This window comes from Megascapheus bottae, chromosome 19 (genome assembly GCF_031878675.1).
Source record: "Megascapheus bottae isolate mThoBot1 chromosome 19, mThoBot2.hap1, whole genome shotgun sequence".
Lineage (NCBI taxonomy): Eukaryota > Metazoa > Chordata > Mammalia > Rodentia > Geomyidae > Megascapheus > Megascapheus bottae.
The window spans coordinates 45,668,729-45,957,086 of NC_143527.1; the positions used below are offsets into that span (position 1 = coordinate 45,668,729).

The following is a 288,358-nucleotide window of genomic DNA, read 5'->3' on the forward strand; positions in this document are numbered from 1 at the left end:
AGCTAGGACAAAGAAAAGGAAAAAGCTCATGGGGTGACATCTTGTGAAAATCAAGAGATTTCCAAGGGTATTTCCACACCACACAAAGAAGGCTGAGATCTGCAGCCAAAACTAATAGCCACCTATGTAAGATGTCGGGAAGCTCACTAGAGGCTTGGGGTGCTGGAGTTTTCTTGGGGTCTGGTCCAGGTGGCAACCTCTTTGAGTGTGTATCAAAATTTCAGGTGGGAAGCAATTCACAAGAGAAGCAAGGACTCTGTATAAACTAAGTCTGGGGGATGTGAAAGGGAACTATTTCAAGTTCTAGGAATATGGACTCTGTTGGTTCTGAGATGACAGAGTCAGATCAGAAAATATGTATGTCCAAATAAATAAAGTAGCAGGTAACATTGAAGAAAACCTGTTTCTATTATGCAATTCATATCAAAGGAACATCTTTCATGATTAGAATGTTGAAATGCATCCTGTAATTAGAAGAGTATTAAGACGGAAAAAGGCTTTGAACCCACGGGAGGCTACGGTGAATAGCCCTGGAGAAGATCTCAGTCACTGAGGAGAAAAGGTCCAAGACCACACTGACAGATAGACAAGCACCGGGGAGGAAGCAAGATGGCACCGAAACAATAGGGACCCAGCCTAGCTCTCTCCCATAAAAAGTATTAAGATAGAACTTGGAGGGCCAGGAATGTATTCCAGTAGAAGAGCATTGAGCCTAGCTTGAGGCCTTGAGGTCTCTCATACCACAAGAAAAGGAGCGAAATGGAATTGGACTTGACTTATTTCTGAAACATACTATTGACAGATCGTGATAACATTTTTATTTTTAATTTTCTTTGAGTAGTTGTACAAAGGGGTTTCAGTTCGACATGTCAGCTTGAGTACAATGAATCTTTATCAATGTTACTCTTCCATCATTCTCTCCTTCCCTATCCGCATTATTAAAAGTCTACATACGAGGCAGTTTTCCATCCAAGGACCTCAGTTAGCTTTGTATTCTGAACACCTCTTATTGAAACTAGGAAATTATTCACCTCGGTTTTGTATACTAATCTTGACTTTTTTTTTCATGTGTTGGTCCTTGAGCTTGAACTCAGGGCCTACATGCTGTCCCTGAGCTCTTTTGCTCAAGGATAGCACCCTAAACCTTTAGCCACAACTATTGGTGATTTTTTACTGATTACTTGGGGATAAGAATCTTACAGATTTTCCTGCCCAGGCTGGTTTCAAACCTTGATCCTCAGATCTCAGTCTCCTGAATAGCTAGGATTATAGGCATGAGCCATTGTGTAGCCTGATCTTGACTATTTAAAAAGAAGATAAGTAGTTATTTTTTCTTACTTGTTTGTAAAGATTAATGTGAATAATAATAATATTGATAATAATTCTCTAGAGGTGTTTTTTGTTGTTGTTGTTCTACCTAGGATAAGGTTCCTAATGGATATAAATTTAGAAAAAAAAGAAAAACGAAACAAAGGAAACAGTGCATGATCATGCAGGCATGTGTAGTACTGCCATCATTGCTGGTCATTGAAGAAAACCATTAAAACAGTTGTGTTAACATATTTCTAAAGATCCTAATGTGAAGATGAGATAACCATATGGCTAGATTTCACGTCTTATATAGTATCCACCAGTTATAGTGGCTTCTAAGAACCTTTATTTCTACTTACATTTTCTTTGAATTATTACTAAATTACATATTCAACCTTCTTGCTAGAAGATTGTTTTGGCTTGAAGGCATGGCCAATTTTACACAGGCAAAGAAATTCCTGCATTGTTTGTGTCTTTTAATGAAGTGGTTCTTTTACTTGTGCAGGTGGAAACTATAATAACAAGCTTGGGGTAATTTTTAGAACAGCAACTGTATGTAGACCAAATGCTGATATAGTAGTTTTACAATATTAGAAGCAAAACCAATTCATAAATATGGGCTGTAGAGATGGTATTATCGTATATCGGATATATTTTATTTGGTTATTTGAAATTGGATAGGGAACGGGGGAAAACAAGATGAGGGGTGGGGGTGAGGGGGAGGGAAATGAGGACCAAGACATTGAAAGGGTATCAATGTATGGGAATTAATGCACCATCTATCTGGCAAATATCATGTAACCCTTCTATTAATTACAATAAAAATATATGAAAAAAGACGGTATTATCATATCATACAAACTGGATGTGTAAACATCTTAACTATGGACCTTTGAATTGATGAAAGAAGTTCCTGGTATGCATTTTCTTTATTTTCCTTAGATGTAACCCTGTAGTCACAGAAAACTACTTTTTTCCTTGTTACCAGAGTGAGATTTCCCCTCTATTTCCTCCTGGTTTCCATCCACTTCCGGTACCTCTCTCACATCTCTTCTGACTCCAGAACTCAGAGCATCAGAACATGGGGAAGATGGGATCGCTTGCAGAGTGACGCCCTCTGTGCTCATTTTATACTGCACAAACTTAAGTGAGAACTGCAGCTCTGCAACACAGATTTGTGCAAGGATAAAATGTTGTAAACCGAAAGGAATATACAGCATTCCATCTCTATCACTCTATCGTATTCATGGATACACTTTACCCAGGAGAATTGCTTATAATGGATAAGAATGATTCCAATTTGAGTTTGTAGTTTATAATCTCAGACTAGAGCTTGGGATGTAGTGTTGGTTAAGTATTTGAGAATGGAGAAAGAGTAAGGTAATTTTGTTTCTTTTGGTGATACAGAGGTTTGAACTCAGGACCCTGGTGCTTGTCATAGACATGCTTGCTCAGCTGGTTCTGTACCACTGGAGCCATACATCTAGCCTGACTTTTTGCTAACTATTTTGGAGATAGAGTCTCATGGACTTTCCTAGCTAGCTTGGGGATCCCAGCCTTCTGAATAACTAGGATCATTGCTGAGCGTCAGAGACACACAGTGAGGTTCATGTTCTGTTTTGTTTTCTGGTGAACTTTAATGCCATTTTGACATAGCCTCAAATGACTGGTAGCTGTTGGTTCACATGGAGGTGAAATGAAGCAGAGACAAGAATCTTCCTACAGAAATAATCCTGGATCAACTTCAAGCCAATGTGCTATGTGATATTAACTCAATTTGTTTTATTGCTGTAGTGGTACTTCAGAAAAGCTAAACAAACATTTAGACCAGAACACATGGAACACTGTTTAGAAATGAAATGTCATTAAATCCATTAGTATTATTCCTAAGGGAAAGGAACTGTTAACATAAATCATACTGATATTCACTTAACTACCGACCATAAGCTACAAATATGTAATGGCTCACACTTGATATGGAGCAGATTGAATAAATAAATAAATTTCAGAGATGATCCTTACATTTTGGTCATAGTCCTCCAATTTCAAAATAGAAACATGCACACCAGACACTAGCCTATAAGACTAGCTATTCAGGAGGCTGAGATCTGAGGTACAAGATTAGAAGCCAACTTGGGAGGGAGATTCTTATCTCCAGTTAGCCATCAAAAAGCTGGAAGTAGAGCTGTGGTTCAAGTTGTAGAGTGTCAGTGAAAAAGCTAAGTGATAGTGCCCAGACCCTAGTACATAGACAGAGACTGTCCCTTAGCTTTTTCACATGCTCGCGCATGCGCGCGTAAACACACACACACACACAGGTAACAAGCAAATCTACAGACTATTTTGCATTGTTGTTTCTAAATAATTTTCTAAGGAGCAGACAAATACATTGAAAATGAAATTGAACTTAACATTAACTAATGGGTCAAAATAAGAAGACTTGAAGCCAATGTTTGTTTCTGGTGTATTACAAAGTACATGACTTCAGAATGCTGTAACTTTTTCTCTTTAACCTTCAAAGTATGCCAGGGTCATGGAAAAGTCTGTTTCAAAGCTGTCACATCATTATGATTCCCCATGTATAACAGGCTCATACTCAGAAAGAAAAATGTCTCGAAAAACTTGGCATTTAATAAGAAAAAAATACAGACACTTAATACAAAGAGATCTATTTTATTTCAAAGACTAGAGAGTTAAATGGAAAGTGCTGGTAAGGCTAGCTTTCGTTAATGACTTCGTCAGCGTCTTGGCCTTTGACATCTCTTGCCATATCTCTGTTCCCAGGCAACAGCAGAGAGGAAAAAAATACTGTCATGGGTATTCCCAACCTATGAGTGACTTTTAGTCTAGAAGTAAGTGGGTGAGCTTGATGTTTAGAATTTGAAACACATTTTTCTCGTGTGAAAAAAAATATTGGAAATAGTAGTACCCTACCCAAGCAGGCCACCGATAGTCTTGTTCATTTACAATTCCCTTGAAGTACTGAAAAGTTATTCCTGTTTGGAATAACTTGATAAGTCTCTTATCACAAAATGTGGGATTCCAGAAAATGATAAATGCTACTGAAAAGGCAAAAAGAGATGTCACAAAGCCCTTACATTCCAGCAGATTTCCTCTACTGGATTTGAAGGGTGAGCAAAGGTGATTGTGTGATCCTAGCTACTCAGGAAGATGAGATCTGAGGATTGAGGTTCAAAACCAGCCCCAGCAGACAAATCTGACAAGAATTTTATGTCTAATTAACCAGCAAAAAATTGGAAGTAGAAGTGTGGCTCAAGTGGTATAGTATTAGTCTTGACCCAAAAATTCCAGGCAAGAATGAGAGACCCTAGTAAGTTCAAGCCCCATTTACTGCATGCACATACATGCAAAAGTGATGGACCGAAGCAAAAGAGGTCACCAGTCATAGGCCATATGCTCTGAGGTTACCCAGAATAATCCAAGAGTCAAGAGGATGGAAATTTTGAGGCCTGCCTGGGCTACCTATAGTCTGTGGCCAATACAATCACTAAAAGAACACTGTATTTTAAGACTCACCAGTGTATGTTTAGAAGGCTTGCATCACACAAGAGTTAGATTGAAAAGAAATCAACTTTACTGATCATTACTTTGGAAAGGAGGCATAGCTTTGGCTCTAAACCATGTTAATTGGGTTTCCTGACAAAAACTTGACCAAAGAAATACAATCTAATTATACTTATAACTTACGAGATGTGGTCATTGGAAAAAACATTAAGAATTCCAACTATGTTGAGCCAGATCAACAAATAGATGCATTGAAAGATGACTGGAGAAAAACCAGTGCTTCTGGAAGATGTTGAGAAAAGACTTTATTTTTCTGGAATTCCTCTTCCTGGATTAGTCTCCATGATTGTGATGAGCTGTTGTTAAAGGTGCACTCCTCAAGGATAAGGCACGCATGCATGTCCTTATCTTTGCCACTCGTTCCTCAGGTGTTTGCACACATGGGCTGCTGGTTCACTACGGGAAGGATCTTAATTAGGAAGACTGCTTTATATGTTATGCCTCAGCAACATTTTAATGTAATTGTTCATGAACCCTGCAGACTCTTAATTACTGTTTTGGTTATACACACTGCAGTGACAGTAATTCCAAATTAAAAGGTGACTGATTGGTATTAGCTTTGGATTACCTCTATAGGATACATACCAATACTTGCTAAAAATAATTAATAATAATAAGTGAAGCTGTTTAACACCCCTTTAAGATACAACAGCTGAGGACAAGGGAGGCTGCCATTAGGGTTCTGTGTCATTGTTTATCCTGTGTGTGCTGGACAAACTTGGAAGGTTTTAGATGGCTGAAAAGTGTTCCAAAATGCTCCAGAGACCAGTGTGAGGAAACATGATCCAATCAAATCCACCCATTTTAATCAAGATGCATTTTGCAAAAATTGGACTTTTGGAAATATGCCCTAGGGGACTGCAAAACCAGCACCACACTCAAGTTTCAAATCTGTCTTAAAGGCTTTTTGTTTCCTTTTGGGCTTTTTCTGTCAATACTGGGGCCTGCGCTCAGGGCCTGCGCTCAGGGCCTGGCTGCTGTCTTTTAACTCTTTATGCTCAAGATCTACCACTGGAGTCACAGCTCCATTTCAGCTTTTTGGTGGCTCATTGTTGATAAGAGTAACAAACTTGCAAGAGTCTGGGCTTGCTTTCACTTCAGGCCTCCCACCTCAGTCTCCTGAGTAGGGAGGCTTGCGCCATTAATGCCTGGCTATGGTTGAACTTGTACTAACTGTAAAGATTTGGATTTCCTTTCTTTTTTTTTTTCCTAAAAAACCAAGGATAGAACTTAGGGCCCCTTGAGCTTTTCCAATTGACCTATGCCTCCTGTTCTTTTGGGCTAAGTTTGTTTTTCAGATAGGCTCTTTAGCTTTTTGTCTTGCTGGCCTAAGACCATGATTCTCCTACCTCTGCGTTCTGAGTAGCTGAAATTATGGGCATATACCAACACATTGGGCCTCTCAGCTTGTGTTTCTTGTACTTGTCCTGGAATCTAAAGAATGCTGTAACTATTGACAGAACCCTTCACAGATTCTTACATAATTCAGTTAACATGCAGTAACTTCTTTTTCTGTTCAGCACCAGCATTTGAACTCAAGGCTTCATGCTTTCTCTTGGCTTCACTGCCTGCAAACCTACATTCTATCACTTGTACCATACTAACAGTACTGCTGTTTGCTGCTTATCTGAAGATAGTGTCTCTTCAACTTTTCTGCCTGGGCTGGCTTTATCCTTTGATTCTTGAATCTCAGCCTCCTGAGTAGCTAGGATTGCAGATTTAAATTATGGCTGTCTGGCGAATAACAACTTCATAATTGGGAAGTTGGGGGATTTGAGACTATGAACTTGAAGAGTCAAACATGTAACATGTTTCCTCCATTAGAGAGCTTGTGAATGTTTTGAATCCCTATTGCTAAGAAGGTGCCTTGGGGAAAGCACGGCAACTTTGCAACTTCGTTAGTCTCTCCGTCTGTTGATAAATAATCAGCATCACTGACGGGTGTTTTGCATCTCATCAGAGTCTGAGTATGCCCCGTGGGGGCCCCTGCAACTGTGGATGTACCTCCGGGAAATCTAGATCCGTATTTCACGTTTACTGTTTCAAAAACATTCTCTGAAATATCAACAAAGCCTTTCTTCCTCTCATACCATTTTCCCTCTGATTAAAAGTCACACTGAGGGATTGGTTGACATCTTGGTGGAGAGAAAAAGGAGGAAATTGTGGTACATGGAGAGATGATGCTCACCTAAGAACCTCTGCCTTTAACTTTTCTTCATGGTCCACTAAAAACACCTTGGAAAAAGAAAAGGCATAACTCAGCACAGCTTAAAATGTCCATCTCAATGTTTTATCACCTGATACACCGTATCCGTTTTCTAGTCAGCATCCTATATTTCATTGGTATACAATCTTTTAACTTTTCACATTTTTTTTTGCCATTCCTGAGCATGAGCTCAGGGCCTGAACACTGTCCCTGGATTTTCTCAAGGCTAGAGCTCTACCACTTGAGCCACAGCACCACTTCTGGCTTTTTTTCTGTGTATGTAGTACTGAGGAGTTGAACCTAGGTCTTCGTGCATGCTAGGCAAGCACTCTACCATTAGGCCAAACTCCTGGCCCAACTTTGCACGTTCTTTACCTCATAAACGTTTTTTCCCTCCAGGGTTTGACGTCAGGACCTTGTGCTTGACAGGTGCCCTCCCACTTGAATCACTCTTTTTGCTGTCATTTTTATTTGAGTAGGGGCTCATGTCTTGCCTGAACCAGCTTGACTTTGATCTTCACAGTGAGGAGAAGCACATACCACCATGCCTACCTTTTCAATGCTACCCATGAAGTTTCTAGTACATTTTTTTTCTGGGCTGGTTTCAAGATGTGAGTCTTCTGAACACCTCCTGAGTAGCTAGGATTTCAGGATTTCTGCACCCAGCTTGTCCATCACACTTCAATTTTGATTCAGCTTCTTCTACAGAATATTGCCTTATTGTAGTGCTCAGCTTATAGGCTGGAAAATGTTTTGGTAATTACCTTAGAATTCTCTGAACAAAATAAATGCATGCTTTGGAAGGTAAACTGATTTCTTAACTACTACCAATAACAGTCTGAGTTAAAAAAAATCCTTTCTGGAATAAGTGATCATGTAACTACATGTGTATGTCTACATCCCAACTATACCAATATATTACAGACAGAAGTTACATGCAAGAGTAAAATGCCAATGGTACATAAACTCTAAGTACAAGCAGAATGGTTTGTTTAACCATTAGTTCATGGATCTGTGGGTAAATATTAGGTTTTACTAAAACTTAGGTCTTGCTAAACATTTTACTAAAACATTAGGTTTTACTACAACTTATCAAGCTTCCTTCCTTCCTTCCTTCTTTTCTTTCTTTCTCCCTTCCTCCTTCTCCTTCTCTCCCTTCTTCCTTCTTTTCTTCCTTTTTTCCTCTCCCCCTCTCTTTTTCTCTCCATTTTTCTCAGTTGAAATCACTCCACAGATCCCTTGTGACTTTTAAATTCTAATTTTAATGAACTCTTTTTCATTCCTATTTTCACATAGTTTTGTTAGTTCCACTCACTTTCTCATACCTTTTTTTTTTTTTTGGTTGGTCATGGGACTTGAACTCTGGGCCTGCGTGCTATCCCTGAGCTCTTCAGCTCAAAGCTAGTGCTCTACCACTTTGAGCCACAGCACCACTTCTGGTTTTCTGGTGGTTAATTAAAGATGGAGTCCCATGGACATTCATGCCCGGGCTGACTTTGAACTGTGATCCTCAAATCTCAGCTTCCTGAGTAGCTAGGATTACAAGTGTGAGCCTCCGGCCCCCTGACCCCTCTGCTACTGTTTTCTCCATCTCCCTGGCAAGCCTGTCTCATACCGAACCCTGGACCATCACTGCCCTAGGGCTTCCTCTGTGGCCCAAGGCGTTCTCCTCATGCTGCTTAGATGGCATCTTCCATGCTAACAGTCCTAATGTCTCCCCACCGATTGTTCAAAGTCTAAGCTCAATGTCTGATGAATGACTCAGACTCAACACGTGCCCATTTCTCTATGCTCCTTCCAGTGCTCTCACCTCTGTTCCTCTAATGGATGAATGGCATCACCACCCATATGGTTTTCTGGGCTAGGAGGCTGGGCTCAATGCCACCCTCCTCCTAATAGACTCACATGGTTCATGCCATCAACACCTGTTCAAAAAATGAGACATGAAGAAGGAAGAGAGATAAAAGGAAGTTGGCTGCTGGGTACCAAAAGTAAGTAAGGTCAAGTCCACATTCCAGTGTTTTACAGCACCATAAGGTGATTATTAGGAATTTGTTATCTTTTACAAAGGAGAGAAGGATTTGAAGGCTCCTAGTAAAAAGAAAGGATAAATGTTCAAAGAGATGGAAAGGCATGATATACATGTATGAGTACATGATATACATGTATGATTACATGATATACATGTATGATTACAGTGTAATCCTAAAACATACTCAATTGTTTAAAACTTTTAAACAATTGAATTTAATTGATTTAAAAGAAATAAGTCAGGAGTTTAGCCTAGTGGTAGAGTGCTTACCTAGCTTGCATGAAGACCCAGGTTTAATTCCTCTGTACCACATACATTAAAAAAAAGCCAGCAATGGTGCTGTGACTCAAGTGGTAGAACTCTAGCCTTGAGAAAGTCCAAGGACAGTGCCCACACCCTGAGTTCAAGGCCCAGAACTGGCAAAAAAAAAAGAAAGAAGACAGTAAATCCTGAAAACTTTTCATATACATATATATGCCAATACATATGTGTACACCAATATCTGTCTGTCTACCAATATAAGTGTGTGTGTGTGTGTGTGTACAGTGCGAGAGCTTGGACTTCAGGACTTCAAGCTCTTATTTTTTCTGCTCAAAGATGGTGTTCTAACACTTGAGCCACGCCTCCATTTTTGGCTTTTTGCTAGTTATAGAGTCTTATGGACTTTCCTACCTAGGCAAGATTTGAAGCATGATTTCCATTCTCAGCCTCCTGAGTAGCTAGGAGTATAGGCATGAATCACTGGTGCCACTTATTTTCTATAATTCTTAATCCCTCTTGCTTTCTTCCTTACCTACCATTAGTACCCTATTAGTAACTGGGCAATGTAGAAATAAGAGCTACCCACTAATAGTGTTATAACTATTAAGAGCTGATTTATTAATAATATCAAATCTTGCCGAGTTGATAGCAGTCTCCATCCTTGGTGTGGCTGCCATTAACCATTGGGACTTCTGAGAACATAGGCAGATGGCAGCTTTAAGATACAAAATCTACCTATATTCCTATCCTGAACCCCCAGGAACGAATCAAGGTGAGACTTTGACGACTTGTCCCTCACCTGGCCTGATCTGTTTCTGTCCCAAATGTGTCCATCTTCTCTTCCCATGGAGTTTCCTCGCGCTGTCATTGTGAAGATCCTGAGTCTCTCTGAGTCACTGCCTTGAACCCTTTTCCCTTGTCTGCCTCCTTTCCTTCTTTGTGGTCTGAGTTGCTCTTTTCCACTAAGACTCAGCTCCAGCAGGATTAGCTGTTACTTTGTCATAGGAATTTAGCTTAGCTTAAATTAGCTCCCTCAGAGGCTTCTCTGTGTTCATGGAATTAGTGTATTTACATATCTGTGTTCTCCTATGAGGTATGTACATAATGAGAGGAATAGTCTTCCCTCAGAGCAGAGATTCACTGCTTTATGCTGGATGGGATTTGTCCCTCAACACTGGGCCTCATGGAGAGAGAAGACTTGTACTAGTGGCGAGTCACTAGTCAACTAGAGGTTGTTCATAATGCTTGCTAGGGAAACATTCTGTAACATTAACCAAGCCATCAGCCCTTTCGCTTTAGCTAAGTTTTTGTCCATGTTGACCTCAGACTGAAATCCTCCTATATCTGTCTCCTGAGTGAGTAGCTGGGATTACAGACATGCACTACCAGGTTAACCCCCACCCTCATTTTATATAGGATGAAAGTGCATCTTAGATAACTTGCCAAGGTCACACAGCTCTTCATTGGCTGGCTGAGGAATGAAATCAGGTCATATGGATAAATGTTATTTTATCTGATTTCGTTCTGATCCCTATAGTTAAATTCCTGCTTACACTTGAAAATACAATAATGTAGATGCACAGTGACAAAGCAGGTGTTTAATACTGTGCTTTTTCACTCTACATTAATTTTTTTTAATAATATAAGATGAAAGAGGAGTAATGAAAGCAAAACAGAGTTTCTATATTTCTCACACTTGTCTACCCTAATGTTGACATCTTATGCAAATATAGTGCTTTGATTAAAACTGAAAACATTGCCAATGACATAGTGCCAGCACCAAAATGTTTCACAGTTCTCATTAACCTCGCTTTTCTATTCCAGCCCAGGATCTCACCTAGCCTATTAGCTGAGTTGTTGGTTATCTCCTATTCTCATCAGTGGCACTTCTGCCTTTGCCATGTTTCATGACCTTGACGCTTTTGAAGAGTAAACCCTTAAGTAATCTTTTAGAATGTTTTTCCATGTAAACTTGTCTCATGTTTTCCCAGCATACATTCAGCCCTGGCCCCGTTTGGATGCCTTCCTCCCCCATACATCCCGTCCAGGACAGGTAATATCAAAGACCTTAGTGCCACTGCTCTTGTTTTTTACTTTTGAAGTACTCTTTGAACTCAGACTTAAAGCTTGGTAGACAGGCACTCTACCTCTGAACCCCAACCCTCCTACCCTTTTTATACTGATTATGTATTAGATAGGCTCTCTCTTCCTGCCCAGGCATATTCTTGGACCTTAGTGTGCTTACTTTTTTTGCCAGTTCTGGGACTTGAACTCAAGGCCTGGGCATTATTCTTGAGCTTTCTCACTGCTATAGCACTTGATCCCAGCACCACTTCTTGGCCTTTACTGTGTATGTGGTACCAAGGAATCGGACCCAAGGCTTTGTGTTTGCTAGGCAAGCTTTCTACCATTAAGCCACATTCCTGGCTCAGTGTACTTACTTTTGTCTTTCCATTCTAGCTAGAATGGCAGGCTTACAATCCTGCTCAGCTGTATGTTGAAGAGGGGTCTTTCATATATGCTTGTGGTGGCTTAGAACTGGCCTCCTGTTGTTAGTTAGCTTCCTTAGTAGCTAGGATTACAATAAGAGCCACAGGTACTTGGTGCTTACTTTGGTCTCTGGTTTTTTCTTCTGTACTGATAGTATATTTCCCTTTGCAATTAAAAAGTATTGGGGGGGCGGGCAAAAATCATAGCCTAGTGCTCACCAAGCATGCATGAAGCCCTGGGTTCGATTCCTCTGTACCACATACTCAGAAAAATCCAGAAGTGGCACTGTGGCTCAATGGCAGAGCACTAACCTTGAGTAAAAAGTGTCCAAGGACAGTGCCCAGGACCTGAGTTCAAATCCCAGGACTGGCAATAAATAAATAAATAAAAATATTGGGAGGACTGGATGGGGTCGCTCATAGCTATAACCCCTGCTACTCAGCAAGGAAAAATAAGGAGGATTGCAGGACAAAGCTATCCCAGACAAAAGTTTAATAAGAACACATCTCATCAAATAAGGGGCATGATGATGCATGCCAGTCATCACAGCAATGTGGGAAGTACAGGTAAGAAGAGCACAGGGCTGGGAATTTGGCCTAGTGGTAGAGTGCTTGCATTGAGAAAGCTTAAGGACAGTGCCCAAGCCCTGAGTTTAAACCCCAGGCCTGGCGCTGCATAAATGAATAAATAAATAATCTCTTGAGAGGAGATCCTTTTCACTTTGAAATGGTGCCAATTCATTTTATACCTAGTACTGGTAGCATTCATCCATAGATCTTCCTCGTGGCAATTAGCAATATGTTCTTCTTATTCCCTTTATATTATTAACTGTAATTCTTCTGCAGGAAAGGTTCTTCCTTCTCCTCCTTCTGTTTATTTATCATTTATTTTGAGAAGTATAAACTCAAGGATATAAACTTGACTCTTAGGATTACAATCCAGTACTGTACTTACTTTATATTTTTATTCAAATTGTCTGGCATTGGCCATTGTGAACTTCTCAGACTGATTCCTCTGTCCTGTTTCCTATTTCTTTTTTTTTTTTTAATGTTTTCTGCCACACACCAATGGCTCACTCCTAGCTACTCAAGAGGCTAAATTTATATTAAAATGATAAAATTTGTCATTGGATGGCTGGTACCATCTATTTATTGCTGTTCTTTAGTGCAAGGAATTTATCACTTCTCAAAAAGTTTTTGCCTAAGTGATCCTAATAAACCCAAAGAAGATAGTTATACCCTTTGCTCTTCTTCTCCCTCATTCTCCAATATAAAGTCTTAGAAATTACTATTAGTAGAATGCAGCATTCCAGTCACAATAACAGCACTTCACATTTAATTTCCTTTCAATAGAAGCCCAAATGTTCCCTTTTCCCTGATCAATGTACCTGAACAGATACACTTTGCAAACAGTGCGCAGGGCATCCTGCCATGTTCTCCAGAACTTGTGGGATGCATGAGCTTAATGCCCTTACTTAAATGAACTTGAACTTTACCTCAGGCTTTCGTTGAGCTCAGTCACCAGTGGTCTCCTTCCTGCAGCGAGTATGAAAAAGTTTCAAATGGAAAAGTTGCCCTTCTCAAATTGGTACTGGTGCTTATAGCATGTTTAGTTTTTTTCTATATGGGATTCCAAAGGAGCTTCTTAAAGAAAAAAAAATCTAACATTATGGGGGCCGGGAGTTTGGCCTAGTGGTAAAGTACTTGCCTAGATGCATGAAGACCAGGTTTGATTCCTCGGTACCACATACATAGAAAATTCTGGAAGTGGTGCTGTGGCCCAAGTGGTAGAATTCTAGCCTTGAGAAAGCCCAAGGACCGTGCTCAGACCCTGAGTTCAAGGCCCAGGACTGGCATTAAACATATTGATGTAAAGGTGAGGAAAGTTCTTCACTCTTAAGTCAGTGAGTCTAGATTGGTTGCTTGCCTGTGCTCCAGCCGTCACTCCTCAAGATGCTCCTATGCCACTAATCAAGAAAACCCATCTAATTTTAGGTTCCGATTTAATCAGCTCTTGTGCTATTTCCATTTTTATACAAACACCTTCAATTGCTCTCAGCATTTTTGTAAGTCAGAAAACTATAATCCAACAAATGTGCGCTGACAGAACTTGTAAGGAGGGGAAATTGGATTGGAAAGGTTATGAGAACAAGGTCAGTGGAGAAGCATCTATTTTCATACCTGGATGCTGTCATAGTATTGGAGCCGAAGACCAAATGAAAGGAAAAGACACTTGGTGCTGCTCATGAGATTGGAATCTGAGGACTGTGGTTGGAAGCCTAGGCAAGAAAGCCCAAGAGACTCTTATCTCCAGTTAACCACTAAAAAGACAGAAGCAGAGGTGTGGTTAATTGTATCCTTTAGAGAAAAAGCCGAGCAAGAGCTAGAGGCCCAGTGTTCAAGCTGTAGTACTGGCAAAAGAGAAAGGAAGGGAAGTAGGAGGGAGGGAGTGGAGGGAAATAGCTAAGGCAAATAAAGCTAAATAACATGCCATTTTTAAGGAGTGCATAAAACCAAAATATGAAACTAAGAAGATGGTTTTCCTTATAAAAATGAAGACATCTAGTGGTTGGTGTCACAGCCAATTGGACAAATTGGTTTGTTTTAGTCCATGATATGCTTGAACTATACACGAACTATAGGAGTTCAATGCTGGGGTTTTGTTTTTTCTTGTTGTTGTTGTTTTTTTTAACATTGCTGCTAGAAGCTTTGTCTTTGGAAAATACTGAGTTAACTAGATGTTCACAGTCCCAAAAATGTTTTCTCTAGGACTTCCTATAGCTAAGGTATATTAGGGTACATAACATTCTCTCCCTTCCTCCCTCCTTCCCCTCCACCTATCTCCCTCCCTTCCCCTCTCTTTTTCCCCATATAAAATATGTACTCCAAATTAGGAGTCATTTGACCACTCTAGCTGTACCTCCTGCTCCTTGTGTTGAAGCTACTGTTTTCTTAAATAGGGTCTCACATTTTGGATTGGGCCATTTGGGAAGCTTTTTACTGGTTGAAATGGGGACTTGGAGAACTAGAGTCTAGGGAACTTTCTCCCCAGGCAGGCTTTGAACAGCAAATTTTTCCCTGACACCTGCATCCTGAGTAGCTGGGATTAGAGCCAGAATCCACTGAGTCCAGCCCTTCAAAATATTTCTTGAGGGCCAGGAGTATGATCTAGAGATACAGTGCTTGCCTAGCATGCACAAAGACTGGGTCCAATACCTTGGTACCACATATACAGTAAAAGCCAAAAGTGATGCTGTGGCTCAAGTGGTAGAGTACTATCCTTGAGAAAGCTCAAGTACAGTGGCCAGGCCCTGAGTTCAAGCCCCAGGATGGGCAAAAAATAACTATGAACATTTCTTGATTGTACAAGATATGTATTAACAGTACAGAAGAGAGAAAGCAGTAACCTCCATTTGTTTTCAAGTAGGACTTGTAATAAGACCACATTTACTGGTAGAGAAACGTTCCATGAGAGCAAACATCTCATCTGTTCTCTCAGTCTGCAACTTTGGATTAGCTGTGGCTTTTTCTAATATATAAGTCAAACTGTGACTGAATATTTTCAAGATCACAAAGTTCTCTCTGGGGAAGAAAAAAGACCTTATCATCTTTGTAATGAGGACGTGCCAAATCCTTCATTTTCCAGGGCCTATGTAAAAAATAGTCTTAAAACTATTCATGTTAGTAAATGTCATTTAATTAGTTTCACATGCTACAAAATATTACCTCTTCAAGTTTAAAAACTCAAACTTTATGTAATCTAATTGAGTTGACCCACCACGGACAAAGACCTCATTCTCTTACAGAATATGAATATTGTTCTATTATGTCCTCTTCTAGATGGCTCTTGGGAAAAATAATGTACTATGTTTTTATATACTATATGTTTAGCACAATTGGAAGAGCTTAACAAATGATTCCCAAACAACCCCAGGAAGCAAATAACTTGATCATCTCATTTTGCAAAGAGACATAGAGGTATTTAAGCTGAGGTGTCTCTCCACAAAGCCAGGTGAAAACTCATCTCTCACTGCCTAGACTCAGCTTTTAATATGACAGCTTCTATATAACCAAGTAAATTCAACACCCAGAGGACTAGTATATAGGCAGAATGTCTTCCACAAAAGCCTGGTAATAGATGACTGCCACTCTTTCCCAAGTTCCTATTAGGTTCATTTGGAGGAGTTTGTTGTTCTGGTGCTGAGAATCTCTGTATATTTACGAAGCTCTTATGTTACAGGTTTGGCCCAGGTCTGGCTATTAGTTGCAGTGTTCTGTTTCTGCACTGGTGAGATGAAGTTTAGCTGTTAAATGATACAATTTTTTTTGTTTTGCTTTGCTTTGGGCCTGTGTCAACCTGTATTCATCCAAACAAATGCCATCTTCTAGGAGAAGTTCAGTTATCTCTTTGATATTGACAGGGGATCAACTTCAGGATCCTCCACCTGTTTCAAGATCATGAATACTCAAGTTTCTTGCTGTAGCTGTAGATGCTTCAACTTCATTACTTAGTAAAAATTGTACTGGGCACCAGTGGTTCATCCTAGCTAATCTGAAAGCTGAGATGTGAGGATCTTGGTTTGAAGTCAACCTGAGAAAACAGTTCCAAAAGATTCATTTAATTCTGTTTAGCCAGGAAAAAAAATCCCTGAAAGTGAATGTGTGGTTTCACTAATAGAGTATCAACCTTGGGCAAAAAAAATAAAAAGCCAAGTGAGAGCATAAGGTCCTTCTGTTTGATCCCAGTACCATTTTTTTTAAAAAAGTAAAACCATGCATATAATTTATGCACTTCCTTCCTTATATTTTACATTATCTGTAGATGTCTTGTACAACACCAACATGATATAAAAGCTATGTGGAGAGTGGTGGTACTGTCTGTATATGTTCAGAACAAAAGCAATGCTTTTCTGAGTGTTTTTGATCTGCACATGTTTGAATGTGAAGACAGGAAGCCCACAGGCACAGACCAAAGTGTAGAGACATCTATGCAAGCTCTTGCACCATTTACCAGTCATTATCCTGACCTTAGCTAGTCTTGTGACATCTCATCTGTAAGCTAGGTATGGTAGAGTTAGGAGTGTTCTGAATCTTAAGCAAGAGAATGTCTCTAAAGAATTAGCTGAGAGCCTGGTTCAAAAATACCAGTTTAATTGTGACTGAAGTTGATTCTGTTTTTCTTTTTGCATTCCCCCTACCCCAAAGTAGCATATTAAGCTGTTCTAAGACTTTAAGTTGTATCTTTTCTTTCTTTCTTTCTTTCTTTCTTTTCTTTTTCCCTTTCTTCCTTTCTTTCCTCCTTCCTTCCTTTTGTCTCTTTCTCCCTCCCTCTCTCCCTTCCTTCCTTCCTTCCTTTCTTCCCTCCTTCCTTTCTTTCTTTCTCTCCCTTCTCCCTAACCCCTTCTCTTTCTTTCCTCTATTTTTTTTGGTGTGTATGTCAGTTCTGGGCTTTAACTCAAGGCCTGGGAACTGTCCCTGAGCTATTTTTCTCAAGGCTAGAATTCTACCACTTGAACCACAGTGCTACTTTCAACTCTTTTGATAGTTCGTCTAAAATAAGAGTCTCAAGGACTTTCCTGCCAGTGGTTTTGAGCAGTGATCCTCAGATCTCAGCCTCCTTAGTAATCGAGATTACAGGCATAGGCTTCTTTGAAGGTCCTCCCCCCCTTAATAATTAAAATGCAGGGCTTTTGCTTTTTGTTTCCTGCATTTTTTTAAGATGCTAAAGGACTCTGGCCTTACTTCACCCTCTTTTCATTACCCTGATTCTAAATCATTTTGACACTTTCAAAAAGCCTACTCATTTTTCTACTGCATGACTATTTAGTTTTCCAAGTGATTGTAAAATAATGAGGCACACAGTCTTAAGAGCAGTTCTTACTGAGTGTTTAAAAATGCTTTGAGCAGTGGCTGAAGAGTGTGGGGGAAGGGAATATGAGGAAAAGTACACATGTTGATAGCAGCCTTTACATGATTATTTTAAGATATGAGGCCTATAGTTTCTAAGCAGAAGCAATTTCACGTACTTCCCTTGTGAGATCCACAACATGCTGAAGTTAGCAGAGTTGCTATTCAGGGCTGCTGGTTGTATCTTCTAGCTCACTTTTTCTCTGAAGTGAATTTGTGAGTTCAATGCACAAGGACAGGATCAAGAGCTAGCCTTCCTCATGTTGTAAAATGGACTGGTTTCTAGAGGCTTCTGTGCCCTGTGTTTGCTTCTCTGTGTTTATGGAGATAGATAAGATGGGAGAACCCTCAGGGTCCCCCACCCCCAACTGCAATGGAGAAGGGAGAATAGCCAAGTTTCATTAATGGGAGTCACTGACAACAGGGGATAATATGTGATATACTATGATATGGCATTTAGAGGTATGTTTTTTACCTGCATTGTTCTGATGAATCCTCTCAGTCATCCTTAAACAATGTAGTCACTGAGTATAGACAAGAAAAATCAGATAAACAAAGTAGAGTGGACCATGCTGGCACAGCTAACATGTGCCAACTGGAGGAGCAGGTACAAGGTGCACTTGAACCTCTGGCTCTATCCTCCACACACAGAAATGCCCTCCCTTTCCTGGGTGCCCTCATCCCATCCTAGATCACTGTGCAAATGTCTTTTACTTTTCCCTCTCTAACTTTCTTCTGAATCACTGGTACCCAGGGAGCAAAGAGAAATGAACATCTCAGTTCAGAGGCTGATCCTCCTTCTGAACTGCACCCTAATTGGGTCATTCTCTCACCTCTAGTGGCAGTGTTTCAATGCCAAATGTTTCTAGTCCAGCTACCCAATTAAGGGAAGGTTGCAAGGTTTTGGGCTATGGGAGGATACAGTGCCATCAGCAAATCTAGCTTGTCCCCTCCCCAGAAGAGAAGCTCAATTCATGCCATCGGGCATCTTTTCTTGATAATGAGACTTGAATTTGGAGCCTAGAAATGTGCTAGGCTTGCTTTCTCGTGGCTTGTTTTGCTGGTGATGGGACTTGAGTTCAGGTCCTCAACCTGTTCCTGGTTGGGCACTCTATCACTTGAACCATGTCTCCTGTCCAGCATTACACTGGATAATTAAAGATTAAGTCTTACACATTATTTTTTTTGGCCTGGACTGGGTTTGAACCATAATCCTTGGAGCTCTCAGCTTCTTGAGAAGCTAAGATTACAGGCATGAGCCACTAGCATAGGCTCCCATTCCATGCTTAAAAATGAAATGAACAAATATTTGGTCAGCTTGATACATCATAAGCCTCATTTGGATGCCCGATTGTGTGTGTGTGTGTGTGTGTGTGTGTGTCATAAAGTGCTCTTTTTGTCTCTGATTGTTTTCCCTTTGTGTCAAGCAGAAATAGAAAATCCTTGGCTACCATCTCTGTATACCGAAACGTAACCATTATGTACTAAACTGATCTGTATCCCATCATGTCAGCCCACCAATGTTTATCGAAAGTATTTACTCAGCATCTTCCATGTACCAGGCAGTGTGCAAGTTGGGGACAAAGAGGTGAGCAGAAATGGGCCAAGATTCCAACCAGAACTTGCAGCTAGTGCAGCAAGACAATGTATACATCAGCCAGTCACAAAGGCACAGGTGCAGTGGTGATCACAGTGAAGCAGAGGGACTGCCTGTACCAGAGGCCTTCACTAGCCTAGTAAGGGACATCACAAAGGAGTGGTGCAAAGGCGGGTGCCTGGAGCAGAGGAGAAGAGCACTCTGACATTCAAGACTGTCATGCTCACGTGGGTAAAACGTGAATAGAGATCCAAGGAGATAACAGTGGATGATGGGGGGGCTCGGGGATAGGGGTAGACAAAGGACTTCAAAATGGATCTGCTAAAGTGGTAGAGGAAGACATTGGGTTTCCACCGTGGATGACAAGATTAGTGGAATTGTTATCTAACCTTTCTCCTATCTCATGTTAGGACTTTTTCCACTTCATTTCAACTATGTTATTTATATTGGAAAACACGAATATGAGTGAAAGAGCCTTGGTACCCTCACAGAGCTTGCCATCCAGCCATGGGTGGTAGCCAGTGGCTCAAACCTGTAATCCTAGCTACTTAGAAAACTGGGATCTAAGGCTAAGGTTCAAAGCCAGCCTCTTCAGGAAAGGCCATAAGACTCTCATCTCCAATGGACCACCAAAAGAAAATGAATCCAGAAATGGAACTATGACTCACATGGTTAAGTGTTAGTCTTGACCCAAATAGTTCAGGGACAACAACCTAGGCCCTAAAGTCAAACTACACACACACACACACACACACACACACACACACACACACACACACACACGGTACACTCTCCTATAATGTGTCTAAAGTATGGTGGTTGCTTAGTAAGCAATGATCACTACAAGTGGATGAGCCCCTCAGAGTGAGGGAGACCCTAGAACTTACATGCCTGGTGGGATAAAAAGATAGGGACCAGGAGACAGATAAAGGAATCGCCTGGTGATTTTTGAAAGAACACTGTGAATCACTGAAGCAAATTTTCCATGCGGACCCTGTGGAAAATCAGCACAGACTTTAAGCCTGAAATGATAGCATCTAAAATTTATCTTTCATGAATATGCCAAGTACATTCAAAAGAAGGGAACCCTTTCATGGAAGCACGTAGAATGAGAGTGATTTGTGAGGTCAAAGGATAGAAGGTGACTTCTTTTCTTCATCGAGCCTCTCTTAAAAGTATTTGCTGCTTGATTATTGCTAAATCTTTGTAGGTATCACCATGGCAACCATTGATGGCAGCACTAATATTAGCCTGGGCACTTCTGGTTCAAATGATGTGACATTTTCCACTGCTGTGGTCATTTCCATGGTTTGTGCACACAAGCAAAGATTGCTCTGCTTTCATCTTGTCATGTTTCTCTTGTACTGAGAATGTAAGTTCTGGTCAGATTGCCTTGGTATTGTGGAATAGCTCAATGGTCTGTGCAGAGCGCTCCATTCTGTCCTCACCTTTGAGAGTGTGGTGGAAGAAGGACCTATGTGGTATCACCTGGGTTGGCCCAGGAGTGAGGATGGAGGACTTTTTAGGGTAGTTGGAAGTTTTTACCCATAAGTGCTATCATAGGGCAGAAGCAAGGTATAATAGTTTCTCCCCTTTATTCTTGGTTTGTGCCTTCCATAGTTTCATTTATGTGGTATCAAGAAGGAAAGAACAAGCCTGGAACTGATGGTTCACATCTGTAATCCTAGCTGCTCGGGAAGCTGAGATCTGAGAATTGTGGTTTGAAGTCAACTGGGGCAGGAAAGTCTATATGACCCTTATCTCCAGTTAAGCATTAAAAACCCAGAAGTGGAGATGTGGCTCAAGTGGTAGAGCACTAATCTTCACTAGAAAAGCTGAGGGACAGGATCCATACCCTGAGTTCAAGCCCCAGGACTGACACAAGAAAAAGAGGTATAGTGCAGTATGTTACAAGATCTACTGAGAGACTACATTTACATCCCTTTTGTTATAGTATATTTCTTATCAATTTTTCTGTTAGTGTTAATAGCTTCTTGTGCCTAATTTATAAACTAAAATATATCATATAAACTAAATTATATTATGCATGGATAATATGAATATACATAGGAGAAAACATAGTGTATACAGAGTTCAGTACTGTATGATGTCCACTGGTATCTTGATATGTATGTCCCCACAGATAAGAAAATATTAATGTCACATAGAACTATGTACATTTTTATCATGTATGAATCCTGTCCCTCTAAAAGTATATAACATGACATAAACGTATTATTGGATAAATCATACTATTTAGTTTCGTTGTTCTGAAACTCCTTCTTGTAACTTACTGGAGCTGGTCAATATAACCCTTAATACTGTGTGTTCTATCCCTATTACTACCCTCTTCGCAGAGTCTCATGCTTTGTATCCCTGTTGATTTCTACCTTCTTTCCTTGAACAAACATGGACTGAATGCAGTCTCTGTTAGTCAGCTTTTAGTTGCTGCGACAAAATATCTGAGATGAGTTTATTTTGATTCATGATTTCAGGACATGGTTGGCTGACTCTTAGATCTCTGATGAGGGAGCCCGGCATGACACAGAATAAGGACGGAGAAAAGTTGCTCATTTTATGGCAGTTCAAGAAGACATATTGGAGGTGTGTGGGGAGTGGGAGAGAGGCAGAGTAGAAAGAGGAAAAGGGAGCCCAGGGTTTCAGGTCCTGTTCAAAAGTCTACTACCAATAACCTAACTAATCTCCACTAAGTTTCACCTTCTAAAAGGTTTTGCCAGCTCCCAACTGTGCCACCGGCTAGGGTCAGCTCAGAGGCTGACTTTCTGGTGATATTTACAATGTAGACCACACCTTCCTTCTGTGTGGCCCTTTTTCTAGGTAGCTGACATATGCCTGGAGAATAAGAGGCACTTACTTTTGTGAGACTTACTTCTAGGATGGTGAGAGTCAGGCAATAAGCAGAAGAAATATGATAATGATATGGTATATCAGCTATAGAAAAAGAAGTTGAATAGGATACTGGGTAGAAGTTTCAGGGAAGTCTGTTATGCTAGCCAGCTTTGTCACTAAATTGATTTACAAATCAATTTACAAAATGACCAGGTTTATTTGGGCTCAAATATCAGAGGTCCCAGGCAATGGTTGGTGGCCTTGTTTGCTTGGGGATCTGTGACAAGGAATGAGAGGGAGTATGTGGCCCAGCAAGCCATTCACCTCATAGCCTCGAAGTGAAAAAGAAGAGAGGTTGGGTCCTAAAATCTCCTTCAAATGCATGACTCCAGTGACTTGACAACTCCCACTGGCTCCGTGAACTCCGGCTATTACCAAGAAGGAGACCAAAGCTTTACAAGATGGACCAGGGGAACACTTGATGCAGAGTATACCAGTGTGTCCCAGGGGTTTTGTTGGTATTGTTGCATAAATTTCACTGTCTAGTGGAGGCCCCGTTTGAAGAGTGACCTGAAGAAAGACTGGAAATAGGTGAGGGTCTTGGTACAGTTGAGAGAAAAATGCTGATACAGAAGCACAAGGTGGGAGTGTGCCTGGTCTACTCAATGGATTTTGAAAAAAGCCAGAGCCTCCTGAGCAAGACAGGAAACTGTGGTTAGCAGATGCAGTCAGAACTGATGGGGAATGCAGATAATGAAGGACCTGGAGGTCATTGGGGACTTGGAGCAATAATGGCACAGCACTTCACATTTTATGAAGCTTATGATATCTTCTACTTGGAAAATGACTATAGTAGTCCCAGAAAAAGAAGGAGATAAGCTCCTTGAGGTAGGATTCCCATGTCCAGACATCCCTGGAAAGATCATTAAGTACTCCAATGCCTAAACACCTCCAGGGAAAGTTGCTAGAGCCAATTGATTTAAAATACTGTTCAGATTATTTCCACATAGACAATGGTCTACAGACTCTTCCAATTTTTCAGTTTTTTTTCCATGGGTTTCTTCACAAAGTCCATGATGGAACTTTCTCTTATCTACCACTTAAAATAAATCTGCGGGCTCGTGAATATCATTCTCAACTTGGAATAAAATCATGAATGATTTTTTTTCCTCTGGGTGTTTGAAGGGTTGTTAAAATTCTAGTCATGATATTTGGTGTGTGATGAATTCTTTATGCTTGTTGTAAAATATGCCAGAATTTTATTGACACATTATTATGGAATGGGCAGCCAGCAACAGTAATAGTTTTTCCCTAGTGTGAACACTCACAAATCTGACAACACACAGAAACACACTCAACATGTGTCAAAAATGACTCATTTTGCCTGGGCAGCAATTCAGGAGGCAGAGATAGGATTACAGTTTGCAGCAAGACTAAACAAAAGCATGAGCTCCTGTTTGAAAAATAAAGCGAAAGCAAAAGCCTGGCAGTGTGGCTCTGGCTCAAGTTGTAGATGAGTGCCTATCTAGGAAGAATGGGCCCCAGAATTTAAACCCAAGTACCACAAAACAACAACAACAGCAAAAAAAAAAAAAAAACCCTAACCAAACCAACCAAACAAAACCTATACTCACTCATAAAGGGCACATGTATTTTTAATACATTGGCTTCTTTCAAATACCTCAGAGAGCCTCTTAAAAATATAAATAAGCACTTCTTAATCATAGTTATTTGTTACTTCCTTCCTTTGACATATAATACCTGTTCGGCTTTATGGGTTGCAGTGCCGTAACTTGCTAACACATAGACCATGTGCAGTGATCAAACCACAATGCTTAGCATTTCTATCTTCTTAAATATTTATATCTCTATGCATAGTGACCTTAGGACTATTCTAGTCATCTCAGACATACAAAATCAGTGTAGACTGTACTTATTTTATCATATTATAGAATACTAGTATCAACTCCTTTCATTTAATGGTCACTTTGATACCTATTACCTCTCTAGTGACTGGCCTCTTGTGTCTTCCATTTAATCTTTTCTTAGGTGAGTTCAACAATGTTTTTTAGCTTCTACGTATTAGAACATGAAGTTATCTTTGGGGGTTATTATTTTTCCATATATTTTTATTGTAATTAATAGAAGGGCTACATGATATTTGCCAGATAGGAAGTGCATTAATTCACATACATTGATACCCTTTCACATGCCTTGGTCCCCATTCCCCTCCCCCCACCACCACCCCTCATCTTGGGGGTTATTATTTTTTAACATAACATTTTCCTATGAAAGACAGGATCTCACTTTTCTCTGTGGCTGAATAGTATTCTGTGCTATACATATATATCTATATATATACATATATACATACATATATACATATGCATATATATCACATGATGTATGTGACTGTATTTATATATATGTATATATACAAATATATATACCTATATATATGCATGTGTATATATCTGTGTATCTCTATATATTAGTATATATCTAGATATCTTTATCTAGATATATACATACATTTATCTATATATGTACATCTAGATCTAGATATGTACCTCACATTTTCTTTATCTGTTCATCTGCTAATTAACACCTTGGCTGAGTCTATGTATTGGCTACAATGAATGATGCTGTGATAAACAAGCAAATCAGTTTATCTCTTTAGAAGAATGATGTTTTGAGAAATTTTAACATTGTGTGCTTATTCTCTTTTACTCTGTGCCCACATACAAATCACTTGGGAGATTTCATGATTTCTAGGATCAAAAGAGTTTGATCCAGAATGTGGAGTATAAATCTTAACTATCAGTATTTAAAAATCTAAGTTTCTTCTCCAATTTAGACTTTTGATTGTGAACTATTTCAAAGCTTGCCAATATACAGAAAACTGTATCACCAAATCATGTGTGTCTTTCTCCAGCTTCATCCTTGTGTCGTACTCAGGACTTTGCTTTCTCAGCTTCAGCCTTCATCTGTTGTTGTTTTTTAAAGCTCGCTCAAGTGGTTCTTTTAACAGTAGCATGATTGAGAATCACCGAGTTATTATACCAGAGCAGAATACACATGCAGTGACTAGTGTAATATTACTGAAATGGAAACTTGGAAACCAGACAATTCTGAAGCACTCTCTGGTACCTTGTGCATACAGTTCCCATGGCATTGTTGAGAAAGTCACATGGCACACAATACCTGTTTGATTTTGTTCATCAGTGCCACAGTATGGGGCAGGGCATCTTGAACACTCAGGGAAATTTCAGAAAAAGTTTAATAATTTCCCTTTGAAATATTTGTAGCTTGACTCAGACATCTATGTCACATCCTATCACCCAAGTTAATTAAAGCATGGCTCAGATATAAAGAAAGGTCTGATGGGTGAGACTAGCACAACCGATTGTGCATCTTCCTAGAGATGAGGTAATGGAGACTGTCATCAGATTCATTGAGAAAAAGCAACTTCACCAGTGCCAAATTCATCTCAGCCACAACAGAGAAGTGTGTTAGGGTACTCAAAAGCTACACAAATACATATGTGGCTTCAGGGTGTCAGTATTTGAGACACTGCTGCAAAAAAAAATGTAGTATTGTAAGTACTGTTTTCAGAGTGAAAAACTCAATTTTATATCAGAATTGGATCCCACTTTATGGACACTCTTTCTTACCCAAGGACCCTTCCTCCCCCCCTCCAAGTACCCACTTGATAGAGGAATCTCTTCCAAGGCATTATTGAATAAGGTTGTGTGGTAATGTTCTTCAACATCCTACTTACAGAGCTCTGTGCCTGTCCTCACTGGAATAGCGGGTCTCTATTACTGAGCTATCTTAGTCTTAACCCCTCAACAAAAAAAAATGTACTGCACTTACTGTGTTTTCTTAAATATAGATGAATGCAAAACTAGACTTAAATTTCTTTCAATTCAAAGATTGTATTAGGGTCCAGAGCATGGCCTAGTGGTAGCACGCTCGCCTAGCATGCATGAAGCCCTGGGTTCGATTCCCTGGAACCACATACACAGAAAAAACTGGAAGTGGCACTGTGGCTCAAGTGGCAGAGTGCTAGCCTTGAGTAAAAAGTGACCAAGGGCAGTGACCAGGCCCTGAGTTCAAGTCCCATGACTGGTAAAAAAAAAAAAAGGATTGTCTTAGCCCTAAAATTACATAGATTACAAACTTATGTAAAAAAAAAAAGTACAAGGATTCTTACCAGAAAATTAGCAATTCATTAACATAATAAGATTGAGAACTAGATGCTGGTAGCTCAGGAGGCTGAAATCTAAGGATTGCTGTTTGAAGCCAACACGGGAAGAAAGTCCATAAGACTCTTAACTTCAGTCAACCAGTTTAAAAAAAAAAGCCAGAAGTGAAGCTGTGACCCAAGTGATAGAGTGCCCATCTTGAGTGAGAAAGCCATATGATTGCTCAAGGCCTTGAGTTCAAGCCCTAGTATCACAAAAAAAGGAGGGGGATTATTAACATGTTCTTCTGAAACAAAATTCCTTTGTATACTTAAGGGCAGAAAAATGTAGCCTCTGGTTTATGCACTCAATCTAGGCCATTTGTTAGCACAAGGAATACCTGCTGGCCAAAAATAGGTTAAATTAAAAAAAGTATTAATCTTGGTAAAGTCTCTGTTTCTTGGGTTAGGATAGCCACATATCAGACTTAACCCCAAGGTACCAGCCATCAATCTTCCATTTTCTAGTTTAATAAGACATCCCTTGGCAGCTTTGTAAAGATGTTTTGTGTGCTTGGAAAATTAAGGTCAAAAATATACTGTTACTGTGATCTGCAATAAATGGGCATCTAACACAATTATTGCTGGAACTGGGAACAGAACAATATTTCATTGTTATTTATTACTGCACTTATCACTAATGAACTGCTGTTGCAGACTGATATATACAATGACAGGATCCAAGAAGTAACTCTTCTGCAAAATATGGTGTACTGTAGGCTGTCTGCCTCACCTTTGTCCTTGAGACAGGCTGTTCCCAACCACATGTGCGGCGCCCGGCACCCCTGACCAGCAGGGAAGAACGGACACCACACGAGGATCCTTCTCGATCACGCTTTATTAATGAAGAGCAACTCGTTTGAAGGGAAGGCTGAAGCAGAGGGGCGCGGGGCAGGGAAGTACAGCTGCTTATAAACAATCAAAGAACGCGGGACTTTTGCCATTGGCTGCTCTGTCATAAAACTCGGGATTGGTCAGGCCTCTGACGTCATACACGCAGACTCAGCGGAGCGAGCAAAGGCTCTGCACCCACACACCAGATAAGGGGAACTAAGAAATTTGTATACAATGAGCGAGGCAGGGGACAGGCGCCGTCTTGGCTGCTCCGGCTCCCCACATCTCCCCCTTTCTGTTTTAACGCAGCAGGCCAACATACCTGTTGTGAAGAGAGTAGAGGTGCTGTCCTCCAAAGTAAAACTTGAGGTCCTACTCTAGAGGAGTGACCCAGGCGGCCAACCCTGGATCCCTCCCCTCCAGGTCCTCTTTTCCCTTTGTGGAGATGGGCTAGGGGCGCAGACCCATATGCTGACGCACATGCTCTCCCTGACCTGTTAGGGTCAGGAGTGGTACTTTGTCCATCATTTCACAACTCTTGGCTGCCTATACTCCTATTCCTCGTGCAATAGACTAAGGTCTCGAGGGTGCAAAGGCAGTACAGGGCACTTTTAGTTGGCCTTTAAAGCTGCAAGCCAAATTTTGGGGGAGTGTCCCTGCTCCAAGGCAGTGAGTGCATGAACAAGCATTGCTCTCTCTCTCTCTTATTGTGAGACCTCATTTGACAGAGCAACCAAAGGCTAAAGACACAAAACCCAAAACAAACTGCAACAAACATTCACAGGAACTGGAACAAATGTAGGCAACGGCTCCAGCATTGACTCAATTTACACTCTATGGCAGAACAATTTAAAATAATCAGAGCGACCCAATTTTTGAGAAACCAGCCTAACACAGAAGGACAGATTTTTTGACAGGGTAAGGCATAGGGAACCTTGCAGTCCTAGGGAAGTTTGCAAGGAAGAATTGGTGGCACAAAGGGGAAAATGGAAGAAGCATTAGTCACAGGCATTGGTAATGGAAAGGTCTTCATCACTGCCCACATCGTCCTTTCCTTGTTGCTTTTTCCCTTCTGTCTCTTCATCCAAAGTCGTGGCAGCAGAAGAATTATTAACAGGGTTGTTCCCAGGATTTTGTTTCGCATCATCCTCTTTAGGCGTTTGATTTTCCTCCAATATCCTTACGAGGCGCTGCGGCACCCAATGGGGGGATTCCTGTCCCTGTGGAAAAACACAAACAGCTCCCCTGGATCTCTGAATTACAGGATCCGGTCCATACCATTTGTTATCGATAACATTTTTCCACATTACTTTTTGTGTGGGTGGTATTGCCATTTTTCCAGCATGCCGATCAGCAGCTGATTGTCCATTGTCATCCACTGTTACATAATTTAAGGTAAACAGTGCAATGGCCAGCCTTTCTCTGGGGGAGGCATCTCGGCCTATTCCCTCCTTTTGTTTAAATAAAAGTTGTTTAAGTGTTCTATTGGCGCGTTCCACAATTCCCTGACCCTGGGGATTGTAAGGGAGGCCAGTAGAATGAACTACCTGCATTTGAGTGCAAAAAGAGCGAAATCCGGCAGAGGCATAAGCAGGGCCATTATCTGTTTTCAATTTTAATGGTTTTCCCCATGCTGCCCATGCTTCCAAGCAATGAACTTTAACATTGGACACCCTTTCCCCTGTAAGGGCCGTGGCATGCAATATGCCAGAGAAAGTATCCACAGAAACATGAACATATTTTGTCCTGCCAAACTCAGGCACATGAGTAACATCCATTTGCCATAAGGCATTAGAGCAAAGGCCTCTAGGATTAACTCCAATTATGAAAGAGGGATGATATACTACACAGGATTGACAAGCTTTAACAATTTCTCTAGCCTGTTGGCGTGAAATGGAAAACTTATATCGAAGGGTTTTTGCAGAAACATGATAAAGTTGATGAAAATCTCGTGCTAATTGAACAGAATTATGGGAAAGGCCCACCAGGGCTCTGGCAGTCAAATCCACTAAGGCATTGGCCTCTGACATGGGACCAGGCAAGCCAGTATGTGCCCGAATATGACCAATGAAAAAAGGATTTTTCCTTTGTAAAATTAAACTCTGAAGTTGGGATAATATATTTGAAACTGTACTGCTACCTTTTATGGAGGCTGCGACTTCCAGGGATGCCACTGCATTAACTACATACTGTGAATCAGAATATAGGTTAAAAGGCTCAGGAAATTTCCTGAATACTTCTAAAACTGTTAGACATTCAACTACTTGTGGAGTTTCTGGTTGAAAATTTAAAGTTACTGGCTCTTTTCCTTGAACTACATAGGCACCTCGGCCTGTTTTTGACCCATCTGTAAATATAATTAGGGCATTACTCAGAGGCAGTTTTTTTGTAACTTTGGGGAAATACACCCAATCTTCACGCACAAAATTCAGCAGTGGATGTTTGGGATAATGATTGTCAATTATATTTGGAAAGGAGCACACCAAAACTGCCCACCAGTCAACAGAGGCAGCCAATATTTGTACTTGTTGCCGGGTATAAGGAATAATTAATTTGTCAGGAAATTTTGCAAAGTGAGTCAAACACGCCTTGCAACCTGTAAGAGCTAGCAAAGCAACTAATTCTGGAAAATACTGAATAGTTTTTAAGCCATAAGAATTTCCATGCAACCATAACAATGGGCCTTCTTGCCATAATACTCCTGTAGGATAATTTTTTGTTTTAAATATGCACAATAAGATTGGCGCTGATGGATTTACACGCAAGAGTTGTGCATTTTCTATGGCCTGTTCAAGACGCTGAATGGAACTCTTAGCCTGAACAGTCAATTTTCTAGGTGAAGTAACATCCGGGTCTCCCTCCAATAAGGAAAAGAGGGGCAACAATTCAGAGCGAGGGACATTAAGAAAATTTCTGACCCAATTTACGTCCCCCATTAATTTTTGAAAATCATGAAGGGTATGCAAATGATTTGTTTTCAAGACGACCTTTTGGGGTGTCACAGCTATGGGAGAAATTATGGAACCTAAAAACTGAACCTTTTCTGAAAATTGCACCTTTTCTGGTGCCAAGTTTAAGCCTGCCTTTGCAAGAAGTTTAGACAATTTACTAAATACTTGAAAAAGGATATTCTGCTCAGGGGCAGCTATTAAAATATCATCCATATAATGAAGAATTCTAACAATGGGAAATTGCTGTCTCACAGGGAAAAGAACTGTGTCAACATATAGTTGGCATATCGTAGGGCTATTAGCCATTCCTTGTGGAAGAACCCTCCACTGAAATCGTGCATCAGGTTGTTCATGATTAACAGAAGGCAGGGTAAAGGCAAAACGTTCTCTATCCCTGGGATGCAAAGGAATAGAAAAGAAACAGTCCTTAATATCAATAGATATAATGGGCCATCTTTGGGGCAAAGCAGAAAGCAGTGGGAGGCCGCGTTGGACTGACCCTAATATTTGCATTTGAGCATTAATGGCTCTGAGATCATGTAATAGTCTCCACTTGCCTGAGGCCTTTTTAATAACAAAAATAGGGGTATTCCATGGAGAAACAGAAGGCTCCACATGTCCAAACCTTAGTTGTTCCTGTACCAATTGAGTTATAGCCTCCAATTTTTCTTGGGACAGGGGCCACTGAGGCACCCACACCGCTTTAAAGAAACTTCCCTTTGGGACGTAGGGGGGTGGGGCAGAGGGGGCAGGTCGCGCCTGGCCATTGTCTGCACCAAATCCTCCCCTGGGGCTGTATGCAGCAGCCTGTTCCTCTAACTCCTCCTCTTCCTTTGAACTTAGCTCCTCCAGGAGCCCATCCCCCTCATTTTCTGTGCTTTGATCTGACTCTCCTGCATCCTGATAGAGGGAGCTCCTTGGTCCCTCCTGTTTTTTCTTTTCTCTTCTCTCCTCCTCCTGCACTGTACTTTGTGAGGGCTGCAGTCCCTCAATTCCATTCTTTTGTTTTCTCTTACATTTTACCCCACTCTTGGTGGTCCCTCCTTCCTTGTACGATGACTCCGAGAGACTATCCTGGTGCTTAATTAATACCTTCCTCCCTTCTTTAATAATCTCAGTATTTCTGCCCTCCTCCAAACAAGCGCGCACCATTCTCCATATGGGCAATGTGGCGCGGGAGACCCCTCCCTTTTCTAGAGCTCTATTCAGGTCCTCGCCTAATATATCCCAACAGGCTAGTGAGAGATCTCCAGACTCCGCAAACCATGGGGCGTGTATCTCAATATCTGTTAACACTCTATGTATTGTGCCGCGGGAAATTCTCAGCCCACGCTGTTTAAGAAGGGCTTGTAAGGGGGCACAGAAGTCCCTTATACGGCACACACTTCCTGAAGAGTTACCCATACTGATGTTTAAAGACCGAGTTAACACAAACCACAGAGGAAGAAGGATAACAAGCACCCAGACAGGAACTTCTCAGAACAACATACCTAGAAGGAGTCCTCTTCACGTGTCAAGTTCTGGATCCTCTTCGGCCCCTCCGCAGGTCCCGGGTTTCAGCACCAGTTGCGGCGCCCGGCACCCCTGACCAGCAGGGAAGAACGGACACCACACGAGGATCCTTCTCGATCACGCTTTATTAATGAAGAGCAACTCGTTTGAAGGGAAGGCTGAAGCAGAGGGGCGCGGGGCAGGGAAGTGCAGCTGCTTATAAACAATCAAAGAACGCGGGACTTTTGCCATTGGCTGCTCTGTCATAAAACTCGGGATTGGTCAGGCCTCTGACGTCATACACGCAGACTCAGCGGAGCGAGCAAAGGCTCTGCACCCACACACCAGATAAGGGGAACTAAGAAATTTGTATACAATGAGCGAGGCAGGGGACAGGCGCCGTCTTGGCTGCTCCGGCTCCCCACACACATGTTTCCTTTATTTTTATTTTTTGCCAGTCATAGGGTTTGAACTTTGGGCCTGGGCACTGTCCCTGACCTCCTGTTTTGCTCAGGGCTAGTGCCTTAGGACTTGAGGCACAACTCTACTTTCAGCTTTTTCTGCCTAGTTTATTGGAGAGAAGAGTCTCACAGGCTGAGCTAGCTTCAAACCTCTATCCTCTCATCTCACCCTTCTGGGTAGGTAGGATTGCAGGCATGAGTCACTGGCACTCAGCTCTCCATTTTAACTTCTATGAAACCTCTTTCTTCATGCCCTTTGTACCCTGTGGACTTGTGGGCACTAACTAGTCACATAGATCAGTGGCTCTCAGGATTCACTGTGAGCTTCGTCATTGGGGGACCTTATTCCAGATGCTCACGCATTAGATCCATCGCATAGCGTTCCATGTACTTAGTCTGGGGCTGAACCTTGAAATCTGCTTTATTAACCAACACTCCAGATAGTTCTGATGTAAATGCAGTAAAAAGTATTTATCACTTCTTAAGGGATAAAACATATTCCTGAGAAAACTGCAGTTTGAGAAACTGGTATCCGCTGCTCTGTTTCTGTCTCCTGCAAATGAGCCAGTGGTGGGTGTTCAAGCAAACTCCTCCTGCCTGGTGAACATCTTGGTTAGGAGAAAGACAATAATCAGGCCTGGCTTGTAAGAGGCTTTGATCTATTAACCATATTTGTTTCAAGGGTGAAAGGCCTTCTGGGTAATGTTCTCGTGGATTCCTAGCACATCTAGGAAGTAGTGGAGGATAATGGACTCATAATTTCAGGCTGTGATCATACCAGTGAAGACATGTAGGTGAGACAAGTGCTGGACCACAGGAATCAAATCAAGAAACAGAGATGACACTGTTTCCATGGAGTAGTTGCTGTTGGAGGCTTTTTTAGTTCAGGAAGTTAACTACACGTTTGCCTAAAGAGGGCAATGTAAACCTTGAGATAACATGGCTGGTTTCAGATGCAGACTTCCCAATGCATCTTATCATTCACCTCTTGTTCCAGTTAGTTCTTAGAGGAAATATAAATAATCACTGAGGGGGGAGATGAGGAGCTTGCAGGTATTTCATTTGCTTGGGGATAGATGGAGAGTGGTTAAAATGTTAAGTATCTTGACAGAACTCAATAGAAGTCTTCTGTTTGGGAGTTGAATTTAGTAACAGTACAGACTACTGACCTGTATTCTTTATATTTTCACTATGTATATAAAATTCCCCAGTGTAAAACATCCTTAAAATTTTTTAAATTTTATTTGACCATTGAATTCAATAAAATTACATGTTTATAAACCCCTTTATATTTTGCCATTCCATGTTTTATATTTTATATAAAACCCTAAATAGAAAACATTCTTAATAGATTTGTATTTTTATTTAAGAGGAATGAAATAGAATTATTGAGGATTTCAGCTTTAGAAAGAACTGGATGTTAGAATAGCTCTTACAATGTTGATAGAAATGACTGCATTTAGAAGTGCTGACAGCTTTTTCTAAAATTTAGCAGAGATGGTAGTAGGGAAAGAATAAAAGGGTCATAGTTTTAAATTGTACTTTTATTGTATTTAAGGATTGAATAAAGGGGGTGTTATTCAACAATCAGTTTATACGTACAATACATCTTGATGGATATCACCTTTTCAAAACTTACAAAATGTGCAGTAACCTACCTTAATAGCTAATGTGAACTGAAAGGAGACAAATATGGAATTTTGATGGATAGGAATGATTTTTTTTACCTTTTTAGGTGTACTAGGATTTGAACTTAAAGCCTCACATTTGCTCTACAGCCTGAGTCACACCCCAGCTCTTCTTCACTTTTGCTTTTTGCCAAGGTCTCATACTTTTTCCTGTAACTAACCTTAGATTGTGAACCTCCAACCTTTGCCTCCGACCTAGTTGGGATTATAGACGTGAACCACCACATACAATTTGTTTGGGGGGGGTCTACTGTTTTTGTCTATGATCCTTCCCAATATCTGTCTCCCAAGTAGCTGAAGTTAGAGGCAGGAGCCTCTGTGACAGGTCCAGGAATGATTTTTCTTTATGGTATGTTAACTTGGTAAAGTCTATTCATATGCACACATTTGTGTGTGTATGTGTGTGTGTTTATTCCATTTTGCATCTGTGCCTTGCATGTACACATTCCCCTGAAGTGATGTATACACACCCAGAATGAAGGCAGCATCTTGAAGCTTTAATGAACTGTAAACTTAACACTATTCTTAGAACTGTGAAACTCTTAAATGAATTTTTATCTCAGAACGATGCTTCTAGATTTTGAATTATACATTTGTCCCTGTATTTCTTTTATTTCTGGTCTCCAGTAAGGTTGGCTAATGATGCTGGGTCCTGATTTCAAAGATTTGATAATACAATGCAGGTGCCTGACATTAATATGAGTATAAAATCAACCTCACCTAGTTACTGCAAATGTCTAACATTTTACTAAGGTAGCAGCACAGTTTGAACAAAGAAGGACAAATGAGTGTATGTGGAAGTGAAATGTATAGGCTTCAGCCAATTCTTGATGTCCATTCAGGCCTCGTATTGGGGAAGGGGGGAGTTCAGGTGGGTTTACTGGTCAGAGTCTCTTCTCATTTCTGTCTGGTATCTTGTCCATGAGGCTGACAATTCTGTTGACAATACAACCTGAAAACATCCATCCTTGTCTTAAAAGTCAAGCTACAGTGATGGTTGCTGTTTAGGTGGCAGAATACCTATGAATGCTACCGAGCCAGTCTTCTTTTGGTGAGATAAAGGTTCAAGGAGTGAATTCCACATGTATCTTACTGGAAGCAAGCTCAGCCCTTTCTACTGTGCCCTCAGTAATGTGTCTTCTTCACTGTAGAGTAGTTACAGAAAGTCTACAAGTAAGTGCTGCACCACAGAGTAAGCCCAAGTATAGCTATATGGAGAACTGAATAGGCATGTTAGGGCCTAAGTTCAATTATGACATCCTTCCCCATTTTTCAGCATTTGCCTAATAGTCTAGGCCAGGATATAGTAAATAGGAATAAGAAGTAATTGAGTCCTCCTACTGAACAGGCACTATCTCTGGGACAGTGGGAAAGGTATCTCCAGGCCCAAAGCCCCTTTCCATAACTTCTAGAAAAAGCATTACAGAGACTTTTACACTATTGTGGATAAAGGTGGTAGCCAGGAACTATTGGCTTACATCTGTAATCCTAGTTTCTTAGGAGGCTGAGATATGAGGATGAAGGTTCAAAGGCAGTCTAGGCAGGAAAATCCACGAGACTCATACCTCCAATTAATCATCAAAAAGCCAGAGGTGGAGGTAGAGCACCAGTCTTTGAAGGAAAAATCAAGTAAGAGACTGAGCTCCCAAGTTCCGGCCCCAGTACCCGAAAAACAAGAAAAGAATAAAGGCTTTGATGGAGGGGTCTAAGTGACTTTACTTGGAACAGTGAGAGGTTAGAGTCTAAGGGGAAAAGATCACACTGGAATTGTTTACCTACCTTCTCTTGGATTTTGTTATATTCCTGTCTTTTCCCCATTAGTCTCTTTCCTGGTGATTACTAAATCTTACATTATTGTTTTTACTCAGAGAGTATTAAGATAGTATGGCATTTAATTTTATAGAATCCTAGTAACACTGAAGCATAAGGAACTTTAGCCCTTTACTTTCTCTAGAAGAAGCTGGCCTTTTCAAGTAAAGTGACCCTTCCGTTCATCATTCAGTGTCTCTTCACTCATTTGTCATAAAAGTGCTTGGTTTGCGATGTCCCCAGCCAGGCACTGTGGGGACAAAAAGTTGACTAGAAGCTCCTGGCACAGGATAAAATAAGGTAGAAGGAAGAGAAGATTGGAACAGAAATGCAAGGAAGCTACTGAGTAACAACGCTCTACTCGTGAGGGTTTGCCATTCCTTTCTGTGTGCTGAGAAACCCATCAAACAGTAGAGCTGTAGCCAAGCCCAAAGGGTTTCCTAATTGAATTCCAGATTCAGTATCAAACTATATGGTAGCACAGTTTTTATTCCAATTTTTGAACCCAGAGGCTATTAATTAGCTAAAGACTGCTTTCAGAACAGACTGCTTTTCAAGCCTGTAATCCAAACTATTCAGGAGGCTGAGATGTAAGGATTATGGTTCAAAGTTAGCTGCGGCAGGAAAGTCTATTAAGTCTTACATCTCCCGTTAACCAGCAAAAAGCCAGACATGGAGCTGTGGCTCAAGTGGTAGAGCAAAAAAGCAAAGGGACAGTTCCCAGATGTGGAGTTGAAGCCCCAGTGACAGGTAACAAAAGCAAAGCAAAACAAAACCCAGAATGTTTCGTATTGTTCCCATTTTGGGTCCCTAGAGAATTGTCATCATTTACTAGCTCAGATTTTCATCGCACACACATTAAGATTCATGAGTCATGGAGAAAACAGTTTGCTTCCAATTTAAAAAAATAACAAAAATACTGCCATAAAATGAATGAAAGCCTGAAACCATCTGTGTCTCTAGTGATGCCAACTTCATGGTTATTGTAAATGATGAGATTTGCTCAAGTCCACTTCCAAAGGAGAGGGCCTCACTTTGCACACAGAGATAAAAGGACCCTGGCTTCATTCACTGGTCTTAGTACTCAGCCTACTGCATGCATGTGCGAATGGGTATGTACATATGTGTCTAGTACTCAAACACATTTAAATGATCTTGCCATCAAAGTCAGTCTCCTATGGTATTTGCCCATCCATCTAATCTTTGAAGTGCTATCAGCTAATTGGGGGGTTTTTGCTTGTTTTTTTACATTAGAGAATGTCCCAAAGCTTCTCAGCTACAGAATTCAAGTCTCTAAACTCCATAGCAACCTCATAGTTTTCTAGTTCTGGTTCTCTCCTCCTCTCTTCTTCTGTCCCCTCTTCTTCCCTCCTCTCCTAGCTGACAAAACCCTTTCTCTCCAGCCACAGCAATCAGATGCCACTTCCCTTTTCTACTATTCCAGAAACCCAGGCCAAGTCTCTCTACCGCCTCTGACCTCCTTGACAGACCAGCCCACTCCTTTCTGCCAGAGGCTTTTATTTTATATGACATCTTCGGCATCCATTAGTGAATGCTCTGTTTCCGTGAATCCATCTTTCTCTCCCTTAATGAGTCCTTAGCTTCTGGATGATGACTAGGTGATTTAAAAAGGACCTTGGGATTGATTGATAAATAAATCTGCCTTTGATGACTGAGTTAGAGGTTAGACACTGTGTGACATTACCAATCCAGAGTCAAGGATTGTCTCTTTCACCTAGAAGTCAGGGTGTGGGCCCCCTTCTTACCATTTTAGAGGAGTTATTCCGAGTGAAGAAGTCTCATTTTATCATCCTTGAATTCAGATCGTCTTTATGAACGTAGTATTTCTTGAGCATTTAACTTGCACGAGACCCATCCAATTTGAATGTTTTCTTTATATATATAAATGCATATATATATATATATATATGTATTCGTACTGCAGCCTCTAAACCAATAAATAACTCACCTGAAGATCAAGAACACACCTCCCTCCTTTCTCTGGGAGGGAAGAACAGGGACCAGAGAGGCCCAGCAATAATCTAAGTGGAAATCTAAAGACTCTGGCTTTTGGCAAGTGTCTGTAAGGCGTCGTCCCCGGATCCTGACCCCAGCTCCAGGACTGAGGCGGCCATTCCAATGTAACTGTCCTGAAGTACTGCGGTGGCCTCCTCCCCCGCGCCCGGGAGGGGCCGGGGCCGGGGTTGGCTCGGTTCCCACGGTGTCTGGGCGTGGGCCCCGCCGCAGCTCCGCGGAGCCTCGGTGTCTCCTGCGAAGGGGGGCGGGGGGAGCGGCGGCGGCGGCAGCAACCCCGGGCTGCGGTTCCTCCCCGCGCAGCGTCCCTGCGCACCGCCGACCAGGACGCCGGCCTCAGCCCGCTCCCCACGCCGCGCCGCACGGGGACCTCTCGGCGACCCCAGGTAACTTTTCGGCCTCTGGCACAGGGGTGGTGGGGGATCGGAAGAGGGGTCTCGGCTCTCCGCGGTGCCGAGGACGAGGCCCCGGGCGAGGCGCACAGGTCCGCGTGGCTCGGGAGTCGCGCGGCCGCCTGGGTATTTGGGGATCCGGTGCTCCGCGCAGGCTGGGGTCCACCACCCGACTCCCCGCTCGCTGACTCCGGGACCCTCGGGGAGGAGGGGGCAAGGCAGAACCTACGCGCTGCGCGCCGCGCCCGGGATGCGGGGAGGTCCTGCCCGCCGCGCCCGCCGCCCTGCGGCATCCGCTGGGCCCCGGGGCCTCCGCTCGGACGCCCGGCCCGGAGGGGCGACTGGGTCCCCGGGAACGTACGCTGGCGGATTGGCGCAGATCCCCGGTTCGGGGCGCCATGTTTTGTGTTAAGTTGTACCGCTGGGAGCTGCGGGCGCGCGGGCCCTTCCACGCGGGGAGATGCGGGGAAGCGGGGGAGGGCGACACTGCGGCGCCGCCCCGGGTGGCCGGCCCTGCCCGGGTAGGGGGCCGGGCCCCGCGCCCCGCGGCGGAGGGCTGGTCCCGGGGGCAGACTCGGGCCGGCGCGGGGCCGGTAGGGTGCGCGGGGCACAAAGCATCTCCGCTCCGCAGCGGACTCGGCCGCTTTTACGTAACTTGCCTGGATCCCCGAACTGGGGCATCGGGGGGCCCCCTCCACCCCGGCCGGCGTGGGGAGAGGAGGAGGGGAGCGGCCGGGCGCGGCGGCTCCGGCTCGGGCACCTGCGGGTCCCCGGTTCCCGCCTCGGTGGGCTGGCGCCCGTGCGCCGGAGCGCCAACGCGGGGACGACGGGGGCCCGGCTGGGGACGGCCGGGGCGCGCGGCGCGGCTCACCTGGCCCCGGGGTGGGGGTGGGGGTCTGCTGGGGGGAGGGGGAGGCTGGGACCGGGGGACGCGGGAGCCGGGTCACCGCCCAGGCCAGGCCGTGGTTTCCGGTCTGCCTCGGGTTCCCCGGGGTGATCTCGCCCTACTTCTCCCGGTCCCCCTTTCCTCCCCCACGCCGCGCCAAGTTCAGGGCTTCTGCAATGCGGTGGGTGTGGTTACCTTCCAGATGATGGGCGCTGTGGCCTCGTGGAGAGCCAGCTCGCAGTTTCTCTTTTCAGATGCACAGATCTGAAGTTTGCTAGGTTTTTTCTTTTTTTTTCCTCCCCTCTCCCTGCCATGGCAGACCAGGGTGAAAGTTGGGGAGACATTGCTGCAGAACCACTACAATGACTTAAAAAAAAAAAAGCCCATGTGGTATTAATTACGTGTGGAGGCTGGGTAGAGATCCTGAGAGGGAGGACCCAGCCATCCGGCTAGTGCAGTTGCTTGGGTTACATGTTGAAGTTGGTGTTTCAGCTTTTTTATGCTAGTCTGGCAGAGCTGCTTCTGCAGATATCTTGCCTTTTTTTTTTTTTTGAGGTGGGGGTGCGGTGTTTCTGGATTTTAGAATCTCTAAGGCATCCATGGGCGCTAGACTTCCATAACTTTCCAAACAGATCACATCATGCACTAAAAACATGATTTAAAAAAAAATCACACTTAAAAAAAAAAAAAGAAAAAAGCCTCACAGACATCAGAAAGTGCCAGGAGTGTAGAATCTGTCATAGCAAAGGACAAGAAACTCCAGGGACTGGAAGCTGATTTTTGTCTTGACACAGCAGGGATTTTTCTCTTTCCTTCCTTCCTTTCTTTCTTTCTTTCTTTCTTTCTTTCTTTCTTTCTTTCTTTCTTTTTAAGAAAATGCATATCAGTTTTGGCATCCACTTTTGAAGCTTTAGTTGGAGGAACCAAGTTATTTGAGAGGTATTGAATTCTAAATTGAAGAAGTGTGGCTTTAATTTGTTAAATGTCCAAGACACTGCTGAAAAAAAAATATGAAGCTAAATTTTCTCATTGTTATTGAATTTCTGATGGTTTAGAAAAAGCAAACTAATTAGGTGCATATGCTACTATGGAAAGCATATCCAGATAATACAATTGGGCAAGTAATGGATGATTTGTCCATAACAAGAAGAATAACAGCTTGAATGTATATTCTCTGTAGGGTAAGCCATGGGTCAAAGATCAGTGTCTCAAAGAAATATGACATTTAATTTTTCAGTGATTCCTATTACATGACTGTAATTTGGATGTGTTCCTGTGTGATGCTTAGACTTGAACTGAATTTGATTTATAATGAATTAAAGTTCAAGGACTTTTTTTACTTGAACACACACACACACACACACACACACACACACACACACACTTTTAAAAATTGATTGCCCAAGGGCAGTAAAGGCCATGTAAGTAGAAATGAGGCATGCTTCCATATTGAGAGATGATGTTCTTATCATTTTGTGATTTCTTTCTGAGTTTGCCATCTACTTGAATTAAGTGTGGCAGGCACCTGCAGAAGGAGGGCTTTTGTCTATGTGGTAGAATGTGCATCCATCTTTTGAGTTGCTGCTTAAACGAAACAAAACAAAACAAAAAGTCCTAGTCAGGTGCCACTAATGCATACCTGTAATCCTAGCTACTCAGGAAAATGAGCTCTGAGGATCTTGGTTCAAAGCCTTCAAGGCAGGAAAATCTATGAGACTCTTATCTCCAGTTAGCAAGCAAAAATCAGGAAGTGGAGTTGTGACTCAAGGTGGTAGGTAGAGTGCCAGCCTTGAGCAAAAACTTCAGCACCTGAAGCCTTTCAAGCCACAGACAGACAGACAGACAGACAGACAGACACACACACACACACACACACACGCACACACATGCATATTCTACACTTGCTAAATTAAAATTCATGTTGTTGCTCGTTAAATAGAACTCCAAGAGTAAACTGGAAAACAAAGGTTTTCTGTGAGAATTTGACTGAAAACAGAGTTTCTTAAAAGGTATACCCTCATCACCTTTAATATTCTCATAATCTCTTCCAAGTGCCCTAGCCCCATTTTCTTCTTTGAATATCAGCTTTATTAGGGAACTTAGACTTGACCATTGAAAACCATGAATCAAATTTATCTTTAGCACCATTTCATTTAGAAAGCTTCTTAATGGTGCCCTGCATTTGTTTCCTTCGGAAGGCTCTCTGGCTGCCTACTTGCTGGGAATTCATCAGATGCTCAGGGCTGTCATTTGATTTGCCCTGGCAGTAAAGAATTACGTGCTCAGAAGCAAGGACTGGAGCACTGAAGTCATTGCCTTTGCTTGGTGTTGTGACATCACTATGCTCAAAAAGAAACAAGGGTGGGGCAGGCAAAAGCAGAGCATCTGGAGTCTCTTGCTGGCCTTAATGTTGCCTCATGAATGAATGAGACGGCTTCTTGTTCAGAAACAACTGCACCACAAGGTATGGTTTGGCGAACTAAAAGAAAGATGGGAATACAAAATGGCATGGGAGAGTAGGTTTCAAGGGATCATGGAAGAAGAGGTTATTGGAGAAATGGTAGAAATCTGTAAATATGCTTTGTATAAAAGAAAATATTGTTTCTTTCTTAAAAGCTACTTTTAAAATTATCTGAAGAACCAGAGCAATGAGTCAGTGTTTTCTATTTATGCGTTGAGTGCATGTATTTCCCACTATTGTTTGTAGTGAAAGGATATTCTGGCTTAATGTTTGATTTTGGTGATTAGGTTAGGCCTTTGAAAGTATGTCTTGTGTTTAATGGTACTATTTCTTTTCTGGATAAGGTAGCCTATTTGTGAGTGATTTGGTTGCAGTTGGCAATTGTAAAATCACTGGGAAAGCTAGGGGCTTCACAAGTGCAAAATACATTTGCTAGGATCAGGGCTAATAGATTTCCACTTAGTGTTTTATTTGTTAAATATATCATATTTAGTGGTTTAGTCCTCGGTTAGAACTGGAGTGTACAGATATTGAGTGACATATTGCATCCCACATTAATGTTAACTAAATAATTTTTAAATGATTAAATTCATTTAAAAAACTGAAGCAAAGAGTACTAGTCTCTTGCTTTGCCTGTGCTTCTGTTAGGGAGATGACTCTGTCATTTTTTAATGCTGATATATGCACAAAGAAGCTCAGGGCGGTGCTCACTAATCTGTGTGGCTCTTCCAAAACACATTTCCAAAGTACAAGGAAGGAAACCATGCAGGCAACGTGGAAACAGAGAAGTAGAAATTAAGTACCAAAAGTATAGATCATGTGGTTGAAATGTCTTCAGCATGGCATTTTTAGACCTTGGGACGATTGGTTAAATTGCACACTTTAGGATTGTAAGATTCTATTAGCACCAAACCCCTAATTCTTCTATAATTTGCAGTACAGAGGAAAAGCTGACAACTTAATTTTTAGATTGTTGGCATTTTGATAAATTACTCTTATAGCCCTTCCTCACAGACTAAAAGCGTGTATGTGCTGTGTGTGTGTGTGTGTGTGTATGTGTGTGTGTGTGTGTTCACAGAAAATTCTGTGTTAGACCTAGAAAACAAATTTTGCAGTATTTCACCTACCCCCTAGGTGTATTTCTTTAATAGTTATTCTGGATGGGTAGTGAATTCATCCCGAAACTAATTAGAGGTCTAAATTCTCAAGGTATTGACTCGGTACTTATGGAATGAATACAGATGAGATCATTTGTGATTTGTGCCTCACTAATGTGTGTGTGTGTGTGTGTGTGTGTGTGTGTGTGTGTGTGTGCGTGAGAGAGAGAGAGAGAGAGAGAGAGAGAGAGAGAGAGAGAGAGAGAGAGATATGAGTTTGAGAATGCTTGGGGAGGCTGATTGTATATACAAGAAGCACCAAGCTCATGTATGCAGTCAGTTATTTATTTATTTATTTAGCCAGTCCTGAGGCTTGAACACAGGGCCTGGATGCTGTCCCTGAGTGTCTTTGTGCTCAAGACTAGCACTCTACCACTTGAGCCACAGTGCCACTTCTGGTTTTCTAGTGGTTAATTGGTAATAGGCATCTCGCAATCTTTCGTTCCTGGGCTGGCTTTGAACCGAAATCCTCAGATCTCAGCTTCCAGAGTAGCTGGGATTACAGATGTCTGGCTTATTCTAGACTCTTAAATTCATCATCTCTAAAACAAATGAAATTTCTCTACATTTAGTATCTCTAAACCTTTGAATATGCTTTGTCATCTCTGTCAGTCATATGGTAGAGAAAAAGATGTCAGCTGAACTCATTGAGTTGACATGCAATGTCAGCTGGTGGGGGAGGTCGATTTTGGAGACACCAATGGAATGTCCTTCAGAAATGATGCATTTCAGTGTTCTTGGTGACAGAAGATAGCATTACATGCAAAAGCATAATTTGTAGTGACTTGGGGAAGACATGTAATTCAGAAAAGTCGATTCTGTATGTGAGAAGTTTTAGGAATACTTAGACCCTAGATCCCTAGACCATTTTGCATTGCTTATATGTTATGTATGCATTGCCTATCTAGGTAAGTCTAAACGTTCTGCAAATAAGTGGAGAGCTGAAATTCTAATACTTAAAAATGTGTGAGTCGTGGCTTATTTGGTAAAGGGCTATATAACATTCTGTCTGACACCTAATGATGTAATAATTTTATGAAATATGGTTTGTCACTTTTAGGAGTTAGAGTAATCAATCAGCTTTCTACTAATGAAACAAATACCTGAGATGATCAGCTTAAAGAGAGGCAAATTTGGGGCCTGGAGTGTGGCCTGGTGGTAGAGTTTATTATGACCTAGGCTTTTGGCTTCTACCCATTGCTTTTAGGCTGGTGGAGAGGCAGTCCTCTATGTTAGGAGCACATGGTAGAACAAGATTCCTCATTTCAGGGTCACCAGAAAGTAAAATGGGGTCAGAAAGAAGGGCTGTACCCTTTAAAGGCACACCACCAATGACCTAACTTCCTCTCCTTAGACTCCATCTCTGAAAGATGCCATGAGCTGGGAAGCAACATACCAGTGCCAAAGCCTTTGAGAAACGCTTCAGATGCAAACCTTATATATGTACACTTTCTAACAAATGCTTTATAATATTGAATATTTATTTGCATGGCGTATGGCTTAGTTACATGGCTTGTGTGTATCAGTAATTGTATTTGTTAGGTTTATCTTTTTATGTTGCACTATCTTCATTTTGATTTTTCCACTTTTGCCCTTGGTGTGGCTAGTTGGATTTTGGGTTCAGATTAGTCATTGAGAAGGCATTCCAAATAGGACAGTGAGGAGGTTGGGAGGCCTAGACTTAATTGGAAGGAAGTTTTATATTATTGGAAAGTACGGAGGATGAGCCTATGTTGGGGGCGTGTGACCTGATGGTGGAACATGTTTGGATTGTTTGGGCTTTGTTAGATAGTGGGGGAGCCATTGGAAGTGGTTGAGACATTTATGTGATGATAAATATAGGATGAATTGCAAGACAAGGAAGTTACAGACAGATGGCCTTTTGTTAATACACTAATCCAAAAATTTTCCAGAAATTGAGTGTAACAGTTTTAACTTTCAGTGATTGATATTTGGCAATATGTGCTGCATGTAATTTTTGTGAGCACAGTTAGCTAGAGATTAAATATTACTTTTGGACTATTTGAGATGGAAAGTAAGATCTACATGAAATTTTCCTTTTTTATCCTTCCAATTAGAATGTCGTTTTCATTTCAAATTTTTAAAAAATGCATACTCATTTTAAAAGGTTCTCAGGTAATAAAAACAATAATAAACAATAATTTTAAAAAGAAGACACCTCATCTTTTGGAGGTACATTCTGTGAATGCTTTTGACAAATACCTTCCCATGTTCTAATGCCTCTGACAGTTTCATCTGTTATAGTGGATCTTATAACCACACAAACATGGTTGAGCTTCCAATCTTGCTGTTGAATAACTATACCAAAAGTCAGGACTTTTTGCTTCTTAGAGTCTAATTGGCCATTTATACTTAAAAAAAAATCTGTGATGATGTTTCTCTCAGATATGAGGGTTAAATAGCATAAAACATGTAAATAGTGTACTCTGTGTCTGTTACCCTGTAAGTGCCTAATAAATAGCAATAACAGTTTAACTAGACTTCTAAAATATTACTATACATTTTCTTTTTCATACTGTATGTCTTGAGTAGCCTTTTCATGTACGTAAATATTTACTCTTCCTTATCATTTTCAGCAGTATAAATGTTTCCCTCTGGTATGAAACTTCTTGTCCAGCCCTGCTTCTCCTGCCACTTGCTGTCTGCACATGTCATCATTCTCTTCACACACACACACACACACACACACACACACACGCACACCAGAAGGCTTGCATGAAGCAGGTAGAAAACACAGTCCCTATGGCTTGCATATGGCTTGCATGTACATCTCTGTTCTGTGTGAATATTTAGCAAGAAGGATTTTTTTTTGCCAGTCCTGGGCTTTAGCTCAGGGCCTGAGCACTGTCCTTGGACTTTCTCAAGGCTAGAGCTCTACCACTTGAGCCTCAGGACCACTTCTGGCTTTTTTTCTATGTATGTGGTACCAAGGAATCGAACCGGGGTCTTCGTGCATGCTAGGCAAGCACTCTACCACTAGGCCAAACTCTCGGCCCCAGCAAGAAGGATTTTTAAACATCCATTTCATTACAGAGAGTCTTGTTGAATTTTTGTGTTAGCTTTCCATTTCTGTGGCAAAACTGAAATAATTAACATATCCAGAGGAAATGTTTATTTTGGCTTATGGTCACTGAGATTTCAAACTGGGATCACATGGGCTCTGTTGCTTTGCCCTGTAGCAAGACAGAATATTATATGAGGTGAAGGGGGGAGGGTGTTATGTATGTGATAGAAAGTTGCTCACTTCATGGAGACCAGGAAGTGAAAGAAGGGCACTAGCCTACATCCAATGGCCTAGCTTCCTTCCACTAAGCCCCACCTCCTAAGATTCCACTACTTCCCAATATTGTAACAGGTTGGCAATCAAACAATGTACCAGCCTGATACTTGGGCTCATGCCTGTAATCCCAGCTACTCAGAAGGCTCAGAACTGAGAATCACAATTTGAAGCCTACCTGAGCAAAATGTCTATGAGACTGTTATCTCCAGTTAACCACCAAAAAGCTAAAAGTGGAGCTGTGGCTCAAGTGGTAGAGTGCTAGCCTGGTGGGGCAGGGGGGAGGGAGAAGCTAAAGGACAGTGCCCAGGCCTTGTATGCAAGCCCAAGTGCTAACCAAAAAAAAAATCTGTGCTATAACTATATACCATTATTTCAGGCCAAGAATAGGATTGAGAAAATAGACTTGGCTTGATTTATTTGTCTAACTCAAGACATTTGTAAGTCTTGAAATACGCCTAGCAGTAATTCATGAAGAACAGCTGCCTTGCAGAAAAAAAAAAAGAATACTCAATGGGTAAGGAAAGTAGCAGAAGGAGACAATTACTAACCCTGAGCTAGTTTTCTCTGGGAAGTTCACTTCTCCGGACAAGGATTCCGAGCTGTGAAGTGGTGATGAAGCTTCCTGAGGCTGAAATAAGATTTGTATTTTAAAACATGTGTGCCAATGTTCTCAGAACAGACAAATAATTCATGTTTTCCCAGGTCAGCTATTATATGCTGTTCACCTGCTTTGCTTGCTCTTAGAGACTAGTGTTAGGAATCATGAGACTCTGAAAATGACCCTCAAAGACAGGGTAGAATTTCATCAGATTTTGTGGCATGGACAAACCCTGCCATCCAAGAGATAAAAATATACAATTTTGTCAAGTGTAGAAACCCAAACAACAGTAGGAGAGGGTTACAATTAGTAAGACATTGTTTACCAGAGTTGTATGTGCAACAGAATTTTCTGGCAGGTTTGTTAAGGAGTTTCTAGGAAACTATGCACAGATTCTTTGTTTACCGGGCAGTGCTGAGACCAGCACATGATAAACATGGGCTCTACTCCAGAACTCGAGCCCCAGACCCCAGATTCTCTTAATCGATCTGGTGTCACCATCTAGGCACAGCCAGCTAGAGTGCTATCTCACCCAAGTGGTCCCTGGACCACAATTGGAGCTATCTGCCTTTAGGACTCTTGTCTTAATGGCTCTGCAGATTACTGACTCGTGTCAGGTATATATTCTAGGAAGATAATAATACTAGTAATAATGTTTGATAGAAATTTTCTCTTAACACAGAGCAAAAAGACCTGGCCTTGGACTCAGACTGCATAAGTTTCATTATGGCTGGTTGACCATTCCCAAGTTTTGCTGCACTAGGAAATTATATAAAATCTAAAAAGGGAAAGGAAGTAGAGCTAAGTGTTAGATTTCCCATCTGCTAAGTACCAATGATAATAATTCTATAGTCAAGTGGTCAAAGGGGATTAAACATGACTCTTACTATGTCTGTGGTGGGGTTAATATTCTTCCTTTGTGATTGATAAGGGAAGAAGTTAGGTTGCTCTGAGTCAATATAATTTTGTTTATTAATGTCATGCTGCATTATTTATGCCTTACAGATATTCTCAAGGTATTATGACATTCGTACATTTGTGAATTGGAACTGATTATAAGCTTTGCTTTCTTGCAGACAGCACTGTTTTGTGATACTAGCATCAGCAGTGAGGGCTTGCAGTACATTATAATATATGTTAACGAGCAGTCTGCCTACACTCATCCAAGAATGGCACACACTCACATTCGCCACATACAGGAACAACCATCAAACCAGCAGTCACTGTTTGTCACATTTAAATTGCTTCACTATCTTCAAACTTGAAGATAAATTCACGAGAGAACTTCTTCCTTTGTAGCTAGAGTTGCCATCTGTAATTAAGGATCTTAAGCTTTTCCAATAATGGGGTGCCAGCCTAGTAAACCAAATGAGTTATTACCCATCTGCAGGTGGGTGCATTTCTCCCCAAGAGTGCTTTAACACGAGGAAAAGGTACATGAAAGGATCATTGTAGAGAATAGCAAAAAAATATATATGGAAATATGTAAATTAAACTTCATAATTTTCTTTCTTTCTGTGTGTGTTGTGTTTGTGTGTTTGTAACTGGGAATTGAACTCAAGGCCTTGTGCTCTCACTTGCTTTTCCACTAAAGGCTGGCTGGTACCCTTCTGCTTGAGCCACACCTCTGCTTCCAGCTTCTTTTTTTTTTTTTTTTTTTTGCCAGTCCTGGGCTTGAGTTCAGGGCCTGAGCACTGTCCTTGGACTTTCTCAAGGCTAGAGCTCTACCACTTGAGCCTCAGCACCACTTCTGGCTTTTTTCTATGTATGTGGTACTGAGGAATCGAACCCGGGTCTTCATGCATGCTAGGCAAACACTTTAACTACTAGGCCAAACTCCCAGCCCTTCTTTTTTTTTTTGATGATGATTATTGGAGATAAGAGTCTAGAGTCTTACAGACTTTCCTGCATAGGCTAGCTTTGAACAGGGATCCTCAGATCTCAGCCTCCCAAGTAGCTAAGATTATAGACATGAACTACCCACACCCAAAATTACTCTTTTTCCCATTCAGTTTCCAGTGAAGCCTTTATTAGTTGTACTGATTTATTACCAGACTTATTTCTATGCTTACTATGTAAGCATTGAATTTGAAATTGGTAATTTCCTTGCTTCTCCTGGCTAGAATTGTACAATAACTTTACTTAGTAAAGTTAGTGTAGTCGAAACGCCTGTGTTACTGGCCTAATCAGAGCCCCGAAGGTTTCTTACCTCAGTGGGTGTTTTACTGTTTCCCAAGATGAAGCAAGGTCAGCTTCAGAATTACAGTGTCTCCAAATGACTCCAGTTCAAGTATCTCTCAACTCAAGGAAACCACAACAAAAAAAACCAGGCCAACCTATCTTGTGACTCAGTCCCCACAAGCTCAGTGCCAGTGCTGGTTCCCAGCTCTAGGCCCGGAAGTCAAGCCTTTTGGAATTGTGTTTTGTCCAGGTAGGATATTCATATGGCTTCTGTGATGATTAGAACTCAAAAACTCAGGAAGTGGCGCTGTGGCTTAAGTGGTAGAGTGGCTTAAGTGGTAGAGCAGCTAAAGACCTCAGGAACAGCACCCAGGCCAAGAATTCAAGCCCCATGACCGGAAAAAAAAAAAAAAAAAAAAGAAGTGAAAAATTTGTTGAAGTTCACCAAAGTTCACATTCACATGGAAAAGAATGACAACGCATGCTGCGATGGGAGCCAGGGAGCCTTTGTAAAGTTCTGTTTCTTTGTTCCTTTTGGTTGGTTATCTGTGTATTCTGTTAGAACATGTGGTATTGTGCAAAGTGCTGGGATTACAACAGTGAACACACAAAGCTAACTGTGGTTTTATGGATATGTATATACAAATATACATACATGTATCTAGATACCGTGTACACATATATACATCTAGGTGAAATATACATACATGTGTATTGTGTATGCATACATATACATACATGAGTGTATATGTGTATATACATGTATACATATACATTTGTGTGTATGTGTGTGTGAGACTGAGATTTGGACTTAATACATGCTTGGCAGGTGCTTTTCCACTTGAGCCATATTGTCCCCCAGCCCTTTATATTTGTTATTGTTTCAGATAAAATTTCACACAACTGGAAGAGGGTAGAGGGAAGGAAATGGGGACAAAAACATAAGACGGTTATCAGTGTGTGAGAAGTAATGCACCAACTATCTGTTGAATGTAACTGTAACCCCTCTATACATGACCCTAACAAATAAAAAAATAAATAAAATAAAAAATTTCACACAACCTAGCTACTCAGGAGGCTGAAATCTGAGGATGAAGGTTCAAAGCCAGCCAAGGCACTAAAGAACATGAAACTTTATCTACAATTAACCACTAGAAAATGGGAAGAGGGGCTATGGCTCAAGAGGTAGGGCAGTAGCCTTGACCTGAAGAGCTCAGGGACAATGCCCAGGCCCAGAGTTCAAGCCCCATGACCCACCAAAAAGAAAAAAAAATTCACACAATTCCCAGGCTAACTTTCATCTTCATGCCTCTGTTACCCAAGTATCTAGAACTACAGAACGTGTGTGTGTGTGAGAGAGACAGAGACAGAGACAGACAGACAGACAGACAGACAGACAGACAGACAGACAGACAGACAGACAGAGACAGAGACAGAGAGAGATTGTCAGCATTATGATCAGGTCCCAGTGGCTTTGGGCCTAGATAGCTTCTGCCAGTAGGGCAGAGGAGCAGCTGAGCCTTAGACTTTGTCTTGGGCTGAGACTTGATCTGCTGTCCCAAGGTGATTTGAACCATGATGGATGACACAGACCTGGGAGATGTTTAGAAAACCTACCAAAGATCCTGTATTCATCCAGAGAACTTTTTGAAGAGACATATCATTGTGGTTACAGTGACTGTGTTCTTGTTATTGAATGAATAATTCATGTCAATCAAAAATTATATGACTAAGTTCTTGATGTACCACAGTGTAGTTTTATGGACAGATGGTTCCTCATTAAATTTCTTTTTTTAGTGAATTAAAATAATCACACTTCTTATCATAGATATGGTCTTTAAAGGTGCCTGTGTGTAAGTGCATCGTCCATAGTAATGTTCAACTCAACATAGCAATACAGCTCTACAGAGAAGAAGCTAGAGTTGTCAATGGAGACTGGGGCTGTGTTTACAATTGTTACAAGTATTACAGTTTCCATTTCCTATGTATTTTACATGTGTATTTTGTCTCCTCCAACCATGTTACCAGATGCCAAAGGACAGAATTTATACCTGTTTCTCCATTGCGATAGGCCCCAGTTCTTAGGTCAGTGTGTGGCACTTTATAGTTGCTCAGAAAACATCTAATTTTTTGTGTGCTTCCTCATTTATTTAAAAAGGAAGGTTCATATGTATATATGCTTGTAGGGCTGAGGATCAAATCTAAGTCCTCACTCATAGACCGTACTCCTAAGCTATAATCTGAGTGTTAAATCAGATTTAAGTGAAAGGGAGATGAAAACACACTGCAAAACAATCCCCATACATTTATGAAGGCAGATAATGATTTTGCAGGGAACACGCTGGCTTTAAATTTTAATTATGGCCTCAAAACGTGGGTCTGGCTGATGCCAAGGATTGCCATGTATAGCTTGTGTGACTTCCTTGGACCTGGGAAAACCAATATGGATTTGACCAGTCCATATCCTGCTAAGCAATCTGGCTATGCTTTCCTGGTGACTGTTGTGTTCCAGTCATTTCCGATTAATTTTGGCTTGAGGTTCTTATGCTTATTAAAGTAGCCTAACCCCTCTCCCTAATAACGAACACTTGCACCTTCTAGTACTTTCCCTAATACGCCACCTGGCCTACTTTGTTCCTTCTCTTTTAATTTTAGGTCATTTTCAGGTAAACAGATTTTTTTCTTCCCACTCAATTTGGAATTTTTATCCCTTTCATTTTCTGGTCTGGGAAAAATCAAAATTAGGTAGTATTTACCTCTTCAGATAAACAAGAGAGTGATTAGACATGCATTCTAATGAAAGAACAATGAATAATAATTTGAACCACTGTAGGAGATTACACTGAAGTATAGTGATAGATCTTTATGTTTTCCTGTTACTAAAATTATTTGTAACTTAGCTCTGAAGAACTTCTCATCTGAAAGGAATTTTTGGTTAGTGCCTTCTTTTTCCTTCTTCCTAGTAAATTTAAATTTTCTCTTAAGTCTGAATAGTGTGTCTAACTTGAGGAAGGAAAGAGATCACGTCGCTGGGATTGCAATAAGAGCTGTTGTGTCTGACCTAAGTTTGAGGTTTTAAAGTATTTTGTAAAAGAGTTTCCAGTGGGCCAGGAGTTTGGCCTACTGGTAGAGTGCTTGCCTAGCATGCACAAAGACCCAGGTTCGATTCCTTGGTACCACATACATAGAAAAGCCAGAGTGGTTCTGTGACTCAAGTGGTGAAGCGCTAGGCTTGAGAAAAAAACCAAGGACAGGGCCTGGGAGTTTGGCCTAGTGGTAGAGTGCTTGCCTAGCATGCATGAAGAGCTGGGTTCGATTCCTCCATATCACATACATAGAAAAAAGCCAGAAGTGGTGCTGAGGCACAAGTGGTAGAGCTTTAGCCTTGAGAAAGTCCAAGGACAGTGCTCAGGCCCTGAACTTAAGCCCAGGAATGGAAAAAAAAAAAAGACTTTCCCATGACATAGACAATGTGGCTTTTTGTAAAATGGAAATGTCTGATAGACCTGTTTTGTTTCTTCTGTTTTCTTTCTGTGAAAAGAGGATAAGACTGAAAATGTTTTGATGACATGCCAGCCTCATTACTAGCTTCATAAACATTAACTCTGTATCCCCTATTCATCCTCTCAAAAGTCGTCTTCCTTGATGGAGGTATAATACTAAGATCCCTGTAGTGATTTTAATGTATATGGCTCTGATAAAAAGAGATGTGGGGAGAGGGATCGTAGAAAAGGTATCGATCTCAACATTGCCAAGCAACTAAAGATTTCAGCAGTCCAAACTCGCTAAAGTCACTCTCCTTACATTTCTGAATTCTAAGGATTTTTAGCTTACATTTTATGTGATTATATATTGTACACTTTATATAACCATCAATATTTAATAGGTAATATATAAAATTTACATATATTATATAATCATGTGGAAGATTTAGATTAGATTGATGATATACAATAAGTTCTTTTTTTCTTTTTCATATATTTTTATTGTAATTAATAGAAGAGTTACATCACATTCACCAGATGGAAGGTGCATTACTTCACATACTTTGATACCCTTTCTCATGTGTCCTGGTCCCCATTTCCCTCCCCCCACCCCACCCCTCATCTTGTTTTTCCCCCTTTCCTATCCAATTTCAAATAACCAAATACAAATATATCCAATATATCAGATAACAAAGTGAAATACTGTAACAATATGAGATAACCAAAAGAGATGAGAGATAACATAGTACATTAAGGACAACAATCATTCATTATATGGCTTTTGTTTCTATATCCTAGAGGTCCTTTCGTTTAGCGTCATACTACATGGCCTTATGTATCTTGCAGATCTCTGCTATGAGATTCTGTATTCCAGATGTCCACATCTTATTCCAGCTCCATCACTGTTCATCATTTTTACCAACAGTTTAGATGTAGACAAGTTCTTTAGTATCTCCATTCAGGTTCTTGTCCTGTAAAATGTGAGTAGCAATGCTAGCCTCATTGGGTTTATTTGACGTTTATGTGCACATAGAAAAATGAAAACTGGGTTAAAGTTGCCCTCCTTGTGTTACTGTAATTGCTTTATTAATGTTACTAATCCTAGAGAGAGTTCGTTACAACATGCCAAGCCACGGGAGTGTGCAGGCCCATTAAAACAGGTCCTAGAGCTGGGGCCTCCCTTCACTCTTGGAAAACTACACAGCTAGGATTGCCTAAACACACCCATCAGCTTGGAGTGGGTGAGGCAGTTTTGGTAAAGCAGAATCCCCGAAGTCTATACAACTGCCTTGTCTCTCCAGATGAACAATGAAGGTGCCTCTAAATATGGCTTTTGTGTCTATTATAGTGGAAAGCAGTTGTTAGCAGTTTAGAGTCCAAGTCAAGATCTTTACCAACTATAAACTGTATAACCGGAAAGAAATTAAATACTGCTGAGCACAGTGGCTCACGCCTGTATTTCTAGCTACTCAGGAGGCTGAGATCTGAGGATTGAGGTTCAAAGCCAGCCCGGACACTAAAGTCCATGAGACTCTTACAATTAACCGTTAGAAAACTGCAAGAGGGGCTGTGGCTCAAGTGGTAGGGTGGTAGCCTTGAGCTGAAGAGCTCAGGGACAGCACCCAGGCCCAGAGCTCAAGCCCCATGACTTGAAGTAGAACTAGTAATAGTCTTTACCTCATAGATTCATTGCAAGTTAAATGGCAAATGTATATTAATATATGTGCATTGTATTATATATTAGGTTTTATGTTATATATCTTATATAGTACATATTGTAAATATATATTACATGTGTGTTTATGTGCAGATGTACATGTGTAAAATGTATATCTAAACACCTATATGGGAATGTATAAAGATATATGACATATAAATATACATTCACACATATAAGTATATATACTTTATTTTTCGAGAAAAAGGTTTTTAAAACCAAAATAGTAACAAGGACATAATTTTAGACAATCTCTTTTTAAAGCTTATATTGTATGCTTATACCTACAGATTTTAGAATATTTTAAAGTTTGATAAATTCAAGGGAAGGAAAACTACATTGCATTTCACAGTAAGATTGTACACATTCATAACAAATTTATGATGTAAGACTGTTTCTGATTTGGAATGGTGGCTTTTATTTCCTTTGCAGAACAATTGAATAGCTTGAGGAAGAAAGTAAAGATTTATCGGGGTGGGGGGGTGATTGTGTTGGCTAAGAAGGAGAGATTTAGGGAAAATTTAGGGCTTGGAGGGAAAGATGAACATTGCTTCAGTCACCACTGCTAACATAAATGATAGTCATATGTCCTTTGACCGGCCCATGATATCTATGCACTGATTTCAGAGGCACTTATGACCTTGCAAGAGGACTATAGAGATGTCTGTCTTTGTAGGAGATTGTTTATTTAATGTGTCACTGTTTGCTGAGTTCCCGAAGTTTCTTATACCGGGTCCTTGTTACTTCTTTTGTCTGTGGTTAAAATATAGTCTGTTTCTGATCTGATTTGTAGTCATTGTAGTAAAATGGAACACATGCCTGTTGTTCTGTGCTTGTTGCTTCATTATTTTAGATCTAATCCTCCTTCCACCCCTCCCCTTTCCCCCATGAGGATAGTACTGGGCTTGAAATCAGGGCCTTGCACTCTCAGAGGGTTTTTTTTTTTAAAGGAATGGGGATGATACCACTTGAGCCATGCTGCCATTTCTGGCTTTTTGCTGGTCAATTGGAGATAAGTCTCACTGATTTGTTTGCCTAGGCTAGCTTCGGACTTTGCTCCTGGGATCTCAGCTTCCTGAGCAGCTCGGGTTACCCACAAGGGCCACCAGGGCCCAGCTATGATGGCTTTTAAGAGCAATTTTATATCCTTTTATAGGGCTCATTAAATATTGACCCTGGTCAAAAACTAAGAGAGTAAATATGTGCTCTGAGGACTTAGAATGCTCATAAAATTTCATAGCTAAGTGATTTTTGACTAAATCTGTGTATTTCAACAATCTAAGGCAAGTTTGAAGCTTACAGACTTGAAAAAGATAGCTGTTGACTATATTCTGAATGATAATGTTCTTCTTTCATCTGATTCACAATTTATACCTCCAAATGTGCTTAACTGTATTATGATAATGCAGCCAAAATCTCTGGCAGAAAGGAGTAAATATTTGTGTTATAAAAAGATAATCCTTTTACTTGAAAATAATCTCTATAGGTCCATTATTGAACAATGTTTAATATATTCTTCTTTTTGAGAAAAAATGTTTAAGTATGATCATTATATATCATGGCTAAGGTTTTTGTGGTTAATGTTGACACTAGTTATCAATATTGCAAAATTTTATGACTGTTCATCCCAAAGCTATTTTGGGCACCAGCAGTGATAGTTATAGTCATTTTTTATGCATTCACTGTTATAACAAATATTGTTTGAGTGTCATCTATTTTGTACCAGAAGCTTTTCTGATTTTCTGTTATCTCTAATCCTCTGACGTCTATAGGGAGTAGGTATTATCTCCTGGTTTACACTGAATGAAACTTTACCTTCCGGAGTTAAATGATAATGTCTGACAAGATACAGAAAGCAGTGCGGGTGCTTGTGACTCACACCTGTAATCTTAACCACTCAGCAGATTGGGATCAGAGAACTGGCACTTAAAGGCAGTTGGGACAGGAAAGGCTGTGAGACTCTAATCCACTTAAGGACCAGAAAATCTGAAGTGGATCTGTGGCTCAAAGGGTTAGAGCACTAGTCTTGAATACAAAAGTTCAGGGACAGTGCTCAGGTCCAGAGTTCAAGCCCCACAAGTGACAAAATAAAAAAGAATACAGAGAGAGGGGCCAGGAGTTTGGCCTTATGGTAGAGTTCTTGTCTAGCATGCACAAAGACCCAGGTTTGATTCCTCAGTGCCACATACATAAAAAAAAAAAAAAAAAAAAAAAAAAAAAGCTGAAAGTGGTGCTGTGGCTCAAGTGGCAGAGCTCTAGCCTTGAGAAAGCCCAAGGACAGTGCTTAGGCCCTGAGTTCAAGCCCCAGGACTGGCAAAAAAAAAGATACAGAGAAAAAATAGATTTGGAATTTGAACTCTAAGACTATCTAATCCCAAAACTTTTTTTGTCATTATCCTACTTTTACTGTACTTACTATGGTACTTAATCAAAATTTCAAAAATAGCTCCTTTTCCTTTTCTTTTTTTCTTATTTTTTTGTGGATTGGAATTGGACTTAGGGCCTTCCATATGGTAGGCAAGCAGTCTACAGCTTGAACCTTTTATTTAATTTTGGTTTTGAGGTAAGCTTTTCCTAACTTTCCCAGAGGCTGGCTTTGAACTTTACTATACTCCTGCCTCTGTTTTCAAGCTGCTGGGATTATATGTATACACAACCACACCTGGATGGAAAGGTCCCTTCTCTCTTACACCTTATCTAGCCATATTCATCATGGTTCTGTTTCTTTGTTAAATGACTACATTCATTCATTTTGTAATATTCTACTAACACACAGTCAAGACAAATCTCTCATATCTGGTACTTAATTAGATACTCTTTGAGATTTGAGGAGTAGATGTTAGCAATTGTGCACTCAATCTGTCATTATCAGGGGAGCAGCGGTAGACACACATCACTCTTCCAAAGAAAACGAAAAGGAAATGCTAGATGGGATGATCTTTTTGTGTTCTTGGGAGAGTGTCTTAATGAGGTATATTCAACATTAACCAATAGCTAAGATATACAAAATTAGAAAGCAAATTATCACCTGGTGGCTTCTATAATATCCAATTATTGAAACATTTTCTGTTTAAGAAAACAGAAAACTGCTGGGTATGGTCTCTGTATTGTTCAAATCTCAGTTGTTAAATTCTGCAATCATTTTATTTAATGCCATCACAAAGGTTTAAGATTGTCCTTATTCATAATGTTCTGTTTTTTTAAAAAAAATATTTGATAGGCCTATAAACTGTGGAGCACATATCTGTCTCCATTTTTAGCTCCTGTTTTAGCAAATATTTGTTCTGACAGATGTAGTGTGTTCCTTGTTGAAACCAAAAGGCTCCTGTGGAATTACCCTGTTAGGTACCTCCGATGGCAGCTTGACCAGAGCCTGCCCTGGCCCTGCAGGTCACCTCCGAGGCCTCCTCTGCCTTACTTCTATTTTGATCATTTTGTGGTCTACTCTTAGCAGCAGGAGCTGAATTATTCGGCACTCCATTTTTTTTTATAGTTGTTTCTTTTTTTCTTGAGTTCTTTGCCTGTCTACGAATCATGAATAGTAGCTCATGCTTTCTATTCTTTTGACCCTGGTTTTGGGGCGGGGTGGGGCATGGGTGGAGAGGCAAGGAACATGATGACTACTTGGAAAGAAAAAGAGAGATGTTAATTAGTATAGCATTTTCTAATGATGTTCTTCCAAATAATAGATGTTAATAAGAGTGTTATCTTTCTTAGAAGCATTGACATTTTGTGAAATGCTGGTTTAAGGCATCACTATCTGTTTTATTGTTCATCGTAGTACATAGTTAAACAAAGCGATACTAACATGGAAACTGTATTATTGTACTTTGATATTTTATCATCAAAACATTGTAACTCACAGAAAAGGAGTTTAATCACCCCAGCCTTGGTCCTTTCCCCTCTAAACTGAGGTGGAAAGCTTGATTCCTCTTCTAGATTAAAACATCAATGCTCAGAAACATGTCCAACTTATTCCACTGAGAAATAAATCTAGTGACCTACTTTAGTTGGCCTTGCTTATATTCTCCTTGAATTCATGCATATTTCATTTTTTGGGGTCGGCATGACTTCGTATGTGACATCTTTGAAACTAGATGTGGCTTTTAATTACTAGGTACTGTTATTCACCAGTGTATCAAAAAACCCAGCAATGGAGTAAAATATTTAACAAAATATCATGGGTGAAAACCATGCTGGGCTTCAAAAGGCAAAATAAAGGTAGAACTGAGAATCATTAACTCTTTCAGCACTGCAGATGTTTGTACTGCACTCTATGGACAGTTAAGATTTCTCTTTTTTAGGATTTTCTTGAATTAAAGAATGGGGGAAAATCTGTGGAGGGAGTTATCAACAACAACTCAGATAAATTTTTATTCACTACAGGAAGGGATGAATAATGTCCTGAATGGTGGATGGACCCATGATTGCCTTGAACTTGAAAATAAATGTATCACTGTCCCATCTGTTCGAGAGGTGTCCCCTAGCGGAGTGTCCCCAGCGTATTGGTCCCTGGAAGGACCTGGAGGATCCTGAGACAAAGGACACAGTAGATGGCTTAAGTGTCTTCTTTAGAAAAGAATTTGGAAAATTCTGTGCTCTAGAGACGTATTTGCCCTTGGTTTGTTGTGGCCTAGCAAATCTTTTGTTATAGTCGATTATTGCCCTTGCAAAGGAAATAGAAAGGAGTAGCTGAGATGTAGGACAGGAAGACCGGCCCTGAAGAGGGAAGAGTGTGGACCTGGCTCTGTGTTGCCTTAGTTTACTGAGCCGTGTGAGTGCCCTACAGCCTCTTGGAGCACATTTGCCTGCGTGTGCTGCCAGTGCAGAATGGGCCCAGTTGCAGCACCAGATAACGACAGTGTTGCTAGAAACACATTGTGTGTCTTCACCAAAAACAACTGTTGGGAATTTGTTGTTGTTTCCGTCATTGTTTTCCTTTCCCCAAAGTGTAACATGAGTCATTTTCCCTGTAATTTTCCCCCGCTTATCAAACCCTATAATTTTATTGTAATAATTCAGTGCGGCATGTCAGTTAATACAAATGGAGCTGACATCCTTCTCTGAGCAAACAGATTGCCTGTTAATTTGCCAAACAAGTGGGTTCAGAGTTTCTGCTTTTATACTTAATCAATTTTGTGGAATTTGCATCAAAAGGAAAAAGGCCAGATCTCTTCACTTCCATATTCCTTCTTGTACAGATAGCCATGTAAAAGGTTTTATATAACTGTTTCTAAGCTTGTGGGAAATGGGAGACCACCAGAAAGCCCCCAGCTGGAGGGGACTGAATGTGTGACTGTATGCTCACATCTTGCAGGAAGAGCCAGACTATGTTAAATATGAGGGCATATTAGCCATTTGATAGGGAAGCTGGTAGGAAATGTTATTCCATTTTAGAATGTTTTCATATACATGATGAAATATCTCCTGGCTGGGAGCCACATTTAAACACAAAATTCACTTACATTCCACATATACTTTATACATATTAAAGTATTATATACACATCCAAAACTATTGTATGGTTTTTTATTGTAATTAATAGAGGGGTTACAGTTATACGCGCCAGATAGAAGGTGCATTACTTCACACACATGGATACCCCTTCTCATGTTTTTGTCCCCATTTTCCTTCCCCTCACCCCCCTCTCTGTATGGTTTTCTTTGAAAAATTTTTTGGTGTAGTTTAATAGATACCAATTGGGTAAAATCTGTTTGGGGATTTTTCCATTTTGTCAGTATATCAGCATGCAAAATGTTTTAGATTTTAAAATGTATTATATACATGTATAAAAACATAATGAAATTTATTGTCTTATGCAGTTGACATGTACCAACAAAGCAAAAAATGGTTTCGATTTGGGAGTGTGTGTGTGTGTGTGTGTGTGTGTGTGTGTGTGTGTGTGTGTGTGTGTGTGGTGCGTGTCTGTGTGTGAACTCAGGGCCTTATACTTGTTCAATAGGTGCTCTACCACATTAGCCACATTCCCAGTTCTTTTTTACTTCAGTTTTTTAATTTTTAATTATTTATTATTTTTGCCAGTCCTGGGCTTGGGGTCAGGACCTGAACACTGTCCTTGGGTTTTCTCAAGGCTTAAAGCTCTACCACTTGAGCCACAGCACCACTTCTGGGTTTTTTCTATGTATGTGGTAACAAGGAATCAAACCTAAGTCTTTGTGCATGCCTGACTAGCACTCTACCACTAGGCCAAACTCCTGGCCCCATTCCGTTATTTATTTTTGGTAGTATCTCATATTTTTCCCCTCAGGCTGACCTTGAACTACAATTAATCCTCCATCCTATGGCCTTTCAAATAACTAAGATAACAGGTATAAGCAATTATATCCAGATTATTAATTGAAATAAGATCTCATTTTTGCCTCAAACAGTGGTCCTGCCTGGTCTTCACCTCCCAAGAAGTTGATATTACAGGTGTAGGCCACTATGTCCAACTGGGTTTTGGATTTTCAGATTATACATACTTATCCTACTCCATTTATTTACTGAGTTGTGGACATTGTTTCAGGAAGTGAGGCTTAATCAGCAATGAGATAAGAATTCTTGCCATCCTTGCATATATACTCCAGAAGTCACGTTGTGGGAAGGGGAACAGGCAGAAGGACAGGGAGAAGAACTGTAAGTCCATTTCAAAATTCCGATTAGGAGTGGTGACAATATCCAGAACAAGGAAGATGGTGTGTAGGTGGAGAGAACTTCAAGCATTTGGGTTTGTGGTCCTCCCTTGTCTATACATCAGTGACATGTTAGAGACACAGAAGGAAAACTAAGAGCCCAGCATTAACCTGAGCAGAAACTGTTCACTGAGGGACACATGGAGCCAGTGGGGGGGGGGGGACCATGGCATGTATATGTATATTGGATGCTTCTATTTCTTTCCAAGATAGGGGGTGGGTTATATACATATTAATGCAACAGGATTCCTAGAACCTTTCTAGGGAGATACACTCTCCAAACTTAACATTGTCTCTTCTGTGGTGTCAAACTGGAGCACTAGGAAGATGAGAGGGTGACTTTTGCGGCTGGAAAAAAATCACTGTGAATCCTGTTTATCTATTTAATGTGATCATAAAGTTTGAACTCAGGGCTTTCTGTCGGGTAGGCAAGTGCTTTACCACTTGAGCCACACTTCCAGACCTTTTTGCTTTTAATTGTTTTTGTTTCTTTTTTGTTGCTTTCCAGATAGAGTTGTACACTTTTTTGCTTAGGGCTAGCCTTAGACCTCAGTGCTTCCATTGACGCCTGAATAATTTGATTACAGGTATGAATTACTGCACAAGGTATGATTCATCTTTTTAAGTGCACGGGATATTTCCAGCAGAAAAAAAAAATCTCTTGAGTTTATAGTAATCACTGCCAATCTACTCCCTCCTTTCCTTGGAGCTGCTATGAGTATTTCTAAGAACCTCCCAGTCCCTCACCAGACTTCAGAAGTGCAGTTGGTATACCATTCGTTCGTTTGTTCATTCGTTCATTTGTTCGTTCTTTGATTTATTCATTCAATGACTGTCGCACAAGTAGTGAGTGCCTACTGTGTGCCGGGAACTACTTCACATCCTTGGTAAGAGAGAAATGAACAGAATAAATAAAATGATTATTTCTCTACCTTTAGAATGCCACCTGGCCCTCCTGGCCCACCTCTAATCCTTTCTGAGTTTAAGGAGTGCATTCTTCTGGATCTGAGTTGGTGCAACATCTGTGAACATGTGTCCTGCCTTAAAACTTTATGGTTAAGAGTTGTCAGATAGCTATCAAAGCTGAAAAACTCTATTTTCCCACCATGTTTTATAGCTATCTCTACGTCTTTGTGGCTCCCCTTGCACGGAAATCTCCAGAAACAAACGTAGTGTATGTTTTAAAATTGTGCAGTGTTTCCAGTAGCGTGATGACATTTCCTACCATGTTGTTCTTCCTCACCTGAATGTCACCCTTTTCTTGACTGAATTCTTGCTGTGTGTGCTCGCCTCCTGTTAGTCACTTCGATACCTCAGTCACCAGGTTGATGCTGATGGTACTGCAGTACTTGCACTAAAGCTACCCTTGTTTTACTTAAATATGGCCTCCAAGTGCAAGAGAATTAATGCTGGAATTCCCTATTATGAAAAGAAGCTGTAAAGTGCTTTTTCTTTTAAGTGAAAAGATGAAAAGGGTTTTTGTTTCTTATTTACAGAAAGATATGAGCTGATTTGTTAAGATCTATAGGAAGAATGGATCTTCTCTCCATTAAGTAGTATAGAAAGGGAATACAATATGCCTCCTGATATTACAGTGACATCTCAAATTGCCAAAGCTGTGGCCACATGCTTAACAAGTCCTGTTATGGTTTAAATGTGATATGCTCTCTGTAGGCTCATGTTGAATGTTTAGTCCCAGTTGATAACTTTTAGGAGGTGGTAGAAACTTTAGAAGGTAGGGCCTGACTAGAGGACGTGAGTCATTGGCAGTATTCCCTTTAAAAGTTATATGTGGGGGCCGGGTATTTGGCCTAGTGGTAGAACGCTTGTCTAGCATGCACAAAGACCCGGGTTTGATTTCTCGGTACCACACACATTTAAAAAAAAGCTGGAAGTGGTGCTGAGGCTCAAGTGGTAGAACTCTAGCCTTGAGAAAGTCCAAGGACAGTGCTCATGCCCTGAGTTCAAGCCCAGGATTTGCAAAAAAAAAAAGTTATATGTGGTCCCTGATATCTACCCCTCTCCTGTTTCCTGCTACCATAAAATGAGTAGTAACCTACACAGTCATACCACCATGTTGCTTTGTCTCACCACAAGCTCCGAATTCAGGATGTGTAAAACTGTGAGCCAAAGCAAACAGTTCCCCCTCTACATTAGATATGTTGTCAGATATTTTGTCAGAACAAATCTGACAAACACAAGTGGTAAGAGAAGACAGAGAAGGCATTAAGTGTGTGTATATATGTATACAGAAAAGCAGTAGGTGTAGTTTTTGTATATATAGGCAAGTATTGAAAGCTATGGGATGTATCCCATACAATGAGATGGGCTGATGTGCTATGTCAGTGAAAAGAAAGGAAAAGAGGAATTTCTGACTCTTGGCAACCATTTTACAATTAATATGTCAAAATATAATTAACTGGCAAAGTATGGGGACTTCCCATATTCTGGTTTTAACTTCCAATCAACAGATTTTGTGTGCCACTCACAAATGTTAGTTATCTCTGCTAATAGAAATATGTTTTGCTTGTGAGTTTTCTAAAAGAATGTCTGTCTTAACGGTTTTATTTTGTCTATTCCTAAAATGCATTTAGATTCTTGAATTTCTGCCAGGTGACATCCAGTCTAGAACAATCGTCTACCCACTGCTGTAGATAAGAGACTGGTGAAAATTTATTGTTGAACATTTCTTTGCGGGGGGGGGAGGGGGAGAGGGAGAGGACATGGCAAGGGATGTCCATCTTCCTTTTGATGATGGAATCTTGTTGTTAATGGAAAAAAAATAAACCAGTTTATGGGGAAATTAATTTGGGGAACCATTGGTATCAGGAACCAACTGATTTCCCTTTCATCATGTCATGTCTAGCCTGAAAAATTATCTTACTGGCAGAAGTAGAGTGTAAGACAAATAAAACTTCCCAAATGCCTTCCCAGAACATAGACAACTAGTGAATGTCGTTAGCTGTGAGATCTTGATCCCTCATTTATTTCTTGAGAGAGAGAGGGAGGGAGGGAGAGAGGGAAAGGGAAGGAAAAAGAGAGAGAGGGAGAGAAAGAGAAAGAGAGAGAGGGAGAGAGGGAGAGAGAGAGATTGCATGGTATCTTTTATTTATGGTAACTAAAATGTCCTATATATCTACATCCAATAAATAAATGTCCTATATATCTACACCCAATGTGGATGGTTACAAAAAATCTACGTTGGGTCATACTGAGTTAAATCTCTAGGCATTTCTGTAGTGTGAGATCAAAGGATGATATTCTTAGGAGAGTAACACAAAGTCACAATGGCTATGTCCATCTAATCATACAAAGTAATATTTATCAAAGTGAATTCCAGGAAATAGAAACAAGAGGTTTTGTTCTTTGTTTTTGTTTTCTTTTCCTTTTGTGTTCTCTGTTCATTTATCTGTCTTGGGAGGACAAGGTAGGGGGCACTGAAATGTAGGGAACAAGTGAACAAATGCAGCAGGGGCACTCACTATACAACTTGTGGGTTGTTGTATAAACTATACAACTTGTGGGTGGGGACAGCAGGGAAAAACTGGGAGAGAGTGAGAGAAGGGGTGGCATTTTTCAGAAAGAAAATTATCTGACTTACGTAACTGTAACCTCAGGGTACCATCTTTATAATAATGTTTTTTGTTGGTCGTGGGGCTTGAACTCAGGGTCTGGGTACTGTCCCTGAGTTTTCCAGCTCAAGGCTAGTGCTCTACCACAGAACCACAGTGTCATTTCCTGTTTTGTGGTGGTTAATTCAAGATAAGAGCCTCAGGGACTTTAGTGCCCAGGCTGGCTTTGAACCTCGATCCTCAGATCTCAGCCTCCAGAGTAGCTAGGATTACAGGTGTGAGCCACTGGCACCCGGTATAATAATTTTTTTAAATGTCAAAAACTAGCAAAAAAAAATATAACAGCACACTGTCAACCATACCCACTGGTGTTTACATTACACATTACATGACTACATGACAGGGAAGGAAGGCAGATGGTACCACTCATAGAATATTGAGCATTACCACAGACTTATATTAGAAATGTTCTATTTTATTTCTAAGTCTAGACTCAGTCATTTCTGAGCTTGAGTTTTGAGGCTCATCTAAGGGTTAGTGGTCTAAAGTACTTTGCTGGGCCACTAAACAACTTTATGTCCCTGTATGAATTTTAAGTTCACCTGGCTAGGAATTTAGAGATGAGTTCTTAAAGTCAAGATAACTTTTGTCTTCACATGAGCTTAACTCTATCTCCAGATGGGGAACTAGAATTTGATAGATTGAGGGCAAAGACTCATAAAAGGGAGCTAAACCAGATCAAGCCATTGACCAAGTGTTCTTTATACCAGAGTAAATGCCACCTCTGTACTCTTAAGATATTTCCAGAGCATCCAGTACTCCTTTGATATCAGTGTTCATGGTCATACACACACCCACACCCCCCCACACACACTCCATTACCAACCTTACCTCTAGAGTGAATATTAGCAATATTTTTGCAGATAGTACTAGATAATACATATTACAGACTTCATGGGCTGCTCAATTATGTATTGTTGGAATATTGCTCTGCCACCATAATATAAAAACAGTATGAAAATGAATTGATATGTCTGTATTGTACTTAAAAATAATTTTAAAAAAAAAAAACCTTCTAGCTAGGGACCAGTGGCTCACACCAGTAATCTTAACTACTAGAAGGCTGAGATCTGGGGATTGCTGTTCAAAGCCAGCCTAAGCAGCTTTAATTTACCTTTATGCTTTTTCGCTCAAGGCTAGTGCTCTACCACTTGAGCTCCATCTCTACACCTGGCATTTTGGTGATTAATTGGCGGTAAGGGTCTCATGGAGTTTCCTAGATTGTGATCCTCAAATAATCTCAGCCTCATTAGTGTCTGTGATTATAGGTGTGAGCCATCAATGCCTGGCAGTGCTCCCTGTTTTGAAAATGTTTTCAATTTTTTTTTAAAGAAGCCGAGATATTCTTTTATTGAAAGAGTTTCTTTAAGCGAAAGCTTCCTTCCTCCGTCACTGTGTTTTGACTGACATGGATCTTTGACTTGTCTGCTATCTCTTCTGGCCTTGTCACCTTGAAGGATTTTGAAGCAGGGTGAGATTTGGCCTGCTTTCTCTTAGTTTCTTCTTTTTGCGCTCTTTTAGTAAAGCCTGGGGACAGTGACTGGGAAAGGGAATTCTGTAAAAAGTCCTGGAAAAACTGCCCTAACTGGTTCAGCACTGCTGTTGTCTGCAGCACGGGATTAGAAAGTTCCTAGTATTTCAAACCACTTCCTCTTTTCTGTGCTTCCTCTCAGTCCATTTCCCACAAGACTGACACCGAGTTCATGTCCGAGCAAACCTCGACTGCTGAACAGACTCGTCCACAACAAACGCTCTAAGAATTCTTGTTTGCTGTCCAAGCTGAATTCTGAACAGTTCAGCAATAGAAGATTTGTGTGTGTGTGTATGTGTGTGTGTGTAAAGAGTGCTGTAAAATGCAAAACTGTCAACACCTTCCCACTGTGTACATGGCAGCAGCTGGAAAGTCTAATTATAGTCTAGGAAGGCCCTTAGGAATTAGAAAAAAGCCTGAAGTAAATGACAGCTGTTTGCTTTGGGCACCAGGGAGGCAAAGTACATGGAGAATAAAAATAAAGTGCCCTGTCCAGCATATGCCAGCTCTAACTACTTGTGAACAATCACTCTGCTTAAGTGTTAATAATATTAGATTGACGGTCAGTTACTAAAATAGTGTTGGCACCGGTGCTGTGGTGGGAAAGAAACACATGCGTTACATTTATAGTTCAGAATTGTGTGTTTAAAGCTTTTGACCATTTACTACATATCTATTTACAGATAGCATAGAGAACAAATATACATGTAATCTGGAATATCAGAATAATGTGGGTGCAGCTGTAACCTATGTGTCTGCATTAATAGGTTGTAGAACCAAGGGAGCCCCACCTTCTCATCAGAAACATATGGTGAGAAATATTCCATCTGTTTTGTTCGTTGCTGTTGTTGTGTGTTTTTTTTTTTTAATAAACCTCTCAAAAACCAAAGTCATATTAAGAAAGTGATAATGATGCTTTGGAGTAAATATACCGTTTTTTTTTTTTAGCTTTCCAATTTTCAAGTTCATTTATTTCATTAACTTACCTAGAAATTGTACATTAGCATTGGAAAGATTTGTGGCTTCATTGACTTGATCGTGAGGTAAATTGAAATCAAATGCTGATTTTTCCATATATTTTTATTGTAATTAATAGAAGGGTTACATTATATTCACCAGATAGAAGGGGCATTACTTCACAAATATTGACACCCTTTCTCATGTCTTGGTCCCCATTTCCCTCCCTCACCCCACCCCTCATCTTGTTTTCCCCCCTTCCCTATCCTATTTCAAATAACCAAATAAGCATATATACAATATATCAGCTAACAAGGTTAAATACTGTAACCATATGAGATAATCAAGGGGTAGCAAAAGAGATGAGAGATAACATAGTACATTAAGCATTAATGACAACAATCACTCATTAGATGGCTTATAGAGCAAAACCTAGATATATAAGGACATATAGTATGACACTAAATGAAAGGACCTCCAGGATATCGAAACCATATCGTTTTCTTAAGAGACCATTTGAGAATTTTTCCTGTCTTTCCTTAATTTATGGAGTTTTTTTTGATGGAATAAAAATGGACACCTTGGGCCGGGAGTTTGGCCTAGTGGTTAAAGAGCTTGCCTAGCATGCATGAAGACCCGGGTTTGATTCCTCGGTACCACATACATAGAAAAAAGCCAGAAGTGGTGCTGAGGTTCAAGTGGTAGAGCTCTAGCCTTGAGAAAACCCAAGGATAGTGCTCAGGCCCTGAGCTCAAACCCAGGACTGGGAAAAAAAAAAATGGACACCTTAATAGTATCTATCCTATGTAACCTAAGTTTGTAAGTCTTTTTTTTTTTAATTGAGGAGGAGGAATACTTTGGAAATAAAAGCTGTAATTCTTTGCAGATGGAGGAAGAGAGCCTATTTCAAGAATCATCCTGACCTAATACCTACATTTTTTTTTTTACCATTTATGTGATGGCTATATCTTATTTGGGGGGATAGTTTGAAATTACTCATAAAACGTGTAAGGGTATTTGTATCCCTCCTGGGATGGCTCTCACGTAGGAAAATGTATATCATCTCAGCATTCTGTGTTCTTTTGTTGTAAAAGGAAGCTGAACCTCATGCCATAAGCAAGTATTACCAGATGTTCGGGTGTTCTATTTCAATTAAGTTGGGGCAGGACGGAGCAAGAAGCGTTTCATACTGAAATAATCACCACAGAAGGGTTGATGTCATCTCTGTCGCCGTTAAGGGTTGTAATTTAATATACAAGACACCCTAGGAAAAATGTGCGTTTTCTTCCACGTTTGTGACCTTATAATTATCCTTTTCCCTCTGTGTTCGCATGACTAAAGGCATTATTACTTGTTTTAATTGATGTGAATTTCAACCTTAAAAATGCAGCACTAGCTTAGCTGGATTATATTTTATCCTCTGAATTCTTTTGGAATATTCATTAAAAGAATCCTTATTTAGGGTTAGGTATATTAGCTCAGAGGTGGAAGGTTTGCTTAGCATAAGTAAAACCCTGGTTTCCATCCCCAGCATTGCAAAAAGAAAAAGGAATATTTCTCATGATTTTCCGCTCTGAATGACACTATGTTGTATACATACTAGGTTTAGAAACCTGAAATATATGTGTATATATATGTATATATACATACTATATATAATGGCTGATATCTAAGTGTTTAATATATGCTAGATTCTCTATAAATTATATGATTTATCAATAACTCAAAGCTTAAAATAGTTAACTGTCTTACCTCAAATCACACAACTAACTGCGGTGTCCATTGAATCCAGACAGTCTGTGGGCAGGGACTAGATTTCAGCCTCTGTGTCATCTGAGTCTCTGTAGTAGCTGGAGGCTAGTGAGTGGGGTGTAGTCAGAGGATACAACCCATGTATGTTTAAATGGAAGAACATAACTATTCATTTCCTGTTTTCCTCCTACTACCATATTCTGTGGCTTTCATCTCTGTAGAATCTCTGTAGAGTTTCTTTAGTGGTAATTCCAGCATTTTTATATTGGTGAGGCTTAGCCAGGCAAATTATTTAGAAGTTGGGAATATTCAGATTTATCTTAAAGCTGTATCTGTATAATCCATTTTATTTTGTATATCTGTCGCGGAGCTTGAACTCAGTCTGTGCTCTGTCCCTGAGCTTTTTCACAGACGTTCTTGCCCAGGCTGGCTTCATACTGTGATCCATAGATCTCAGCCTCCTGAGTAGCTAGTATCACAGGCATGAGCCACATGTACCTGGCTTGTATCATCTATTTTTAACTTTGATGATGATGGTGGTGGTGGTGGTGGTGGTAGTAGTGATGATTTGAGGATGCCTGGTGGTGGGAGGGAGTTAGGATTCCCAGAAGTAATGGGAAAGCTACCTGTTCTTGCATCCCAAAATACGTCTTCATCTCTAGTGTAGGATATTCTGGCTTGGTCTCTTTTTCTCCTAGGTCATTATAATCTGCTCTTCCTTTCTTTAGTTTTGACCCTTGAACTACTTACTACCTAACCCATTCTTGACTTTTTAGCTAGGGTTATAAGTCTAAAACACCAGTTTGACCTTACTACTCCATACCTTAAAACCTTAAGGAACTGGTCCTTCCTTACTCTGAATGTATACGGAGTGATTGGATCTCAGGAATCACGTTAGCTTCCTGTATCACCATCTCCAACCCTCTACCAGGACCAGTAGCAACAAGGAGCACTCTTCCTTAGGGTTTCTTCTTCTCCTGGTGTCATCGGGTGTGGTCTACAGCTATTTACCTCATATGTGATTAAACTATGAAGGATTTTCGTGGGGGAATTTATTCGCAAGTCTTTTTTCTCATTGTTCTATTACCATCCTTCTCGTACTATTGTTATTGTGTTAGATACTGGGCAGTATCAGCAAATCTAAAGGCCTCTCATGCTCCTTCCAGGTCTATTTCCTTGCACCAGAAAGAAAAGTCTGCCTCCACCTAAATCTACTTGTGTCATTAAGCTATTCTAACATACTGCTTTACTCAGAGAGTCTTTTGAAACTACCTCAGTGCAAATTAATGTTCTCCATCCTTGGGTTTCCATGAGTTTTTCATTCCCCTCTCTGATACATACTTTTATTTTATTCCAGTACTAAGGTTCCAGTACTCAGGGCCTTGTGCTGTTCTTTACCTATTACATTCATGGCTGGCACTCTACCACTTGAGGCATAGCTCTACTTCCATTACTTTTGATAAGAGTATCACAGACTTTAATGCCTGGGGTGATTTTGAACTGCAATCCTCAAGTCTAGGTCTCCTGAGTAACTAGGATTGTAGGTGTGAGGCACTGGCACCCAGCTTTATACATATTTCCATGGTAAGCTGTTCTGTATCTATCTGGAAAGTTGGGATGGTAAAGTTGGGATATCACTATAAAATGTACTAGCAGTCATATTTTTGAAATTAGTTGTATCATAAAATCTTAAGGCAAATGTAGAAGACACTACAAAAATAGTCTTTAGTTCATTATTATGAAATATGGATTGTTGTTGACTAAAAATCTTGATTTGCTAGTCTCATTGTGAAAAATTAAATTGGGGCCAAGGCCAAGTTCCTTTCCTTCAAAGAAGAAAGAACCCAAATTTTGAATCCTTTGATCCTTTGCTAATAAGGGAAAGTTGGATAGGCATTGCAAGAAAGCCCATAGCTATCAATACCTTTATCCATCTCTGCACTGCTTCTTTGAGATGGTTTCTTAAAGGCAATATTGGACAGAAGTCAATTTAATTCACTTGAATTTCACACTTATATTTTTTTCATTCCTTCTCTTGTAATAAAAGTCCTGATTCATGGATTAAACTTAGGAAAAGATACCCTGTGGACAGGAAGAATTAAGAGGATTGTGGCTCATAATCCACTCTCTGGCTCTTGCCAGTGAGGAATGGAAAATCTTTGGTTCCTTGTACTTTCACAGGTTAAGAGGTTATGAATGGCTTCTGGAATACAGACTGATTGTGAATCTAAAGGGCTCTCACTTCCAGAAAGCAACAGCACATGTGTAGAGTCATTTCATATACTTTACCCCTTTTAATTTGTTAGGAGATTAATACCTGGAATAGTCTGTCTATTGTTTCATATGTATATATGTATGTTTTATAAGTATACTGTTATATATATATGCTATGTATATTATATTTATATATACTGGGTGATATGCAATAAGGAATATGTTTGGCAAATAGAAAGGAAAAGTGTATTTGGCAAAAGCTCTGAAACAAACAAGATTTCAGTGGGCTATATATCTTTTATAGGATTGGACAACATTAATCTAAAAATGATGCTGTAGTAAATCATCCCCTTTTTCCCATCACCAGGGAGAGAACATAGCTTACCCAGAGGTAGAGTAGATTTTTTTGTTTGAACTTGCCTTTGGAAGCTAAATGAAAACAAACTATCTTACCAGATAGGAGCTAGGCTGTGGTGATTATAATTTTTATAGCTATGATTCCAATGCTTAGAAAATTTATTATTATTATCTTCCTGGCTAACCAAGGGCATCTTTGTGGCATGTCACCTTTGTCTAAACTCTTTTTCCTTATCTTCCTCCTGACAAGGTCCTGGGGTAAGATAATTAACTCCTAGGCTCAGAGTTTCAGCAGAGCACATGTAAGTACCATAATGGAAATGACAAGTGCACAACAATGATAGATGCTGCTATTATTTCTTTTGACAGAATGGCAAGGAGAGAGTTCAACCTGTTTCCTAATTTGGTTTATTAATTGTGATTGTGTGAGCACTAGAGATTGTTAGGACCTAGACAACTCTAAAGACAGTGATTATCTTTCATTAGTTTTAAGGAACTTGGACCAGCTCATCATTTGAGTTTTATAAGATATCTACAGTTTGCTCTCACTAATACTGGCATAAATTCTAGCTATGAGTCATGAGGAACCGTTCTCCTAGTTTAAAGTGGGGGCCTGTTGTTGAATACTTTGCTCTTTGTTGTGCTTTATCAAGTGCATTCCTGTGTTCTTCAATTATACACCATGCTCATCAATAGCAAGATATATTTTTCTCTACATTAAAAGAGTAACAAATTAAACCAGCTCTTAGCAACAGAGTTGAACTTTGAACATAGTCTTAATCTGTTAGGTGTTCTTACCTTGCCAGGTGATTGATAGATCAGTGATTGATAGAAATTGGCAAGATATTTAATACACATTTCATATATTTTTATGCCTTTCATAACATCTTGATAATGGCATTTTTATTTATTGTTAATCTTCCTTGAAAAAGACAAGGCTGATACCCAATTATTTAATGCCTCATATCAGTTAGTAGGTTATATTACGCTTCTTGAATATAGAGTTTATGTCTAGCATCCTTTGCTTTCTCTCCCCCTTCCTTGTTCCCTCTTCTCCTACTTTCTCCATATCCTCTCTCTTTTTGTCTTTCCCCTCTTGATTTCTGTCTTACTCTCCCATCTCTATTTATTGATTTCTATATCTGTCTCTGTTTCTCTCTTTCTGTCTGTGTGTTTCTCTCTCTCATTCTCCTTTAGTCCTCAGACAAGTAATTATCCACCTGTAGCAGAGCCTCATGCATAAATTATATAAGGAACATCAGAGTCAGGATTTAGGATAGCTGAGTCAATCTTTAAAGTGCTTTTTCTGGATAGGAAACATACTCCCACCATTTTGACTTTACACAGAACGCAGATGCATGTGGAACAGGCATAATCCACATGAGAAGGGGATACTGTATTGAATACAGATAGTTTTAATGCCAGCTGCACCCAGAGTATGACCTTAGTTGACCTCATTCAGCCCCATTATCTAAATGCTCCTTCAGGTCCCATTTATTTGGGAGCCAACCTTAGGGGACAGAGCTTGGATGAGAGGGTTGTGGCAGTTTTTAATACTCAGAATAAAGAGGTGCCCATGCTCTCTCTTGTCCTTAAGAGAGGACATAAGTAAGAAATGCATCCAGTTGAGGAGATGTCTGTGGTTGTACAATAAATATGTCTGAAGAATAGAGCTGTACTCTTATCCCAAGATCTTAGTCAAGGACTTTGATATGCCTGTCATTAACAGTAGACTAAGACTTCTTTTAAATCCAGACTTTTTCCTAGCCCCCTGTACTATTAAAAATTAGTCCACATTAGTCGACTTCTCAGGAACATTCTAGAAAATTAATATGAGAATCAATAGCAATAATAATAGGTATTATTTACCAAGTAACTGTTATGTGCCAGATACCTTACATTCCATCATCTCTGATCCTACAGTGACCTCAGATAGATTAGTTAGGTCATTGACATTTAAGGACCTGAATTTTGTAACTGGTGGAGCTAGAATTCCAGCCCTGCCTGTCAGACAGCAGTGCCTAGGCCCTGTACCTAGCTTGGACTCTTGAAAAATGAGTCTACCGATTTTTAGAAACATTCCTGTGTTAGTGCCATATTATCTAGAACTGACTGCAGTAAAAAACACAAGTGAAAAATAGCCTTTTAGGAATTTAGCAAATGGGTGCTATAATTCAGTAATCATCTACCACTCATTATTCACGGGCCTGAAGATTCCACTCTGAGTTCATGTAGCCAGCACGTACTACTGAACGCCTGCCACACGTCTGCTCAAAACGATGAGAACACAGCAGTGCATATAACAGCACCCATACATGTACACACTCCTACACATACACACTCACACACATGCCCATACATCCTGGGGCTTTAAACAGTCAGTTGAGTAACACAGCTAAAAGCAGTATTATGAAGGACTCAAGGTGGGAAGGAAGTGCAGGGGAACACTAATCAGGCCACCTGAGAAGGTAAATCAGACCAAAGCTGTGAATGAGGTCAAGGAAACAGCAAAGGGAGAAGCATATTCCAGGCCCAATGCTAAGTGCGAAAGGCCCACAGTTGGGAGTTTTCCTTGTGGTTTCAGCGGGATGAGGTTAAGCATTATTGCATATAATTACTTGGATTTTTACTCGTAGCGAAACTGAAGTGTTTTGGTTTTTCCATCAAAATGTCTGAGGTAAATCAACTTTAAAAGAGAAAAGGTCCATTTGGGCCTAGGGTTTGGGAGGTTTCAGCTTATGGTCACGTGGCTCTTGCTGTGTGTGGCAGCACAGAATGTCATGGTGGGAGGACCAAGGGGAGTTTTCTCAGGGTAGCTAGAAACAGGGAGAGCATTGGGCCACCATACCCCCCTCAAGGGCATAAACCCAATTACCTAAATTTGCTCTCCCACTAACCTCACCTAGTGAGAGTCCCACTTCCTCCCAGTAGCACTGCGGATTGAAGACCAAGCTTTCAGCACAAGGTCTTTGGGAGACATCAAGATCTGAAGCACAGCAGACTACTTAGGTTAATTAGATAAATGTTTGGGACTGGCTGGATGGGGAGCACGGTTTAAAGTGAACAAACACATGGTGCGAAGTGGTGGATGATAAGAGATGTTCACTCTGGATACAGGTTGAAGGTAGAACCCACGGATTTTCCTCCCATAGAATGGGAGGAAAAGCAGTCTTTTTGTTTTGCTCGTGTGTATTTTCTTTAACTTAAAAGCTTGGAAGGATCTTGACTATTGTGGAAGGAGTCGGAGAAGAGATGGTTTGGAGGAAAAGATTCCAATATTCCCTTGTGGACACTTTAGCTCTCAGGTTGAAAAAGTCAGAATAAAAATCTGCGCTTCTGGGCTGGGAGTTTGGCCTAGTGGTAGAGTGCTTGCCTAGCATGCACGAAGACCTGGTTCGATTCCTCGGTACCACATACATAGAAAAAAGCTGGAAGTGGTTCTGTGGCTCAAGTGGTAGAGCTCTAGCCTTGAGAAAGTCCAAGGACAGTGTTCAGGCCCTGAGTTCAAGCCCAAAGACTGGCAAAAAAAAAAAAAAATCTGCGCTTCAGCCAGATGCCTGTGGCTCCCACCTGTAATCGTAGCTATTTAGGAGGCTGAGATTTTTCCCATATATTTTTTATTGTAATTAATAGAAGGGTTACATTATATTTGTCAGGTAGAAGATGCATTAATTCACATACATTGATACCCTTTCCCATGTCTTGGTCCCTATTTCTCTCCCCCCTACCCCCACCCTTCATCTTGTTTTCCCCCCTTCCCTAATCCAATTTCAAATAACCAAATACAAATATATCAGATAGCAAAATGAGATACTGTAACAATATGAGATAACCAAGGGACAGCAAAAGAGATGAGAGATAACATAGTACATTAAGGACAACAATCACTCATTATATGGCTTTTGTTTCTATATTCTAGAGGTCCTTTCATTTAGCATCATCCTCTATGGCCTTATGTATCTAGGTTTTGCTCTATTGCAAATCTCTGCTATGAGAGCCCAAGGTTTCTACTGATTATGACGAATGAGGGAAAGCAATGAGCCTATGTAGGAGGCTGAGATTTGAGGATTGCAGTTCCAAGCCATCACAGGCAAGAAAGTCTGTGGGACTCTTATCTCCACCAAACCACAAAAAAGAAAAAGTAGCTATTAAGAGAAACTTTGGCTCAGTGGTAGAGCACTAGCACAAAATCTGCTTTAGAAGAACGTCAGAAACAAATGTTAGTAAAATTCTATCAGTGAGAACTACTTAGTGGAATAATACATGGGAAGTGAGCTCTTGAAAGAATATCCAAGAGGATATTCTCAGAGGAGACGGTTCATGTGGGGAAGAATCTGAATGATGGAGATAGTGTGAGAGCTGGTGCCCAGGCATTGGTGAACTGGAGGTTTATAGACACAGGGTAGTGCATTCAAGATTACTGAAGACAGAGAGACTCAGAAAGCGCCTGGAGAACTATAAATCATTTTGTGCATCCTTATTGCTGAAGCTGGTGTTGTAAGGATAAGATGAAGCTTGAGAACCAAGAAATAATGAGGATGTGGCTGCCCTTAGTGTTGTATGAAGAAGCCATTAGAGATGGGAGCTACTAAAAATACTTTTAGAAAGATATCACTTCTCAATCCCAAACTTGTAGGAATCCAACTGAAGTTGAAAAGCTATGGGAAACACTTAAGAATTCATTATAGTCCAAGTTGCTGTTTTGTTACCCTTTGTCTTTTTATGTCTTCTTTTTTTGGGGGGGGAGGGGGGTGCCAGTCCTGGGGCTTGAACTTTGGGCCTTTATTATCTCTGAGCTTCTTTGGCTTCTTTACCATAAGCCACAGCACCACTTCTGGTTTTCTGAGTAGTTTATTGGAGATAAGAGTCTCACAGACTTTCTTACCTGTCTGTGCTGGCTCAAACCCTGATCCTCAAATCTCACCCTCCTGAGTAGCTAGGATTACAGGCATGAGCCAACAGCATCCACATAATGAGTGTTTTATTTAGAACTAGTTTTTCTTGTGCTGTTAGAAAAAATAATTTCATGGTTGTAATATGGTATTTATCATGGACTGAGATTTGGTCAAAATGACACTTGTAATCAATCCATTGCCAATTCCATTCCAATCCTACCCAGAAAAGCCAGACAAGGCTACTAGGATGCAAGGAATATGTTGATGTTCCTTGAAGAAAAGGGTTTAGCATGTTTTCTTGATATTCTGGATCAGGCAGACAAAAGTTTTAGTTATGGAGAATTGTTTTTTTTTAAGACAATGTGATTTTTTTCTTACATATTTTTATTGTAATTAATAGAAGGGTTACATTATATTCATCAGATAGAAGGTGCATTACTTCACATACATTGATACCTTTTCTCATGTCTTGGTCCCCATTTCCCTCCCCCACACACACATCCTCCGATCTCAGCCTCCTGAGGTAGCTAGGATTACAGGCCTGAGGCACCTGCACCTGGCTCTTTGTAAATCTTAAACTTTCATTGGCTTGCTTCATCCACTGAAGAGTGGAGTCAAGTTATATTAACTTTGGAAGGACTAACTGCATGTGCTTTTAAAGTGTTAAATTCTATTATTAATTATTGTTTTGCTTGCAACAGTAAGTAGGAGACCTTCCTAGCTAAAAGAGCATTTTAATGAAGCAGATATTTAAATGCGACTACTTTTCATCTCTAAGAATTCTATTGTCAATTTGTCTTCTTTTGATTATAAAAATAATACTTTCATAGAAAATTGGAAAAACACATTGTTCACTATAAAATCACATGTACCACTTGGGTTGATCGCTTAAATATATATTAAATATACATACATATATATTATTGTGGGTCATAGGGCTTGAACTGGACCTGGGTGCTGTTCCTGAGCTCTTCAGCTCAAGGCTACCACCCTACCCCTGGGCCTGGACATTGTCCCTGAGCTCTTCAGCTCAAGGCTACCGCCCTACCCTTGAGCCAAGCCCCACTTCCTGTTTTCTAGAGGTTAATTGGAGATAAGAGTCTCAGGTCCTTTTGTGCCCGGGCTGACTTTGAACTTTGATCTTCAGATCTCAGCCTCCTTAGTAGCTAGGATTACAGGCGAGTCTGGATGCTGTAAACTTCTGAGTAGTCCTTAGAACCAGTGTTACCTCTCTTACTAGTGTTACTCTGCCCATCCTCCTCCTTCCTTGAAGCTTCCCACTTTCCACTGACTCAGACTCTACATTAGGGGACAAGTGCTCTTTTCTTTTCATGTTTGGGGGAACTCCTTAAAACAGAAGTGGTCAAGTGAGAAATTAGCGACATTTCTTATTAAATTGGATATAAAGCTTTTACCTACCCAGATTTCTTTTGCTTTCATTTTAAACAGAGAAGACAAAGGATTTAAACCAATTTCAATGTGACAAATACAGTAATTTAAAAACATTACCAGCATATGAAGTGACATAGGTTTTGGTGTGATTAAACCTTTAAAATGAAAACCTCAGGAACCTATAAAAAATTCACATAAGCTGAATATCAACCTTTCAGCTTTCCTTCAAATTTATTTTTGGCTATAAAGTTTTGAGTTTAGCCCCACTGAGCCACAGCTATAAGAATTTGATTTTTTTTCATTTTCTTTTTTTTATTGGCAGGATAATGTATGGAGAGGTTAGAGTTATATTCGTCAGGTAGTAGGTACATTATTTCTCACACATTGATACTCCTTCTCAGGTTTTTGTCCCCAAAGGATTTGAAATTTTAAAGAGCTATTTGTTAGCTAAGCTGTCCAACGGAGAAAAATAGTATAACTTGAGCATCACGTGTATACTTTGTCACTTTCAGTACATTGTATGGAAAATCAATCTAAATATCAGTATGTAGCTCCATTCATAGACTAACAGTTTATGTACAGAGCCCTTCTCCAAGACAGGAAGGAAGGTGGCAGCTGGGAACAACTTCTCACACTTTCATGACAGAAGTATTTGGGGGCTCAACCAGGGAGGTTATTCAAGTGCTGTAAGCATGGGATGAACAAACCTAGAGTAAAGAATCCTCTTACCTGAAGCTTCAGAGAACTTGATAAGGCACTGTTTTCAAGCAATTTATTTATATACCAGTGAGATCCTTTAAGATCATTCTTTATAGTCTCCATCATTGCTAGCTAGCATGGAGATAAAAAGGTGATGAATCACAGTGGGGAAAAAAAAAGTAATTAAATATCTGGCCACACATTTGTATTGAAGGAGAAAAAATTCAACTGTTTAATCCTCAAAGTATAAAAGGGTCTGCTATGTCAGATAGAGTCTCCATTTCCTTACTGTAGGAATTGTCATAAATGCAGGCTGTGATAAATGTGAATTAATTAAATGTAAACATTTCATTAATTGTTGAGCATCAAAAAACACTATGATAAAGAACTCCAGGGAAGACCAGAGTCTGTTAATCAATCTGTAGGATAGAGTAAATAGCTAGAAAAATGTTAAGTCTGGAAAGGTAACCGATGACATTAAATGGGAAATCTATGTGAGAAAGAGTTGAGAACTATTAGCTTCTATTTATTTCTGTTCTGTGTAGTAGACCCCAAAACATCCAAGAGGCTTCGCGCTCAGATTAAACTGGATCTCATTTTCCAAGACATCATTCGTGGACGTGTGCCATATTTAGGTTAAAACAGGCTGCTATATTCAGTTGCTCATTCATTTAAATATTTCATGACCATTAGACTGCTGATAATGGTTACATGCTCTCATTATAAGAATTAAATAAAAAATAGAGTGCCTGGAATTTTCCTATATATTTGCTTTCTTCCTGGGGATACGAGATAGGAATAGCTGTTTTCATATTTCTTTAATTATTTGATTTATGTTATTTATGCTGCACGAATGCCTGGAATTCCTTTAACAGGCAAGCAACAAATGTTTACAGGCAGTTTGCTTTCTGGGTGCCTACAAGGTCTTATATCCCTCTCATTTTCACTACTGGTACATCTGGTGATTAGTTGGGAAGATGGCATAGAGAGCTTGTTATTGACATCTGACCACAGAAATAAAGCCTTGTGATACAGAAAATGTCCAGACTGACTTCTTGTTCAGCCATTCATCTAAAGTGAGTAAGACCTGCTCTATTGTCATATATGTGAGATGGAGAAGCATGGATCATTCATTTATGCACTTATTTAGTATGTTGGTTTATATATATATGATTCTCCTACACTAATAGAATTAGGTGATTTGTGCTTAGGGTAGACATATATCAAGAGACATTTGAATTTTGGTTTCTTGATCCAATAAGTCCAGATAGCAGAAGACATAGATTGCCCTTCCCTAAGCTGCCAAAGGTGGAATTTCTAGTCAGTGGAATTGACTTGCAACTTACGGAGGGACAATTGAGTAGAAACGGTGAGTTGTAAGGATCTGAAGAGATTTTACTTGTAGGTAGGTAGTGATTGCTCAGGGCCGGCCTCTAATTTATTCCTTCTCTGTGTTCACACCACATTTCTCACAGATGCAGAGTCAGATGTTGAGTAATAGAAAAAGATGCTCCTGAATTAAGGTGCCAACGTTATCTTTTTGCTAATAAGTCCTTCCCTGAATAGAATTGGCCCAGGGCATAGAGGGAATGTGTTGTTTTCTGTCTTCTTTGGATTTTAGCAGAGGGAATGCCTGGGTATTAGAAACAGTGGATTTGAAAATTAAATATCTGGGAAGTTCTGATCCTGATCTCTTATCAGTTGGAGGCCCACCATTAGCAGCAGTCTCAAATTTGAAACGACTTAAAAATTAGATAAATGTGTTCAAAATAAACTGTGTGCTTTTATGGAATTATCACAATGAACCCCCTGCTTGTACCATTATATACAGATATTATAAATATATAATAAAGTGCACAAATATATATTTTACATATAAAATATATATGAAATAGATAGACATGATAAAATGTATGTGATATACATATCATATAATATATGATAATATTGATTTCTTTATGAATTAGGCTTTCCCATTTTGAAACTTGGAGCCATCCTAGTGGGCAGTTAGAAATCATTAAATGTCTAGTACTTTCAGTACAATCAGTACTTCCTATACTTTCTTAAGAAATTGCAGCAGTCATTTTCCAGAAATAGGTGAACAGATCTTGAAGGTTCACTTTAGGTAAGAATTTTTTTTTAAAAAGTAAGAAGTACTGTTATGATGCATTCTATATAAAGATAACTAATGCAAAATATTTTTTAAGAACAAACTATAATTTTGTAGATTTGAATTTACCAATGCTTGATTGAAGTAAAGGGATAAGGTAGCACCTTGGCAAAACAGAATTATATTACCATAACTAATATGGTAAGTTGAATAATTGGCTCAGTTCTGAAATAGAAATGGGAGGTTAGGAGGTGACATTATGGTACACAATTCATGTAGGAGAAAGAGTGCTGCCACTGGAGATGGAAATCCAGATTTCATTCTTGCCTCTGCTGTCATCACCCTGTGACCCACCTGAGTTGTATACTATCTGGGCTGCTCAACAGACAAACTACTCAGATCCTCTTCAGACTGGTTTGGGTGAGTTTGTTTGAGATCATGTAAAGAAGTTATGAGTTTGGCCTAGTGGTAGAGTGCTTGCCTAGCATGCATGAAAACCCGGGTTCGATTCCTCGGTACCACATACATAGAAAAAAGCCAGAAGTGGTGCTGAGGCTCAAGTGCTAGAGCTCTAGCCTTGAGAAAGTCCAAGGACAGTGCTCAGGCCCTGAACTTAAGCCCAGAACTGGCAAAAGGAAAAAAGAAAAAGAAGTGATGAGTCCACAGTGCCTTCCCTGTGAACAGCTTCATACTCGTTCTCAAGCGCTGTCCCCGTCAATTAAAATGTAATAGTGCCATCACAAAAGACCCATGATAAATTACTCCGGCTGTCCAGCTCAAGAAGAACTAATGAACTTTAAACACAGTTCTTTTGAAGGAATCATACGAAAGATTTGATTAGATTTGTTTAGAGTTTAGTTAAGATGCAAACCTGCAGTATTTAAATTGTACTCTGCACATTGAGGTGTCATGAGTTTTCTTCTTGTGAGAATAATTTAGGGTTAACAGAAATAGAGACAGTAGTTGCTCTACTTATTTTATTCACTCACTCTTTCCAGGATTTAGTTTAACATAAGAACTGAATACTTTGCTGTGTCACTGGTGCTCTGAAATTTCCATTTCTGATTTAGTTTTGGTTTTTTTTTTTGCTTCAAAACCTCAAGAATAGAGCTTGTGGTTGCCTTTGGCTAAGAGAATGAAGTCACTGTCAATTTTGAATTCTTATTTCATTGCAAAGGAATGTTAATGAGTTGCTATAAGGATAGCTATCAGGAAACTAGATTCAAGCATTTGTGATAATTTCTGAAAAATAAAACAGATTTTTTTTGGCAGCTTCTCATCTTGAGAACAACTCATTTAAGCATTTTAGCATACTGAACAATACCTTCAATTTTCTTTTTAAACTTTAAATAAATTGTGGGGAAATTCTGCCCTGTACTGGACAAAGATGATTCATACTAAGTCCAGCCCAGAGTCACATGTGGGCAATTTGAAGCATAAAGTCTTTAACAGTACCATCAGGATGGATGTGTGTACCACAGAGGAATTTTAGCAGAATCTTCTCACCTTCTCATTAGTGACAGCATCAGGGATCGTCATGGTAAAGTTTCCTGAAGATTATAAACCTGTGCTAGTGACATACTAAGGAAGCATGTAGGGACTGTTATTACTTGTATTCTCAAATGAAGTCTAGAGGCACCATCTCTACCCAGAAGTCCTGAGTTCTCGATATGCATCATGCTAAGTGAAGGCAGGGATTGGTTTTATTTCACTTGACAATTTAAGAAGTATTGCTGATGAAGTGGAACTGGCTGCTGATTCTATTGATGTAAGAGACTCCATTGTAGAAGGGTTGAAAGGTGAAAGATTTGTTGGTTGGCTCCTTGCCTTGTGGCCTCTTTAGAGAATGCATTACTTGCATTCTTTCACCTCCAGGGACCCCTGTGTTTATAGGACTCGCTAACATTTGTAATAGATTGATTTTAGCTACCAGCTCAGTTCAGTTTCTTTCTCTTATCAGTGCTGTCATCAGAGGTTTTGATTGGTCCTCAGTGGATAATGCCCCTTACATTTCCACTCCTGCTGCCCAGCCATGGCACATCCTGTCACCCTAACTATTAGCCATTGCCTTCTACTCAGATGCTAGAGTAGCTTTTTTTTAAAGCATGCATACTTTCCTTGCATTCCTCATCTTTAAAATGTCCTATTGCTTTCAAAATAAAATCTAGCCCATGAACTGGCTTACAAAGACAAAGACTCTGACCCTGTACCCCAGATATTTCTTGATACTTGAGTAACTCAAATCTGGACAACCCATCACAAACCGTCCAGTCTCAAGTCGCCACTATCTATTGTTAGTTGATACTAACATCTGTCCGTAGCTGACTTTCAGATTTTCTGTTACTCCCTCAGATAGAACATAATCTCCACCCTAGCTGAGATTTTGTGCATCCTTGCCTAATGTAGCTTCAGACCTGAAACATTTGTCCAAGGGATGTATTAATGGATGAAGCAATGTCAACACCAGCATTTGAAACCTTAAATGTTAATATTTGTCCCTGGAGGCAGCCATATTGATGTGTGCTAAATGTGAAATATTCATTCTCTATTGAAATAGCAGGACACACTCTTAGAATCTTCACCTTCTCTTCCTGAACCTCTGGAATCCAGGGCTCTCTTTCTAGGAGCCTCTTTGATTTTGACAGTATGTGCACACTACATAGTGTCAGAATTTGGACAGAATTCCTGTAACAGAATTTGAGTAGATGATTCTGCCATTCCCTCCGAACATTTAATTTGCAGGTATTTCTGTTCCCAGAAGCTCTTGCTCTCCTGCTTGAAAAAACACCAAATGCTATTAAAGCTCTCCCTGGTTTAAATCCTTTTTCTTTCAGACAGGAAAGCCAGCTGTCTTTTTTATTGAATCATGTTTTGGGGGCATTTTTGTAAACAAAATATCAAGAAGACAATATCAAGAAGAATTATCTTCTTAAAGTATAGGGAAATTAATGGCCTGGTATTTGCCACAAATTGGGTTTGAAAATATAAATGCTGTATATATTGATAATGCAAATAAATGCTTCCATAATTAGCACATGACCAAATATAGAGGTTTTTCCATAGAGAAAGAAAGAAAGAAAACATATATATTAGAAATATATTGAATATACATTATTGAATGTGTAGTGGATATATGTATCTGAACTATAATATCTACTTTTTCTGTTGATCTAAATATTTTTAACTTAAAATGAAAAGCTAACTGCCTACTGAAAATAAGCCAGACTTTTCTAATATACTAGGTGTTTTTCCCTCCTAGCTTTTCACATTTGGATGGTATATTATTTCAGTGAACTAAATAAAACCTTAATGAACTCAAATAGTTACTAAGGACTTCTGCCTGTGCTCTGAGTAGTGGGAGAGTTTGGCATTCTTACTAAAATGCTGTTGACTGCTAGTCTTGGGAGCTTATGTCCCTAGAACTAATTGGTGTGGTCACTTGGCATTTTTGGTCACTTATCTTAGAGGTCAGCTTTTTGCCTAGATTTCATGCTGTCAATGCAACAATGGCCCTAGTTCCCAGGAACCCTAGGATTTTGTTTAGACTAGAAAGGGAAACCTACTCTATCTAGATCATAAAGTGTGTGGCAGAGGTGGGTCTAGAACCTGCTATCTCTCCTGACTGCAGGCTGATCTATGCTTGCTTGTCCTCTTTGGTGTCTCTACATCACACCTCCTCTTCCTCATGCTGTTATTGATCTTGGTTTCCCTTTTATGCTCCTCAAATAGTCTGTGACTTTTAATCACATATACTCATCACCTGATACCCATCCCTTAAACTTACCACTTAATTGAAACTACAGGTTAGTGCTTATTTGGCCAGCAATGGTGTATTATTTTGCCTGCCTGGAAATGCTTCCTGCCCTCCAAACTTGTTCTCTTTGGGCTGAAGTCGTTGCACACCTGGGTACTATGCTTGGTTTGCTTCTCCAGGTGATATGTTTTAATGCATATTCACTGAAAGAGAACTGCAGCCTTTGATTGTTGCCCCCCCCGCCCCATGTGGGGGGTGGTGGTAAGGGGTTAACATAACACAAATGTAGATGCGCAGTGCTGTTAGGAAATTCTCACCTACTTGTTGATGGATCTTTTGCAAGCTTGCCAGTTGTCACTGTGGAAGTATTTTGACTTCTGCTTTTGTAAAAATTACAGCTTTCCTCTGACTTCGTTACCTGGTATATTGTATATAGGTTTACTTGTTGATTTGAAATAGGAAAGGGAAGGGGGAAAACAAGATGTTTGGGAAGGAGTGGCAGGAGGGAAATGGGGGCAAAAACATGAGAAGGAGGATCAACGTGTGAGAAGTAATGCACCTACTACCTGATGAATGTAACTGTAACCCCTCTATACATTACCTCAACAATAAAAAAGTTACAACTTTCTGCCTCTTGTATATTCATAAAAGATAACCAATAACCAAGTCTATTTGAGTTGGTAATTGACTTATAGGCTTTAGCGTGGCCAAAAAACTTTACTTGAAGACAATTGCTGTTAGTTATTATAGTGTTTGGCCTCTTCATGGAAGAGTTCTGGCTGTGACTATTTTATATACTGAGGAGTAACTGGCTCACTGCTGCTCCAGCAAGCATGTTTGGTTTACTTTAACGCTGGCCGATAGAAATATCTGTTGAACCCTGTGATATCTATGGCTCTTGGGCTGCCTGTGTGATATCTGTGTAATGAGGGGAAGTTCTCCATAAGGAGAGCCAATTGCTGTGTAAGACTGGCACCTGCTTGGCTACCTCTCATCTCTCCGGTTAGTCCGTCTCCAAACCCCTCATATTCAAGACACAGCAGACCATGTACCCTTGCATAAGTAAGTGCATGCAGTCTTTCATGCTATTCTGCTTTTGCCTGATAGGTAAATTCTCTCTGGCTACCTTCTTTCTTAAACACACCTCAAAAAGCAAAAATGAAGGAGCATGAAGTGACTGGAGTTTGGAGAAAGATGGTGTGCTGAATGTAGAAAGAACAATGGGCCACCTTTGAAGTGGGGAAACACTGAAGCGAGGCAAACTTGGGGAGAAAGCTAGTGGTAGTGGTCAATCCAGGGTTTGGAAACATACAGATCCACTCTGAGATGCCTCTTAGATTCAGATAGACCAGCAAGGAGGGGTACATATTTGAGAGGGAATCTATATTTTGGAATTGCCATTTGGCTTAAAAAGCAAAGTGGACAAGCTCTCCTCTCCAAGAAGATAGCTTGAAAGGTTTCCTTAAGAAAATGGATTAGGGGCCAGGAGTAGTGTTTCTTAGTAGTAGAGTGATTGCCCAGCATACACAAAGCCCTGGGTTCAATTCCTCAATATCACATACACAGAAAAAGGCAGAAAGTGGTACTGTGGTTCAAGTGGTAGAATGCTAACCTTTAGAAAGCTCAAGGACAATGTCTAGGCCCTGAGTTCAGGCCCCAGGACTGGCAAAAAAAAAAAAAAAAAAACAAGAAGAGGAAGAAGGAGGAGGAAGAGGAGGAGGAGGAGAAAACTGGAAACAAAAAAGCCCAATTAAAGACAGAAGATAAATCAAAGTATCTGAACATTCAGGGTACTTGAAGGATAAAAAGAGATTCGTCTAGGATTTGTTGTCCATGGAGCCATCACTGGCAACGTTAACAAGGTTCTCTAGGATAATGGCGGCATTCTGAAGTATGAAGGAGGAAGATGTGGTGAAATCATGACAAGTTTCTTTCCAAGAGCTTCCCTGTGAGGAAAAGTTGAGGTGGAGATAAATTGAAAAGTTTGGAGTATAAGTAGGCTCAGTAGAAGGGTGGAATGTGAGGCTGAAAGCAAGATGGTTTGGTTTCTTAAAAGTTCTCATGTCATAACGAATGATTGCTGTCCTTAAGGTGCTATGTTATCTCTCATCTCTTTTGCTGTTCCTTTGTTATCTCATTTTGTCACAATATCTCACTTTGTTATCTGATATATTGGATACATTTGTATTTGGTTACTTGAAATTGGACAGGGAAGGTGGGAAAACCAAGAGGGGGGGTGGGGGGTAGGGTAATGGGGACCAAGACATGTGGAAGGGTATCAATGTATGTGAATTAATGCACCTTCTATCTGGCAAATATCATGTAACCCTTCTATTAATTACAATAAAAATATATGAAAAAAACAGTTGGTGGCTTGTTCTTGGTCAGTGATACAGACACATTTAAAAAGCAAATAAAGAAGAAGAAATGCAGATAAGAACTATCAAATAGAAGATCCAGAGCCTAGAAATTGCTGGTTTTCAACAGACTAATAAATAAAATTCATTAGTGAATGTGCTTATGCTGATTAAATTTTCCTGACCTTTCTTCTCTTCTCCAAGGAAGTTAACTTGGAATATTTTTTTAAAAAACTGTTGATTTTAAAATTTCCTCATTGTTGTCCTGCACCTTGCAGGTAGATAAATGGTATGAAGGACTCTTCTGTGAAATGCTTTGTAGGATACCTGTCTCGTATGCAATTGACAGAAATTCATAGGAGTATTTTCTTTTACTAAGTCTTGTTTGTATCTTTTAATAAAATATTACTGAATTTACCAATTAGGAAGAGAGTTAGATAAATTTGAATAGACACTCATTGAACAATCAGATAAAGAGTTCAGATATGCTTTTGAAACAAAAATGGAAGAGATGACAACAGACCTTGGAATAAAAACTTATAGCTGGAAAAAAAAAAGATTGAAATGCATGACAAGGACCACTTCTTTGTAAATTAATTGGACCAGGAATTGCACCCGAGGTTGCATCCTTTGGGGCTCATAGTCACTTTTGGCAGTCATTTAATAAAGTTATCCCTGATAGAGACATTCTGTTCCTTTAAAAATAAGGAAATATTCCTTTGCCATCACTGTATAATACTTAGACATGTGCTTATCCCAATTTTTTAAGATTTGGAAGTTGTAAGGATTTAAACTTTTTTTCAGCCGCAACGAAACACAGATGCATTATTTTGTTCAAATAGGAAAGTGATGCATCTGTTGACAAGGGCCTAGGAATTTTAAGAGTCTGTGATTTATGTATGTAATTATGGAATGAATGTCCATAGACAAAAATTTAATGGTAGGTTATTATTTATTCAAATAGTTGGTAGTGGTTTTTGGAGCCTCTCCACTTTGCATTTGTATTTGGCTGTGTGTAGCTGGCTCTCTTCCTTAGAGATGAGCCTTGTAATTAATGACTGAAGTAGAAAATGGTATGACTAGAATAATAACGTTGACATCAAAAGTGGGATCTTCCTTGTTAATTTTCTTTCCGTTTCATTTTTAAAATTTTATTTTATTTTATTTTTTTGTCAGTTGTGGGGCTTGAATGCTGGGCCTGGGCACTGTCCCTGAGCTCTTCAGCTCAAGGCTACCATCCTACCCCTTGAGCCACAGTGCCACTTCCGGTTTTCTAGTGGTTAATTGGAGATAAGAGTCTCACAGTCTTTAGTGTATGGACCAGCTTTGAACTGTGATCCTCAGATCTCAACCTCCTGAGTAGTTAGTATTACAGGTGTGAGCCACTGTGCCTGGCTCTTCTTTCCATTTCAAGACCAGTTTTACTTGCTTAGAGAAGTTCTCATTTTAACATATATCTGACAACTTTTTATTTATTTTTAAATTTTAGGGTAAAGGAGATGTTCCGAATGGTTATAGCTATGTAAGTCAAGTAACCAATAGATTTCATTTTGAACAGCATCACTCCGTCATTCTCTCCCTGTTTTCCCTATCCTGTCTCCCCTCTCCCCCAAGTTCTATAGTTCATTCCCAACATAGTGAATACTTCTGCTAAATTGGTTCACCCCTTGTCCCTACCATTTCTGTGCTTCCCTTCCTCTCTCCAAATGAGATAGGTTTCAATACAAAACACTACAGAAATCAAAGTGGCACAGGGGAACAAGCCAAAGAAAAAGGGAAAGGAAAAAAAAACCCTCAAACGGTACAATTAAAAAAATAATAATATGGGCCGGGAGTTTGGCCTAGTAATAGAGTGCGTGCGTCACATGCACGACTCAGGTTCGATGCCTTGATACCACATACATAGAAAAAAAGCTGGAAGTGGTGCTGAGGCTCTGGAAGTGGTAGAGCTCTGGCCTTCGATGATATTCGGGCCCTGAGCTCAAGCCCATGACTGGCAAAAATAAATAAACAAATAAAACATTAACAATGTGCTAAAATATGAATAAAGAGAATTTACCATCTGAATTACTTTAAAAAAAACACCTCTTTTTTCCATTTCTTGAAGTTCATTTCAAGTATCATCATTTTATGTGCACATCGCTATTGAGCTGGGATCTCTTAAGAATGTTTAGCATGCTGTTTGATTAATAATGCCCAAGAGTACTTTTTGTCTTTTACTAGTCATTGGGTTTTACTTGTAGGTTTATAGGCAAATTGTGGTTATTACAAATGAGGGAAAATATGCAGCCTATGTTTCTTTAGGTCTGGTTTACTTCACTTAATATAATTTTATCCAAGTCTTTCCATTCTTTCTGATGGAAGTATATTGTGTATATATTGGCCCATGCATCCACTGCGGGGCATCGGGGGTGATTCCTTATCTTAGCAATGCTACAGTGAGCATGGCTGTGCTGGTAGCTTTAGTGTAGCCTGGTTTGTGATCATTTGGATAAGTGCCCAGGAGTAGGATTGCTGGCTAACAGCTTTTCATTAAAAGTTTAGAATTCAGTGATGTGAGAAATTATTGAAAAAGTAGTAAAGACTGAAGGATGAGGAGAGGCACCCCAGCCCAGCTCCCATAAATGTAAAATTCTAGATCTCATTTCTGATGGAGCTTTTGATTTTGTTCACCACTTGTGCTGCTTCAGAACCTACTGGACTAGAGGTCAGGCTTTTCCTGTTCTTTTTTATTTTTGGCAGTCCTGGGCTTGGGCTCAGGGCCTGAGCACTGTCCTGGGACTTTCTCAAGGCTAGCACTCTACACTTGAGCCTCAGCACCACTTCCGGCTTTTTTTTTCCTATGTATGTGGGGTACCGAGGGATCGAACCCAGGTCTTCATGCATGCTAGGCAAGCACTCTACCACTAGGCCAAACTCCTGGCCCAGGCTTTTCCTGTTCTATCTCCCCCATCTCTGGCCTCACAACAAAGGTCCTTCTTTGCCTATATCCTGATTCTCTAATCAGTTAAAGGGTATTTTAATTTCATAAGGGATAGTTACTGCTTTGGACTTTACATCTGATCTTCAGGAAGAAGAAAGCTTAAGCTATCTTTGAATTTTTTTTGAAGTTTAATTGAAGTTTACTAATTTACATTTTTTTCATCAGGGAGAAACTTTGCTTATTCTAATTTTTTGTCAGAGCCCCTTATTTTATAGAAAAAGAAGCTGAGGATTAAAACATAGTTGTTATTCACTCAGCATCATACATGAAACTAACTCCTTCCTTATTATTTCATGTATTCCATCTGCAAAGATTATACATAGGTAATAACACAAAATGAAGCAAAACATTCATAGTTTGAAGTGTGATTCTAAGTTCTGACATCTGATTGTCAAACAATAGCTATCATCTTCTGATCCATTCTGAATAGTGATGGAGACTCGTAAATGTGATAGTCATACAACATAAAACATTCGATGATACACAGGTTTTTAAAATAGCACAAATAATTTATATGGAATAACGTGCCATACAAAACTTGTGTGTCTTTTAAAAATGTTGTTTCTAGCTGTCATCTGTGTTTTAATTTTAATGCACCTGTTTTAGTATCTATTTTGTTTTTATAGAGATTCTGTGAAACATTTAGGCCTTTTTCTTTTGATTCTTTAAAATGATTTCCATTCAACTAGTAAAAAGGTTTCAACTGGATCTAGGCTTCTGTGGCTCATACTTGTGATCTTAACTGCACAGGAGAATGAGATCTGAGGATTGTGTCTGAAAACTACCCTATCTCCAATTAATCAATAAAAAGCTGCAAAGTGGAGCTTTGGCTCAAGTGCCAACCTTGAGCAAAACAGTTAAGGAACAGGACCTGGACCCTGAGTTCAAGCCCCAATACAGGCGCACTTGCACACACACACACACACACACACACACACACACACACACGAAATAGACTGAAAAGACCAATAGTAATTCAATAGCCACATTGGTGTTAATTATAGTCTAATTTTTTAGCCAGATAGGTGGATCACAAATGTTGCATTTTCCCACACTTTACACATATATGATTTTTACTATGTGTATAAATTTTTACCATGTGGGGACTTTAGTTTGACAACTTTTAAATGAGTCTGTATACTAAAACAACAACAACAAAAAATTGGTTACTAAAAGAAGATGGAGGAAATGGATTCTGGGAGTCTGTTTCTCCCTCAAATTATGAAGCTCTTTGATCTAGGAGGGGGTGGTTACAGTATTTTCATCTGTTTCTAAACCACATGCAATGTTTGGCAAATATATGGTCAGCAGTTAGTGTTTGGTAAGATGAATTGACTTCTAAAATTAAATTCCTCTCCCTTCCAAAAGTGTAATTCAGTGGTGGGCTCTGAATGGTTCACTGCCAATATCTTTCCCCTCTTCCTTTCCTTCCCTCACTTTTTACCCCCTCTCCCTCCTTTCTCCCCTTCTCCTCATTCACCCTTCCTCAACTATTTTCATGGAAGTGGTATTCATACCACTTCCGAGGATAAGCACGCCCAAAGAAAATGTACTATTTTCCTTCAAGATTTGCTTGAAAATCTAAAAGATAATGTCAGAGGAAAGAGAAGATTTGTAAGTTTTATTTGGATTGCTCTTTTGCTCTGTTGGAGTTGATATTTAACAATACACTTTGGGGAGTTCAGCGCATGCCAAGTTGATATGTCTTTTATTCAGCAGGGGAATGGCTAATGATTGTGTAGCTATTACACAGAGTGGTATTTGTAATCTTCAAATTGTTACACATTCTGATGTGTCATAGAAAGAGGAACTAAACAGTGGCTTTACTATAAAATTGCTAGTTTAATCCTGCATAATTTCAGTTATACCAGTATGTCATTTACACTATTCCTTTGCTCAGAATATATTTTACAATGAAATTTGAATTAGGAAGGAAATCAAATGGCAATGAGATATTTACGTATGAAATATGTTGTACCACAGTATGTAAGCTAAGAAATTTCTTCACATGTCTTGGTGTCTGTTGGGCATAGCAACTGTCTTGCTGCTTAGAGCACTGGCAATGTAAGCTAGAGCAACCACCCTGGCCACTGCACTGGAAATTCCTCAAAATCTAGACATAGATCTTCCCTACAACCCAGAAGTACCACTCTTGAACCTCCACCCAGAACATCAAAAGCCAGGATTTTGTAAAGACATTTGCCCATCCATGTTTGCTGCTACACAAATCACAATAGCCAAGCAGTGGAAACAGCCCAGATGTTCTACAATGGCTGAGTGGATTGATAAAAAAGTGTTAACTATACACAGTGGAGGTGTGCTTATTCATTAGAAAAAATAAGATTATATCATTTGCTGGGAAATGGATGAACCTTGAACAAATCATGCTAAGTGAAGTAAGCTGAGCTCAGCAAGACAAAACAGCTCATGTTTCCATTCATATATGGAAGCTAGATCGAAAATATAACTGGACATGATAACCAATACAGGACTCTAGGAATTCACACACTAAAGGAGATTACCCTTAGGAGAGGAACACAAAAGTGTCACTTCTCTACACATTTAAAATACTATTTATTGAAATGAACTCCAGGAAATGGAAACATGTTCTTGTTTTTGGTGGTGGTGGTAGTAATGGGAATTGTTTTTGCTTTATGTTTTTTTTTCTTTATGAGAAAATGTGGGAAATGACCTGTGTAACTGATGGACAGGAATGGAAGGGAAAATGGGGAAAAGTAAGGGAAGGGGTGACATTGTCCAAAAGAAGAAATGTACTTGTTACCCTGAATTATGAAATAGTAGCCCCTCTGTACAGCGCATAAACAATAAAACTTAGTTTTAAAATCTGCTTTGAGAACAAAGCAAATCTGTCATCAGAAGAGAAGTACCAGCAAAATATCAGATCTCTAGGTGTGACCTTGAGCAGTTTTGGCATTTGGCACCTAGGGAAACAGAGGCACAAAACCCATAGGTTGGCTAGCACGGTTTAAAAGATGGTAGCTGTGCTAAGATGTGTGCTTTGAGGAGGTTTCAACACATTGCTATCTAGGAGGATTTTTGTGTTGAGTTCCCTAGGAGACAGGAGCCAAACATCTTCCAGTGGTTCAGAGGACAGCCATGTAGAGATAAGTGGGAGTGAAGGAAAATGAGAGAAAAGGTCTACATCCTTGATTAGGTAGGTCATCCTTCTGAGTGAGAGATAGATAGACATAGATAGAAAGATAGCATCTTTTTCAATATATATGTCTAAATCTCAGTATTCAGCAAAATTTGCTTCTGCAACTAAGAGTGATTTAATAATGCCATGATCATCTGGGGCAAATATCTCCTAGGAATAAAACCCAATGATTATCTCAAAGCAGCCTTTTCTCATCGTGAGCCAAAGGTTGGCTCTGATCACCGGTGGGCACTGTCTTGGCAGAGAGGGGTGAAGGCCGCGTTGGGGGTGGGGACAGGACCGCCTGGGGTTGTAGAGCCCCCCGCCTGCCCTCCCTTCTCCCCCCTCCCCCTCCCCGTCCTCCAGCGCCTGCCTGGGGAAGGCAATGCCCCCAGTGACCGCATCTTTTCCTCTTTTCTGCTTGCAGAACAATCAACCATGACGACTGAATCGGGATCAGACTCAGAATCCAAGCCGGATCAGGAGGCAGAGCCCCGGGAGGAGGCTGCGGGTCCTCAGGGGCAGGCGGGGGCGCAGCCGCCCGAGCCCCCCAGCGCCGGCGGAGAGGAGGAGCCAGAGCTCGAGCAGTTCTCCGGGGCCGCAGCCCACAGCACCCCGGTGCGGAGGGAGGTGAGCCTGCCCGGGACTCAGCTCTCCAGGCCCGGCCGCCTCCGTCCCCGAGGCGCCCCCTGGGCCTCTTGGCGCCAGGACAGCTGCAGCAGAGGTGGTCTGCTCTGGCCCTTGTGGTCCAGGCAGATGGAAGCAGAAAAATGCATGCTGCTTCAGCATGCATTCAGGGAATGGCTTTCCCTTCCCTTGCTTGGGCACGCCATGTTTTGAGTAAAACATTTTAGCCAGGTGCTGAAGGCTCGCCCTTATCATCCTAGCTACTCCAGGTAGCTGAGGATCAAGGTTCAAAGCCAGCCCGGGCAGGAAAGTCAGTGACTTTTACCTCCAGTTAGCCAGCTAAAGCCTGGAAGTGGAGCTGTGGCTCAAAGTGGTAGAGGGCTAGCCTTCAGGGGGAAAAAAAACAGCTCTGGGATGACACCCAGACCCTGAGTTCAAGCCTTCATACCATCTCTCTTCCTCTCCCCCCTCTCTCTCCTCCCTCTTCCTTTCTCTCTCTCTCTCCATCTCCTTCCTCTGGCTCTCTTTCTCTCTCTCTTCCCCCTCCCCTCTCTCTCTCTCACACACATACACCCTTAACCTGAACACTAAACTATGGAGTATACGTTTGAATCATGTCTATATTTAACATGTACATGTTACAGGAAAGATACTCAGAAAGTTGACCGTTTTAATTGTGATTCTGGCATTGTCAGAACTATTCTGATTTTTCTCAGAAATAGTTTTGATCTCAATCTTGCCATCTACTTTTAGTGGATGTTCAGGCCATCTCTTTACCTAACCTCTGTACATCTGTTTTCAGTTCTATGTCCTATAATATATTTGAGTTGTTATAAGTAACCTATTTCTTTTAAGGGTTTTTCTTTTTTCAAGAGACTGGAATATAACTCAGTAGAAGAGTATGTACTTAGCATGTGGGAGGCCCTGGCTTCAGTCACACACACACACACACACACACACACACACACACACACACACACACACACACCAAAAGAATAAATTAGTGGCTAATACATATGCCTTAATTTAATTTCATTCTTTAAATGCAGTAGGGCTTGAATTCAGGTCCTGGGCACTGTTCTTTCGATTTCAAGGTTGGCATTCTATCACTTGTTCCAAACATCTACTTCCATTTTTGATGGTTAATTAGAGGTGTGAGTATTATGGATTTTCCTGCCTGGACTAGCTTTGAACCACAGTCCCCAGATGTCAGACGCTTGAGTAGCTAGGAATCTAGATGTAAGCCAGTGTATGGCTTATTGAAACCTTTGCCTTAAAATTTCAAACATGGAATCAAAATGTTGTAGAGTCTCAACTTGTACATGGAGAGCAACCCCCAAACTCCTGAGTGATAGATATCTTAGAGTTCAGAGGACTTGTACTGACCTAGAAATGTTAGAAGTTAATCAAGAGAAGGGACAGTAAATTAGAAGGTAAGTGAAAAATCGTAAAGTCAACACCTCACCATAATCTCAACACATCGTTACAATACCCCCAAAACATGTGTGTATAGCCAGATTATTTCTTTTCCCTTGGCACTTACAAGTTCTGCTTTTAAAGTGTCAGTAGTAAAATTTATTTTCACTTTTCTAAGGGGTCTCTTATTAAGAGCTGGGAACACCATCTCAGCCTGGCAGACAAAATCTAAAGGGTTGCTTTTGTTGGCCACATAATTTTACTTAACTTTGTCTTCTCTTTTTCTGGCATCAGTATTTAACATTTATATTTGTGTATTTTTTTGCTTTCATTAGAAAATTTACCAGTCTGCTTTGCTTTTCTTTGTTCATTCAAAATTCTGAAAATAATGAAAATGGGGAACAATTATGGAAAAGAATGAATATCTAATGCCTAAATATGACTATTACCTAAAGGTAATGTGTGCATTGATAAATGCATCATTAACAATGTCATCACTATGTGACTATCACAGGTTATTCATTTACAGCCTAGATGCTACAGCTAAATACAGGCCCAAGCATGTGCATATATATATATGTATATATATATACATATATATACACCTATATATGTGTGTGTATATATATACATATATGTCATTGTATATATATTGTTGGTGTTAGGATCATGATTAACAGAACTGCATGAGATTTAAATTAAATGAAACAAAATGAGCAATGAAAAGATGTCTTCAACACTTGCTGGAAGTTGCTGCTGTATAACCTCATTACTCTCTTACAAGTATATACTCTAGAATAACCTTATTAGCACAATATAGTAACTATATAACCAGTAGTATGGCTGTTTGTTATCAAATTCTCTGTATGGACACATGTTCTATACGTTGGTGTGTATGTGTGACAGTTCTGGGGCTTAAACCCAGGCCCTGGTGCTGTCCTTGAACTTCTGCCAAGACTAGAACCTTACCACTTGAGCCATAGCTCCACTTCTGGATTTTTTTGATAGTTTAGTGAATGTGAGAGTCTCACAGCCTTTCCTGTTCAGACTGGTTTTGAACCATATTCCTCAGATCTCAGCCTCTGAAGTAGCTAGATGACAGGTGTGTGAGCCACTGGCGCCTGGCTTATAGGCTATACTTTCATATGACTGGCATGCAGTAGGTTTATTGACATTAGCTTCCACCACCAGCACTGAGACGTAGATGTGCTCTATGATGTCACAGTGGCAATAACATCAGCAGGTATTAGGAATTTTTCAGCTCCATTATAATCTTAAGAGACCACTATCATGTATGAAGTCTGTGGCTGACTAAAATGTTATTGGGCCAGTGACTTTGCCTTTTTTCCTATAGTCGGATATTTAGAACCTCAACTAGAGAAATGATACTAAGGCACCAGAGAGAAAGTGTGTTTTGGTACTTTGTCTATAGTAATGATTGGAACTTGAGTTTCACTGGATTTGAAGTCTAGATTACTACTGTTGTGACCTTAGGAAAGTTCCCCATGCTTCCTGATTCTGTCTGTCTCATATCTACACATGAGAGTTGAAGACTAAAGAAAATACAGGCTCGGTAAAATGGTTACTATTGATATCTAATTTGAGATGAATTTTGATAGTAAATCTGAGACTTAATCTGAGGTACTCTGTGCTCTTGTTGGGCTGTTATTTTTAAATGTGTTATAAGCCTAAGTAATAAATCTTTCAGATGTTTGCAGAATAGATTTGTCCATTGACTGATAATGGCATATGAGCCTTCTGCAAAAAAAAAGAAAAAAAACAAAGTTCATTCTCATACAAACCTTTTACTTTTTGTAGAGGTGAAATTTAATTTCGCCTCCCCTAATACATAGGGAAAAAAAGGTTGATTCCAGGTAAAATTTAAATAAAAGTATAGTTTCAGTTGGCCTTGCCCTGTAAAACATAATATGGTTATCAATCCATAACTCTAGGATTACAAAACTTTTCCTTAAACCACCTCAAGGCCAATCTATGACTGTCTTACTTTAAGTTAAACTTTTAGTGCTTATATATGGAAAGAATCATGTTCAAAACAGTTAAGCAAAGATTCCAGAATAGGTTTCTTTGGTTCGTTGACTTATTTTAGCTGAAGCTTGCCTTTTTAATACTTTGGCCTTTCACATTGGTTAGTCACAGTTTTGTTGTTGTTTTTTGTTTTGTTTTGTTTTACTGGGACAGGGTCTCATTATGCAGTCCAGACTGGCCTTAAACTAGTCTGTATCCCACCTTTGAGAGGGCTTCAAGCACAGGAATGCCCCATAATACCTAGCAGCTGTTTAATTCTTTTCTTTATGTGTTTCTATCATCTCATCAGGTTGATCTCTTATTAGGAATATCAAGACTTGGCCTAGAATGCCTAGGCATGGTAGTAGAGGAACAAACTTATAGAAGAGCTTCTTAGTAATATTTGGGATTAGCTGAAATCTAAGATAAAAATACCCCAAATGACTTTGTGGCTACTAGATGATAGATTTTTAATAAGAAAGCCAAGTTGGGATGATAAACCATCTGTAGTGCCTTTTTTTTTAAGAGCCCTAGAATTTTTGGCTTGAGACCTAGAGTATATTCATATGAGAGGAAATTCCATGCCTATTTCAGAGACCTTTACCAAAAATATTAGTATGCATTCTTTTTGTGGCCTGTCAATACAGATTTGTATACAAGTAGATTAAGTAAGCATAAGTTCCATTTACACTGACACTACTGTGGTCATTAAATAGAGGAGTGAAGAATAATAGTTAAAGAGCAACACACAGGGAACTGACTCCAGGGAGAATTTCATGGTGACATGGAAAGTCCTCTGTAATATTGGTGCTGGCCTAGACTAGCCTGTTGTGATTCAAAGGCAGCTTAACGCTTTTGGAGAGATTTGATCTGTTCTCTTACTGTCTCATTACAACAAAGAAAACCACAGGGAATTACTTGGCAAGGAATTTCACTGCTGCTTTCATTGGATTGGCTTAGAACTAAATCAAATATTCTAACAGGTATAAAATTATTAAAGAGAATAATCCTTGGGAGCTTTCTAAAGCCTTATAGTTTATAAGATACTTTGTAAGTATATGGATAGAGCATATATAATAAGTCAATGTATAATGTAGAAAGGTCCAATGAATCATGAAAATAGTGTACCTAAGACAAAACCCAGATTTTTTTTGTTTTAGAAGTTTAGACTCTCCAATTTTTCCTTCTTTGCTTTCTTGATAGCATTTACTAGTTTACTGTTTCTAAAATTAATCCTAAGTCAAACTGAAATAAGGCCCTATTGGTTCATTTAAAAGGCCAAAGTTGCTTAGTTGAGACATAGCACTATAAAATACATGTGTATGGCTGGGCAATATGGCTCACACCTATAGTTCCAGCTACTTTGGAAGCTGAGATCTGACAACTGTGATTCAAAGCCAGCCCCAGATAGAAAAGCCTGTGAGACTTTTACATCCAACTAACCAGCAAAAAGCTGAAGTTGAAGCTGTGGCTTAAATGGTAGAGCCTCAGCCTTACATGAAAAAGCAAAGCTAGCATGTGGCCCTGAGGTCAGGCCTCACTTGGTATTTTCATGCATGCACATGCACACGCACACATACACACACACAGATTTTATATAAATATATATACATATATTCCTGATGTGCTAGTCAGATGCCTCTCATTCTTTGGGAAATAGGAAAGCACCTTGGTCTGAGCAATGCAATATTTACTTCCTGTCTTGCAGTGAAAACTGCTCTTTGTTGCTTTTACCAGGTCACTGACAAGGAACGAGAGTTTGCTGCCGCTGCTGCAAAACAACTCGAGTATCAGCAATTGGAAGACGATAAACTTTCTCAGAAATCATCTAGCAGTAAACTTTCTCGGTCTCCACTGAAGATCGTCAAAAAGCCTAAAAGCATGCAGTGCAAAGTAATACTTCTGGATGGATCCGAATATACCTGTGATGTCGAGGTAAGTGTTTTGAAACTTCAGGACTGCAGATATATTGATCTGGGGAGTGTCAGGAAAAATCATACAAGATGACTCAATTATTTTTTCAGACCTCTGGAAAATTACCTAACTCTAGTCTGTAAGTACAGAATTATTTTCAACTCTTAACAGGAGACCAAATTACTAAAACTATGTGTATAATGCACCAAAATGTAGGCTAGGACTTCATATATTGGGAAAAAATTTTAAGAAGATGGAATTTCTTAACACTTTACAGGGCAGGAGCAAAAATAGGTTACTCTTTCTGTGTAAATTCTGTACATATGGTTCATTATATATATACACAGATATATATTCATTATGTATGATTCTGTACATAGGCTTGTTTTGACAATAACCATGTCTTTCTCTTGCTTACGGCCTGAATAATTTTTTAAGTGGATACTGAGCTTCTCTGTCAAAGGCCATAGCTCTCTCTGTTGTTTCTTTGAAAAATTTAAAAAAAGGCAAAATTCCAGTGGGAGAAGGGAGAGTTGGATGGTTTTTATCAGCAGTGTTAGCAGGATCAAGTTAGCAAAAGGAGAAACAGTGCCTGTAAGTTGCTCTGGGTGGGTGTTGTCTGGGTCTCTGTGTGTCATGCAATAGCCATGTGCATGAACTTTCGCTATAGAAGAAGTCCTATGGGCATCTGGAGGGAATGACTTGATGTTTTAGACTTCAGTCTTGAGTAGAGAACTCATTCTTCCTGCCCCTAGCCCCTACCCTTGTTTTCTTGGCTGTCATGCCAGCCCTTCCCTGAAGGCTTCCACAGTCCTTTGTCCCCTGACTGTGCTAACGACCTTGATGAAATCTCTTATTCACCATGGGCAGAGCGACTGTGTGTGTGGCCACGATTTCTATTCTTTCCTTCTAATGGCCACCATCAAGCCAGCTAACTGATTTTCCCATGTTCCTCTTTACCTGACTCCATGTTCTCCTTCCTACAGCCCTCGTTAGTATTCCACATGTATTTTATTTAGTGTACCCACATGCCCAGTGCCTTTCTTATGCTAGAAGATCCAAATGTGTTTCATAAGGATCGTTCCACAAGGATTAGGGTAAGGAATAGGCTACTAACTTTGTAATAGATTGAAGATAGATAATAGATAGAAAAAAAGGTTAAATTCTTATCTCAAAATGCATTTAATGTAACCAGGCAGTAGTGGCTCACACCTAGTTACTGAGTTCAGAACCATTCTGGGCAGGAAAGTCTGTGAGACTTTTATTTCTAGTTAACTAGCCAAAAAAAAAAAAAAAGCTGGAAGTAGAGATGTGGCTCAAGTGCTAAAGGCCAGCCTTGAGCAGGAAAGCTAAGGGACAACCTTGTAATCAGAGTTTAAGCTACAATACTAGCACATAAACACACATGCATACACACACACACACACACACACACACACACTTATACACACAATTATGTAATCTAGTATGTAATTATGTAATTTAGTTTGGTTTAAGTGAGAATAAGCTGGTAACTGGTGGGTCATGTATTCCTAGCTACTCAGAGTCAGAGATCTGAGGATCACGATTTGAAAGTAAGCCGAAGTGGAAAGTTTGTGAGATTCTTTTCTACAATTAACCACCAGCAAACTGGAAGTAGAGGTGTGACACATGGTAGAAAACTAGCCTTGAGCACAAGAGCTCTGTAACAGCACCCAAGCCCCATGACCAAAAAAAAAAAAAAAAAAGAGCTGGGTGCTGTGGCTCACGCCTGTAATCCTAGCTACTTGGGAGGCTGAGATCTGAGGCTTGCATTTCAAAGCCAATTCAGGCACTAAAGTCTGTAAGCCTCATATCTCCAATTAACTACTAGAAAACCGGAAGTGGTGGCACTGTGGCTCCAGGGGTACGGTGGTAGCCTTGAGCTGAAGAGCTCAGAGCTCAGGGACAGTGCCCAGGCCCAGAGTTCAAGCCCCACAACCAACAAAAATAAGATAAAAAAGATTGAATAGGCCACAGAAAATGTAATAAAATCAGCAAAGAAAATAAAGTTATTTAATCTGTCTTCTGCTGATTTATAGGATCATCCTATAGCCTTAAGGTATTTCTTTTCCTCTTAATAAAATATTTTTGTTACACTGGGTGGTTCATGCCAGTAATCCTAGCTACTCAGGAGCTGAGCATCGCAGTTCAAAGCCAACCCAGGCAGAAAAGTCTATGAGACTTTTTTCTCCAATTAACCACCAAAAATCCAGAAGTGGTGCTATGGCTCAAAGTGGTAGAATGCTAGCCTTGATTGAAAAACTCAGGGACAGTACTCAGGTCCTAAGTTCAAGCCCCCCAGCCAACAACAACAACAAGAATCTGTTAATCTGATAAATTCACAAGACTTTTCGATATAAAAACACTACAAAATACATTTAAGAAGACTTAATGTGGTAAAGTTCAATGGCTAAGGTGGTGCTGATTGGTTGAAAAAGTTGTCAGTCAAGGTATGTGTGGGTGGATCACTGTTGTAATGCTGGATACTCAGAAGGCTGAGTCCTGAAGATCGGAGTTAGAAATAAGCCAGTGCCGCAAAAATTCAGGACCAGAGGCCTGGTTCAAATGGTAATGCACCAACCATGAGTGAGAAAGCCAAGCAAGAGCTGTGGTGTTGCTTCTTATGTGACAAGACACTAATTGAAAATACCTTTTTCTCTTTTGGCATATACTCTAGAAATTAAAGCTTGTCTAGAACATACACATGGCACAGCCTAGGTAAATAGACTGAGAAACACTATTTTTGTTTTATCTTTTGGCTTTACTTTGTTTTTTTCTCAGTGTGTGAGCTCACTTGGCCTTTCTTGCTCAGGTCTGGTTCTCTACCACTTGAGTCATGACTGTATCCCAGCTCTTTGCTAATTAAAGATGGAGTCCCACAGACTGCTTTGTCCCAGCTAGCTTTGAATTGTGATTTTCCAAGTCTTAGCCTCCTGAATCCCTAGGAGTATAAGCATGAGCCACTGGCACCTGGCTAAAATTTTAATAAACATAAAATGTTTTAGCTAGGCTCTGGCTCATGCCTATAATCCTAGCTATTCAAGAGGCTGATATAGAAACCCCAGCCAAGGCAGAAAAGTCCCCACAAGACTCTTATCTCCAATTAACCACTCAAAAAACAGAAGTGGAGCTGTGGCTCAAAAGGGTAAAATGGGGGCTGGGAATGTTGCTTAGTGGTAGAGTGCTTGCCTAGCATACATGAGCCCTCAATAACTCATAAACAGAACAAGCTGGAAGTGGCGCTGTGGCTCAAGTGGTAGAGTGGTAGCCTTGAGCAAAAGAAGCTCAGAGACTGTGCCCAGGCCCTGAGTTCAAGCCCCAGGACTGGCATACACACACACACACACACACACATACACACACACACACACACACACACACACACACACACACACACATGCACATGTGCACTTGTGCACATGTTTTAAATGTTAACCTTATGACAATGTTCACTGTTCCATGAGAAGAATCTCAGGAGGACCTGTAGGGACACTTAGGGAAGTCACCTGTTTTTCAGGCCCTCCTTGATGACTTCCATCTCCTGTACCTACTTGCGGCATGAAAAGACTCAGATACATAGACATTCTGGAAGCTGCAGCAGCATTGCAACCTAATCTCTTTTTCTAGTGTCTGCTGTTGGAGGGGAATTAAGAGCAGAATGACAGAGGCAACAGCAGGCAGAACTCCTTTACGAATTTAATAAGGCATCCCAGAGAATTTTCTTTTAATGAACTGGTGATGAGGTCTCTTATGACTTGCTTAATGCCTTCATCATTTCACCCTCACAATGGATGAGGCTCAGCCCCGCCAAGACTTAATCATGATAATTTGTGTCACCTCTAAATGGGTCCCTCCAGTACACCCAGCAGTGCCTGGGTGGAAGAGACACAGTGACCCAGAAAAGCAACATAGAAAGAGCAGTTCTCTAAGAGCAGTCGCTGGACACAATCTAGCCACTCAGTTCCTGCTTGCCCCAACCCCCTCCCATTTTGATGCCAGCCTTTTCAGACTGTGCAGGCTTTTCCCTAACCTTAGAACACTGTAGCAGACAATGCTTTCCACGAGGGAGACCTTCTCCTCCATAATTTGTTCAGACCTGGTCTTGGTCTTATGTGCAATATAAGAAAAGGTCTTACTGTAGGTAACTTATATTGCATGTCTTTGGGAAATACACTCTAATCAGATTTCCATATAGACCAACAAAGCCACTATTATTTACAATTTTTACCTTCATAGCAACATCCTATGGCCAGTTTATTATCAATGTTGATATTTGCTTCTAACATAATGTGTAAGTCCCTCCCATCACAGGAGATAGTATCAATGCGGTTTATTTTATTTTATTCTTGCTTCTGTATTCAGCGGAATGCTTCGGTCTGATTAGCAGATAACGTGTCTCCTTCTGACCATCCAGTTAGGCATTTGCACCTCTTATTTGAGGGGTATCCTAGTGCAGTCTGCTTTGATTTTAGGAAAATGTCAGACTTGATCCCCTTTGTAGTCTAATAGATTCTCTGCTTTGTGGTAAAACCTTTGATGCATCATGTGCTGCTGTTTGGCCTACATTCCATGAAAGGTGGAGTGGTCTCAAGCATTGCTGGGAAATGAAAGAGGGTTTGCATTGTAGGGGTGACATCAAAAGGCCCTGCCAGCTTTCTCTCCCCACCAGAAGCCACCATTTACTTAGATTCTAAATACTGGCAGCTCAGTAGTATGGAAGACTGAGTTTGTAGAAATTCACTGTCAATCCCATGAAGCTCACACCCTAAGGGAAAATGCCAGTGAACCAGTGACCCTGGAAAAGAGGGATTACAACCCAAGGTGGGGTGAACCTAAATAGAGCTCTTGATGTAGAGCATTAAAACTATAAAAGCATCAAACCACGAAACTGGGTGCCAGTGGCTTACACCTGTGATTCTGGCTACTGAGAAGGCTAATCCCTAAGGATCATGGTTTAAAGCTAGCATGGGTAAGAAAGTCCATGTGACTCTTATCTCCAGTTAACCAGGAAAAAGCTGGAAGTGGACATGTGACTCAATTGGTAGAGTACTAGCTTGGGCAAAATAGCTATAGGTCAGCACCCAGATCAAGCTTCAATGACAGCACAAAGACACACACACACACACACACACACACACACACACACACAAGCCTGGGCTTTTGTCTTAAAGGCCTTTATGATTGATTTTTGTGACTGAGAACAAATTGATCCACCCAAATTGGGCCTAAAGCCAGCACCAGCTGGATCCAACATCATTAGATAATTTTTTTGTGTGTGTTCTCTACATATTCAAATTTGATTGGTAAATTCAGTGCCTAAAATTTTTCAACTTCCGAAATGTATGTGATTAAAATACTTTCTAGTCCCTTGACTAGACAGTGAATACCATTGCCTTAATTCAGAAAGTTGGTTTCCCATTGCTTTTTTTGGTGAATTATAAGGAACACGTCATTGTAAAATGCAAAAAAAAAAAAAAAAAAAAAAAAAAAAAAAAAAAAAAAAAACCTTCTTCATAGCCTACACAGGAATTGATTATTTAATCATGGAGATTTTCATTAGTTGTCATGATAAATTTTGACTTCTCCTCAAATATGACCCTCCAGTGGTTCTTTGCTCAAATGAACCAGTAGCTATGTCCAAACACCTGTCAGTGCTATAATCAAATGGCCCCACATAGCAGCAGCAGCAGAAGCAACAGCAGTAGTTCTCTACTTAACTAGGGATGCCCTTAAGGACATTAATTAACTTTGTGTCCTTGTGACATGGCTCTTCAGTGCAACCATAGGAACATGCCTGCAAGGACTGTTAATGTGCCATGTCTCATCACCCGACAAAGTTAAATCATCCCAAGTTTTTAAGATTTGTCCTCACTAAAGCTTGATGAAGATACTCTCTTTTCACTAAAATAGTTTAACCTATTATGCTCTTCATTATATTAAATAGTGAACTTTCATAGTCCATATGAGCATAGATATAGCCTATTAAACGCCACTAGCACGATATTCACTACAGCACTTTTTACCATAGCAAAGATATGGAACTAACCCAGATGTCCCTTGGTAAATGATTGGATCAAGAAGATGTGGTATTTACACACAATGGAATTCTATGCTGCCATCAGAAAGAATGACATCGACCCATTTGTAAGGAAACAGAAAGACTTGGGGGAAAAAAATCATATTAAGTGAAGTAAGCCAGACCCAAAGGAACATAGGCTCAATGGTTTCCTTTATTTGTAATAATTAATACACATTTAGGACTCTCCTAGCAGAGGATTACAATAGCTCAAAACCTAGGTACATATGTTCATATAGGGTGAGACTAAATGAAAGGATCTCTAAGATATAGAAATAAGAGCTTTATCTTGTGTGATTGTTGTTCTTAATGTACTATGTTATTTCTCTTCTCTTTTGTTGCCCTTTGGTTAACCTTATATTGTCACTGTACCTGACTTTGTTACCTGGTATATTGTATATTTGTTTACTTGTTTATTTGAAATAGGAAAGGGAAGGGGGGAAAAACAAGATGCTTGGGGAGGGTTTGGTGAGGAAAGTGGGAACAAAACATGAGAAGGGGTATCAATGTGTGAGAAATAATATACCTACTACCTGGCAAATGTAACTAACCCCCTCTATATATTACCCCGACAATAAAAAATAAAAAAGAATATTAAGTTTGAAAATGTGAACATACATGTTAAGAAACGGAAACAGTAAAGCCCTCTGCTATGTCCCTGTGATGGAGAATATGTTCTAGAGACTTTGGGATTTGGATGCTGTGGACATGGGATATGGAATGCCCAAGTCATGGATGGGAAACTCACGAAGGAATTCCATTTACTACCTGGGTGCCATGTTATATTAAAGCTACCTGAGTATTCACTTTCTAAATGTTAATGTTCTCTCTCTTTCTCTTTCTCTCGTATTATCTGTCTGTCTCTCTCTGGGTACATCCCTCTCTCTTCTCTCTCTCTTTGTCTTCATTCACTGTCTCTTACACATACACGTACTGTAAATTACTGGTTCAAAGGAGTTTCTTTGTGCTATTTCTATACATTCCTATACATATAGTTTGATCAAATTTCCCCCTACTTATCATTTCTCTTGCCTCCTTTATAAACAGTTTTATAATAGATTATGACAATATAATCTATTATATTATTCTACTTTCATTTGTGACTAAGAAGATCATCTTTACCCTTGTTCCAGACACTGAAACACAAGGCTTGCATTTTCTGCTTCCTCTTCCCCTAACTCCTCCAGCTCCCACTGCATTTTATGGTCATTTGGTATTACTCATTTAGGGAAAGAAAACTCTTGCTCTGAATCCAGGCAGACAGTCATGGGAAATAATGCTCTGGTCTTAGCTGCTGAGGAGTTCAGTGTCTTGTTCATCTTTTTCACACAATAGAAATGTAGAATTTGTTTACAACAATCTTACAAGTTTGAAAAACACGCAATTTTTTTTTTAGCTTTCATCATCCTAACTGCATGTGCAGGGTTTGCTTTCTATTTTTATATTTAATTTATTTGCCTTTGCTGATTCATCCCCGCTTGGCCTCTGAAAGTTCTCGAGTATTGTGAAGTAATCCCTTTGAATTCACTTACATCTTCCATGGCCTTGTTCCCATAGCCCTCCTGAGATGGTGACCTGACATCTGACTGTTCCTCAGATCACTTGCTCTGGGTATGGGTAGGGGTTGCTGCTGCTTCTTGTCTGCTTCTTCAGAAATAGCTGACTGTCCCTCATTCCCCACAGCCCACCTTGGATGTAGACCTCATCATAGCTTCTCCATCGCCTGTAATTCTCATTTATCCTCTTACTTGGCACCTCCCCACTTCCACATGGTAGGTGACAGACACTCCCGCTGTAGAACAACTCTAGCCAAGCTCCCTGCAAGCCTAGCCCCAAAGAGAAAGGACATTCCCACTCCATCCAAGGAGTAGGAATTGCATTCCTTTGAAGGAAGGTCTCCTCTGAATGCTGGACTTGTCATCCTCTTGTATGGTGATCATACCCTCCCATCCACACTGGTCATTCTGACCCATGACTCCAGAACTAGAGCACATGCTACCGTGAGTTTTTTTTCAGTCTCCTTCCCAGCAGTGAACCTGAACTTAAGGCTTAAAAAGACACTGGGGGCCAGGAGCATAGCCTAGTGGTAAAGTGCTCGCCTGGCATACACCAACACCCAGGTTCGATTTCTCGGTACCACATACCCAGTCTACAACAACAGAAGAACCAGTGTATGGTGGTTGTGAAACTGTAGAAGGAGAACAAGGAGAATGATCTGCCTCACAAATTATCAATGTGAAGAAATAGATTTGTAATAATCCACTATACTTTCTAGTGTTTTAGATAACAGATAATTGAGGAAGGTTAAAGGAAGGAAGGTCACCAAAATCTGTCTTTCCTTATGTTTTCCCCTTTCTTTCCCCTGTTCCTGTGTCTGGAAGGCTTTGCTTTGCATCTGCAGAAGGTGGATGGGGTAGTAGGTTTATCTTTTAAAATGTACTCAAATCCTGCAGCCAACTCATTTGGCCTCTGTTGGAGGAAAGTATCTCAAAGGCTATGAACTAATCCCATCTACCTATAGATGAAGTCTAAAGATAGAATGTCATTCTCCCAAGATTTCCCAAATCTCCTATGTGAAATTGACAGTCAAGGCTCAGGTGTTGGTTCCACTTCTGTGAAACATGCCACTTCTTATTTTGAATGAAGAGCGGAAAATAGAGAGAAATAGCATGGTTTATGGACCAGAGTTCAAGGCTGAACTCAGTCCTTTACCTTCACGTAAAATGTCAAGGCAAGATCTGTAACAACCACCCTGTAGCTAGATCCTAGTTATCTTTTCCATCTAGTAATTCCTTTTCAACTTTCCTCATGAAATTGCCCGTTCATTCCATAACTATAGCATTTCCCCATGACATACAGGTTATAATTTTAATGATTATAGCTTATTTCCTCTTAGCATGTAAATCAATGCCTTCCCTTTAGTGAAAGTACCCTTCAAGAAATGTAAGAAATAAGCACGGACAGTGATTATAATAGAAAAATCTTAGCCAGCTGTTAGTGGTTCATATCGGTAATCTTAGCTATTTGGAAGGCTGAGATCTGAGAATCAAGGTTGGGAGCCTGCCTGAGCTGACAAATCTTGGATACTCTTCATATCCAAGGAATGAGCAAAAAGCCAGAAGTTGAGGCATTGTTCAAGTGGTAGAGTGCCAGCTTTAGATGAAAAAGCCAAGTGAGATCATGACACCCTGATTTCAAGCCCCCAGAACTGGCGCACAGACACACACACACACACACACACACACACACACACACACACAGACACACACACACACACACAATAAAGAGATAGGAAATTTGAGACTGTCTACCATGTAGAGTTGCTCCCAGCTATTTGGGGTGTGTGTGTGTGTGTGTGTGTGTGTGTGTGTGTGTGTGTGTGTGTGTGTGTGTGCGCGCGCGCAGCGCGCGATGGGGCTTGAACTCCGGGCCTGGGCAATGTCCCTGAGCTCTTCAGCTCAAGGCTGACATGCTCTACCACTTTGAGCCCCGCAGCACCACTTTATTTTCTGGTGGTTAATTAGAAATAAGAGTCTCACAGACTTTCATGCCTGGGCTGGCTGTGAACCCTGATCCTTAGATCTCAGCCTCTTGAGCAACTAGGATTATAAGGCATGCACTACCGGCACCCAACCTATTTACTTATTTTTTAGTCCAGTATATTTTTTGATATCATCCCCAAATGATGATGCTTGTAAGTTGCTGACCCATAACCTCTCTTGACCCAAGAGATGAGAACTTGGTAGAATCACAAGTTTTTAAGAGTTGGGAGAAAATGTAAGCTCTAGTCTCTAGTTCACCCTTCAAGTAAAGAAGGGACAGGATGGGATGGGTATACATTTCTGCAAAAATATACAGAAATAAGGTCAGGGAAGTCACAGTAAAGTTAAAGTATTAACAGAAAACTAGCATTCACCCACCTCCTGGCATATTCAGTGCTGCCCTATTCAGTCCATACAGGAAGCACACACTGGCACTAGTGAGTTTCATGATTTGGTTGACTCTAGGATCTGATTGATATGTTGAAAAAGGTAATTTTTTAAGCTGTAATCCCAAAAGAAAAATGGACTGATTGGCTTGAAAAACATATTTTGGACTAAATAGAGATATTAAAATGCACTTCTGAGTACCCTGTGGGTTGAATGTTCCTATAATCATGTTAATGTATATGGCAGAGTAAGACAGAATATTTGCCATGCCTTTGTTTCCAGCCCCTGGTGTTTTTTTGTTTTGATATGGCAGTTAAATAGAGATGGGGTATGGGAGAATGACAATGAACTAGAGAGAAGAAAAAGACTCTGCTGAAATGTGATACGGTGAAATTTAATAGATTTTCCTCATGGTGTTTTTAATGTTAGTGATGCATATGCCCCTTGCCTAATGGTTACCAGTAATCAATTACTGCAGCGCGTGTTGGCACTTATTGCAAAGTTAAGAGTATGTTTGAATTCATGCATTATTTGTGGTTCCACAGAGATGGAATAAAAAAGGATTGGGAGTCATTCTTCAGGTTTCCTAATATCTAGTCATCCTCTCCAACTTTCCTGTGTCAGACATACATGCAGGAAGAATCACTCCAATGAAAAGAGGGTCATTTCAAACTCTTAAGTCCATTCAACAAATGTGTCTTTGCTAGGGACTCTCATGCAGAGAAACCACCTTGCTGATTTTACCTTGCATTGTTCAAAGTGTCTAGGAATCCTTAAAGATGGTATACTGGCAATAATCAAGCTTACTTTTACTTTAATCTACTTCCAGGACTGGGACCAGCATTTATTATTTCAGTTAAAAAGATGCATTCACACTATGCACATTTTATCATGCCAAATAAGACAGCCATTTAGAACTACAATACATTTCCCCAGTGCACTCAAAAACTTGACAGGAGGCAAAGGTCAGAAGACGACAAGCTTGAGGTTTGCATAGGAAAAGTTCCTAGTACTGGGAGGGGAAAAAAGAACAAGATTAAACTTCAAGAGGTAATTGTCATAGCATTTGCCTTGGTGGAATCTTGGCCGCATAAGCTATTCATTAGTCTTCAGTTTTCTCATCTAAAACAGTGCAAGGAATCAAGGTGCTTATCAGAAGGAGAGATTGTCCAGTGGTTACAGATTCCAGGCACCCTTCAGGCCTGAATTAGTTGGCAACCTTGAAAGCCCCTCTACCCTTCCAGAACTTCATTTGTTATGGATGTATTATAAACCTAAAATACTCTAGAATGGTGGGATTTTTTAATGTAACAGTGTGCTCAGAGTCTCCATTCTGTCTAAAGATTTTCCTTTATCAGCAAACAAGAGACAACATCATGTTGTGTGTCTTTTATCTGAGAGAGTGAATTACATTAAAGCTCTACATTTCTAGTATTTGTTTTTCAATTAAAGGAGCAAAGTAGCTATTTTTCAGTCAGCTAATCATTAATTTGATCGTTTCAGAAATTCTCAATGATAAGACTTTATTCCCATTTTTCTATAGACAACAGAGATATCCCCTCTCTCTCTCTCTCTCTCTCTCTCTCTCTCTCTCTCTCTCTCTCTCTCTCTCTCTCTCTCTCTCTCTCTCTCTCTCTGTGTCTCTCTCTGCTAGTTGTGGATCTTGAACTCTGGGCCTAGGCGCTGTCCTTGAGCTCTTCAGCTCAATGATACCACCCTACCCCACTTCCGGTTTTCTAGTGGTTAATTGGAGATAAGAGTCTCATAGTCTTTTATGCCCAGGCTGGCTTTGAACCACGATTCTCATATCTCAGCCTCCTAAGTAACTAGGATTACAGGCATGAGCCACCACGTCCAGCTCAGAATTCTTTTCTTTTTAAAATTATTTTTATTATTGGGGCCAGGAGTTTGTCCTAGTGATAGACTGCTTGCCTAGACAGGGGTTCGATTCCTTGGTACCACATACATAGAAAAAAGCTGGAAGTGGTCCTGAGGCTCAAGTGGTAAAGCTTTAGCCTTGAGAAAGTCCAAGGACAGCGCTAAAAAAAATCATTTTTATTATTATCTTTATGTAGAAGTACAGAGGAATTTCAATTCAACATAACAATTTATGAGTACAATTCATCTTGACCAATGTCATCCCTTCCATCATTCTCTCTTCCATCTTTTCTCCTTTTACTTTTACCTTATTGTGCTGAAATCCTTGCTGAGACTAAAACAAAAGAAGCACATGTTCAGTGCTTTTATTAAAGAACAGGATATAACTATAGTTGAGATTCTGATTTTCTTAAAGCTGACTCAGGCTCATAGGCCAGGGATAGGAAAGGCTAACCTGGGAAGCAGAGAAAAGGTATTTTTGCCCATACTGTTCAGCTGAACCTGCTGTGATTAGACAGCTCAGCTTCGGTGGCTATTGTGTCAGAAATCAGTAGGAGTCTAACAAGCCTGAATATGTTCTGAGCATAATTACACATATTCTTTTGGGCTTTCGGGGCTTATTCAGAACTGACTCACATTGTATAGCGGGTGAGGATACTTAGCTTCACTAATGAACTTGCTCAAATTAAGAAGTCTGTTGAAGAAGAGGGATGACAAAATGACCCTTCTCCTCCTCAGTCACTCTCATCAGAATTTGGCACAAACCTTCCTTTCCTTCAAAGTCTTAACTCACTGTATTTTCTGGGTTGTTTTTGCCTAGTAACTGAGGAAAGAGACCTCTTCAAATGTTAAGTTTGGTTTGCAGTATCCTTAAATATTGCAGGTTCTCCTATATATTCCGATCAGTAGAAGTTTGTTAACATTCTTTATTTTTTTTTCTGCCTCTTGTTCCTTGAACAGTTAGTTTTGTGCTATGCTGAGATTTTAGAAAATAACTTTTAGAAGCAAAATAGAAAGCTCTGGGAAAAGATAGAAGCCGACCCAGCTCATTTTTCTTCTTCGTGTTGGGACGGATCATTTTCTATAAGAGAGAATTTTCTTGTCTGGAGAAATTGGGTGTGGTTGTTTGAGGAGCTTTGCCTGGATTCTTCTCTATCTCTCAGGGATAAGTTATGAAAAAGGACTGAAGTAAAAAAAAAAGTTGGCTGTGCATAACTTCCAGGGAAGGAAGGATTTCTCAACAGTGGTCCAGATTGTTAAAAATGATAAATGGGTCTCCAGTCACTCTTGGCAGGTGGTTATTAATCATGTGAAACTGCTGGCTGATTCTTCCCGCTGTGGTGTTTGATACAATATCATGTCAAATGCCATTTGCATATTCTACTTTTCAAACTTCCAAAATAATTCCAACTCTGTGCTTGCTATTTATATAACACTGTTTGGGACTTCCATCCATTGGACAGATAAGGACAAGCGAGTAGCACAGAGACCCTCAGGTGCACAGAAATGGGAGGGAAGTTGGGAGGGAAGACCCTCCCGGTCCTTCTCTCTGGAAGGATTCCAGATTGTTCTATCAGAGTAGTAATTTCTTATTGTCCTATAATATCAACAGACTAAAACCGGACGTGTTCATCTCATTTTTTTCCTCCCTTGGGTTAGGAGTCTGGCTGGGGTTAGCTACTCCTGTGCTCTGGATATCATAAGTCAGAAAGCAAATGACTTGCTGCTGCACCCTTATCTGGTGTTGGTCCAGGAGAGGACCAGTCTTGTGCTACTCTGGGCTTTGGGCAGAATGCATTCTCTTAAGGCTATAAGACTGCGTTCCTAGTTATGTCCTTTGCCATACAAAAGCTCTGCAGTTTAATGCAGTCCCACTTATCCAGCCTTTCTCTGATTTGTTGTGATTCTTGGTCCTTATTAAGGAAGTTTCGACCTGTGCCAAGGAGACCTAGTGTATCTCCTATTCTTTCTTGTGAAGTTTTCAGAGTGTCGGTTTTTACCTCCAGGTCTTTGATCCATTTGGAGTTAATTCTAGTGCAAGGTGACAAAGAAGGATCCAACTTTAGTTTTCTGCAGGTGCTTAACCAGTTCTGCCAGCACCACTTGTTGAAGAGGCTGTCTTTCTTCCATTCTATTTTTTTGGCTCCCTTGTCAAAGATTAGGTGGCCATAGGTCTGTGGTTTAATATCTGGGTCTTCAGTTCTATTCCATTGGTCTTCAGGCCTGTTCTTGTGCCACTACCAAGCTGTTTTGATCATTATAACTCTGTAATAGAGTCTAAAGTTTGGTATTGAAATTCCTCCTGTGCTGTTCTAAGAAGTGTTTTTGCTATACGGGGTCTTTTATTATTCCATATGAAATTTTGGATTGCCTCTTCTATTTCTTTAAAGAATGACATTGGGATATTGATGGGTATTGCATTGAATTTGTAGATAGTCCTTGGCAAGATTGTCATTTTCACGATATTGATTCTTCCAATCCAGGAGAATGGGAGGTTTTTCCATTTTCTCAGTTCTGCTTTAATTTCCTTTTTCAGGGTTTTAAAGTGTTCATCAAAAAGGTCCTTTATTCTTAGTTAAGGTAATTTCTAAGTACTTTATTTTCCTTGAGGCTATTGCAAAAGGAGTTGCTTTCCTGATTGTTGCCTCATTCCTCTCACTGTTGGCATAGAGGAAGGCAGTTGATTTTTGAGGGTTAATTTTATACCCTGCTACCCTTAGAAGTTTTGAATCAGCTCAAGGAGCTTGGGAGTAGAGTCTATAGGATTCTTTAAATACAGGATCATGTCATCTACAAAGAGGGAAAGTTTTACTTCCTCTTTCCCTATTTGGATCCCCTTTATGCTTGCTTCTTGCCTTATTGCACTGGCTAGGAATTCTAATACTGTGTTAGATTTTAGAGGGAATGGCTTTAGCTTTTCGCCGTTAAGTATAATACTAGCTGTGGGTTTGTCATACCCAGCCTTTATTATATTGAGGAATGTTCCATGGATTCCTAGTTTCTCCAGAGCTTTTAACATAAAGGGGTGTTGGATCTTGTCAAATGCCTTTTCTGCATCTATTGAGACAATCTTGATGTGTTGAATTATATTAATTGATTTGCAAATGTTGAACCAGCTTTGCCTCCCTATGATGAAACCTGTTTGATCATAGTGCATAATTTTTTTGATGAGTTGGTGTAGACCGTTGGCCAGTATTTTGTTGAGAAGTTTTGCATCGATGTTCATCAAAGAAATAGGTCTATAGTTCTCTTTCTTTGATGAATCCCTGTCTGGTTTGGGGATGAGGGTTTTACTGGCTTCATAGAATGAGTTTGGTAAAGAACCTTCAGTTTCAATTTCATTGCAGAGCTTGAGGAGTATTGGTGTGAGTTCTGCTTTGAAGACCTTATAGAATTCAGCTGTGAATCCATCTGGCCCTGGGCTTTTCTTAGGTGGAAGTTCTCTTATTGCCATTTCTATTTCAGAGCTTGAAATAGGCCTGTTGAGTTGGGTTAGTTCTTCTTGGTTCAGTGTGGGTATATTAATATTGGCTAGGAATTCATCCATTTCTTCTAGATTCTCAAATTTGTTGGCGTAAAGGTTTGAGAAGTATTCCCTCATGATACTCTGGATCTTGGTAATTTCTGTCGTGATATTACCATTTTCGTCTGTGATTTTGTTTATTTCGGTATGCTCCCTTCTTTTTTGGTAAGATTTGCTAAGGGTTTGTCAATTTTGTTAATTCTTTCAAAGAACCAACTCCTTGTTTTGTTGATTCTTTGTATAGTTTTTTTGGATTCCAATTCATTTAATTCTGCTTTGATTTTAATAATTTGCTTCCTTCTAGTGGGATTAGGGTTGGTTTGTTGCTCTTTTTCCAGGAACTTAAAGTGACACATTAAATTGTTGGTTTGCGATTTTTCCAATTTGTTATTGTAGGCACTCAGAGCTATACATTTTCCTCTGAGTACTGCCTTTGCCGTGTCCCAAAGGAGCTGGTATTTTGTGTGCTCCTTTTTGTTAAATTTCATAAACACAGTGGGAGAAGATCTTCATCAACCATAAAACAGACAAAGGCCTCATATCTAAAATATATCAACAGCTCAAAAAATTGAATCAATCCAAAACTAATCTCCAAAGAAACAACCATCCCATTAAAAGATGGGCCAAAGACTTAAAGAGAGTCTTCTCTGAAGAAGAAACAAAAATGGCCTATAGACACATGAAGAAATGCTCAATATCTCTGGTCATAAAGAAATGCAAATCAAAACAACTCTAAGATTCCACCTCACTCCAGTTAGAATGGCCAGGATCAAGAAAACTAATAACAACAGATGCTGAGGGGATGTGGCCAGGAGGGATCACTACTACACAGTTGGTGGGAGTGCAAACTCGTTCAACCACTATGGAAAGCAGTATTGCAGTTCCTCAAAAGACTAAACATAGAGCTCCCCTATGACCCAGCAATTCCACTACTTGGCATTTACCCAATCATCCAGAAACAAAGACATACTAAATCCACCAGCACAACAATGTTCATTGCAGCACTATTTACCATAGCAAAGATATGGAACCAACCTAGATGTCCCTCAGTTGATGAGTGGATCAACAAGATGTGGTATTTGTACACAATGGAATTCTATGCTGCTGTCAGAAAGAATGACATTGCCCCATTTGTTAGGAAATGGAAAGACTTATAAAAGATCATATTAAGTGAAGTAAGCCAGACTCAAAGGAACTTAGGCTCAATGGTTTCCCTCATTTGTCATAATCAGTAGAAACCTTGGGCTCGCCTAGCAATAGAGCAAAACCTTGAGACAAAAGGCCATATAGTAGGACGCTAAATGAAAGGATCTCTAGGATATAGAAACATAAGCCATATAATGAATGACTGTTGTTCTTAAGGTGCTATGTTATCTCTCATCTCTTTTGCTATCTCTTGGTTATCTCATATTGTTACAGTATCTCACTTGGTTACCTGATTTATCGGATATATTTGTATTTGGTTATTTGAAATTGGATAGGGAAGGGGGGAAAACAAGATGAGGGGTGGGGGTGGGGGGGAGGGAAATGGGGACCAAGTCATGTGAAAGGATATCAATGTATGGGAATTAATGCACCTTCTATCTGGCAAATATCATGTAACCCTTCTATTAATTGCAATAAAAAATATATGAAAAAAAAGACTGCGTTCCTCACCATCTTGCTGGTGGCTAACCTGAGGACTGCTTTCCCCTATGTAGTATCCATCTGGTTCTCTCCCTGATATTCCCTCTAACACTCTCCTTGAATCAGACTCAGATTCTGCTACCTGCTGACTTGTATGGAGCTCCAAGAATTGAGGTCAGGCCCATCTGGATAGTGCCTCATCCTAAAGCCAATTGTACCCTGTAATTTAGACTGGGCAGGGAAATAACAGCCACCTTACTCCCATTCCTGGGGATTGTGTAGGATGTGGGGATCATTTTAGCGTTCTTGGAGTTGTTGTAAGAGTTCTGCTTTTCATAGGAATGGGCACTTGGGAAGGGCTCTACCTTCTGAGAGCTCATTGACTCCTTTGGGTTTTGAAAACTCTCTTCTATTAAATCATAACTGGGAGGGAAGAGAATGGAAACAGAGATACCTGTCCTATTACAATGAACTGAGCAAGAGACGGTGGCAGCTAAACACAGATTGGTGACAGTGGGAGAAAGGGGAGCAAATCTAGATTTTACAAAACTGTCCTGCAAACAAGCCAGTTCAGCCCATTGGATCGGTGGAGTTGGGGGTGCAGAGTGTGGATGAGAAATGGTTATCAGAGATAGTAACTGATAGATAGTGGCTTTCATCTTAATCTAGTGTGTGTGTGTGTGTGTGTGTGTGTGTGTGTGTGTGTGTGTGTGTGTTGGGGCTTAACCTCAAGGCCTAAATACTGATAACTTTCTTTTTGCCCCTCAAGGCCCTATATTACTTGAACCATTGCTAGCTTTTTGCTGGTTAATTGGAGATAAGAGTGTCACAGACTTCCCTGCCCAGACAGGCTTTGAACCTCAATCCTCACATCTCAGCCTCCTGAGTAACTAGGATTACAGGTGTGAGGCACTGGGCCCAGCTTAGCCCATTAAATATCTGTAGCTGGGTAATGTATAAAAAGTAAACAGTATTTGGCTGATAGTCCTAGATGCTGGGAATTCCAACAGTGTAGCCACAGCATCTGTGGGGACATTCTTACCATGTTGAGCACAGATGGAAAAAGAATCCCAGCTCTCATCTCCTTTCTCATGAAGCTGCCACCACCATCTTGAGAGCCTTAGCCTCATGATCATACCTAGGCCAAAATACCTTCCAAAGGTCCTGCTCCAAATACCATCAACATATGGGCACCAGTGGCTCACATCTGTAATCTTAGCTATTCATCACATGAACTTTTTAGGTAATACATTTGAGCTTTATCCAGATTTCTGAGTGAGTGGCTGCATAGAGGTTAGAATTGCTAATGGATGTAGAACACAGAGAGGTATATGAAGCAGGATAATTTGCCTTAAGTCCTTCTGAATTTAAATTGCCTGCAATATGAAAGTAGCAATCTATTCTTGCAATTAGACCTATTGTTTGGTGTTTGGAAGAGAGGTCAGACTGGTAAATTTGGTGGGAGCTGATCTCTTTCATATTAATTCAAATCTGGGGTTGAACAAGTGTGTGCCTGTGTTGTGAGTGAGAAAGAAGAAAAGGAAATTAATAGCAAGGTTCTGGGAATGCTGACATCTAAAGTGGGGAATGGAGGGAGCTTTCTCAAAACCCACACCCTACCCATGTACTCCAAGTTTCCAGTTAATCAAACCCTCTCCTTTGCAGTTTTCTTCAACACACCTAATCCATGCCTACTTTGAGCCTTGGCTGGGTGTGGCAATTTATTGCCATTTCCCCTTGTATTCCGGCTTTTTTTTCTTTTTTTTTTTTTGTACTCTGGCTTTTTTTCCTATGCACTAGAATTTCAGTTATGCAAACTAGTCATAACTTTGTAAGGATTAACTTTGAAAAAAGTTGAATCTTTGCTGTTTACATTGTATCCTTATTACTGTTTTTTTAATATAGCACATGATACTATAGAGTATTAGAGTAATGCCGTTCAGAAAGTTCTCTTAAATGTTTAAAGCAGAAAGTCTGAGGTCCATAAGTGTGGCCACCAGCATTTTGAGAGGCATGCTGTTGTTTGTTTAGATATCTCCTGCCCACTTTCTCTCTCCCTGGCGATCCCCTTCCTGCCAGTCCCAGCAGAAGCCAGCTGCTTGGTCTCACTCCATAGCAGAGAAGCAAGAGCTTCTTTTTCTGTTCCATTTTGTGGCTTGTATCGACCAGCTAATGTATCTTGAGCTTTTTTATATGTTTGCTCCGAGAGACATCACTGACTTTCAGTTGTGGGAATCTTGCTAGAATGTACAACATTTCCATCAATAAAGTTAATTTCCATGTTGGATGGCTCTTAGGGGATTTTCTTCTTACATAAGTGAAATTTAGGGTCCTCCTATTGCTTTCTAAGAATGACCTATTTTGTTACCATGGCTCAGTGATCCTGTCCTGAAATCTAGAGCCCCGGTTAATTCTACAAGGAACAAACTAAAATAGCCAGAGTAGATGCTAATTCATGATCTTCTCTGATAATGGGCTAGAGATTTTTTTTTCTATTTCACTAAACAAGATGTCTTTGGTCTCTGGGGAAATATTTATCTAATGAGATAGACAGCTATGTATAATTGGTGTGTATATGCAGAGTCATTTTCTAATAGGAATGAAATAAAACTCTTTCTCTCAGTCATAACTTACGCCTCATTTTCCCCACCAGTGCTTACAGGAGTGAGTGATGGTGAGCAGATGTGCAAGCAGCACAAGGAATTGGTTCTTGTTATGTTGTTTAGACTACTGGGAGGAACACAGAGACTTCTTATATCTTATGGAATGTCATGGTGACAACAAATACAGTCACCAAAGAGGCACTGCATTCTTTAGAGAAATGTCATTAGCCTGAGCTTGTAAAGCACATGAATGGGTTTAAATAATTACTCCTGGTGAAATGCTTTACTTAATGTTTTCAGTTTTCCCTTGGGAACGTCATGATTTGCAGAGACTTGCTTTCTTTAAAAGCACAACTGCATATTTGTCATCATCAGGGAAACAACTAAGCATACCACGAAAATAGGACATATGTTTCCAAAATATATTTTATTTTACTTTAACTTGGCACTTCATGTCACACGATGGCCTAGCAAGGATTTATTTTTCATATTTATATAAAGGCACATAATATATAGGGAAGAAAATAACTATGTAAGACTAGGGAAAAATGAATATAAAGCCAGAGGTAAGATTCAGCCACAAAATACGTTTTTTGGATCTGTCTAACGGGCACAGAGGAGGAAACCAGAGAGAATGGGTTTATAGAATCCACATTTGCTTAAAAGAAAGAAAACAATAAGAGCAAGTGACTTGCACCTGTAATCCTAGCTATTCAAAAGGCTAAGATCTGAAGATTGTGGCTCAAGGCCATCTCTAAATTTCTAGTAAAAAGCCAGAAGTAGGTCTGTGATTCAAGTGGCAGAATGCCAGCCTTGAGCAGGAAGAGCTAAGGGGCAGTGTTCAGACTTTAAATTCAATCCCTGGTATCACACCAAAAAGGAGAAGGAGAGACAGAGAAGAATTATCTTATTCCTTCATTTTTGTTTATTTGATTGGGTTTTGAGGAACTTGAACTGAGCTCCTGTTCAACTCTTCTGTGGTTTGGATGTGACTTGAATGTGTCTCAAGAGGTCAATATGTTAGAAGTTTCCGTGTGGCAGTGTTTATTCAGTAAAACATTAACAGATGAGGCCTAGAGGAGGTGATTGGTTTATGACTGCTCTTACAAGAGGTTCATACTGGTCTCATGGAATGAATGAGTTCTTTTGAGAATGGTTTGTTATAAAGCCATGGCCCCTACTTCATTCAATCATTTCCCATTCTGTTTTTCTACCACATCATGGTACTAAAGTGGGTGTGGGGGAGTCTCCAAGATGTACCTATCATGCTGCTTGAACTCTTTACCACCACAATCATGAGGCAGACATACTTATTAGATTTTATAGATTACTCAACTCATGGGTTTTTTTGTGTGTGTCACAGCAACAAAGAAAACAGGATAAGAGGAATCATAACATAGATAAATTACAGGAAAAGACATTTGCTATACCATGAGCAGAAGAAAAAGCAGCATAATCTGAATGAGTGTGTAATAACTTGTCACTTGACTAGAATATCATTCTCCTATAAATAGAATAATGTTGCTGTTGTTTATAAGGATAGAGAGTTCTATGCCTATTTTTGAAGCTATCTGTTTTCTTGATTCACTCTGCCTGATAGTTTCCATTTTTACTTGATTATTATTTCCTAATGCTACGCATACATTTTTAATACATAACCACAATGAAAGAAATGGCCCTCTTAGATTCAGCCAAGGGCAATGACGTCTGCCTATTGATGGTGTAACTACTGCAGCCAGCTTACCTTTGCGACGCTCTGACTCCTGATTCTGCTGGTCAGAATCTAAACAGAGCACATTTGACCTGAGTCTAGAATTAGGACGGAGGCTCTCGTTTTCTTAGCAAGATTCAGCAGCAGCCTTAGCCCCATGGGTGGGTGTAAAGGAGCAGTGCTGATTTGGGGGATTGAGAGTTTCAGCAATATTAAGCTAAAATGCCATGATTACAGTAGTGTTAACAAATGATACCTCCCTTCAACATGTAGGCCCACCTGTGGCATGTACACCTGAACAATGAATGTATGTTTAAAAACAGTTGACTATAGGGAGAAAGAATTAGAGTATGTAATGAAAAGGCTTTTTCTTTCCCTATCTATAGGATTATGTGTGAGAGTGAAAATGACAGCAATCTAAGTGTCATTTAGAGTGTGATTATGTCCTATATTTTGACTGAACAGTTATTCATGTTATAATAGGCCTCACATAAGATCCTTTTCACTTAAAATTTGATACTTCAGAAGAGTGGGGGGGGGCAGGGAGGGAAATGGGACCATGACATGAGAAAGTGTATCAATATTTGTGTAGTAATGTACCTTCTATCTGGTGAATATAATGTAACCCTTCTGTTAATTACAATAAAAATATATGAAGAAAAACAATAAAATAAAATAAAATTTGATACTTAGCTGGTAAGAGGTATATAATTACATTTTTAATTGTGTAGGTAGTTTATATCATGACTTTGATGTTCTTTCTCTTCTTGCTTACCACAGTTGTGCCCTATTAATAAGAGAAAAACCATAGATGAGAAGAAATGACACAGATTTCATTCATATATATAGTTATAAAACATTGACAATATTATTCCTTTTTGTTTTTTATTATCTTTAATTTTACAAAGGAGTTTCCATTTAATAAAGCAATTTATGAATATAATATGAATATAATGATCAATGTCATCCCTTTGACAATATTCTTGATATTGTTTTGATGAAAACCTTTAATAGAATTAAAAAGTAGCTGGGCATTGGTGACTTATGCTTATAATCCTAACTACTCAGGAAGCTGAGAACATCTTGAGAATGATTCAAAGCCAGCCCGGGCAGGAAGTCCTTGAGATTCTTATCTCCAATTAACCACCAATAAAAAGCAGGACATGAAGCTGTAGGTCAAGTGGTAGGGTGCTGCCAGGAGTGTAGCCTTGTGGTTGAGTGCTCACCTAGCATGCACAAAACCCTGGGTTCCATTCCTCAGTACCACATACACAGAAAAAGCCAAAAGTGGTGCTGTGGTGCAAATGTGTGTGCTCAAGTAGCCCATGCAAAAAGTGTCTAAGGACAGTGCTCAGGCCCTGAGTTCAAGCCCCAGGACCCCAGGACCAGAATAACAACAAAAGTGACAGTGCTACAAATCTGTAATTGGTAAATTTGTATTAGGCACCATGCTTTCATGTCATATTTGTGTTTTATACAGCTCATTATTTTATCCAAATGAATTATAAATTACAGTTTGGGTATTGTTTACGTATTTTTTTCTTTTTCTTTTTGAGGGCATCTCAGATAAAAGATTACTTCCTCTCACAAGAAAAAAATATTCTGAGTTCCACATTATTCAGAATTAGCTAATATGCATATTTTACCTGATTCAAGTTTATGTTCTTTCAAACATTCCTCTTTGTTGGACTTCCTCTTCTGCATTCATTTTGCACACATTGGCTTAGTGACCTGAATTCTTAGCAGATTAACAACAGGAAATGTTGTCTGACAGTCCACTACCGGCATCTCATGTATGTGCTCTTGATGTTTTGGTTAAAAAATTGAGCCTAGTGTTTTTGCTGGCCAAAAAGAAACATGCTTTGCTGGAAAGCTGTCATCTACCACAGCACAAAAGTCTGGGCACAGAAGTCTAGTTTCAAACACAGGCTGAAATCACTACAATAAATGAAGGTAGAAACTGATGATTGCTGGAAGAAAAAGCCATCCTTTCAAAAAAAGGAAAGGAAAGGAAGGGAAAGGGAGAGGGAAAGGGAAAGAAAAAGGGAAAGGGAAAGAAAAAGGAAAGGCTTAGTAGGCCAAAAGAGACCATTGTGATGTGTATGCTGGAAGTGTTTTTGTAATGAATCCTAGTCCAAACGTGACTCTAATACACTCAAACAATCCATTCCTGTTTGGCCATCCTGTACATTCTATATACAGGATTATATTTGTTCATCTACACTTTAACCTAAAATGTGCCAAGGCAAGCCAAAGTATATTAAAAACTGCTTTGCATGTATAAAAGATAACATATATTTGAGTCACTGATACTATTTTTGAAGAATATTCTCATTTCCCTTATTAATAGGAATATGGTTTTTCAAGAGTAATGGAATATTTTTCTAATGGAATATTTTTCTGTAACTTTTTCCACTATCAATAGTAAATTAGTTTCTACACTAAATTTCAGAATAAAAAAATTCAGAGGGCCGGGAGTATGGCCTAGTGGTAGAGTGCTTGTCTAGCATGCATGAAGCCCTGGGTTCGATTCTTCAGTACCACATATGCATTAAAAGCTGGAAGTGGTGCTGTGGCTAAAGTGGTAGAGCACTAACATTAAGAAAGCCCAAGGACAGTGCCCAGGCCCTAAGTTAAAGCCTCAGGATTGGCAAAAAAAAAAGGAAAGAAAGAAGGAAGGAGAGAGAAAAGAGAGAGAGAGAGGGATGCCCACTCTCTCCACTTCTCTTCAGTATAGTGCTAGAACCCTTAGCCAGAGCAATAAGACAAGAGAAGGACATCAAAGGGATCCACATAGGGAAAGAAGAAATTAAACTATCCCTATTCGCAGATGACATGATCCTCTACTTGAGTGACCCAACAAACTCCACTCCAAACTCCTAGAATTAATAAACTACTTTAGCAAGTGGCAGGATACAAAATTAACCTTCAAAAGTCAGTAGCCTACTTGTACACCAACAATACACAAACAGAAGGCCAAATCAAAAAAAATGATTCCATTTGCAATAGCCCCCAAAAGAATAAAATACTTAGGAATTAACCAAAGATGTAAAGGAATTATGTAATGAAAACTATAAAAGCCTAACAAAAGAAATTAAAGAGGACACTAGGAAATGGAAGGACATCCCATGCTCATGGCTAGGAAGAACTGACATAGTGAAAATGGCTATCTTGCCAAAATTGATATACAAATTCAATGCAATCCCCATCAAAATCCCTAAGACATTCTTTACTGAAATAGAAGATACAATCCAAAGGTTCATATGGAACAAGAAAAGACCTAGAATAGAAAAACAATTCTAGGCAAAAAGAGCAATGCAGGTGGTATTGCAATACCAGACTTCATACTCTACTATAGAGCCATAATAACAAAAACAGTATGATATTGGCACAAAAATAGACCAGAAGATCAATGGAACAGAATAGATGATCCAGAAATAGAACCACATACCTATAGTCAACTTGTATTTGACAGAGGAGCCAAAGATATACAGTGGAACAAACAGAGTCTAGTCAATTATTGGTGCTGGCAAAACTGGGCAGCCACATGCAGAAAACTAAAAATTGACCCTAGCCTTTTGCCATGCACAAGCATTAACTCAAAATGGATCAGAGACTTCAATGTCAGACTGGAAACCTTGAAACTGCTGCACGATAGAGTAGGAAAGACACTAGGATTCAGAGGCACAGGCCAAAGATTCCTGAACAGAATCCTAGGGTCACAACAGATTGGAGAAAGACTCAATAAATGGGACTACCTAAAAATAAAATTTCTGCACAGATAAGATCATAGCCACAAAAGTAGAGAGACAGCCAACCAACTGGGAAAAGGTATTTTCCAATAATACAACTGACAAATGCTTAATATCCAGTATCTACAGGGAACTCAAGAAACTAATCCCCCCCAAACCCAACAAACCATTCATTAAATGGGCAAGGGAACTAAAGAGACTTATCAAAAGAAGAGATTATAATGGCAGAAAAGAGTATGAGAAAATGTTCATCATCCATGGTCATAAAGGAAATACAAATAAAAACAGCCCTAAGATACCACCAACAAGAATGGCCAAGATTTTGAACTCAGACAATGACAGTTGCTGGCGGGGTTGTGGAGAAAAAGGAACCCTACTACACTGCTGGTGGGATTGTAAACTAGATCAGCCACTCTGGAAAGCAGTATGGAGGTTTCTTAAAGAATTGAGAATTGACCTTCCCTACAATCCCGCCATACCACTCCTGGGCATCTACCCTGAACATCATAACCCAAGATATGATGACATTTGCTCAGCTATGTTCATCTCTGCACTATTCACAATAGCCAGGTGATGGAAACACTCCAGATGCCCTACTGCAGATGAATGGATACAGAAAATGTGGTGTATATGCATACAATGGAATTCTACATAGCCAACAGTCAAGATAAACTAATGACATTTGAAGGGAAGTGAATGAATCTAGAGTGAATCATGTTGAGTGAGACAAGTCAAGACCAAAGGAACAAAAGCTGCATGTGGCTATTAGATCCAAACAGTACAAGAGCAAGGACTCAATATTTGCGTACCCAATGCTATGGACATGGTACTAGAAATATAAACACAACTACATAGACATGAAAACTTATGACTCTATAGACATAATGTTTTATTACATAGATTAATATGTATCCATGACATACAAACCCTCTGCCTAATTTTGATTATGTTCTAAAATCTAAGTGCCGGTGATTGTATATAGAGATTCCCTTCTTGAATACTTGTTTGTTAAACACTTCATTTGAAATATGATGTAAAAATCAATTTTAATAATAAAAAAAAGAAATCTGTTATGAAAAACACCACTTCCTGGGACCAAGAAATGCTTTATACTTAACATTTTAACAGAACACTGTAGACAGAGATGGTCTTTGCTGACTTAAATGAGCGATAATGTGGTAGAATAATGATTGATTGATAAAGATCCATTGCTGTGGGATATAAAGAGCTCCAATATATGTATCACCTTTTGGTGAACTCTGACTCTCATGCCAACCTTGTATAAATATGCTGCCTGTGTCATACTTGGAACTAGAGCACAGGTGGGAAGATCCCATTAAGTTCTGTCCCTATGGGAATGGACTGTAACAGGAATGCTACGGATAATGAACTTCCTTATATATGTGTTAAACTTGGCATTGAATGTACCCCTGAGACAGAAAGCATAAAATGGTGGTGGGCACACACAAAGGGCCTCCACGTGTTGTGTGAAGAGGACTTTGCAGACTTTATCACAGACCCAGACATCATTGTGTTTTGTTCCTAGATTTGACCACAGCCTGATGGTATTTTTTCCAAGTGTGAATAAAAAGGAAACGCAGTCCAGTTTAGATCCTTTTCAAGCAGACAGTGTTAGAATGCTTTTTTTGGTCACAGATTTGATAAGAGGGAAAAAGAAAAAACGGTAAAGGAGGAAATGAAGGTGTGGGCAAAGTCCAGGTGTCTGACTTTGGCTCAAGTTCTGGCAATTCATTTTCTGAGATTTTCATGGGTTCCCATTGTACTAGTCTAGTAGTGCAAGCATTCAAAAATAAAAAGAACTCAACCTGACCTTTAGAAGTGAGGAAGATGGAAAAGCTCTCAGGGAGAGAAAGTGTGTTTCAGGAAGGAAGCTTGGGGCAGAGGAGGGGGAAAGGGTGGCATGTTGCTTCAAGATGAAGCCAAGGTCATGTGAGAAGAAATCCGTTCTTAAAATTCACACAAGCAGCACTTCCTAGACAGGTAGGGAGCAGAGGTAAGAATTTACAAAGTTGGAATGGCCATCATGGAAAAATACGATTTTCAAAAGCAAATCAGCAATCAATTAGAGGAAGATGGGAGCTAAAAGGAAAGAAGCCCTGGGAAGGTTGTGATTTCATTTAACTTCAAAATAGCTGAAATAAGTTCCCCAGAGTGCCAGCTTTCCTGGAAACTCTTGGTACCATCAATTTAAATGTTTTCTTATAGTAACATGTGAGGCTTTTCCCCATATTTAATGTGCAGAGAAACAAAGTATAAAGGTCCCGAGGACCTGCAAGCTCTCCTAGAGCCTCCCCTCTCTTTCTGAAAGAGCAGTAGACAGACCAGCATCTGCCTTCTCCAAAACAAACATGTTCTTCCTCATTCTCATCATGGTGTGTGGCTCAAGTACACAACTGTCACCTAGGTTCTGAGGTGCAAGGTCATACTCAACAAATTTCCTCCATGCACACTAGTCCCCTTCCTCCTCAATTCCCTGGTTTCCTTTCTTGTTAGCATTTTCCTTTGAATGTAGTATTTATTACGATTGCTGATCCAATCACGACCTTTATTAGTAACTCATGTCTCTTCTCTTCGTACGATTTATTCTTGGTGTTGTGTGGTCTGAGTGCTCTGAGCAATAAATAACGTCCTAATCCATCATTATAGTATCATACAGTGGTCTCTATCAGAAACAAACAAAATCCCCAACTCCCTTGATGGGCCTCTCCCTCCACCGAGTCCTTGACAAGCACTGAACTCTTGGCTGTCAGCTTTTTTTCACCTTCTCTGGAATGCCATGGAGCTGGAATTATACAGTATGTATACAGGGCTTTCAGGTCAGCTTAGCAATGTGTATTAGAGGTTCTTATGTGTGTGATCATGACTTAAGAACTCTTTTTTTTAATAAAAATTTTAAATCCTGAAAAGGGAATATTATATAACACCATTCACCTTCCTGCTTTTGGCTGGGTTAAGCTGCTAAAACTTTTGTATGCACATTTTTGTGCAGACAACAGTTTGTTTTCAGCTCCTTTAAGTAAATGCTAGGCCATACTGTGGTACTAACTTAAATGCATTCATGATATGTGGTGAAACTTTGCTGAGAAACAATTAAAGCATCTTCCAAGGTCGTGGTACCATGTTGCACCAGTACTGAATGCTCCACACCTCTCACCAGTATTTAGTGTTGTCAGTGTTCTGGATTTTAGTCATTCTAACAGGTGTGTAGCATATCTTGTTTTAGTTTGCAGTTCCTTCATGACATATGATATTGAAAAGCTTTTTGTCTTCTTTTTTTCTAATTGTCTTATCTTCTGTGAGAAGATGTCATTTCAGATATTCTACCCATTTTAGTTTTAGTGACATTGTTGTCATCATTGATGATATAATTGTAAACCTGTGACCTGGATACATCACTGACAACTTACAGGAGAAAAAAAAAGATTAAAACCTCTTACTCTTCTCTGGGTAGGTAAAATATCCTATTGCTTTTGTTTTTTGCCAGTACTGGAGTTTGAACTAAGGGCCTGGACACTATCCTTGGACAATTTTTTTTGTCGGTCACGGGGCTTGAGCTTTAGGCCTGGATGCTGTCCCTGAGCTTTTCAGCTCAAGGCTACCACCTTGTCCCTTTAGCCACAGCCCCACTTCCCTTTTTCTAATTGGAGATAAGGGTCTCACGGACTTTAGTGCCTGGACTGACTTTGATCTGTGATCCTCAGATCTCAGCCTCCTGAGTAGCTAGGATTACAGATGTGAGCCACCACGCCAGGCTCTTTGGGCACATTTTGCTCAAGGCTAGCATTCTGAAACTTGAGCCAGAGCGTCATTTCTGGCTTTTATTTTCCTGATGTGGTACAGAGAAATTGAACCCAGGGCTTCATGCATGCTAGACAAGCACTCTACCAGTAGGCCACACTCCCAGCCCAAAATATCCAATACTTTTAAGTAGCTCTGCCAAATGTTCAACTGACTTGTCTTTTTTACTTATAATGGTTATACATACCCCAATCTAGGGACCAGAAGATCCCTAGATCCAATCACTCAAAGAACAACGTGCCTTTGAAACCAATAATAGTTCATGTAGCTTCTCCAAAATTACCTGCATATTTTCTATGCAGGTAATAGGCAAGTACCAACAAGTAGAAATAGTTGACTTGAAAGTTGGACAATATGCTAAAAAAAGAATCTTCTGAGATTAAAATAAAAGCAGTTATGAATTTTGTGGAGTTGGGAGTGGTCTAAGGCTGGAAAACAAGTTTTAGGTCATGTCTTAACTCATCCATTGGGAGCATCTGTCTAGAACCCCGCAAAGGACCAAGGAGAAAGACCCAGTGCTTCAGTAGTACAGTGACTTCCTATCTGCCAGCACTGAGGCAGATACAAACCCATAGTCACTTGACTCCCTAGCGTCTTATTTCTCTTGTGTTGCCCTTTGGTTAATCTCATATTGTTACAGTATCTGACTTTGTTACCTGGAATATTGTATATATGTTTATTTGTTTATTTGAAATAGGAAAGGGAAGGGGGAAAACAAGATGATATGGAGAGAGTGGAGGGAGGGAAATGGAGACAAAAACATGAGAAGGGGTATCAATGTATGAGAAGTAAAATGCAGCACCCACTACCTGGTGAATATAACTGTAACCCCTCTATACATTACCCCAACAATAAAAAATTTTTACAAAGAAAAAAATGAAGATTCAAATAATTTCATAACCTTTTCCAAAGTCGATAAGCTCCCTGGTAGCTATATTCGCTATATTTCTACCTTCTAAATGAAGGTAGAAATGTCTTTTTTCCAAGTCATGTATTCATCTTCAGTAGAATCAAGAAAACTGGTCTAGGTTCATAGGACTAGGAAAATCATCATCCGTACAGGAAATGAACCACTATTTTGTTGTTTTAAAAAATTATAGTGTTCTATGTTATCTCTCATCTCCTTTGCTGTCCCTTGGGTATCTCATATTGTTACAGTACCTCACTCTGTTATCTGATATATTGAATTTATTTGTATTTGATTATTTGAAATTTGATAGGGAAGGGGGAAAACCAAGACGGGGGGGGGAGGGTAAAAGGTACCAAGACATGTGAAAGGGGATCAATGTATGTGAATTAATGCACCTTCTATATGGCAAATATCATGTAACCCTTTTATTAATTACAATAAAAAATGAAAAAAAATTATAGTGTTCAAAATGCATTGAGAACATTCAATAAGACAATATGTGGTCTATGCCAGAGAGATGTATGTCAGTAGAAGCCAAATTATAAGAAACAGGAAACATCAGTCCTTTAGTACAACAGTTTGGACTAATCTACTTCATCTGTGGGGCAAAAGGAAGAATACTCCAAATTTGGCTGAATTTAGGACCAGAGCAACCTGTCTTATACTCAGGAAAAAAAAAATTCTTCCAGTGAACGGCTGATCCTGGTCTGTACAGTCAAAGGGATATAGGAGATGTGGAATGAAGGAAAGTCTGGAACAGAGAAATGCTTGTACCATGTTTGTTTACTTACTGAGAAAGTACTTGGATGGTCACTGTTATGTATGATTGTGTATGCATGCTAGTAATGCAGTATAGCTAATGTAATTAGTATACAGGGAATGGATAGTTAAAAACAGCAGGCATTCTTAGGAGAGGAACACAGGCACAATAGCTTATGCATCTGATCATATAAAATAATATTTATCAAAATGAACTCCAGGAAATGGAAAGAAGAGGTTTTGTTCTTTGTTGCTGTTGTTGTTTTCTTTTCCTTTTGTCTCATTTGTTCATTTATCTGTCTTTAGGAGGGTAAAGGGGTACAGACATGGTGGGACAAGAGGTAAAAAACAAATGCAACAGTGGTATACATGCTTCTATAGAAACTATGAACAATGAACCATACGTTCACTATTAGATATTCCATCCATTTTCAATCACTAGACTATATTAGTGCCTAACACTATATGGAATATGTGGTGAGTGCTGTCACTGGATCAAGTTTCAGTCTGCTGTTTTAATATCAACCATTCTTAAAGAAGTAGGAAATGCCTATTTTGCAGAGGGAAAAACTAAGGTTCACATGATTGCAAGAGACATAAGGATTGAATCCAGCTTTCAGCTGATTCTATAACCACTGCCCAGAGTTTTAATGCAATACTACCATCCTATCCAATTTCTCTTTGTTTTTCCTTTCCCTGTTATAAATTGCAGATACTAGCAAGAGAAATATTAGAGCCAACATTTTGTGGATACTTCACAATTTATCAGGCACTATGCTATTATGAATAAATAAAAGACTTAAACCAGCAGGCAGCTTTTCATTATTGTACCAATTATTTATATCCAGTGAACAATGTTACACAGATGTACTAACAAATAATTTGGTTTTAGACTTTATGAAAGTATGTTTTCCAAATATATCATTGATTATTTAGCTAGCGACAGTTTAATCTTTACTTTTCTATCATCCATTTATCCTTTTTCCTGAACAGTCATGCTTGAAGGGACTGAGTAATTAAATTTAAACATAATTATACTTGCATAGTAATACAAACAATGAACGGGTCTTTTGAATATTTCTTTTTTTTTTTGGCCTAGACAAATTTTCATAGATCCCATTGTTAATACATTAAATCTTAAAGACAAATATACATACCATATTAAAGTATTAGTACCCCAGAAACAAAAAACAATTTAGCCTAATTTTGCCAGTTAATCCATTGCAGACTTCAAGGCCATGTTTAAAGACCTTTGAAGAATTAGATGAAAATATGCTACAATGAGTCACAATAAATTAAGCTGATGGATGATTTTTTTCTCCCAGATGAATACCTTCTTCCTTCCTCTTAATGACTATTTGATAGTCCAAAATATAGCACATATCTCTACACCAAATGTTTGTATAGACTAACTGAAATTCTTTAACTTAATGAATATTTTGCTCTGCTGAATAACAGGTATCTATTCTCTTGGGAAGAATGTGGAAAATGATGAAAGAGGGTGGCACTGATCAAAATTCATATGCTACATTGTTAAATGGGAACTCCTTTGTACAACTACTTACAGATAAAGATGCATTTTAAAAGATAAAAAATGAAAAGCAGTGTTCTCAAAGAAATCGAGAGAATTCTGAATGTCATAACGTAAGACTGAAATTCAAGGTAGAAAACTCAAAAATAATGAGCTTTGGGGGAAAAAAGATCTGCAGAATTTCTGAGTGAGGCCTGAAATAGTGTTTTAAATGGATTGAGATTACTGACTGGGACAGGAAACACTGCTAATAATTTTCTTCTGGGCTTAGGATCGTACAACATGAACACTTAGGGCTTGTAGCACTCCTTTCCACAATGAGCTTCTTAATATTGCATGTGCACTGTCACTGGAATAAGTTTAAATACATTATCTTGATAACAATCATTCCAAAGATTCCTCCAGAAGTGAAAACCAAAGTCCTGTGTCTACAGAGATGACTGCAGCTAGGAGTCCAGCCGTCATCTGATTGTAAAGCTACTGAAGCATCGTAACATACATACCATTATTATTGTGCACTTGACACCTCTCCCAGTCCTCGGTACATACTTAGCAATGCTGTTGGTGCTTCGTTTTCTTTGTTCATTTGCAAAGATGGCTTTTATAGGTTGAGGACCGCTCTCGCTGAACAGGGAACAATAAAGCGACGACAGTTGTCAGTCACCCACTGCGCAGTTGCTGAAAGCCTTGTTCTAAGTTTGACCCAGTTTTATCTGCAGCAACTAGAAGGACTTAGCTGTATGTGTAGACTTGATTTTTCTGTTCTGTTTCCCTTAGAAACGCTCCAGAGGGCAAGTGCTATTCGACAAAGTGTGCGAGCATCTGAACCTACTGGAAAAAGACTACTTTGGCCTCACATATCGAGATGCGGAAAACCAGAAGGTGAGAAATTAAAATGTGAAAGGTCATTGCATGGCTTTCTCATCTCTTCCTCACATGGACACATGTATGACTTAAGTCCCTAAATGCAGTTAACACTCCTTCTTCATGAAGGAAATAAGCAACTTTCTTGATCCTTGGATGTTTTGTCTGCTTACAGCCTTGGAGTTATGTGCAGTTACCAGGAAGTATGTTTACAGAGTGCCCTTTGGAATTACCTATAGCATCAGAGTATTTTAAACCCATGAACACACATTCATATTCCCAAAGTTTATGAGAATTGTTTGTGACATGTGCACTACTGAGGCAGTTCGCTTTTAAGGCTAGTCATGGGGACTGAATATCAATCTGTTACCTCAGGCTTCCACCATTACTTGGCTCATAGGTGTGTATAGTACCGTTTTGAGCTTCCCTTTCTGGAAACTGAGTCTCATGAACTTCTCTGCTGCAAGATCCTTCCAATTTCAGCCTCCTGAGTTGCTAGCATGAGCCCTGGGCACTCAACGTATTTTTATGTTCATAATGAGTCAGAAGATGAGATGGGGTCATTTGTTGACCTGACACATGTTCTAATACACTTTGTAGATGTTTAATGTTTGAAGTATTACCTAGGTAAATGTTTTCACCAGAGTACTGCCATCAACTTAAAGTTTTACCTTACAACTACTTGAGAAAGAGAGGGGAACTTGTATCCTTTGTGGAAAAGCTGAGTTTTGTTACTACACGTTACCTATTTTGGCTCAGGCTTATTCTGACTGAAGTTACTAGAAAATGTCTGCCTTTATTATTAAAGAGCTGATTCTTCACAAATCTTAAGCAAATAATTATTCATGAAATAATTTTAGGTAGATGTCTTTTTAAAAAAATCTGTAACCCAGAAGCCCTCGGGGGAAGAAAAAAGGGCTAGGGTGCCTTTGTGTCCAATTGTATGCATCTTGTTAGAATGTAGGACCTCCCATCATTTATTTTCCCCTATTCCCATGGTGGTAGTTCAAATCCCCAGAGGCAGTATATATAAAAGGAAAAGAAGGTTATCCATGGTGAATTGTACGTGGAGTGTTTTCATTAGACTGGTATCTGAGCCCTCACAGGGCTTGACGGAAGGCCACCAGGTCTGACCACTGTGGGGAGGATCTTCTCCTCCCCTTCTGTGCATTCGGAGCATGTCTGTGTCTGATCAACATTTTTGTCTGCCTCTGATTCAAATTTTAAAATGTCATTTCCTTTTCAGAATTGGTTGGACCCTGCTAAGGAGATTAAAAAACAGATTCGAAGTAAGTTGTTTTAGATTATTTTATATAGTATCATAAAGAATGTTCGAGTTGGTAATATATATCTCTTTATGGACGTTGGCATGAATATCGTGCTTTTACAAGGCAGATTGCAAGTCATATTTGATCCAGCACATTGGTCTAGCCCACAGAGTAACTTTTTTTTTCCTGTAGCAACTCAGAAATTCAAATGACTTTGACACATGATCTATTCCCCTGTGTAGACATAGATATGAAATACAGTAACAAATCAAGTGTTGCTCCAACTGGAGATAACCATTTAAAGTTCTAAACTCAATTATTAATGTCATTGTAAATGTCATGAACACAAAACACTAACCTACAAGTAATATCATTCTGTAGTTTTTCAATGTGATAACAAATCAAAACGAAGTTTATTGTCTTATAACAATCTGTATTCTTCTTCCATAAAGGCAAGTTAATAGATCTGTATTTCCTAGTGGACAAAATTAGTCCACGAGCAACTAGAGAAAAATTGGAATTCCAATAAGTGACAAGTATTAAGTAAATTGCTAAAGCATAATGATTAGTTACAAATTAAAAGAAGACATCATTTTTCACCTATTTAGACTAGCAAAGATTGATAGTTTAATAATAAATTACACGGGCCTGTATATACTCCACTGGTAGAAATATAAAGTGGTACAAACCTGTAAGGAGGCAATTTGTTAGTCTTTATTAAAATTTAAAATATTTACTCTTTGATGTTTAATTTTACTTGAAGAATTTTTTTCAACAAATGTATTATAGAATAAATGTTTATGTGTATACACACATGAAAGTTTATTATAATGATGTTTACAGTAGCAGAAAACCAGAAGCAATTTAGGTGACCTTGTATAATGATTAAATTAATCATAGATTCATCATTTAAATACATCTTAGCTCTTATTAGTGAAAATTACTTTGTAAAATAGTATCTGTACCACAGTGGCATTTGTTTTTCAATGAAGCAGATGTGAGTACTTAGAAAAATTGGAAACATGAAAAATATTGAGAGATTGTCTCTAGAATTGTCCCACAGCATAAGGGATTAACAAAAGGGAAGTTTTTGACTATGTTATCTTTCTTTGCAGAAATAATCCTTAGTTTTTGTTTTGTTTTTGCCAGTCCCGGGGCTTGAACTCAGGAGCTGGGCACTGTCCCTTTGCTCAAGGATAGGGTTCTACTAATTCAGCCACAGCACCACTTCTGGCTTTTTCTTTTTTTTTTTGCCAGTCCTGGGCTTGAGCTCAGGGCCTGAGCACTGTCCTTGTACTTTCTCAAGGCTAGAGCTCTACCACTTGAGCCTCAGCACCACTTCCAGCTTTTTCTATATATGTGGTACCAAGGAATCGAACCTGGGTCTTCATGCATGCTAGGCAAGCACTTTAACCACTAAGTTACATTCCCAGTCCCTCCTTGCAGTTTTAAACAAGTACTCAATTTAAAATTTTTACATTTTATCAAAGTAAAATTTTGTATTCAAATTACAATTCAGAGTAAATTTGAAACCAGTTTATTAATAAGCCCATCAGCCCAACTCTATCCCAAATACTTGATCTTGGTCTCAAGCAAGAAGATCACTCAAGGTTAGTGCTCTACCACAGCTCCACTTCTGATTTGTGGTGGTTCATTGGAGATGAAAGTCTCAGAGACTTTCCTGCATGTGCTGGCTTCCAGTTGTAATCCTTAGATCTTAGCCCCTGGCTCCTGTCAGGGTGTTCATCTTTTTGAAAGATAGGATTTTGCTATATGTCCAGCTTGGTCTCAGTCTACTGGAACTGTGTATGTGGCACTGAGGAATGAACCCAGGGCTTCGGCTTCGTGCATGCTAGGAGAGCACTCTGCCACTAAGCTAGGCTCCCAGCCCAAGTCTATGAGACTCCCTCCAATTTAAAAAAACAAAAAACAAAAAAGTGTGCTATAGCTCCAGTGATAGCCATCTTGGAGTTCAGAGGCTAAGAGATAGTACCCAGGCCCTGAGTTTCCCCAAAATCAGCACAAATACACACACACACACACACACACACACACACACACACACACACACACACACAGAGTCAAAAAAAACACTACTTCCTCTTAAATTCCTCAGTAGTCTACTTTGAACAATCTATTTTGAAAGGAGAACAAGAGCAGTAGCTCACACCTGTAATCCTAGCTACTCAGGAGGCTGAGATCTGAGGATTGGTCCAGAGCCAGCCCAGGCACTAAAGTCCATAAGACTATTATCTCAGAAAACTGGAAATAGGCTGTGGCTCAAGGGGTAGAATGGTAGCCTTGAGCTGAAGAACTCAGGGACACCACCCAGGCCCAGAGTTCAAGTCCCATAACTAACGAAAGCAAAAAAGAAAGGATAACAAATACTTCTTGGTGCCTTAGTTTGAGTTTGAGGACCTTACTAATCAAAAAAATATAATCGGTGAAGATCTTGATATAGTTTAATAGCTTGACAGTATTTCCCAAAATGTCACTGTATTTTTGAATATTATATAGTCTGTCTATCATGTATATAATTGAACATCATTTGTCCTGTTTTTGACATAATTGGTTATATCCACTAACCAAAACCTTGGTAATGAGTTAATTTCATGGAAATAACTTAATTGAGATTGAAGCCAGAAAGAGCCACACTGTGATAAATTAGTGAAAATGCTCCTTTTTTCTTGGTTCAGGGAATTCTAATGAAAAACAATTTGAAACTAATGGAAATGTTTTAAGGATCTTTTTATAGAGTTATTAAAAGCAGACGTCTGAATGTGCATCATAGCATTGTGTGTGCATAATGTACTCAGTATTCATCTAATGAAATATTGAGCTTAATTAATATTTGTGAAGTGCTTTCAGAACTTACAAAGACAAGCAGAGCCAAGGTATATCATAATCTGATGACAAGAAAGCTTTAGAAACTAATTTTCTTTCCCATCATTAATACAATTCTTTTTCACCCTTTACCTTCCCATTCATCATATCTGTATCACATCTCATTTTCCTTTCTAAAAGATATGGCAGCTGAAAGGATATCTAGATGTAAGACTTAAAACACATTTTCATCAGTAGATTAGGTAGTGCGTATGACTGACAGTGGTTAGGAAAATTGACAGTGTGGCAATAAAGATTCAGAAGCGTACTTTAGCACTTTCGTATTTGTACTTTCATGCTTTTGTACTTTCATATTCCTTTTATCTACTGAGGAGTGCTATTTATACACACAGACACACATAGATAGATAGATAGATAGATAGATAGATAGATAGATAGATAGATAGATAGATAGATAGATAGATAGATAGATAGATAGATGGATGGATAGATATCCCAAGCCGTGCCCTGGTGGCTCATGTCTGTAATCCTAGCTCCTCAGGAGGCTGAAATCTGAGGACTGCCATTCAAAGTCAGCCTGGGCATGAAAGTCTATGAGACTTTTGTCTCCAGGTAAACACTAGAAGACTTTAAGTGGTGCTGTCGCTCAAGGGGTAGGCCTGGTAGGTTTGAGCTGAAGAGCTCAGGATTAGCACCCAGGCCTAGGGGTAGGGTGGTAGCTTTCAGCTGAAGAGCTCAACAACAACAACAACAAAAAAGTACAGCCCATCAGAGCAGAGGCACCGTCATAGATCCCATTCTTACACTAATACACAGGTGATACAAAGATATTCCCTTCTTTCTCTTTTTTTTTTCTATAGGGAGCGCACAGCATATCTCTAGAATGACAAAATTCGGAGAACAGACAAAATCCATAATAAATACTACCATAGTATTTCCATAATAATTACTACCATAATAAATACTATGGTAGTATTTATTATGGAAATAATACATAGTAAATTCCAAACCTGAAGAGTTTGTTCTTAGAAAAGCATTCTCAATTCTTCCATGTTTTATTCATACCTGATCTTAAAAGGTGTCTACATATCCTCTACTTTTGGATACATATACTATATTGATGATATAGTATATTTATGATACAAGAGTATATCAAGCATAATGATTTTATGACATAGAGACTATTAACTTTGAAATGTTAAGATTTGGAAAGCACAAAAGACTAAAATGAAAAACAAGACGAAGGGCAGGAGTGGAGGGAGGGAAATGGAGACTAAAACATGAGAAAGGATATCAATATTTGTGAAGTAATGCGCCTTCTATCTGGTGAATATAACACTTCTATTAATTACAATAAAAATATAAAAAAGACTAAAGTGACGAAGTTTTTATAAGGCACGCTCCTTAGTGCCATAGCGCTCGTTTTATCAGAAATTTGTAATTTAAATTCCTACATTGTCATTGTAGGAATATTCATATTAACATGTCCAATCGTTCTACTTCATGTTTTTTATGAGGACTGTCTGAGCAGATGCTGGGTAGGTGCTTAGCCTCTGAAGAAGCTCTTTCTCTCTGTTCATTTGTTTCTACCATCTTTACAGGAATATGTATTTGAGTTTTCATCTGCCTTTCTCAATAGCTTGTTCTTTGCCTCATTTTGCTGACATTACTTTTTCTAAATTGGCATGTAGATGTCTACATACTTTCTGTAAAAAGTCCTGTTGTTTCAAAATAATGTCTAGAAGACTGCATTTGTTTGGTTATATCACTTCAGACATATGGATTTCTTAAAATGATTCTGATAGTGGATACGAAGCCCGCCTGTATGAATCCAGTTAAGCTTACAAAAACCACAAGCTCTATCATGTACTCCAAATCTCAGAAATACTAATACGTAGGAAGTGACATTTTTCACAGGTATTTCAGATATCTTTTAGGGTTTTGTTGTACATCTTGTTTTCCTAGAGTAAGTTATCTTGTACTAAAATGTATTGCTTGTTCTTTTATTCTATACTGGTTTCCAATATTGAATTTTCACTCCTAATTTACCATAAGATTGCTTCATTACATTGGACTTCTCGTTGGAATCAAGGCACACTTTGAAGCACATGGAAATTCTGCGACTCTAATAAATCCATTTCCCAGAACTAATCCATTAGCTGTATTTCCATTTGCTTGTGGGAAAGACAGCTCTCATTATGAGCCATCCTGTGCAAAGATTGAAAGCATCTATTTTAGTGGAAATAAGCAGAAATCAATAAGAAAGTAAAGCCAAATCAGACTATTTTTAGAATAACTGAAGGACATTTTTGAGAACAGTGGAAAAAAAAAAAACTTCTTGAAACTTACATTTGATTGACAGGTATTGTGATGTGTTATAACCCAGTGTTTCAATAATGTTTTGAGTGGTTAGTACTCAATGATATTTACTCCTTAATCTTTACATCCCCTATCAGACATCTGAGGTAGGTCCTGTTAGTATATGGAATCTTAATGGTCACATAAATAGGAATGTCTAGAATGTCCTAGAATGTCTAGGAGGATTTGATGGGGTCTATGTGTCATCTGTGACATCAATTCTAAGTATTAGCACTTATGTAAAGAAAGGAGCTAAAAGGCTGGGAGTTTGGCCTAGTAGTAGAGTGCCTCCCTAGCATGCACGAAGACCCAGGTTTGATTCCTTGGTACCACATACACAGGAAAAAGCCGGAAGTGGTGCTGAGGCTCAAGTGGTAGAGCTCTAGCCTTGAGAAATCCCAAGGACAGAGCTTAGTCCCTGAGCTCAAGCCCAGGACTGGTTAAAAAAAAAAAAAAAAAAAAAAAAAAAAGGAGCTAAAAGTGGTTCCCATAGTCCCCTATGTTCTCAATGCTTGGTGGGGGGGCTACCGAGTCCATGGAATTTCCAGAATTTATTGATGAGGAAGGATATTTGCTAAGTCCTCAGAAATTATTTGAAATGTTATGTCTGTATTGTACGCTCACAGAAACATGAGACTAAGTATAGCATGAATAGCTGGCTTCTAGGAACAAGTGAGCCTAGGAGAAGTTTTAAGTAGACCATTGAGAATATAACCAGGACCTGGGTAGACACATTTTGGTTTCTTATTAGCAGGAAGCAGGCATAAATAGTACCACAGAAAAGGAATATCCAGAATTTAGTAAGTTGCCACATTTAGAAGCCAAAAGACATGAACAAATTCAATAAATTAAGGGAGGCTCTGGTAGAGAGAATAAAGGTATAAAAGGACAAAAAGATTGTCTACAACAACCAGCAGAGCAATATTAAAGCAATGTTCACTATGAGAAAAACCTTTCCCATAAAGCAAAGTGTTCACTAAGCCCCTTGACATTTACCATGATAAGATTTGACCCGCAATAACAAAACAGAAAGAACAAAGCAGAGGGGAATTATGTATTTAGTATTGCTGTGTGAACTACCCAGAGATTCCTAACATCCATTCTGTTCCAGAGCCACGTGAAGGAGGGTTAACCCTATCTTTCACGTTTTTCCCCTTCTCCAAAGTTTTCCCTTTGATCTAAATAAAGGGAAGAAGTTTGGTTAATTTTATTGCTAGCTGAAAGTGCTTTAAAGGATTCACTTGAGGACGAGATTAGAAATTAGATGGGGTCTCAGACTTATGGATGGATTTTATTTAACAAAGACTTCCTAGTTTTCCATTAGTGATCAAAAGTTGCCTAGGTATTCACACTTGGAGTTGAAGCAGCTCTAACTGTAATTCAAATCACAAGTAGAATAATTTTTCTGAGGTTTGATTCTGTTTTTTGTTTTCCTAACCCTACAGGTGGTGTTTGGCACTTTTCGTTTAATGTGAAATTTTACCCACCAGACCCTGCCCAGTTGTCTGAAGATATCACCAGGTATTTGAAGAACGCTATGAAACAAGGCAGCCTTCTAAGTGACCTGTGCATCTCTTAGGTGCAGGGAAGAGCATGCTTATGTTTGATTGGCTTAAAATCATCCTTGCTCAGTAGCAAACAAAAGGCAACTGAATGAGAAAAAATGTCTAAGAAGTTGCCAGATCCTATCTATTCACAGTTGAATCACTGGTGCTAGGCTGATATTTCTGTCTGCCTGACCCTCTGGGAAAGCACACAGAACTAAGGTTCTGTCATCTATCCACCACAGCCAAATTGGATAGGTTTCAACTTTAAGTGACATAGTAACTCTGAGCGCTCGTGTTTTAAAACTTCGAGTAGAAATGTCTTTGAGTACTTATGCTTTGTATATAACCAATTTGAGACTTCACAGCTGTTTCTATAAAAAAATATGTACAGCCAGGCCCATAAAAACACATATAAATTTAGACATTTCCTTTCTTATGCCCTGTATGTGTTCAAGGAAAATGACTCATTTTCTCAAAAGTAAAAATGTTGAACATAGTGCCATACTACTAAGGAGGCTGAGATCTGAGGATTCATGTTCAAAGCTGGCCCAGGAAGGGAAATCTGTAAAATTCTTATCTATAATTAACCACCAAAAAGCTAGAAAGTGAGTTTGTGGCTCAAGTGGTAGAGCACCAACCTTGAACAAAAAAGCTAAGGGATAGGGTTCAGTCCTCACTTTAAGCCCTGTATTAGTACATACAAAAGAAAGGAGAGAGGAAGATGAGGGAAAGGGGTGAAGGGAGAAGAAGCGGGGGGGAGAAGATAAAGAAGGGAGGGGAGAAAGGAAAAGAAGCAAAGGAAAGGTTAAAGATCTAACGTGCAAAATATTGCAGTTTGGTGACTGAATTAAGTTGTACTGGATGACTTAGGTTGCTACTGCACAAGATACCCAAGACTAGGTAGCTTATAAACCTTAGAGCTGGGTGCCAGTGGCTCATGCCCATAATCCTAGCTACTCAGGAGGCTGATATCTGGGGATCACAGTTCAAAGCCAGCCCCAGGCAAAAATGTCCCTACCTACTACTCTTGCCTCCAATTAACTACCAGAAAACCAGAGTGGCAGTGTGGTTCAAAGTGGTAGAGCACTGGCCTTGAGCAAAAGAGCTCAGGGACAGCACCCAGGCAGGCCCTGAGTTAAGTCCCATGACCAACAAAAAATAAAACAAAAAAAAAAAAACAGATATTTACTTCTTGAAGTTCTGTAGGCTGGCAGTTAAAAGTTAGGGTTCTGGCTGGGAGTTTGGCCTAGTGGTTAAAGTGCTTGCCTAGCATGCATGAAGACCCGGGTTCAATTCCTCAGTACCATATACATAGAAAAAAGCCAGAAGTGGTGCTGAGGCTCAAGTGGTAGAGCTCTAGCCTTGAGAAAGTCCAAGGACAGTGCTCAGGCCCTGAGCTCAAGCCCAGGACTGGCAAAAATTAAAAAAGTTAGGGTTCTGGGTACATTTCCAAAGTCCCATGGTGAAAGTCTGTCTACTTCCAGATTCCAGACTTCTGGCTTCTCTGTGGTAGAAAGGGCAAAGGTTCCTCTCTGGCTTCTTTTCATGAAGGCAATGACACCACCCATGAAGGCTCCACACTGCTGTACCCTTGTCCTCTCCCCTGTCCCATCTTGTGACCCATCACCTTGAGGCTAACATTTCCCATGTGAACTTGGAAAATGGACAAGGACACTCTGTCTATCTACATTGCTTTGCTGCATGTTCACCTAGATGGCTCTAAAATCTGCCCCAGGTCTCACCCAGCGTAGTAATAAACATCAAGTGCCTCCATGCAGAATTTTCTGTGTAAGCTGAACATCCTTCTTAGAAGAATTTTCTTAAACGTGAAATTGCTCAAAATAGCTTCAGTCACTTGCTATGATGAAACATTACTTTGCTAGTCATATCAAGAGACGGGTGACAATTAGGTCAAGATGACTTCCCTTATATTTGTAGTAAGCCAGAGAAGAACGTATAGTTTCTTATATGAAGACATTTTGTAGTCAGTATTGAGGAACTATTTAATCATGGCTAATTTGTGTTATAGAGCCAAGATATTACGGGTTTTTAAATGAAGTTCATAATTTCTGTTTATCCACTTGCGTAATATTTATAAAACCTATCAAACATTAAAGAATTTTCACACCTGAGTTACATGGATTTTACTCTGTGGCTTAATGCATTCAAAGTGGACCTTCAGTCTTTCTATCTAAACAGACGGGCAGTGTGCCTTTTATTTTAGGTATTGTTTTAAAACTCATCAAGGGCCAGGAGCATGGCCTAGTGGTAGAGTGCTTGCCTACTATGCTCGAAGACCCTGGTTCGATTTCTTGGTACCACATTTAGAATAAGCAGCTTGAAGTGGTGCTGTGGCTCGAGTGAGAGCTCTAGCCTTGAGAAAGCCCAAGAACACTGCCCAGGTCCTCAGTTCAAGGCCCAGGACTAGGGGGGAAAAAAAAACGTCAATTTTAACTTTAAACCTTGGAATCATTTGCTGTTGTTACTTTATCTGTAAATCTTGGGTGCAAAACAAAATACAGAGAGAGAAATCAACTATTAATGGTGATATTTTTATGATCACATGGCAAAATTATATAGAAAAACGTTTTATGTTCCTCCACTTGCAACAAAATTCTCAGATTTTAAGGTGTTCTTCAGAGTTCGCATTCAGGTCTGTTAGATTCTAGGAAGATATCTCCATAAAAGGAAATAAAGCAAGAGAAAATATTTGCTATTATAAAGAGATGATCCTGGGGCCAGGAGTTTGAGCTAGTGGTAGAGTGCTTTCCTAGAATGCACAAAGACCAGGGTTCAATTCCTCAGTACACCTACATAGAAAAGCCGGAAGCAGTGCTATGGCACTAGCCTTGAGGACAAAGCACAAGAACAGTGCACAGGCCCTGAGTTCAAGTACAAGACTGGCAAAAAAAAAAAAAAAAGGTGATCCTGTCACAAATACAGAAAGTTAGAGCATACCTGAACTGTGTCTAGGTCAAATGGCAAGATGTGGCACTTAGACTTTAAAATGAGCCCTCCTTAAGACTGGTTGGGGCTAACAATTATATTTAAGAGCACCATTTTTATATTACAAACCGCTCAATCAAGGATTTCAGGGGGAGTATGCTGGACACTGTTGATTGGAATTTAAGTTATTTTAAAAAGCTGTTAGGAAAACATACCTTTATATTTCTTTTATCGGCAAAGCTAGGTTGGTTTTATTATGAATATTGTCTTCTTGTATCCCTAAATGTATGCCGTAGTTACTGGACAGGGAGAACTTACACTGGAGAAACCCATCTCTTGTCCTCATGCTAGCTTTAAACTTTTGTCTTCTGGCTTCTGGAAGGTACTACCTCTGCTTGCAATTGCGAGATGACATTGTGTCTGGAAGGCTGCCTTGCTCCTTTGTGACACTTGCATTGCTGGGCTCCTACACAGTCCAGTCAGAGCTGGGAGACTACGACCCTGATGAGTGTGGAAATGACTACATCAGTGAGTTCCGCTTTGCACCCAACCACACTAAAGAACTGGAAGACAAAGTGATCGAGCTGCACAAGAGCCACAGGTTAGTGGTGGAAACCCAGACAGCGTGCATTTGACCAGTGCCTCGTACATTAGTAGATTACAGGCGAGACAAGCAGAGTCAGAGTTAGTGGTACATAATAAAGGTCCTAGGTCCTTCAATGCCTCTGAGCATCCATTTGTAATGTTTCCATTCAAAGCCATTTGTCTTGAGAGCTTTCTCCCAACAGGCTAAGTACCTCTCACCCTAAATGCATGGGAGTGTCTCAGAATATAACTTGGTATTGAGACCCAAGTCTAAACAGGAACTTCATGTATGCGTTATGCACACAACCTGAAGGTGGTTTGATTTCTGTACCTACATTTCGGACTGTGACTGGCTGAAGTCAGGATGGAATCTTCTACATGTGACATCATATCAGGACTCAGAAAGATTCCAGTTTTGAAATATTTCAGATACTGCATTTTTAATTAGAAATGTTTACCCGGAATCCACTGTACTTCCCTGGGTGCTTTCTCGTGAGAGTGGGGAGCTAAATGAGAAATTTTGCAACCTTGCCAGATCAAAAGCAAAGCAGCTGATAAGAAGAAAGAAAATCAACTCATTTCTTTCTAATTTTTAGCTCTAACTGATAAAAAGGAAAAGCAGCCTTATGATATATTTTCTTTCTCTAATCAGAGGAATGACACCAGCAGAAGCAGAGATGCATTTCTTGGAAAATGCCAAAAAGCTCTCAATGTACGGGGTAGATTTGCACCATGCCAAGGTATGCGGTTCTGAACCCAGACTATTGCATGTCATTCAATGTCATTGTTGCCAGAAGCTGGTAATTTGCACTTCTTTTAATCTGTATGAAAACTTTGTGGATTCAAATCTCTATATGCCTTTTAAGGCCATATTCTATTATAAAAACAAATTTAGATGTCATATTTGCTGTAGCTATTTGCTCTTGACAGTTCAAACTTCCATGGCTCATAGGCCAAGCCTTTTGAAAGCCCACCGCAGGCCGTGCCTCTCTGGTTATCTGGTTGATTGAGTTGAAGGTTTATCCTGACGAACAAGCTCTTAGATCACCCCATCTCTGCTGATACAATGGTATCTCCCATGCTATGTTCCAACACATGTTCTTCACTCCTGCTTGAATGTTTCTCGGCCTTTAACCTGAATGTACCCAGTTTGTTTGTTAGTTCTGTCAGTCATGGGGCTTGAACTCTGAGCCTGGGCACTGTCCCTGAGCTCTTCAACTCAAGGCTACCACCCTACCCCTGGAACCACAGTGCCAATTCCCATTTTAATTGGCGATAAGAATCTCACAGACTTTTGTGCCCAGTCTGGATTTGAACTACAATCCTCAGATCTCAGCCTTCTGAGTAGCTAGGATTACAGGCGTGAGCCACGGTGCCCAGCCTTGTACCCAGTTTTGTCTGGACTTTCCTGCTCTTTTCTTTTCTAACTTAACTTAGCTGATTGTCCCATACCAGAGTGTCACATCTGTCTGTGGCAGATATAGTTATGTTCCAGTTCTGTTACATTACCAGGTACTCAGTAAGTTAGGTTAAGTTTAAATAATTTTATCTTTGAGGTTTAAATATTCTGACATATGACCAATACTTCAGAATAGGATTATATTTTAAATCTTAGCCATTCTAGCTAAGAATTGCTTCATTGGCTAGAAAGTGGGAATTAAACGGGAGGGTTTAGATACATACTCCACTTTTGTAGAATTTTGGCAGCGGGAGAAAAAAAATGTATGGACTACCAGCATACCATTTTGGGAGTGTGTGTGTGTGTGTGTGTGCCCCAGTACTGTAACTTGAATTCAAGGAGCCTGGGCACTGTCCCTACTACTTGAGCCACACCTCCACTTCTGGCTTTTATTAGAATTAGGAGTCTCATAGACTTTTTGCCCAGTCTGGCTTTGGATCTAAAATCCTCAGATCTCAAAATCCTGAGTAGCTAGGATTACAGGAGTGAGCTACTGAGACCCAGCTCCAGGCTACAAAATACTATGAAAATACAGAGAAGATTAGTTTTATCAGCAAAACATGTGAAATGTTTTAGGCTTCTGGGGGATGATTCCTGGTACTTTAGAAGTATGCAGAGAATCATTTCTTAAGGTTATGGAATAGTTTGTTCAGGATGGGACTGACAAGACATTGTTCCTCAATAGAGAGATGGATTTGACCTCTGATAGTGACCAATTTTACACCCAGGACACAAAAGAATGTGTCATTGCACCCTTCATATTTATGATATAGAAATAATAGAATTTCGGCTGGCTTTGTCCAGGGAAACATCTCAATAACCACAATGACCAAAAAGGGGGAAATCAATTATCTCTAAGTTCTGCCTATACTGACAATTGGGCTGCTGTGTGCTTGACCTTTGAAGAGTAACTAATCCAGAGTGTATTTGAACAGGAAAATGGTGGCCTTCAAACCAGGCTGGGTTTTGTTTGACTGGTAATATCTGGGGATCAATATATCTCAGAGAATGGACAGTTCCAAGCTCTGACAAGATCTCTGAGACTTGATCAGGGCTTCGTTTAGGGATATGCTGGTATATTTGATGCCTTCGACACTGGTGGTAATTGCAGCATAAGGCTCATCTCCATTTTTCACTTAATTAGCACTCAAATAACAATGATGGTTTCCCATTTTATGCCAAATATAAGGTAGAATAAGGATTTCAAAATGAAAATAAAGGCCAATGCTTAGTTATTGAATTTTAAAAATTTCTCCTTTGATTTGTTTTCTGAGTGGCTGAAAGATAAGAACAGAAAATATAAATAAAAGTAGCATGATGAGCCAATAGAAAGCTGTTGTACTAGATTTATTTTAGTTAAATCATGTATTGTGCTTCATTTACTGCCTAGAAACAAATGAAAGATTAAACCATACACTTAGAGAAGTGTAATACAGGATATATCAGAGTTCCTATCAGTAAAAAATGCATCGTTTAACATTGCTATTGCTGCTGAGTTAAAATAGATGGCTCCTTTTTCATTTAATAATATGATTTGAAATTATGCCCATATAAGAGGAAGACAATTACGGAAATGGAATGTAGCATGTTGGAAGATTTTATCTGAATATGAAGTATGACTAATGATTCAGTTATAGACTCTATACGCCATCATTACAGGAAGGAAATTTACTGAATTAAATTGGAACTAATATCCAGTCATAAGTGAGATACTTCTTTCCCATGGAGGCTATTAAAGTCCTTGAGCTCCGCTGATCTATTTAAACCTTTGGATTTATGATCTTGATCTCTGTAGAAGAGAAAAAAGGTTTTATGTTTTGAAAACTTATTCTAAATGTTTGTTGGAAAAGTTATCCTAAATGATTCCTTTCTCAGGAAATCAGTAGGCTTTGACAGTCATCTATTTTATATAAGATTATAAAATACAGGTATAAATCCCTATGAGATGTCCCATGAATTAAGCAACACTGACAGATGGCGATGTCTAAACACTAATTCCAAGTGAAGGGAGCAGTTGAGTTGTGATGTACTGAAATTCTCCCAGTCTACATTCAGAACTCTCTGCTAATACTTAAAAGGACCAGTGTTACCCTGTCTCTTGAGAGTGAGATGTACCTGACCCCAAGAAAGGCTTTTCACACCAAATAGTTGTCAACACTACTATGTGGAGCAGAAAATTTGATATGAGAATGTCATTTCTTGAGTTGGATGAGGTGCTAAACACCTACAAACTCTGCTAGTCAGGCAGAGATCAGAAGGGTTGAAGTTCAAGGGTAACGTAGGTTTAAAAGAAAAAAAAAGCAAGAGACGTCTTGTGCAAGACAAACCATTGATAGACACCTATACTCTGTAATCTCAGCTGTGTGGAAGCCATAGATAGGAAGATCAACTTCGAAGGCTGATCGTGGGGAAAGAATTTAGTCAGACACTATCTAAAAATAACTAAAGCAAAAAGTCTGGGATTTTGGCTCAAGTATAGATTTTTTCTTTTTTTATTGTAACGTATGGAGGGGTTTCAGTTATATTTGCCAGATAGAAGGTACATTACTTCTCTCACCTTGATACCCCTTCTCATATTTTTGTCCTCATTTCACTCCCCTAATCTGGTTTCCTCTCCTTCCCTTTCCTACTTCAAGTAAACAAATAAACGTATATACAATATGCCAGATAACAAAATCACAATATGAGATTAACCAAAGGGCAACAATGGAGAAGGGAAATAACATAGTACATTAAGAACAACAATCAGACAATATAAAGTTCTAGTTTCCATATCCTGGATATCCTTTCATTTAGCCTCATCATATATGGCCTTATGTATCTAGGGTTTGAGCTATTGTAATCCTCTGCTAGGAGAGTCCTAGATGTTTACTAATTATTACCAGTGAGGAAAACCATCACACCTATGTTCCTTTGGGTCTGGCTTACTTCATTTAATATGATTTTTTCCAAGTTTTTCTCAAGTATAGATTTTCTACCTAATAAACACAAGGCAAGGACTACCTAAGGGGGAAAAATGTTTGTTATTGCTGTGCAATTAATTAATACTTACATCTCCTATAAAATCTCACATATTCCTACCATTTTTTTTTTCAGTGACTTCTTTTTTTTTGCCAGTCCTGGCCCTGAGCTCAGGGCCTGAGCACTGTCATCAAGGCTAAAGCTCTGAGCTCTACCACTTGAACCTCAGCACCATTTCTGAGTTTTTTCTATGTATGTGGTACCAAGGAATCAAACGCAAGTCTAGGCAAGCACTCAACCACCAGACCAAACTCCCGACCCTTTCTGTTACTTTTTAAAACCAATAAACATATTACCTTGAACCACACTGGGCAGGTTCTGTGTTAGCCACAAAGTCACAAAGATAAAATAGAGCTTCTGCTCTTAACTAAATTTACTAGAGAAGGAAGAAGGAGAATTTGTTTCACAGCATTTGCTAATGGATATGCTGGCAATGACAAACTGATTTGGAAATGTGAAGAGACATGTATTGGAGGTACAAGACCAGCAGTATCTACACCTTCCTCATTTTTTCCAGGACTAGTACCATTTCCTTGTGCCTCGGTAATACTAAGAGGTTAATTTTTTTTTTTGCCTTCCAGAATAAGCTTTTTTTTCATATATTTTTACTAAGAGGTAATTTTTAAAGTGATTTTTTAAAAATGGTTTTCGGGGTCCTTTTTCTGTCTGTAGGCTGGAGGCATATTTTCTAACTTGACAAAGCCCTTGACAAAGGGGGGAAGGCTCTACTCATGAGCTCTCTTCTAATTTTGTATATTATAATATCCTACCATCAGTTCCACTCCCATAGAGTAAAACCAATATTGAATGGGGTATTACCTTTCTAAAGGAAGATATTTTTAAGCCAATTCTCTTCTGCCATTAAACTTGTAATACTAGAAATGGTCCAGGATATTTATGTCTTTATTCTGGATATGCCCATCTTGTGTTGATGCTGGCAGGACTGGGGAAACATCTTCCCTCCCCATGAATAAGTTGAGGCTCTCTGTCTGGATTCTTCTTACCCTCTCCTCTTTGCTGGCCCTTCACAGTGACTCCAAAACGGAGGACAGCTCTGCTGCTTGTGAGACAAAGGTCTTGAGCAAAACGTTCTCCATGTGATCAACCTGTGATTCTGTCCCCTGCTTCCAACAGGCAGTGTGACTCTGTACCACACACAATCCTCCTGCCTCAGGCTTCTAATTTCAATGGCTGCCATATTTAATTGGAACTGTCTACACAGCATACAAAACATCTTTTGAGGTTGTCTGACCCTCACATATCCCTAGGGAATAAGGGATAAGGGACTAAGGGAAGTTGCAGTATAGTCTGAACTCCTTTTTAAAAGTCATCTATATAGATTGGTTCCATATCTTTGCTATGGTGAATAGTGCTGCAATGAACATTGTTGTGCTAGTGGATTTAGTATGCCCTTGTTTCTGGATGGTTGGGTAAATGCCAAGTAGTGGAATTGCTGGGTCATAGGGGAGTTCTATGTTTAGCCTTTTGAGGCACTGCCACACTGCTTTCCATAGTGGTTGAACGAGTTTACACTCCCACCAACAGTGTAGTAGTGATCCCTTCTGGCCACATCCCCTCCAGCATCTGTTGTTATTCGTTTTCCTGATCCTGGCCATTCTAACTGGAGTGAGGTGGAATCTTAGAGTTGTTTTGATTTGCATTTCTTTTATGACCAGAGATGTTGAGCATTTCTTCATGTGTCTATAGGCCATTTTTGTTTCTTCTTCAGAGAAGACTCTAAGTCTTTGGCCCATTTTTTAATGGGATGGTTGTTACTTTGGAGATTAGTTTTGGAGTGATTCAATTTTTTGAGCTGTTGATAGATTTTAGATATGAGGCCTTTGTCCGTTGTTTGGTTGGTGAAGATCTTCTCCCACTCTGTAGGCTTCCTAATTAATTTACTAGCTATATCCTTTGCCATACTAAAGCTCCACAGTTTAATACAGTCCCACTTATCCAACCTTTCTCTGATTTGTTGTGATTCTTGGTCCTTATTAAGAAATTTCGACCTGTGCCAAGGAGGCCTAGTGTATCTCCTATCCCTTCCTGTAAAGTTTTCAATGTGTCAGCTTTTACCTCCAGGTCTTTGATCCATTTGGAGTTAATTCTAGTGCAGGGTGACAAAGAAGGATCCAACTTTAGTTTTCTGCAGGTACTTAACCAGTTCTGTCAGCACAACTTGTTGAAGAGGCTCTTTCTTCCATTCTATTTTTTTGGCTCCCTTGTCAAAGATTAGGTGGCCATAGGTCTGTGGTTTAATATCTGGGTCCTCAGTTCTATTCCATTGGTCTTCAGGCCTGTTCTTGTGCCAGTACCAAGCTGTTTTGAGAATTATAGCTCTGTAATAGAGTCTAAAGTTTGGAATTGAAATTCTTCTAGTGCTGTTCTTTCTGCTAAGAAGTGTTTTTGCTGTAGGGGGGTCTTTTATTATTCCATATGAAATTTTGAATTGCCTCTTCTATTTCTTTAAAGAATGCCATTGGGATATTGATGGGTATTGCGTTGAATTTGTAGATAGCCCTTGGCAAGATTGTCATTTTCACAATGTTGATTCTTACAATCGAGGAGCATGGGAGGTTTTTCCATTTCCTTAGTTCTGCTTTAATTTCCTTTTTTAGGGTTTTAAAGCTTTCATCAAAAAGGTCCTTTACGTTCTTAGTTAAGCTAATTCCTAGGTACTTTATTTTCTTTGAGGCTATTGTGAAAGGAGTTGCTTTCCTGATTATTGCCTAGATGTCCCTCAGTTGATGAGTGGATCAACAAGTTGTGGTATTTGTACACAATGGAATTCTATACTGCTGTCAGAAAGAACGACATCGCCCCATTTGTTAGGAAATGGAAAGACTTAGAAAAAAATCATATTAAGTGAAGTAAGCCAGACTCAAAGGAACTTGGGCTCAGTGGTTTTCCTCATTCGTCATAATCAGTAGAAACCTTGGGCTCTACTAGCAGAGATTTGCAATAGAGCCAAACCTTAATACGTAAGGCCATATAGTATGAAGCTAATTGAAAGGACCTCCAGAATATTGAAACAAAAGCCATATAACGAATGATTGTTGTCCTTAATGTACTATGTTGTCTCTCATCTCCTTTGCTGTCCCTTGGGTATCTCATATTGTTATAGTATCTCACTTTGTTATCTGATATATTGAATTTATTTGTATTTGGTTATTTGAAATTTGATAGGGAAGGGGGGAAACCAAGATGGGTTGGAGGTGTGGGGGGGGAGGGAAATGGGTACCAAGACATGTGAAAGGGTATCAATGTATGTGAATTAATGCACCTTCTATCTGGCAAATATCATGTGTAACCCTTTTACTAATTACAATAAAAAATGCAAAAAAAAATAAATAAATAAAAAATAAAAATAACAGAAAAAAAAAAGACTGGATGTTCGCCTACATTGCACAGAGGGAGTAGTACCTGATACACTTGAGCAAGAGCTGTGCAGCTATTACCATTACTGACTCACTGCCATCTGGTTGGCCTTTTGTAGGTGCAAGATTTATGCCCTAATTATAAGATACCTGGCTGAGCAGATTTTACTCCAGATATCCACAATGAAAAATATCACCATTGAACAGCTATTCTTTAATAATAATGTTTTTTAAATGGCTACTTATAATTTTTCATATTTAAATGAGTCAGTTAAAGTTTCCGTCCTGGCAGTGATTGAATGGAAAACAGGAATGATTGAAATATGGAACCATTGTTTCTTGCTCCTTGTGTTCCAGGATTCGGAAGGAGTTGAAATTATGTTAGGAGTCTGCGCCAGTGGCCTGTTGATATATCGAGACCGGCTGAGAATAAACAGATTTGCCTGGCCCAAGGTCCTGAAAATTTCATACAAACGGAACAACTTTTACATTAAAATCCGGCCAGGAGAGGTAAGCACACCCACCTTTGAATGTTCATTGGGGGGGGGGGCAAAAAGGTCCCCAACAGAAAACAAAAATATAAATTATCTGCTCCCAGGTTCCAAGCCATGTGGGATATATAGTGAATTTTGCCTAAATGCCTGAGGAGATTCGTTGTATGTTGAGCCAATAACCAGTAATAAACAAGGTGTTCTCTTCTTTATCATGTTGTTCTAGTTTTTTTCCAGCTGCATACATTCATTGGAAGATTTTTCTATGCTATATCTCAACGTAGAAGGAAAGTTCAAAAGAATTTTTGTGTATTGCAAACTGTGAGAAATAGCTTTCTTCCTCTATGTCTCCTTATAACTACATTCTCTCATCTTTGCTGCAAATCTGACCTCACTCTGAAGTCAGTAACTCCAAAGATTAGAATAAAAGCTGCCAAGTGTGAATTATGAAAGTATCTGATGACATAACAAGGTTGTACCAAAGTATTTTATTAAAACAACAACAACAGAAAAGACAAATTGTTGGGTGCTGGCTGCTCATTCCTGTAATCCTAGCTACTCAGGAGGCTGAGATCTGTGACTTGAAGCCAGCCCAAGAAGGAAAGTCTGTGAGACTCTTATCTACAGTTAACTACCAAAAAAATGGAGTTGTGGCTCAAATGGTAGCCTGAAATTCAAAAGCTCAGGGACAGAGTCAAAGCCCTGAGTTCTAGCACTAGGGCTGGCATAAAAAACAAACAAACCCACAAAAGCTAATTTTTAAAAAAATTGCTATTCAATTCTTATATCTCAGACCACAGCTTCTATGATTACATGAGAGAAAAGAGAATTCTATTTATGCTTAGGTTATATATATATATATATATATATGTATAAAAGCAATGCAACCAATTATTTACAATGGCAAGGTAGCAAAGCAAGAACATTTTCAGTGGGCAGTCTTTGCAGGGTGATAATCTGAAAGCAGTCATCCACAGAGTAAACTTTATTTATACTTGTTCTAGGACTTGAACTCCAGGCCTTGTATTCTCAGTTGACTTTTTTCTGGATAATTGGGTATAAGAGTCTCACTTTTGCTGTATGGGGTAGCTTTGATCTGAGGCCTCAGATCCCTATCTCCTGAATAGGTAGTATTATAGGCATGAGCCACCTGCACCTGTATCACTGTGTACATTAAAGGTTTTTAGATACAGAATAAAAAGAAGCAAGATATTCAGGAAGAGGCCCTAAAGTTTCTAGGGCGTACCAACTATCTAAGGGAGAAGGCAGCATAAGATAAATGTAGGAAGAATTTTTTTAAGTAAAGCAAGCATGTAAGCATGAATGTAAAAATGATCATGTATGTAATTACTCATTCTCAAGGAAAAATAAACTAAAACAAATAAATTTTTTAATATTTTTAAATCCAGTCTAATAAATAAAATAATAAATATAACTGTCAGGTGGCTGGCAAGTTTCAGGAGAAAGCAGTTACACTCTGGAGCCTTGGAGAGAGGACCCAAGAGATTCAAACCAAGAAAAGCCCACTGAACTTGACAATCAGGTCCCCCTGTGGCCTGTATGACATGGAAGATCCAGGGAGGTGCTGGGAGTAGCTGCCAGGCTGCATTAAAGCAAGTAGGCAGGCAGTAGCTTCTCTTTCATGAGGAGCAAGGTGGAGTTTCAGTCGTGGAAGAATCACACTCAAAGCTGGACCTCCTTCCTTTTAATGATCAGATTTGTAAGTGGAGAATTATGGATGGCACACAAGTCCTAAAGAAGTTGGAGCAATCAGATATAAAGCAAAGCAATATAAACAGTCAGGAAGCCAAGGGACCTCTCATCCTTGTGCTGAGGTGGGAAGCAGTGAGAAGGCTTTCCCTCTAGCTGAGCTGACCTCATAGACCTAAAGCATAGAATGGTGATTACCAGTGGCGGGGAAGGGGAAGCAAGACAGAGAAGATGACTGATGTATAATGGGGCATGCTCGGATGAGTGGAATAATCTTCAGTGTTCTGTGGCTCAATGGGGTAATTATGGTTGACAGCAATTAGTCATATATTTCAAAACACCTCGTAGAGAGGATTCGGAGTGTTCCCAACAGAAATAAATGATAAAAATTTGACATGTGGAATATGTTGGTTACTTTGATCTGATTATTGCACATTGTATATATGTGTTGAAAGATCACTCTGAACCTCAGAAAATACATGTCATTCTTATATGTGACTAAAATATCTGAAACACTTTTTTTTTTTTGTGCCAGTCCTGGGCTTGAGCTCAGGGCCTGAGCACTGTCCTTGGACTTTCTCAAGGCTAGAGCTCTACCACTTGAGCCTCAGCACCACTTCCGGCTTTTTTCTATGTATGTGGTACCGAGGAATCGAACCCAGGTCTTCCTGCATGCTAGGCAAGCACTTTAACCACTAGGCCAAACTCCCGGCCCCCTGAAACACTTTTTAAAAGAGAGATTCTAGTAACCCTAGTTATTCAGGAGGCTGTGATCTGAGAGTCACAGCTAGCTAGAAGTCAGCCTGGTCAGAAAAATCTGAGACTCTTGTCTCCAATGAACCACCAAAAAGTTGAAAGTGGAGCTGTGGCTCAAGCAGTGAAGTGCCAGAGTAAAGCCCCAGTCCAGACACAAAAGGAAAGGAGGGAGGGAAAGAGCAAGGGGAGAGAAGGAGTAAAAGAAGGGAGGGGGAGGGAGGAAAAGAAGAGAAAAATTCTGCCTAGTATCTTGTTAGCAAATAATGGGTTTACTCTTTTTGCCTTAGCATAGTGGTATGATACATATTAGTTGACCACTGAATAAATATGAGTGATGGTTTAACCAAGGAGCCACAATTGATTCAACTTGACTGGGACATTTAGAGAGTAGCAGCTTTGATAACCACCATTGCACACGAATGTCCAGAGTGAATAAGGAATTGAGAAAAGCAATTACTTCAGTGGAAGCAAGTTATGATGTATTTCCCAATTCCCCCAGCCATCTTCACCAAACAAGAAATAGAGGTCAAACATGCGTCACATGCGATGCTTCTGACCCCTCACTTTAGAGCTTTGCCACATAAGTTACGTTTGCTGTTGATTATATCAGAAATGAGCTTGGTTTGTATTCTTGGTAATAAACTGTATGTTTAAGGTGATTGCCTCTGGTGGCCCAATGTGTGCCACCTTGAGCAACTGAAAACTTCCTATGTATCTGCAATCATAAATAATAATAAAATAATAATTTTTGCAGGAAATCAGATCTGGTTTTTTATCTTGAAATCTCAAAAAAAAACTGACATAGTAGCATCTGACAATAGGCACGTTGGAAGATACTCTTTTTAAAAAGTCTTTTCCCAATCTCTCGTCTTATGTATAATATTAGGGGGATGTTAGCAATTAGCATAGAACCCATCACAGAGAGCACACAAATGAAATCAGTAAACAGCAAGTTATCAAATACCAAGGAAATGTGCAGAGTCCCTTGGCAGATACCAGGAGAAAATGTCATTTCCAAGTATGCTACAGGCTATATTTATAAATGCTTTGTTCATTTCTGTGCATTCTAGCTGATGTTATTATGTGTTGAGAAGCCATGAAAATAGGACTTTGAAGGTGAGGTCAGGATGAGTTGATCTCTGGAGGAGATTCAGATTCCTTCCTTTCTTCTGACTAGTTTTTATACATTCGTAATTGTGTAGAAACATCTATACATGTATAACAAGATTGTCTATGTCTGCAATGTTTTCAGGTGTTAGAAAGGATAAGGTATTTTTTTATGGTTGTATTAATGAATTCTGCACACAACAATTAGAGAGCAAAACTTTGTGGGTGGCATTATGAGCCAGAAAACTGCAGGGCTTCTGTTCTTTTAAGTCCAGATTTGACTTTATTCTTCAATATGTTTTTTGTTATTATTTTAGTTTGAACAGTTTGAAAGTACCATTGGGTTTAAGCTGCCAAATCATCGAGCTGCCAAGCGTTTGTGGAAAGTGTGTGTTGAACATCATACATTTTTCAGGTCGGTAGAGATCATTTGGGATTTTTATTCTGACAAATTATTGAAATGGTTGGAATCACTTGTTCTGAAAAGGATCATTAAGAAACACATGGAAACATACCCTCTCCCATCCCTTAGTTTCATTGTCACAAATTTTTTTCGGTCAGTTGTGGGGCTTGAACCGCAGGGCCTGGGCTCTGTCCCTCAGCTCTTGTGCTCAAGGCTAGTGCTCCAGTACTTTGAGCCACAGTGCCACTTCTGGGCTTTGGTGGTTAATTGGAGATAAGAGTCTCATGGATTTTCCAGCCTGGGCTGGCTTGGAACCACAGTCCTTGGCTCTCAGATTCTGCAGTAGCTGGGATTTACAGGGGTAAGCCTTATACCAGCTCCCAGCACACAGTTCTGATTAGCTATGAAGGATCGTCTTTAATTTGTCTTAGCCTCTCTCATCCCTTTCTCTACTATTGTTATTTATTGTTTATAGAGTAGCTTCTTCAAATATCTAGTCCATTTCTTACTGAGTTTGGGTTTTGTTTGTTTGGTTTTTGGTTTTGTTTTTTTTGGTGGTTTGGTTGTGCTAAGGACTTATGCCAGGGCCTTGATCGTGCTAGACAAAGCACTCCACTACTATGCTGAGTCCTCAGCCCATTATTCTGATTATTTCTTTTTTTCTTTTTTCCCCCTCACTATGCTGGCATTACCATGTCGTAAACTCAGGGCTCTCATTCAGCTCTCTTGCAACTGGCTTGGAACTCTACCAATTGTACCATGTCTCCAGTCTGGATTTTTGCTAGTTAATGGACAAGATTCCCATGGATTTTTCTACCCTGGACTGTCTTCAAACTGAGCTCCTCCTGGTCTCAGCCTCTTAAGTAGCTAAGGAATGCAAGCATGTACCACTGACACCAGGTTTATTTAAATTATTTCTTAATACTCTGAACTCCTTTACTCATAAATCATCTAGAACCAACACACTGAAGCCAAAAAATATTAGCTGAGCACTGGTCGCTCACACTTATAATCCTAGCTACTCAGAAGGCTGAAGCCTGAACAATTTCAATTTGAAGTCAGCCATCACTAGCAGAAATTTTTTTTTTAAGTTGGAGAGATTCCACCTCCAATCAGCCAGCAAAATGCCAGTCTGGAAGCATGGTTCAGGTAGTAGAGAACCAGGTACAAGTGAACAGACTTAGTAAGTACAAAGCCCTGAGTTCAAGCCCAAATACTGGAAAATACAACAACAAATTATCTCTCTTCTTCCTCACTAATTTAGATCGATTTGGTAATCCATTCACTTATATGGATTATTAACATTCTTCTTGTCCCCTAAACCCTGTTTTGCTTATCTCAACGGCATCTCTAATTAGCAAATACTGTGTAAATTGATGGGGTTTTTTCATTCTGAAATAGTTGTGTGTTCCACCTTTAGCATACAAAGCACAGTAAATAATAATAATAATTAATAATAATAATAGCAGTTAAAAAACTTGAATTAATCTTCCTGGTCATTTTTCTTTAATATCTTCAGACTATTGTTGCCAGAAGCACCTCCAAAGAAATTCCTCACCTTGGGTTCCAAGTTCCGTTACAGTGGCAGAACACAAGCCCAGACCAGAAGAGCCAGTGCGTTGATCGACCGCCCAGCACCTTACTTCGAACGCTCGTCCAGCAAACGGTATACCATGTCTCGCAGCTTGGACGGAGGTAGGTATCACTCACTGCCTCTTTTTTTTCATATATTTTTTATTGTAATTAATACAAGGGTTACATTCTATTTGCCAGATAGAAGGTGCATTAATTCACATACATTGATACCCTTTCTCATGTCTTGGTCCCCACTTCCCTCCCCCCTTCCCCACTCCTCATCTTGTTTTCCCCCCTTCCCTATCCAATTTCAAATAACCAAATATAAATATATCCGATATATCAGATAACAAAGTGAGATACTGTAACAATATGAGATAACCAAGAAACAGCAAAAAAGATGAGAGATAACATAGTACATTAAGGACAACAATCATTCATTATATGGCTTTTGTTTCTATTTCTATATCCTAGAGGTCCTTTCATTTAGCGTCATATTATATGGCCTTATGTATCTAGGTTTTGCTCTATTGCAAATCTCTGCTATGAGAGCCCAAGGTTTCTACTGATTATGACAAATGAGGGAAACCATTGAGCCTATGTTTCGTTTGAGTCTGGTTTACTTCACTTAATATGATTTTTTCTAAGTCTTTTCATTTCCTAACAAATGGGGCGATGTCATTCTTTCTGACAGCAGCATAGAATTCCATTGTATATCAACAGCTCAAAAAATTGAATCACTCCAAATCTCCAAACTAACAACCATCCCATTAAAAGATGGACCAAAGACTTAAAGAGAGTCTTCTCTGAAGAAGAAACAAAAATGGCCTATAGACACATGAAGAAATGCTCTACATCTCTGGTCATAAAAGACATGCAAATCAAAACTACTCTGAGATTCCACCTCACTCCAGTTAGAATGGCCAGGATCAAGAGAACTAATAACAACAGATGCTGGAGGGGATGTGGCCAGGAGGGATCTCTACTACACTTTTGGTGGGACTGCAAACTCGTTCAACCACTATGGAAAGCACTATGGCAGTTCCTCAAAAGACAAACATAGAGCTTCCCTTATGACCCAGCAATTCCCCTACTAGGCATTTACCCAGTTGTCCAGAAACAAGGACATATTAAATCCACTAGCACAACATTGTTCATTGCAGCACTATTTACCATAGCAAAGATATGGAACCAACCCAGATGTCCCTCAGTTGATGAGTGGATCAACAAGATGTGGTATTTATACACTCACTGCCTCTTAATCACTTGATTCTCCTAAAACATACATCTTCTTGGATATTGTAAATGAAAAGCAGTGTGGGTCTGGGCTGGATATCAACTTTTCAAGGTCTTTACTTCCCCAAAATGACCTTTTATGGTAAAGTGACATAATATTATATCAATTAGGTTCTAAGGGAACGAACAGCATAGCTTTTATAAATCAGATCACAGAATTTATAGGAAGATATTCTAATTTTAAACACTAAAGTTGTCTACTCACAAGTAATTGGTTCTCTAGCCAGCTGCTATTAAATGATTCGTAGGTTTGTTTCTGGTTATTAGTTTCAGAAATGAAAGTATCAGTTAAATTTCAGCAAAGGGTTGCTGAAAATGATTCTCTGTGTATACCAAGCGAAGTCTACTATTAAGTGTCTTCTCAGCTTTCTGGATATGAAACTTATAGCCAAGCCTTATGAATAATATATTTACTATGATTGTTTTGAGTTGAATTAAGGAATGTCATTATAAACAATGAAGCTTGCCTTTCTGTGCTGTCCCACTCACTCCTCTACAGCAAAAACCTCCACTCACTATTGTGTAGCATCTAAATCAGTATTTAAGGAACTTTTGTAGAATCACATATTGTGCAGTGATGTGCATCCAGGGGAACATGTTTGTTGTGAATGTTGTTTTCCTCGTGACCTTTTGTGTAATAATGACATATGAAAAGACAGAAGACAATTATGAAATCAATGTACTAATACCATGCTGTCTCTTCCTCCTTGCCCAAAAGTGATGTTAGTATGTCTTGTCTCACTTTGCAGTCGTGCCAATTCTAGTATGTTTTCTGCTTATGCTGAGCTGGGTGCTATTGTTGCATGTTGGAACATGTAATGCTTTTATGTAAAATGGCATCTTACACCCAACAGCATAACTGGTCCATTAAGACACCGTATGAAGCAGCATAAAATATCTTAGTGAAAATATTCAAGAGCTTCAGCTCTTAAGACTTCAGAAAGTATTTATTTTCCAATCTTTTATTTGTATCGTATAGTTCTGAAAATAGAAATGCAGATTATAGTTTGTCGGTGATCAGCTACTGTATATTTGAAAAGCAATGTGTATAAGTTTATTTTATGGTATCCAAAGCCTAAATTAGGAGTTCCAAATTTTAAATTTTAATTAAGCAACTCTTTCACTAAGACATTTTGGTTGGGATGCAAGGCTTTCTCCTGTGTTTGCATGTAAACATTTGCATGGATTTCATTTAACAACATTTGTCTGCTTTTTCAAAAATATTAGAGATTGAATGTATTCTCATACCATCATGGCAGGCTGTGAAATGTTGTAGAAATGAAGACATTTCCTTACTAAAGTTAGGAAGAATTATAATCTGAATTTTTTAAATCTCTGCCATGATGCTTAATTTTTATGATGACCCTTGAGTCTTTTATTTTGTAAGAGTGACAGACTTATCAGTGTTAGATAATAATAGTAATAAAATCCAGGTAATGCTCCTCAATAAATGGCACTTCCAAAGAGACACGTTTAAAGGCAGATGTAACAGAGTTTTCTACTGCATATGTTATTGTGAGTCCTTGAGCTTGCCATTGAGTAGCTGGTCTGGGTGCCTTGCCAGGGGCTCTTTCTTCCACCCACCTCTGTTCTCATATATAGGCTTGACAGAGATCCTTAGAATAGTTAACATTATTCTAGACTTCAAGACATGGGCATTTAAATAATTTTAAAGTACTAGTTTAGGTGAAAACAGGAGGCTATTGTAGTCCTTAGGTAACAGTTCCTACAGAGCTGATTGATCTTTTAAAGACAAGCATGATATTTTGTAGTGGTGTTTGACACTGTTGCTATGTCTTCTGATTTAACTATTTCAGATTTTATTTCTCCAATTGTATTTGCTTTTAGCATCAGTGAATGAAAACCATGAAATATACATGAAGGATTCTATGTCTGCTGCAGAGGTTGGTACTGGCCAGTACGTCACAACAAAGGGCATCTCTCAGACCAATTTGATCACCACTGTGACCCCGGAGAAAAAGGCTGAGGAGGAACGTGATGAGGAAGAGGACAGACGGAGAAAAGCTGAGGAAGCCACACCGGTAGCTGCGATCCGACATGAGGGAAAGGTACAGCTCCCAGACTGCCTCTCAGAGCACCTCGGCTTTTAAGCAGTCTAGATAATCCTCAGGATATAAGCCAGGCACATGTTAAGATGGAAGGGTAGCTCATGTTTCAGCACTAGTCATATTTGTTTACATTTTCTAAGTAATATTCCTATTTGAACATTTTCCTTTTAAAAAATGCTTTCTTAACTTCTAGAATTTTTTTTTACTTTAACCCAGAATGTGCTGTATATAAGACTTTCAACAGCTGTCTTATAGTCTCCCTTCAAAATACTTTGGGTGGTATAATCCATGTTTGTTTGGGTTCATATTTCATAACCACTAGGAAAGCTGTTTTCTTTGTTTCTGGCCCCATTCTCCTATTCAAGGGTTGTGTGATTTTTTTTTTTAAGATCCACAGTAATCACCAGTCTTACAGTTACAATCTAGTCAGCAGAGGAATGAGGGACACTACTTATAAAAGGGATCTTAAGGCGTCAGGTTACAATGAAAGACAAAAACATGAATTTAGTAGCAGTTCCTCTGGGTGTTCTATTTTGTGACCTCATCCCTCTCCTAATTAAATTTCCTTTGAAGTATTGTTTTTGAATGTCAGATTTATTTGTGGTGATCCAATACTGCAAAGCAACATTTTCTTTTAGCAAAATAACTTAAAAGTCAACACATTAGAAGATATATAGTAATTGATGAAGAGAGTGGCCTCAGAAATGTACAGAGTACAGAGAGGGATATCAGAGAATAAAGACGCTTGTTATCCCAAAATATGAGAACATTCTGTTTACAAGTGTTCTTTCAAATGTGGACTCATTGTAATGTCAATGAATATAAGATTGAATCACCACATAGGCCCCATAGAAAACCTTGACAGACATCTTAATCAGGTAGATCAACAGATAAACAATTTCCAGAACAAAGGAGATGACTCAGTGGTATAGAACTTGTTTAGCATACAGAAGAGCCTAGAGTAAATACCAGCAATTGCAAAAAAAAAAAAAAAAAAAAGAATCAGTAACATGTTAGAACATCCCAAGTGACTCAATCCATCATTTTCCTAATTTTGCATTTTTAGAACAAGATCTTTTATCTGGCAAACACAAAAAGACACCAGAGTAGAAACGATAGCAAGAATATTCAATGTAAAATGTGCTCTTTCACTCCTCTTGACCCTTAAGTCATGGGGCAGATCTTAACTGAGACAGAAAAAGAAGATAACAGACCTAAAAGCTAAATGTGTGGTTCTTATCCTTGCTTGTTGGAAAATCACCTGCATCAACATGATTTCCATAAATGTGTAAATACGTGGTATACAGAAGTAAATGATTTTTCGTTTGCTCCCAGAGTAGCCAAGTAGTCTCCCCTTTAATTCGATTTTTGAAAGACCACCAGTGGCCTTTGCATTTAGTCCTCAGCTATCCTCATATTATCCCCCTGATGCTATGGAGAAATTAAAAGACAAAGAAAATGACTACCTTCCTAGCCAGTACTTAGTAGAGGGAGGCGTCTTGGAGGCTGGAGCTGAGCTCTAGTGCTTAATAGGTGCAGGCTATCTCACCCCCCTCCACCCCCAGTGCAAAGCTATCTTTTAGAAAGTACTTTAATAAGCAGTGTGGAAGATTCAACCACAATTTTATTCTTTTCCATTTTCAAAAAGTAACTAAGAGGGTACTTACTTTTTCTTTTGGGCCAAATGAAAAGGTATTATTAAGCCAGTCTTCTAAGAATGGTCCCCCAGGTTGATTGGAGAGAAGGCATATTTCTCCAGCTACTGGTTCTTCCAGGTTTAGGATATCATCTCCCTGGATTCACACAGAAGGGTGCTTAAATGTCCACCTTGTTCCTAGTCAAATGGAATTTGTGTCAGTTCTGTTAAGTGCCAAATGTGAGAGTTTGGGAACAGATAAACCTGCCTCATCATCAAAGAGACACCTCGAATGCTTCTAGACCCAAGATACATTTTATTAGTGCTTTTCGTTCCTTCTCTGCATGGGTCAGGCAGCAAGACGATTCCATGCTGTTAGGTTGCTAGGCAAAGCACACACGTAGCACACTTGCATGTGTACACCAACAGCACCAGCAACAGAAAATTATCTCCAGGCTTTCTGTGCCCTAAGCTTGACCTTTCCAGGCTATAAAAGCTCCTCTCTTTTGCCCAGGGCTAGCTTGGGATTTACTTGCTTTTTTTTCTTCCCATTCTTATCCAACAACCCCTCTACCACCGAAAGAGGAAACTGAATTAGGAACTGACCAGGCTCTCCAGAGTAGGATTTGATTTCCTTGTCCCATGAAGTCTGGCACTGACTAGGGAGCACTTTTGTGCAACTGCCTGCTTTATCTTTTATTAAGGGCACAAATCAAAGGGATAAACATGGCCTTTATCTGTTAAGAGCAATCACAAGGCTGGGGAATTGTATCTTTTCTATTATTTAGGGACCACAGATAATAGACACTGAACACACAGAAGCCATGTTCCAAGAAAACACATTCTTTTTGCCATTGAGCTTATTGAGACCACTTACGTGAGTTGAAGTTCCACTTACACTGATAAGAGAGCCAAAACAGAAGAGTTTTCTAAATGAACCTCACTCCTGTGTGGAGAGTCAAGAGTTCCTGAAATGCTAATTGTTGAATACTCACATTACCTACATTGTAACTGCTTATCAGATAGGAGTGGGGCCAGAAACTTCTTGATTTGGAAATCTACCTGTTTGGAAATATCATTGATCATCCAAGAAGACAACCGTTCTTTAAAAAATCAAAATTTTAGTTGGATTTAATTTTAATCCAGCTAAACTAAGTGGCTCATGCTTGTAATCCTAGCTATTCAGAAAGTTTGAAAAAGTCTGTGAGATTCTTATCTCCAATTAACCAGCAGAAAGCTGAAAGTGGAGCTGTGGCAGAGTGCCAAGTCTTGAACAGAAAAGGCTAACTTCAAGTCCCAAGATTGGCACAAACCCACACAAAAAGAAAATTGGGGGGGGGGGGGTGGAGAAAAGAAAAAAATTCAATCTATGACTGGAGACAAGAGGAGGTTATTGAAAGTCTTGATTTTGGTTTAGCAGAGACATGTTCGCTCTCAAACGCCAAGCACTTTCTCAAGATTTTTTTGATCACGGGAAACTTGTAAGATGTGAGGGTTGCCCACCTTCTGCTCTCTTATGTGAAACTCCTACCCCATATGTGATGATCTCCTGGGGTTTCTGTAGCCATCTGTGACAATGTTCGCATGCAGCCTGACTACTTTGAAATTCACAAGCAAACCTAGCACTAAAACTCTTGTTTGACAATTTTATAAGCAAAGTAACTAATTGCAGTTTTCTTTTTGTCCTTTTGCATCTGTTTGCTGCTTTCTCTCTCTCTCTCTCTCTCTCTCTCTCTCTCTCTCTCTCTCTCTCTCTCTCTCTCTCTCTCTCTCTCTCTCTTTCTCTCTCTCTCTCTCTCTCTCTCTCCACATCAGTCACCTAGGCATGGCACTGACTCATGTCCCTTGTCACCCTCATCTGCCCATTTTGACCCTACATCCCCCACAGAGCTCCGTAGGAGATGTAAGGAGAATGAACGCAAACCACCAGGTTCTGAGCTGCTGCCAGCCGAGCATTTGTCTGGAGAGCCTGCCTTGGAGAAGGATAGCCAAGGAAAGGCTTACGTAGGGGATCAAGATGTAGCATTTAGCTACAGACAGCAGACTGGCAAGGGAACCACCCTGTTTTCCTTCTCCTTGCAGCTCCCTGACTCTTTCCCCTCGCTCCTAGATGAGGACGGGTACCTGTCTTTCCCCAACCTGTCTGAAAGCAACTTCCTACCCCAGAGCTTGCAAAATTACCTTCCCATCCGCTCCCCATCCCTCGTGCCCTGTTTCCTCTTCATTTTCTTCTTCCTGCTCTCCGCCTCCTTCTCAGTGCCCTACGCCCTCACTCTCTCCTTCCCTCTGGCTCTTTGCCTCTGCTACCTGGAGCCCAAGGCGGCCTCCTTGAGCGCCTCCCTAGACAATGACCCGATTGACAGTTCAGAGGAAGAGGTGTGTACCTCGGCATAGAACACACTTCCCCTGCGTGTTCCGTGCTTCAGTCCGAAACAGTGTTAGCCGGCTGCTGCCATAGTGGTCTGACTTTCAGAGCCTCATTTATTGTGTGTGCCAATATGTTAAGGTTTTGTGTGTTTGGGAGGGGGAGGGGGTTCAATTGGGGAAGGGGAGGGGGTGTCCCAGGGTTAGGCACAACACCATGTGGACCTAGAAGTCTGGCCAACTCTGAGTCATTCTACTGCCCATTGAGTTCTAAATGGGCTGAAGGAGCCGCCTAGAAGTGGATTTCAAATAAGACATTTGCTGCGTAAAAGACCAGAGCTCACTTAATGGTTCTGCTCAGTTCCTGCCTAATAAACCACAGGTAGGGCAGCTAAGTAGCGAGTGGCCTTCACGTTAAATGAGATCAAGGAGACCGGGGCAATTCTGAAATGCCTCCTCAGCCCTCTTTGATAGTTCTTGTCATTGTTACTCTCTGAGCTGGATCCTGTCTCACTGTGCATGGGGTCAGAAGGAAAGCCTACAGAAGTTTAGGTTATCAGTCATTGGTGAAGCCAGAATAGGACTAGAAAGAACCATATTCAGGACAGCAGTGTCTAAATGTAAATTCAGAGAAGGTTTATTTGTAGTTTCTCTGGGTTATTGAAACAAGTCTCATTGGTGCAGATTTTCAGCCAGCAGCAATTCCAATGTCAGCAGAAAGCAGACATTCCCCACATCTGGACAGGGTGGTAAGAAAGTGGCACTTAGTCAGGTGTAAATGTACGTGGAGAAAGAACCAGAGCTTTCACCTTGTCAGGTTGTCATCCCTCAATGCATGAGATGACATAACCAGAAACTTTGGCTCTCAATAATTGCCCTTTCTCTAAGGCTCTTGTGAATAGTACAACAGCTTGACTTTAAACCAAGTACAGGGAAAAGAATAGAAGCTGCCCTCTGTGGCTCTGCCTGCCATCCTCTCCTGCCTGCCCCTCCCTCCAGGTCTCCTGTAGCCACAAAACAAGAGATTTTGTGGCAGGAGAAAAGACAAGCAATTTATAGCATTACTTTAAAAAAAGTTATTTTTGCCCTTGTGTGTTTGATTTGCAAATAAAAGAAAGAAAGAAGAAAATCAAAAAGTCAACACAACACTAAAGAAAGAAAGTGAATTCAGTTCTGCACACACCTAGAAGTCATAATTTGAGCTGCTAAGGTGTTTCCGGACCTGTATTTAGTGGTATCATGATATATCTGTGTGGCAAAAAAGAAAAAATATGGTCTCAAAGATGCTCTAAAGTCTTGGCTTTTCAATTTCATATTGCATGGGAATTCTTTTTCAAGGTTCACATGTACATACATATAGATAACTTTTTATACCTTGAACGTATCCTAGATGTGTGTGTATCAGCATTTCTCACAGTGGCATTAGTGTAGACGTAGTACATGTTACAGTTAAGAATAGAAGACATCAATAAAGTAGATTTCTAACCTGGAGATACATTTTTTCCATTAACAGAGGAATGAATCTTCTTACTAACATAAGCTGGAAAAAAAAGAAGATTGTTATCTGGTGCTTTTCTAAATTCTCACTAACTGCTTGAAATTCTGTATAGCCTGCCACACAGATCTTGTGCCTAATCCAGGGAATACATCTTGTAACCCGTGCATGAGACTTAATGTGAAATTTGGGCATGTCTGCATTACATCAGCAAAACAAATCACAGCAACTCACAGTTGTAAGCTAGTTACCGAGGGATGGGAGTGACACAACCCAAACTATTCTTGTGCTAGCTGGACACTGATTGCTGACACTGAATTAACACTGACCACTGCACTCTTATCCCTCTTTTCTAGCCTCAGTTAGCCTGTGACAGCTTTCCTGTCAAATGCAATGTCAGCTGTATTTGGCCATCTGTTCCATGTAGATTCTGTACCTCAGGTGTTAAGACCTTCATATTCCAAGGTCCACATGAGCTAAAGAAATCATATTTAGGTCATTGCACTTTTACAAATTGCCATTTGCTTACATGGCCTATTTTATTCTCTGGGCCTCCAGCACTTTGGCAGCTGAACTGGCTGACTTGTTATAGTTCATTTCTGTCACTTACATTTTACAAACTCACTAATGGCAGAAACTCTTTTCACATTTCTCATCTGTTATAGTAAATTAATCAATTCAGCTTTCTTGAGAGAATACCCTCAGTATAGAATATCCTAGCCATCTTAAAAGTATAGAATAGCCAACCATTTTTTTTCAGAATGGGGCATGGTATCAGCATATTTCAATACACAAAAGATTGATTTAGCTAACTATAACATAGGATGATATTGCATATGAATTTCTAACTCATTTGTTGGTAATACAAAGTAAGAAGACTGGCAGAATTGATTTATACACACTTCAGATTGTGTAAAAACAGTTTACATGGTAGTTTTGACATGTCATACATTTTGCAATTTTGTGAAGTTGTACACTATGTAAATAACATTTGTTGTAAATGCTGCTTTATTCAGTTTTTATTACTTCATGTATTGATTATTTATTGGTCAGGCACTATGCTTGTTGAGTAGATGCTAAGTAGGAATGTGAGGGATTGGTTTTCTTTGTTTAGGGGGAACATTTTTGAGATATGGGGGCTCACTATATTTATAGCCCAGGATGGCATTGAACTCAAATTCTCCTGCCTCCATATTCCAAATAGCTGGGACTGCAGGTGAATGCTATACCACTTTTATTTGGAAGTTCACATATGGCAAACATACTGTGATAATAATACATATCTAGGAAAATTAGTAATAATAATTATGTAATATTTTGATACAAATATATTATAGTTATTATGGACAACTTTCAGTACCAGCATAAGACAATATATAAAGTACTTGGTATTCATTATCCAGTATGGTTAGCACATTTATTTTCTTCATTTTCCAAGAAGGAACTGGATTAAAATATAAAATAGTTATACTTATCATAGGCTTGAACAAGAAGTATTTGAGGGTATGTTAGTCTAACATCAGTAGCCCTCACTCTTCAGCTGAACTCTAATGAAAAGATGTTAGAATGATACTGAAATACTTTTTCAATTTTATTCTATTGTCTGGGTGATGTATAGCAGATTTACAGTTACATTCAGAAGGTAATGTACATTACTTCTTGAATATTATTACCCCCTTCCCATGTTTATTAAAATAAATTTTAAAACCACATAAAACAATCCAAGTAGGAGGAAAAACACTTGTGGAGCTTTAGTCCTATGTGATACAGCTAATTAGGTCAAGAAGCACATTCTATTCTTAGATTGAGGGAGGGGGGGCAGTGCTAGGGCTTGAACTCAGGGCCTGGACTCTGTCTCTGAGCCTCTTTTGTGCTCAAGGCTAGTACTCTACCACTTAAACCACAGTGTCTGACTTTTTTGAGTAGTTTATTGGAGATAAGAGTCTCACAAGAATTTTCCAACCGAGATCTTGATCTCAGCCTCTCCTAAGTAGCTAGAATTACAGGCATGAGCCACCAGCTTCTTAGTTTTTCTTGAAAGCCATAAAACGATCTTAGTATATTCTGTACACTTGAACAGTAGCCTGTCTCTTTCTTGCTAGTTGAAACTGATCTATCAGTTTTAGAAGCTGTGCTAATATTACGGCCGAGATTCCACTTGTAAGAAAGGGGTATCAGTGTATGAAAAACTTAGCTACATTTTCTTTACAATCTACTGAAAATAGTTTCCATCTAAGCTTGATAGCAAGGTTACCTCCCTCACACACATATTCTGAACATGCCTCCTCTCCCTTCCAGTGTAGAAATGCATAAAATGGAAGTTGAAGATAGTACCAAGAAATCAGCTTGTTCAGTTACATTGACGGACATATCACTCTTAATTGTAACTTTCTCTTCTTCTCCTTCGGAATGAAAAATTTTGATGAGACAGATCCACAACCATAGAAGGCCCAGCTCTGGTTTTTGTTTACAGAGTGTCATTTCTTAGCTGGCACTGGTGTTTCACACCTGTAATGCCAGCTTTAGAAGGCTGAGTGCTCAGGATCAAAGTTCAAAGCTATCCCAGGTAGGAAAATCCATGAGACTCTTATCACCAGTTAACCAGTGTGGGAAAAAAATCTAGAAGTATATTCTCACCAGTCTTGAATGGAAAAGGTTAAGGGAAAGACCAAGGTTCTGAGTTTAAGCCCTAGAAAACACACACACACACACACACACACACACACACACACACACACACACACATACACACTTTGATGAATGGATTCTTCCAATTATTAATATGTGGAGAGAAAATTCATAAAAATTAGAGCAATTAGTCAATACTCCAGTATCCTATCCATGTTTGTAATCAGCTCAGGAACATTTTCAGTCATAAACCCCTTTTAATCTATTTCAGAATAAAAACCAACTCTTAGATTGCTATTAGACATGTAGGCTCTGTTAATGCTGTGCTTTGTTTTATTTGTTTTAAATAGACGTTTCATTCTCTCTCTTTCTCTCTTATTTTGACTATTATTTGCATCATTTGAATGGTATTTCTATCATGAAATATACCTCCTTATATTGGATGGGGGGTGCAAAAATGATGAATAAGCAGGACTATTTGAAAGCTGAGATACATTTTTCTCCATAAAACATTTGCCTGTGAGTCACTGGCATGTGCTTTTAGTTACCAGTAGGTAATGCAGACAGCCTGATGGTCATTGATAGCTGTAAATTTTTCTGTGATATAAATGAGGGGCTGAAAGTCCAGTGACTGTTACAGTAGCTTTTTACGTCAATTTATGTTTTCCTTTACCTTTCAAATGTGACATATGACTAGAATAAATGATATGTGTAAACCTCAATTTGTATTGCATTAAGCATTTTGAGGAGAGCTTTGTTGGGATGCCAGAGAAAAGGGTGGGAGGAGAATGACAAATTGAATTTCCTGAGATGGAGAGGCAGACAGGTCAGGGCGGCCCTGGCAGTGAGTCAGTCCCTGCAGCTCTTGCAGGCAGTGTGTGCCTCGGGTCTTCCTTGGAGGGGCTCTGCCGATGACCCCTAGCTCTGGCTCTTCCTTTGCTTTGCTTGAACCTGCACTTCTGTGGGAATGTAGTATGGTCACAGACCCCAGAGAGGGCAACTGAACACTTGTGCTTGTGTGGGCCCTGTTTGACCAGATGGGTTTATTTTCTATCCCTGCTTCCTTCTGGATCCTGATTACGTGTGTGATCCACAGACTGACAGTGAGCGGACTGATACCGCAGCGGATGGGGAAACCACAGCCACTGAGGTGAGTGTAATTTTTTTTTAAAAAGAAAGGAAAAAAAAAGGACTCCTGGCTGGAAGTGACCTAAGGAAAATGCCTTTGCAATGAGCTAGCTCGGCCTGCAAGGATTCTGGGTGTTGCCTTTTGGAGTGGAGATAAATTCTAACTTACAGAGTAGGAACAAATTATATCTCTTAGTGCCTTAGACCAGTGGTTCTCAGCTTTTGGTGTGTGTTATCCAGAATCACCTGGAGGGTCTCAGATGTGGATTTCTCCTTCCAAACTGCTGAATATTTTCAGATCTCCCTAGTTCCAGTTGTCAGGTCCAGCTGATGTTGTTCCTCTTAGGGTCAGATTTGGGAGAACCACCTGCCCACACTGACAATACCTTTAAAAAGAAAAGAAAGCATTCTCCTGTCTCTGGTGTGAGGCTATTTGTGTATGTCAGCTAGGATGATGGGTCACTTAGCTTATTGGCTGAAGATAGATATGTTTTGACATCCAAATGGTCAAAATACTGCTGGTTAAAATAATAATTCTTTTTTTTTTGCCAGTCCTGGTACTTGAACTCAGGCCTGAGCACTGTCCTTGGGCTTTCTCAAGGCTAGAGGGCTACTGCTTGAGACACAGTACCACTTCTGGCTTTTTCTATGTATGTAGTACCAAGGAATCAAAAGAAAAAAAGAAATGGGTTGTCATTAAGGAAAATAAATTAGCAAGTGACTATTACTAACTATTGAAAAACTATTATTTACTTTCCATGGGAGACATACTATGCTAATATTTCTCCTTCATTAATCCTTTAAGATGCTATCTGTATGTGCAACGTTGTTTTTAATATTTGCTCTATCAGTTACTAATTAAAATCTCTGTAAAAATAATACTTCTCAATAGCAATGAAAATTAAGATATTTCCCATACTACTAGCAGAATTTAGCTTTTAATATATGCTAAAGTTCATATTGTGGGTTTTTATGACCAGTCATACCTATTGTTTCTAGTTGGTTATTTAGAAAGAACCAAAATGTAAAATGTACCAGTAAAATATATCAACATATCACTTCACTGAAAATGTCTTCACAAAAAGTTAATAATGACATTTTTCCCCCTTTGAAAATGCCAGAATTTAATTCACAGTTTTAGAAATCCGAATTTTTAGAAGTAAAAGCAGTGTAAAACCCTTACCCAGTCTTTTACTCAGTCATGTGTTAATCTACTACACATTAACTTTTTTGTGCCAAATATATTTTTAAAAAATTATACTTGAGCATGAAAAATTTAACAGGATTCTAGACATTCACACAGTGAGACCAGAGGAGGATATTCTTAGGAGAGGACCGCAAGGGCTCAATCAATAGTGACGTGCATATGACTATATAAAAGGATATGTATCTAAATGAACTCCAAGAAAATATTTTCTTTTTAGTTTTTGCAAGTTTTTTTTCAGTTTTTCCCTTTTATCATATTTTTTTATTTCTGCACTTTTTTCCTTATATGTAAGTATAGCTGATTTGGGGGAGGAATGGGGAAGCACAGAAACAATGGGACAAAGAGTAAACTCACTAAATACTATGTTGGAAATGAACTATACAGCTTGTGGGGGAGGGGAATCGGGAGAGAAAACCTGGGAGAAAATGAGGGAAAGGAAGCACTGTTCAAAAAGAAATGTACAGGCCGGGAGTTTGGCCTAGTGGTAGAGTGCTTGCCTAGCATGCACAAAGACCCGGGTTCAGCTCCTCGGTACCACATACTTAGAAAAAGCCGGAAGAGGTGCTAAGGTTCAAGTGGTAGAGCTCTAGCCTTGAGAAAAATCCAAGGACAGTGCTCAGGCCCTGAGCTTAAGCCCAGGACTGGCAAAAGAAAGAAAGAAAGAAAGAAAGAAAGAAAGAAAGAAAGAGAGAGAGAGAGAGAGAGAGAGAGAGAGAGAGAGAGAGAGAGAGAGAGAGAGAAAGAAAGAAAGAAAGAAAAAAAGAAAGAAAGAAAGAAGGAAAGAAAGAAGGAAAGAAAGAAGGAAAGAAAGAAAGAAATGTACTCAGTGATTTATGTACCTGAAACCCCTTTGTACATTACCTGTACAATAAAAAATTTAAATGTACCACAAAACTTTATATCTCAGTTTTGTAACCTGTAGCCACAGGGTAAATACACTCAACAAATGCCATCAAAATCCTAATTGCCAGAAATGAAAAGTTTTAAATACAGCACTTCAGGTTTGTAGAGCAATTTTAAATTTTATTATATAACATTTTTATTGCTTGTTATTATAGAGAGGATGTAGAGAGGGATGACAATTCCCAGAGTCTAGTGATGAGTACATTTCTTTCATACCACCCATGAACGGTGTAGTTCACTCTCATCAATGTCCAGTGAGGTCCACTGTTGCACTTTTCCTTAATATATACTGATTTTTTAATTTTTTATTGTTTTTTTATTAAAGAATTTATTAACATTGATTTTTATTGTAATTAATAGAAGGGTGACATTATATTCTCCAGATAGACGATGCATTACTTCACAAACATTGATAACCCTTCTCATGTTTTTGTACCCATTTCCCTCTCCCGCATCTTGTTTTCCTTCCCTATTCTACTTCAAATAACAAATAAACATATATACGATATACCAGATAACAAGGTAAGACACTGTAAAAATATGAGAATAACCAAGGGGCAACAAAAGAGATCGAGAAATAACATAGTACATTAAAAAACAACAATCACACGTTATACTGGCTCTTGTTTCCATATCCTGGAGGTCCTTTTCCCCTGAGTTCAGTGCTCCATCCCATACCCTCCCAAAGATATACACAGGGTTACAAAGCACACAAATCAAATACCTAACTAGACTGAGAAGCCTAAGATCAGAGTGGAGAGTTCTGACTCCCTACACACTTAGGAATTCGCATGCCCACCAGCACTGTGTCAACATCCTGAGGTCCTTGTGGCACACTTGCCCTTTTCTCATGTGCCCATCTTAACACGCGTGGGATGTGCAGAGGAGGTGGCACATAAGAAAACTGAGACCTGGACAGACTCAAGGATCTTCTTAAGGACATTTTCTCCAGTATGACTTCAGTCTCATCTATAACTGGACTTTGGGCCTCTGCTTGGAATATAGATCCCAGGCCCTGGGTCAGAGAGCCCTTATGGCAAACAGTCTTACCATGCAGACACTCGTGCCTTTTCAACTCATTGCAGCTGCTCAGAGAGCAGGTCTTTAAGCTAGAGAAATAAGGAGAATAAAGTGGCTTTGAAATTTAAAAATGTATATTTGGGTATTTTTCTAAAACTCAAAAACTCATCTGTTCTCATTTTAAAGAAATGTAGTGTTGATGGCACTTGATTTTTTTAACTTTCCTACTAAACTCACATCAGTCTTTCCTCCTTAAATTTTCCTTCAAATATATAGATTTAAGAAAAATCAGTGTTCCAGGAAAAGAGGTTGCAAGGAAGTCTATGAACGTCAGCTCTCTGGTCCTCAAATTAGAGGTTGTAATAAACTCGCAAGATTTATTGTGAGGATTCATATATTATAAGCAGCTGTCATTAGTCCGTAATAGTAACCACACATAGGAATTACAATTAGGCTCCGCTATTTCTGTGATCACTTTAATATTCAGTAAGGACAACCTCCACCACCATCACAGTCCTCAGATCTCAGCCTCCTGAGTAGCTAAGATTACAGGTGTGAGTCACCAGCACTAGGTAAAGCTTTTGCTTTTCTTATTTTTCTCTTCTCTTCTCTCCTCTCCTCCCCAACACATATATCTGCTTGTCCAATTGCCAGAGGCCCTCACCTCAGAGGCCAGGAAATGTTAACTCCTGTGTTCTTATGCAGCATCATAATATGTGTGAGAGGATGTTGTACCTTGTACATAAACAAGAATCGACTTGGCATGAAAGAACACACCAGTATCCATACTTAGGAACTTTTTAGACACTAGTCTTTCAGTCTTAGAGAATTCCATGGTAAGATTTTCTTTCCCCCTCTTTCTTGATGCTGGCAAGTCGGACCAGGAGGAAGATGCAGAGCTCAAAGCACAGGTAGACACATGAAAAGAAACCAAAGACCCAGTATGTGATATACCATTGTTGTCTCTGGTGTCCGGGCCTCTCCGCATGCGCTGTAACTCTTAGCATTGCATAGGATAATGTGTTCCCTTGACTACTGTGTCCCTTACTTTTGTTCTTTTCTTTTCTCCACTTTTTTCAGACTAGTCTGATTAAGCGAATAAAGGGTGAAAATGTGTATGTCAAACATAGTAATCTTATGTTAGAGGTTGGTATTGGTATATACCAGTGCATGCTTGTGTGTGTGGTTTTCCTTCAGTGGCTCACCTGTGGGCTCATACCATGATGCATGTACTTTTGTGCTCACCTGTTACAACTGGGGATGACTTGTTTTTTACTTACTCTGACTCCTAATTATCTCCTAGAACTAGATCCCTTATCCCAGATATGTGTTTATTTTGATTCTTTCCCCTTACATGTGAATTAAGCTCCTGACAGTTTACCTTTTAGATGTTTTTGTGTGCTTTTGTAATTTCAGATGCTTGTGTGAAACTAGATTTTTCTTTTCTTTTCTTTTTCTCTTCTCTCTGGAAATACCACATTTTCACCAGAGTGTTGTTTGTGGCAATGTCATGATCCCTAATCAAAATTCTGTTTTTTCTTTTGACTAATGAGATGGATATTACTCGTTTTTGTTTGTCTTTTTTTTTTTAAGAAGAAAAAGAGAGAGCGGAAAGGAAAACATATCAATTAACTGCTGAGTTCTTTGCATTTCGCAAACAGGAGCTGGATAAAACTCAGGATGAACTGATGAAGCATCAAACCAACATTAGTGAGCTGAAAAGAACCTTTTTAGAAACCTCGACAGACACTACTGTCACAAATGAGTGGGAGAAGAGGCTTTCTACTTCCCCCGTGCGACTGGCCGCCAGGCAGGAGGAGGCACCCATGATTGAACCGCTTGTACCTGAAGAGGTCAGTATTCTATCCAGTGGTGGAATTGTCTTCTAGTTACTGATATCACTTCTCTTGGAACAGGGAAAATGGATCTGACCAGCTTCTGAGTAGAGAATCTCATTTCTCATGGAAGTGCGCCAAAGGCAAACCACCACTAAGTGAAATGAGCAGTTGACTGGAAAAACAGTTATAGCATTGGATGGTTCTGAGAATCAGCAAATCAGCTGATTCAAATCATCTAGATTTTATAGCTACAAGTGGCTAGGATACTAAGTGAATTCTCACTTGTTTTTCTGAATATGCGTTCTTCTGCTAAGAGAAATACCATGGAATTTTACTGATATGTTTCTATCAATTGCAAAGTGAGGCCTATTGAAAACTGCTATACTTCAGAAGTGTGGCTCCAATGGTAGAGCATAAACTATACAAGTAAAAAAGCCACATGAGAGCTCAGAGTTCAAACCTCAATACTTCCCCCCCACACACAAACACACACAAAAAAAGGTCTGCTATTGACTAGAAGCTCGTAGAATTTCAGGATGCAAAGAAGGAAACAAGAGATGCCACTGCTGCCATTTTTGCTTTTGTTTGTTTTGTTTTTTTGCCAGTCCTGGGCTTCAGCTCAGGGCCTGAGCACTGTCCTTGGACTTTCTCAAGGCTAGAACTCTACCACTTGAGCCTCAGCACCACTTCCAGCTTTTTTCTATGTATGTGGTACCGAGGAATCGAACCCAGGTCTTTGGGCCTGCAAGGCAAACACTCTACCACTAGGCCAAACTCCCGGCGCTGCTTTTTTTTTTCTTTTGTATTGTTTGTTACTTTCATTGTATTTGGGAGGGTAAGGGAGAGTGCATAAATAGTAGAAGAAGGATGAACAAATACAGCAGTGATATTCACCAGACACTATGCAGAAAATAAACTGGATATATCCTGAGTGAGAATGGGAGGGGAAGATTGGGAGAGAGCAATGGAAGGGGAAAATAGTTTAAAAAGATTGTACTGATTCGGGTAACTGTAGATCTGTATAACTGTAACAGGTCTGTATATCAACCACACAAAAACAATAAAAATTAAAATTTAAAAGTAAAAAAAAAAAGAAGTTCAGAATGCATTTTACTCTGATATACTACATCAGGCTTTTATTGGTATGAATCTTTTACTTGGCTTTTATTTATAATTTGCTATTATATCTACTTTGTAATCTGCATGTATTTGTCTGTCTGTTTATTTTTTTAATTTTTTATTGTGATTAGTAAAAGGGTTACATGATATTTGCCAGATAGAAGGTGCATTAATTCACATTATTTATTTATTTGTTTTGTCTTGTGGGGCTTGAAATCTGGACCTGGGCGCTGTTCCTGAGCTCTTCAGCTCAAGGCTACCGCCCTAACCCTGGAGCCACATTACCACTGGGATGGCTTTGAACCAAGATCCTCAAATCTCAGCCTCCTGAGTAGCTAGGTTTATAGGCATGAGCCCACTATTCTTTACTTTAATGGACAAAATAGAGAAGAGAAATTTATTTTTAAGTAGGGAAAAGTTTCTTTAAATGTACAACAGAGTGAGGATTCAACTATTACTTCAATATTCATTATATTGGGCTTAATGTTGCTATAGTATTGGCCTGGACTGTTTTCTGTTAGATACCAACCATACCATCATTCATTCTCTCTCTCTCTCTCTCTCTCTCTCTCTCTCTCTCTCTCTCTCTCTCTCTCTCTCTCTCTCTCTCTCTCTCTCTCTCTCTCTCTCTCTCTCTCTCCACACACACACACACACACACAACTTTTTTCAGTACCAGTACTGGGTCTTGAACTCAGGGCCTGGGCACTGTCCGTTAGTGTTTTCACTCAAAGGTGGTGCTTTGCCCCTTGAACTACAACTCCACTTTTCAACTTTTTGATGGTTAATTAGAGATAAAATTCTCATGGACTTTTCTGCCCTGGCTGGCTTCAAACCTTGATCCGTGTAGAGTTCAAGTTTAAGCCACTGGCACTCGGTTCCCTTTCACCTTTGATTTTTGAAAAACATGTTTTTCATGCTTTGTATCTATTAACCTCTATCTTCTGAAGACCTCTTTATTGTGAACTATTTGTCCAGGAAGCTAAGGCAGAATAGAAATGGAGAGATCTTTGTATACTCAAAGTAATCTATATGCAATGCAAAACAAGAGTCAAATTACATCCATTGTTAATCATTTTCTAAGCCTCCTCTGAAAACTGTTTATAAAATGTGACTAGCACATCTTTCTCCCTGGCCTAGCTGGCAGCATAGAGATACTTACTCATTTGGTTTACTTTGAAAAGGGCCCTTTGATGCACGATAAGTAGAAAACAGTATTACCAAAATATGTCTAGTACTACTAAATATCAGTGCTGTTCAAATTACTTGAGTTTCGAGACTTAAACATTTTATGTCTAGTTTAAGTATAAGAGTGATCCTATTACTAAGGATATCACTTTATGAATTATGCTATCATAAATTTGATTGTAGGGGCTGGGAATGTGGCCTAATGGTAAAAGGGCTTACCTAGCATACACGAAGACTGGGTTCAATTCCTTGGTACCACATACACAGAAAAAGCCAGAAGTGGTTCTGTGGCTCAGGTTGTAGAGTGTTAGCCTTGAGAAAGCCCAAGGACAGTGCCCAGACCCTGAGTTCAAACTCCAGGACTTGATTGTAACTGGACAGGTTTGCCTTATTCTGTTTTCTCTCTTGTTTTGGAAATACCACGCTGGTTCTAGAGATACCAGATGCTGGGTTAAATTACAAACATACAAAATTTTAAAAGCCACTGGCAGAGAATGAGGGAAAGTATGTTATTATTCAAAAAGAAATGTACCTTTGCCTAACTTACATAACTGTAACCCCTCCGTACATCTCCTTTATTATAATAATTTTTAAAGTAATTAAAAATAAAATAGAAGTTTCTTGCTACTCAATGTTTGGGCACATAAACAAAACCACAAAATATATCGTTCCTGTCCAGATCTGCTGAATAAATGTAAACCTGGCATATGTCTAGTCAAAAAGGGAAGCAGAAAAATACAAATATACCAAAGTTGTTTAGCCTCCAACTTCAATCGTATTAGCCAACTTACAGAAGTTTCCATGATAATTTCCTTTTTAGATACATTGTCAACTACATTTGGAAAGACATTATATGCAGTGCTTGCATTGGTCTAGATTGTAGAATTTTAAGAGCCTCTAATATACTAAACTATTTCAATAAAATCTTACTAACAAAAAAATAAATAAAATAGACTAAAAAAGCCACTCAGAGAAAAACAAACAAAAAGGGAAGCCAAGCATTTGTGTCAGGTGATAGCCACTTTGAATAGAGTATTAGATTATAACGTAAGGAAGTTGATGAGTAAGGGCATTTAAAGAGTCAAAGCCATTAGATTCACAAATTTTTTAATTTCTGATTCAATCCTGAATCCTAGAGAACCACGCTTGATGAATCCCGAAAGCATTAAAATCTTAAATAGATAATATTTTGACTATCCTGAACTTTCTTTTGATGTTAATGCCTTTTCTATATTTGTGCTACAACACTGGAGAAAGCCAAGAAAATCAAACATGTCCCTGCAGAAAGGGACATTTGGGTGTTTAAACAAGAAGTCCGAAGCTGACTTCTCTTCTAGGTTGTATGTGCTGCACAGCTAGTATACACAAGATGAAATTGCAGGTGGTGTTTGACTAGATAAACAACTCTGAGGCAAGAATGCTTGAACCTGGCTATCAGCGAAGCTTTAAGCCTCAAAATAAGAGAGCTTTCTTTAGGTCATCAGATTATCACTCTGCATCAGGGCCAGGTAGAGTGGCAGCCATATTCTCTTCTGTTTTTTCTTCCCAGATCTGATGGTAGCCAGTGATAGCCAAGGTTAATAATCCAGTGAGGGCCTGTAACTTTAAACCTGAAAGTTCTTATGCTAAAAATTGCTGCTAATTTCTGTATTAAAAATACAGCTTCGGGCCGGGAGTTTGGCCTAGTGGTACAGTGCTTGCCTTAGCATGCACGAAGACCCAGGTTCGATTCCTCGGTACCACATACATAGAAAAAAGGCAGAAGTGATGCTGAGGCTCAAGTGGTAGAAAGTCCTTGAGAAAGTCCAAGGACAGTGCTCAGGCTCGGAACAAAAGCCCAGGGCTGGCAAAAAAAAAAATTAGCTTCTGGTTTTAGACAATACTACAAAGATCACCTTGCTCTCCAGCAAGAGAGTATATAAATCACTATATAAAACATAGTAATTTACAAAGAGTATTACTTAATTTGATATCACTCCATCATTTAACACTAATTAATTTAATAAATAAAACAGTTAAATAAGTCACCTTATATTCATTGAAATAATCAACCAGAAAGAAGCCTACTTATTTTAAATGGAAATGTTTAGTTTTGAAATTGAAGCCCCTAATTTAAGTGATATTATTTATGCTAGCACCAAGAAAAAGTTTAGATCAGTGACACCAAACTTATGAGCCTAAGTAAGTTTAATTGGATTTGGTTTTGGTTTTTGCTATATCTCAGTGCTAGAACAGTATTTCAGGGGATAAAAAGTATAATGACCACTGATTTCATTTGTTACATGTATGGTAGTTGAATTCTAAATAATTACTATATCTGAAAAATTTTATCTCCTTATGGAACAGTTAGGAGAAATTAGGGTCAGAAATATAAATGATGAACTAATAATAAGTATTATGTTCTAGGAACTATATATGTTTATCATATAAAATGGGAATTTCACTGCAGGTGGTTTCAAGTTTCAGATGTTTCAGTTAATACCACATAAGTTGCAACAGATAAAAATGAGACTCCGATAACTTTGGGCTTTGGCCACCAAAAGGTCAGTAGTGTGGCCTATGCCATCTCATGTGTACCTCTGCCCATACCACTTCCCACAATGACCTTTTGATACTCCGAGACCTAGCCCATGCATCCTTTAATGGTTAAGTGAAACCAAAAATTTCAAATGAAGATTTTAAAAATCCATACCCAGTAATATCTTTGCAGTGCCAAAATTGTCCTCATTTTTAGGTGGGGGGTAGTTTTACGGATGTACTCGCTGTATAATAGAGTGAACATGCTATGAAATAATGTGGTTGCTTGAGCTACCCATATCGTATATTTGACTCCCATTATTCCTAAATTTTTTTTAAATTCATCGACTTCCTAAATTTTACTTGTAGAAATTCTTAATCAACCAACGATACATAATGACATTTGTATGAACAGACCTTATTTCCCAAGTGTAACACAGGTGTAATTTTTTAAGTGCCTAAATGAAATAAATGGCTGATATATCTGATTGTATTCTAAATCCTAAAAAATGTACTTTTTAAAAATACCAATCACCTCTTCCCTCTTCTATTAGCTGGATTGATTGAGTAGGGAGTAGGACTGAGAATATAATTTAATTTTAAGATCTATTCCTTTATGGTTTCTGTTTCTGTTATTGACAGACATAGTTGAATGTAGCCTGTGCTGACATTTCCAGTAAGACATAGAACAACAGCATATGCTAAAAACCACTGGGCATTTTCTTAAAGCTTTTATTTTAGGAATATTATTAGATCAATGATTATAATTAGAGAAGCAGTACTATTATTCTGAAAAGTATCTGCAGTTTGGACCTTTCCTTCCTCTTTCTCCATTCTGTGTGAAAAATAGAGGCAATGAATGAGGCTTTTTTAATGTAATGTATAGAGGGGTTACGGTTACATTCACCAGGTAGTAGGTGCATTACTTCTCACACACTGACACCCCTTCTTATGTTTTTGTCCCCGTTTCCCTCCCCCATCTCCTCCCAATCATCTTATATAAAAAAAATTTAATCTGCATTTTAACAATTGCACATTTTTGTCTTTTCTAATAACTTCCTCCAAAATTACAGCAGGAAAAAATTTGTTTCCCCCTTGACAATGGGTTATTTGTCTTACTAGAAAGGGTCATCTAGGGCACTGGTGGCTCATGCTTATAATTCTAGCTACTCGGGAGGCTGAGATCTGAGGATCACAGTTCAAAGCCAGCCCCAGCAGAAAAGTCCATGAGACTTTTATCTTCAATTAACTTCTCAAAAACTGGAAGTGGTGATATGACTCAAAGTGGTAGAGCACTAGTGTTGGGCAAAAGAGTGCAAGGAAAGTGCCTAGGCACTGAATTCAAGTCTCAAACCTAGCATAAATATATACATGCATACATACATACATACATACATACATACATACATTCCTATGCATACACATAATGCACACATACATACAATGGCAGTGTTTCTTAGTTCTATGTATTAAGGAAAAATATGATCCTAGATTAACTTTTAAAAATCAGTTGCTATATTTAAATATTTAACTAAAGCTTAGATCTTTTTGTTAATTTATGGTACAAAAAAAAAAAACAGTACAAAGCTGAGCTCTAGTGGTTCATGCCTGTAATCCTAGCTCTTCAAGAGGCTGAGATCTAAGGATCAAGATTCAAAGCCATCCCAAGCAGGAAAGTCTGTGAAACTCTTATTTCCAATTAACTAGCAACAAGCCATAAGTAGAAGTGTTCCTCAAGTGGTAAAGCATGAGCCTTGAGCAGAAAAACTGTAGAAGAGCACATAACCCGGAGTTCAAGCCCCAGTACTGACACTTGCGCACACACACACACCCACACACACACACATACACACACACACACACACACACACACACACACACACACACACACACACAAACACACAACAATTCAAGTGCAACTGCTTTATTCAATTTGAGGGTAATAATGCAGGGGACCTAGTGGACTTTTCTCTTCCCCACACTGGGCAGCACAGGAATTGGGACTCAACCAAATGGTTATCTGAGGTAGAAGTGAGAAAGGATTCCTAACCTAACTTTTCATTTTCTTCACATTTTGTTATGTGAGTGCTCACTTTGATGGTATGTGATATAGACACTTTAAATAACAAAGAATAGTTTATGTTCTTGCAAAGGAAAAGAAACAAATGATGGAGTACATGTGTGTATACTCATATACATGTAATATATATGTGAATGAAGGGACTCTTCCTAGCTTGCCTTTTTGGAAACTGTCTACTTCCTCTCCTCCAACCCAACCCCTTCTATTCAAACAGACCAAAGAAGAAAGAGAGAGTTCTGAAAAAGTTATATTTTTGCAACAAGGAAGTTCTCCATTTCTTGGGTCTCAGGTAAAAAAAAAAAGGATTTTTCCAAAAAAGAATTGTTCTTCACACTTCAGTGTCTAATGGAAGTGTCATTAGTTTCTATTTTTCTCTTTTAAAAGTTTTTTAAACTAAGGTAGGTATGTTCTATTTTTCTGTAGCTTCTGAGGAAAGAAATTTTTTGGATGTTAGTTATTGGTTCTGCATCTTTATGACTTTTACTCCGAGGTCATTCTGTCTGTAAATTACCATTGAAGTTTTATCATTGTTTGTCTTGATAGAAATCTCACTAAAACTTTTCATTGTCTGTGTTCACCCAGAATGGTGCTAATTTAGATCACCTTGACTGATTTTGAAAATTCTGAACTTGTATTGGTTTTCTCACTAGCCAAGTGTGTTTAAGAAAATCCAGAAAGGAGACTCTGCAGAATCTGTGACCACGTCTCATCAAATAATTTTCCAGAAAACTGTCCCATCGACCCTAGAGGTTATTTTTTTTCAATTAATTTCATTCAATTCAACTGACTATAAGCATTCTTCTCATAACACACATCTTAACTCAGGCATTTAGATTATAACCAATACAAAAATAGGGAACATTCTAGATTAAAAGGTGAATCAAGGCCTTCATCTGTTCGAGGGCTGAGTTTTCTTTCCTCTTGGGAGATGGGTCCACTGTTAACCGGTCACATAGTATTAGACTTGCCTGGATGCAAAGATTTCTTTGCTCCACTGCCTTGTAACTAACACCAAAGAAAGTGGAAGTGAAACTACTCAGTGGATTTCTGTTATAATTAAAACTGGAACACTATATAGACCACTAAGACTCACTTACAAAAAGATAATTTATAAACTTGAAAAATGGTATTTTCAAAAATGTTATAGTGTTGGCAAGTCGTGAGAATATTGTATTATATTTAACATGGAAAGCTATATTTTAGGTGTAAATCTAAATGACTTATACAGTGACCTCAGGAATGTTATCTAATCTTGAAATGCAAAATATTCATTGTATCATACAGTGGTACATTCCTCTCAAAATTTCTGATCAGGCTCCATTCCTATTTCAGGAAATTTGAAATTGCAAGTCTGCTTTTCAAAATGTATTCCACAAGGAAGGTGGTTATAGTTAGTCAACTCAGATGAGACACGATCACAGCCATAATTACTAGATCCAATCCAATGCAAACTTGCATGTAGCTTTCACCCTCATTTTCTTAAAAGGATACTTATTTTAGAAGTAAGATGTCATCAGAATATCTAACTTAGCTTTTATATTTCAAATATAGGGCACAGAGGATTGGGTTATTGTAGACAAAATACCCACTGAGATAGTTGATGGTGATTCGAAAAAGATCGTGACTTACAAAGTGGTGACTCTGAGCAGTAGAACTGATGACAGTGGCCTCCCTGCTGATATGCTGAAATCTAGTGCTATTGAAATGCTTAGCTTTGATGACTTGGCCCGAGAAATGCAACTGAAAGAAGAGAGCAAGCAGAAAATATACACTCTGGGAAAATCCTACGACACTGTCTCTGGCAGGATTGTTACTATGACTGGGAAAGGGAAAGAGGGGGAGGGAGTGGTGAAGCCCTCCACCTTGGAAGCTTTGCAGAAAATGGAGAGAGGGGCATCAGAGTCCCTGAAGGTGGGCCCTGTCCTGGCAGAATATGAGGTCCTGGAAGCCCTTACCGATGAGAAATCCAAGAGAGGCCCAGAGGCCCAAAGTGCAAAGCGAAAATTGTCTGAATCCCTGGCACCCATCAAGGAAGCTGAGTCTCAGAGGCAGAGTCCTGAAGAAGATGAACTTCAGAAGACTCCAAAGCAGACCGAGATTGTGGCCATTCACCTCCATGCAGACGGCAAGCGATCCAGCAAGATGGAGCAAGTACAAGACAGTGAAGTCTTAAAGGTGGGACTCTTCGGTCCCCGAAGGAAGAGCCTGTCTGAGTGGAGATACTCTCAAGAACCTGCCTTCACAGTTGCCACTGCTCATTATGTCACCGAGTCATCAGCATCCCGAGTGGTGGTAACCAATGGCTCTCAATCCGCCACAGCTTAAGATTCCAGCATGACCGTATCTTGAGGCAGTACCCTTATACCCTGAACCCTTCCGTTTCTCTTGCTGTTTGGCTTTATGTTGAAAGCAGCCAACCCAGCTCTTTTGGTTGTTTTTATTATTTTTTTTAATTTCCTAGTTAAATCAGTACTGCAGTTCAAAGTCAGCATTAAAACACTTTCTTTTGTATTTCCAGCTTCCCTTTCCAAGATGTGATAATGTTGCTGTGGCTTGCAATGACAGGGGGAAAAAATGATCTGCTTAAATCAGTGCCACCCTAATCCTGATCACTCTCTCTGCTTTAGCAAACAAGAGCTCATGGTCACCCTCGTTTGCTATTTTATTTGTCATCCTTTATTGTTTTCCAACTCTGCGCGGTGAATTCCTCATTCCTTCTCCCTATTTCCTCTGCCTGGAGTTCTAACAAGCTTCAAATGTATATATTTATATATAGGTATCTGTGGCTTTCTCTGTCTTTGTCATGCTTCATTTGTTTTGTTTCTTTGTTCTCTCAGACTAAGCAGTCTTCTGGGGAAAAGCTCATGGATGGCTCTGAAATCTTCAGTCTCTTAGAGTCTGCTCGAAAACCAACAGAATTCATAGGAGGGGTTACATCCACTTCCCAGAGCTGGGTCCAGGTGGCCTTTTATTCCCTCCTCAGTGTTCTTCCATGTGGTCTTTCGCTTTGCCTTGTATCTTGGTGGTGGGTAGGTGGGTAGGTGGGTGGGTACATGAGTTTTACATCTAAGAAGCTTTGTGGGTCACAGCCCTCCAGACGTCCTCTGTGATTATATTATCCTTTGTACCTGTTTTGCATGGCTGTCAAGTGTCTTCTCTTGTTTCAGGAATGCACGTTACATATTCAAAAGGGCAGCATGTTGAGAGATTTTCATAGCATTTGATAGTTAGAAGCTTTGGGTGTCATCCTTTGGGTCTAAGAAATCGGGCAAGCCAAGCCACTGTAAAGGCACTAGGTCCTCTTGTTATTTTTTATTTGCATATTTTACCATTTTCCCTTCGATGGAAGCTCTGATGTGCCATCACAGAGTCTGCTGCACTGGATGACATGCATTGAAGCTTCTAACAGGAGGAATGAAAGCTGGTTAATGTTTCTTATCGGTCTTTGTGTTTATAAGCACTTGATATCACTTTAGGCAGTGAATGGTATCTCTAGAGCTTTGAGGTCTATTTTGACCTTTGATGATGGACATTACAATCTTCCCTCACAGAAAGTGGAAACTAAAACTGAGTCCAGTGAAGCAGAGACAGAAACGACCACCCCACACCCGCCCCACAGTACCGAGAAGGTGGTAGAGGAAACGGTGCTGGTGGAGGAGAGACGCGTGATGAACGTCCATGCCAGTGGGGATGCTGGGGACGTGGGAGATGCCATGACCACGGATGCTGCTGGAATGAAAGAGAGAGAGGCTTCTTCCCTGATGGAAGGCACCAAAGAGGAAGGAGGGAGAAGCGATAAAGCTGTATCTGAGCAAGAAGAGGCAGCTACTGCTTCCCACAAGCAGGAGGAAGAACAGGGCTCAGCAGTCCATGCTCCTGAAGTTTCAGAACAAAAGTCTCATTTTGAGGTGAGTGGTCGTCAATGTTACCATCAGCCTTAAAACGAATGTAGAGATGCCCTGCATGTTAGGTCAATGGAATAGCGGGCTGAGTTGAATTCTCTACCTGTTGCATGGGTGATTGGTTTGGTTTGGGTCTTAATCCCTTCTTGCAGGAGAGGTAGGGTTCCCATGCTGGTTTTGTACTCTTGGGTGACATGCAAACAGATCTATTGCTGATTAATACTGAAATGCTCCCAGAAGTCATTTATATTATTGAACTTAGCATTGGTAATAAAGCTGAAGAATACATGATGGGCCATGATGCTAGAAAATATGAGGGATAAATTTTGGATCACATATTCTGAGGAACCAAACCTAAGCCCTCCCAAGTTCTTGTATTGACAGTCTCAAAGTGTTGGTGGCATATCAAAAACACATTAACACATTAGAAACAGCAAGGGCTAATGGTTTTGTATTTGTTCCTTTATTCTAGGTTAATAAATAAGTTTATTTATGGTTTGTTCTATTTTGAGATTAATACATTGAGCCTGAGAAAGGAGGAACCTGCAAACAGTTTATTTCAAGTTGTTTATGTTACCTAGAACATTCCATATTTTAAATGCCATTGAGCTAGGTATAGTGGCTCGTACTGTAATCCCATCTGTTTAGGAGGTTGAAAACTGGAGGATTGTCTCTCAAGGCCAAGCCAGGCAAAAGGCTTGTAAAACCTCAACCAATTGAAAAATAACTGGGCATAGTGGTGTTTGCCTGTTAGCTAAGAATGCAGAAATAACAGGACTGAAATCCTAGTCTTACTTCACACAAGACCCTAGTTGAAAATTAACAAAAGCAAAATGGGCTTTGAATGTGGCTTATGCAGCAGAGCACTTGCCTACCAAGCACAGTCTACTGAGCTCAAATCCCAAGACTGCAAAAAATAAACATCAATAAATAAATACATATATAAATAAAAAAGAGAAATACAGTGTAACTTGAGACTCATGCTTATTCACTTTGTGCTTCATTCCTCAACTTGCCACACAATATAATGTATAAACTTTTCACATTGGTCTGTATTTCTATCATGTACTAAGATTAGGAACAAAGGAAAAAAAAAACAGACCTGTTCATGCAAGCTGTAATAACACCCTGCTTCTCATTGGCACAGTCAACTGTGAAGATGGAAACTCTAAGTTCAGGCAGCATCTCACCAGGAGGAGTAAAGCTAGACATTTCCACCAAGGACGTGCCAGTGGTCCACACAGAAACAAAAACCATCACGTATGAATCATCCCAGGTATGACAACCTATGAGAACCAGAGTCCTGACACTTCATATTTTACTCCCTTTTGTGGCTTTACATTCCTGTGTATTCATTGAGTCTACCCACACAAGAGACAGACCTACAGGACCACACAGCCAGTCCATCTCTTATCAAAAACAGTAGAGTAATTCTGATCCCACTGCTAGCCATGGAACAGCAAGTGACTCACCCAGAACTTCCATTATCTCAAAATATAAAGGTTAAAAGACCAGTTCTGTAGCCACAGAGAAAGAGAAATGCTCCCATTTTGAATGGCCTTATTTTTAATGACCATTCACTCTTGACTTTGCTTAGTTCTTTCTCTTGGGATCAATTCACATTGTGTGATTGAGCTGCAGTGATTAGGAGAGAGAGTCCAATCTCCTAACTGGAGGATGAGATGATGAATGTGGCACTTGCTTCTAATGATTTCATGTCCCCCTATGTACTTTGTCATCTCTAGATGATTTTCAGCACCTCACACAATGTAAATGCTATGCACATCCTTGCTATATTATATTGTTTAAGGCACAAAGTCTATACATGTCAGGACTATTTTTCCTGATTATTTTGATCAGTGCTTAGTTGAATCCCAGATGTAAAACCTGTGTATTCAGGCAGCTGGATCACTAACGCTTTCAATAATGGGGCAAACTGGTGAAGAGGAAATGTAGACCCCTGAATGTGGCACTTGTTTGCTTGCTTAGGTGGACTCTGGGGCCGATCTGGAGCCAGGAGTGCTAATGAGTGCACAAACCATCACCTCTGAAACCACCAGTACCACCACCACCACACACATCACCAAAGTAAGTGGGGGAGTGGAAACCCAGACTATTCTCCTGGAGAGCTCAACAGAGAAGCTTGCTCACCACCTCTGGCAAGGTGCAAGTAGATAGTTACTTGCCTGCTCAGGAGATTTCCAACTTCTGTAGTTACCATACCTTTGTCTCTATGTGCTACTTTCTGAGTTGGAATATTCTTCCTGCTGTTCTCTGCTTAATTGTTCACCCTGGTATTAGACATGGAGCAATCCTTCTGGAAATACTGGTCACTGAACCCAAAGAGCTCCACTCTGTCCTCCTTTCAGAATTAAGAATTAAACATGTTAGATAACCACTGTGGAATCCTATGTCAACTTTAGATGGGACTAAAAACCATCGCTGTTTTCTGCCCTGAACCCTGTGGAGCATGATCGCTCTTGCTGGAGAATAAATTCCCTGTTTCTTCTCCTGGCTTCTTTCAGACTGTGAAAGGAGGCATTTCAGAGACACGAATTGAGAAACGAATCGTCATCACAGGAGACGCGGACATCGACCATGACCAGGTAGGGTGTGTGAGTGGTGAATACCCAGCAGAGAGACAAAGACAAACCCGAAGGCCTTACGTTTCTCAGTGCTATTCCTCTGGTGCTGGTGGCAGCTTGTATTCTAAAAAAAAAAAAAATCCGAATTAACTTTCCAATATATGATTTTCAATTCCTCTCGTAATCATTGTATACCTCATTTGTAAATTGTGGATATGGATTTTAGCTCATAAGTCTACACCTTGCTACTGCTCACGCATTCCCACCTCCTCTTTGTTTTTGCCCTTTTGTGATTTCCTGGGGATAGGCGCTGGCTCAGGCAATTAAAGAGGCCAAAGAGCAGCACCCTGACATGTCAGTGACCAAGGTAGTGGTCCATAAAGAGACAGAAATCACACCAGAAGAAGGAGAGGATTGACGAGAGGTAAGAGGTGATGTTGATTCTGTAGGCTGACCTAAGCTGGCATGTGGCATGGGTCACTTTCTCCAGTCTGTCACCTAATCCCTCCTCTTCCTTTTCCTCTCACTGGTATTGGTGGAACTGGTTACTAAGTGGATGGAGAATTGGCTTGTGGGTATCTAGTTGTTTGGGGTTTGGAAGTTCCCTAGTTGAGGCTATTTTGCATCTATTGCCAGTGACAGGAAAAGGGAAAAGCAAGAGTCTTGGTTTGCATGGGCTCATCACGCTTCTCTTTTAATCCGGGCTTTTTGCATTATCCAAATTTAGAAATGTCAAATTTGATTTCACTTGCCATGTGGCCTAATCAGAACTAGCGCAATTTTGTTCTGAGAGGTGCAATTTCTGTATGTTCTTACAACTTAGGGAAATTAAATACACTGCTTTCTCCCTTTGATAACATCATCTTTTGGAATATTTTACTCAACAATGTTTGGTAACAGCTTGTTTGTGCTTCGGTTTGGAGAGGAGGAGGGGTGGTTAATTTGAAGCCTAAGCTTTTTTTTTTTTTTTGGATGGCTTATATTTCTTGTATTCCTTGGAATGACTTTCTATTTATGTACTAGTATATCCCAGGAGGAGACAAAAGGTAGCATTGGTGGTCCTGTTTTCCTCCAGCAAGCATGCCTTGCCAGTTGCTGTGTGACCAGCGTGGTGAGCAGACCATGTCGTCTGTGTGTGCAGTCGTGCCATGCATATGACCTGCAATGCACACACTCATGGGGCCATAAGCATCCTCAGAGCACCTGGAAAGCTGGATGCAGCAGCGCTGCAGCTATCTGCGCATGTGTTCACAGGGCCAAACACTAGAGAGACTTGGTAAAGAAGGCTCTAAGCAGTTTCTGAAACATTTGGCTCCATGAGTAAACACCTCTTAGAAAAGCAATGCTAAAAATCATGCATGATCTTCTAATGTATAATATATTTTGAGGGTGAACTGTGAAGGCTTTCTTCAGTGGGCTTCAGTCACTTGGGTGACATTTTGATTATGTAAAAGAAAGTCTGTCATACAGAGCTGCACACCTGTGGCCCATGCCTTATAATCCTAGCTACTCAGGAGGCTGAGATCTGAGGATCATAGTTCAAAGCCAGGCTGGGCAGCAAAGTCTATGTGATTCTAATCTCCAGCAAAAAAAAGCCAGAAGTGAATCTGTGGCTGCACTGGCAGAGTATTAGCCTTAAAGAGAAAAAAAATCCCTAAAGGACAGCACCTGGGCCCAGAATTCAAGTCTCCCACTACCAGCACACACACAAAAATTAATAAAGAAAAAGTCTTACCATGGATGCTGATTTAGGAAGGAGTATAACAGTATCTTGCCAAAAGAATCTCCAAGATACTTCTTTTGTGACCTTGATCTGAGCAAAATTCTCAAGATTTCAAGTGCGTAACTAATGAAATCTCTTTTCTACAGGAATAACTTAGCTTGCACATGAATCCAGTCATGCAAACCATTAGGAAAACCAGAGCCTTTATGGACTTCCCTCTTCTAACCCAACTGACTTGTATCTGTCTGTGGAAAATTCCGATCCAGAAGAATTGACCTTGAGCATTAATAAAGACACTGACAGAAAGATCGTCCCATAATAAAGCAATCCGAATCAGCATCACTAAACTGATACTGCATGAAGCAACGGTAAAATTACAAAGAGCAGCATTTTTAATTTTCACAAAATGTCTCAGTTTTCAACTCTTACCTGCACGTTCATAACCGACAATATAAACCCATGATCTCATGTAACACATAAACAACCCACGCCTTTCATAGTTTATCTTTATTAAAGTTTCCACACACAAAAAAATGGCAATTTCTTAGGTGACAAATCTTTGGTTTACAGATGAAGTGAAGATTACCCTAAAATGCTAGAAGCTGTCTAGGTCTGGTGTCTCAAGTTTATCTCAGATTAGATGTGCAATACCAAGTTTCTTCAGTAAACAACTTGAATCTTGTACTTGTTTCACCTGGTTTTATTATTCTCACTCATATGCAGTAATGACTCTCTGACCCTCTGGAAATATTTAATGATTACATTCTTGCATTGTGTATTTCGTTTAATTTGTTATAAGATGGTACCGATTTTCAGCACATTCATGTGATTTCTTGTCATTCGCTTTGGTCCACGTTCAATTCACAAAGCTTCTTGGAGTCTCCTAAAAAGCCCTAAATATGTAAACCATCATTTCTTTTGGGAAGAAAACCTGTGTTGTGTTAGTTTGCAAGATTATGGAATTTCACTCCAGGAAATCCTGTTGGGCTTCTATTGCTTTGTATTCTTTCTTTGTTTCTTTTTCCTTGTATTTTTTTTTCATTCATTTTCTTCTTTTCACTTGAAGAAAATGTGTTTTAATTCCAAATCTGGTCCATATTTACAATCTAGTTCAGAGCCAAGCCTTAAACTGTACAGAATTTCCACTGTAATTAAAACTATTTGTGTTTAGTTATAAATAGCCTTTGAAAAGATATATTCTCCATTCCCTGTCAGCCACTTCACAGCCCATGGTGAATGATGTTACTGCATAGCAAAATAAAAATGGCAAATGCAATGAAAGTGCTCATTTTTCATGTTGAATGATTTCAATAGTTTATCTTTAAAATTAATATTTGCATGATGTTAAAGGCCTCAGTCCATCTGCCTTGAAGAATGTCCCTTCTGTGTTGATAAAGAAGCATATATCCGGGTGCTAATGGGTCACACCTGCAATCTAGCTACTCAGGACACTGAGATCAGAGGGTCATGGTTCAAAGCCAGACCAGGCAGGAAAGTCCATGAGGCTCTTATCTCCAATTAACCACCAAAAAGCCAAAAGTCAAGCTGTGACTCAAGTGACAGAGCAATGGTCTGGAGCAAAAGCTCAAAGCCAGTACCCTGACTCTTGAGTTCAAGCCCCAGAACAGGTACACATTTTTTAAAAAAAGAAGCATAGCATATTGAGCATACAGTATCTGGATCATTGAAAGAATTAGGGATGGTAGAAAAATACATGTATAATCTAATTGCATATAATGACATCTACAAAAGACATTTCTGTTTTATTTACAAATTTCCACTTTTAGAAAGTGGAGAAGGGGTTAGAAAAAGGATTGTGCTGCTTGTGCTTTCAGTCTACCATCCTTCTGACTCCCACTCTACAACTGGATAAATGAAATGGTGTGGGTGCAAGGCCTGTTATAGTAGATGGGTCACTCATAGCATAGATTTCTCAGGGCAAGGTAGAAGTAAGACTGAGATCTTTGATTACTCCCTCTCAGGACACTGCCTGTCTTACTGACACCTCTCACATATATGTTTTAGCTTTCAGACTAAAAAATAAGCAAACTTTTAGAAAACTATTGTTTGACTTTGGTCAAATTTCTATCATTTGAGTATCAGTTTATCCTTAAGTATTGTTAATTATATAAACCTTTTGTACCGGTACTAGGGCTTGAACTTAGGGTCTGGGTGCTGGCTCTTAGCTTTCTCTTTCAGGCCTGGTTCTCTGTCATTTGAGCCACAGCCCCACTTCTACCTTTTTGCTGGTTCCTTGCAAGCTGAGTCTCACAGACATTCCTGACCAAGCTGCCTTCAAATCATGATTGTCAGATCTTAGACTCGTGATTATAGGAATAGGTCACTGACACCCAGCTATTTTTTCATATATTTTTATTGTAATTAATAGAGGGTTCCATTATATTTGCCAGATAGAAGGTGCATTAATTCACATACATTGATACCGTTTCTCATGTCTTGGTCCCCATTTCCCTCCCCCCCACGCCCACCCCTCATCTTGTTTTCCCCCCTTCCCGATCCAATTTCAAATAACCAAATACAAATATATCCGATATGTCAGATAACAAAGTGAGATACTGTAACAATATGAGATAACCAAGGGACAGCAAAAGAGATGAGAGATAACGTAGTACATTAAGGATAACAATCACTCATTATATGACCCCCAGCTATTTTAATTATATTTATAGACAGACAAAACTTTTAACTACTTCATTCATGAAGCAATGTCCCAAAGATGCTACCACAGATCTGTTTCAGCTGTGTCTAGCCAGCTGTATTCACCTTAACTGGTCAAACAAAATCGAACATTCTCATGGTTCACCATCCTTAGCATTAAGTGCATTTTTATTTTTATAAAGCTGTACTCTACCCAATGACTCCTATATTTTCAGCTTCCTTTTCATCCTTGTCTATAATGCACCTCAGAATTCCTCCCACCTCTACCGATGGCTCAGCAGGTGCACCCAAAGCCACTCCTACATATTTGGAAATTTGGGGAAGCAGTGCCTTTCTAACACCAAAATCTGTTTTGTTATTGTTGGATGATGTTCGTACAAAACTAGCAGCTGAGCACAAACCACGTTTTCCCCACATAGTTCCTATGAGTCTAGATTCTTGACATGGTTTTGCCATGGTCCTTTATAAAACACTGTGGGCAAGGTGTCAGCCAGGGTCTCATGTGGAGGCTCAGCTGGAGAAGGCCACCTAGCCATACCCTTTCAGGAGAAGGGTACACTTACAAGCTCCCTGGGCGGTTGGCACAGTTCATTTCTTTGTGGTTTTGGTCTCTGCACGCCCTGCTGCTTCAGTGCTAGTGAGAACAGGGGAACTCTAGCTGGGTTTTCTGGCAAGACAGTGTGCCATATGACATAATCAAGGACACGGCTTCCCATCATCATTGTCAGATTCTGTTGGATATATGGCTCTTGCCTGCAGCCACGCCAAATGTAAAGTTTAGATTTCCTGGCCAGTCAACTACCATCTAACATTCTCTCTTATACTTTTAAAGCTGTATCTTACTAAGGAGAACCAACAGCTTATATTTGTTAGACACCAATCTCAGGATGCCTTATTTTGGGGCATTGATGCCTACAATATTAAAAATACATCAAATATTGTGCTTTTCACAAACTGAAGAATTTCAGTTAGTGAAGATAGCTGTTTGCCTCACAGAATAGAAAAGTGTTCTTCACAGTTTGCTCTAAAATGTAGCTCCATGATAGAACATTTCTTTGGAATAGGCAGAAATATACGGTGCAGACCTTAAGACAGAGGCATCCAGGCTCATGATAACCTGTGGCTTCATGCTAATCCCACAGGACCTGCAGAAACATTGGGAATGGTGTTATCATGCCTGAAAAACATCCTCATACTTTTCTCTGAACACAGAGTAAAACTGCTTCCAGTGAATAACTCTTTTTCCAGTGGAGCTGTGTCAGCATATCCTGCTCCCTTCTTAGCCCAGGGATGGATGGGCAGAACTGCAGTTGTGTACAGCACTGTCCTCCACAGTCAGAGAAGCAAGGGCCATGATAATGATGCAGATTCCTGGTCCCTTCTCATGTGAATTCCTTTAGAATGACACAGAGCAGCCTCCCTGGCCACTTAGCCTCTGCTTCATCCATTTTTAAGAGTCACTTCAAATCCATCTCTTCACTGGATCAGCTTCTTCCTAGCACACCTATGACCCTATCATTTAAGTCAGCAGCAACTCTCGATTTTTTTAAATCAACCAGAGTCTAGCTCTTGAATCCAAAATAGTTCATAACCCACCAAGTTATACATAGCTTCCATTGTTTTCTCATCTCCCTCGTGCATTAATCCTATAAGAAATGGTGGCCTTGAGGCCATAGAAATGACCCTATAGTTTAATGGCCATTTACTCTTGAAGGAAAAGCTGGGTGTTTGTGGCAAGCCATTGACACATATAAAATTGTATTCTCAAGAATGACATGTCGACAAAAATTTGACCAGAGCTTTCTAACTGTGAGAAAGGATGATGAAGGAACGAAGGCTTCTCCGGAGGTGTGGTTATAAACACACGTAGGTATACCCACATGCTCACACTCTCCTCCACAAATGGAGCTCTAAATGCCTATGGTGTGTCCAACTTCAGCCTTCAGCCATCGTCTATCACTGCTTGCCTCCTGCATCTTCCACCTGTTTTTCCCCATGTTTGATAACACTGTAACAAAATGGCAAAAGTAAAGAATCTGTATTTGGGGGTTGACTTTTTGTGTGTGGTGACACTAGGACTTGAATTCAAGAGTCTTGAGTTAGTAGTCAACCACCAATTCTTGCTTGGTAGGCAATTTTTTTTTTTTACCACCTGAACCACCTCTCCAAATCCTTTGGACTCAGGGTTTTTTTTGTTTTGTTTTCATCCTAGGTACTTCAGAAAACTTTGCCTGGGGAGGCCTTAAACTGCAGTCCTCTTACTCCATTCAACTATAGTTTCACTCAAGAGGTCAGAGCTCTATCTAGTCACATCCCTAAAATTCCAACTTTGAACAATGAGCTGTGGACAAGACAACCTAAGAGCCTTTGGGGACATTTCAAGTCCAAACTATAACAGACACAACAAAGGGACTTCTAATTTGAGAATGAGAGGATCAGACACCAAAGGACTTCCAACTTAAAAGCAAAGTGAAGTTCATAAACATTACATTGAAATACTACGAATAAAACTGTATTCTAATAAGTGTCCTATTTATCCTACTACACAAAAACACAAAACCTGGGAGACTTCCAAACACTTCTCTCGAACACCAATTCCCCAGCCTACCAATGATTTTTGCTAGCTCTCACATCTGGCTGTGGCCCTGTTCCTTTACTTTTCCACTAGTATGCTGCCTGGTGTTTCCATAGTCCAGTCCAGGGGCTCCCAGTCTCTTAAGATATGTATATGAAATCAATCACTCCAATCCTTCAAGCATGAGTTTTGCTTTCCATTGCTCTTATTTTTGCCAGTATTAGGTATTGAGCTCAAGCTTTCCTAACAAGGGCCCAATCACTTGAGCCACACCCCAGCCCTTCCTGTTTTCCTTTTTTTTTTCCAGTCCTGGGCCTTGAATTCAGGGCCTGGGCACTGTCCTTGGGCTTTCTCAAGGCTAGCACTCTACCACTTGAGCCATAGCACCATTTCCGGCACTGAGGAATCGAATCTGGTGCTTCGTGTATGCAAGGCAAGCACTCTACCACTAGGCCACACTCCGGGCCCCCTACTTTCCTTTTTGATAGAATCTCATGCTTTGCCCATGCCAGACTCCTCCTGAGTAGCTAGGATTACAGGTATGTACCATCAAACCTGACCTTTCCCATTGCTCGTAAATCTAATGCCTAAATTTTTCATGAGAATTTACATGAGCTTACATGATCTAGCTCCTGTCCTCCTGCTTTCCTAGCCTTATGTCTGCCCATGTGCCACTGACTTCCTGATCCCTGCTCCTCCCTGCAGCCCTGTTTAACTGCTAGGACTATCTTCAGCCCCTAATTTTGCTTTAGATCTAAGCTCAAGTGTTCCTTCTCTGATTTTACCCATTAGCTTTAGCAGTTCCATGCCCTCAAAAAACTTTTCTTCCTTCCACCCTCCTCTCTGTGTGCGTGCATGTGTGTGTGTGTGTGTGTGTGGCCCAAACAGCCTTGAACTTGTGATCCTCCTGCCTCATCCCTCAAATGTTGGGATCACAGGGGTGTCCCACCATGCTCAGCATAAAGCATGATGTTCTCAGCAATTTGAATGGATCTCTGGAACGTTATGAGGCTTCCAAGCACACACAGTGCCCCACTTAAGAGTGATGTTCAAGATTTGCATGAATGAATGAACATATTGATGAAGGTTCATTAGCTAGGATACATTTGAAACTCTGTATTTACTTTGAAGCCCAGAAATGCTTCAGAGCTAGTGAAGGAAATAGGAAGAGTGGATGTAAAATTGGAAGAGTGGCTCCCAACGGAAACACTAGCTTCTTATTTTAGATCCCTGTCAGCAGCAATACCCGAATCACTGAGTCACTTACTGCCCTAAATGGGAGGCAGATGTCTCCTGAGGAGCTGTCATTAGAAGTGGCAAGTTAGTTTTAAGAGACCATGACACACCTCACGGCCACCACTCAAGTGACCTTTGGGTTTGGGTCTCATGATCATTGTTCTCCAAATCCCCAGTGCATATGAAAGTTGTCATGGAAGGTGTCTTTGTCCTGTGAAAATAGCCTAGTTGTAAGCCTGGATGCACTGTTTATAGAGGTAACTCTCAAAACATCTTTCTCAGTGTCAGTCCTAATCTAAGCATGACTGGAGAGGCTAGAAATCTTACTTTTGGCTCTTTCTTTTCCTTTAGGGTGGGAAAGGTCCTTCAGCCCTGGTCATTCTTTGCCATCCTTATAACAGTAGACAATTAGTGATGTCTAGATTCTGCTTACCCACCAGCACTAGATTACCTGTCATTCCTTTAGATTGCTCAGTGTTCAAATCAACAAAAGCACCATCATGAGAAGAGCACTTCATGACTCATTCCTGTCAGCTACTCAGGAGGCTGAGGGGGATTATAGTTACAAGGCCACACAGTTTGTGAGATTCTTATCCCAGTTAAACAGCAAAAAGCCAGAAGTGGAGCTGTGGCTGAAATGGTAACATTCCAACTGTGAATAAAAAGGCTAAGCAAGGGCCAGGAGTTTGGCCTAGTGGTTAAAGTGCTTGCCTAGCATGCACGAAGACCCGGGTTCGATTCCTTGGTACCACATACATAGAAAAAAAAGCCAGAAGTGGTGCTGAGGCTCAAGTGGTAGAGTTCTAACCTTGAGAAAGTCCAAGGACAGTGCTCAGGCCCTGAGCTCAAGCCCAGGACTGGCAAAAAAAAAAAAAAAAAAGGCTAAGCAAGAGCAAGAGGCCAGGAGGAGTTCATGTTCCAAGACCAATACACACACACACACACACACACACACACACACACACACACACACACAGACCATATTGCATAGTGGAAAAGATTTCAATGCTATCTCAGACTTGGGCACTCTTCCTAAACTTTTGCACTTAAAGCTAGTCCTCAACCCTGATTCTCAAATCTCAGCCTGTGGAATAGGGTTAAAGGCATGAGCCACCAGCTTAACTTTTCATTTTAAACTAAAGTTGATGCCTACTACCTGGTGAACTCGCTCGGCTTTTTCTTTCTCCTACATTCTACAAAGCCAACTTCGTATTTCCACTCACATGACTGATACATCAGTGTTCACATCAGTGTTATTCACAACAGCCAAGTAATAAAAACTGCAAAGTTGTTCATTAACAGATGGGTAAATTGTGATGTACACATACAGTGGAGTATTTTTCAGCCATAAAATGATGTTCTAATTCATGCTATAACCTGGATGACGGTTCACATTATGCTAAGTGAAATTAGAAAGGAATAAAATGAAAAGCTATGATTCTACATATATGAGGTACTAAAGCATTTAAATTCATACAGATGGAAATCAAAACTAGTTTCCAGGAGCACATCAAAGAAGGAATGGAGTATTACTACATAAAGGCAATCTAGTCTGTCTCTTCTGGATGAAATTGAAAAGTTTAGAGAACGTGGTGAGTTAACAATATTGTGAATGCACTTAATGGCATTGGTGTGCACACATAAAAATGGCAAACATTGCTGGATTATATTTTCACACACACACACACAGACACACACACAACTGAAGACTAGACACCAGCAATTCATGCATGTAATCCTAGCTACTCAGGAGGCTAAAATATGAAGAGCACGGTTCAAAGTCAGCCAAGACAGAAAAGTCCTTGGAGACCCTTATCTCCAATTCAATTACACACACACACACACACACACACACACACACACACACACACACACACACACACACACGCATGCACACAAAAGCACCCCATGGAAGTGGAGCTGTAGCTCAAATGGTAGTACACTAGCCTTGAGTACAAAAGCTCAAGGACAGTGCCCAGCCCCTGACTCAAGCACACACGCAAACCTGTCCAGTAGTCCCCAATAGTCCCCAGCGGGGAGCTTCAGGTTACCAAGCACCACTATATGCTCGTTGGTTTCAACTAGTTTTTTAATTTCCTGCCCTTTACCATGAGCAAACATCTGAGTAAAGCCTTTATTATACATTACCCAAAGAAGAAATACAGCTTGTTTTGGATTTTTCAGGAATAGAAATAAAAATGCTCAGCAATAACCTGAGATTGGAGACTATACCTAGTGCTTCAAAGAAGATAAGCAAGCTAGGAAGGACCTGCAGAGAACAAACAAGTGCTTTTGCAAATTGAAACACAAAAGCAGAGTGAGAAGTAGAATGGGCGTTGAGGAAGAAACAAAAATGGAGCAATGAAAAAGATGGAAATAAAGGCCAAAGTGGATCTGTCTAGATGCCGTAGCATCCAAAGAGCATCACTCGTAGAAACTTTCTTATGTCGGAATCATTTCCAAATACCCACAGTAAGAATCCTACCCTTATCTTTCTAATTTTGTACTAGCTTCCCAAATGATATTTTAGATAGTGAAAACTAAAAAGATTTGAGGTGACAAACATAAAACCAGGATGGTGAGTACTTCAAAATGGAGACGGGAAAGCTATCATCTAAGACAATGCAATTGCCTCAGGATGCTTCTTTTACATTGTTATTTTCAAATAGTTGCACAAAGGGGTTGAGTTTAACATGTCCCTTGATGTGTATGATGTCTCTTACTGAGAGACATCCCTTCATGTTTCTGTTCTTTCATCTCTATGCATGCATTTTACCTTATCCTGTGTATATCTTCCTTTGACAGAAAGATGTTCTTGATTAAAAAACCTTGCATTTTAGGAGCCAGCCCTGATGTTAGCATGAAAGCAGCACTAACTAGATTTTTGGTCTGGAACAAATACATCATTCCACTTTTCTGGATCTCAGTTTACTTATTTGTAAAGGGAAGATGTTCAACCTGCTGATCTTCAAATACTCACCTGGGCTCTATGATTCCAAACTATAACCAAGAATAATAATGGCAAAAGGGGGCCCTTTCATTTCCCTAACCCAAGGTGACTAGTGATGCCAAAAATAAGGGTGGAGATCTAAACACCCTTCAGGACCATACAGCGGTTCAAAAGAACAGTCCATGATGTCATGGGTAATGGGAAGATTAAATTAGAATCTAAAAATGGAATGGAGGTAGGTTTCTGAAGAAATAGAGAGCTATACACCTACACTTACAGTACACAAACACAAAATAATTTTCTAAGTTTTTTTCTTTGATTTGGGAGTACTAGAGATTGAACTCAGGCATTGTGCTTACTACATTAGCATTCAACTACTTGAGCCACTCTTTTAGTCCTTTTATTTTAAAAGCCATTTTATTTGCTAGCTACTCAGGAGGCTGAAATCTGAGGATCAAGGTTCAAAGCCAGCCTGGGCACAAAAAGACCTGAGACTCTTATCTCCAATTAACCTCTAGAAAATGGGAAGTGGGGCTTTGCTCAAGGGTAGGACAATAGCCTTGAGCTGAAGAGCTCAGAGACAATGCCTAGGCCCAGGAGTAGGGTGGCAGCCTGGAGCTAAAGAGCTCAAGTACAGCACCCAGGCTGAGTTCAAGCCCCAGGAGCCACAAAAAAAGGACATTTTATTTAAAGTATTTCATTAGAAACTTTTATGTCACACAAGTTTGGCTAAGTTATGTTTATATAATGCCTTTGAATACTCAGTGCACAAATCTTAACATAATGGTAATTTTTCCTAGAATTTTCTCTTTAATTTTTTAAATATTATAAAGGTGATGTACATTGAGAATTACATTTACATAAGTCTGATTTAGTGCCTTTGTTTTTCAGATAGGCTGACACTTTTGCCCTATGTGACTTAGAACTATAGTCTCTATATCTCTATCTCCTGAGTGGTTGGGATTACACCATGTCTGGCTTCAAATTTCTCTGAGATTAATTATTGGAGTTTTGATAGATTCTTGTATCACCACAGTAAGGGAGAGACGATCTGCCAAGATTTTATATGGACTTCTATAATACCCATCCACTGAGGAAAGATCAGAATACTTATTCGCCGAGTTCTGGCTCATTCATTCACTCTTGAACAATACTAAGATCGCAGGATCCCTAAAGACAAGAAATGACCCCAAAAAGTGCATATACAGTGCAATTTACCAACTATCAAACAATTTGGATGAGAATTTAAACAGAAGCTCTGGTAAAAATCCAGGCTGGCAATTTGTCTGGAACCGATCTGTACAGACATATAGTCTTGAATATTCCAAAGTTGTTTGATTTACCAGCTCCACCTTTGGGTTGTCTAAAGAAGAGGCAAGCATGTATAAGAATGCCTGTCCCAGCAATTCCTCACAGCATCCTCTATATGTAAACAAGATAAAGATTCAGCAAAGTAGGATAAATTGTGACATTCATGTGGGATAGGGAAAGGTACAGCCACCAAAAATTACAGATTGCCAGCATGAGAGAAAATAATACTATTATATTAAATGAATAATCCCAATACATTAGAAAGAGAAATAATCCTAATGTCTTTGTTAATTGTGGTAGTAATTGGGTGAAAAATTGAAACAAAATGGTAGCCATGACATTCTCCCTCTAAGGGGAGAGCACCCAGTGTGTCTTCTCCATGCTATCCTAGTTTTCCAAGGCTTCTGTCAGTATCATTGTACTAATAAAAACAGGAAGGGGTGACATTGATCAAGATGCATGGCATTCATACATTTATATGTTACAATGAAATTCCTTTATACAACTATTAAAGATAGGTAGGTAGACAGATAGACAGACAAATAGATTGAAGCCGTTTAAGAAATAATACAAATAATTCTATCAGGACACTGAGAATACTTACTGGAGTGAGGAAACACACCAATGAGGGGAATTTGGAAAAAGGGACTCTTTCCTGGAATTTTTAAAGCCATAATTATCATCACCAAATGTCACAGATCCCTTTGTTAAGTACTGCCTTCCTTCCTCACCTTCTAATTAGGACGGTGATGGAGGAGTTTCTAGTATAGATAATGAAGTTATTTATAGTACCACTTAATGCTGGATCTCTGTAGCTGAAAAGGTTTCCCCCTAAGATAGACATGGCAGCTTAGGCCTTGTCTTTGAAGGGTGTTATTTAGTGCATTGTAAATGTAATTTCCAGTGTCAAGGACACTTCTCTGTGCATAAAACTGTCTATCAGTAGCCTTATCTCTGTTTACACAAGGTTGGCCTGAAAAACATAAGTAAATAAAGATGCCAAAGCCAGTTGTCTTCTGCCTATCATTTGTCACTTCACACAACTTGCCTACGCTGTTTGCCTCCATTTACTCAAAGTGAAAATGAAGAGCAGAACCAATTGCAGAGTATTCTGATGAGAAAATATGTGAGCAAACAGGAAGGTCTGAGGTGGTGGTCTGGAAGGTATCAGTCTGATGTACTTACTGCACCTTTTCCTTCTCATTCCTTCTTAACACCTCACACTGCTTAATTTGTATGTGAGAACTCAAGCTGGTTTCTCTTAGGAATGGCTGGTAGCTTCTGTTAAAAAAAAAAAAAAGCAGCCCTAGGTTTGGAGAAGTTGTACTGGGAACCTAAAAAAGAAAAGGGGGGGTAAGATCTTTATCTTGTAACTTTATTCAAGAGACACATAGGCTTTTTTTCTCCCGTATGACAACCCATTTTCACTTTTTAGAGCGACAAGAAGAAAATGTATGATTGGCCTTATGCAGAAGGTTCATGCTTTTTTTGTGGGACCTTAATTTTGTGAATAAAGTAATAAACCTGGAATTGGTAGTGCTATAGTAAGCTTATAATACCTGTGCTTTGAATCTACAACCTAAGCATGTATATTCCTCTGATTACCCCGATGCTTGCTTACTGCATGTCCAAACAGATATACTCAATTGTGATTAAATATGCAAAAGATTCATATTTGCATGGCATATTCTCCATGATTGGGCAAAAAGTCTGTAAGTAATAATGTTCCAAAATTCTACAGGACATGTATATGCTTCATTGGATTTGTGTCACATACCTTTTGTACTAGGGAAAGGAAAAATTCCCAGCTTACAAAGGTGCTATTACCCTTAAAGGAGTTGTGTTTTGTGTGTTTATGCTGATCCTGGGACTTGAACTCAGGATGTGAGTGCTGTCCTTGAGAATTTTTGTTCAAGACTATACCACCTGAGCCACAGCTTCTACTTCTGGTTTTTTGCTGGTTACTTAGAACTTAGAGTTACATAGATTTTCCTGCCCAGACTAGTATTAAACCACAGTCTCAGATATCAGCATCCTGAGTAGCTAGGATTACAAGCATGAGCCACCTGCACCTCACTGAGTTAAGTGACTTTAACTCTAAGATCACCCAGTGTTTGGTGTCTTTTAATAAGTTTGCAAACTAGTCCTCACTCAACAAAATCTGAACTAATTGGTCTGGATGTGGGACTCCAATGTTTACTTTCTTTTCCCTATTCCACCAATCAATCTCTATTGAAAGGATTCTCATACCAAGAGATTCTTTAGAATCACCTACAAAACTTTATTACTGAGAACTCTAGGCCCCACTCCCAGCATTTTTGCCATATTGGCCTACATCAAGGCCTAAGAATTCGAATTTCCAGCAAGTTCTCAAGTGCAGCCTCTGGACCACTCTCTGAGAACCACTGGCTGAGAAGTTCTAGACTGCACTAAGCTGAATGTGAAGATTCTGATTTTGTTTCCTCTCTCACAAGAAGAAATTAATTCAACTGTATACACATTACTGTAGAGACTTCCTGGGACAGTATTCCCAAAGTCACCATCAGGCACATGCAAGCGGGTATAAGCCAAAGACAATCCTGTCATCTCCTGTAAAGTCCACGAGGTCAAGCGGGGTGATTTCCGAAACTACGTAAGAACAAGGGGCAAAGAGTGCTAAAACCATCATGTGCAGTCCCAGTGGTCAAGATGGTTCCTGTGAAGTTATACCTCACAGGGGCAGCAAGCCACCGCCTTCCAGACAATTGATTACAACAACCAAAATGACAGAAAGCAATACATTTCCTAGGAGCTACCAACGATTATCAGAAAAGTTTACAACAATGCCGCCAAAGTGTCTTCCATGCAGGGACTTCATAACCTCTCGAATTAAGTTGTACTGTAGAACAACAAATATGTGGTAGACAAAAAATAGCATAAGGAAAGACATAAAACTTAGCTGATTGATCAGGGCTCAGGGGTGTGCTTGGGTAGGTAGTGTGATCCTCTCCAAAATAATCAGTGAAAAGCAGGACTAGAAACATGGCTAAAGTGGTAGATTGCAAGTCTATCAAACATCAACCCCGAGTACCACAAAAAAAAAGGTAAAACATCATTGAGTGAACATTAGAAGACTAGAGAGAGAACATATTCTCGTGGCCTGTTAGGTATTGCTATAACAAAAGACCTGAGGCTGGGAAATGTATAACAGTTTGTATGGATGAGAAAATCCAAGATGGTGGTGCTAGCCACTGCTAGGGTCCTTGGAATTGCGTCATGTCATGGTGGGAGAAGAGAAAGAACACGTGTGCAAGGCAGGATGGGTTCAGTTTCTTCCATTTATCAGAAAGCCACCCTAGAGAAAGGGTGTCGATGGCAGAGCTTAGCCTTCCTGTGTTCTGGATTCAAATCTTACAGAAGGTTTGGAGATGGATTTTTACCAGATTTAACTTCCTGGATTTAAGTCACATTAGTAGCAATGCTTTCATGTTAAGACAGTTAAAAAACAGAAGAGTGCTTTCAAGCACAAGAGAAGAATACACAGACCTTCTTTGGAAAGAAAAAACTAAGAATTAAGCTGAAAATTCTTTGTATTTAAAAACTCAGCCATAAACATGTCATTTGAAATAGGATGTAAAAATCAATGTTAATAAATTCTTTAATAATAATAAAAAAAACTCAGCCAGAGCTGAGTTAAGCTGCCGGCTTAATCCTGTGATCTTAGCTACTCAGAAGACTGAGATCTGAGGACCATGTTTCAAAGCCAGCCTGGGCACAAAAGATTGAGGGACTCTTATCTGTAGTTAATCACTAGACATCAGAAAGTGGTACTGTGGCTCCAGGGATAGGGTGGTAGCCTTCAGTTGAAGAGCTCAGGGACAATACTCAGGCCCAGAGTTCAAGCCCCATGACCCACAAAAAAAAGACCTCAGCCAGCCAAATGCTGGTGGCTCATGCCTGCAGTCCTTACTACTCGGGAGGCTGAGATCTGAGGATCACAGTTTGAAGCCAGCCTGGGCAGGAAAGTCTGTGAGATGCTTATCTTCAATTATTCACCAGAAAACCAGAAATGGAGCTGTGGCTCAAAGTGGTAGAGCATTAGTTCAGGGGTGGTGCACGGCCCTGGAGATCAAACCCCATGACTGACAAAAGAAAAAAAAAACTCATCATTACCAGAAACTCTTGAGCGAGTTTGATGAGTTTATGCTAGAATTTCACCAGGAGTCAGTGTTTGAAGAGTGATCATATTATGTAATAATCTGCATGCCAATGGCGTGAGTAATTTGTTCTGTGATGATTCATGTCAGCCTTTCTGGATCTTTCTACATATCATTCTTCACCTATGTACATTGTGAAGAAGGAAGATTGGAAATAAGGTCAAGCTCATCTGGGAAAGGCCAGGAATTCACCATCACTTTGACCTCTAGGCTCAGGAGACGTTTGAAGAACCTAGCATTCATTCACTCCAGGGTGCTATGCAAGTGTACAAAAATACATTAAACAAAATATGGTAGATTCAGGGGAGAACTCAGTGGAATTCCTTACAAAGGCTAACTTGCTATCCAACAAAATAAACACCAGGACATGAGTGCTCAAAAGGGAGTTGTAGAATTAAAAAAAAGGCAGTTGAGGCCAGGAGTCTGGCCTAGTGGTAGAACGCTTGCCTAGCATGCATGAAGACCTAGGTTTGATTCTTTGGTACCACATACATAGAAAAAAGCCAGAAGTGCATTTACCCAATCGTCCAGAAACAAGGGCATACTAAATCCACTAGCACAATGATGTTCATTGCAGCACTATTTACCATAGCAAAGATATGGAACCAACCCAGATGTCCCTCAGTTGATGAGTGGATCAACAAGATGTGGTATTTATACACAATGGAATTCTATGCTGCTGTCAGAAAGAATGACATCGCCCCATTTGTAAGGAAATGGAAAGACTTAGAAAAAATCATATTAAGTGAAGTAAGCCAGACTCAAGGGAACATAGGCTCAATGATCTCCCTCATTTGTCATAATCAGTAGAAACCTTGGGGTCTCCTTGCAGAGACTTACAATAGAACAAAATCTAGAGATATTAGGCCAAATAGTATGACACTAAATGTAAGGACCTCCAGGAGAAGGAAACAAAAGCCATATAATGAGTGACTGTTATCCTTAATGTAATATGTTATCTCTCATCTCTTTTGCCATCCCTTGGTTACCTCATATTGTTACAATATTTCCCCTTGTTATCTGATATATTTTATATGTGCTTAATTGGTTATTTGAAATTGGATAGGGAAGGGGTAAATCAAGATAAGCGAGGGGAGGGTGGGAGGGAAATGGGGACCATGTCATGAGAAAGGGTATCAATGTTTGTGAAGTAATGCACCTTCTATCTGGTGAATATAACGTAACCCTTCTATTAATCACAATAAAAAAATATTCAAAAGAAAAGAAAAAGAAAAAAAGCCTGAAGTGGTGCTGAGGCTCAAGTGGTAGAGCTCTAGCCTTGAGAAAGTCCAAGGACAGTGCTCAGGCCCTGAGCTCAAGCCTAGGACTGGCAAAAAAAAAAAAAAAGAAAAGAAGGTGGTTGGATAAATGAAGAGAGAAACTGAGGGAGAATTCAGTCATAAAATTCAATGTATATCCTACAAAAATTAAGAAAACTTGAGAGTAAGGGGTGGGGCTTGGAGGGATGGCAAGAATGACAGAAAACATTTATCAAGATGCACTTTATTTATAAACTGCCTTGTATAATTGCAACTCCTTTGTACAACTAGTTAAAGATATACAGATATTCAATTGCTACTTTGTTATTTTAATTTCTCCAAAAATATAAACTGGCGTTGAGTGGGAGATGAGGAAAAGAAAGTGCTAACTGAATGTATTGGTCATGTAGGTACTTACTAATTAAGAGTTGATGATAAATGTAATGTAAGTTAAGTTCTGATGGCTAATATCTAGCTATGATTCCATTGCAATACTCCAAAAAGGCCCATGGAGCCCACAGTGATTCCTGCAGAACTGTCTAACAGGAGGTATATGTTTAAAAAAAGAAAGAATTAACAAGACTTCATCCCTTTACATATGGAAAAAGAAAACTACCACTGTCTCTTCTAAGGAAATATATGAATAGTGGTAAACTTGAACCCCTCCCTCCCATAGCCTACCACTGCCAACACATCTTGTATTTTGCTCATGTTTTATATATTTGCTCAGCCTATAACTCCTATAATTTCTAGGATGGCTGTTCTAGAGCATCCTCTTTCTTGTGGCATTCCACTACCCATATTGGGTCATATTGGAATCAGTCCTGGAGTAGCCAGGATTGGGACTAGGGAAAGAGCCAGGATATATTCCTAGTCATTTTGGCAAGAATTGCAGGGATAAAGTAAGCCTAATCACATGTGAGAGCAGAAAAAATTATCAGCCACAGACACATATAAAAGAGGAAGACTGAAAACACTTGACCTGCATACCTTTGTGACATTCAACAAGTTATTTAACATCTTTCAAATCTGTTAAGGTAAGAAAGCACATAAAGCAGTAGTAATTCAAATCACATCGAAACAACCTTTGACCAGCTCTTACGCATTCAAATGGCAATTTCCTAGGAATTAATTAAATGTAGAGTGATTTGAATACAATCAGATCTGCTGTGCGCTACTAATTTCTTGTGATGGCACACTCTGAATTCTGCTTTTGCCTAAGTATAGCAAATGCATGATCTATGTTTCTGCCACCTCCTCTGTTCTCAAATCAACATAAATCATTTCTTGCATGGATAATCCAACTGTGAAAGATGTTAAACTACAAAACATGTACTCACCCTATACTCTATTCTTGTGGATTTTCATGGCCTCTGCCCTACCAGGTCTGTCCAAAGGGCTCTCCTCCCTGGGTTGGCAGGACCCACTGTGTTCCTAGCATACCTCAACAGAATAGTTTCCTAGAAATATTGTTTCATATGATAGTAAGGTCTAATATCAGATTCACTGTACATGATAGGTCAAGAAACTGTTTAATTTTGGTTTCTTGGAACATATATGTTCTGTATTTCAAATGTTCTACAAATCAGGCCCATGAGAGGAGAAGGTGACTACTTGAAAGCCTAAGAATGACATGTATCAGCCTGAAGCGTAACTTCAGGATACGGGAAGGTAGATGTGTGTAGTGCAGGGTGCAATTTGCCGTGCGTAAGTATACTCCAAGTTGTGTGTGCATGTCTATTTCTACTCTGAACACTCTCATTCCAATGGAAGCCCTGTCTTTGCAGCTCAGTTTTTCCAACTCTGCACTATCACTCAAGGGACATGCTTTGGAGTACGGATTTTTGCCTCCTGTCCTTTAATACTAAACTGTAGGTAGATGTTAGATCCCAGCATAGTTGATAATATGTTTTTCAAAAGGAGCCATTACAAAATTAAAATGCACCTGTAATCTTAAGGCATTTACGAAAAGATTACAAAGATCTAACATCCTCCCCTTTGAGATAAGATGCCGAAATGCATTGTATCTCACATTTTACAGGTTTTCCCCTATATGGGGAAGTTAGATCTAAATTATAAGACTCTCTATAAGCATAGACAGGAACATCTGCATATATATACATACATATTAATTAAAGTATGATATTACTCATGGGATGACTCTAATGGGGTTGAAACATGAAATGTGAGAGGGGGGCAGACAAATGAAAGAGGGTAGGAAAATGCAGTCATCGTATTCAATGTGCATATGTGAGAGGTAACTAGTTAAATTGAGGGGATGGTAGGATTAGGAGCAAAGGAGAAGAACAACAGGAGTTACCCCCTTCTTGATGTATTATATTCACAAACTGACAATGACTCAAAACGCCTTTGTACAACTATTTGAAGATATTTTTTAATTTTTTTACCAGTCCTAGGGCTTGTACTCAGGGCCTGAACACTGTCCCTGGGCTCTCTCAAGGCTAGAGCTTTACCACTTGAGCCACAGTACCACTTCTGGCTTTTTTCTACGGGTGTGGTATCAAGGAATCCAACCCAAGTCTTCGTGCATGCTAGGCAAGCACTCTACCACTAGGCCAAACTTCTGGCCCCTGAAGATAATTTCTTAAAGAATTTAATGGTAAGAAATGAACATTTTAAATGGTATTAACAGAACCCACATCCCCTCCTCTACTGAAGTCTATTGCTAAGGAGAGACTTCCCAGCCTTGGATAAAGCTATCAGAGCGCCTCATCATTTATAGTCAGTGGTTGTTTTTTATCACATCACATACTGAGAAGTTAGTCATAACAAGGGAATTTATCTAGCTAATTAATTTAATATGGAAACACTTTCTTCACTACTGCTAATAGGTATTAAATGAAAAGAAGAGGTTCATAGCAAATACAATTTAGGCTGACTTATCTGACTGGTTCCCGAAATGAGATCAGGCTGAGGCTCTTTCGGTTTTGTAGTTGTCATTTTATTAAAGTTAATTTAGTTTACTACCCTACCAATTCGTCTTTGGATATACAGTTAGATGATTGTGTATTGGTCTTTTTATTCCTTTCTACATGATCAAGTTGCTATACATTTCCATATGATAAATACAAATGATACATACTATTATATGTGTGCGTGTACATACATATATACATATAATTTAGCATACACACATATAATTTTTGTGCTGGTACTAAGGCTTGAACTCTGGACCTTACAGTCTCCTTAGCTTCTTCAATTAAGATTGACACTCTACCACTTGAGCCATAGCTTTACTTCTAGCTTTTTGCTGGCTAATTATAGATAAGACTCTCCTGGATTCGACTGTCTAGGCTGGATTTGAACTATAATTTTCAGATCTCATCTTCCCAAGTAGCTAGGTTTACAAGTATGATCTCTCAGCACCCAAGTAGCATGCTATTACATTTGAAGGCCATATAATCTTCCATACGTTAGGAGATCTAAACTAGTGATGAAACTCCTTTTCTTGACTCAGAAAAGACACTAGGGTTAGATTTTTAGCCTCTCCAGGCTCCTTGTCTCTGGATAACCCAGGTTTTAGCCCACACATGTATCACATTTGTTCTAAATTTACATGCTGCCAGATTTATATCACACTTCACTTTCCAATTTATTTGCAGCACTATTAAAAGACATTGCTGTATTTGGGGGATCACTTTGCTCTTCTCTTGACAGATTTGTGGAAGATTTGAACTAATTTTAGGGTATGTTACCTAGCTCAATTCCAGAGGTATTGGACTTTTGTATTAGGCAGTCAAATGACAGGGGTTATTTGAGGACCAGAATGGTGAACTAGCTGCCTTCTGATTAAATGTGGCCATGCTATGTCATTTCCAACCCACATCTAGCCTTTTGTAAAGCTTAGACTTTCAGAATGCCACTCTGATGGCTTTGTGATGGCTTTTTTTTCTAGAGCCTTTATTACTACTGTCTATTTTTTTCTTTTAATTTTATTTAATTTTTTTTTGTTTATGTAGTGCCAAGGAATCAAACCCAGGGACTCTTTCATGCTAGGCAAGCACTCTAGAACTAAACCACTTTCCCAGCACACTAGGGTCTATTTAAAAGGTATCTCTGGAGCTGAGAGCATGGCCTAGTGGTAGAGTGCTTGCCTAGCATGCACGAAGACTTGGGTTTGATTCCTCAGTACCACATACATAGAAAAAGCCAGAAGTGGTGCTGTGGCTCAAGTGGTAGAGCTCTAGCCTTGAGAAAACCCAAGGACAGTGCTCAGGCCCTGAGTTCAAGCCCCAGGACTGGCAAAATAAAAAGGTATCTCTGGGCCACTGCTCCAGATGTGTCACTCAAGTCTGATGATACTTGAAGGGGTTAGGTAGATAGGAGCCATTAGTCAGTGAATCTCCAGGCACTAATCTCAAGCCCCAGGCTTATTTTAGACTAGGGACTTCTTCAGTCTCTTGATTCTTAGGCCTGGACTATGGAAGTCACAGAGATACCCTAGAGAAGGCCAGGAACAACATCTTGACCTGTTTGTATTCATGTAGGAAATGGTGAATATATAACTCAGCGAAGAGTGGCTCTGCAGTGCAAACCTAAAAGCCTGATGGATAGAAAATCATATTCTATGCAAAACACTCATCATCTGAAAGATAGTGATATATTAGTTAGCCTTTGAAATGCATAAATGTGGTTAGACATTGGGTGGTTAATGTTTGTTCTTCATAAAGTCCAAATTCTTCATTGTGCCATTCAAAGCCACTGAGAGTCCATGCTGTTTTGGGACATTTGACCCCTCTGCTTTCCAAACTTTTTACTTAACAGCACATGCAAAATGGAGTATTGTAGGAGCCTTTGAGATGCCTATAGATTTCTGTTTTTAAAAATGGCTTTTTTTTCTTTTTCATATATTTTTATTGTAATTAATAGAAGGGTTACATGATATTTGCCAGATAGATGGTGCATTAATTCCCATACATTGATACCCTTTCACATGTCTTGGTCCCCATTTCCCTCCCCCCTACCCCCACCTCTCATCTTGTTTTCCTCCATTCCCTATCCAATTTCAAATAACCAAATACAAATATATCCGATATATCAGGTAACAAAGTGAGATACTGTAACAATATGAGATAACCAAGGGACAGCAAAAGAGATGAGAGATATAAAAATGGCTTTTTCTAGGCTGGAATGTAGCTTAGTGGTAGAGTGTTTGCCTAACATGCATGAAGCCCTGGGTTCAATTCCTCAGTACTACAGAAACAGAAAAGATCAGAAGTGGTGCTGTGGCTCAAGTAGTAGAGTGCTAGCCTTAAGCAAAAGAAGCTCAAGAAGAGTGCCCAGACACTGAGTTCAAGCCCCAAGGCTGACAAAAAAAAGCATGTTTTTTTTCTTTATATAACTATGATAAAAATACAGAGATAGTACATTAAAGAAAAAATAATTCTTAGTTTTAAATATTTTAAAATAAAATATTTTCAAAAATTGATGTATACATATTAAATATCTATTTTCTTGCTATGTATATATACTTTAAGTACTTTACTATGTATACTTTTTAATATCTATTTTTCATGATAGGAATTATTCAACATTATTCTTGAACAAGCAATTTTAATTACTATTCATTCAAATTCTGATTGTCTCCACTGAAGTGAAACTATTTCTCCAGGAAACTTGGTAATAAAGTTTTGCAAACCAATAATTTAACATTCAAAATTTACACAGCAGTGGATTCATTTAAATCCTATAATAACTCACATAATGACAAATAGTTTTTATTTAATTCTTGAGATAAAATCCATGGATTTTTAAATCTGTTTAAACTATTTATATTGGTTATTTCCAAATTTATTTACTTTTTTATTATTGGCCTATTTGATTGTCAAGTTCAACTTTAAGTATGAGTGATCTGGCTATGAATAAAAGCAACAATGACAGTTATATCCTTAAAGACCTCATATCCTAGCCAAGGGAGATAAACAAGAAAATGTATATGCAGGAGCCAGGTGTGATGGTGCACGTCAGTAATCCCAGCTATTGAGGAGAAATTTAAGGTTCAAGGACAATTGGACAAAGAATTACCAAGACTCCAGCTGAACAAATAAGCTTGACATAGTAATATGCACTCATAATCCTAGCAACACAAGGAACATTGTCGTTTAGACCCACCCAGGGAAAAAAGACTACATATCAAAAATAAATAAATAAAACACAACGGGAATGACTCAAGTGATAGACTGCCTGCCTAGCAAGTATAGCCCCCAAGTCCAATCCCAGCTACTACCAAACAAGCAGACAGAACAATTAGATAGATGGGGATGGGAGGAAAAAACTGGGAGGGAGCCAGGGAAGGGGTGAAATGCATCCTTTATATGACTCAGGTTACTGAAGCCTATAAGGGTACATCACCCTTATATGAATGATATTTAAAGTGTAAGAATGAAAAGAGAAACATTAGATAATAATAAAAAGTAAATACCACACCGTGGGGCCAGGAGTTTGGCCTAGTGGTTAAAGTGCTTGCCTGGGATGCATGAAGACCTGGGTTCAATTCCTCGGTACCACATACATAGAAAAAAAAAGCCGGAAGTGGTGCTGAGGCTCAAGTGGTAGAGCTCTAGCCTTGAGAAAGTCCAAGGACAGTGCTCAGGCCCTGAGCTCAAGCCCAGGACTGGCAAAAATAAATAAATAAATAAAAATACCACACCGTATGTGCACGTAGATGTGATATAGTGAAAAATAAACAAATGGAAGATAATGGACAATTATGCATGATGTGGTTCCAAAAAGACCCCATCCACAAGGGTGCATTTGCTAGAGACTTTAAAATGATGAAGGAATGAGCAGGTGTCTGGACTGAAGAAAAGCATCCTAGGTAGACAACAAAGCCCTATGCCCAGCCCAAGGTAGGAACATATCCAGATTGCTCACCTAACAGTATGATGGTCATTGTACACTGAGCACAGTCATAGAGTGAGCAATAGAATGGTCTTAGCTCAGAGAAATGGAGAGGTCAGATGATGCCTTGCGGGCCAGTGTGAGGTCTTGCTAAGTTGAAAGGGGGAAAAAATGGTTAACAGCAGAGAAGGATGATCTGCTCTTTTGGCTTAGAAGGATGACTTTTCTGCCATGTAAGGGAGATCATGAAGGCGCATGCATGCCGTGGGGAGAGTTAGAGGCCTTTGCAAACATTGAGATCAGAGACAGTGGGTGAAGAGAGTACACTTTTTGGTCCATAGGATGCACACAAGTTAGGAAGTTCTGCTCTGAAGCATCCAGAGGCAGAGTTGTTGGTGCACTGTTTTCAGCGCTTGAATTTCATTTGCATGTAATCCAAAGTTCCAGAAGCACAGTACCCATGCTATTTTTAGGCACCTTCATTATTAAGTCTGACTTTACATCTAACAACTTTTCTGTCAAACCTCTGTACACGTTTCATTTCACATTCTTACAACGTGACATGAAGTTTAAATTTTATTAAAAAGCAAGTAGTAGAATAGGGGAATTTATACAATCAGAGAACTTATCCTGGAGATACTTTTATAGCATCTAAAGAGAATTAGTGCATTTACTCACATAATTTTGGTAAATTCTTTTGAAACTGTCTTTCAAATGACTATGCTTTCTTTCTTTCTTTTTTTTTTTTTTGCCAGTACTGGGCTTGAGTTCAAGGCCTGAGCACTGTCCTTCGACTTTCTCAAGGCTAGAGCTCTACCACTTGAGCCTCAGCACCACTTCTGGCTTTTTTCTATGTATGTGGTACCGAGGAATCGAACCCAGGTTTTCATGCGTGGTCGGCAGGTACTCTACCACTAGGCCAAACTCCCGGCCCCGACTATGCTTTTTTAACAAGATGTTCTTAGGTTTTATTCTTACATCTGAACAATACAGCCTGTTAGCATGTAATGTGTGTCATCCTAGCAGTTTATTTTAAAACTATTTTAATTGGTTATTGTGAATAAGAAGAATAACTATGTGGGCTTTGGGTGTTTAACTTTCCTTTGGAAGGGCTGACATGTGGTACAGCTAAGAATGCAAAAGGCTGTGTGCATGTGTGTGTGTGTGTGTGTGTGTGTGTGTGTGTGTGTGTAAGTAATACCTGCAAAATACAAAAAGGGAAGATGCAGGACTAAGCAGAGAGAATTCCTATCTCAGTCAGATCTCAGGCCTGCTTTTGGAGAAGACACCACACATACACCACCATGGATATTTGCCCAAGTCTTTTCTAATCCAGCTAAGAACTTCGTTGCAAAGGTTCTGCCACGGAGTAGCTGGGGCTAGATGGAAATGGCCAGCCTCTTCCCATATTGCACATGTCAATCATTAGCAGCCCTATATGTTAGCTCATCTTGCATCACACAGTAGAAAGGCAAGATTGCTAAGGGAGATCTGAGTGGTTCACCTCACAGCTGCTGCTCAGACCGAATATAACCATGCAAGAGAGCCACTGACTGCCAAATGATATGGCATTTGTGTAATTAAATTCATCTTTAATTATCAATACATGGCAGGATTGATAAATCTACATGAAAAGAGCTTGACTGAATTAGAGAAATGACCTCTTTAAAAATAGTGATGGCGGGCCGGGGGTTTGGCCTAGTAGTAGAGTGCTTGCCTAGCATGTACGAAGACCCAGGTTCGATTCTTGGGTACCACATATATAGGAAAAAGCCGGAAGTGGTGCTGAGGCTCAAGCGGTAGAGCTCTAGCCTTGAGAAAGTCCAAGGACAGTGCTCAGACCCTGAGCTCAAGCCCAGGACTGGTAAAAATAAATGAATAAATAAATAAAAAATAAATAAAAATAGTGATGGTAAAAATAGTGATGGCATAGGTAGCTAATTTACTGAAAGGATAATATATATTATATATAATATACACTACATATTATATTATTATTTTATGTTAATATACTATGGTTTACATAAACTGGTTTACTGTATTAGCTTTATATTAGTGTATAGAACATAATTTAGTATATTATATATTCTTTATAAATATATATTATATATGTTATACATTTATTGTATTAATATAAACATATATCATATGTGCATATGTATATCATATATGTATTATACTGTACATAAAATATGATTATATTGTATAATAATTCATATTATATACATTACTAAGCCATGCACATGTACTTGTTAGTAATATCTAGAGATTCAGAGATCCAAAGAAGGAAGTGAGGGTTTTATTTGTTTGTTTTGTTTCATCAGTCATTGGGCTTGAACTCTGGGCCTGGGAGCTTCCCCTACACTCTTCAACTCAAGGCTAATGCTCTACCACTTGAGCCACAGTGCCACTGGTTTTCTGGTGGTTAAGTGGGCATAAGGGTCTCAAGTACTTTTGTGCCCACATTGGCTTTGAGCAGTGATCCTCAGATCTCAGCCCTCTGAGTAGCTAGGATTACAGGCATGGGAGCGAGGTTTTAGAACATGTTATCCTGTATGGACAAGGCAGACTGCTGTAAATAGCTCAATCTTGTTCCTCATGGGTAGAGCCACTGATAAGCCACATAATGAAAAGACCTGGATGTGGTATCAAGCATCTATGTTCATTGCCAAATGTAATGACATAGGATTGAGATTTCTGGAAAGATATGATGCTTTGGCATAGCAGCCTAGAGTCTGAGAACTTATCCCTGTGGAATGTCTTACTCAACGTTGGCTCATGTGCCTGTTGTTCTGATTTATCTAATCCTCTAACAAAAAAGTTATCTTTACCTTGTGAGACAAGTTACCTTGTGTAACTTTGTAACTATTTTTACACGTTACCTTGTGTACTTTACTATTCCTATTAAAATAAAATTTCGTCATCAGCTTGCTTCATTAAGCTTCAAGAGATAGTTCCTTACTCTAGGATGACAGTAATTCTTTTTTTTTTTTTTTGCCAGTCCTGGGCTTGAGCTCAGGGCCTGAGCACTGTCCTTGGACTTTCTCAAGGCTAGAGCTCTACCACTTGAGCCTCAGCACCACTTCCGGCTTTTTCCTATGTATGTGGTACCAAGGAATCGAACCCAGGTCTTCATGCATGCTAGGCAAGCACTTTAACCACTAGGCCAAACTCCCAGTCCCATCTAGGATGACAGTAATTCTTGAACATGCCAGGCACCAATGTCTCCTGCCTGTACTCCTGGCTACTCAAGGGACTGAGTTGTGAAGATTGCAGGTTGAAGCCAACCCAGACAGGAAAGGCTATGAGACTCTTACCTCCAATGTATTCAGAAAAAGCCAGATGTGGACCTGTAGCTCAAGTGATAGAGTGCTAGCCTTAAGCAAAGAAGCTCAGGGACATCAGCCAAACAACAACAATAATAACAACAATAATAATCGTCATTGAACAATTTAGAGTTCATCTTGGTCTAGATAAAATGTGATGGTTTGAGGTCCTCCTTGGCATGTATCCATATTGAACATGATGTCATTGTAGCAGTAGTTTAAACTTTCTTGACGTGATGTTTCCCACCTCACTCTTAGCCACCTTATCTCTAACCATTCACACTAACTCTTCAACTTACTATACTCACCTATGCTGAATTCTAAGGCTATCAACAAACTGGTTTGGAAATGTTCCTAAGAATATGCTTAGTATCAGAGCTACCCTAAATATTAATGTGTAATAATTTTTATTAGATTTTTTTCTTCTTCTGAAATTTGAAAAAGTAACAAACTTTGTCCATATGGGTGATGACAGCCATGACATCAGTAGATAATTTAATTTCAATACTTACACAAGTAGATGATTATTCTTGTATTATTTATATGATGTATGAACAGTACATTCTGTTAAAAAAAAAAAGAGAATGTAAGGCCTAAAGGCACAATTACATTTTTAATTTCAATTTCTTTCATGGAGTATTTATTTGTATTGCAGGGAATTGTCTAATTTTAATTTGATGTTTTATAAATTGGTTTAAGGCAAGGTGGTAGAAAATTAGCTCGAGAGAAAATTAGCTTGAGAGAAAATTAGCTTGGTTTTGGTAGCACCTTGCAGAATGTGACAGGTGAGGCTCTGATGCTCAGGTTGACTTTGATCTTTTCACTGCCAATGTTTTGCCTTTGTATATGTATGCCAGCACTTGGGCTTGAGATCAGTTCTCACTTGGCTTTTCCACCCACAACTGGTACTCTCCCACTTGAGCTACACCGCCACTTCCACTTGCAGGTTAATTGAAAATAAGAGTCTCACAGACTTTTTCTGCCTATGCTGGCTTCCAACAGTGATGCTGAGTAGCTAGGATAACAGGAGTAAGACACTAGTACCCAGCTGGTCTCTTCAATTTGATAAGCAATTCACTTCACTTGGGCAAATTACTTCCTTTCTTTCAGGCTCAAGCTCTCAATCTGTAAAATTGATGGAACAAGAGACAAAGATGTAAAAAAAAAAAGATGGAACAGGCAAAGCATTTATGGGGTGCCTGGCATAGTTGGATCTCTTCATCTTCACACTTGTCCTGGTCCTTCTTACCATAAGCTCTGAGACATTATCCTAGTCACCAACTATAAAGACATTCATTTCTTAGGGCCAGGAGTGTGGCCTACTGGTAAAGTGCTTGCCTAGCATGTACAAGGCACAAGGTTTGGTTCCTTGGTACCACATACACAGAAAAAGCTGGAAGTAGTGTTGTAGCTCAAGTGGCAGACAGCTAGCCTTGAGCAAAAAGTGCTTAAAGACAGTGCCCAGACACTGAGTTCAAGCCCCAGGGCTGGTAAAATAAAATAAAAGACATCCCTTTCTTTTTTATAATGAAAGGAAAGATTTCATAAGCTCTAAATTCCCTTTTCAGTTTGTCATGACCTCTCCCCACTCCCAGTCCCAGATGCTAAGAAATGTAAGTCATTCCTCTGTGTCCCACACCACCTCATCTCCCCAGGACCAGAGACATCATTCTCATCTGCGCCTAAGACAAACACTCCCCGACTTCAGTCATTTTTCACTTTACAGTGACTCAAACATGAGGCACAGTCATCAGAACCCACACTTGGAATCAATCATTTTGACCTTTTCCCAATCTAGCAATGTGCAGTCCAACATTGTCTTAGATTACTGGGCAGTGAAAGAACCTGGCTAGCTCTGTGATAAGGCGAGGAAGCAACTGAGAGTGCTATGTTGCCTAGCAAGGACATCTGATGGGTTTGATGGATCTAATGCATTTCATCTTAAGATGCTTTTAATTGATATAGGGTTTCTGGAGATGGAATGTCATCCTCACTCAAGGACCATTTATATGTGGTGTTTGCTAACTAAAAGTTATTTGAATGAATAATCGAGGGAATGAGTGAATGAGTGAATGAATGAGCAAATACAGGATGGCATGTATGGATAGATGATGATCTATTAGTCTCCTAATGCTATCTTAATAAGTACCACAAACTGTGGTTTCAAACAACAGGAACTTATTTCATCTAGCATCTGGAGGTCTGAAATCAAAGTACTGACAGGACCATGCTCCATCTGAGACTTGTGGTAGACTCTCTCCTTGTCTCTTCTAGTTCTTGTGTTCCACTGGCAACCCTTGATGTTCCCTGTCACTTCAGTGCTCCAAATTTCCTTCCCCATAATTATATGACTTGGCCAGGAGCATGGCCTCGTGATAGAGTGTTTTGCCCAGCATGCATGAAGCCCTGGGTTCGATTCCTCAGCGCAACATACACAGAAAAAGCTAGAAGTGGTGCTGTGGCTCAAGTGGTAAAGCACTAGCCTTGAGTAAAAGAAGTTCAAGAACAGTGCCCAGGCACTGAGTTCAAGCCCCAGGACTGGCAAAAAACAATTATATGACCTACTCTCCTTTTATATCTCCTCTTCTTTTTTAAATTTATTTTTTAATAATTTTTATTGTGATTAATAGAAGGGTTACATTATAGTCACCAGATAGAAGGTGCATAACTTCACAAACATTGATACCCTTTCTCATAACATGGTCCCCATTTCCCTCCCACTCTCCCCCCGCTTATCTTGATTTCTCCCCTTCCCTATCCAATTACAAATAACCAATTAAGCACATATAAAATATATCAGATAACAAGGTGAAATATTGTAACAATATGAGATAACCAAGGGATGGCAAAATAGATGAGAGATAACATAATACATTAAGGACAACAGTCACTCATTATATGGTTTTTGTTTCCTTATCCTGAAGGTCCTTACATTTAGTGTCATACTATTTGGCCTAATATCTCTAGATTTTGTTCTATTGTAAATCTCTGATCCGAAAAACCGCAAAGCCAAATCACAAGAGAAAAAGACTTTCTGAAGTGTTTGGATCCCGAACTTAGTGGAGACACAGTTTCCTATCCTGCCCCCCCCCAAAAAAAACTCCTGTTCTTTATTTTTTTCATATAATTTTTATTGTAATTAATAGAAGGGTTACATTACATTCGCAAGATGGACTGTGCATTACTTCACATACATTGATACCCTTTCTCATGTCTTGGTCCCCATTTCCCTCCCCCCCACCCCACCCTCACCTTGTTTTCCCCCCTTTCCTATCCAATTTCAAATAACCAAATACGCATATATCCAATATATCAGATAACAAAGTGAAATACTGTAACAATATGAGATAACCAAGGGAGAGCGAAAGAGATGAGAGATAACGTAGTACATTAAGGATAACAATCACTCATATGGCTTTTGTTTCTATATCCTAGAGGTCCTTTCATTAAGCATCATACTGTATGGCCTTATGTATCTAGGTTTTGCTCTATTGCAAATCTCTGCTAGAAGAGTCCAAGGTTTCTACTGATTATGGCAAATGAGGGAAATCATTGAGCCTATGTTCCTTTGAGTCTGGCTTACTTCACTTAAAATGATTTTTTCTAAGTCTTTCCATTTCCTTACAAATGGGGAGATGTCGTTCTTTCTGACAGCAGCATAGAATTCCATTGTGTATAAATACCACATCTTGTTGAGCCACTCATCAACTGAGGGACATCTGGGTTGGTTCCATATCTTTGCTATGGTAAATAGTGCTGCAATGAACATCGTTGTGCTAGAGGATTTAGTGTGCCCTGTTCTTCATATCAAAAATATATCAACAGCTCCAAAAATTGAATCACTCCAAAACTAATCTCCAAAGAAACAACCATCCCATTAAAAGGTGGGCCAAAGACTTAAAGAGAGTCTTCTCTGAAGAAGAAACAAAAATGGCCTATAGACACATGAAGAAATGCTCAACATCTCTGGTCATAAAAGAAATGCAAATCAAAACAACTCTAAGATTCCACCTCACTCCACTTAGAATGGCCATGATCAAGAAAACTAATAACAACAGATGCTGGAGGGGATGTGGCCAGGAGGGATCCCTACTACACTGTTTGTGGGAGTGCAAACTCATTCAACCACTTTGGAAAGCAGTATGGCAGTTCCTCAAAAGACTAAACATAGAGCTCCCCTATGACCCAGCAATTCCACCACTTGGCAAAACTCCTCTTCTTATAAGCATTTCAGTCATATTAAAGGATCCTAATCCAGTATGATACAACCTTAAATCATGACTCAGTCCAATAGGATCACAGTCACAAGTCCTATGATTTACTCTTCAATCTCTTTTGAGAAGAACATACGTTCTGTTTTTGACCAAACTCCTCTGAACTCTCTCATCAAATAGGCTCTACCTCCTGGATTCTATGTTTGTTTCTTTTTTTCTCTCTCTTTTTTGTCAGTCATAGGGCTTGAACTCTGGACCTGGGTGCTGTCCCTGAGCTCTTCAGCTCAAGGCTAGTGCTCTACCACTTGCACCACAGTGCCACTTCTGGTTTTCTGGTGGTTCATTGGAGACAAGAGCCTTGCAGACTTTCATGCCTGGGCTGACGTGGAAACATAGTCCTGAGATCTCAGCCTCCTGAATAGCTAGGATTACAAGCATGAGCCACCTGTGCCTGGCCCATGGTTGAACAATAATCAGACTCTCCCCTGCCATCGATCAAGTTCAGCATCTGGTCAATTCTTTCTCCATCTTCCCGAGGTTGCTCATGCTGGCCATTCTTGTTAGGTTGGTTTGGCAGTGAATCGCCCTACTTCTCATTCGTTTTCATCCAGTGAACCCCATCATGGGACTTGAGTATGGATTCTCCCTGGTCCCTGGTGCATTCAGAGTTGAACCCGATTTATCTTCTCTCCTGCAATATGGTTTTGTAGCCATACCCCTTGGAAAAGGTCAACTTTGTTATCCATACAAACTAAAGTGAGATGAAGAAGAGGTCAGAAACCTAAATCTCACAGCAGAAAGAAGGAATTCAACTGTAGGCTATCCCTATGAGTCACATCTCCAATACACATTCTCGGTACATTTTTTTTCTCCATCCAAAACATGAACCCTTCAGTTAAGAGGTCTGGTTCTGTTGCACCTCTGAAAGTTCACCTTCCATCAGATGTCACTGAAATTATAGGCAATGGAAAGCGAACAGATGGATAGCCTTTGGCATTTCCATCTCTTTATTTAAATATGCATATGCAAATATGGTGAAATATCAAATTGCCCTTGATTTTTTTCCTTTTTTTCCCCTACTTTTTGTCAGTTGTGGAGTTTGAATTCTGGGTCTGGGTGCTGTCCCTGAGCTCAAGCCTACTGCTCTACCCCTAGATCCACAGCACCACTTTAATTTTTATGGTGGTTAATTGGAAATAAGGGCCTCATGGACTTTCATGCCCAGGCTAGCTTTGCACCATGATGCTCAAATCTCAGCCTCTGGAGTAGCTAGTATTACAGGCATGAGCCATTGTCACCTGGCTTGCCCTTATTTTTTTAATTATTATTTTATTATCAGAGTAATATATAGAGGTGTTACAGCTACATTCGTAAAGTAGTGAGTACATTACTTTTTGAACATTGTTACCCCTTCCCATGTTTGTCTCCCACTTACCCTTCATCCATCCCCTCCCAAGTTGTAGAGTAAATTTCCAGCATTTGTCCTGTGATTATCGCTATTACATTGGTTCATCCGTTGTCCTTTGTCTTGTCATCTTATTTTTCCCCTTCCCTTCCATGATTCAAATAGACAAATAAATGTATGCACAATACCCCAGGTACCAAAGTCAGATACAGTAAAATCAATGGAAAAACCATAAGGGAAAGAAAGAAGAAAAAGAGAAAGAAATTAAAAATAAGATAAAAAATTTAAAAGAGTTAAGAAATAACTGCACATAGTACATTAAAAATACCGACCACAAGGATAACCTGGAGTTTATTTAACTTAGGCTCTTCCTATATGACCATATGCACATAGCGTTTGAGCTATTGTCCTCTGCTAGGAAAATCCTAGATGCATGCTAATTATTACACATGAGGGAAGCCATGGAGCCTATGTTACTTTGGGTCTGGCTTACTTCACTTAATATGATTTTCCAAGTCTTTCCATTTCCTTACAAATGGGGCAATGTCATTCTTTCTGATAGCTGCATAGAATTAGATTATGTATATATACCATGTCATCATGTTCCCTCATCCACTGAGGGGCATTGAGTTGGTTCCATGTGTTAGTTATGGAAAATAATGCTGCAATGAACATAGTTGTACTGGTAGCCTTGTTTCTGGACATTTGGGTAAATGCTCAGAAATGAGACTGCTGTTGCCCTTGTTTTTAACTTGGCCGAATAATTTCATAGGCAATAGGAGCTATTCTGGTAATCCTTTTCTCCTTGAAAGTCTAGCCCTTAAATTACACATGGACAAATGTGATTTAGTTCATTTTATTTTATTTGCTCTTGATCTTTATATCCATTCATAGGACAAAATACAATAGGAGAGAGAGTGAATCAAAAATGAAGAGACAAAGACCTGTGCAGCCGGGGTGCAGAAAACCTCAAGGCCATCTCCAGCTGCCTTTTATAATAACGGTGTGAGGGAGGTCTGGATGTAGAGTTGTATGTCATCTCTTTCACATTTTCTTTACAGAGTTCCAAAGACTGAATCGATAATTCACCATAAACACAATACCCTGTCTGTGGATCGGTATAGAAAAATACTTGTATTCTAACTTAGCCCTGAACACAACATCACAAAGGGCAGATGTAAGAGTCTAAGCAATGCCTTTCAAGGTTGTCTGTGAAATAGCACAAGTTTATCCTTCTGTGCAAGCCTCACCCTGGAAATTCTTTGTGACATCAAGATGTTTATTTAAAAAAAAACAATTCGTTGAATTTTAAATAACCTTAGAATTATGGAAATTCTATTATGTCTATGGCTAAACTAAATTTGAAGTACAAAGTTAAGGTTAAAAACTAGTGGAATGTGGGGCTGGTAGTGCTTGCCTAATAGGCCTGAAGATGGGGGTTCAATTCCTTGGTACCACATACATAGAAAAAGAGCTGTAGTTCAAGTGGTAGAGCTCTAGCCTTGAGGAAAGCCCAAGGACAGTGCTCAGGCCCCAGGACTGGCAAAAAAAAAAAATCCCACTAGTAGAATGTGCTTAACATACTGGCATGTGACTGTCATTCCACCACCCAGTAGAGACAAGAAGATTGCAAATCCAAAGCCAGCCTGCTTTACATAGGCAGACCCTATTTCAAAAGCAACACAACAAAACATACCAGAGCAGTGGGTGCTATTGTCTACTTCTAATACAGAGGCATGTATCACTGTGAGTCTTTGTCAAACAATTTAATTACAAAGTTACTTTTCAGTACTGGGGCTTGAATACTGGACTTCATGCTTGCCAGGTAAGCACACCACATGAGCCTTGCCCCAGTTCTAAGGACGATCTTTAGTTATTTCTTTCATATTTTTATCCAGATTGGGCTTTGATGCAGTCCTCCTACCTCTCTACTTCACACATCGCTAGGATTATAGGCGTGAGATGCTTAAAAAATTATTTCTATGCTGGGCACAGTAGCTCACACCTGTAATCCTAGCTACTCAGGAGGCTGAGATCTAAGGATCAAAGTTCAAAGCCAGCCCGGGTACTAAAGTCCATTAGACCCTTATCTCCAATTAACCACTGGAAAACTGGAAGTGGCACTGTGGTTCAAGGGGTAGGGCAGTAGCCTGGAGCTGAAGAGCTCAGTGCCATCCCTCAGGCCCAGAATTCAAGCCCCATAACTGACAAAAAAAAAAAAACAAGAAGAATTATTTCTAGTAGATTAGCTTATCTCCCCACTCTGCTTCCATGCCTTCAATCCTGCTACACCATTAACACACACACACACACACACACACACACACACACACACACACACACACACTGGTGAAAACACCATGAATATAAAAGTTGTTTCTCATATGATTCCACCATATTTTGATATTTGGAACTGTTTCCTTTTACCAATCCTTACCTCATAGTGTGTTTTACATGTATTCTACTGAAAAAATAATAATAATAAATTAAAAACATACTCCTGAGTTTTCTGACCCCACCCTTGGACAACATTCAAGTGTTTATTTAAAAATATGTCTTCTACCCCTTTCTGTATATCACCCCAACAATAAAATAAAATAAAAAAGAAGCTGGGCACTGTAACTCATGCCTGTAATCTTAACTACTCAGGACGCTGAAATCTGAGGATCGAGGTTCAAAGCACTAAAAAATCCAAGAGACTCTTATTTCCAGTTAACCACCAGAAAACAGGAAGTGGCACTGTGGCTCAAGGGGGCCTTGAGCCAAAAAGCTCAGGGACAACGGCCAGGTCCAGAGTTCAAGTCCCATGACTGACCAAAAAGAAAAACAAAAAATTCTTCTAATCAGGTACCAGTGGCTCACATTTGGCATACTAGCTACTCAGAAGGCTGAGATCTGAAACTGTGGTTCAAAGCCAGCCCAGAAAGAAAGTCTGTAAGACTCTTATCTCCTCCAATTAACCACCAAAAAACTACAAGTGGAGCTGTGGCTCACATGGTAGAGTGCTAGACTTGAGCACAAAAGCCTAAGGACAGTGTCCAAGTCCTGAGCTCAAACTTCAGGAATGGAACCACACACACATAAAAATGTGTTTTCTCCTATAGGCTTAGGCTCCGGAAAATCTTCTGTACTCCAGGTACCAGCCTCCTTATCTATCAAAAGGGTTCTTATTCTTTTGGTGGAAGGCAGGGGCAAGGGCAGATGAGAGGTGTGCTTTCAACCTAATTGGAAACTTCAAGACAGAATGAAACTTCATTTACATTTGCACTTTACATTATACATTTTTCTTCTAATCCAAGCGTAAGAAAGTTTTTTTTAAAGGATTGAGTGTGGTTTACTTCAGTTAACCTGAACATGAGAAACATTTTGTCATTTTTAAGAGTCCAGAAAGGCACTCAAATATTTTTTTCTTTTCTGAATTAATATGGATTTCTTCGGAGCTTGATATATGGGCTACAGATAAAAAATCTTGCATAATGTGATATTTTTCTTTGGGACTATAACCTCTAGGTGACAGTCAATATTATTGACCCAATGATTCAATATGAGCATATTGCACAGCTAGTCTTCTGACATTCTGAGCCAGAGCTGTCATTTTTTCTAGGATGATTTGTTACTGAACAAATTAGATTTCTCTAGAACACAGCAGCCTCCCTTTTTTCTGACATAATAAAACACTTGTATTAGGTAGTCTTGCAAATCCACAATACATTTGCTCGACTTCCTTCAAATCTCACCAACCATTTGGTCAAAGGGTTTAAAGAAGAATCCTTCAAACCTGAAAGCTCTCAAGTCCTAGAACAATTTTTTTCACAAGACAATTTTGCCTCATCTGCAGAGGGCTTAGGTTATTGGTAGTTATTTTACATCTTAAGACCTCCTGTGTCCCATCACCTCACCAAGTATTTGTAAGTGGCTCCTGAGCAGCTTGTACCTTTGTTATGCCTTTTCTTCAGAGGCTCCATGCTACCATCCCAAAAGGAATATGATTAGCAAAACCCATGCAATAGCTACTGAGTAGATCAGTAAATGATGCTTTGATTGGAACAGGTAGCTTTGTCAGAATCAAACTGGAATGCTGAAGATCATAAAGCAAAATCCCAGCCAGGTAAACTGTTATTCACGCTCTAGGCCCTGAGTGAAATCAGCCAGGTTATTAACTAGAATGGCCACAGTTTATACATGTTTAGGGCTTGGCTCTGCCCTTAAATCTCTCATCACACACACTGCAGAACAGAGAAGCCCATGTCCTGGATACAAGTCTGCCACCTTGGCTAGCAGGCAACAAAGGGCCCACCCTTAGATGACTGACTGCTATCTTCCACCCTTAAGGGGAATTTCTCATGACCTCCATATTTTATCTGTCTTCAAGGATACAACAATGTACAATATGTCCCTGGTGTGGCAATTCACACCTGTAATTCCTGCCCTTGGGTAATAAGGACACAGGATTGTGAGTTCAAGGTCAACCTGAACTACCAACTAAAACCTGTCTCAACAACACAAGACTCATGTGTATGAAAATGTTCCAGTTCCTTCAAAAGTACAATTCTGAGAACATACATAAGATATGAAGATAATAGAAATGCTCGTGTGTGTGTGTGTGTGTGTGTGTGTGTGTGTGTGTGTGCTAGTCCCGGGGTTTGAACACAACATTAGTTTTTTCACTCAGGGATCATGTTCTATCACTTGGGCCATAGTTCTACTTCTGCCTTTTTTCTGGTTAATTGGAGATAAATGTCTCATAGACTTTCCTGCTCACTTCAAATCCTGAAGACCTCTGCCTCCTGAGAAGCGAGGATTACAAGTGTGAGCCACCAACTCCCGGCCCCTTGCCATCCTTTTGTAAGGCAGTTATTTTGTTGCAAAATAATTGATTAATAGAAATTAGCTAATAAGTTCTTGCCAGATTTCTCTCTAAAATATATTTTTAAAAATTAGGTACTAGCTAAATTAAATTTTATATCACATTACAGTAAGAAGTTACTAGAATCTGATCTATTAAGAATGACCTCCAGTGATGCATGTTGAGATTGATGCAGTCAGTAAGAGCTCAATCATGCCTAACTGATGTGAAATATCTTCTTTGCTATCAGAATTCAAGAGTTAAGCTGCGACAGCTAATAATGGAAACTTTTTGGGGGTAATGGAGCTTTTCAGCTCAAGGCTACCACCCTACCCTTGAGCCAAGCCCCATTCCCATTTTCTTGAGGATAATTGGAGTCTTAGGTTTTGTGCCCGGGCTGGCTCTGAACCTTGATCCTCAGATCTCAGCCTCCTGAGTAGCTAGGCTTACAGGCGTGAGCCACCACTCATGGCAGTGGAGACATTTTAATGAATAAAAACTGACCAACGCGTTTGTTAAACATGTCATTTGAAATACGATGTAAAAATCAATGTTAATAAATTCTTTAATTAAAAAAACTGACCAATGCATTACTTATTTGATGTAGCCATCACAATTTAATTGTTTGAATCATTTGTCAAAATGTGTAAAACAGGTGTGTATAAGCAAAAATAAATGTAATCAAATTAAGGAAAGCATAAAAGAAAGATGGATCTGAAGAAATTCTGGACTTTGAAAGAATTCTTAGATTTGGTTAGACTGACTTCATTAGTACCTCAGAAATTCGGGTTCCCAAAGGCAAAATCCACATTTATCCACTTAGTGAGGCAATCACCCATATCACTGCCAACACCCTTCATGACCCAACACTGGATGTCTTTAAATGTCTGGAATTTAGGATCAGAATCTTCAATGAGACCACTGGAATGAAAACCCCTAGGGTAGAGACTGGTTTGCTTTGTAATAGAAGATAGACCATCCTCTTTAAGGAAATGTTGGTGGAGAATAAATCTCTAGATGTTCTTAGATAAAAAGTCCTCAGCTCATCAAGAGGTTACACCCTGGTGAACCTTTCATAGGTTGCTCATACCATGTCAAAAACGAATTTAGTGCATCTCACCTACCACACATCAAGCTTAGCAGCTCAGCACATGGCAGCATGTGTGCTGGTTTTCCTCATGGTTACCAAGATGACGGGTAGCCACTGGTCAACGCCTCTGCCCAGCTTCCCAGAGATGCATCACACCACGTATGGCTAATCTGGTAAAAGACCAAAGCTTGCATCATACTTTCTACTGCAACCATAACACTACTTCATCATCACCAAGTTTTAAACACAGTTTGCTGTCTCAAAGAATATTCTGTAGGATGCTTTCTGTCCCATGGAGTCTACCTCCCCACTGGCATCACCTGATTCCTCAAGAAGCTACCTAACAGCCCTCTCAAGATAAGTGCTGCTAAGCAATGTGAATTCCATAACATGAGTCCCTTCCCTTGCTGTTCATTCTTTCTTTAACAAGAAGCAATGTTGTACAGGATACTTTGGTAATGTTTAAGATGTTTGCTATTTTGATCAAAAGTGTTTGGGGGAAGAAACACAACAAATCAAAGATAGCTTGCACAAATGGGACTGCATTAAACTGCAGAGCTTCTGTATGGCAAAGGACATAGCTAGCAAGTTAAGAAAGCCCACAGAGTAGTAGATCTTCACTAGCCATACAACAAAGGCCTCATATCTAAAATATATCTACAGCTAAAAAAATTGAATCACTCCAAAACAAATCTCCAAAGAAACAACATCCCATTAAAAGGTGGGCCAAAGACTTAAAGAGACTTCTCTGAAGAAGAAATAAAAATGGCCTACAGACACATGAAGAAATGCTCAACATCTCTGGCCATAAAAGAAATGCAAATCAAAACAACTCTGAGATTCCACCTCACTCCAGTTAGAATGGTCATGATCAAGAAAACCAACAACAGATGCTGGCGGGGATGTGGCCAGGAGGGATCACTACTACACTGTTGGTAGGAGTGTAAACTGGAAAGCAGTATGGCAGTTCCTCAAAAGACTAAACATAGAGCCCCGCTATGACCCAGCAATTCCACTACTGGGCTTTTACCCATTGGTCCAGAAACAAGGACACACTAAATCCACTAGCACAACAATGTTCATTGCAGCACTATTACCATAGCAAAGATAAGAAACCAACCCCGATGCCCCTCAGTGGATGATTGGATCAACAAGATGTGGTATTTATACACAATGGAATTCTATGCCACTATCAGAAAGAATGACATCGCACCATTTGTGAGGAAATGGATAAACTTGGAAAAAATCATATTAAGTGATGTAAGCCAGACTCAAAGGAACATTGAGCCAGGCTCAATGGTTTCCCTCATCTGTAATAATTAGTACACATCTAGAACTCTCCTGGCAGAGGATTACAATAGCTCAAATCCTAGATACATAGGCCATATAGGATGAGGCCAAATTAATGGACCTCCAGGACATGGAAACAAGAGCTTCATTATAAGTGACTGTTACTCTTTATATGTTTTTGTCCCTTCTCCTGTGTTGCCCTTTGGTTATTCTCATTTTGTTACTGTATCCCACTTTGTTATCTGGTATATTATATAGATATTTACCTGTTTATTTGAAATAGGAGTGGAAAGAATGAGGGGAGAGGTGTGGGGAGTGAAATGGGAACCAAACATAAGAAGAGATATCAATTTGTAAGAAGTAATGCACCCTCTATCTGGCAAATATACATTGAAATAAAGAAAAGAAAAAGAAGTGTTTGGGGGAAAGACTATTGTGGACCCAAAAGGAAAATTTAGACTCAAAACATATAATCATCATCTGAAGATTAGTTTTTATGCAGTAATAATAATCATCATCAGAGCAGAAGCAGGTGTCAGTGGCTCACACCTCTAATCCTAGTTTCTCAGGAGGCTGAGATCTAAGGATTGCAGTTCAAAGCCAGCCTCAGAAGCAAAGTTTGTAAGACTCTTATCTCTCCTAAACTACAAAAGAAAGAAAGGAAGGAAGAAAGAAAGAAAGAATCAGAACTAAAGATGTCAAATAGTAGAGTTGTAGCTCAAGTGGTAGAACACCAGCCCTTGAGCAAAAGAAGTTCAGGGATAGCACCAAGCCCCTAAATTCAGGCCCTAGAACCAGCAGGAATCATTATCATCACCATCATCATCTTCTTCTTCATCATCATCAGACCAAAAGGGACTAGAGGTGTGGCTCAAGCAATAAAACATCTGCTTAGCATGTATAAAATCCTGAGTTCAAACCATAGTTCTGCAAAAAAAAAATACTATGAAGTTTCTAAAACATGTAATTGCACTCTAGTTCTATAGGACATACAAAAATATTGGAACATGTCATATTGCTTGAAATCCACGGCAAATATACTAGACTTTTTTTTACTATAGGTGTTATATGTATGCATAATATGTATGACCTTTAAGATTCTTTTGAAGATTCCCTATATCTGAAATTGGACTTGACTCTTTAAAATGGATTGGTTAGAATTGGAAACTGGAAGAGACTTTCAGAGTGAATGCTGGAAATATCTACTAAAAAAAATTAGAGATACAGAAAATCCCAAAGAATCCACTTTAAAAAATATTAGAATCAGAAAATGAGTTCAGCAAGGTTACAGGATGTGCAATCGATAATTTAAAAATCCATTTTATTTTTGTATGCTAGCAATGAAACATTTCTTAAATGAAATCAAGGAGACAAATCAATCCACAGTAGGATCAAAATGAATGAAGTAGTTATAAATTTAGCAAGACAAGCGCAAAACTTGTTACACTGAAAACTATAAAACATAGTTGAAAGAAATTGAATTACACTTTTTAAAAAATGGAAAGACTGTCCATATTCTGGGCTCAGAATACTAGGTATTGTTAAAATGACAATATGCTTTTCATTGATCTACTGATACAACCCAATTGTTTTAGCAAAATCCCAGCTGGACTTCCTGCAGAAATTGACATAACCTTAAATATATAGGTCTAAATATTTTAATTAGATGATGTCAAGCTCTAAAACTCATGTCTGGCCTTTGAAGCTCTCTGACCTAGAAATACCCCACCTGGCTGTTGAACAACATTGATTTTCTAATTCTCTCCTTCCCTGAGAATTTTTTTTTTTGCTCTTCCTTCTGGCTATTGGCCCTGCTCCATCTGGAAGGTCTGCTTTCAGAGACTTGCACAACCTTATCAAGCATCACCCAAGAGAGCTCGGGCGCAATACTGCCATCTTGTGGCCTTGTCTTTTCTTTGCCCACAAAACCACACAGACAGGTCACTGAAAAAGAGTTAAGATTTCATATATGAGCCTTATATCAATTGATTACTCAAGATGCCAAAAAAGTTAATGGGGAAGAAATCACTTTTTCAGCAAATTTTGAATATTCATGGATAAAGAAAAAAGTTGGATTGGATACCCTAGCTTATACGATATGCAAAATTATATCCCAAGTTGAACATAGCCCAAAATATAGAAGCTAAATATATATATAACTTAGCTGGATGCCAGTGATCTGAGGATTATAGTTCAAAGTCATCCCAGGAAGCAAAGTCCATGAGACTCATATCCCATTTTAATCACTAAAAAAGCCAGAAATGGAGCTGTGGCTCAAGTGGTAGAACACAGCATTGAGAAAAAAAAAAAAAAAAAGCCAGGGACAGAGTCCAGGCCCTGAGTTTAAGCCCCTAAGCCACAATAATCACACATGACTCCCTTAAAATAAATTTATATAAATAGATAGTAAATAGATACATAAATAAAAATTATGAACATACACTCATTCTACTCTTGTTTCTTTGTAGAAACTTGAATAAGATTCAGGTACCCAGAATAAAGAATTCATGACCTAAGAACCAGTTGCTCACACCCGTAATCCTAGCTACTCAGGACTCTGAGATCTGAGGATCATGATTCTGTGAGACTCTTATTTCCAACTAACTACCAAAAGACCGGAAGTGGCTCTGTGGCTCAAGGGATAGGGCAGTAGCCTTGAGCTGAAAAGCTCAGAAACAGTGCCCAGGCCATGAGTTCAAGTCCTATGAGTGCCAAAAAGGTGTTTTTGACTCAATTTCTTGTACTAAGAAAAATATTCATAGCCTTGAACGATGCATGGATAGAGATACTCCACATATGAACATCAGATATTCCTGTGATCAATACAAAAGACAAGGTTGGTTGGGGAGGTGCATCCTGTACTAATACTGAAGACAGGCCTGTTACCCTAGCAAGTATAATCATGAGACTGGCTGATTGCTCCAATCTGAAAGAAGAGGATTGGACAGGGATTCAAATTCCTAATTCAAGCACTGCATAATGACCTGGCCCTGAAATTAACTCCTACAGCTGCAGAACTAAGACTACTGAACATCAAACCCAAACTCATCCTGCCAATGGCTGAATTTTGCAATGCAAACCAAATCCTCACATTTGGTGGGGAGTCTGCTGTCCAATGGAGCTCTTGGTTCGGTAGAAATAGGGTGGGGAAAATAGGAATGGGACCATAGGATACAGATGCTAGGGACGCTTGGAACCCCGGACTGGCTCGATCCTGAGGAGTGTTCTTTGCCACTGGAAACATTCATTCCACCCCATCTTTACTGGAGGACATTGGAACACCCCCCACTTGTAGCCAAAGGTTTGAGTTAATGGTGGAAGACATACAAAGCTGGACTGCGCTAGTTCTAAGTCCGCTCATGCAGAGATTCTGTATGTCAAGGTGGGGGTTAACAAGGCTCAAAAAGGGCCAGAATTGACTTGGTGAAGTGTAAAGACTCTGAAGGCTCATAATGGGTGACTGGAATGTGAGAGCGTGTTTGTTGTTAGAAACGAACCCAATCTTTCTGAGAGGGTCCAGAAAATAAACCTCTCATCAGGACCATAAGTAATAAATTTGAAAGGTGCTCCTGCAGCCTTGAATAGCTCTGTGAATGTTCTCTGCAGGAAAGTTATGGTAGAAATTGTCACCACTCAATTATGCAACCTAAACGCAGTGGGGAGAATAGGCTACCAGGAAGACAAAGGCCAAGTGACAATATTTAATTGCCATGAGTAGAATGGACATAGAGAGAAACAAATTATTTTTTTTTGCACCATTCGTGGGGTTTGAACTCAAGGCCTGGGCACTGTCCTTAGACACTTTGCTCAAGGCTGGTACTCTGCCACTTGAGCCATAGTGCCACCTCTGTGTATGTGGTACAAAGGAATTAAACTCAGGGCTTCGTGCATGCTAGGCAAGCACTTTACCATTAGGCCATACTCCCAGCCCAATAATTTTAATACGTATTAGCTGTTTTATTTTTATTATATGCTTTAGCATGTAATGGCCATTTGAAACCAGTTGTAAATAATTGAGAATGCTCCAAATTTCAAAGGCTAAAATGAAACTAAAGTTTGAGCCCCATTTAAGCTGAATATTACCACCATTAGAAAGTGTTATTTTAAGGTAGGGGCGATGTCTCATGACTATAACCCTAGCTACTCAGGAAGCTCAGATCTGGGGATTACAGTTCTAAACCAGCCTAGGCAGGAAAGTCTATGAGACTCATCTCCAGTTAACGACCAAAATGTTAGAAATGGAGCTGTGGTTCAAGTGGTAAGGCACTAGCCATGAGCAGGCATTGAGTTCTTGTTCCTGTGCCAGAATTAAATAAATAAATAAACCGTATTGTTTCAATTTTCTTATCTCTTGTGATTTTTTTTTTGCCAGTCCTGGGGCTTGAACTCAGTGCCTGAGCACTGTCCTTGGGCTTTCTCAAGACTTTCACAACACCACTTCCGGCTTTTTCAGTGTATGTGGTACCAAGGAATTGAACCCAGGGACTTCATGCATGCTAGTCTACTAGGCCAAATGCCCAGCTCATGAATTTTATTAAGGCTATTATTTGCTACTTTTCTCATGATTATCCTCATAAAAATAAATGTCGAATCTATCCAGTAATAGATTGGGTTCAACTAACTCCAAATTGGGCTTTGTATTATTCTTACCTTCCCACTAGAAAAAGAGTCCTAACTCTAAAGAGTTATTGCATTATTGCAGGAAGCAAATCTTTTTTAAAAAGAGAAATTCTTACAAGATGCATATCAGCTTGACAATGAAGTCTTAATTGCATTTGCATAGCTGTTTTGTTCATTGCTTAATACAGGAGGCATAGTCCAGGAGGAATGCAAGAAAGCAAAAGCAGAATTCATTGAATGGGAAAGCAATTCAACTCTTTTTTTGTCCTGTTATTTGTTTCATACCTGAGACAAAGTTAAGGCAATTTGAATTAACAAAGAAAAGTCCTGCAGATAAATTAGGGACTGTCATGTCAGTATCAATTTTCATTTATTAGATGATGCAATAATGGCAGCCAAATAGCCATTGGAACAGCTTTGCATGTCCCTTGCCCCCTGAAATCTGTGAACTACATTGCCAGGAAACTGAGTTTGTTCTGAATGGTGCAGTCTTTTCTCCATCCAGGAAACAATGCCTCTGGCAGGTGGGTATTGACAGACAAAATTGGCCTTTTCCATTGTCTCCTCCATCCGATTTTAATACCTACTACACAGACAGAAATTGAATCAGACATGAGTCTTCCATTTTGCAAGAGCTCCACTCTAATAGTCTTCAGCCTGCACTCGAGCGATGGCTCCAAGGAACAAAATCACCTAGAAGCAGTCATGCCATTTGTTTGTGGAGGTTATTGAAGTGGCACTTAGCTCAAGGCAGGCTTCCTGAACAGTATACCATGAGTGGAAGGAAGAAGCTCGCTCCCTTGCCTTTTTTCCTCTTCTTCATCATCTCCCTGCTCTATGATGTAGTCTTAAAGAGTCTGGTTAAGGTTGCATTTGTCCATTCCTAGGGCCTTAGTTTCTAATTCTTTATAAATATTGTCTGTTCCAAATAAATTCAATAAATACAAACGCACATGTGCTTCCAACAGTCGAAACAATGCAAAAATAAGAAAATCCCTCAAGGATACATTATCAAGAGCCTTGTATGTTTCCTACACTTTTTTCCATACAAAAGAAGGATATTTGGATAGCTATTCAGAAGGCTGAAATCTGAGGATCACAGTTTGAAGCCCGCCAGGACAGGAAAGTCCCTGGGATTCTTATCTTCAATTAATCACAGAAACAGCCAGGACTGGTACTGTAGCTCAAGCTCAAATGGTACAGTGCTAGCCTTGAGCAAAAGATGCTTAGGGACAGTGCCCAGTCCCAGAGTTCAAAGACAAGGAATGGCAAGCAAAAAATAAAAGGAGAAGGTCATTTGGCCAGTGGTGGTTCATACCTGTAATCCTTGTTCTCAGAGGCTGAGATCTGAGATCACAGCTTGAAGCCAGTTCAGGCAGGGATGTCCATGAGACTCTCATTTCTAGTTAACCAGCAAAAAGGTAGAAATGGTGGTATGGATCAAGTGGTAAAATGCCAGTCTTCAATGAAAACTCTAAGTGTCAGCACTGAAGCACTGATTTCAATCCTCAGTACACACACACACACACACACACACACACACACACACACAATTGTTTCCTATGATAGCAACTGTAATATACATTTCTCCATTTAAAAAAAAAATAAACTGGTATCCATAGCTCATTCCTATAATCCTAACTACTCAGGAGGCTGAGATCTGAACAGGCAGGAAAATCCATGAGACTCTTATCTCCAATTAACTTACAAAAAAGAGCCAGAATTAGATCTGTAACTCATGTGATAGAGCAGCTCTGGGACAGAGTCCAGGACCTGAGTTCAAAAGCCAGGACCATCCTCTTATGATATGCTCTTTGTTTTTCCTTCAGTACCATTACATGCATATATGTGCGTATGTAATTTACTATATTTCATTATGCTTCCTTCATCATTCTCTATCTTAAGAGCTCTGTTTTGAGTTAATTGCACTTGGCTAGTTTCAGTTACTCTTGATTTAAGCATGTGCTTTGATAATTTTCTTGGGTAGTGTATTAAGCAGTATAAAATAATCATGTTTACTTATATGGAAAATGTCTTTCATTAGTCTTGAAGAGATAAACTATATCTACTTGGTGTAATGAGGGTTTTGTGTGTGTGTGTGTGTGTTGTTGTTGTTGTTTTTGTTGTTTTGCCAGTCGTTTTGCCAGTCATAGGGCTTGGACTCATGGTCTTGGCACTGTCCTTGGACACTTTTTGTTCAAAGCTAGTGCTCTGCCACATGAGCCACAGTACCACTTCTGGCTTCTTCTGTGCATGTGGTACTGAGGAATCAAACCAAGGGTTTGGTGCACGCTAAGCAAGCTCTCTTACCACTAGGCCACACTCCAGGCCCATGATGAGGTTTTTTAGACCTGTTTTCTCCTTAGCCAGGATTATTAATACTAATCTCATTTTTTTCTTGCATAATGTCTAATGTTGAAGTTTTTCTGTTTCCTTGAAATTCAGGAAGTTCCACCAGAGACTGGGCACTAATTGCTCATATCTATCATCCTAGAGTCTCGGGAGACTGAGATCTGAGGATCGTAGCTCAAAGTCTCTCCTGGCAGGAACGCCCAGGAAACTCCTGTCTCCAAAAAGAAAACTAGCAAAAAGCTGGAAGTAGAGGTATGGCTCAAGTAGTAAAGCAACAGTCTTGAGTGAAAAAGCTAAGCAAATATGTGAGGCCATGAGTTCAAGCCCCAGAAACACACACACACACACACACACACACACACACACACACACACACACACACTTTATACCTGAATTGTTGGGAGATGGGTATATTTACATTTTTTTCATGGGACATTTTGGATTCACACAATACATTTAATCATTTTTTGAATGAGAAAATAAATTCTACTATATAGACCTAAAAATCCATGATGAGCTTTATACTCTGTAGACATAATGTTATATTATATAGATTGATATATATCTATGAAATACAAACCCTCAGCTTAATTTTAACTATGTTCTAAAATCTATATGCCAGTGATTTTATAGAGAGATTCCCTTCTTGAATACTTGTTTGTTAAACACGACATTTGAAATATGATGTAAAAATCATTGTTAATAAATTCTTTAATAAAAAAAACTTATTTCCTTTTCATGCATTACATTTTTGTCTTTGAACATCCTATTCCTTGAAGGCTTAGATCTTGGAGGTTCATTTTTCCATGTGTCCTATCTTCCTTTTGTTTGTATCTTCTCTATCTGGATTTTTTTTTCCAGTTGACCTTCAGATTACCACTGCTTTTTAAATTCTTTTTTTTTTTTTTTTGCAGAGGGGGTGGGGGAGATCATGCGGCTTGAACTCTGGGCCAAGGTGTTGTCTCTGAGTTCTCCAGCCCAAGGTTACCACCCTACCCTAGAGCCACATCCCCACATCCCCTTTTCCAGTGATTAAATGGAGATAAGAGTTGCTGCTTTGTGGAAGGAGGTGGCTCACACCTGTAATCCTAGCTACTCATGAGGCTGAGATCTGTCTATCAAAGTTCAAAGCCAGCCAGGGCACAAAAGGACCGAAGACTCTGTTCTCCAATTAGCTCTCCTAGAGCCCAGGCCAAGTTCAAGCCCATGACCCACCAAAAAAAAAAAAGTTTCACTGCTATGAAGTGCCCCATGATGGCTTTGAAACTATGATCCTCAGATCTCAAACTCCCAAGTAGCTAGGATTACAGGTGTGAGCCATCGCACCAGCTCAATTTCAAATGTTTGCTTTAGCTGAACTTCTAGGCTCTGGGATTTTTTTTTCCAGTTTTATAGTATTTTTTTCCTACTTTTCCATTAGTTCAACTTTACTGGAAGTCCACTTATATGAAAGTTTCACTTGCCATCCTATCTCTGGTTTTAAGACTTGATATTTTTAAAGCCTGTCTTGGTGGGCTTTTGCTCCAGTAGTCAACTCAAGCCATTATGATTTCTGGGGCAGTGATGAGCAATTAGTAATCGATGACAAAGAAAATTCTTCTCTCAGGAATTGGGGGGGGGCTTCATAACTTGCTAAACACTAACAAGCATGCACAGGTTGAAAAAAGAAGGCTCTCTGTTCCAAGGACTCCTTGAGTATAAAAAGTAGCTAACCCTCACTCAACTGCAGATAATAGAGAACTTACTCTCCTGGGAGTTCTGCTTGAGTAAGAAAGCATTGTCAGCTTTTGGAATGCCTGATGACACTGCTGGGTGAAGGTCCCTGCTAAGTCACACAAGAGAAGTACCAGATGTGCTGACTGATCATGGTGGCTGCTGTGTAACCTGAAAAGAAGCTGCAACTGAAAACATTAGAGGCAGGAGGAATTCTAAAGGTACGGGCATGGCAGTTACCCTTGACTCCACAAGACAGAATGTCATCTCCTTAGGCCAGGTGACATTGATATTTCAACATGACCCTTATAAAGTACTCACTCACTATCTAGAGCCTGTCTCCTGGGTTCATATGCTGACTACAGAGTGTGACAGACCCTTCCTATTGAGACATAAACCATGGGATTTACACAGCTTCCTTGCACCCCATGGGGAGGTATACATAGAGACAGACTCTTACATGAGATCAATCAATAATTCATCTTTTGAGCCAGGCACCAGTGGCAAAGGCCTATAATCCTTGCTACTCGGGGGCTGCGATCTGAGGATCACGATTCAAAGCCAGCCCAGGCAGGAAAATCCATGAGACTTTTATCGCTAGTTAAACTACCAAAAAGTTGGAAGAAAGAAAGAAAGAGTTGAAGCACAGAACTGGCAAAAAAAAAAAAGAAAAGAAAAGAAAGAAAGAAGTTTTGTAGACAGTACAGACTTGTGCTATGACCCAGCACATTAACAGCCCAATCTTGTTGGGATTTCTAGTATAACTATCAGGTAACAATACACTATTGTAGGGTTTTTCTTCTTCTTTTCTTTTACTTTATGACAAAAATTTAGTCTGTGTCTTTACAAATACAATTATACTTCAATTCCTATTAATACAAATACAGTATCTCTGTAAAAGAAAATCCATGTGTTCAAGCCGGTAGAAACTTTATACAATATTTGAATATTAACCAAGACGGGTGGAGGGTGTGGGGGGGGAGGGAAATGGGTACCAAGACATGTGAATTAATGCACCTTCTATCTGGCAAATATCATGTAATCCTTTTACTAATTAAAATAAAAAAATGCAAAAAAAAATTTGAATACTATATTGAATAATAATTCCTAAATAACAATCGAGAAAGTTTGAGTAATACAATAACCAGGGAAATATCTGGACGAAATAGATATTCTATAATAAACTAGGTTCTACTGTTTTGTTTTATTTTGGTTGTTGATTGAAACCATGCCTCATTTTACTTCTTTCTAACATTTTTCTATGAGATATTCTGATTTTATAGGAAGCTGTTAGGACAAAACTAACAGTGATACATTGAGGATAGAACAAAGACCAAAGAAAACAAAATACAAATAAAAGTCAAGGTAGGAAGAGATTGAGGGTATCTAATTAGAGGAAGCTTCAGTGCTGAAGAAGATAATCGTATTAGAAAATCACTGAGCTTTCAATACATTTTAAATTTCTGTTCTATGCTTGACCCTGGACTTGACAGCAAAACCTCAGAGACATATTACCTGGGCCTGTCCTCATAGATCTAATTATTCAGAGTAGAAATGGGAAAAGAAGTATCCTCTCTATTACATTACTATAAACATTCTGACGTGTAGTGGATAGAATGGAGTCTCAAAAATCCTGTCCAGTTAGAGCCTCATAATGTGACCTTACTTGGAAATAGTCTTGCAGATATAATTGATTGAGATGAGTCACTCTTGATGAAGGTGAGGCCTAAATCTAATGACTTGCGTATGATAGTAGAGGAATAGCCTGGAATGTCCAAGATAACCTGAACCACAGTAGCTAGAAGAAGTGAGGAAAGACTCTTTTCTACAGCTTTCAGAACAATATCTAAGTGTCCAGAATGATAAGAAAATATATTCTTCTGTTTAAACCACCCTGTTTGTTTATGGGTTGAATTCAGGTATTGGAATTTGGAAATGACAAGAAAACATAATACAATAGGTAAGGAAAGTTCATAAGGGATAAAGCTCGTGATTGCAATAGGCCCCATCAGGGAGAACTTTTTACATTTTTCCAATTATTTTTCTAGTCACTCTATGCTCTTTTTTAATGATAATTCCTTTGAAACCCTTTTGAATAGTTTTCCTTTGGTTTTGCTATCTTCATTGTTATAAGACGAAATTGTCATCACAGAGACGAGAGCCTTTGTGAAATATCACAGGACCAGCTCCTTGCAGATACGGTCACAGATAATTCAATCGCTATCCTCTTGATGGAAATACCAAAAATAATGAATCATCATACCTCTGAAACGATCTTTTTCTGAATTGAAATTGTTCTCAATCTCTCTCTCTCTGAGTAGTCATCAACCTCATTCTACAAAAGAAAAGAATCTGCTACTAGTTACAATTATTCTTAAATATGAGAGATACATATTCTAAGTACTTCAAGATTCATTTAACATGTTAATCTACAAAATTAAATTATATAGATCAATACATAATTACATACATACATAATACATAATACACATAATTAAATTATATAGGTTAAATAAATCATTGACATTTTAACAAATAGGAAATAGTATTTCAACTACAGATCCTAACAACATCAAATAGGAATCCTAGTATACATAGATGTGAATGCATGTGTGTATGTGTGTGCTCGGGCTTGAACTCAGGGACTGGGTACAGACTTAGCTCTTTCATGCAAGGATGGCACTCTGCCACTTGAGGCACAGCTCCACTTCTGGCTTTTTGGTGAATACTTGGAGATAAGAGCCTTCTAAATTTTTCTGCCCAGGCTGACTTTGAACCATGCTCCTTAGATCTCAGCGTCCTGAGTAGCTAGAATTATAGGAATGAGCCACTCCGCACCTAGTGAGTATCATTTTTGCAGGAATGGGTTTTTTTTTTAATTTTTAAATAAAACATACTATTTTGTTAAATGCCACACAAAAACAGCATTCTCACAAAAGCTTCTCTCTACTTTACACATCACTTACTTTGCCACTTGAGATTTTGGCAGACTTGAAACCTCCTCAGTCCTGATGGCATCCTGACACTCTATGAAAGAGGCAACCATCAGTCAGATGCCTCTTCCCACAACCCAGCCAGTTCTATCTCTGCTTTTATGGGATATACCATCTTAGACAAGCCACTCTGCAGATTTGTGCCCCTGTTTTTTTTACCTTTGACATTTATGATTCAAATCAGGGTCCAAATAAAGAATAATTCATTTGGACCATTGTTCTGCATGTCTATCAGGAAGAGTCTGAGCCCAGAAGTAAAGAATTAATCCATGCGGCCTGGTAGAAAAAACAGTCAAGGGGAGTAGACTCCCCTTCCATCACGGTCATAAGCAAGATTCTTTAGTCTCCAGCTTACTTTGAAATCATATGGACTCCAAGTTTATTGAAACCTGTCCAGGTTCTCCACATAAGCTAGAGAGATATATCAGAATTCAAGAGTAGCCATTTAAACTTCCCCATACCTCTCTCTCTCTGGAATCTATTCAGGCTCCAAGAAGCCAGACGTATAACAGGAAGACAATAAAGGTACCTAGTTTATTTAGTTCCTGCATGAATGATATAGTAGATAATGTAGGTCCGTGTGTCATTCCACAGTGAATCTTACGGTACTAAAGTGGAAGAATGTATTTTCCACAGTATTCACAAAGAAAGGTTTTAGCTATTTGCCTAGATGAGTCACAGAGATGTTCACGCCCGTAGAAAATCCCATATGCTTTGGTTTAAATTCATCACAATGACACAGATGTTGGGACAGGTGGAATATGCCTATGGGATATGTGCAGAACCCAGCTTAGTCTTATTATTCCCTTCATCACCATTGTAGAGCAGTGTAAATACAAAACAAGCAACCTAAATGCCCACTAGGGCTGGAATCAAATCATGTGAAAGGAACCAAGTTTACATTTAGGATTGCCTTCCCATGCTAGAGACTATGTACATAGCAACTTGTCATTAAAACTACCATAGCAACTCAATTAGTTAAGTTCTAATTTCTCTACTTTTCTGCTTGGAAGAGATTCTGAACATGCCTGAAAGTCACACAGCTGGCGAAATCCTTGAGGTTAAAACTTGGGTTAATAAAATTGCAAAGCTTATCCTGTGCTCATTGAAAGAAAAAGCAGTTAGACAAAAGGACATCTTTAGCAAACGGAATTTGTGAGAGCAGAGAAAGACATCTAAGGTACTACAGAGAAAAGGTATCAGAAATAAAGGCATACAGAAAACAAACTAGACACATGCAAAAAGCCAGAAGTGAAGCCAGGTGCCCATGGCTCAAGCCTTTCAACTTAGCTTGTCAGGAAACTGAGATCTTAGAATTATGATTCAAATCTAGCCTAAGCAAAACAATCAGTGAGACTCTTGTCTCTAATGAACCAGCACAAAGCTGAATGTGTAGCTGTGGCTCAAGTAGTGGACACTAGCCTTGAGTGAAAAATGCCAAGTGAATGCTCAAGGCCCTGAATACAAGCCCCAGTATTGCCACATTAAAAAAAAACTAAAAAACAAACAGGCAAACAATTAAAGGAAATGTGGTAGCCAGGAGAGGTGGCTCACGCTTATAATCCTAGCTATTCAGGAGGCTGAGATCTGAGGATCAAGGTTCAAAGCCAGCCTGGGCACAAAAGGACCTGAGACTCTTATCTCCAGTTAACCTTTAGAAAATGGGAAGTGTGGCTTGGCTTAAGGGGTAAGGTGGTAGCCTTGAGCTGAAGAGCTTAGGAACAGCGCCCAAGCTGAGTTCAAGCTCCAAGACCCACAAAAAATAAAAAGGAAAAGTGGTTTCTGTGGAAGACAGGGAAAAAAGCAACAAGAAATTCAGTATTTCAGCATAGCCAGAACAGCTGCTTGAAGAGTGGCCAGGCTCTCCTAGCATAGATTCCACCCCCCCCCTCCCACCTAAGCCCTGCATCCTGGGCAGGAAAGCTGAGTTTTCTTTTCTTCTTCTTCTTCTTCTTCTTCTTCTTCTTCTTCTTCTTCTTCTTCTTCTTCTTCTTCTTCTTCCTCCTCCTCCTCCTCCTCCTCCTCCTCCTCTTCCTCCTCCTCCTCCTCCCTTCTCCTCCTCCTCCTCTTCCTTCTCTCTCCTCTTCCTCCTCCTCCTCCTTCTTTGTCAGTCCTGGTGCTTGAACTCAGGGCCTGGGCACTATCCTTGAGCTTTCTTAAGGCTAGCGTCCTACCACTATGAGCCACAGCACCACTTCTGGATATTTTCTGTGTATGTGGTACCAAAGAATCAAACCCAGAGCTTCCTGCATGATAAGCAAGCACTCTACCACTAGGCCACACTCCTGGCTAGAACCCTGAGTTTTCTAAAGAAGCCAAAAAGAAAGTCACATACACTTGTCCATCCATTCCCACAATGAGATATTTTAGCAGATTATTAAATTAATTACTTATGTTTTCTAACTTTATGTTTAGTTTTTTGGGGTGCCGATGGAACCGTTGGGGTAGAGGTGGGGGGAAACAGTGATCAGAATGTCGGAAAATTGGAATATCTGCAGAGCCACCTGCTGTGTCAGTCTGAATAACTTGCTTTGCTTCTGAATCTTCATTTTTCCACACTCTTTACAAACTCTTTCTAGTTTTGTAAATGTGGAGAACCCCAAATAAGACATTTTTATGAATTTACATAGTAGAAGCAATCATGAGAACTGTTTCAACTACCAACAGGCAGTCATTTACTCTTTTTTTTGTGCCCCGTCATGGGATTTGAACTCTGAGCCTGGGAGCTGTCCCTGAGCTCTTCAGCTCCAGGCTACCGCCTTCCCCTTGAGCCAAGCCCCACTTCCGGTTTTCTACCAGTCATTTACTCTTATAAGACCGGAAAGATGGAAAGATTAGGGATGTAGAAAGCACTCTGAAGATAATTTGGATTTGAGTTCAACCTGACTATGAAGGTAACAACAAGGATTCTGGAAATACTTGATTTATATCCTTCCTAGTCAGCAAGGAAATAAATCGTGCTGAGTGTAGCTTGCATTTTAACACCTCCACAATAAAAATGAAGAATTTCAAATGAAACAGTGACTACAGTGCTAACGTTTCTGACCAAGTTACGGGAGTTGACAGCAAGAGAAATATAAACCTCCAACAGTGAGCAGTTCTCAGTGAAAACAACTGTGCTCATTCCAGAAGCATTTGGCAAGAAATTTGTGTAAGGAGAAAATACTAGCAAAGGCAAAAGTGAACAAATGACAACTTAGTCATGAATAGATGCCCTGTGGAGTCACCAAAGCTGAGAGAGATTTCCTGCTGTGGTTTTGGATTCATAATCTCTGCCTGTGACTGCATGTAAGTAAAGAAAAGTTGGTTTCATGACCAGATCAGGGGATTTATGAGTTCAAATAAATAACTAAAAATGCTGAGCAGGAGGCTAAATAATTGCTTCTATTTACTAACTGCCTTCTCTTTAAATTATATCAGCCATAAATAGTGAAATATGAGCATATGAGTGAATGCATACCACCAAAAATAAACATAGCATCCTACATAATGACTTTTAAAAAAATATGCTATTAGATTCTGCTTCATACCCTTTATGATATTCAAGAGATATCCTGACTTTCCTCTTGTTACCATGTTAAATTAGAAAAATTACTTCTGGCTTAAATTCAATGCTTCAAAGTTCTCAACTTTCAGAGATTACTAGAATACCACAATGTGCATGCAAATGTCTTTAAAGTCTTTATCTTTAATGTCTTTTATCTTAGAGGAGTAGAGATTTGTTTGGGCCCAGGAGAGATTATACCTATTCATTAATTTCAAATATCACACCGCTCCTTCTGTTCAAAGACAAACAGGATGAAAATCTTCTCCTTTTGAAAAAATACGAAGCACACATTGGAAAACAAATATTATTTTTAAATAGGAATACTGAAGTTAATCATTCTGTTGACAATAAGTGCATACTACAAACGATTGTTGTTGGATTTTTTGTTTTTGTTTTGTTTTTTTGGTCAGTCATGAGGTTTGAACTCTGGGCCTGGGCGCTGTCCCTGAGCTCTTCAGCTCAAGGCTAGCGCTCTACCACTTGAGCCACAGTGCCACTTCCTGTTTTCTGGTAGTTAATTGGTGATAAGAGTCTCATTCATTTGGACTTCCTTGCTAGACTGGCTTTAAACCCTGATCCTCAGATCCCAGCCTTCTGAGTAGCTAGGATTACAGGCATGAGCCACCATGCCTGGCAACTACCTGGCTTCTTTCACTCCTCTCTCTTCCTTTTTCTTACTCAAGAGATCACAGATTTCTCAAATCAGAAGCAGGCACTGAGTTCAAGCTCCAGGAATGGAAAACGAAAAAGAAAAAAGGAAGAAAAAAAGGAAGTTAATCTAAGCAGTTGTTGTGATGGTGAATGTGGACTTTCCCTACTGGAAATGATATAAACTTCTAATGTAGTTTTTTTTTTGCCAATCCTGGGGCTTGAAGTCAGGGCCTGAGCACTGTTCTTGGGCTTTCTCAAGGCTAGAGCTCTACCACTTGAGCCACAGCACCACTTCTGGTTTTTTTCTATGTATATGTGGTACCGAGGAATTGAACCCGGGTCTTCGTGCATGCTAGGCAAGCACTCTACCATTAGGCCAAACTCCTGGCACTTCTAATATAATTTTAAGCCAGCATTTACCCAAAATAGAACATGCGTATTTGCTTTGAAAATATAGCAGGCTAAGCTGGAGCTTGTAGCTTAAGTCTGTAATCATAGCTACTCAAGAGGATGAGATCTGAAGATCATGTTCAAAACAAGAAAGTTTGTGAGACTAAGGCCAGGCACGGTGGCTCTCGCCTGTAATCCTAACTATTCAGGAGGCTGAGATCTGAGGATCAAGGTTCAAATCCAGCCCGGGCACAAAAAGGAACTGAGACTCTTATCTCCAATTAACCTCTAGAAAACAGGAAGTGGGGCTTGGCTCAAGGGTGGGGTGGTAGCCTTGAGCTCAGGGACAGCGCCTAGGCAGAGTTCAAGCCCCATGACCCACCAAAAAAAAAAAAAAAAGAGAGAGAGAGAGGGAAAGAAAGAAAAGTTTGTGAGACTGTTATCATGAATTAACCATCAGAAAAATGGAAGTGGAGTGTCTCAAAGTAGTACAGTGCCAGCCTTGAGTGAAAGAGCTCAGGGACAGCACCCAAGCCCTGGGTTCAACCCCGAACCCGAGAGAGAGAGAGAGAGAGGGGGGGGGAAGGAGGGGAGAGAGAGGGAGAGGGAGAGGGAGAGGGAGGAAGGAAAACCAAGCTACTATCCATAGTATTTAGAACTGGGAAGATATGTCAGACCTTAACTTGGCCAAATATGATGAGTTAAAAATATTTAGATTATATTAGATGGGACCTATCTGACCTATGTAATAGTCTTTTCCAAAGACTATAACTCTGGCTGATCATGAGAATATCAAACAAAGCCAGTTAGTTGAATGGTGGAGGTCAAGAGAAATATGATTTTAGGCTAAACCAGGAAGAATGTTAGTAAGACTTCATCTCAATCAGCAAGCCCAATAAGCTATATATGTATATCTCCCAAGCTATATGGGAGAGTAGATAGAAGGATGGAGGTCTGAGGCTGAACTTCAGCAAAAACACAGATGCAATCCTGAAAAATAATGAAAGCTGGACCAGAGTTTGGCCTGGTGGTAGAGTGCTTGCCTAGCATGCACGAAGACCCAGATACATAGAAAAAGCCAGAAGTGGTGCCATGACTCAAATGATAGAGCTCTAGCTTTGAGAAAGCCCAAGAAAAGTGCTCAAGCCCTGAGTTCAAGCTCCAGGACTAGCATAAATAAATAAATGAACAAACAAATAAATACAAATATTGAAAGCAAAAAAGGCTGGGGGAGTATGTCTCAAGTGATCAAACCTCAAGTGCAAGTTCCTGAGCTCAAATTCTGGTACAGACAGAAAAGTGTTTTAAAGACTAGTAGATAAACACAGATTTGGGAGGGGGGAGATATGGGCAATATGTCTGGCTGTCCTTTCTCAAGATTGAGCAGCAGTGTCTCTGACCTGTAATCCTAGATACTCAGAATGCTGAGGTCTGGGGATCATGGTTCAAAGAGCCCAGGCTGATAAATCTAAGACTCTCACCTCCTGAAAATCAGGCTGTGGCTCAAGTGGAAGAGTGTTGGCTTTGAGGAAATTGCCAAGCAAGATTGAAAGGCCATGTGTTCAAGCCCCAGCACAGGTTATGTGCATGCAGGCACACACACACACAATTGTAGAATTTGAACAATAAGAAAATACTGAACAGCTGTCATACTAGGAAACAAGATTGGTTCCTAGTGCAAAAAAAAAAAAAACACTAATGAGAAAAACTTGTAAAATCTAAATCAGTCTATGCACCCATACCAGCTTATTTTTTGCATTAGGGAAACATGATACTCACTGTATTTTCAGGTGTTGACAATGAGAAGAGTGTGCTCTATTTTGTAATATTTTCATAAATTAATGTTGTAAAAAATAGCTCAAATGATGTAACAGAAATTGTCTCTTGCTAGGCACTGGTGGCTCACACCCATAATCCTACCTACTCAGGAGACTGAGACCTGAGGAATGAGATTCAAAGCCAGACTGGGCAAAAAAAGTTCCCATGATGGGGGGGGGAGAAATGGGTACCAAGACATGTGAAAGGGTATCAATGTATGTGAATTAATGCACCTTCTATCTGGCAAATATCATGTAACCCTTTTACTAATTACAATAAAAAACAAAAAAGAAAAAAAAAGAAAGTAGATGAGAAAATCATTAATAAATTATTGAAAACATAAAAAAAAAAAGTTCCCATGAAACTCTGATCTCCAATTAACTACTCAAAAACTGGAAGTGGCACTGTGGCTCAAGTGATAGAACACTAGCCTTGAGCACAAAGAATCTGAGAGACAGCACCCAGGCCCTGAGTTCAAGCCCTACAACCAACAAAATATAAAAAATTGTTACTTGGGGCCGGGAGTTTAGCCTAGTGGTAGAGTGCTTCCCAGGACGCACGAGGACCAGGTTTGATTCCTCGGTACCACGTACATAGAAAAAAGCCAGAAGTGGTGCTGTGGCTCAAGTGGTAGAGCTCTAGCCTTGAGAAAGCCCAAGGACAGTGCCCAGGCCCTGAATTCAAGGCCCAGGACTGACAAAAAAAAATTGTTACTATGTGCGTGTGTAAAATATTGTCCTGGTGGTGACTTTCAGTGTGTAGACTATTTTGAAGTCAAACAGATTAATAAATATATAACACTGTTGGATAAGAAAATAAACATGAACATACCTAATGTTCTACTCTTGTTTGTTTTTCAGCAGTACTGGGATTTGAACTCACATCCTTGTGCTTGCTAGATAGGAACTCTATTTCTGAGCCACACCTTTAGCCTCTACTGTTTTTAAGAAAATTTTACTGAAACATTTCCAGTACATTCATTCTCAAAACTCATTCAAATTAGTGTAGACATTTCCAAAAATTTGCTTGGAATGGAAAGCTGCTTCACTCCAAAGCTGAAGGCATACAAGAAGAAACTGATGACATAATTCTTTCATTTCCTTTCCCAGTTACTTAAATGGTTTGACTTACTAGTTCTGAAAAGAGCTACATGTCTTTATGATTTTTTTCCAATTCTAATTGAACTGTTTCTTGTTTAACTGTGGAGATTCAGGCTGCAACTTTTATTAATATCAGCTAAAAGAATAATAGGAAAATATGTGAGCTTCCTCTCTAATTGTAAAGATAGTCATGTAATATTTAAGGCTATCTGTAACTTATAATGACAGAGTTTGACTATAGTAGCAGCTCATAAATTAACTGACTTAAATTCATACTTGTACTATTCATCCCATAGAATGACTGGAATTTAGATCTCACATGAAGGCTAGCTGTGCAGACAAATCAGCTTTATTCCTATATAAATTACAAAGACAAAATGAGTCTTCTACTTCTCCCATTCAACCTCATTTATAGTCACATTTGTAAAGCATGAAGTTAGGAAATGCTTATTGCAAGAGGCTCATGACTGTAGTCCTAGTTACTCAGAAGGCTGAGGTCTGAAGATCACGGTTCAAAGCCAGTTTAGGCAGCAAAGTCCATGAGAGTCTGATCTCCAGTTAACCACCAGAAAACTGGAAGTAGAGCAGTGGCCCAAAATGGTAGAGTGCTAGCTTTGAGCAGAAAAACTCAGGGAGAGTAGGCTCTGAGTTCAAGCCCCATGATCAACCAAAAAAAAAAATAGAAGGAAAAGATGCTTTTTTACCCTACTATCATTTGGATGTGAAATGTTTCCCATAAACGGTCATGTATTCAAGAGCTGATTCCTCCAGCTGATGGCACTCCTTTGGAAGGTACTAGAATTTCAGGAGAAAGGGCCTTGTTGGAAGAAAGTGATCACTGGTACATGTCCTTCGGAGATATGTTGTCTTGGCACTGCCTTTTCTTGCCCTCTTTCCTGTCTGCCATGAGGTAAATCAACTACCACGTGCTCCACCATTATGAATAAAATACCATCTATGAGATAAAATGAGTCACTTCTCCCTTCAGTTATTTTGTCAAGTTATTTTGTCGCAATGGCAAAAACTGTGACTAATACAACCTTTTTTTTTTTATACTTCTTCTTTTCTTGCTACTAACTCAGATCATATGATATTTCAAATGATGTTTGAGGTAATTATTTCTTAAGAGAATGTGTTGTAACCATAAGTTATTTAAATGTGAGTGTTATAAATGGTTTCCATTTTGTTCAGTATTCAGGAATCATAATTAAGGCAGCATTTTTGTTCATAACAATTCTACCAAAATAACTCAGATACGCAGCAATAACATATTTTGATCTTTCTTACAGAATGGTGTTATTTTGTCTCTTACATTATGTAAATAATACTATCATAACTCTAGTGAAAACATTGTGGGATTATAATACTCAAGATAGTGTTTGTTTTTTGCCAGTAATGGGGCTTGAACTCAGGGCCTAAGCACTGTCCTTAGGCTTTTTCCTCAAAGGTAGCACTCTGCCATTTGAGCCACAGCACCATTTCTGGCTTTTTCTATGTATGTGGAACCGAGGAATCAAGCCCAAATCTTTGTGCATGCTAGGAAAACACTCTACCGCTAGGCCAAACTTCCGACCCTTAAGATAATGTTTTATATGTACATTCTGCAGAAGTGAACCTGTTAACCTATTAATAATCTCTTTTCTATCTCATTCTCAGCTTGTGTATAGTATTTGTATTGTTTTTACTTGCCAAGTCTATTGATTCTAAAATCAATTTTTTTCTCCTCATTCCTGGAGCTTGAATTGAGGGTCTGAGCTTCTTTTGCTCAAGAGTAGCACTCTATCACACCACTTCTGTTTTTTTTTGTTGTTGTTGTTTTTTGTTTTTGCTGGTCCTAGGGCTTGAACTGGGAGCTTGAGTGCTGCATTCTAACCCTGATCCTCTTTTTTTGTTTTTTTGCCAGTCTTGGGGTGTGAGCTCAGGGCCTGAGTGCTGTCCTTGGGCTTTCTCAAGGCTGAAGTTCTACCACTTGAGTTATAGCCCCATTTCCAGCTTTTTCTAGGTATGTGGTACCAAGGAATTGAACCCGGGTCTTCGTACATACTAGGCAAGCACTCTACCACTAGGCCAAACTCCCGGCCCTAACCCTAATCCTCTTATCTTCGCCTCCTCCTAAACAGCTGGGACTACAATCGTGAGACATGGAGGTACAGCTCCAAAACCAAGTTTGTTTTTTTTTTAATCTTCCTGATAAATATTCTGCTAGAATATTGTCTCTTTATATTGCTATGGTGGTTATCAGATAGTTGGTCAAAGACTGTACTTTCTACTATATTTCATTTAAAAGTGAGTTTCATGAGTAAATTGTTCATTTTTCTTCTATTTTCAAGCAGTGCTGGGCAATATTTTGTTGATGGTGTTTAAAATGTCACATCACGCCATAAGTAGGATTCTTCCCCCAAACAGAATTGCTCCTGGCCATTATGTAAAACTCAATGTTTATGTGCCGATAGCTGAATTTAATCTGGTTATGAGACTAATATGTTTATTTAAGTAAGTTTCAGTTTGAAAGGAAACCCTTTTAATGCACTTAGCATAAAATCCCGACACTGTCTGGACCACCCATTTTATGCCCACTGCATTCTGGGCATTCTGTCCTCTACAGAGCCTCAAGCATGCCAAATTCCCTCTCCTTTAAAAAAAATGATTTTATTAGCATACATTTGTTATATAAAAACAGCTTTATTGTGATATTTCCACTAATAAATTTAAAGTACTCCCATCAAATCATCTCCTCTATCACTCCCCTGCATCTCCCCTTCCACTTCTCCAGTTTCAACAGGTTTCATTATTCTGTTTGCATAAACTCAAACAAAAAACTTTTACCAGGGCCGGGAGTTTGGCCTAGTGGTTAAAGTGCTTGCCTAGCATGCATGAAGATCCAGGTTCGATTCCTAGGTACCACATACATAGAAAAAAGCCAGAAGTGGTGCTGAGGCTCAGCTCTAACCTTGAGAAAGTCCAAGGACAGTGCTCAGGCCCTGAGCTCAAGCCCAGGACTGGCAAAAAAAAAAAAAAAAAAACTTTTACCATGTTCATCCTTAAATCACTCTCTCCATTGACCCCCCTCCTGCTGTGTACCTCCTCCTCAATAGAGTCTGCTTCACTCTCCTGTCTTTCATTCTTTCCACCCCCAAGTTGGTATTATTTCAGCTTCTGCCAGAAGAATTCAGTCCTACTTCCTCATTTATCTGTCCCTCATCCTACTGGTTGGGAGAACTTTTGACTGATTTCCCAGACCAAGTTTGTACCCTTGTTTCTACTCTTGGGTTTCATATTCTATTTTTTGTTTTTTTTGAGTGTGAGGAAAGGAACTAAACTTTGAAACTTGGGCCTTATACTTACTTAGTAGACAGGCATTCCATTATTTGAGCCACATCCCAAGTAGGCTTTCTGGCCTTTTATTTTGACTTTGTTTTTAGATAAGGATTCTGGCTTTTTGTCTGGAGCCTAGATCCTCCAACCTCCAACTCCAAAGTAGCTGGAATTATAGGCATACACCAACCACACCTCAATTGCTTTTGAAAGTATTGCTTTTGCCCAGCCTAGCCTCAAACTACAAATTTCCTATACACCTATGGAATAGCTGGAGTTCCCAGAATGTACCACTACAGCAGGCCCACACTATGGTTTTTGCCTTGGTTTGGTTTCTTTGAGGACTTTTTGGACTTGAGTTCAGGAGGCTGAAATTTACCTGGGCCTGAGTGCTGTCCAAAAGGACCTGAGACTCTTATCTCCAATTAACCTCTAGAAAATGGGAAGTGTGGCTGTGGCTCAAGGGTAGGGCAGCAGCCTTGAGCTGAAGAGCTCAGGGACATCCCTCAGGCCCAGGGGTAGGGCAGGTGGCTTGAGCTGAAGAGCTCAGGGACAGTGTCCAGGCCAAGTTCAAGCCCCATGACCCACAGAAAGAAAGAAAGAAAGAAAGAAAGAAAGAAAGAAAGAAAGAAAGAAAGAAAGAAAGAAAGAAAGAAAGAAAGAAAGAAAGACTATGAAACTCTTTTCTCCAATTAACCACTAGAAAACTAGAAATGGAGCTATGGCTCAGTGTGGTAAAGAGTGCTAGCCTTAAGCAAAAAAAGCTCTGAAGTAGTGCTCACATCCTGAGTTCAAGCCTCACCACTGACCAAATTAAAAATTTTAGAAAAGATTCTCACAGACTTTTCCTGTCTGAGCTAGCTTTGAACCATGATCATAAGATCTCAGCTTCCTGAGTAGCTAAGTTTACTAGTGTGAGCCACTGGTCTGGCCACAAACTATGGCATTTTTTTTTTGTGGGTCATGGGCCTTGAACTCAGCCTGGGCACTGTCCCTGAGCTCTTCAGCTCAGGGCTACTGCCCTACCCTTTAACCAAGCCCCACTTCCCATTTCTTAGAGGTTAACTGGAAATAAGAATCTCAGGTCCTATTGTGCCCGGGCTGGCTTTGAACCTTGATCCTCAGATCTCAGCCTCCTGAGTAGCTAGGATTACAGGCATGAGCCACTGCACCGGCCTCAACTATGGTATTTTAACAGTGTCAAAGCATTTATCATAATGTGCACTTGCATAATCATTATGTGACTGTCGGTTGTATGTATGCATATTTAGCTCTTTGTTAATTAGGACTAGATATTGCTCCTATTGTAGCGAGAGTTTCCAGAGCAGTGGGGATGGATGGGGGGGGGGGATCCTTATGATATTAAACGGTACATTTTCCCTTTTTTACAGATGCATTAGGTTTTGCTCAGTGACAGCACAGAATGTTCCTCATTTGCTAGTCTATGAATGAGATGTCACTGCTTCAACTTGGATGGGCTCATTTTGGGCTGGAGGTGATGAGTGTCTCATTTCCTCCTCATTTTGTCATTCCAGTCTGGACTACAGTTGCAATGGGATGACCCGAGGGTGTTCCTGTAGAGCTCAAGGCAGGAACACAGCATAGGGAGAACAGAATACAGGCTGTCTTTCAAAACCTCCGGTCAGAAAGGGGCCATGCTCCACTGTCCTTACTCCATGGTCAAAACCAACAGGAGGGCCAGGGTCAATGTGACAGAGAAATCAAGCCTACTCAACAAGAGAATCACAATGACCTGACATTTCCAACAGTCTCTTGGAGCTTCTTTGTAACCATCCAGGCCCTGGAACCCCATGCCCCATGCTATAGTCACAACTGTCCCCACAGGTTCTACTTAGAAGGTAATGGCCAATATGCTACAAATGTCCCCTAGCAGTGGTGCTGGACTCTGAGTGATAGCCAGTGCTGTTAGCAGAGAAAGATATTGGCATCAAGGCTGTCATTTGTTTCTCTCAGAGGTTTCTGATGTCCACACTATGCCCTCATAAAGCCCCTCAGTAATGAATTTGAGGGTTCCACTTGTTGCCAATGGATGCTTGTTGTAAAGCTCATGAGTGCTGAAAGATGTCATTAAAGATGGTGGCAGAAGTGAGGGATGTCTTATCTCCTTCCCCTGGAGTTCCTTTAACTAAGATTTATTTCCACAAACCCCATGACCAAGCAAGGAAGGACCAGGCAGAGCTCACAGACATGATCACAAAAAAATGCAGGAAGCAGAGTAACTAATACAAACCAAGATGTCAAGAATCTTGTCGTTCCTTAAGAATACTTCAAGACTCTTAGCTACCTTAGTCAAATATGTCTCATGCCTTATGATCCTATCTAGTCAGGAGGCTGAGATCTGAGGAAGGTTCAAAGCCAGCCAGTAAAGTCCATGAGACTTTTATCTTCAATTAAGTACCAAAAAGTGGGAAGTACGGCCATGGCTCAAGTAGTAGAACACCAGGCTAAGGACAGAACCAAGCCCTGAGTTCAAGTCCCAAGACAGGCCCTCGTGGCACACACACCACCACCACCACTTTCACCACCATGTTACACCATACCACACTGTCGGGATTTTTAGTCCTTCGTCCCTCCCAACCCGCAAGAGGGATAGAGAGAACACACCCCCGACTAAGACTGAGAAAGAAAAGGGCCTGCTGGCCGCCCGCACCCAGCCCTCCCTCGCCAGAGGGAGGACAATCAGAAGCACCAGGGAGACTCGTCAAGGCAAGAACTCGTTTATTGCGGAAGTACATTTGGCTAATATAGGATGCAGGAGCCAATCAGCACAAAGATGGGCAGGGCCAGGGGAGGTACTCTCATTGAGGACCATTCAGAAAACATCAGCACAAAGGTGGGCAGGGCCAGGGGAGGATGCAACCACAGCCACGCCTTCCAACTGGGTGGCAGGCACCATCTCAGCCAGATGCGGTCCCAAGCCATTTCCCTGATATGACGTGCCCCATATCTCCCCCTTCTTTGTTTTATTAAGCAGGTGGTTGCCTTACTCGAGAAGTGTGCCTGTCTTAGGTTGTCCCCCTCTGAGGATCTTACCCATCACTGACTGCCACTCTAGCGCTTCAGACAATTCACCTGTAGGGTTGGCAGACCCAAATGGAGATTTTAAATAGGGGGGAGGGCCAACATCAGTAAAGGAAACCTTTCTGTATACCTGCACATCCTGGTAAGGGCCAGGGCCAACCTCATAGGGTTCCCAGTCCGCCATCGCATAGCACAGCATATTGTTGCCAGACCACCATTAGCTTAACAGTTTCACCTGATCCTGATCTTTAAGAAACTGAGGGAGCTTATTGATCACACAGGTCTGAATGTGAACACAAAACCCACTGTAACCAAGGGGCCCGCCCACAAAGGGGAGAAGGCAAGGGAGCCAACCATTTAGTCCAGTCCATAGATAGTTTGCATCAAGTCCATTTTGGAGGCAGTTGAGAGCCTCCTGTAGCCTTTTTTTAAGCAGAACAAGGCCTTGACACTTTTGGAGGACTACTGCAGCCAGGGAATCAAGTTGAGATTGTAGATCCAAACTAGTGTCTTTGTGGGCGGCATGGATTATGATGCCCAGGATGAGAAGGAAGGTGACTGAAGAATCCAACCACAGCTAAGCAGAGCGTCCAGTATGGTCTCCTCATTCCTGTGAGCGAGAGGGAGAAGGCATACCTCAAGAGGGGGTGCTCTTGGGTAATTACTTTTTAGTTTGCTGACAATGTTTTAAATCTCTAGCTGGTACCCAAATTGGGTCTGGTTCTCCCACTGGGAAGACACATCCAAATCTTCTCCCCACACTAATGAGGGGATCAGGGCCTCTCCATGATCCAGTAAGAGGATCTCTCCAACGGACTTCAACCTTTAAATAAAGTGTCTGATTAGACCAATGTCTCTGAAAGGCAGTCAGAGGCTGATCCTTGGAAAAATTTAAAATATTTAGTGTAAGCATAGCTGTCCTCAATTGATCATGGGGGTTGCCTACCCCTTTTTGTTTTATTAGTTGATTTTTAAGGTCTTATTTTTTTGTGTGTCTCTCAATTATAACTTGTCCCTTGGGATTATAGTGGTATCCCAGTGGTATGTCTAATATTCCAAGTCTGAAAAAAAAATCTTGTAATGATTTACTCATAAAACAAGGCCCATTATCCATTTTAACCTGTAGGGGTAAACCCAAGATAGCAAAGCATTGTAAAAAATGACTTTCCGCGTGTCGGGCCCTTTTTCCGGAATGCACAATAGCCCAACAAGCATGTAAATGAGTATCTATAGACATAAATACATATTTTAATTTCCCAAAGGGTGCATAGTGGGTTACATCAGTCTGCCAGATAACATTAGGTTTAGGATTGACCCCAGGGGATTGCTGGGGTGGGACTTGTAAAAATGATATACACGATTTACATGTTCTCACAATCTTTTTTAAGTCCTCTATAGGGACCAGGGGGGATCTCTGATGCAACCCTCTCCAATTTAAGTGAGTCAGTTCATGTAACCCTTGAGATAATTGAAAGTCCTGGCTGAGCAGTAGCTGTAATAATTCCATTGGATGCCAATTGATCGGCCATTTGGTTTCCTCACGTCAGCCTCCCAGGCAAATCCTGGGGCCCCAGATATGCTGCAAAAAAATAGGATTAGCTCGTTTGTTTAACAGAGATCTGACTTGAATCATTAAGGGAGTAATTGGGTTTCTGTCCAGTTTTATATAGACTGACACTAAGGTTAGTAGCAAATTGACTACGGATAGGCTATCAGAAAACAAGTTCACTGATCCATGAACATGGGTTAAGGCCAAGGCAACTGCATACAGGTCCTTAAACTGTACAGATCCTGTGACTGGCTCAAAATAGTGAGTGCCTTTCCTTTCTTTGGTAGGTAAGGAGGCGGGTAGGGAGGCCAGCATATCACTACGCCAGATGCCGCCTTTCCCCCATCTGTGAATACATTTGCTGCTCCAGGGAGGGGCCTGGTGGAAAATAGGATGGGGGGGCATCTATTGTAACCTTGAAAATGACGACACCCATCTTGAAGTACCATAATGTCAGTCCAACTTACCCATGAAACCTTCCAAGGCAGTGGCAACCTGACCATGGTTTCTTCCGACCCTCTCGAAGTCCGACAACCGACACCAGTAGGGGATTACCAGCACATCTGGATCTTGACCATAATGCCTCAGGAAAATATCTCTACCCTTAATTATTAGGTCAGCCAACTGGTCAAGTTGTGAATAAACTCTCTAGGAGCCTCTCTTATCGACACATGTATCCATTGAAGGGGCTGGCCTAGCTAAGTAATTGCTGCAAAAAATAGGTTAGAGCCAGGGAGAATCCAAAGACAGAGGGAGCATTGGGGATTATAATGAGCCTATTGTGCCGCATTTAAGGCTATCTGAATCTTATTAAATATTGATTGATATAACAAGGTCATAGTAATAACATCCATAGGGGCCTTATCCTTAAGAGTCAAAAAGTGGAAGGAGTTCTTCTGTAGACAGGTGAAGCCAAGGTCTCAGCCAATTGAGCTCACCTAACAATTTCTGTAATTCTACCAAGGTATAGGATGATTGGAAGAATAGTTGGGGTTTGAGAGGACAGGCAGAGTCCAGTCTAAGTTCAGTCCCCAGAATCTTAAAGGGAGGCAAGGTCTGGACCTTGTCATTAGCTATATGCAATCCTCCTTTCTGTAAAAGAATCTGGAGTTGCTTATAGGCAGAGCTTAATGTCTGGTCAGTTGCCCCAATAATAATATCATCCATGTATACATATAGAGTTATGTCTGATCTCCTCCAAAGGGGTTGCAGAGTTTGTGAAACATAATGTTGACAAAAGGCTGGGCTATTGGCCATGCCTTGAGGCAGCACCACCCACTCATATCTTTCATCTGGCCCCTGAAAATTGATTGAGGGAATGGAGAAGGCAAATTTTTCACATTCCTGGGGATCCAGGGGAATAGAAAAGAAGCAATCCTTGATATCAACTACAATTAGGGTCAAGTCCCGAGGGATGGAAGGAATCCAAGGCAACCCTCGCAAGGGGGCACCAACATGAACCATCTGCTCATTAATCTTTCTTAGGTCTTGTAACATTCTCCATTTTCCCAAGGACTTCTGTATGACAAACACAGGACTATTCCACGGGCTTAGAGAGGGCCTGATATGCCCTAAAGTCACCTGTTCTTATATTATCTCTCTTCGTTTTTGTAATTTATATAAAGGAAGCAGCCACTGTTCCACCCAAACTGGAGGGCCTGGAAACCATTGATTGGGGGGGACAGAGGAACAGTGGCCTCTAGGATTGGGGGTGAGGCCTTACACTGGATTCAGGAGTGTCCCACCTTGTAGCCTCCAAAAGCGGGTTCCCCCTATCCTCTAGGGCATCATTATAAAACCTTTCATGATCTGTGGTGATGAATGCCTCTGCCTCTCCCAAAATATCTTGTCCTAGTAAGTTGGCTGTTAGGCCAGACGCCACTAGGGGGCGCACCTCCCCCTGGCTACCAGCCACATCCTTCCAAGGGAGCCAGTCCCTAGCTTCCTCAGACTTGGTATCACCCCCCCCCCCCCCCCCGCCCCTAACATCTGGGGTCCGGGGGACCTCCTCCTTTCTCAGTACTGTCTGATTTGCTCCGGTGTCAATCAGGCAGCGGAACTTTTTTCCCGCTATGAAAATATCCATTTTTGACCTAATCCCTGGGATTACTGGGACGGTCCAGTGAGCCCTAGATGAGGCGCCTCCTTTGGGTGGGGGGGCTGGAGGGTGCCCCGTTATTAGTTTAAAGGCTTTCCCTCGATATCGAATTTAGATTTACAATTTCTTTGCCAATGGAATCCCTTCCTGCAGCGGGGACAGGGTGTTTTAGGTCGAGTTTGGCCTTTGGTCTGACTTAAAGGATGTCTCTGTGGCGAATGAGGTACCTGTCCCCCAGGGCAATCCCTTTTGAAGTGGCCTTGCTGGCCACACCCAAAACAAACTCCTCTTACAGCCCCATTGAAAGAGGTAAGGGCAGTAGAAAAAGCCTCTGCAAGTGAAGCCTTTTGGGCTTGTAGGGCCGCAGCCAGCGTCTGTGACTGGTGGGCTTGAGTGCCTACACCCTTAGTGGCGACTATCCACCTCCACATAGATCTTTCCTTCATTCCTGCACAGGCCAGTTTGTGGTCTGCGGTCATCCCCTCCTAGACCAGCATCTTGACAAACTGTTCTCGAAGGGGACCTGCGGGGAACTTTCTCTGGAGGCTCCGTTCTACTCTTTCTATAAAGGTGGCTAGGTCCTCGGTAGCCTTCTGAGCAATTCCTGGTATTGGAGGCTCTGAGGGGCCTTCTCCCAATTTTTTCCATGCAGCTAGTCCCAAAGCCCGCACCTGTTCTTGGTGGGGGGCAGGGATAGCGGCCTGCTGGAGGCCTGTGGAAAATTCATCATTGGATCCTGATAGCATCCCATAAGTCACAGGGACCGGGGGATTAGCAGCCTGGTTCCTGTTGGCCTGGGCATGGCACTCCTCATTAAAAAAAGGCACACCATTTGAGATAGAGGGGGCCAGGGAGCACAGCCTTAGTTAAATTTTTCCAGTCTTGGGTGGTGCGCTGCTGGTGAGCCAGGCCTTGGAGGATGGCTTCTGCCCAGGGCGAATTAGGCCCAACCTGGGAGACTGCTTTCTTAAGCTCTTTTAGGGAGGGTCTATTGCCCCCACGGTTAGCATTTACAGGGAAAGCCAAGCATGGTGGGGAGCAGTCACCACTGATTTTATAGAATGGCGGCTTAACCCACCCTTCCGGTTTAGGGGAGGAGCCGCTGCTATAAAATAGCGGCTTAACCTCCTCTTCCCGTGGTGAAGAGTTATCGCGGGAAGAGGGATAGTAAAATAGCAGAGGTCGCTCCGCATCCCAATTGTCTGCCACAAATTCCAGGGCAGGAGCACTTGGTGTAGGGCTCAGGGGCCCGTCCTCAGGATCAAAGAATAAATCTCAACGCTTTAAGCGCCGGGTCCTCATTCTTGGTGTAATATTGCCCCATCTTTTCAGGGAAACCCTTACCTCGTAACCGGCTTGGCTCAACTCACCGATGGTTCTGCTTCTGATGAGTGTTCTTTTCTTGCCTCACGTTTGGCACCAGAATGTCGGGGTTTTTAGTCCTTCCTCCCTCCCAACCCGCAAGAGGGGTAGAAAGAACACGCCCCGACTAAGACTGAGAAAGGAGAGGGCCGGCTGGCCGCTGCCCCCAGCCTTCCCTCCCTGGAGGGAGGACAACCAGATGTGCCAGGGAGACCCATCAAGGCAAGAACTCGTTTATTGGGGAAGAACATTTGATTAATATAGGATATAGGAGCCAATCAGCACAAAGATGGGCAGGGCCAGGGAAGATACTCTCATTGAGGACCATTCAGCTAGTATCAGCATAAAGGTGGGCAGGGCCAGGGGAGGATGCAACCACAGCCACGCCTTCCAACTGGGCAGTAGGCACCATCTCAGCCAGGTGAGGTCCCAAGCCATTTCCCTGATGTGACCTGCCCCACACCACTGTGGAAAATTTTTTTTTGCCATATGCAAAAATGACACAGCAAGCAGATAATAAATACACACAAAATAAGCCAGGCACTGGTGGCTCATATTTGTCTGTGATCCTGGCTTAGATCTGAGGATCATGGTTTGAAGCCAGCAGAAGCAGGAAAATTCATGAGACTCTTATTCTCCAATTAACCACCTAAAAACCAGAAATGGAGTTATGGCTCCAAGTGATAGGGAGCTAGCCTTGAGCAACAAAAAGCTCAGGAATACTGCCCAGCCTCTGAATGCAACCCCTTTGACACTAAATAAATAAATAAATAAATAAATAAATAAGAGAAAACAGAGGGTCGGGGGAGAGATTGTATGGAGACCCAATGTGTGTGTTGTGAAAACTGGAGAAAAAAAAAGGGAAATAAAATGAGGAGCAACAGGACATCACATTTGGCAAGTATGCACTTGGTGACAGCTTGGTTCTAGCCTAGACTCTCCTGTCTTTGGCACTTACCTATGTCATTTTTTTTTCTTGATTATTTTACAGGTGTCCTGTCAGTGAATAAGAAACTGAGGTTTAGGAAAGTCAGGAGTTTACCCAGTGTTTAAACTGGATCAGATATACCTAACTCTGCAGCTGGCCTATTCTGTCCCTCGCCTGGACCACACATACCTGCTAACCACTGTGCTTCGTAAAACACTTTTTACAGAAGCATCATTGGTTACATTAACTGAAGCCATGTAGAATTTCCTTTAGAAACTACAGGCACGTATTTCTCCAGTGTTTACTTACGTGTACCTGCTCCAATTTCACACCTCAAATCATGCGCCGTGTTACAAAACGCTGTTCAAAATGAGTGCAACTCAGCAAGGTAAACGACTCCGGGGCCGCCTGATATTGCAGCCACCCCACGACCCGGCATCTCAGGACCCGCTGGGCTCAATGGCAATGGAGCTGTCACTGTTACGCGAGGGGAGCGTCCAGTGACATCCAGCCCTGGGTCACAGGGAATGGGGCACGGTGGACGTTGTTAGCCTGGCGGATGCCACGCCGAGCGGTGGACTCGCTCCTGAACGGGCAGGGTCACCTCTGACACTCCAGATCCAAGTTGGCAGGTCTGTGGGTTCAGAAACAAAAGCACCGGGCGGCCAGCCTCGCCCGCGCTCCTCTGGATGCGGACGGCCGTGCACGACGCCGGCCCGGCCCAACGCCCGCGGCAGCAGCGCCCCGTCCGCGCGCGCGCCCCGGGGCAGCACTAGCCCACGCACGTGCACACGCACGGAAGCGCAGGCTCCCGCGTCCCCGGTGCAGTGCCTCTGCCGGGCGCGGGCGGGAGCTCCAGGCGGGGCGGGTGCCCGCGAGCCGCGGCGCTCGTGCGTCGGCGACCTTGTGGCCGAAGCCCCGCCCACGCCCCGCCCCCGGCCTTCTCCCGCGCGCGGGCTCCGCGCGCCCCGAGCCAGGCGCGTGCGCGCGCGTGCGCAGGCCAGAGCCCTCCGGGGCGGCCCCGTAGACACTGTGGAGAGCGTCGGCAAGGTCCCGGATTAACCCTTTCCGTCCTCGCCCTCTTAGGAGGTCCGCTCGAGTTCCGTGCCTGCGCAAGCCGGCGGCGCGCCTCCCCCCCCCCACCAGCCCGCACCGCGCATGCACGGGAAGGGGGGGGCGGCGGGGGTGTTCACGGCCGGCTAGACATTCTGTGCTCGTGCTGGAGGAGGGCTGCTACCATCAGGGACGTGCACGATTTCCCCCTACCCCGCCCCCTCCCCAAACTAAAAAAAAAAAAAATCCAAAACATTGCCACCGTCGTACCCCCACGCCCCGCGTGCATCCCGGCCCGGCCCGTGCGCTAGTGGACGCGGAGAGCCCACGGCGAGCGTCTGTGGCCGTGCCAGGCAGCAGGTAAGCGCGGGCGGGGTGATGCAAGGGGCCGGGGCGTCCGCGAGGCGGGCGCGGGGACGCGGGGGCACTGGCGGCTGGCGCGGCGGGGTGGCCCGGAAGAAGCGCGTTCCCGCCGCCGAGCTCCGGGGCACCAGCCAGCTCCAGGATGTGCGGCGCCACCGGTGGCGCGGCGCGGTGCGAGCGGGGACGGGCGTGGGCCGGGACTGGGCGTGGGGATGGGGCCGCCCCGGCCGGCGAGCGGGCTCCGGGGGAGGCCGGGCGTCCCCGCGCGCGCGCTCGGCGGCCGGGTTCATGGCCGTCCTCGCTCGCACCGCCGCAGTGCACCGCGGTGGGGGTGGGGACGGGGACGACCGAGCCGGGCGCGGAGCGCGGCCCGCGGGGCGCCGCCCCTCCGCACCGCGGGCCGCCCGCCGCGCCGCCCTCCCCAGCCGCCTGCCAGGGCCAGGGGGCCGGGACCCCCCGCGCACGCACTCCCGGGTGCGCCCGCGGAGCTCGGGGAGGCCGGCCGCGCGCCGCCTCCGCCCCCGGCCGCGGGAGGGAAGCAGGGAGGGCGGGGGAGGCCCGGCGCGAGCTGGCCGGGGAGTGCGCGGGGCGCGAGCTCCGGGCTCGCGGGCGGCGCGGCGCGGGGCTGCGGAACCGGCCGCACGCCCGCTCCCGAGCCCGTCGCGCCGCCGCCGGGGCCGCTGCGGGCCGCGGAGCCCGCCTCCCGCGCTCGGAGCCGCGGCCCCAGGCCCGCGCCCGGCCCGGGGAGGATGAAAGGGAGAGTGGCCCCGGCGCGACCTCGCTCCCGGGCCGCCCGCTTTTGTTGGGGACAGGCATACAAAAGGCTCCATCCATTCCCCCCACACACACACCCGCACACCTCCCAGGCCGAGGGGAGCCGGGGGCGAGGCCCGGCGCGGCCCGGGGCTCCGAGGCGCCGGCGCTGCTCGCCTGGCTTCCTCCCCGCCGTTCCCGGCTGCTGCACGCTGGTGGCCGCGAAGTGGGGCGGCCGCCATTGTCGCGGCTGCTCGGGATAAGGGAGGCGGCTGCGGCTGCTTATGTAAGTCCGGCTTTGAGGGAAGCCCCGCGGCCTGCTTTGTCCGGGCTGGTCTACTTGCGGCCGTGTAGATGGAAGCCACGTTCAGTTCCGTGTCTGTCATGGACACACACCGTGGCAGTGGCTGCCTTGGGCTTGGATTCGTCTGAATCTAGGCATGGGTACATCTCTAGGGAACAAAATGGACCGATTGATCGGCGCTCGGTTCTTTTCTTTCCGGTCCTGAGAGATCTTGAAACCACCCACAGGGTGGCCAAATACGAACTAGCCCAGGAGGAGAAGCACGCTGGTAGGTTGCCATGACTACCGCGTCGACACCGCTGGTTCAGGTCCCGGGCAGTTTGTATCCCACTGTTACTGAGTTGGCGACAACTGGAAGGGGAGTGTCACCGTGGACAGGTGGAGCCTGGGCTGGATGGTCGAGGAGCTTCTTCAGGCACGGGTTTACTGACTGATCAACCGTGGATCAGACGATCCCAGGTGCTTCCTGTGGAAAGGCTTCCCTGGGGCTGGAGTTCTGCACCATGGTGTTAGTGTAGCATCATATTAGAACCCATAACTCTAACAGAATATGTTGGTAGAGAAAACGCTCCAGTTTTTTTTTTCTCTCTCTCTCTCTCTTTTTTTTTTTTTTTGTGGATCTTGGTCAGCAACTTGGAGATTTTCAAGTAAGGTTTTCAACTCGCACAAAAAGATATAATTATGTGAACTAAAAATATCTGGGTTTCTTAAGTGCAATCTTAAAAGAAAAGGTCTCTTGCCTAGCTACTAGGATTGCTAGTCCAGGCAACTTAATCTCCGGAAGTGGAGTTAAGTCTCAAGTAGTAGAGCCAAAAAGCTCAGGGACAGCACCCAAGCCTGGGGTTCTAGTCCCAGAACCTGCACAAAAGGGAAAAAAAAAAAAGGAAGAAAAAAAAGGGGGCTCTTACGCTTTCCTCCCTTCCCATGTTCACTGTTGGGTGTGTGTACTTTCTACAAGTTAGATGCACATCTATGTTTATAGGATCTAGTAGCAAGAAAGGTGACTGAGGGACAGTTCCAACATCGAAGCAGATACAGACATGGGTCTGCTAGCCAAGCAACATGCTTTTAGTGGCTCTCCAACCCATCAGATTCCCAGTGCATAACCCTCTTGAATTCTAAGGTATATCTGCTCCAAACCAGTCTGGTAAGTAAGGATACATGCTTCACTACTCCCTAAAAATGCCCAAAAGGCAGAACAAAAAAGGATTCTATTTTTTAAAAAATAGTTGATACCTGACTTATGAAAAATTTAATCCCTCTGTATATCACCTTTATAATAACAATAAAAGTATATTTGAAATTGCTTATTGAGTTATTCTTAAGTTGGAATTTGGGATTCGAGGCAGTTCTGTTTTTGTTGTTGTAATTGATAGAAGGGTTACATTATATTTGCCAGATTGAAGGTACATTTCTTAACAATCCTTGCTACCCCTTCTCATATTTGTGTCCTCAAGGAAGCTCTTACCTCGCTCTTTGTTTTTATCTGTAGGTCTGGCGTGCTCTGGATCAGTTATTCTGATCTGAAGATTTTGGTGTTCTGGGCATTAAGACAATAGCCTCAGTTGTTCATGGTAACTATACCTTTGTATCTTAAATCTTGAGAAAATGATTTTATGTTTACTTTAAAATGTGTCTTGGGGCTTTGTTGAAAGTATCATTACTATAAAACAGGTACTAGTCACTCACAAATGTAATAAACCTAGTATCTCAGGAGGCTGAGATCTGAGGATCTCTGTTCAAAGCCAGCCTGGGCACTAAAGACCATGAGCCTTTTATCTCCAGTTAACCACCAGAAAATCTGAAATGACGTAGCATTTTAGCTCAAGGGGTAGGACAGTAGCCTTGAGCTGAAGAGCTGAGGGACAGCACCCAGGCCCAGAATTCAAGCCCCATGACCAAAAACAAACAAACAAACCAAAACAAAAAACAGCCATGGAAGTAGAGGTGTGTCTCAAATAGTAGACAGTGCAAGCGTTCAGCAAAATGCCCTAGTTCAAGACCCAGTAACGGCACCAAAAATATATGTGCTTATTCATATTACTATAAAAAAAGATCTTGTATAAATTTCTTTTGGCTATATTATAAGGTGTATATACAACATAAATCAGCCTTTTGTTTAGCTAGGCATACTAACCTAAGATACCTTATGGTAACTGTGCTAATATTACAAAATCTGGAAAAATTCAAACCAGAAACATTTCCAGCAAAGGAGACTCAACCTGTACTTCCAAGGCACTCATTTACTCTTCGAAGATGTCATCTAAATAATAAACCTTGATCATCACCAAGGAGTGGTCCAACTCAAAGATAGCACTGAATATTTTGGCCACACTCTCTTCTAGTTCCACCATAGTGGTGTTTATGACCTCTATCAAAGAGGAATAACACTCAACACTATTAAATTATTTTACCAAGTCTAGCAGGAGTTTGATGTGCAGAAAAGAACAGTAAGATCCTTCCTTAAAGTTGTTACTGTGAGGTAAAATTATTTGTCATTATTAACTAATAGTCAGGAAGCATGTGTTTTGAAGCTAAATTACAAACCAAATGACCTGGATTTGAGTCTTCATTAAATAGTTGTAGAATACTGAGTAGGTTTCTCAACTTTGTCTTCCTCATGGTTATTTTAAGTTAATTAAAACACTTAAAGTGCATAGAATAATGCCTGGCATGTATTAGGTAAAAGATGCAACCACCTTTATTATTATAACTTGGGAAATGATAGTAAATTGAAGAGAACACATTCACACGTACACACACACACACACACACCCCAATCAATATTATTACTATAAAAATATTGCATAAGGGGCCAGGGGTGTGGCCTAGAGATAAGGTGCTTGCCTAGCATGCACAAAAACCCTGGTTCTGATTCCTTAATACCACTTACAGAGAAAAAGCCGGAAGTGGTACTGTAGCTCAAGTGGTAGAGTGGTAGGCCTTGAGAAAGCCCCGAGACTGGCAAAAAAAAAAAAAAAAAAGGTGCGTAAAAGTACATGTAAGTTATCCTTTTTGAACTGCCCTTAGCACTGTCTTTCTGAAATGGCCAGGTTTCAAGGGTGGATCATAAGTACAAGTCTGCCTCTATTTTCTGTATAGAGAAGTATTTTGTTGATGATGACTAAACTTGAGCTTCTTTTTGTAGGAGTTTTTCATCAGTATGTCTGAAACCATTAAATATAATGACGATGATCATAAAACTCTATTTCTGAAAACACTAAATGAACAGCGCCTGGAAGGAGAATTCTGCGACATTGCCATTGTGGTTGAAGATGTGAAATTCCGAGCACACAGATGTGTTCTTGCTGCTTGTAGCACCTACTTCAAAAAGCTTTTCAAGAAGCTGGAGGTGGATAGTTCTTCAGTAATAGAGATAGATTTCTTGCGTTCTGATATATTTGAAGAGGTCCTGAACTACATGTACACGGCAAAGATTTCCGTGAAGAAGGAAGATGTTAACTTAATGATGTCGTCAGGTCAGATTCTTGGGATCCGGTTTTTAGATAAACTTTGTTCTCAGAAGCGTGATGTGTCTAGCCCTGATGAAAACAACGGCCAGTCAAAGAGTAAATACTGCCTCAAAATAAACCGCCCCATCGGAGATGCTGCTGACACTCAGGATGACGATGTGGAGGAAATTGGGGATCAGGATGACAGTCCCTCTGACGACACAGTAGAAGGCACTCCCCCAAGTCAGGAGGATGGGAAGTCACCCACAACTACGCTCAGGGTTCAGGAGGCCATCTTGAAGGAGCTAGGCAGTGAGGAGGTCCGAAAAGTAAACTGTTACGGCCAGGAAGTAGAATCCATGGAGACCCCAGAGTCCAAAGATTTGGGGTCCCAGACCCCTCAAGCCTTAACATTTAATGACGGAATGAGTGAGGTGAAAGATGAACAAACACCAGGGTGGACGACAGCTGCCAGTGACATGAAGTTTGAGTACTTGCTTTATGGTCACCATCGGGAGCAGATTGCCTGCCAAGCCTGTGGTAAGACATTTTCTGATGAAGGCAGATTGAGAAAGCATGAAAAACTCCACACTGCCGACCGGCCATTTGTGTGTGAAATGTGTACCAAAGGTTTCACCACACAGGCCCACCTGAAAGAACACCTAAAAATCCACACAGGGTATAAACCCTACAGCTGTGAGGTGTGCGGGAAATCGTTTATCCGCGCCCCGGACTTAAAGAAGCACGAGAGAGTTCACAGTAATGAGAGGCCATTCGCCTGCCATATGTGTGACAAAGCCTTCAAACACAAGTCGCACCTCAAGGACCACGAGCGGAGGCACAGAGGGGAAAAGCCTTTTGTGTGTGGTTCCTGCACCAAGGCCTTTGCCAAGGCTTCAGATCTGAAGAGGCATGAGAACAATATGCACAGTGAAAGGAAGCAGGTCACTCCCAGTGCCCTCCAGAGTGAGACAGAACAATTGCAGGCCGCAGCCATGGCCGCCGAGGCGGAGCAGCAGTTGGAAACAATAGCCTGCAGCTAGAGGGGAAGGGACCAGCCAGAACCCCTCACCTGGGAAGCATCCCTGAGATTGCATGGGCAGGGCAGAATCCCTGTGAACACCAGTGACTGTTGGAAATGCACCTAGTGTTGCACTCACTGGGCTTTGGCAGTGGTTAGATATTTTTAAACTTTTTAAGGAAATGGAGTTCCTAAGTTTTGACCAAACAGTGTGACTGTCTTGTGGTGTCTAGTATTCATGTTGCCAGGAAGCCCCTCTTCCCTTCTTTTTTATGGTTTGGAGAACTCCGGTGACCAGTTCACAGAGGGAGACTTCTTCTACGCCACTTTTAATTCCTCTCCACTCGCCGGGCTGGAGAGTATGCTGAGTATATCGATTTCCTAATCATTCAAGTATACATGACTTATGGTCAAAACAACATTTTTTTAATGACTTGAGAGAAGTATTTCACACAGGCGCAGAAAATGTCAGCAGGTGGTTGACCCAGGAACACTGCGCAGGTCTAAAACCAAGTTCTGGAAATGCAGAGCGGTATTAGATTATTTGGTTTGTTAATTTTTTTTATATCACTTTTTTTTTTACTGTTACTGTGAACAAATAATTGCTTTGCTGAACTGTTTCTCCATCCATTTTGATTGCCCTCGTAAAGCTGTACTCACCTGTATAGAAGGCCGAGCAAAACCTACCATGGTGCCAGTAGTCTTGGAACTAAGTTCCTAGATTTCTCCTTGTTGGGGGCATTACCATTCCGCAGCAGTGGGGAATTGTGGAGTGGATCTGTGATGAGAGGAGTAGGAAAAGCTCTCAGAGACAAGGTTTTCACGTGTATGACAGTTCCAAAATGTCATAGATCAAAATAATTCTGAATTGATTTTGAAATCGGACTTATATTTAAAATCAAAATTAAGACAAGAAGCAGATGTGCTTCTTTAGATAACGTGTGTAGTTGAACAATCTCATCAGGCTTCTCAGCTCCCTATAACACGGTTTATCCATTAAGGACATGCACTATGCTTACTTAAATAAATTTAAATTTTTAAGTGTGTAAATAGTAGTGTTGGTTTTATATATTTCAAGTACAAGGAGACAGCTGCACTTTTTTCTTTCTTTCTTTTTTTTTTTTTTTGCACATTGGATTTTGCAACAGATGCCTTCAGATCATTTTAATTGATACGTCAGACCAAATGCTATGTTCATCCCTGGTTACAGTTCTAAATAGAAGTCAATGCCTTTTTGTAGTTGCAAATCAGAATTATAAACTCTTTCAGATTTGGTGTACTAAATGTTCTTTTAACCATTTCCTTAAGAATATATTGAAATGTAGACAATTGTTTGAATTATGTTCTGTAAGAAAATATTAGTTATTTAGAATGTATAAACTTGTAGAGATGCCAACACTTTAAAATTCATGTTTGGTTGCTAGGATTTTTCTTTAAAAAAAAAATACATTGAAGTAATTTCATTTCATAGCTTGCTGCATTAACACCTGTAATTACTATTGTGGGAAATTTTTTTTTATTTTTTGAATTGGTGTAAGTGTCATGCCAAGATTGTAGAATTGAAGATGCTACCTTTAATTTTTTTATTTATTGGTAAAATGTTTAATTTAGTTAAAAATTAATTTTTCTGGAAAGTTGTTTATTCTGTACTAAAAGTAGTCCTGTCACTGTATTATGTTGTCAGTAGAAAAGGAGCTTGACTGGTTCCTAGGCTGTTTTAACCAAAGCAAAGGTAAAAGAATTTAATATCTTGTCTGTAACTACTTCAGCAAACCATATTTTGGGCCTTCATTTTTGTATATAAAAGAAAATACGCTTCTACCATTCCTGTCCTTATTTATTCATACCAACCTTCCACACATCCAAGTTCTACCGCAGTGTACTTTCCATACTATTTTTCATGGTTTTACAGATACAAGTTACATGTGGTATTAAAACCACAGTCATATTGACACCCCACCCCACTCAAAAAAGCTTAAATTTCAGTATTGTTTGTATTATGCAAGTGTTTGTCCTTTGGGCAATTTTTCTTATTACAAATATATTTGTGTTATTATAATTTCTCCTCTGGGCACTGGGTTCTTTGTGTTGGGGTTCATGTTTTCTTTTTTCCCTTTCCTTCCTTTTCTCTTGTGTCCTCAAAGTCATACATTGCTGAGTCCTGGGCAATAACACTGCTTTGATAGCAAAGCCATCATGTTAGATTCTTCAGAGGAACATCTAGTACTGTAGGGAGTTGCTTCTGCAAGGGAGAAATTCTCAGCGTCAATATTGCTGCCATTCTGTTGGTATAGAAGGCAGTGTTCACCAACTTGTCTTGTACTAGCATTGATTAAGAAAGATTATAAGCTCATGCCTGTAATCAGAAGTTGTGAGTTTGAGGATAGGGGTTTGAAGCTAGCTGGGGCAAGAAAGTTAATGACCATCTTACCACCAATTATCCACCAAAAAAACAAAAAAAAAAAGCTAAAAGTGGAGCTGTGGTTCTAGTGGTAGAGCACTAACTATCCTTGAGCACAGAAGCTCAGGACTGGCACAAAAAAGAAAGGGGAATTTAGGAATGGTAATCTGAAGATAATGCATTAACAGCTATTACTATAAAATATGAAATAGCTGTCAATAGTGTTGTGGGGGTGGCGGGCTCTCAGTTTTGGAGGTGTTAATTGACAATGTAGAAGTCCTGTTTGGGACCTGTAGCATTCATTAGTTCATGGTGAGAGCAAGTGTAGTAAAGGCATTTACTTTACTTCACGGCCAGGGAGCAAAGGAGAAAGCTGGGTTTCCACTATTCCATTTCAGATTGTGGCCCCAAGGAACTTAAAGACCTTCCACTGAGCCCTGCCCCTTAAAGGATCTACCATCTGCCAGTAGTGCCATAAGTGAGAGTCCAAGCCTCTTGATACCCCAGAGAAACAGAAGCCAAATAAGAGCAAGTAGTTTCCCTATTAGCTTAATTACTAATTTTGAATAATTGGAAATTTCCACCCATTAATGGTTGTAATTCCCACTAAATGGGTTTAACACATACACTCCTGGTACTTTGGAAATAAGATTAAGACAGTGCTGGTGGGACTCATCTCCAGTAAACTACTCAAGAGAGCTAGGAGTGGTGCTGTGGCTCAAGTGTTAAAATCAGCCTTGAGCAAAAGAAGCTCAGAAGCAGCAGCCAGGCTCAGAGTTCAAACCCCTTGACCAGCACCAAAAAAAAAAAACAACAACCCAAAAGTGGAATTACGGCTCAAGTGATAGAGTATCCCTGAGCAAAAAGCCCAGACATGGAGTTAAAGCCTCAGAACTGGGACACACACACACACGATGCAAATTGATAGTATTGAATAAGGTTATCTTTTTTTCCTTTTGTTTGTCTGTCGTGGGACTTGAACTCTGGGCCTGGGCGTTAATCCCTGAACTCTTCAGCTCAAGGCTATAGCCCTATCCCTTGAGCCATAGTGCCACTTCCTTGAATAAGGTTATCTATAATTCATTTGTTTGGAACGTAGAATTTATTTTCCTATATTAATACTATCAATTTTGTCTCTACAAGAACTGGAAACAATTGGGACTGTTTAATGAACTATAGTAATAAGCATTGTGGTATACAGATGGGATCCAGGGAGCCAGGCAGGGCCTTCCAGGAGAATGGAGGCCTGTCAGCTTTCCTCCAAAGTCTGTCTCTTGTTATTGGGGACTTACTCTCTGTGGTCCTAGTCAAAATAAGCCTTTAACTCTCCAACTGCTTTTTAAGATGTATCAATGTGATGTGTCACCGGCCCACCATATATCCTGTGAGGCAGTGGGCTGCATCCTTGTGGTAGGAGGACCCACTGTAAGGAAAATGGAGAATGGAAAAGGAATAGGCCAGACTTGGTCCTCAACAGGTGAGGACTGTGTATTGAGGAGCAGCCAGAGACACAGACCTTGGGATTGGAGCTTGTGCTAGGGACTGGATTTGGGGGTAGGCTTAGCTAGGGCTTAACAAGGAAGCAAAAATTTAAAAATGGGCTATGGTCTTGGGAGGGCCCAGTGTGGTGTCTTTGGCCAGGTCCACAATGGAATGCTCCCCCTTGGGTGTGGGGGCTATTATCCCTTTGGACCAGAGCAGAATAAGCTGCCTGCAGACAAGCACCTGATGCTTTGCTTGATCTTGGGGAATAAGACAGGACTCAATCTTTCACCCACTGGACTGCTGACTGGCAGGATACATGTGCTCCTTCTAACTCCAGCCTTGTGCATTGTTTTAAGAAACAGTAGTAGTCTCTGCCACTTTACTGTAATCCGTGATTCCTTCAAGGTCATACTGGGTGACCTTTATGATACATTACAGCAGTTAACTGTTTTTGTCATGATTTCAGATATGTTCTTGGACTAGAAGCATGGCTCCTAGCTAGGGAAAGGCCCTGAGTTAAAGAAGCTTCAGAATTGTCAGAGACATATCTATTACAATTATTTGACAAGTTCTCAGTATGACAAAGATGAAGTGTGGTTTAGTGGAAAAACTTTTCAAGTCAGTTTGGACATTTTTTTAACTACGTTACTAATTTGTTATATCTCTAAAGTAGTGTGAGGAAGATTGTGATACATAACAATGTTCACAGCACTCACCAGTCAAAATGTACCACCATTTGTTCATTTATTTATTTTGGTGGTACTACTGGAATTTAAATGCAGCCTTGGGCTTGCTAAGCAGGCACTTTTCCGGCCCTTTTTGTTTTGGTAACTTTTTTTTTGAATAGGATCTCAACTTTTATGCTTAAGCTGGCCTGTTCCATTATCCTCTTTATGCTTCACTATAGATAGGATAACAGACACATTGAGATGGGGGACTTTTGAATTTCATGCCCCTGTTGGTCTAAAGCTGTGCTCCACCCAAACACCTTCAAAATAGATAGGATTACCGACTAGAAGGAACCACTCACTGCACCTGGCTTGTTCCCCACTGTTTTTCTTTTGTGCAGAATGAGCCACAGCTTCAATTCCAGCTTCAGACGGTTAACAACAATAAGAGTCTCAAGGACTTTTCTCCCTGGGCTGGCTTGGAACCATGATTCGCAGATCTCAGCATCCTGAGATCTTAGAATCTAGCTAGGATTACCGACATGAGTCATTGGTGCCTGGCTTTATATGTGTATGTGTGTGTGCCAGTCCTGGACATGAACTCAGGGCCTGGACACTGCCCCTAAGGACAGAGTTCTACCACTTGAGTTACAGGTCTTTTAAGCTTTCTTTCTTTTCTTTCTGTGATTAATTGGAGATTAAGTATCTCGGACTTTCCCTGCCTAGGCTACCTTTGAACACAGTTTGTGCTGCTGTCTTTTTTTTTTCTTTCTTTCTGTCTATAGCCATGAATTGAGCTCAGTATCTGGTGCTTTCACTCACTGGCTGTAACTCTATTAGGAGCACCACACCTCCAGTCCTTTCAAGAGCATTATTCATGAAGGAGACTGAAGCAAACTAGAAGTTCATTTTGTCTTGCCACCTGTCAGCTCTGCAAGCATTGACCCTGAGTTGAGGATGTAGACCTCATTTAGTCTCCACTGAAAATGCCTATAAAAGCGGCCTTATTTTATCATTCCTGTGTGCTTCAGTGCCTTTATACCTTTGTTCTTGCAAATGTGTAATGACCTCAGAATTTTCTTCTTGTCATTGCCCATTGTCATCTGTCCATTTTTAAGTATGTCATTGGAAAATGGCCATCGCTTTTCTTTGAGAACACAATGCAGCCAAGACTGCAGTTTTAAGTCTTATACATGAGATTGTGCATTTAGAAAAATACTAGATTATGCTTTTCTCAAATGGGTGTATTTTTTGGCTATACCCACCTTTCCCTTGCTGGTATAAATTCCAGGGGCTTACATTACTACCTAAGAATTCTGATTTTCCTTTTGTTTTGGATAGCTATTTACTCATCTTTGGAGGATATGTCCATGAGCTGTATACAAAAGTTTTGGGGCTTTGTTTCTGGTTGTTTTTTGTTTGTTTGTTATCAGAGCAGAGGATAAAAACTCAGGGCCTTTTACTTGCCAGGCAAGTCCTTTCCACTGAGCTGAATCTCCAGTCACCACAAACATATTTTGTATTAATAAATACTGTTGCTGTGTATGACACTAGACTGGTTACTGGGGCTACAGCAGACAATATGACAAGTGTCATTTCTGCTTGTCTAGGATGGAATGCCTTATCTTCTTTTGCAAAATTTTCAGACAATTCAATGATCAGAAATATGCAATAATTTTAACAATCTGGTATGTAAACCAGGAATCAGTGGCTTATACCTGTAGTAGTAGCTACTCAGGAGATTGAGATGTGAGAATCATAAGTCTGAGAGACTCTTATCTCCAAGTAACCAGCAAAAAAAAAAAAAAAAAAAAAGGAAAAAAAGAAAGACACCAGAAGTGGACTTTAGCTCCGGTTGTACAGCACTAGAGCCCAAGCCCAGGACTGGCAAAAATAAATAAATAAATAAATAAATAAAGTAAATAAAACTGGAAGGAAAAATAAAGGTGAATTAGAGAGGAGTCACCAGAAAACTGTAAGTAGTGCAGTGGCTCAAAGAGGTAGAGTGCTAGTCTTGAGTGAAAAACCTTAGCCACATCAAGCCCCATGACCGACAAAAAAAGTACATTAAAATTATTATTATAAAGATGATGTACAGAGGAGTTACAGTTATATGTCAGGTAAAGAGTACATTTCTTTTTGGATAATATCACTGCTTGCCTCACTCACAGTTTTTTCCTCCCATCCCCATGGAAGGAATTTTCATTTCTCTCCTGGATACTGTATATAAAGAAACAGAATAATAAAAGGAGGTGAAAGCTGGGAATGTGGCTTAGTGGTAGAGTGCTAGCTAGCCTTGAGCAAAAGAAGCTCAGGGACAGTGCCCAGGCCCTGAGTTCAAGCCTCAAGATTGGCCAAAAACAAAAAAAAAGAGAGAGAGATGAAAACATCAAGCATACTGGTGTAAATGGAGCCAACATGATCAGCAGCAGCCTTGACATGGTTATTAATAACTCTGAAGGTTGGAGGCAAGATGTCTAGCCAGCAAGTACAGTCTGCTCAGCAGTGGCTCAGAAATGAAAGCAACCAGTAGGTATGCACCTTGCACTCTCCTTACCAGTGAAGGGTAAAGACTTGGGGCCAGCAAATAATTTGGAAATGAAGTTATTTCTGTTGGCTTTAGATCACTAAAGGCTCCCTAGGTATAAAACCTTGGAGATATATATATATATATATATATATATATATATATATATATATATGCACCGTGTGCTATTAAATCTATTTGGAATGTTGTCATTTTGGTTGACAGAAGCTTCCCTTAGGAGATTCTTCCAGGTAATTACTATCTGGATTATTTGCTTGCTTTTGCTTTCTCATTTTTGATTCTCAGTCTAGAGAATAAGCATGTTAATAATAAAACCTAGTACATGTTGACTAGGACAAGATTTCAGGTTCTATATACACAGCCTCTATGTTTTTATGACAACTCTTGGGTATTCCTTACTGGTGAAGACATCCAAAGAAGTCTGACATCTTGCTCAATATTGAGTCCTTATCAAAGGCAGGACAGAGAACAGGTCTCTGCTTCTAGAACCTGTACCCTTGTCAGCCTGTTTTCTTTGTCATACCAGAAAGGGAGGGGGTGTGCCCCAGAGAGCATCCTTACTAGGCTCAGGCGCAGGCCCATAATAGGAGAGAGAGAGAGAGAGAGAGAGAGAGAGAGAGAGAGAGAGAGAGAGAGAGAGAGAGAGAGAGAGAGAGAGAGAGAGAGAGAGAGAGAGAGAGGAGGGGGAGAGGGGGAGAGGGAGAGAGAAAGAAAGAAGGGGGGAGAGAGAGGGGGAGGGAGGGAGAGAGAGATTCAAAACAGCTCCATCTATGTTTCCATTCTGAACTGGTCCCAATACTATTTCTCCTAGAATGTCTCATGCAGGAGGCCAGATGCTAATTCAGATTGCCCCTCCTAATGTAGAAACCTGCAGCTAGAATCTCCTGCATGATTGATGTAATACAAAGCTGCCAATTTTCTTCATGAGTTCCATTATAAGCAAGCCTGGGAAACCCACAGGACCAAAGGACATTGTCTTCTACCTTAAAACATCTTCAACCTATGGTCAGGCACTAGTGGCTCACACCTGTAATTCTAGCTACTCAGAAGGACAATATCTGAGCATCAGTCAAGATGCAAAGCTAGCCTAGATAGGAAAGTCTCAGAGATACTTATCTCCAATTAAGCAAAAAAAAAGTTGGAAGTGGAACTATGACTCAAGTGAGACAGTGCCAGCTTTGAGTGAAAGCACGCACACACACACACACACACACACACACACACACACACACAGATCTCCCATCTAGAGTCTTCCCTTCTCTCCTGCTCTTTCTGCTTTGAGCCACAGCTCCACTTCTGGTTTTCCGGCGGTTAACTGGAGAGAGGAGTCTCACAGACGTATCTGCTTAGGGTGGTGATTCTCAGCTCTCAGCCTCCTGAGTAGCTAAGATTATACCTGTGAGCTACCAGAAGCTGGTCATATTTGGGGTATTTTAGAGTACATATTGCAAATGCAGACACCAATTTAAACTTGGATAATAGGAGAAACTAAATTGTCATTAATATGTCTGATGGTAATATGTCTGATACCTCTCTTTAATTAGTCTGCAATATGAGCTAGATATTACTATGCTCATTTTACAGGAAGGTAGCCAAGAAGAAAAATGAGAGGGAGATGGACAGAAATAAAAGGAGGCAAACTGCCAAAGAGAAAAAAGATGCAAACCTAGGTTCTTTGTTAATGTCTGAATTATACACAATCTGACACTAATGATTATTTACAGTACTTCATATGTATAACGTTTTCAGCTGTTTATCTCATATGAAAGATGAAGAGCTGAGATACTGGGTTTATTATTTATAAATTGTGAATTTTGCTATATGTGTCTTTCGGGATGCAGTATAAACAAGTACAAACATCTTTTTAGCTAGTCATTGAATTTCTGCATTGTAAAACCTCTAAAATTGGGGCTTCTTTTTACTGCAAAACTTTCAAAACAGTGACAAAATCCATGTAGAACTTTAGAATATGGGCTCTGGGTCCAGGTTGCCTGTGTAAATTCTGGTTCTACCACAAAGTTCGTGGCCTTGGGAAAGTCACTGGAGCTTTCCAGACTTCATTTTACAAATGGAAAATGGTAATATGAGGGCTCAGTGACACACACTGTGGAAAGGTTCTCTTACACATGCTGCGAGGATTTGGATGTGGTTGGAACATCCACCATGTGTGTAAGTCTAATCTCGATTGTGATATAATATTTTGCCTGTGCTCCATTACTGTAATAAAGTATCCTAGGGAATCAAGTTCAAAGGAGGAAAGGTTTATTTTGGTTCACAGTTGTAGAGCTTTCAGCCCATGACTGACACAGTGCCTTAAGGTGGCAACACAGAAAAGAGGAGGCTGTCTACTCACTTCCTGGCAACAAGGAAGCAGAGAGGGAGGGAGGGGCCAGGTTCCTATGACCTCACTTTAGTTGGCCACACCTTCCACAGGTTCCACCATCATCTCCCAGCATCACCTTGGGCTGTGGACTAAGCCTTTAACAAATGAGCATTTGGAGTATACTTTAGATCCGAACTATAGAAAAATACTAGAAATTTAATTTTACTTTGATGTTCCAACCTAGACATTTTGAAAAATGATTATGGTTAGGACACACACACACACAAAATCTTTCCATACTGTGCCCTGTGCCACCACAGGAGTCTGCTGGAGGAAAAAATAGGATTTGTCCAGTAATCTTGGACCTCTAAAACCAAAAGTCAAAATAAACTCGTGTGTGTGTGTGTGTGTGTGTGTGTGTCCTGGCGCTTGAACTCAAGCATAGACACTGTCCCTTAGCTTTTTTCACTCAAGGAAAGCTCTCTACCAACTTTAGCCACGGCTTCACTTCCTGCTAGTTCATTGGAGAGAAGTCTCTCAAGGACTTTCCAAACTGGACTAGCTTTGGAATGCGATCCTAGATCTCAGCCTCAGCTAGGATGGCAGGTGTGAGCCACCTAATGTGTGAGCCCAGCTATTTTTTATCAGTGGCTCAGCCTGCAGTTGTTTTTTTGTTGTTGGGGTTTTTTTTGCCAGTCCTGGGCTTGGGCTCAGGGCCTGAGCACTGTCCTTGGCTTTCTCAAGGCTAGCACTCTACCACTTGAGCCTCAGCACCACTTCCGGCTTTTTTCTATGTATGTGGTACTGAGGAATCGAACCCGGGTATTCATGCATGCTAGGCAAGCACTCTACCACTAGGCCAAACTCCAGGCCCCTCAGCCTGCAGTTTTGTGTTTTCAACAACAGAAAAGAGTTGAATGCACATGGCAAAGACATGATTTACAGTTGTCTTTCATCTAGTGAGAAGGTGGGCCAGGCCCCTACTTTCCATCAGCTGAAGCTTTATCAAGCAGCCAGTGAACTCAGCCACTAATTTCATCTTCCTTGGCTGTTTCTATGTTCTGAAGTAGGGGTGTTGTACCCAAATTCCTAGAACCCCGAAAAGACCACCAGAGGCCACAGTCAAAGCTAAAAAGCAGGGGTCGTTTTATTTATGAGTCTAGACTCGGGCCTCCGCGTACCAGCAGCCAGCAACGCTGAAAAGGCCCTGAGCAAGAACTTTATACTGCTTTTATAGGGAAAGTACAATTACCTGATTGGATATTTAACTCAAATCACTGGTCGAATCAGAGCTCAGGTGTCTAACCACTGAGCACCAAGCTGTTACCACCTGGGGTTCAAGTACATAGGCCCTAAACAAGTGCGCAGGGGGTCATTCCAAGAACACGGAACAATCTTGCCACAACATTCCCCCCTTTCCCATGATACTTTTAGAGCCAATCTTGGATCTATCTAGTTAAAATCACACAAGGGCCTAAGGGTCCCTTGTGTTTGCTAAAACAAAAAACAGGGTTATCAACCAAGGGGAAAAATTCCTTCACTTTACTCCCTTTCCCGTTTTAACACCATGAGGTGGAAATGCGCAACTATTGAGTATTTACCCACACCAAGTCCCGGTCCCATCAATCTTCCAAGCTGTTTGGGACAAGGGTTCTATGAAGTCTGGAAACAGATCCACTGGCTTGGCATGGGTGCAATGGATCCAAGAAGCTACTCCGTCTACTTTGAGGGCAGTGGGTGTTGTCAGGATGACCTGAAAGGGTCCTTTCCATTGTGAAATGCCACTGGCAAGAAAATCTGGAGCCACAAGTACCCAATCACCTGGTCTATAGCGATGAGGCACCAGAGGTGGTTCTGTCTTGTACAGGTCCCTCAGCTTGAGGGAGACTTCTTGGTGAGCCCTTTGCAGGGCTTGGAGTAAAAACAAAAATTCAAAAATCACCATCCTCTTCTTTTCTAACAAGTTTTTCTTAAAGATTGGGTATTATAGGGGGAGGTCTACCAAACATTATTTCATAGGGCTAAGTCCTAATTTAAAAGGGGAGTTTCGAACCCTGAATAGAGCATAGGGGAGAAGAGCTACCCAGTTTGCGCCAGTCTCCATGGTCAATTTGGTCAGGGTCTCTTTTAATGTTCTATTCATTCTCTCTACCTGTCCTGAACTTTGGGGTCTATAGGCACAATGTAATTTCCAATCTGCCCCAAGTATGGAAGCCAGTCCCTGACTTACCTTCAAGACAAATGCAGGTCCATTGTCCAAACCTATCATTACTGGAAAGCTATACCTGGGTAAGATGTCCTGAAGTATCTTCTTAGCCACTATCTGTGCAGAGTCCCTTTTAGTGGGGAAAACCTCGACCCATCCTGAGAAGATATCTACAAAAACTAACATACTTATATCCATACTTCCCTGGTTTTACTTCAGTAAAGTCTACCTCCCAATAGGCTCCTAGCTTATCCCCTTGCTGTCTTGCCCCTAAATTTTGCTGATTTCTCCCTACATTATTAAGCTGACATACTCTGTAACCTGAAATAATCTGATCAATTTTGACGGCTGCTTCCTTAATTTGTAGTCCAGTTTGTCTTATTAAGTCTTGCATCTTTCTGGCTCCCAGATGAGTACTATGGTGAATTTTTTGTAACACCTTCATCCCTAATTTTTCTGGGAGTACTATGTGACTCCTGGAATCTCTCCACCATCCATCAAGGAGCTGTACCATAGGTAGTTTCTCAATCCATTGCAAGTCTTCTTCCATATACCCTGGGATCGGTGGTAAGACTCTGGGTCCTGGGTCTGGGAGCTGGAGGGCTAGAGCTGGGGTTGGAGATAAGGCCACCTCCCGGGCAGTCTGGTCAGCGAGATGATTGCCCCTGGACACTAGATCTACAGGTTTCTGGTGTCCTGCGCAATGGACTATTACCAGTTTCTTTGGTTCCCAAAGAACAGCCAGGAGTGCCAATATTTCCTCCTCATTTTTGATAGTCTTTCCTTCTGCTGTAAGGAGGCCCCTCTCTCTGTATATTGCCCCATGTATGTGGGTGGTAGCAAAAGCATACCGACTGTCTGTATAAACTGTCAGTCTTTTATCCTTACCCAGTCTTAAAGCTTGGGTTAAAGCCACCAGTTCCGCTCTTTGTGCTGAAGTTCCTGCAGGCAGGGACTCAGCCCAAATTACTTCAGTCTCTGAGACTACTGCAGCCCACGCATACCTCTGTCCTTGGTGTATAAAGCAGCTTCCATCAGTGAACCAGACAATCTCCGCATCTGGCAGAGGCTTATGCAAATCCTCTCTTACTCCATGCACTTGGGCCAAAACCTCAGCACAATCATGAAGTAGAGCTTCCAGGTCTGGATCGGGCAGTAGTGAAGCTGGGTTAAGGGCAGTTGGAGGCTGAAAGAGAATCTTAAGAGGGTTTAACAATAGTCCTTGATAAATAAGCCGGGCGTTACTGAGCCATCGGTCTGGGGGCTGTTTGAGAATGCCCTCAATAGCATGAGATGTTGTGACCTTTACCTCCTGCCCCAGGGTTACCAGTTCCCAGGTCCACCATCCTTTGAGTTGTCCAAGAATATTTCTTTATTCCCGTAGCCCCCTGCACCCATGATGTAGCTGTGGAGAGTTTTCCTTGAGGCTTAATAAGGACCAAATGCTGAGCACCTGTGTCCACTAAAAACTGGACAGGAGTCCTCTTCACCTACAAAGTTACCCTAGGTTCGGGGAGGGGATCCAAACCCCGTCTCCCCTAGTTCTCCGCGTCATGAGTGACTAACACGGAAGTTTTTCTTTGCCACTGGTCCGATCTGCTCTTTTTATTTTTCGGGCATTCCCTAGCCCAGTGACCAAACTCTTTGCAGTAAGTACATTGATCTTTGCTCAAATCTCGACCTGGAGGCCTTGAAGATTGTGGGCCACGTGAACCTCTTTGTGGTGATCTTCTCTGTTTGAACTACAACAGCCAATACTTCAATCATTCTCTGTGTTGCTCACAGCTGTTTCTCCTCTGGAGCATCCCTATTATTAAAAACTCTAAGCAATCCTAAGTCTTGGATACTTTTTCCTTCTAGGTCCTCTAATTTCTGTAGCTTCCTCTTAGTATCTGAAGCTGCCTTGTTAACAAAAGACATAACTACAGCTGCCTGATTTTCAGGGGCTTCAGGGTCCATTGAGGTAAACCGTCTAAAGGCTTCCATTAATCTAAGTACTCAGAAGGAGTTTCTGCTTTAGCTTGAAAAACTGAATACACCTTAGCCAAATTAGTGGGCTTGCGAGCAGCAGCCCAGAGACCCACCATTAGAGTCTGGCGATACACCCGTAGCCTTCCCCTACCTTCTGCTGTGTTGTAGTCCCATTTATTCTAAATGCAAGAGTGCACCAAAAGTCTCAGATTTCTACAGACAGGTGACATTGATAAGCAAATTCTCATTTAAATCTCCAAAACTTTAACTCAAGGAAATAGCCAAATTCCCTAATACCTCTGGGCTAAACAAGATACAATATTTACAATATAAAGAGCTCTACCCAATTACGTTTAAAGCACACAAAATTAATATCAGCTGTACATTTCCCGGAAATTTAAGAGTTTTGCCAATCTTACTCCTGCAGGTGAGAACCAAGTTCTTTTACAAGGTAATTTAGCTTGTTACAACTGCTGCCTCACGGGAGCGGCCATACAAGCCCAAGACCTAGAAATACCTTAAACAAGACAAAAGTAAAAACTTTTAAGTATCCCCAAATTTTGATGGCATGCCTGGCAGCAGTCAGAGTGAGGAAGACACCTAGGGCCCTGCAAACTCTCAGGGGCGACTCCCCATGATGACTTCCATTCTCTGGCAGCCGGCCGGCCAAGGCCATCCTACCTATCAGGGAGGCAAGAGTAACACCTCAGTCCTGGGGGAACCAAGACTGATGCCTCTGTCCTGCCACCAGTTGTCTTAGTGACAGGGACACAAAAAACAAGAATCCATAAAAACATCTAACAAAACATTTAGAGCTGGTACCAGACAAGACAAAAACATCTAATAGAGAAGCAGAGACCTTTAAGTAAACCCCAAATTTTCTCTTTAAAGTGTTGCAAGACCAAGTCTAGGTTAACAGTAAGGAATTTGATCAGGGTGGCCAGATCATCCTGGTAAGAAAATTTTTCTCCCTAACCTTCCAAATTGTGGGGAGGCTGGAGGTGCCCTCTGGGGACAAGAGGGTATTCTGAGCCTGACCCATCTCGGCAGGGAGCAGCACCCAAACTGAAAGAGAAGCTAAACAAACAAACAACAGAAACAACATACGCATGTGCGCCCAGGCTAATAACCAGAAGGGAACTGTTAGGTGGTCGAAGCACGATCGTCCGAACAGCAGTTCCCCAACACAGCCTGAGTGGGACTATCAAACAGAGGGATGGTCGCAGCAGGCCGTCCTGACAATAGCTCCCCAGAAGGGCGCAGGAGACGTCTCCCACTGGCCCTGTCAACAATCTTATAGCGCGTCCGCCAGGATTCTTCATTGACCCAGATACAGAACCTATAGGCAACCCAGATTAACAGATTAACAGATAAAACATAATACACAGAAACAAACAAAGCCTGCCTATTTACCACAGTTTTCTACCACCCCTTGACTAGGCGTCTGAGTGGACTTGGGGGTTCCCGGCCCATGCACCAAATGTTGTACCCGAATTCCTAGAACCCCGAAAACACCACCAGAGGCCACAGTCAAAGCTAAAGAGCAGGGGTTGTTTACGAGTCTAGACTCGGGCCTCCGCGTACCAGCAGCCGGCAACGCTGAAAAGGCCCTGAGCAAGAATTTTACACTGCTTTTATAGGGAAAGTACAATTACCGGATTGGCTATTTGACTCAAACCACTGGTCGAATCAGAGCTCAGGTGTCTAACCACTGAGCACCAAGCTGTTACCACCTGGGGTTCAAGTACATGGACCCTAAACAAAGGGGGGGTCATTCCCAGAACATGGAACAATCTTGGCACAACAGGGGTTGCATACCAAGGTCTTTGAGCTTGTTCAGGCTTCCGGTCTATTGTTCTGTAATTAATTAGCTGGGTTAATGGAATTATTCAGTCTTCCTCCTGGATATAAAGGAGCCTCACCAGCCCATTTCCCCTATACCCAGGAGAGGTATGGGGATGAAGGGTGCTAATCATCTTTTATCTTCAAAATGAAAAGAATATGACTGATTTCTCCACACACTGATACAACTCCTAGGAAAACATTCAAACCACACTCGAATCCAAGACAACCCCACTTTCCTATTCCTCTTGTAAGGCTGTTCGAAGCTTTTTGGCAGTGTATTTAACAGAAGTATAGATCTGAATCTAAAATGTATGGACAAACAACAAGTCTTTATTTTAAAAATTATTGGTGTTCTAGAACTCCATTATTTTATTTTTTTAAATTTTATTGTAATTAATAGAAGGGTTACATTATATTTTCCAGATAGAAGGTGCATTACTTAACAATCATTGCTACCTCTTCTCATGTCTTTATCCCCATTTCCCTCCCCCAAAACTCCATTCTTGAGTTGGGTTTTTATTTCTAGATCCCAGGCTTTCTTCAGTTGCTTTGGTGGGGAATCCAGATTCTACCAAGACAATGCAGGACAGGTATACTTTTACAGGCCTATTTAAACTTAATTGATGGCTTGTTTGTTAGTAGAAATCCACATTGAAAAAAAAAGTTTTAAGTCTGTCCAATAAGGCTAGGCAATGATGGTTCACACAGAAATCCTACCTACTCTGGAGGTTGATATCTGAAGATCAAGGTTTAAAGACAGCCCAGATAGGAAAGTCAAAGAGACTCTTATCTACAGTTAAGCATAAAAAAAAAGTTTGAAGTGGAGTTGTGTCTCAAGTGGTAGAGCACTAGTCTTGAGGGAAATCATGGAGCTTATGTTTCTTTGGGTTGGGCTTAATATGATTTTTTTTCCAAGTTTTTCCATTTTCCTTAAAAATGGGGCAATACCATTCTTTTGGATGGCAGCATAGAATTCCATGATGTAAAAATATCATGTCTTCATGATCCATTCATCTACTGAGGGGCATCTGGGTTGGTTCCATAGCTTAACTATGGTGAATAATGTGAGTAGTTTCCTGGAGATAAGAGTGCTATGGGCTGGCTTCAAACTGTGAACCTCAGATTTCAGCTTCCTGAGTAGCTAAGACTACAGATATGAATCACTGGTGCCCGAAGCATTTAAGTCTTTATTGCATACTCTCACCACTGTCATTATCTCCAAAGGAATGATACAGGCACTGATCAAATAAAAACAGCCAGGCACTGGTGGCTCATGCTTGTAATCCTAGCTAGATCTGAGGATTGTGGCTTGAAGCTAGCCCAGGTAGGAAAGTTCCTGAGACTCTTATCTCCAATAGACTCCTTGGAAAAAGTTGCAAGTGGCACTGTAGTTCAAGTAGTAGAGCACTACTAGCCTTGAGCATGAACAAGCTCAGAGACAGTGCCCAGGCCCTGAGTTCAAGCCCCAGGATTGGTAAAGCAAACCAAAAGTAAAACAACAACCAACAAAACAAACAACAAAAAGCCAGAGGCTAAAGACAACACATACACATTGAATGAAGACAGTCTAAAGTCTGTTTCTTTAGATTCCCCAAAATAATATTCCCCCCAATAAAGAAGATTTGAAAATAAGAGATCAATCTCTTATTTTATTTTATTTTAGTGCTGGTCCTGGAACCTGAACTCAGGGCCTTGGCATTGTCCCTGAGCTTTTCTGCTCAAGGACAGCACTCTACTTCTTGAGCCACACTTCCACTTTTGGCCTTTTGGTAGTTAATTGGAGATAAGAGAGTCTCAGGGACTATTCTTTCTGAGATGGCTTCAAACTACAATCCTCAGGTCTCAGCCTCTGAGTAGCTAGGATTGTGGGTCTTGACCATTGGTATCTGGCTAGTTTCTTGTTTTCATAGGTAGATCCAGTGCCTACAATCCAGAAACTTTCTACTTTGCTCCTTTGAAGGATACTTTAATCCTTTTATCATTTAAAGCTGGTTGGGTACAATTAAGTAGGTAAATGCCTGTGTTCATCTATTACTAATAACCAGAAATTCTACTCCAGAAATCCCACGTAAAATTCCTTAAGAAGTCATAAGATCTTAAATTAGTACATGGTGGAAATTAATTGAGGCATGTCAGTCAATCTTAGCCCATAGAATCAATCAGGAAATCTGAAGTTTTGACCTCTTAAAATTAGAATAACTAGAGAACCCTCAAGTTTTAAAGTTGTGTTGTTAAGTCTTTAATTTGTGAAGTTTGAAAAGAATTCACAAGACAATCATTGAATTTGCTGTCAGGAGACTCAAAGGAATTGTAAGAGTGTTAATTAAAATTTTCATTCTCAAGGAGGACCATCTCAACAGAATCTTTCTAAATGAAATACAAAGAGATATTTATCTTAATGGCAATGAGAGCCATGTACATATAGCAATGTTCACTGGCTTGGTTTTGGTTTTTTTTTTTCTTTACTTTTTTTTGCCAGTCCTGGGCTTGAGCTGAGGCCTTGGACTTTCTCAAGGCTAGAGCTCTACCACTTGAGCCTCAGCACCACTTCCAGCTTTTTTCTTTGTACGTGGTACCAAAAATTGAACCCAGGTCTTCATGCATGCTAGGCAAGCACTCTACCACTGGGCCAAACTCCCAGCCCTTGTCTACATTTTTTTTAAATATATTTTTTATTGTAATTAATAGAAGGGTTACATGATATTTGCCAGATAAATGGTGCATAAATTCCCATACATTGATACCCTTTCACATGTCTTGGTCCCCATTTCCCTTCTCCCCTCCCCCACCCCTCATCTTGTTTTCCCCTCTTCCCTGTCCAATTTCAGATAACCAAATACAAATATATCCGATATATCAGGTAACAAAGTGAGATAGTGTAACAATATGAGATAACCAAGGGACAGTAGAAGTGATGAGAGATAACATAGTACTTTAAGAACAACAATTATTAATTATATGGCTTATGTTTACATCATATTTTAAATGACAAGTTTAACAAACAATTGTTCAAGGAGGGAATCTCTAATTACATTCTCTGGGACTTAGTATTTAGAACTTAATCAAAATTAGGCTAACGGTTTGTGTGTCATAGAAACATATCAATTTATGAAATAAAACATTATGATTATAGAGTCATAGGTTTTTTTTGTCTATATAGTTATGTTTATATTTCCATTACCATGTCCATAGCTTTGGGTATGCAGTTATTGAGTCCTCGCTCTTGTACACTTTGGATTTAATAACCACATATCCTTGTCTACATTTTTAAAATATATTTTTATTGTAATTAATAGAAGGGTTACATGATATTTGCCAGATAAATGGTGCCTTAATTCCCACACATTGATACCCTTTCACATGTCATGGTCCCCATTTCCCTTCCTTGTCTACATTTTTAACCCCTGTTCTATTTGTCCTTTCTGAGTCAGGTTCTATGGTAAAGTGACAAGGACTTAGGTGTGATTCTTACCTTAAGAGGAGAAGGAAGAGTTACCAACTAAGAGTCTTAGGCAAAGAGAATTTGCATGGATTTGGTCAGAAGGATCACAACACAATGCAGAAGAATCATATTCATGCTTCAGATGAGAGGTTAGGGGGTGCACTTACAAGTTGTGCCTCTGGTGATGTCCTGTATGACCTCTGTACTGCTTTCTAGTATTTAATATCTAGTGGATCTCCAATATAATACATCAAATCCATCCTACTCACCTTCCATCTCACTAAATGGTGTCTCCATTCCCCTAGTGGTTGAGAATTTAAAATTGGTTCTTTTTGTTTTGCATCCCATACCCTTTCCACATGCAAGACTTGGTCCAGTGTTCAAAATTATGCAGAATGTGACCCCTCTGGTTTTAAGTCTCTTGTGAGGTATCGCAATCGCTTCTAACGGGGAATCCTGCCTTGCTCTTGGTAATCCTTCCTACATACAACTGCCAGGCAGATTCTTAGAAAATAGAAAACACAATGTTTTTCCTAGCTGGTTTTCTGGTCTCTTTTCATTCACTACTTATATGTCACATCTCAGTGTCACTTATCAGTAAGGACATCCTTGTCCATAACCTCTTTGACAGTAACAACCCAGCCTACCTCAACCTGAGGCAGTCATCGTCCACTGTACTGTATTTTATCTGGGAATTGTATTATTTTATTTACTTCATCTCTCTCCCTCCCCTCCCCTTTCTCTCTCTGCTAGAACATAAACCCTATGAACCCCATGAAATCTAGAGTTTAGACTATTTATTTGAAGTGCAATATCCTCTAGATTGTCCTACTACAGATATAAAATATATATGAATAAATATGGGACACTATTATATATACTACTTTAACAATACAGCATGTAATAAACATTTTCAGTAACAACACTATTTTTTCACAGTATTTAAAATTTTTTTCATATATTTCTATTGTAATTAATAGAAGGGTTACATTATATTCACCAGCTCGAAGGTGCATTACTTCACAAACATTGATACCCTTTCTCATGTCTTGAGCCCCATTTCCCTCCCCCCACTAAAATTTTTATATAATATTTCATTGTTGGCATTTTACCATGATTTATGTAGGCCTTTGTGTGTGTGTGTGTGTGTGTGTGTGTGTGTGTGTGTGTGTGTGTGTGTGTGTGTGTACTGAGATTTGAACTCAGAGCTTGGGATCTGTCCCAAGGTTTCTTCTAGCCTAGTGTTCCAGACTGTAAACTGGAATTAGGATTGGGCATCGTGTCTCATGCCTACGGTATTTAGCTGCATGGTAAGTAGAGACAGAAGGATCATGTGAACTTGTCTGAGGCCAACCAGGGCACAGTTAGCCATAACATGACTGAAGTGATAAAATGTTACAATCCCTAGGCTCTGAATTCAATACCTAATATGGGAGGGGGTGTTGGTAGTTCATCATGAATAATGAATACTGTAATTCTCATATTTGGACATACTGAACATTACATGTTCATGTAATGGATTTCCATAGAGAAATGGAAGGAAAATAGCCCCAGATAGGCAGGCTAGCCCACCATCTCAAGGATACTGCCCAGGAGAGGATCTTGCCTGTTTTAGATAAGCTCATCACAATCTGACAAAATTAGAGGGAAGGAAAGAAAAGAGGGGAGGTTGCAATGTCTCAGGCCAAACCCACCATCCTCAGATCATTTCCCAGGAGAGGGTTTTTACCTGCTTTAAACACACCAATTACCATCTGACAGATTGGCTGAGGGAGGTGTAGGCAGGCAGAGTCAACATAAAGCAACAGTCTAGCAGTACAAGGCAGGCAACCAATTTCTAGGTCCCACTGTTCATTCTTCTGAGTGGCCTTTATAAACTTCTTCCTTGTTAAATAAACTCTATGACTGTGCTTGCTGTTCCTGACCTTTATTTCTATATTGTTGGAGAACAAGCGCCCTCTAGGCTTGTGCATCAGTAACTTGTTCTGAGCAAGAAGTTATGTATGTCAGTGTGGCTGTGACAGAAGTCCACAATGTTACTTCTCTTTCTTATTTTCAGGAAAGACTCTTACTGGTCTGGATGGGTAAAATGAAGATCTATTATTTCAGAACTATATGTTGTAAAGCAGTGTGTTTTAGAATAAGAATAATGTTGACTTTGGGTTTTTTCATATAATTTTTATTGTAATTAGTAGAAGGGTTACATTATATTCAACAGATAGAAAGTGCATTACTTCACAAACATTGATGCCCTTTCTCATATTTT

The 288,358-nt window shown here is 40.2% G+C and overlaps 2 protein-coding genes across 14 annotated transcripts; both read left to right on the forward strand.

The window, feature by feature from the left end:
• The first annotated feature begins 41,321 nt into the window (after positions 1–41,321).
• On the forward strand, positions 41,322–194,685 carry Epb41l3 (erythrocyte membrane protein band 4.1 like 3). Of its 11 annotated transcripts, XM_090353493.1 has the most exons (27): positions 41,322–41,494; positions 92,840–93,042; positions 98,218–98,415; positions 131,310–131,414; positions 132,643–132,685; positions 139,312–139,387; positions 142,742–142,960; positions 143,597–143,684; positions 151,159–151,311; positions 155,183–155,280; positions 156,788–156,963; positions 159,988–160,208; positions 163,660–164,220; positions 169,428–169,481; positions 173,465–173,500; positions 173,670–173,735; positions 174,251–174,442; positions 181,546–181,620; positions 181,982–182,080; positions 182,883–183,623; positions 184,169–184,291; positions 184,883–185,239; positions 186,381–186,509; positions 187,223–187,321; positions 187,759–187,839; positions 188,126–188,242; positions 189,688–189,864. In XM_090353493.1, the coding sequence occupies exons 1-26, from the start codon at positions 41,452–41,454 to the stop codon at positions 188,234–188,236; spliced, it is 4,347 nt and encodes a 1,448-aa protein (XP_090209619.1). In that variant the 5' UTR covers positions 41,322–41,451; the 3' UTR covers positions 188,237–188,242; positions 189,688–189,864. The 11 variants fall into 11 exon arrangements, with proteins under 11 accessions (XP_090209619.1, XP_090209613.1, XP_090209614.1 ...); XM_090353494.1 differs by lacking the exons at positions 163,660–164,220; positions 173,670–173,735 and having other exon boundaries at positions 41,330–41,494; positions 160,042–160,208; XM_090353487.1 differs by lacking the exons at positions 163,660–164,220; positions 173,670–173,735; positions 188,126–188,242; positions 189,688–189,864 and adding an exon at positions 194,433–194,685 and having other exon boundaries at positions 41,326–41,494; positions 160,042–160,208.
• Positions 194,686–261,444: 66,759 nt separating this feature from the next.
• Positions 261,445–269,159, forward strand: Zbtb14 (zinc finger and BTB domain containing 14). Of its 3 annotated transcripts, none has more exons than XM_090353496.1 (3): positions 261,445–261,670; positions 264,223–264,304; positions 265,879–269,159. In XM_090353496.1, exons 2-3 carry the CDS (start codon positions 264,302–264,304, stop codon positions 267,223–267,225), a joined length of 1,350 nt encoding a protein of 449 aa, XP_090209622.1. In that variant the 5' UTR covers positions 261,445–261,670; positions 264,223–264,301; the 3' UTR covers positions 267,226–269,159. The 3 variants fall into 3 exon arrangements, with proteins under 3 accessions (XP_090209622.1, XP_090209624.1, XP_090209623.1); XM_090353498.1 differs by lacking the exon at positions 261,445–261,670 and adding an exon at positions 262,789–262,998; XM_090353497.1 differs by lacking the exon at positions 261,445–261,670 and adding an exon at positions 263,128–263,189.
• Positions 269,160–288,358: the final 19,199 nt, after the last annotated feature.

Bases quoted from the DNA above. Each gene is read 5' to 3' on its own strand.
- Epb41l3 (XM_090353493.1), top strand. From the start codon at position 41,452: ATGAATGAGACGGCTTCTTGTTCAGAAACAACTGCACCACAAG. The intron at 93,043-98,217 runs GTGAGCCTGCCC...TGCTTTTACCAG, and splicing joins GCACCCCGGTGCGGAGGGAG to GTCACTGACAAGGAACGAGA. The intron at 173,736-174,250 runs GTTGGTATTGGT...TTTCGCAAACAG, and splicing joins ATAGTAATCTTATGTTAGAG to GAGCTGGATAAAACTCAGGA.